Source organism: Schistocerca piceifrons, chromosome 1 (genome assembly GCF_021461385.2).
Source record: "Schistocerca piceifrons isolate TAMUIC-IGC-003096 chromosome 1, iqSchPice1.1, whole genome shotgun sequence".
Lineage (NCBI taxonomy): Eukaryota > Metazoa > Arthropoda > Insecta > Orthoptera > Acrididae > Schistocerca > Schistocerca piceifrons.
Window position 1 is genome coordinate 1,070,157,630 of NC_060138.1, and position 260,889 is coordinate 1,070,418,518.

Here is a 260,889-nt window from a genome sequence, read left to right on the forward strand (position 1 = left end):
AGGACAAGAACCACGAGAAAAATTTGATCACAAAATACAATCGTGAAATATTTTCACTCAATGAAATCACAAGCCAACCGCCGTGCGGCAGTGGTAAAACCGCTTCCCATCAGATTACCGAAATTATGCGCTATCGCGCTGGGCTAGCACTTGGATGGGTGACCGTCCAGTCTGCCGAGCGCTGTTGGCAAGCTGTGTGCACTCAGCCCTTGTGCGGAAAAACTGAGGAGCTACTTGATTCAGAAGTAGCGGCTCAGGTCTTGTAAACTGACATAAGGTGTGTTGTCCATATGCCCCTCCATATCCGCATCCAGTGACCCCTGTGGTCTGAGGATGACACGGCGGCCGGTCGGTACCGTTGGGCCTTCATGACCTGTTCAGAAGGAGATATGTTTAATGAAATTATAATCCGTCCCGTGGCCGAAGTCGCTAACGTACGCTTGTGCGGCAGCGCAAGTCCCAGGGGAAAGTGACTTCGAACCCCAGTGGTGGAAAAAATTCAACTGCCAATATTTGGCCGCCAGGGGCAGGAGAGGTGATGGCGTAAATTTCCCGATCACCAGAATTTGCGACAATGTCCTGGTTTAGATATCAAACCTCTCTGCAGCGTCTCATGGATTGAGGGCATGTGACACTGTCGACAGTGATCCGTCTGTGGGATGGGGACGTTAAACTTGGCGGCCTCCTTTGTGCTATTCGCGAGAATTAGACCACGTGTCGGCACTAGGTTTCACTCTCTCCCTTCTCTCATCGTGTTCATACAACACAATCATTACACTATGCTATACTCCATACACACACACACACACACACACACACACACACAGACAGACACACACACACAATACATACATCTCGTATTACAAATATTGTAATGGAGCCTGTTACAAATAAATAAACAAAAAGCATTGACATTATAGTACACTATAAACTGATGTGCTAACTCGCCAACCAACTTCACAAGAACATCATTTTGTTGCAGAAGGTAAGTTGTAGGAAATTTTAAGAAAGTCGTGTAGAACCTAACATTCTAGAGACTAACGCGTTTCAAAACGAACTTTAAAACTTTGATCAGGTATGTTTCCTCCAGCAGATGGCACTATGTGTGGAATGGCTGACAGAAACCAAAGCTGACACTGGGGTCCAACGCAACCTATTTAGACTTTCTCCTTTCGTGCTTTGTGAAGGATCTGTCTACCAGACTCTGGTGTGGTATCCGCAGGAACTGCGAGGTCGCATCAGAGGAGCAGTTTCACTCACTGAAGAGTTCATATTAGGTTAGCTGATTGGTTATTTTGGAGGAAGGGACCAAACAGCGTGGTCCTCAGTCCCATTGGTTGAGGGAAGGATGAGGAAGGAAATCGGCTATCCCTTTCAGAGGAACCGTCCCGGAATTTGCCGGAAGCGATTTAGGGAAATCACGGAAAACCTAAATCAGGAGGCCTTACGCGGGTGTGAACCGTTGTCCGCCCGAACGCGAGTCCAGTATGCTCACCACTGCGTCACATCTCTCGGCAACATATTAGGCTGGACGTGGGAGGAAATGAAATATCGGTTAGATATCTTATGTGCTGCAGATGGCGCACAGAGTGAACTCTACTAAATGGATGCTTAACCGTTAGGTATATGTGAACATCATGCCGCAAACAGCATCTATCTACCTATCCCCATTTCTGAAATATACGAGATCGAAGTTGTAAAGATCATTTCGGACCACCCTGTACATAAAATGGTTTAAGTTCAAATTTAGTTTTAACGATTGTTAATTGAAACATACATTTTCCAGGCATGAGTGAAACATGACCCATTGGTGGTGACACAGCTGCACCGAGATACACATAAAAATAATACGATTATTTATTTGCGTAACAGCAGGAACCAAATTCCTATAATAAATTCTAGTCTGTTCTGTAATTATGAGTGCCACAGTATGTCATATGCCCTAGAGCACTATAGCACCTATAGAAATCGCTTTTCAAAAATATTCTTTCCTACTCACCGTACAATTTTCATACATCGTTCTCCCAATTTACTCTCCAATCCAGAGTTTTACAACATTTCGACATCACTAAACATATTTCCAGTGCCAAAATCGAGAATAAACTTTTCAATTCAGCTCTTCTCAAGCTCAGTTAGGCTGGATGCGATGGGGTGGGTGGCGAGATTTTCAGACGCTCTGTGTTCATCATCGTTTCCTCCCTGCTGTTCTTAACAAATATTTTTGCATTTCAGATACGTATCATCGTTCCATAACTGTAGTACTAGAGCGGATACGTCCGGAATCATGTCTGAGCCTCAATCACGCTCCATTCAGAATGAGTTAAAACTTTTCTATTATCATCACTTACTTTCCTACAGTCACCTTGTTGAAGTAAACCAATATCTCTGTCACACTGCCAACACTCTCCATTCTCCCAGATTTAATCCCCGTTCTTATTTGTTTTTCTCCATGTTTTCTACTAATTATGGCCAATTATGCATCGCTATTCTCCAGATTTGATTATTATGATATTGCTCCAATATCATAAGTCTCATTCTACAGGGCCATTGTATTATGTGACATACACTTAATGCAATGTTAACAGTACTGATATAACTGTAATATCAGCGTTTATTACTCAAACTATTATTATTATTATCATTATTATTACAGATACCCATAATCAGTGTATTATGCAAACAGTAACGTTAGCTCTTAAAAGAGCTCTAAGAATACCTGGAGTTCCTGGATGAGAGATAATTTCCTGATGACGTGTAACATCGACATTGTCCTGATGACAGTAGTAAGCGTCGTAGTATACATTCCACAAGACAGGACACCAAACGCACTGGTGAGCGAACCTCATCTGTGGTTCCTCGTCTACCGCCCACCACTAAAGAATATTGGTCGAAGCTGGGTCCAAGGCATGTACATGTTGCTCGATGGCGTGGAATAGGATCGAGTTCAAGGTGCTAAGAAGAAGTACACGAGGACCCTCACATAGATAGAAAGTTCTTCAAACCAATTTGACACACTTTAAGAGTGGTCAAGGGCAAAAGGGAAGATTAGGGTTTCTCTTACCGGCGACCCGACGAAGTCAGCTGAAAGTCTGGACTGCGGAAAAAAATAGCTCATGTCTTTTCAAAGAAACAGTCTCAGCGCTCTTTCATGTGGCTTAGGAAAACCACGGAAAAGCTACATCTGAAAGACCGCAGGGTGATATGAATACGAGTCCAGTGTCTTAAGCCTTCGTTAACCCCTTCTGTGCTAGAGACGGAAAAGAGCATTCACTGCCTCGCTGATAGTATACGCCACAGGTGTAAAAATGTATGAAACATTATCGAACAGTAAGTGCCTTCAACGCTTGCCAATGACAGATGACAGACGTATCAGAAACCACACTTTATCTCATTTAAACATTCCATACGTGACAACTACTCGGTCACACTAGCTGTACCCTGATCACAAGCAGAATGAATCACCTTATGTCACAAGCGAGTACTAACGAGTATTGCAACTCATGTATCCATACGACCTTTCTCCACTCTTTGGCAGTCACTGGAATTGTCCCCACACCCATGTTACCTTTTGGTCTCAGTAATACCAGAGATACAGGTTTGGGACAGTGATTTCTGTACCCCATAATGAAGAGGTGGTTATGGATGGTATGGCTGCTCACCGACTATCATTGTCCAGCACCATATTGGTGCAAGAGAAATTCGTTATTAATCACGGAGACAAACGGGATATATATATATATGCGGACTTTGGTGATGATGATGACGACGATAATGATGATGATGATGGAAAAATTAACTGTGTATACGACATCGAGATCTTCAACACCCAACAGGTTTTGAATCGTACACATTAGGCCATTTCACTATAAGGCGGCGATCGATTTGATATGACATCAGGCGCCTAAGGCTTTGACGCTGCAAGGGGGAGAAAGCAGCTCTGTGATGGCTGTTATGTGCGTGGCTGCTGCACGATCGGACTGAACCAGGCGTACGTCATCAAAGACTTGGACCGACAGTCATCACTGACGCTCACGACCAGTGTCATAAGCTACGTTTTAGCAGAATTTGATATCACTGACGTCAGCAATAACAGCAAAGTAGCCCCGAACAGCATATTTCGAAGTCTATTTTCTTTCCTGGTGATTAGCAAAAATTCGACCTGGGAATATTTCTACTGTTAATTGGCCTGCTCGGGGTTCGAGCCTCGCCAACAGATTTATTTTAAGCAGCTTCATTCGCGCCTGAATAATATCTTCTTTACGGTTACTGCTATTTTTTAAAATTTGGATTACCTGTGAAAGTAAATCCGAATGTGCCCTGATTTGAAAATTATACCCTCTCCTACATGAGAATTTGGACTCATGAATCAAACTTGGGAATGTGATCTGACTGCAAGCAGATTATAGAAAATTACCTGGACCGTTAACAGTAACTCTGTTAGCGTAGCGCTCTATGGTGGACACAGCAAAACGAAAATTGAATTTAAGTGAACATTGGCAGTCGTATCAGATAGCTCACCAAGCATAAAGTGTTAAGCAACGTTTCTTACATCCATTTGCAGTGCAATGGGAATGTGCTCTCAGTTTGGCGTAGTGACACACAAAACAAGATATTCAATCAGCACACCTTCTGAAGAACAAAGCTTCTGCATCTCTGCCACCTGCGCCAACATCAAAACCTACCTCGTCTTCTGAGAAGTTGCACAGCAATGTGAAGTACAGTATTACTGCTATTACTGATGTGAACTGCATTCAGAAAATCAGAAAATTCTACTACTTGGGGTAGCCAAGTAACATACTTCACACTAAGTTATCACGATATCAAGAGTCGAGTCGGCCGGCGTGGCCGTGCTGTTCTGGGCGCTAGTCTGGAACCGAGCGACCCCTACGGTCACAGGTTTGAATCCTGCCTCGGGCATGGATGTGTGTGATGTCCGTAGGTGAGTTAGGTTTAATTAGTTCTAAGTTCTAGGTGACTGAAGACCTCAGAAGTTAAGTCGCATAGTGCTCCGAGCCATTTGAACCATTTTTCAACAGTCGAGCAGGAAACGGCCAATTGGCTTAATTAGGAAAGTGCACGGCAAGGAGGATGATTGTAAAGAAGGTTTAAATGTAAATTTGTATATCAGATCTTGGGAAAGTGAATAAATCATAACGATTCTGGTATTACTTGTGCCTAGAGAATACGTGGTAGACAGACGGCGAAAGTATAAAAAAAGCTTTAACAGTGTATGATTCAATATAAGCTGCATACAACTAACAAAGATTCACTAATAGGGACTGTGTCTAAACTAACTTCTCACCATTCGGATGAATTAATAGCAAGTACACTATGTACCGACTCGCTGAAGACACTCGCTTCACAAAATCAGAATGCGCAGTGATCTCGTTGGTTCGCTCACCCAAAACTCAAAGAGGAGTTCCAGGGTGCCTCACAGACGAACCCCAAACATAAATAGGTTGTTAGTAGTCGATACTAGGCGCAGATAGCGTCTTTGCAGTAACGCTACGGTAACGAATGTTAAATATTAAAAGTTGCAATGTAACACCGTCAGTGACATTCCTCGCTCTGGGAGCCATAGTATTCCCTCCAGACCTGACTTGGGAACTGAGAAATCTTAGCTGATATGTGATGTAAGAGATGGAGTGAGGCGCAAGTATATTTTCTTTTATTAATATTTCTTTTACATAATTCAGATTTAATTGATGATTATTGCAGCGGTTCTCTCGAAAGTCAACTCTCATACACTATGTTCAGACTGATTTTCGTGATTATTTTTCTTCGTTAACAGTAGTATTAAGAGAGACAGATAAGGCACTACGTGCTCCTTCGGCTGGTGCCAACAACGCAAGTCGAGCGGAGTGTTTCGAGCTGTCCAGTCGCGTTTCGTGCAGTGGAGTGAGCGCTCCGGTGTAAAGCGGCCGCACTCTACGGGTGCAGGCGGCAGGCGCCAAGCAAGCCGCCTATCTAAGTGTCTTATAGAATCGCGTCTATGGGAGCTCCGAGTAATGCAGAGTGGAGAGTAAGTACGACGTTAATTCTGATAAGTGATTGTACTTCATGCAAAGTATTTTATGGACAAGGATCATCATTGTTAAGAACTTGAATTGTGTTACACGTGACACTGTATGCGTTACTATATTACATCGTTCGTTAGCAGTTTTATAGCTTTCACTGCTGCGTATGCCGTTTATAATATTAAAAGCCACTGGCATCCTTATCAAAAACTTAAACAAAAAAAATTTGACTGTTCATTTAGTAGTGTTGAGAGAAGTAGCCAACTTACTAAACAGTTTCTTACAGCATTACGTCAAAAAACATGAACCTACGATTTGACTGCTGTTTATGTTCAGAGACATGTATAGACGACACCATGTGGGTGGACAATCATTGAAACTTTGTCTTCTGATTTGGATTTGATGGTACAGAGGACAACTAGGCCCCTCGCCCATTTTGCATTCACAATACAAATGTGGACAGCGCTAATACACACGGACGAAGTTGCACTAAACATTGACTTCTGTTTCCATTCGATTGTGAAATTTAATTATTTTCAGACACCGTGTGCTGTCGTATTGTTTTATCGCCGCACAACTCTTACCTCTTTCTAATGCTACAGACATTCACTTGCCTACTTTCCGCTTAGAGTGGTCTGCGGCAACGCTCTTAACTTGACAGTATCTGCCCAAGATTCTGTGCTCTCACTAAAAATGGCTCCAGTACAGAGCACTGCCGTGTCCATAGGCATTTCGATTACCTGGAGGCCGCCAGAAAGGCTAATGGTCCCTTCATAAGCCCAGGGCGTGATTGCCTAACTAACGAGATGTGTCTTTAGAGCCCCACCCTGTTACATATTGCATACTCCAAATGCAAAACTAGGAGAGTTGCCTTTTCGTCACCAGTTTTAATGCAGAATATTAAACTTCACCTGGCAGAAGACAATCCATCACGCATCTGCTGACAGAACCGCCAATTTTAGGCTTTCTGAACAGAATGGTGTGCACCGAAGCAAAATTTGTTGTAATCAAGCAAGGTCGTACAGAGCAGAAGGCAGGAGACTACAGATGAGCTATCCCCCCCCCCCCCACCCCTCCTTTCCCCAATTCCACACCTGCACCAGACTAGAACTTTTTTTCGTAAACCGAACTCGCTTTCTGCATTCTGCCTTACGAAAGACAGAAGAACCCTTTCGCTACTAGACCTCCCCCGGCCGCAATTCAGAATCTAGGTACGTTCTTCACATGAATATTTCCGTGGTAGAGCTTAAAGAACGTCGTGGATACAATTTCAACTACAAACTGTGTGTACTGGTAGATGAAACGGTTGTGGTCTGACCTGACCGATTATTTTCCTCCAAGAAAATTTCTTTCACGTCTGAATTTGTGGAACCAGCTTAAACGTGTACACCAGAATCCCCAAATGCAATATGTAATAGCAACGTTTCTTTTCAAAATCTTTATAGTCATCGTAACCAAAACGCTTATACGGAAGTGGTGATACAGATTACGGTAAAGAAGTGCCTTCCATCGCTGTCGATAGCCCCACATGGTAAAATTACCTGAATAGAAGGTAAAAACCGAAGATGAGGAAAAGAAACGTATAATTGTATCAAAAACGTTCGAAGGGGGAAAAGAAATGGCTATAGAAACATTCAGGATGGAATGGAGATGCTGTTACGCTATTTGATAAGCGAAAGACTGGTTCGATAAAGGGAAGAGGATGATAGGGAGAAACATTGCAGTCCGCTTGTGAAAGCAATTTAATTTTTGATAAAAAATAAATATGTTCGTCATAAGGCGGTAGGACGAATGCCTTTGCTTCATACGGGTCACTAGATGCAGAACAATCCAGCTGCCATGTTAGTGGGGAGATCGTATTGCATAACAAGATGAGAAAGGTCACTTCCCAAAGTGTGTGTCACGTTGCGTCAATTTTTCTGCGGAAGATTTTAAAAAGTTGATTTCTTCGGCAAACAAATTTTGTCTGCTGAGTCCTGACATAGCTATATATGTCAGTGGTAAATTCCCCCCCCCCCTTTTCCAACCAATTAAAGTGTAGTCTTTAAATAATGTGCCAGACGTGTAGTAAACGTTAAATAACATATACCTGAAAATAAAAGTTACTCATCATTTCCTTGAAAGCCAAAAATATGCATTATTTATGACATAAAAATGGTATAACATTACATTGTTTTTGTAGACATGTATACCTCATGTAATAATAACGTGATATCAGTCTCAAAGCTACGCATTACTCACCTACATTTAAGAATATTAAAATGACTCCAAGGTCAAAGATATGTATTATATATGTACACATATCTCTGTACTTAATGTGTCAAATATTGTGATCTCTACTAACCAATCATTAGTCTGTCTGTCTGTCTCTACACACACACACACAAATGTGGCCCCCCATACAAAAGTAATAATTTCTTCCTTGTCTCAAACCTATTTTTGCGTTTCATTCATCAGAATACTGTAATCCTCAGACAGAACGTGATTCCATATCTCACAACACTTTAAAATACACCTCAACTTCTTTTGCCTTGTTCCGAAAAAAAGTATAAATATTCCAATCTATCAAGCTTCTTAGTGACAGACATGCATAGTGCAGTGCACTCACGCTGCTGCGGATCAGAGTAAGCCCAGTCCAGAGGAAAATTTCTCCACACGTCTCAGCTATTCTGATAAGACTAGCCCTGCCGGCAGACAGGTAGACTCTCGCTAACATGGTAAAGAAACAGACTATAGCGGTAGTAAGGAGGAAACCCCAAAAACAAAAATACACTACATGTAAAATTCATTGTAAAACAAGTTACGTTTTCACACAACGTTTTTCATGGACTTACATGATTTACGTTTTTATAATGTTCACAACATATTTTTAGATATTTACCATTTTTACAAAGAAAAAACAATCAGATATTCACAATTCATTCAATCGACGTTTTCAAGTTGTCACGTTACTTACATCTTCTACAATAAAATCAAGTATTTCCATTATTTCCGGTCATCATCATTTTTGATGTGGTAATGTCCTCAGGCCAGTATCTTTACTTTATCGGGGGTTATATATCGTTTGTCATCCTGAGCTGATTAATAGTCGAAACAACATGCTGCTTCGAGTGAATGACAAACTGCTCAATGGTTTCCATTAGGAAATCCAAGACACACTGCTTATAAACGCCAATGGGGAGCGTGTTTGCAAACTATTATTTTACTCCTTTTGATATGTGTGTTATGTGTTAGGACTCAGTGTCACGAGGATACATTTTTGTGAGCAGGCCCATAAATACTGAAATATGCTCACCATTCAGTTTGTCTTTCATCAATCCAATTTTTTTTTTATTCAACAATGGAATAATGTACTCCGTGGGAATCCCGAAGCACCTAACTTCGTATGCACATCACTCCTGATATCGTCATAGATATTTGGAGTCTTTACGTGATGCGATCTTCCAGTTTTAAAATCGAAGAGAAGCCTTTTCTAAATATCTAAAATCGCCATTCCTACTATAAGGATGATATCAAAGGCAACACTGAGTCTGCTAAATTCAAAGGTGACTAGGTTTTCATTAACAATGACGCTCCTTTGGGAATTTGGTTCTGTAATTAATGCAGGCTCCCCAAATTTGCCCCACCCCATAATGTTGCTAGTCTATCATTTTGCATCTTTCGCATATTTTACATGGTTTTGCCGAATACAGCATTATTCATGAGTTTGAAGAAATTTCTCTCGAACTTATTCTGTACACTCAAGTGATTTTGTTCATTAATTTATATATAGAATTTCAACCAGGGAACTTGAATAAATGTTAAGATCGCTGAATCTTTCTTAACTAATTTATTTTTCAAGCATTGGGTTACAGTTCTGTAACAAATGACAACTTTTCTTATCATTCAGGGATGTAAACAATTTCTTTAACTTTTATTATCAGATGGTGCTGCCATTTTTTCCGCTCATAAGGGAATGTGAAAGTTGATTACTTTCAGGATACTGAAGATCTACTCGTAGTATGTATCCTGCGTTCCAATAATCTGGTACATTTCCCACATCAAAATTTTATACGCTCTCTGAAGAAAGCCATTCAAAATAAGATACGTGAAGACTTTGCAACATCGCCCAGCTATATAAGCCATTCACATCGAGATATATGATGTAAGACACTAACTTGTTATTGGCAACTGCATATCTGCAAGAACAATGAGCAAATCAGCCTCTGATGCCTAGTTCAACTAACTGGAATATTGGTTATTGTCTGCAACTCCTATTTGGTAATTTTTGGCAGAGGGTCCCATGGCAAACAAGGTGAGGCAATATAGCACATTGGATCCAGTTCATATTTCTTAAGGCAAAGATCACGAATGTTTTCGACGACGTCAGTACAGAGAAGCACATCAACTTTCAAATACAAATCGGAGTATCTGCAAGTGTCTTATACCTGAATGCCTTCTATACTCTGCACACTCTTTAGTGCTCAGCCTATGTTATTCTTTCGTCTGTTAAAAGAATGTTAGACTTATCGATTGACGACAGGCGATCTTGCAGTAGAATCGATTCGTTGCTCAGATACCTGTACAGGAAAATTCTTTTCTGGTTAAGAAGACTGAACTCACGATTATTAGGAATATATGTCTAAATTATATCGATTTCATCTGGTTTTTAAGTATGACGGACAAATATTGGAGGGAACGTGCTAGAAAATTTCGAGAATCAATAAATCTGAAATATATGTCACATCTCCTCTCTTGATGTACTCTTTGTTGATGATTTACATCTTTGCATGTTTGACAGCAGAACAGAAACGCGACATGGATTTAGTTTAACTTCTCCTTTATTCTGATCTAGCATCGTTTTCTCGCAAATGTTTCTGATCAACAAATGCCGATTGTAACTGCTCATATTGTGGAATACTATGGGCACTATAAAGTGATGCCTATAACTCACATTGCAACCAGGATGCGCTTCACTTCAGTACCTGTGAAACGACAGTGATCTCGTTGCTCCACATGAAATTCTTCAAACGGTTTCTCGCAAATATGATGGACTTTTGCAGAGCGAAAAGTCAGTTCCTCTTCATTGCTTAATGTCATCATTTTATTATGTAATGACTCAGCGATCGCATGGAACTGTTGAGTAGACGATTCCACGTAATCGGTGTCTCCACATAATTTAAACTGGGAATATTGCTGGATATAGCTGCAGTGCTTTCAGCAGGCGATACTCAATGAGCTCTGCAAATCTACCTGGTTGGAATACGAACCAGAGTCAGTAATACGACTGCCACCAGCAATTGGTTTCAAGATTCATTCCGTATCTGCATCAGTCACGATAGGCAGTTTCAGATAACCAGTAAATTTTGTAAATTTCACAAATTAGTTTTTGCCAGTAGGCATTACGGCGATTACTGGTTTAAAATGAGGGAAGACTGAACATGCGTCTATTCTTTCCTGTGGATGAAAATAACGCAGTCAGTGTTCGTATACTACAATGGAATGCTGATAATTGGTAAAGCTACATTGTGCAAGCCTTAACAAGTTTTTGTGTAACAGAAATTACGTGTGTTTATATTATTAGCAACCTGCAACATTAATATATTTAAATGACTTTTTCAGCTGTATTTTGTAACAAGCAGTGGTACAACTCTGAATTCTTTGTCTTTCTTCTCATCTTCTTCAATCATTCATTGGTAACGTGAATACTGTAGACATTTATACACCTGTATATTTAGACTCACATTGCACATCCTTATTTACAGGATACAATCTTGCTAGAAATGACTACTTAAAATATGCCTTATTCTTTGATTTCGTGTTTATCATTGCATGTTTATCCGCTATTACTTAGGAAACTTAGTGCGTACTCCTGCAAACATCACTTATTTTCCTTAACATTAACTCACAATTGAAATATTTCCTTCAGTGCCCATCAAGAGTCACGGGCCTACAAAGTATCCTATTTTTTTAAGACCAGTCACTGATGTCAGCAGACAGCAATTGAGGAGCATTCTTTATACTGAGGTAGATATGTTTTCCCTCAGTCTTAATTGGTTGGTTGATATCTTGAACTTGGCTTTCGAAAATCGTAAAACTGGCTTCCAAGAAATGACTGTGCCCTTTAAATCCAAGCCTTTTACCTATTACACCAGTACATATTCGTCCTTTATATGGAGACTCAGCATCAAGCCATTCGAATTCTTCATATAATCTAATACGTTTTACTGTTGTTCATCCATTGTATTATTATTATTACGTTTGTCAATAGACATTCAGCACACTGAGGTGATGGTCTTCTTCTGCAAATTCTTGCTGCTGCTACTGCTGCTATTTCTTCTTTTTCTTCTTGCAGATTTCAAATCCGCTGTAATGACATCATACAGTCTTTGCTGCTCGATCAGCAGAGCGGCAGATTCTGTAACATTAAATGAGAAAAACATACATTCATATGTAAGAAACGTGTATAAAACAAAATGACAGACTACATAAGAAGGAAAAGAACAATTTTATTCTTGAATTTCTTACTCCCAATTGCTTTTCGAGCAGAAACTCCAAAGTTCTTTCTTGGAGATACCTTTTTCCCCAGCTCCACGCACAAATTTCTAGGAGTAAGAAGTAAAAGATGCTCACAGCTCTGAAGATAAAACACCATTCACTTTTGCGAGATGAAGCTCTCCTTTTTGTAGCCTCAGTCTCTCCCCTACCCGAATACTTCCGAATACTTCTTGCTCCTGCTGAGGCAGCATTCTTCTTGTTTCGTGTCCTAAATCAGAGCTTGGGCACAGGAGAAACTATAGTATTAAATAAGACAATGCATGTGGATATCAAAGGTGTTATAAAAAAAATTAAGGCAGAAAGACCGGTTTTAAGAAGAAAAAAGAATACTTACTTTTTTCTCGAATTTCCGGTTTTCTCTCGACTTGCAACTGATCCCACGATGTTAATTCTTCTAGAGATTCTTACAGCTCTGAACATTGTGCAGTTCTGTGCTTTTTATATCCTCACCTCCCTGCTGAGTGAGCACAGATTCAGCACTTGAGAATATGCTGAATCAGAGGTTGTGCAATCACATACCCGAAACACCAATTTCCTATAAACACTAGTCACGTCTCTTCCTCGCAAGATGCAAGGTGAGACTTGTTTCGGACGAGACGCCGGTGAGCTGAGACTTGTTCCCACAGGTTTTTTATAGCTTACGCCACACAGCGACTCCCATATGCAAGCCTCTAGGAGCAAAGGAGGCATTCTGCGTAAAAAAAGAAAAAAAGTGGTGGAGAGAATTTGCATTAATGTGCACATAACTATTCCAGGCAGCAGACCGTGTCTTATGAGCAATAGTTAGGCTCCCCGGCTTCCTTGAGAGAGATAAGTTACTTCAAGACATTGGCGTCCACTGTACACGACTCAGAGATGAGGCATGAAGCCATCGTAAAAATTTTAGGCATTAATCAAAGGTCTTCTTTAATAGGTGTTATTGTGTATCGCTTTTAATTGATTCACGTTGTAGCAACGTAAAGCGAAAATGCGCACGCTAAGTTGAGAATTTCTGGAAATTCCTGCTCTACAATATTTGCAGTGAATAAAAAACAGAGCTTCCTCTAAAGGTCACTCCTGCAGAAGGTTCATAGCTGTAAAAGTCACGAGAAGGCCATTTCGGGGCAGCTGCATTAACTGCAAAGTCAGATTTTGAAAGGAGTCTTATTTTTAACTAGAATCTGGTCTCCATCGATCTGAGTAGACTTAACGTAATTTCAATAAACCCATTACAATGGGAATGGCGCCTTTGGTTATTTTCACGACGCATCTCTTTTTCGACTTCCGTTCGGTCTACGAGTTCCAGGCCTCCCTTCGTGTGTATGAAAGCAAGATTCTGAGAATAAAACTCCTTTACTCTCTCTGCAAAGCTTACTTTAATCAGGGAATAATGATATAATATGAATGAAAGTCTGTAATTAGCGAACAAGATTATAATATATTACAGTTTTTCCACTGTGTAAATGCGGCAGATTGCACTAATAAACCTTTAGTTATCCATGACGGATCAACAGAAGCTGATAAACCTTGGTGCACTTTAGATCCGACATTACACAGGGAACTATCCCCTACTGGATTTCCGGGTGGGAGCGCATGAGAGAATACGCGCTCCACCTGGTGTACGATCCCATGGCAGGCACGTAACAATTCCATCACAGATCGTATTCTTCATGTACGATGTGTTTCAGAAAAGTAGCTAGGTCCTCCTAAATTTCCTAAAGTGGTACTTATTTCTTTAAGACTGTGAATTCAGTGGTATGACGGTTGTATTTCCCTGAGATTTTAGAAAAGATATATGTTTTAGTGCACAATTTTTTTAGAAGGCCTGTACTATCATCCTCGGGTCACCACGAAAAGAGAGAGATTGTAGAGCATATACATGCAGTCAGCTCCATGCAATAGGACAGAAATTCATTATGAAACACTCTCCCAACCAATCTCAGTATTGTGTAATCTACAAAGGGGACTGACATCCAGTCAAGTCATTGGCAGAGAATAACACAGCAGGTCTCCCTTGCAAGAATTGAATGTATCATCACAAACCATGTAGGGTGGTGGATTTTATATTAAAAATGTTAGTAACTTGAAATGAATAACACCTTTCTGGCTGGAACACAATTGTGCATAAACAACGCATTTCTGTGACCTTGGAGTCATTTTTTAATATTGCACCAGAGGTTTGCAGTTATATAGAATTATATGTAAACATCACGGAAGTAGTGCATGTCTTTAACGTTGGCATTATTTTAATGTTATGCTGATTAAATACATGTGCGAGTATGTATGTGTACAAAATTTTTGCGTAATAATTCATATCTTTGACCTTGGAGTCATTTTAATACTACGCCAGATATTGTTTTTATCTCATAAATAACGCATATCTTTGACTCTATAGGAAGTGATGAATACCTTTGACCTTCAATTGGAGGTTACGTAATTTTTACAACATTTCTAGCGCATCACCTAAATACTAAATCTGATTGCTTGGAAAGAGGAGAGGGTGGATGTATAAAGCTATCTTGCATTTTTATTCTCCAATAAAATTGGCTGGAGATAGGGGGATGAGGTTGAGCGAAATTTTAGTAGTTCCGTCATCTTGAATTTTGTTTTTGAATGGCCCTTTCATTTTTCGCAGTGCACTATGATTAGTTGGAGATAAGGAGTGCTGCGCTGTAATTGTATGGAAACAGGGGATGGGAGAAGCACATGGTTTTCAGTTTTCCAATAACACAATTGGTTCAGGTTTTCCACTTGGGGATGATTTAGAATTTTATTTTGGAAAGCTAGTGATCAGAAACTATGCTGACTCCTCTAACGACTTTGAAATTTTATGTTTATTTATGAAACTTCCGTTTGATTGTCACGTGATAGAGTCGAAATTCACCTAGATATGCTTCTGGTGACATCAATGTTTTATGTTTTGTAGGTAGCTTTTTAAAGGCTGTGGGTTTTAGGATCATGTTGTATGCTTGGTGTAGTGTTACCAACCTGATTGCATTTTGGTTAGTTCTGTTACATGCTGGGTACTTTCCATCAACTTTTTTTTTTAATAGCTTCTCCTACCTGGATACTGTAGTCCTCTCCAAGTAGGACATGGTGTTTTTCTGGAATATTTTGCACAAAGTCATGTAGATGTTCCCAGAAGCATTTTACCTTTTCTATAGTCTATAGTCTTCATTTACGCTGGCATGTGCAGTCACAATTATTGGTATTATTGTTATTTTCATAAATCTCATCCCCTATCTATGTGACCAGCGCACACCATTTTAAGTCTCGGTTTGTTGCTTTACACCAGATGAAAAGTGTGCCTTAAGAAGCAGAGTACAGAGTGAAGATGAATAACGGGCGAAAACTGTAGTGGTGGCAGTGGACGAATTGCATCTGTTCTTCACGATATGTTTCGACTACTTTTTAGATATAGGTTAGAAAACTTCCGGGCACCCAATGTATGTGCTGAGCGAGGCGACTGCAACTGGCTGGAAGATCAGACCACCTGTGGTCGGTCACAAACAGGAGACCCCATTAGGGCTTGATGTGTTTGCCTTCTCGTTAACGACGCGGGCGCGATCGTGGTAGCAGCACGAGGCGGCACGTAGGGCAACGGCTGGGCGGCAGAGGCGGGCGGTGGGAGCCGGACTGAATTGGCGTTCGCCAAATTGGATAATGCGCTGCCGTCAGTGTGGCTGCGGTCGCCGCTGGGGACCCGCAAGTGGCGTCCCGTCCCGGCTGGTCGCGTCCTGCCACAAGTGGAGCGGCCGAGCGCGCCGTGTGCAGCCTGCGGCGACTCCAGGTCAGTGTGGCCGGCGGCGACGCGCAACGCGCCTCTCTCTCCTCCCCTGTCCTCTCCTTTCTCCTCCTCCCCTACCTGTAACACCACACTTTGTTCTTCGCGAGTCTGGTGACGAGCGGCAACGAGCAGCGGAAGCACATCCGGTGCTACGTCATGCGGATTTCAGGCTTCGTTCGCGCTGAATGGGTCGTGCATCGCTGGATATTGGCGGAAAGGCGGTATCTGCGCAGTGCATCGTTCATTGAGATGAGTGCTACAAGTGTTTCTCCAAGTTAGTGAAACTGCTGTTGAGGAGCAACAAGCAGAGGAGAACGACTATAGTGCCGGAAAAAGCAATCACGATAAAGTAAACCTCAATGGGTTCAGTTGAAGATTTTTACGATGATGGTAATGATGTAGTATTGTAGGCTGCATGACTATGTATGTGATCGTAAATGTTTGCTGGAAGACCTCAAGCAAATCTGCGTAACGGTTAGTCAGCTCATTCTTTTGCTGCCTGCATTCTACTGCACCGAAAATATACTTCATATAAGGACAACATTGAACGTCAGGTCGAGTTTGGAATTAAAGCTGTCTAATAAAAAATATTTCTTTCTCTTTGTATTACAGACATAACATTATTCCTGTGGTTTGTCTTCAGTTCGTTTAGTCAGGCAATGGAATATTATATTTCTTACGTTTACGAATCTGTTGATGGTTCAATGGAACCGGATCCACACCATAAAACTGGAAAGATATGCAACTTAAAGAGGCAATAAAGTTTGTCGAACAACCACGGAATGCGGATTTTTGAAACAAAAAGACAATGCATCATTTTCTGCAAAATGCAGTTTTGATTTCAGTTCCTTCACTTTTGTATCCTTCTCTCACTGCTGTAAGTCATTTCGAAACCAAATTCCGGACAAAATTAGTGACGTGTCATGGTGGTTCGAGCGTCTAAGTCATCACGCCGTGACTTATTTAAAAATGGTAAGTAAAGAGACAGCGTACGATTACATCTTTCTGATCATCTCTTGGCTTTTGTGTGGAGTTGGACGAACTACTAGTATCAAATCAGTTATTGTTACATATACTATCTAACAGTTTTTTTAAACAAAACCCTTGCCACTCCACTGAACTACGGCAGCAAAAATTGCAAAATTCGTTTCTGCTATTGTGAAATGAGAGCTGTCACTTCAGTGTAAGTTAACAGGGTGAAGATACATACAGTTTTCTTCTTCTCCTCATTAGAGTCTTACGTTAAGATGAAACGAACTGCTCGTCTTTAGATGTGACAGTTTGTGTATAGATTCATACAAGAAAGATGGAGTTATTCTCGCTAGTTTAACTCAGTTTAACTGTTTGTAAATATTGCCCTGAATACAAGCCTGGACAGGGCTGTATCCTGGTGGTTCATGGCATTTCATTTTACAGCTTGCTGACGTATTATGTATGTACTTCCAGTTAACCATGCTTGAAGCTTCGGAGATCGAGAAAGGCAGTTTTGTTCATTACTTCACAAGGTTTCGCGAACTGTCCAGGATAAATACGACGCTATACGTTTTTGCCAAGCAAGAACTCGTCTGCGATGTCAAAATATCTGCAGATTACTTTTGTGCAAAGCGCTCGAGTAAAACTAATGTTGCAGAGGAATCATAATTAAATCTACAACATGTATACATCTGCTGCACAATTAAATTACTTCAGGTAAAAACTTGTCAGTTGTTAAGCCGTGTCATGTTCCTCTTCTGCTTCTTTTTATACAACCGACGCTTCGACCCCTCTGCTCGGATTCTCTTTAGGATCTTCTGATGTTCGCAGTTACCTAAACGTGGACACCATAAGGTCTAGAAGCTGATGCTAGTAGAAAGGTGGAAACGTCGATTGTATAAGAAGAAACTGAAGAGGAACCTGACGCGGCATAACAGTCTACAAGATCAATGACAACAGCCACAAAACCCTGCAAGTTTTACTTAAATAAATTTTACATGTGGAAGATACTTCATGCTGTTATTAGAGAACAATGCGGGGAAATATTTGCGTGTCCCACCAAGGGCCGTGAGCCCCGAATCTTTTCTTAATGGCCGTAGTGCGAAGTGGGCGACAGTCGAATTGTAAGGCTTACTTTTTATGTCTCTAGGTTTTCTAACAGCCTTCTGCGGGGAGAATATCTGTCATCGAACTATTTCCTTTATGTTGTACAGCAACTTAGCGATACTCCCGTATTACCTAAACCGTGCGATTTCAATCAGACACATAGTTTTCCGTAACTAAAATGTTCCAAGCGAAACTTTGTTCTGTTTGTCGTCCCGTGTGGTAAGACATCCACTTTCTAGGAACTCTAGAAGCTCTGACCATAAGAAATACCATTATCTTTCACGTGCGTAAATATTGATCTATGGCGTACAGTCAGGTGATGGTAATGGGAAATACTATTTGGTGAAACAGGATATTATGATAGCTAGTATATGCGTCTTTTGGGATGTAGCCTCTGTCTGTGATAAACACAGCACAAAATATTACTGACATGCTTACTGAACCACAAACGCTAATTTTCACTTATGCTGTCCATAGGATGCCCTATTCGCAATAGTTGTGCTGTCCTAAAATAATTGTGTCCTAACATATGGAACGAGCATGTGAATACTATAGTGGGGAAGGCGAATGATCGACTTCGGTTTATTGGGAGAGTTCCAGGGAAGCGTCGTTCATCTGTAAAGGAGACTGCTCATAGAATACTGTTGCGACCCATTTTTGAGTACTTCTCGAGTGTTTAGGATACCCATCAGGTTGAATTAAAGGGAGACATTGAAGCAGTTCAGTGGCAGGGTGCTATATTTTACCCTCGCTCTGTTTGCGAGAGCAACAGGAAGGAAAATGACTAGTAATGGTACAATGTACCCTCTACCACGTAGCGTACGGTAGCTTGAGAAGTACGTATTTAGGTGTAGAACATATGCATCTCACAATTTGAAACTGCTGCTGGAAATACACAACAAAATTCTACTATTTGTTCTGTTATTGATGTTTGGCGCCTGCTAAGTGAAGAATGATGCAAATCAAAAGTAATTATCTACTCTCAGTTTTTTTTTAGTACAAAATATTTTGGTTTGTCAGGAAGTTCATCAATAGAAACATTAATTATGCAAATTCTACACTGTTTTAAGCGGTTTGGGTCTTACAGTGGATCTTTCGGCACAAACTGAGTATCTTCGTCATACATGACAACATGGTAACGAACAACAACGATAAAAAGATTATAGCCGAAGTAAATCCGTAAAGAACTAATTTGTGAATAAATGTATGTATAAGGAGAATGCGACAGGGATGGGGTGTGCAAGTAACGTAATTAATATTATTATGGGTCACAATAATTGTGCTACAACCAAAAAGGAATTTGTAACTGTATAATCACCGGTAGTCAAAGACATTAGTGCAGAAGAATAGGTTATACTAGATAGACGAGGAAAATCTAGAAGAGAGAACGTTGAATCCTTGTTCGCTAATACGTTACAATTTGTAAGCTATTATGATGGGAAAATCCTTTTTATCGAGGAAATTTCTATTAATAAGAAATAATGTCCCAAACAATGGTACTGGCCTACGTAAGTATGAAGAATAACATTTTACTGCCAAGGAAAATAAATGTGGTAACACAGCAGATCATTCACGAATGTAGAGCATATAGAAATACCAGAACAAAGTAAATACTAAAGAAAGTAGCTAAGTTTATGAAGTGAGGAGAAGTGGTTGAGAAAAGTACATAATTTTTGGATGGTACCTGCTAACTGTCGTAATACCTAGTATTCACTTTCATGTTCACAAATATTAAATTGATCATCAAGTAATGACGTAAAAATCGATTAAGGTAAATCCTTATGTAGTCAGTAAGCATCCTAATCTCAGAAGTTAAATATGCTACTGTCAACAAATCAAAAGTTCCTACAGTTGTTTTTCATGCGGCCCAATCAGATGTTTAAACGTGCTAATGACAACAAATCACAGAAAACGTACAGTTATTTTTCATGAGGCCTAATCAGATATTTATATGTGTTACTGATAGCAAATCATCAAATCATAAAAATCCTACAATTGCTTTTCATGAGACATTTGTCACCGCCCCTACATTTCGGATCACCGAACAAAACGGTATTGTACCTCCTTGGTAGTTTCACCACGAAAAAATTACTAATCCTTTGCAGTGGCGAATAATATGCAGATAAAATATGTTCGTACCCCTGGAACTACGTCAAACGAAAAAATGAAAAGCGGAACTAAGGAAAATAGCAAATAAAATTCCTATGCAGCACAGTTATAAAGTATAATGCAGCAAATATATTCTGTATTATGTATATAAATAGCACAGCACGATTTCTCGCATACGAACAGTACAAAAAAAATCTCTTCGCGGCCGCCCATTAATTACGTGAACTCAAGATGTGTAGGGATGGGTCCAGCAAAACATCACCAAATCTCATTTACCGAGGGGGCCGGGCGGAGTGAAAATTTCACGTCAGCTTTTTAATTCATAGGATATACATTATTGTAACGGACGTTATTACGGCTCCCATCAATGTTAAGGCCTCTCGGAACCGAACTGAATGCTTTTCACGTATGCATGCCTGGAATTCCCCGATCTGCAATGAGTGCCACACAAGTGTCAGATTTCATTCCTGGAGCTCTCTGCTGCGCCGGTAAAAATCACTACGTGTCTGTTAGTGAGCCAGTCGTGGTATTCTGTACCGCAGGTGAAGTCCATGTATTTGTGGTCGACATGAATTTGTATCAAAACGTTCACAAGCATACGTTCAGCGGCATGCCGACTAATATAAACAAACGTGCCAGCGAGAAGTCATCATTTGTGGAAGGAAGCTAATTTGAAGTTAGCCTGCAAGAATTCTGCTAGTGAGTATATAAATCAAGACATTGAAAAGCTACATAATCATACAGTTGAAAGGAAGGTACAAACAATGTTGTCTTTCATCTGCGAAGTAAGAAAATGTTCAGTAGCATTTAATGTACATAATATACAATAAATGAGCAATTTCTTTGAGAATTATCGAAACGGTTAATACTATTTTCGGGCTGTCTTTGCCTGTCTGTCCGACTGACTACTACTCAAGGTTGACATGGTTAAAATAGTGCTTTTAACCACTTATCCAGACTACGGAGCAAACCTCGTTTCAGGGGGAGGGGAAATGGTGATCTCGCCACACCTCACCAAATCTCATGAAGCAGCCAGAGAAAGGCAATTTGGCAACACTGTATGACAAGTATCTTCATTCAGTAATGTGTTGGTATGTTGCCCAGTTACTGACCAGTAGGGTGAGCAAACCGATTAACACGTACTTGCCGGACTCTGTTACTTATCATGTAATGGCTAGGTATGTCTTTCTGCTTTCTGTCTATTATTTTCATTGGTTACATCGATGGATACTTGAAAAATCTCGTCCATTACCTCTAGGGAAACGACGTAACTGGAATCTTGCGCCTTTCACGACTGTTAGTGCTTGGTTGAATGACGCAGAACAAAAGCCGTGATTCTACAAGTTATAGTTCATACACACAGCCGACTATTGGTTCACATCCGGCCTAAAACGTCATACGCTGCGGCGACCCCTTTTGAGAACTGTTAATTACTGATCATCACCTGTTTCTCCAAAACCATCCCAGAGTGTTCTCGAACTCACCACATCGTCGTTTTTTTCATGGAATGCGCTGCTACTTAAAAGTCCAGTTTAAAAAACTCAAAGTTGATCATCATTCTGTATGTAAAAAAGCTACCAAACAACATACGTTAAGGACAACAGTTCACTTCAACGAATGAAGTGTTTAAATGCGCTTTTCCACAAATAGGGAATTGAAATATCTCCATGCACGCTTCCAAACTGCTCTCTTCAATACAGATATGGTTATGTTGTGAACAGTTCAGAGAAGTGTGATTTATGAAGTCGCTAAATGGAGATGTGACAGGTCGTTTTGAGCGTCTGCACTGAAACCCAGTGTATGTTTTGTGAAAGCTAAGCAGTCACTGATAGTGTATTGAAGATATTGCAACCGGCGCTCTTTCTGAATGTAGTAAGTTAAATATCATCACATTGTTAAGTATTGTAGTTAATTCTGTCCTATGACAGGTAATTTATTAGTAACTAATTATTACCAATTATCACCCTTACTTCACTTCATGCCCTGGTGAGTTGTTGCGAATATTATCCATGGAACATCGAAAAACTACAAGTAACATCCATTTCCTAAGGCAGTACGACGCAACGCTCCCAAACATTGGAAAAAGTCACCTTTGAAGATTAAACAGTTTATGAACGCTGTAAACTAGAAAACTTTCCAGGAGATTAACGTACCGGTACTCTCGGTAACTAATTTCATTCTGTATACAGTTCAGTTAACAAAAATTGTATAAATTACTTTCATCTACATTAACAAACACCTCATGTTCCCTTCCTTGTACAAAACATAAAATTCTTATTTTGGGGACAAGCTTAAATCCTCGACCAATTGTTGCAATTCTGCTGTTTAATTTGTCCAAGTTATTTCTAAAAGCTTTTCAAGCAATATATTAATGTAACATAAATAAGAATTCAAAAACAATTTACACTGTTTAAAAAACGTCTTTGTGGGCACGAAACGAACACTGCTATAGATGACGTTTCATTGTCATCATTAATTCGTTGCTTAGTATTAATAATTTTGGATATTTGATAATGGTTAAGCTATACGTCAACATCTGTAAAACGTTTTAATTCATTGTATTTAACTTCAATAAAGATTAATTTTAAAAAAGCATCTGAATGCGTACCGAAATAGGTTAGTAATCGGTAAACATTTGGTGTGAACCTCGCTAGTAACAATTTTTTTTTGCTTTTATTAAAATTCGGAATGTATTAAGAAATAGAAATTTTCTATCAACAAATATTATGTCATAATTTTTAATAACGATAACAAAATTTTATTTTTAGTTACTGACCCAATGAAAATCGATTAAAATGTAACATACATGCATAATACCTTTGTGTTTAATGAAAAAAGGTTATATACGTCAGTATTATTGTTCAGTCTCAAAGAAAAAAGCTTCTTAGTTGTTGTTCGATGTTTCACATATTTGTATTAAATTTTAATTTATTGTTAATACTTATATTTTCTTACAAATAGTAATTAAAATAAGGAGATGATATCATGTTTAAGAAATATCACTCAATATTTTTTCGAGTAATTTTCCCATTTGTTAATAAATAAGGAATTCAAGTAGAAGTAAAAGAAGAATCCTCTATAAGTAAGACAGCGCTATTCAATCCCTTTCCAGCGAAGACCTCAATACTATAAATATGTTCAGGCCTTCAAATGCTGTAAATACGAAGAAATTCGATGAAGGTTACAATATAATGACCCCTTGGTGGTCAATAATGTTTTAAAGGGCTCTCTGGTGCAGGAAAAAGTAGGAATATCAGATAAAGTATGTAACTAAACCGCGAAACACGTCTTGGCGTCTTCTAACACAAGTTCGGGAACGAATTTAGCAGACACGGTACAGCATCTCCTGGCCTGTGCCAACACCAGTAATAAGCGTGTAGGCTGCGTCGCCTGGCAGCCACAGCGACGGCGGCCGGGCGGTCGCAATTTGCGGCGAGCGCCGCGTGGGAGGCGGCCATTGTCCAAATCACGCAGCGCCCTTAGTCGGCAGTAAAGAGGATGTGAGCGACGGGACGGGCCAGCTGGAAACTACCGCCAAGGACGCCGCCTCCTTGGCCGCCACGGGGACCGATTGTTGCTGAGCTATCGTCACCTACCCACGTCGCTGCTGGCTCACAAGATGGTGTGGGAAAACAGGCGAAAAATACTGTTATACATAAATAGTTGCACTAAGGTGACAAAAGGGATGGGACACTTAAATGCCAATATAGTTTGACGTCTCAAGTGATCTGGACTTTCGAAGGATATTGAACTTTACGCTGGTAGGATTTGAAAGTTTAGAGGAAGATTTGGATAATGTTGACTGGAATACATTCGGAATTCTGAAGATAGAAAGGATAAGAGAGCAAAAGGTTGTCTACAGCTTGTACTGAAACCAGACAGTAGTTATAAGAGCTTTCTACTGCCGAGTCAGGAACATACTAATACGCAGACTGACAACCGATTAGGAATCAGAACACTTAAGACTGAAAAAATGCGATATTTTCATATAAGATGTATACAGACCGTCCCAATCTTCAAAGTACTTGGCGTGATTGCTATCATCCTCTGTACAGAACACTGGGCACAGAAGGCTATCATCAATGTCACAGACACTATGATTTTGACTTCGTGCGCTGTTGTCGCGTCATGTGATGAGACAGCCCGCGAACTTAACCTAGCAGTACCAATGAATTTCCCATAACGCACATTACCTTTGGGGGAGGGAGGGTATTTTATGTCCAACCTAAAGAAATTAAAAAATATTCGTTAACTGTTGTCAACTTATATCAACAACTTACTTTTTGAAGGGGTACTAACGTGTTAGTAGTGTCGAGAACATGGGACTATCTATTGCGACTAAAACGCACATGCACCTGTTTCCGGTAAACAAGCTTTGGTGTCTCTCTACAAATTTTAACCCTCCCACTACCCTCCATCTCCAAACTGGCTACTCCTTGATACCTCAAGATGAGTTCTATCAATCTATCCCTTCTTAGCAATTTTAATAACGTGTACTACTCAGAGGGGATGCCATACTTTTTAAAGAGATATTGATATGTAAATAAGGTCCTGAGCCTGGAAATACAGAATATGAGATTCATTGGTAAACTAACATATACCATAAGACATACATTTTTATTTTAGATTTTAATCCAAAATTTCCAATCTATATATGCCGTCTGGTGGAAGAAATCATTAAAAACAATAAATATCTTTGTTTCAGATTTTTAAAATATAAAGTAACTGACTAAATTACAATATTTTGAAAAGGTTGGCATAAAGTCCCCTCCCCCCCCCCCCCAATCCGCTATGGCTAGTGTTAAGTAAATATATTAATGAGGCTTGTGGGTCGACAAAGGTTGTTCATGCCTGTTTTATAGTATACTCACTATGTTACTCATGATTACGTCTGAAATTCAAAGTGTACACAATCTGTCTTTGTAACTGGTGCTGTCTACAGGGCACCGAACAGTACCACGAATTAAAACAGTCGTTTGGCCTAGACTTGCTTCCTAGAAAGTTTAGGTGCAACTTCCTTGCCGATTCGTAAATCACTGCTCGAAGCTGAGCAGTGTGACCTTCGCGTTAATATTTCTTACACCTAATAGGTTTTTTTCTTAAAAGTTTGTCACTTGACGTTAAGACTGTTGCAGGAGTTGTAATTATGATCAGCGGATAAAATGCTGACAAAAAAATGGTTCAAATGGCTCTGAACACTATGGGACTTAACTTCTATGGTCATCAGTCCCCTAGAACTTAGAACTACTTAAACCTAACTAACCTAAGGACATCACACAACACCCAGTCATCACGAGGCAGAGAAAATCCCTGACCCCGCCGAGAATCGAACCCGCGAACCCGGGCGTGGGAAGCGAGAACGCTGCCGCACGACCACGAGCTGCGGACAAAATGCTGACATATTTTCTAAAATGATGGTCTTCTTACTGCCTAAAATGCACGTATAGGTATCGTAAAGCAGGGAAATTAAACTTTCGTCGATAAATTTTTTCAACACTGCATATAAAAACCTCATAATAATGTCAGGGCAGGGTACGTAATGTGGGCTGAAGTAAAAAATCCCAGATAATCTAGGTCTGAACTGCACCATTGTGTAGCTACTACGGTCATAAGATAACAGCCAGTCACCGCAAGTGCATTGAGGTTTAATCAGTTAAGCGAAAGTTAATGTGTTTGGTTGTCTCTAGCAGTGCGATTTTCTCCGACTAAGCTATATTTGTTAGAATGAGAGTGCATTCATGTTTACTGTAGATTACCAAAAATAAAAACATGTGTGCTTTTGATTTCATTATTAATAACATTCCACCTTGCAGTACCACATGTTACTGCAGTGCTGTTATGCAGTGGAGGTTATCTTTATATATTAATGGCATTACGGTAATTCCTAGCCAAGTTTATTTAATGGTCAAGTTTTCTCAAGTAAATATCACAAAAAAATCGCGTGTAATATAACCAGCTAAGGACAGGAATTTAAAGTCTGCCTATCTTTGACTGTGCTGCTGAAAGCATTATCTTCAGATGGTTTAATCAGTAACTGCGTTCTGTAGCATAACAAGCATTAGCTGGGACAAGTTAGATTAAATATGCAGGATTCACGCGCTCGTCGCTGATTTGCTTTCGTTTTATTTCTGTAGCTCCATACCGGTGTGTCTCCATCCTGTATTTGTATACATAATATAGTGAAGACAATGTTAATTACCATTTACTTGTGAACAGCATTCGAGTGGTGACAGGTGTTTGTGAAAACGAGCAGGATTCAAATCATTACTGGGCCTAATGGCGAAAAAGTTTAACAACGAATAACGTTTATGGGACGAGTAATCAACGTGAATCGACGGGTTTGTAAGTACAAGTGAAAGATAATTTTAAGCAACAGGAGAGGGTATAGTTAAAGTTTACGTCCTCCCGAAGACGAAGTCACTGTAGACGAAACAAAAGCTCAGATTTGACAAAAGCCTGGGCAGTGAGTTGGTCTTGTCTTTATCAGTGCTACTATCTTGGAGTTCGCCCTGATCGATACGAAACTACACCAGACCTGATTCTGAACGTTCTGTCGGGAATTTGAACCTCCCCCTCATGACAGCCGGTGAAGTACTGTAACAACTATCCCGCGCTCGATTATTAATTTCAGGGCGTTGAGTATGTAAGCGGACAATCGGTGAACTGACATATTTGGGGGGGAGGGGGAAAGGATACAGCGATTAGAGAGATCAGTCGATTGAAGAACACGACAACTGGGTTCTGCCTTGCAGAAATTTTCGCACACTTGTTCGCCACAGAACGATTCCCTAGGTACCAACAGTACAAAATGTCTCTTAACAAAATTAGCAGATTACAGTCATCACCGCCAGGCCACTCCGAAACAGCTGTGAGGTTATTTATGTCAATGCCAGTGACCGCAGTATCTTGTAAACGAAGTTTAATTAATTAAAGGGGACAAAAAATTGCTTACGATCGAGAACAGGTGAAAACAGACTGTTAAATTTACCTATTTTTCTTGATATAATACGACACAGCTGCTATACTTGACTTCACAGACACAGTCAGCGAGCAACGAAATGCAAAGTAAAATTAAAATAAGAACTCAATTCCTGGAAAGTGATCGTTCCATAATTCTGAATTCTATACCATTTCTCGTATTTCTAATTAATAAATTATGCACTATTAATAATTTATGGGGAGCAAATACAGTCTGTTCGTCAATGTACAGTCACCGTCATAAACAATAAGATACAGATTTTGCTTTACGTTTATTCTGTAGAAAGTTTATAGAATTCGTAACTTATTTACTGCAATGATATTTTTAATTTGCTGTAAGCAGTATTTTTCAGCAACAGTACACTTAAGCAATCTTTTTCAGTTACGCTTGATTTTTATTAAATCTACATAATATATTATAAAATTTGCCAAATCAGTGTGGAGAAATTTGCAGAAAAGTAGTTCTACGGGAGAATGGGTGCGGGTGCTGGCTTTGGCAGTTCTGCCAGCGGCACAGTTTCACCTCGCTACGGTTATGCAGGTGGCTGATAACTTTTTCCTCGGATTAATATTTTTTTCTGCAGAATAAGCCCTTTTATCCAGATTAGTCGACATTTTCAAGAACAACACAGGACCGTACAACCAAAACATGTTTCTAAACGAAAATCGATTGTGGAAGATGATATACAGCAGCCAGGATCGTATTTATAGAATCGGTACTGGAGTATTTACACGACCATCAGAAGCAGTGTCGCGACATCGATTTACAAGAAACTGGACTTGAGAGCCCCATTTAAACTGTCAGTAAATCGAGATTTACGGACGGAATGATAAGGCACTGTCTCATTCACTAGACCATTACCAAAATTTGTACACAAAGTGACTTGGTTTGATTTTCCAACGGAAGCCTATGTTTAGATTACACGGCAAACTGGCATAAACGGGAAATTAAATACTATTTTATACATATTAACAAGAGTGGAATATGCCAAGCAGTTCTTATGAAATGTACAGTTTTATGTTTTTTCCGTGCATTGAGTAAACTTTTTAACGAATGTAAAATCCTTACCTTTCTAATTTCGCGCAGATCATCAGCAGATATTATATTGTTACAGCACATATCGGCATTAACATCGAAGCTCATATGGCCAACAACTGAGATGTCATGAATTTACGATTTTAAATGCACCGCAGGAAGGCATGGCATTTATTAGAAATAACGCGTTTGTCTAAAAAACGAACGATAATTAGTGTACTGAAATACACTGCCTTCCACATGTTTCAAACACCATCCACTCAAACACACTACCACTAAATTCATAGTGCTACTAGCACATCGTCTACAGGCTTGAGCAAGCGCGAGAGCGGGGAAGTCCCGGTCAGAGACAGTAAAGCAGCAAGTAGCAACTCTGTGGCAGTAGGCGCGACGCATGCTCTCTGCTGGCATCACACGACACTATATGGAGTGCGTCTATTCGCAGCTACAAACTTCCAGCATTAGGTTATAGAATACGCTTCGATGTTGTACAACACCTAGGAAGTGGCGTGCCCACTGTGCTTTAGTCACAGAGAAACACTTGTATAATTTTTTATGTCAAAGAAAGTATCCTATCGTCCTGTATTCAAGAAAGCGTTTTCTGAATTGATAGAAAAATAACAACTTGTAAGTATAATAATCTGTTGATTATTTAGGAATGTCACTTATAGTGAAATTCCATGAACTTAATAATTCTTCAGTCGTTAGTGACGTTGCATTTAAAGTTATTTCGAGCATTTTAGATACTGATACTGAGTGAGCTAAGCGCTTAAAAAACAGTCTAAAGTGCGAAAACTACCTGGCGCATAATTTTGTTAAGCTACGCTCGTTGTTATTCTTGCCGAATAGCTCAATTGAGGATCATGGTTTCTATTCAAGTGCCTTAAACACAGCTTCTAAATCGCGGAATGATTCCCTACGAATCAACCAAGTTGCGGGCATGGTAAAATAATATGAATGACACACACGCACATTTCATATCGTCAAACGAGCCGTAGTAAGTAGAGTAGATAGTCATTGACTGCGGAAATCGTGTAGACAAAGAAGTTCAGTCATCAATGCTAAAGGAATTCTCTGAACCGAGCGGCTGCGTGCGTTGCGGAAGGGCAAGAGAAGCTTCTTACTTCAGTTGTTGGCTTTTCCGGCTTAAACTTATTGCAGTTTAATCAAAGGGAATTTTTGAACCAGACGAGTTACGCTTTTATTTATAAAGCATCTTCCGTGGTTATTCTGCAATTTGCATTATATGTCTGTACGTTTTTGGTTATTTTAGATTATAAACAGCGTTTTATTTATGAAGTTGGTGTTCAAATTAGTAGCGGTGTTTCTCGTTTACATATTTTCCAAAGCAGTGCGGAGGTTCATGTCGAAAGATTTCGTTTCACATGTACACTTGGCAGCTTTTGCCTTCTGCAGTATTTCTTGCATCGCATGGCGTTATTTACACTTTACACTGCACCTCACTTTTTCATATTGAATTGAAATTATGTGTGTTCCCACTCAGCACAATATTGTAATGCATATCTCTGTTCTATTCTTTTCATGAAGGTTACGAGCGTTGCCATTTTGAATATATGATTTGTGTGTGTGTGTGTGTGTGTGTTTGTGTGTGAGAGAGAGAGAGATTAGAAGGTGAGGGAGGGTGGAGGGTAAATGTGTGGTTGCGGATTAGTGCAAATTAGTGAAAGCAAAAACGTCTGGTGAGTTTGGCAAAGATGTGAAAGGACATACACACAAACAAATCAATTATTTTTTAAAAAAAATTAGTCACACGTTAGCAACGCTTACAACCTACAAGAAAACGAACAGACGCAAACGCTGCAATACTATGCTGAGTGAGAACTTCAGTTCAGATTACAAAAACTAGGTGTAGTGTAAATAACGCAAATGCTGCGCAAGAAATACTGCAGAAAGACAAATACTGCCAAACGTGTATGTGAAATGAATTATTACGACATCAGTCGCTGCTAAGAAGGGAATAAGCAGAGGGGTGGACATTTCGTAAACAAGAGGCAGAAACATCGTAATTAATTCGTACACGAGCTTTATAAGTGAAACGCTATTTTTAATCTAAAACAACCGAACATGTACAAAAATTTTCAGACTAACCACGGAAGATGCTTTAATAGAAGCGAAACGCGTCTGGTGTAAAAATTCTCTTTAATTAAACTGCAGTAAACTTAAGACGGAAAAACCAATAATAACTGATTTCGCCAGCCGCTACGGGAGTCGGCCACGGAAACAAACTCATTACTTCTTACTTCAGCTTGTAGATGGCTCTGGAGGCCGCCTCATGCAGCAGCGCCACAGTGGCCGGCTGTGTTACTAAGACGAAATGTCATATTTCCATCAGCTTAAAGCAGCTGTTCAACATTGAAATAACTATAATGTGTCTTCCATGTGTTGTTTGACAGCTGGGACATTATATTTTACCGAATTACTTTCTTTAGTTGTGATGAATATATACACATTCTAAGTCTGACAAAGAGTGGATCTAGGACAAGGACTGCCTTCACGATGTCGATATAAAGAAGGTCAGTTCCAAGACCAACGTTCAATCAGATTAAAATATCGCCTGGAAAAACTCTACTTGCGCCATCCTATGGATACATGGTATGCGATCTTCACATTACTTATCCGCTTCGTGCCTTTATGCACTGACAGTAACTGATTTATCGATAAACTTTTAGTTACTTCACAGCCTAATTTCGTTTGCAAAGCATGAAGCATGGCACTGTAGAACTTTTTATTTATATGCTGTAGATACCAGTTCAGAGCTACGATTCTAAACTAGTTTATATATTGCCACTGACTGCGAATTTTGTTTTACAGTCGTCCAGTTTAATGCACAGTGTAGTTCTTCCTTGCACATTAACAGTCTCGTTCAGTGTACCTATTAAATTAGCAGATTAGGCGTCACATAAAGCTGGTGATAGTGGAAGGAAGTTAACGCTGTTATCAGATGCAGTGTCTAAAATATTACCTGAAAACTATAGTTTTCAGTAGGAAATTTCGTATCACATAATGAATCTGATGAACGAACGTCATTAAGAGTAACATCTAAATTCCTGATTACATGTTGTTCTTTTATCATTGTTGGAAATGAACTATGTTATGAAGATGTCACGCCCGGACTGTGAAAATCACATCTTTTAAATCATTGGATGGACCGACAAAGATATAATTTAACCCAATCTAATCGCGATTAAACTGGCAGCTTTTTGGAATGAATATGCATGTGGCTTTGTATTGTAAGAAATTGTGCATTCAAATATTACCTTCAACATGTAGAAAATTATGCATAAGATAAGTAGCACATAATGACTCAGTGGAAAAAGGTTATGTGTGCAATTTACGTCAGTTCTTTTTAGAGGTTCCTTTTAGAGATTTTGTGGTCTGAAATATTTATTTGAAACTATGCAAGAAATCAGAATATGTAACGGCTAGAACGCTCATACGCTAATTTCAAAAATGAGTTATTGTTAAAACGTGCGTTTAATCTACAGTTTTACTCTGAAATAAATCTTTGAATTACGCCAAATACACTTGACTAATAGAGCAATTAATTATTTTCAGTGTGAGGAAGAGAAATGAAAAGAATTACCTCCTAATAAAGAAAAAGGAAGCTTTCATGAAGCTTTGTAATATATTTCGCAATATCTTCGTTCAGTGCATTGAATCAAGGAAACAGATTTCATTCGAAAATTCTCTTTAATTCAAGATTTTTGTTGTTGTGAATATAATATGCTGCATTGAAAATATTTTCTGTAAGATAAAATATTAAGTCTCGTTTTACGTTTCTTCAGTGATGAATGGTTGCAAAATGAGGAGTTATTTCGTAAATTCGACAAATAGAACACGTAGTGTGGGCAACTTTCGTCACTTAAGGAACTTAATGAGAATTGCAATTCCACTTTGCCTTCGTACTTAAGGGCATGTTTCACGCTGTAAGAGGATAATTATTTCTTTTGGAGTCCTAACCATTCGCGCTTGCTATAATCCGCATGTTTAGCATCGTCTAACGATTACCCAGTACCGGTTGCGAGTTGTCCATCTAATGGCTTCCAGGTGCAACAAAAATGTGATTTTCACCGTATTTCATGTAATTATTGATCAAATTAAAATTTAAAATTGTGTCATAATCTACTCATTAAGAGGTACAATCTCATGTTAAGAGTTTAACACATTAAGGATTACATGTAGAAACAGTGTACATGCATAACTCACGACGTGCGAATTGCCCAGGCTACATTCATGATGTGTCTGAGCGTGACAGCACTTAGTGACTTCCAACAAACGTTACACATAATTTCAAACCTTTACGAAACTTTTTCCCACTGATACCCCGACAAGACGTTTTCGGTGTTTGTGCAGCAAAAATTAAGCATCAGGCATGGAGTTTTAATTTATTACTTCTTTTCTACTACCCCTGCTCGCAACACATTTTGCAGACCGTATGCCCGACACATACTTAAACACTGAGGCGCGTCAAAAACCAGCTTTCGCTGCAAACGGAGCCCAATTACACAGAGTAGGTATTCATCTACAGTTTCATAATGAGAGTATTTCACGACGTCCAACAAACTTTAACCATACTTTCACACCTTTTTCTCGCCCACATTCTTCATGTCAAATATTAAACCCACTGACAGTTAGTGATTTATTGATAAACTTCTAGCTACTTCACAACGTAATTTCATCTGCAAAGCATAGCTCTGTAGAACTTTTATATGTATGTTATAATTACCAATTCTGAGACACGATTGTAAGTTTGATACTTTGTTACTGACTTTTTTCTGGGCTAGTATCTCTGTTTTTTATTGTGTTAGTTACACCTAGGCTTTCCAATATTTGCCTTTCGCCTCCTTCCTTTGAGGACCACTCCTGGTTTGCCACTTACCGGATGATGGGACTGGAGGCCCTTCAGTTTAATCCCTTTCACTCCAAAGCAACCAAACAAACAACCTTAAAGCGTCAGATGTTTATTGGTACTCTAGAATTCTTCCCACTCCAATCTCCATGTGATTCCTGTTACATTATTGTAGTGCTAGATTGTGTGACAGCGGTAACTGTTAATGATTGTGTTAGTCAAACTAGAAAATGTTCATTCAAGAACAGAGAGAAAACTATCCTCAGTTATCTTTGTTTGTTAACGCAGTTTTATGTTTTCTTCATTATCAGAGTTAATCTACAAAGCGAGTTCATGGCGTGTCACCTCTAGAATTTTACTATCTTATACGCATTAGATAATGGAAGCTGACCAAATTCTCTCGAGGTATTTACATAACAGGTCTCACTGATAAATGAGTAAGAGAGGGTACTTATCATTACAGAACACCTATAATATATTTTTTCATCGTGACCATGCTTAGAATCGGGAATCTCTAATTACTTGTATACCATCACCTGCACTGCAGTTGAGATAAGGAGAAATCAGTTGTTACAGTTTCAAAACTAGTTGGTGTATTCCTTCCGGCAAACCTGTTGATTGTTATTTCCTATAAAATATATAACAAACACACAAAGAAAAGATATGACCGTCAAGTTTTTAGAAACAATAGAATTCACAAAGTGTATTTCAAAATCCGTCCTTCGTATCATGACGTGGAAAGGAAATGAGAGATAAACTATTTGCTTGAACTGCAGCTATTATGTAAATTGTCGGCAGACATTGCACAACTTTCGGTGATATCACCATCCCGTATTCACTGCAGCGGGCGCCATTATTCCCTTGTCAGTAGTCTCATTACGTTATCTTTCAGTTTCTTAGTCAGCAAACAGAGAAAGATAAGCGAATAAATTTCAAGGAGTAACGGAAATACAAAAATACGAACAGAAATACAAAATCTAATCATTTTCTAAAATACAGTAATTAACAGGCAGTAAGGCTGGTTTACAAATCATCTATATTATTTTTAAGAAATTCATTGAAACTCATTAAAAGAGTCCTAGGGAAGTGTTAAGCACGAAAAGGACGTGGTAATTCGGGAAACCTTTACCAACAGTTTCTTAAGCATCTGTCATTAGTCCGATTCCCTACCAAGTTGGATTAAGCGGGCGATAACCTAAAGCTATCATGAAAAAAATCTAACTCCAATTTTTTCAGAGGCGACAGATATCAGGGCCAACGTTTTAAGCGAATGTCCTTCACAGTTTTTGATTTATTACGTTCTGAAGTTTGTCGACCCAGTAGGCGTAGCTCCAAAAGGTTCTCTACACCTTTCTGTGGACACACTAAGTGAATGATGTTTAATTTCGAAACTGAGAGTCATTTCTTTGATTAACCACATATTTCTCTGGATTCACAGTGTGAAATACGTTCAGTCCATAACATAAGTGAATCAGCCAATGCAACGATGTAGGAAAAGTGTCCTAAAACAAATTTTTTGTCCAAAGCTTGTAAGATGCCTACTCTTTTATACGTATCGTTCACGTCGACGTTTCTCTCTAGAATCAGCTGTGTTGATGCAACCACGGCGATTAGACTATTGTTTACGCTGCACAGCTTAGAGTAGCATCCTACTCCCTCATGGAACATGCTAAAAATGGGACCGTGTGCCTACCGGTACGTGATCTGCCAAAATCACCACATTTCCTATTGACAATCTTCACAGTCAGTTAGGTCTAATAGATACGAAAAGGATTTGAAAGAAGATACTAACTATATAGAGCTGAAAAGTTTATTGTCCCTAGAACAAGGCACGATACATGTTACTAACGTTTTCTACTCACGCATACTGACATTCACTCTTTTTTCGCTTGTTATTACTTTTCTGAGGCAACCATTGCTTATACCGATCTTTGTTAACGACTCGGTTGTAATATTGATGAGTTATCAGTTCTGTCCACGAATACTGCAATATTTAACAGATTTATTGATTTCTCACGGAAGGCTGCCAAGTCGTCCAGACACGTCTCTCATCCAGCTTTCCGTGCCACCCGCTACGTGTAAAGTACAGATATCGATAGTCGATGAGTAACTATATGTGTATCTTACAAGCTATAATGGTGCTTTTGATGCTTTCTCCTTTCAGTGACATATAGCTTCAATGTTAATCCTGGGTGTGAAAACGGGCTTTTAGTGCATTGAAACTCTGCAAAACCTTGATGTTGGGCGGAGAAAATATTAAAATAAATATATAAATCCTCAGAAAGCAAAAAAAGGCGACAGAGTGAGTAGAAAATGAAGCAGTAGGGACAAGAAAAAGAATCTTCAGCAAAGCATATCGATACGCCATGTTTTAGAGAGTATGTTTAAATATAATGTGACGTTTTAAGATTTTTCTTCAAACGCATTTTTCATAACTTACCCTTTTTCAGGTGTAAGGCACTTACTCTCAGTACCTTCTCATCAGAACTGTTCGTTACGAAGATGTGAACAGCAGTACGTCTATTTTAAATAGTATCCCCTATTTTTCGTTAGGTTATCCACTTTTTGTTCTCACGACCTGATCAAAAACATATCACAATGGACCATCCACGTAAAGATGACGTTTATTGAAAACGTAAGACAAAGCCGATTTTGACTTTCCTGTAATGGTATAATGCAACTCGTCCACTGGCCGGAATTGACATGAACAGTCGATATGCAAGGAAAATACACACCAACCATTGAATCAACTGTCATCAGCCGAAGGACTGTGAGAGTACGATGTACACCAGTGAAGAGAACTTGGAAATTCCACTCTTGTATGGAGAATTTAAGTTAGCACAACAGTAATTGCGGATAACGTTTCTTGCGCTTCCGTTTGTTTGCTGTCAATTCCATCTGCTGGACAAGCTATGCTTCCTTGTGTACTAGTATTGTGTGCTAGTAGAGAACAATCAAAAGTCCGTTTTGTGTTAGGTTTTTAATAACGCTATCTTTACATGAATGATGCAACGTGACATGTTTTTGAATAGTCATGAGGACAAGAAATGGACTATTGAACAAACAATATAGGTTTCTATTTAAAAATGCGTACAGCTGTACAAAGCTACAACATGGGGAATCACATAGGTAAATACCCCCTGGCAACTGAACAACATTTGCTTCATGGATTTTTCATTTTGCTTCTGGACAAAAAGTTATTTGGCGTGGTCACGATTAATAGGAGATTCTGTACATTTCCTTTGCTATAGGTTTACGTGTGGGTAATCATCTGTTGGGAAACTTATTTTAATTGCAATAAAAGCCCTTCAACATAATTTCGTGCAATGTTTACGCTAGCACTAGGTCTGACCTCGTCAATAAGCGATAATTGTTTAGACAGCTATCTACATCTCCAATTCAAATAATAAAGTTTGTTTCCAGAGACCCAGTGCACCAATAAAAAGTAATTTACATTACATTACACTGGTCAGCCAGAACATAACGACCACGTACCGAATAGCCGATAGTCCACCTTTGGCCCTGGTAACAGCGGCGACGCCTCGGAGGATGGGAACAATGAGGGCATCGCCGGTCGCTGGACGGAGCTCGCACCTCATCTGCACACACGAGTCACCTAATTCCCGTTAAGTCCTGGGAAGTGGGCGATGAGCTGTCACACCACGTTCAATCACATCCCAGATGTGAAACTTCCTGGCAGATTAAAACTGTGTGCCGGACCGAGACTCTAAATCGGGACCTTCGCCTTTCGCGGGCAAGTGCTCTAGCGACTGAGCTACCCAAGCACGACTCACGCTCCGTGCTCACAGCTTTACTTCCGCCGGTACCTTGTCTCCTACCTAACAAACTTCTTTTAATCAGCGCACACTCCACTGCAGAGTGAAAATTTCATGCTGGACATCCTAGATGTGTTCGATCTTTTTCAGATCTGGCGAGTTTGGGGGGCCAGCACATCAATTGGAACTCACCACTGTGTCCCTCGAACCACATCATCACACTCCTGCCTTGTGACATGGTGCATTATCTTACTGAAAAATGCCACTGCCGTCGGGAAACATGATCGGCATGAAGGAATAAGTTTCACGCAAGCTCCAAATTTAGTGCGGACGTCAATGCGAGATGCTTTTAGTAGTTTCCACAATGAAACATTGTTTCAAAATAAAATATCAAGAGATTCTGGCCGTATGTAAAGAACACCAGTGGCAAAAAACAGTCAATACCGTCACTGCTCGATAGCGATGGAAATGTTACCGATGATGGTGTCACTAATGCGGAGTTACTAAATACAGTTTTCCGTAATTGCTTCACAAAAGAAGACGAAGCAAATATTCCAGAATTCGAAAGCAGAACAGCTGTTAGCATGAGTGACATAAAAGCAGATATCTTTAGGTGTTGCGAAACAACTCAAATCATTTAAGAAAAGCAAGTCTTCCGCTCCAGATGGTATACCATTCAGGTTCCTTTCAGACTATGCAGACACAACAGCGCCTTTCTTAGCAATCATATACAACCTCTCACTTGACGAAAGGTCTGTTCCTAAAGACTGGAAAGAAGCACAGGTCACACCAATATTCAGGAAAGGGAATAGGAGTAACCCATTGAATTACAGACCCATATAACTGACCTCAATTTGCAGTAGGATTTTGGAGCATATACTGTACTCGAACATTATGAACCACCTTGAAGAAATTGACTTATTGATACATAACCAACACGGATTCAGAAAATATCGTTCTTGTGCAACACAGCTAGCTCTTTATTCTCATGAAGTAATGAGTGCTGTCGACAAGGGATCTCAGATCGATTCCATATTCCCAGATTTCCGTTCCTCACAAGCGACTATTAATTAAATTGCGTGCATATGGAGTATCGTCTCAGTTGTGTCACTGGATTCGTGATTTCCTCTCAGAGAGGTCACAGTTCGTAGTGATAGACGGTAAATCATCGAGTAGAACGGAAGTAATATCTGGCGTTCCGCAATGTAGTGTCATAGGCCCTCTGCTGTTCCTGATTTACATAAATGATCTAGGTGATAATCTGAGCAGCTCCCTTAGATTGTTTGCAGATGACGCTGTAATTTACCGTCTAGTAAAATTATCAGACGATCAATTCCAATTACAAAACGTTTTAGAGAGAATTTCTGTATGGTGCGAAAAGTGGCAATTGGCACTAAACAATGAAAAGTGCGAGGTCATCCACATGGGTACAAAAAGAAATCCGATAGATTTTGCGTATATGATAAATCGCACAAATATAAGTGCTGTCAATTCGACTAAATACGAAGGAATTACAATTAAGAGCAACTTAAATTGGAAAGACCACATTGATAATATTGTGGGGAAGGCGAAACAAAGGCTGTGCTTTTTTGGCAGAACACTTAGAAGATGCGACAAACCCACTAAAGAGACAGCCTACATTACACTTGTCCATCCTCTGCTGGAATATTGCTGGGCTGTGTGGGATTCTTACCAGGTAGGGTTGACGGAGGACATCGAAAAAGTGCAAAGAATGGCAGCTCGTTTCGTGTTATCGCGCAATAGGGGTGAGAGTGTCACTGATATGGGGTGGCAGTAACTGAAACAAAGGCGGTTTTCTTTGCGGCGAAATCTATTTACGAAATTGCTTTCACCAACTTTCTCTTCCGAATGCGAAAATATTTTGTTGACATCCACCTATGTAGGCAGAAATGATCATCATAATAAAATACGAGAAATCAGAGCTCGAACGGAAAGGTTTAGGTGTTCCTTTTTCCCACGCGCCATTCGAGAGTGGAATGGTAGAGAAATAGTATGAAAATGGTTCGATGAACCCTCTGCCAGGCACTTAACTGTGAATTGCAGCGTTACTATACAGATGTAGATGTAGTTAGTTGTACATGTCCCTGGAAGACGATGGATGCGCGCCCTCCTATCGGCGTGATGAAGTAGGTATTGGGATTCATCAGACTATCCAGTTCTTATGCGTCAACGTCCAGTGCCGATGGTTACGTTGCCGATTTCGTGGTGTAAACATTGACACATGTATGGGTTCCCGGCTGCGGAGCCTATCGTTGTGTACGGTGCACTGTGTATGCAGACACACTTGTACTCTGCCCAGCATTAAAGTCTGATTTTAGTTCCATCACAGTTCTCCGCCTCTCCTGTTTCACCAGTCTGCCCAGCCTACGACGTCCGACACCTGTAATGAGGTGTGCCTGCCCAACTTGGTTTCATCTTGGCTTCGCCACGTGTTGAAGATACTCACCACAGCAGTCTTCGAACAACCGACAAGTTGTGCAGTTTCCGAAATGCTCGTGGCTAGCCCCCGGGCCATCACAATCTGCCTTCGGTCAAGCTTCTCACTTGTTCTACATGCACCGTGCGTGTTTCTGAGTAGCAGTCATTCCTCGCCAGACAACGCTGCTATGGCCTGGACGGCTTTATATCGATAGTAGATCGGTGATCTGAATGGTCTGGTGGTGGTCATTATACAATTACAATTTCATATCTAGAAATTCATCCATTGAGCAGTAGTTGTCATTGAGAAATTCATTTAATTTGTTTTTAAATGGTGGCTGCCTATCTGTAGATTTTTCTTGCTATTTAGTAAATGGCCAAAGACTTTGTGGCAATATAAATCACCCCTTGCTGTGCCAAAGTAGAACATTGAAGATCATCCTTTCTTCAAGTTTTGTAACCATGCACTTTGCTATTATTTTTGTATAGAGATGGGTTCTTACTAACAAATATCATTAGAGAATATATGTATTGTGAAGGAACTGTGAATATCCTTAGTTCCTTAAGTAAATGTCTGCAGGGTGACCTTTGGATTTTTTGTGGTAAGTTCTATGGGACCAAACTTCTGAGGTCATCAGTCCCTGATCTTTGCTGGGCTCCAGCTGTTATTCTGATTACACACTTTTGTGCAATGAATACTTTTTCTGCTAATGCCATATGAAAGCAGTGTATGAAAATAGGCATAGTAGGCTAATTTACTGATATGTTTATCACCAAAATTTGCAATAACCCTAATAGCATAAGTAGCTGAACTCAAACGTTTCAGCAGATCAGAGGTGTGTTTCTTTCAATTCAATTTCTCATCAGCGCAAACGCCCCGAAATTTTGAATATTCTGCCGTAGCAACAGGCTTCTAGAATGAGATTTTCACTCTGCAGCGGAGTGTGCGCTGACATGAAACTTCCTGGCAGATTAAAACTGTGTGCCCGAGCGAGACTCGAACTCGGGACCTTTGCCTTTCGCGGGCAAGTGCTCTACCATCTGAGCTACCGAAGCACGACTCACGCCCGGTACTCACAGCTTTACTTCTGCCAGTACCTCGTCTCCTACCTTCCAAACTTTACAGAAGCTCTCGCAGGAGAGCTTCTGTAAAGTTTGGAAGGTAGGAGACGAGGTAGTGGCAGAAGTAAAGCTGTGCGTACCGGGCGTGAGTCGTGCTTCGGTAGCTCAGATGGTAGAGCACTTGCCCGCGAAAGGCAAAGGTCCCGAGTTCGAGTCTCGGTCGGGCACACAGTTTTAATCTAACAGGCTTCTGTTCAAAGTATATGTTAGTCAGTCGTGTTATGCCATTTACCCTACAGAGCTATACATATTGTGTTTTCTCAAAATTTAGTGAGTGTCCATTTGCAGAGAACCACTTACTAATTGTCTGAAAGACACTATTTACAATATCCTCAGCTAATTCTACGATATAGTAATTACTTTAATCATGACTTCTCAACCACAAAATTTCGAGTGGGCTGTCATAAATTTTTCTTTATCATATTAAAAAGGAAATACTTCCTAATATTCTGAAAAATTACATTTATTTCGTCATGAATGGGCTTTCGGATCGATATGCGATCTTTGGGTGACAATAGACTGTCACACGCACAGATGAAATGGCGTGCGACTTATACCGATAAGCGGAAAATTACGAAATGTTTCAATTTTATAACTATTTTCTGCCAAACACCGACGGAAAATTCATTTAATTATCTTTGTCATCTATTGCTGAAAACATATCGGAATCCTGTTTTCTGTTACAAAGCGCGTCCTCTTCGAAACAGCCAGTTAACAAACAGTGTAAATAGACTGTTCAGGTTTTTATGTTGGTACGCCAAGTAGCGCTCTGTATGAATATCACTGACTGCACTTTGTGCAGTCTGTGGCTGGTTGGACTCATTGTTGGAATATTCGCTTGTGCTGTGTTGGGCAGTTGGATGTGAACAGAGCGTAGCGATACACAGTTGGAGGTGAGCCGCCGCAGTGGTGGATGTAGGGAGAGAGATGGCAGAATTTTGAGAACGGACTGTCTGGACGTGTGTCCGTCAGAAAAGGGGAATTTGTAAGACTGGATGTCATGAACTGATATATATTATGACTTTTGCACACTATTAAGGTAAATACATTGTTTGTTCTCCATCAAAATCTTTCATTTGCTAACTATGTCTATCAGTAGTTAGTGCCTTGAGTAGTTAGAATCTTTTATTCAACTGGCAGTATTGGCACACCCTGTATTGCAGTAGTTTGAGTAACGAAGATTTTTATGAGGTAAGTGATTCATGAAAGGTATAGGTTAATGTTAGTCAGGGCCATTCTTTTGTAGGGATTATTGAAAGTCAGATTGCGTTGTGCTAAAAAAATTTAAAAATGTAAATAAATAAAATAAAATTGTGTATCAGTTGTTTAGTGTTGATCAGAATAAGTGAAGAGAGAAATGTCTGAGTACGTTCAGTTTTGCTCAGATGTTTGAAAATCAAATAACTTAGAGGTTTTCCAGCACTGTCATTTATAAATTTTTCTAAGGGGATGTTTCAATAGTGACTCAGACTAATATCCTTTCCTTCGCTGGTCACTGACTTGATATTGTTTAGGCTAACGCTATCGCGTATCGCTCTGCAGAAGCCATAATGTTACTCCCATATTAAGACTCTCAAATGGCCTCTTTGTGAATTGTTTTCCGAGAATGACTGTTTTACTCCACAGTACAATATTTCCGAATTTAGGGAAAAGCAAATGATAACTAAATCAACCGAGCGCATTTGTGTATGAAACACATCGTACTCTCTAGCAGATGTGTGACTTGCGTCACCTACTTAATTTGAGAGTGGACACTGATTTTCACCAAGATCACTAAAACATAAAAAATAATCTGCCAAGTAGATCTGTATCCTCATTTCTAGGACAAAAGAAATAGATGTCCAGATATTCTGAAACATATGTTACCTACAAAAAAAAAAAAAAAGGGCAAATAGCTCCAAAGCATCTTGGTGTATGAGATAATTTCCTCAGATAGTGGATGTATCTTACGCGGCCATAGGGATGTAGAAGATCTTTCAAAAATATTCATCCGATTGCTCAATACTGTACCTTCTACATGAATGAAGATAGAGACTTGAAGTAAATTTGGACTTATTCATAGTTTTTATGACCAAAATAACTATCGAATTTTATAAGAGTGTATCTTTTAGATACTTGAACACACAAACTTCAGATAATTTGTACAATTAGGTTAAGGATAGGAGTTTTCATTTACCTTTCGGAATTGGTAAGTGTGCTCTTCACCAGATGCACGACAAACACTCAGACGATAATCAGATTCGTACCATACTTTTCAGAGCATTCCAGAGTAACTGCATTCACTGCCGCGTCGCATTTTACCCCATTTTGTTGGAATAAGAGGCACATAGACGGAGCCTTTCGAAAGCTCCCACGAAAAGAACCATGTACTGTGAAACCAGCCAACTTTGGAGGCCAATTGTGCAATGGTGCAACGGGAGATCGGAACGCTCGTTACATCCTATGCAGCTCATTGGTAAGGTATCCTCTTACAAAGTACATCACAAAATACCAAATTATAACGAGTGTAAAGCCCGTGTTACGATGCGGAAACATAGAAACTTAGCTCTACTCCTACTGATCTGGCAGTGAACTTCGAATACTGGAAAATATGGCAGGAAAATTCGTATTCTTGCTTTGCGAAATACGAGTATTAGATGACAATATTTTTCATTTGTACTTTACTGTTGGGCCTCGCAGTTTGGTGGTAAAATGTGTCACTTTCTGTGACCCCACAACAGTTACAAAGTATTATATTCGATACATCTCAATCAAAAGCTATGATTAGCTTCTTGTGTGTGGGGTTCACAGTCATGTAAAATTTTATACCTTTTGATTGTAAAATTATTTACTTGCAGAACCCAATATTGCAATTTCGACCGTGTGACCGCTATCAAGTGAAAATAGTTGCGCTTTAGCATTTGTCAGAGCCTAAAACAAAATTCTAACACGGCATAAAACATAAGATGCTTCCATCGCGTTCTGTTCTTGATTACGATCTTCTTGTTTGTACACTCTTTGCATTGCATTGTAAACACGTCGCTTGTATTCAGCTTAGTTTTTGCACACTTTCTTAATACGCTATTGTCGGATAAATGATTTCATATTTCCTTCTGTTTGATATAAAACAGAAGCTTGTTTCGTTGCATGGTATTCTATGGACTCATATCGATTTGTTACTGCTTTCGAATTCGTATGTGAGCTTCTCGATTATATTGTTTGTATTTTACGTTATTTTTGTTCGCATCCGTTTCTCGTACTTTCTCGTAATTAATGGAGGTCTCCAAAATTTTCAGTGGTGGGAGGATAATTCTTAGTACATTGATTTCTGATAGAATGTTAGCTCAGGAGAGGAGCATATAAAGGAATTATGGCTGAAGATTAAAAGAATTGTTGACCATGCACTGGACAGAAATGCAACCAGTAGAACAGCTCATGCGGGAAAGGACCCTCTACGGAATACATTCATTGCAAAGAAAATTTTAAAGAAACGGAGGCTACCGCATAATAGGAATGTAACAAAGCTTAGAGCTATGGATAGAGAGACGCTGAATGAAACGTGTTTGGCAGTCAAGAGAGCACTGAATGAAGCCTTCAATGATTGCCGTAGAAGAATACTGTCAAATGATCTTCCACAGAACCCAAGGAAGTTCTGGTCATTAGTAAAGGCTGTTAGTTTCCAGCCACTCATGGATGAGATTGGAACTAAGCTCGAGAGAAGCAAAACAAAATGAGAAACGATTCTCTCTGTTTTCAAATGTTCCTTAAGAAAGGAAAGCCCAGGGGTTTTGCCCCGACTTTATTCTCGCACCACTGGAAAAATGAGTGAAATAGATATTAGCGTCATTGGCGATTAGAAATCGTTAAAAATGAACAAAGCCCCAGGGCCCGACGAAATCCCTCTCGGATTTTACATCCAATTCGCAGCTGGGTTAGCCCCTCTGTTAACTAAAATCTATCGTATATCCCTCAAACAACAAAACTGTGCCCAATGGTGGGAAGAAAGCACAGGTCTCTTCAAGAAGGGTGACTGTAGTAATCCACAAAACTACCGTCCAGTATCCTTGGCATCCATTTGTTGTAGAATCTTAGACCATATTCTGCGCTCAAACATAATGAGCTTCATGCCAACCAGCAAGGATTTCGCAAATACAGGTCATGTTAAACACAATTCGCACTTTTTTCACTTGACATTCTGAAAGCCACGGATCAAGACAGTCAGGTAGATACACTATTTCTCGATTTCCGAGAGCATTTGACGCAATCAGTACCACAACTACGCTTATTACCAAAAGTACGATCATATGGTGCATCTGACGAAATCTTTCTGGTAGGGAGGACGCAACAGGTTATCTTGAATGATGAGTCATTCTCAACTGTAGAAGTAACTTGGGGTGTACCTCAGGGAAGTGTGTTGGGTGCCGTGCCGTTCATGTTGTATAGTAATAATCTTGTAGTAAAAAAAAAAATTGTTTGAATGGCTCTAAGCACTATGGGACTTAACATCTGACGTCATCAGTCCCCTAACTAACCTAAGGACATCACACACATCCATGCCCGAGGCAGGATTCGAACCTGCGACCATAGCAGCAACGCGATTCCGGACTGAAGCTCCTAGAACCACTCGGCTGCAGCGGCAGGCAATCTTGTAGTCAACAACCATAGTAACATCAGACTTTTTGCAGAGGATGCAGTTACGTTCAGCGACATAAAGAGTGAACGAAGCTGTACAATTATTTGGACCTTGATAATATTTCAGAGTGATGTAATGTCTGGCAGCTTGCTTTAAAAGTTCAAAAATGTAAAATTGTGCTCTTCACTTATCGAAAAATGTAGTATCCTATGAATACAATATTAGTGAGTCACAGTTGGAACCTGTAAAACTGTGCACTTAACAGATTTTAGTGAGTCACAGATTACAAGTACTTGGTTGTAACACGTAATAGAGGCATGAAGTGGAACGATAATACAGATCAGTTGGGGATAAAGCAAGTAGCAGACTTCGGTTTACTGCTAGAATACTGACGAAACACTCTTGGAATATCGCTCAAATGTGCGGGGCCCATACCATATGGGACTAGCACGAGATATCGAACGTATACACAGAAGGGCAGTACGACTGGTCACATGTTCGTTTGACCCGCGCGAAAGTCTCAATGAGATGTTGAGAGAACTGAGCTGGCAGACTCTAAGATAGATGGAAACTATCCAGAGAAAGTCTACTGACAAAATTTTAAGAACCAGCTTAAATGATGAGTGTAGGAATACACTACAACTCCCTACATATCGCCTCTTTAGGGATGAGGGTAAGACTAATTACAGTACACACAGATGCATTTAAACAGTCATTTTTCCCGCGCTTCATACGTGAATGGAACGGGAAAATGCCCTAATAACTGGTTCAGTGGGACATACCCTCTGCCTTGCATTTCACAAGGGTTCGCAAAATATAAATGTAGACGCAGTGGAGATGTAGATCTGTGAAAATATTTACGTACCTACACCTGCACCAGAATAAAAAAGTGAATGACAGCTACATATTCACATGACAGCGTAGCAACAACCAAACAGAAAATGCTCATGATCGTGGTTTCACTTCTTTTTAACATTTTCATATCGCTCTTGTACCTGAGGTGGCAGGTTTCATGGTCAATTGCACATTAAGCTAACGGCCAACAAGGTAACATTGAGATTCGTTTTCGGTGGTTGCGTTGTTTCTGTGTCGTGCGTGCTTATTTCACGCAATAGAACGTCCTAAACTAGTTGTGAAACTACACAGAAAAGTGATAAGTCTATTACCAGTCTGCTAAGAAAACTCAGTAGTGCACGTTAACTGGCACCGTGTTGAAGTACCCAGAACGGAAGCGTGAAGCTGTTGCTGCTGCAGCCGTATTGTATGGACACACAAACGAGAATCGGCAATATAGCCTGCTACCGTGCTCAACTGTCAATCATTTTGCCATTCTGATCGGAGTATATTGTTGCAGTGTTAGCATTTGCAAGAAAGAATGCTCTAGTCACTAAGGCTACAATGTATACTCATCTACACATACATCCATACCGTGCAAATCACTGTGAAATGTAGGTATAACGCAGCGGCAGTGAAAGCAGAAAGAGAGCAATACACTTACTATACTTTAAAATCTAGTAGTTCACACTAATTCGGAAGGAGTAACAAATGTACGTCTATAGAAGAACATGCAACGAAACCAGCTTTCCTTTTATATGAAACAAAAACAAATATGGAATTATCTGCTATACTCAATATTACGGATGCGAGCAGAAATCACGTAGAATACGATCAACATGTTTACAATGCAATTCAAAGAGTGCATGCAGTACATACGAGAAATCATAATTAGAAACACAATGCGATGAAACGAGTTTCTGTTTGCTACGAAACAAACGCAAATATGGAAGACTTTAAATCATACAGTGAGAAAATGAGACAATGAAAGACCGATAAAATTGAAGCACTCCAAGCGCGGCTGGCAGCGAACCGAGGTCATATTAACGAAAGACCGTGTACGAGTTTCACCCCAGTGCTCTCACATACCGGTTCCAATGTGATAGCGCTCCGTCCTTTTGAAAATTGAAGGATTTGGCATGATCTCGCAATTTAAAAAGAAGCCAGATCTCCAACACGTGCAGGTTCGTTATCCCTCTATAAGGGAGCGAGTGGGCGGATAGCAGAGCTAACCGTCCCAGGGAGACCCATGCCGTTAATTACATGAACCACAAATAGTAAACTTTTAGTTTGGATGGGTAATTTTCTATCGCCATTCTAATAAAACATGTAGTCTTGTGAAACCGAATCTTTTGAGGCCAACTTCGTCGCGTGGTCTTAGGCGCCTTGCCACGGTTCGCGGGGATCCCACCATCGGAGGTTCGAGTCCTCCCTCGGGCATAGGTGTGTGTGTTGTCCTTAGCGTAAGTTAGTTTAAGTTAGATTAAGTATTGTGCAAACCTAGGGACCGATGATCCCCAGCAGTTTGGTCCCATAGGAAATTACCACCACCATCAGTGAAGCCACCTTTGTGTTAACTGAGACAGCAAGAACGATGACAAACGATTGTTACAAGCGGCGGTTCGTAATGCAACTTGTCAACATTTGAGTGTGAAAGCGCGCGGGGAGCTATTTATTTAACCTTGTTACAGTTCTTAAGAAAGCTATACACATAATATGCTCTTTCGGGTCATATGACCCGGTTGTTTTTTAAGGGCACAACAGTAGTAAGTTTTTAAGAGTTATTATGGTTTTAAATTTATGTTCTATTTACTCATCTTCGGTTACATTTGTGCAAGAATTTAGAAAGTATTTCCACCCACTTTTCACACAGGACTCTTGTCTCTTCATGCTCTTCAATCGGATTTGTCACTCAAGCATAACACGTGTGGTAACGGAATCGTATTGTGACACAACAGCAAGAAAGATGGCTCTGCATCTTTCTGGATCTCATAGACTCTTTGTTGAAACACCATCGATCTGTGAGTATTTTTGTTCCGCCGTTACAACTAAAGAAAATGCAAGTGTTTCTCACCAGTTGCTTTTTTACTTTATTGAGACAAAGCGTCTTCAGTGATTTGTAATGAAAGATATTTATAATTTGATTTGTTTTTAAATCGAAAAACAGTACGTTATCAGTTTTTTAGTTTTTATTTACTGTAATTTCTGCTTGGTCTCTCGCCTACATCAGGAAATGCTGTCGGCTAGCATGTCTTTGGTTTCTTTCTTCATTAGACACTTATACTTGTAGCATAATTTTTCGCTTCTTTGCAGAACTATGCGTTTTTCACGTTTTACACAGCACACTTTTACGTAACCACTGTTTAATGTTTATGTGTGTACCTCTACATGTTTATTGCGTTTTGTAGTGTTGCCAATATTGCCGCTAGTTTGATTTTGACCTATACTTCTTTGTAGTTAATTATATAGGTATTATGCTATTTAATTACGTTACTATGTGTTTATATACCATGTAAGACTAATGAAGAGGAATTGTGATGGAGTTGTTTTTTGTGGTGAATACATGGAAGATGGAGAAGCAAAGATGAGTGGACATAAAGGGCATGATTGTGTGGAGAGTTAGTTGGAGAAAAAGGTGAGGAACAAGAAGTGAAATAAAGTTGGGAGGGCAGGGTGCTGGGCGGGAGAGGGTGATGGATGGAAAAGGATATTTTCCTTTTCATGGGATTTTTTCGATTATTTTATATAGTGGATGGTTTCCGATATTTCTTTGGTCTTTGAGCAATTGTTTATTTTTTGTTAATGCTTTGTGTATATGGAAATTTTCATGGAAAGGGAGGAGGTGTCGGTCGTTACTAATTGTTGCGATCTTAATATCTTTTTCAATATTGCTTGATCTGTGGTATTACTATTTTAGATGATCTGCAAATGATGAATGGTTTGTACCGTAATTCATTGCTCTGATTTATTCTTTATATCTTTTGCCAAATGTCCTGCCAGCGATTACATTGTACGTTTTTTCACAATCTCTGCGACTGAACTGATAAACATCAGGTTGTTGTTATCTGATTTTGGTTTTGGGATGTGCTTTCGTACTGAGTTGTTTGTTTTGTAAGCTATGATTATGCCTTGTTACTTGCATATGTTACTCATTCCATGCTTGAATTTGTTATGGTAGGTCATTGTGTGCCATTTTTTGTGGTACTGCAGGTTGTATGGCTTAGTGAGGTTGGGTTAGCTTTTTTCATTATTTGCGTCTTCATTTTTCTGTTTAGTTTGCGTATTATTGTTTCTTTGTGTCCATTTTAATGCTGTCTTTTTTATAATTGCCAGCTGTTTTTGGTAATCAGAAATGCTTAGGGGTATCCCATTCAGCCTGTTTAACAAGCACCTGACTACAGCCTTTTTCTGAGTCTGTGTTTGGTTTAAGGTTGCATTTATGATAGTGTCACTTGTTGTGGGTTCTCTGTAAATGTCAAATGTGTACTCGTGACTGTCAAATGTGTGTTCATGATAGTTTTCTTACGATTATGTCTAGAAAGTTAAGAGTGTTTTCTTGTTCTTCTTTTATTATGAACTTTATGTTTTGTCTGTAGTATTTATGTCGTTATGTAGTTGCTGTTTTCTATATTTAGGTTCATTTGCCATACCTATTATGTCATGAATGTATCTGTACTAGTAGATGACATATAGCTTTCCATTGTTATTATGTCTTTAAATATTAATATTTCTGTATGATTCATGATAATGTTGGCGAATATTCCTAAAATAGGCGACTCTATGGGTAAACCTTCTTCTGTGTACTATTCTTGACTGAATTCTAAATAATTTTGTTGTTACTAACAGTAGTAATTTTATTGCTTTATCAGTGTGTGTTCACGAGGTAGCTCGTTGTGTGTTTTCAGGCTCTCTTCAATCAGTTTTATGGTTTCATTAACAGGGATGCAGCTGTAAATACTTCGTACATCAAAGGAGATCTGTGTTGCTGTGCCAAGTATTTTAATGTCTCTGTGTGTTCTACTAGCTGAGTGACATAGTTCTATCAAATGCGACTGCATTTGTCTTCCTAAGAGGTATGTGGGACCTGCTCTGAAGTTAACTATCGAATGAACAGGGTAATTTTCGTCATGAACCTTAGGTGGACATCTTATGTTGTGGGCTCAAGAATTTTTTTCTTTGTATAAATCTTTGTTTCTCCCTGTCTGTAAATGTATACACTATGGTTTTGAGGGTGTTTTTAACATGTGTTTGAAATCTGTCAGTTGGGTGTGATTTTAACTTTTCTGTGTTGTTTTTGCTGATGAATGTTTTTCTATGTATTCTTTTGTTTTCTTGAAGACAACAGTGTTACCTTTTTCAGAGTTTATTATAGTGATGTTTTACGCTTTCAGTTTTTTCTTTAGATTTTTAAGTTTTGTTTGAACACTATTGTTATTGAAATTACTGTTTTTTAAATTTGTGTTGCTATATTTTTAATTTCTCCTGTTACTGATACCCCAGTTAGCCCTGTATTTCATTACTGTTGTCATTCTTTCCTTCTGTAGAGAAAATGTATTCAGATTCCATAACTAGATCTTCTATTAGTTGTTCATGTGCTAATGAGTTAACACAGTGTTTTAAACCTTTTTCTAAGAACTGTTGTTCGTTTCCATTTAGAAGTATATCTGTAAAATTGCCCACCCTTCGTTAGAAATAGTTTGTGTGAATGTGTTTGTTGGTGTGGGGCTTTGTGTGGTGCAATTTGAGATTTGCAATTTTCTTATTTTGCTTTACTCACATTTTGTTTATTGCTGTGCAAGCGCAGCGTTCGTCGTTTTCCCTGATGGAAGCGAAAATTATAGGGTTATTTAATTTTCATGCTATCTGAAGGTGAACTTCGCATAATTCTTGGTTTACCATCTGTTTTTTCGTATATAGTGACTTAATTTCGTGTTACAGCCAGGTGTTTTAAGAAGCTTGGCTGGCTACTTTTGCTGTTTTCTAAGTGTTTTTCATTATTACATTTATTTATTTTGGCATCAGATCATTACGTTTACGCTTGTTATTATATTTGATGGTTTTAACAGTTTTATACCGATTAAAACGAATCTTCTTGACCTGGTAATAGAAGTCAACTGAGAATGCTTGGCAAGGGGTCATTAAAATCTTCATTTGTGTGGCCATAAGGTCGTAGTTTCTTAAAAATTCCTGAATATATTTCTGTTCTGTTGTACAACTACGAGAAAAGGCGTGTTTTTCTGATCGCAGGCGTTTCGTTTTATTGAGGTAAAGCATTATCAGTCCACTGTAATCAAAGATATTTACAGTTTAATTTGTTTTTAAATCGATAAACAGATCATTAACAATGTGTGTTTTTACTTACTGTAATTTCTGTCGGTTTCTCTCTTACATCAGACAATACCGTCTGCTAACAAATCTTCAGTTTCTTTCTTCATTAGACTCTGACACTTGTAGTCTAACTTTTCTCTGCTTTGCAGAACTGTGAATTTTTTGTTTTGTTTTACACAGCACACTTTTTCGTACACCATTGTTTAATGTTAATTTGTATACTTCTAAGTGTGTATTGTATTTTGTAGTGTCTCCAATATTACCATTAGTTTGTTTGTGACCAATACATTGTCTTCTAGTTAATTATATGTGTGTTATTCTATTTAATTATGTTGCTGTATATTTATAAACTGTGTAAGTGTAATGAACGAATAGTGAGGACGGCAAGTAACGATAGTAATTCAAGTGTAAAGTACAAAATAAAAAACAATTAAAAGCAGGGAATAACTTTTGTGTGTGGATTGTGGTGTAGAAAATCCTACCACATTGATCGTGTAGGCCTTAGTAACGGTGAATCCCGTGATGTGAAACGTTTTAAAGACAGGATTAAGTTTCGTTGTGGAGCCTTCGAGAAGAGATTGGGTATCGAACTTTTCTGTGGAATGAAAACATGGGAACCTACAAAATTATAAAGTTATATTAACAGTTGCATCAGCTTACTGGAGTTAGTACAAAATCATGTCGAGACAACAAGTAAACTAGCAAACGATAGCCCAGCAATAGATGCAAAGCTGGATATAATTCTCAATTTAGTCGTAAGATAAGAGAAATATTTACTACAGCCGTCAAAGTGTTCCGTAAAACGAAGTTAAGAAACCCCTGAAAACAGCGTGAAGTGTGTGGAAAGTGATCCTATGAAACAAAAAACGGAAATTGGTGAGCTAGACAACCAAAGTGTACATAGTAATCAAATGAAATATTGTGCATCAAAGCTCTCAAAACATCAAAAATCTGAGAAAACAGTTCGTTACGTCTCCGCAAGTGATTTCTCCAGATATTTAACTAATAGCCAACAACAAAACGATAGAGGTGGATGCAGTTCAAATGTAAGTAAGAAACAACCCACGAATATTAACACAATGTATGTAGTGACTTTATATGTTCAAATAACTTTCCAAGTAAACAAAAACACGCTCCAAAACTATCGAATGAAACAAAAATAAACCAATGTTACGATCCACATAATTCAAACAATTTTGCAAATACCAGTGACGAAAACCGCAGAAAATGCAGCGGCACCATTCCAAGATTTACACAGGAAAAGGAAACGAAATGTACCCTTTGGCAATGAAGCAAAAGACTTCAGGAGTACTGAAGGAAAAAATACGTTGACAATGTGTCTGAATAACACAAGCTTTCGTACAAAAGCGCACTATTAAGCACCAACCAGAATGTAGGCTCACTATAGTAGAATTATGTTGCATTTGGAAATGCCAGACCCTAAAGCAGAATCACGACAGTAGTAGGTACTGGAGACGAGCAAGGAATCCTGTATGGTAAAAAAAAAGAGCATGATTACATCTGAGCAAAGCCAAAAGTGGGATAGCTGCTGAAATTGTCATTAATTTCCTGCAAAAGACTTTCCTAACCATAACATGTTTAGAGCTGAAAAATGGAAACAAAGGGGCTCAGTAAAAGTTTCAAAATTAGTGTCAGTTTGGGCTTAAAGATAACATAATGGGCAACACTATACACCTGAAACATATTGTGATAAAGAGTTATTAACTCGGAGAATTACCAATATTTCTGTGTAATAGACTCTTCTAGGCACCAAGCCCTTTTAAGTTTAAAGGGAGTAAGCTACACAGCTGAAAGACCAGGAATTCTGATATCAACACGTAAAAAAAGAAATGAAACAGAACATAGAAAAGAAGCTGACACTAATTTGAGTTCCAAATATTTCAACAAAATGTTCAGTATTATGCAAAAAAAGCAAAGGAGATAGACGTTTTACTTGCTGCAGAGATACCAAATATCTTCATAATGACAGATCAAGGACTGAATGAAAATGAAATAAAAATGTATAATTTACAGCGTTATAATAGAGTATCATATTTTTGCGGAATTAAACACAAAAGTCCTAGGTTAGCACTGTATATGATTAGTACAATAAGTAAATGTGTTGTATGGCCAGTTGCAAACTGGAGAGAAATGTGTTTTGAAACAGCAGCAATTCAAACAAATTTTGGAAAGAACAAATGTCTAGTGTTAGGTCTGTATCACTCTCCAAGCTCTAGGACAAAAGTTTTCCTAACAGATCTTGAAGTATCAGTACTACTCAACAAAGTTATTAAAGAATTACCACACTTAGTAGTTGCTGGTGACCTAAATATAAATACATCGAAAGGGAGTATGTGTACAAAATGTTTTCGTGATGTTGTAAATAATTATAACATGTAGCTGCACGTAAATAGTCCATTAAGGAGCACTGAATCATCAGACACAATAGTAGATCTTGCTTTTGCAAATGTACTTTTAAATAAACACACTCATTTGAGATCACCATGGTCAGTTAATTGAGCTACAGAATAAGAAATCTGGAACTGGAAATGTAGTTGTAGAGAGTCGGCTGACAACTGCCGAAAAGCTCAACATATTAGAAATGTTATGCAGATCAGAAGACCGGAATGCTGTATATAGCAGTGATGTAGAAGAAAGCTGAAAAAGTTTTATTGTAGCCTTAAGGCACCACATAAACATAGCTTCTTCAAAGATCAAAAGAAAGATAAATGTTAGCATAGGAAGAAATTGATGACAGAGAGATCAAGAATGCTGGAGAAGACTTACAGGTATCAATCGAAAGGTACAGGAAATGTAATAGTCAAGCAGACTGTGAAATGCAGGGGCAAAAGAAGAGAGAATACAGAAAGATGATAAGGCATGCAAAATAGAGCTATTAGAAACATCAAATAGGAACTTCATCAAATATTTCTAACACAGATGAAATTTTCACTTGGCACACAGTTTTAATCTACCAGGAAGTTTCATTTCTAAGACTGTCTGAGTACATATATATACAAACAGGAATTAATCAAATAAGACAGAAAGTGGGAAACTAGTATTTATAGCACAACAGAAAGAACTGATTGAAATGTGTTCCACTCTAAATCATTATAATGTAAATATAGTTCTCAAGCTAATGAAACAAAGTGAAGAATTGGCCAAGTAATATAGCTCCACCAGAAATAACAGAATGTCTATTCCTATTTCCAACACATGAAACAGCGGTTACAAATATATTAAGATCGCTGAAAAACAAAGACACAGAGGGCACAGATGGAATATTTACAAAACTAATCAAGCACTGCTCACAGTATCTAGTTAAGCTTCTGACCTTCTTACCAGACTTGATAACGAAGAAGAGACTGTTCCCTACATGTCTGAGAAAGAGTAAAGTAGAGCCAATTTGCAAAGGTGGTGGCAAGGGGCATCCTGGGGACTACAGACCTATAACAGTTACACCCACCTTATCGAAACTTGTCGAAATATCTATTAAAATAGAGTTAAAAATTTCATAGGAAAACAAAATATCCTGAATGAAGCACAGCATGGATTTAGAAAAGAGAGATCTACTGAAACAACTACAGCAAGTTTCAGGACATATATAATCAGAGCTTTGGAAGAATGAAAGGAAGTTTTAAGCATATTTCTTGCTCTCTCAAAAGTCTTTCACTGAATATGCCATACAACACTGTTAGATAAGCTGTATGGAAATGGTATCATAGGTAAAGAAACTAATGCAATAAACTCATTTATAGAAAACAGAGAACAAAATGAAGAACTAAGATACAATATAAACAATAATATGGAAACCTTTTTGGTAAAGTACAGGGTAGCACAGAGTCAGTACTTGGTCTACTAATGTTTATATTGTAAACTATGTAAATGATGTGGCAGCATCAATAAAAGGAAATGTAGACATATATGCAGATCATATATCCTTCTTGTAAGTAGCAGCTTAATAAATGATTTACAAACAGAAGCTATCACAGACATAGAAAGGGCAAATGAATATTCAAGTGAAAACAAACAATTTGTAAATGAAAACAAAACCTATATGAAAATAATTGCAAAGAGAACAACAAAGGTAGAGAAGCTAAATATAAGACTTTGGGGCACATTGCTAACAAAAGTTGACAGCTGCAACTGCATGGGATTGACAAAAGACACACTTATGACTCGGGAAAATTGTACAGAAATAAGGGGCAGTGTATTTTTAACGATGAAAATGTGTTACACAGTTAATGTAGACACACTGGCAAAGAAGTACTATGTACTAATTCATCTGTTTCTGTCATACTATATGATGATATGGGGTAGGGCAGCAAATACGCATATGAACAGACTGCTGAAACTGCAAAAAAGAAAAAAAAGGCAATCAGATATAGTGGAAGGCTATTGTCAAGAGAGTCTTGAAAAACCAAATCCAAAGAATATAAACTTATAGCCATGCTCTCTGTGTTCATATTTGAAAGTATCATGTATATCAAATTAACTGTTACACTGATGCTAAACAGAGAATTACACAATTACAGCACAGGAGTAAAAGAAGATGACTGTCACATCAACAGTAGCTGACTATAATTGGCTGCTAAAGACTGTACTAAAGCAAAATGTGTATTACACAACAGATTATCAAACACTTTAAAAACAATGGAAGCACTGCAAATTTTGAAATCAAAACTAAGGAGAACTTAAAAACAGCATGTTTCTAAAGTGTTAAAGAATATTTTGAGAGACCAGTCCAAAAGAGTTAGAAAGATTTTTCAGTGCTAAAGCAATAACTTGGGAACATGAGAATTTTTTCACCCATTGCAGCAGAAGCTGAAACTGACTGTATATATGTAGTAAATTAAATTAATATTAAATACTTCGTTTTACTTTTTTCATTAATAATTTTACATATATGTGTAAACCTATTGTAAAATAACCGTGTATGTCCTCAAATTGTATGTTGCACTCTAGCTGAAATTGCAAATGTATACTGACATAATATGTGCTCAGACTGTAATTTGCACTGCAGGTGGAATTTTAAATGTATACTGATGTATCTGACATCTCTGTAAACAGTGATCTAAGGATGAATATGTGTAAAAATGTTTTTTTTTCCTTTTTTGCTGTGGTGAATAGGTGGGGCAGAGAGAAGCAAAAATGAGTGGACATAGGTGTAAGGTAGTGTGATGGAAAGCGAGTTGGAGGAAGTGAAATGAAATCGTCAGGATGGGAGGGGTGTGGAGCGGAAGGGCTGGGTGGTGGGTGGGAGAGGGTGAAGGAAGGAAAAGGCTCCTTTCCCTTTCATGTTCTTTTTCAGTTATTTTGTATAGTGGCTGGTTTACAATATTTATTTGGTCATTGAACAACTGTTTATTTTGTGTTAATACTTTGTGCACGTGGAAATTTTCTGGGAAAGAGAGGACGCATTGGTCTTTACTGATTCTTATAATGTTCATATCTTTCTCAATATTGCTTTGCCTGTAGTATTCCCATTTTAGATGATCTGCAAATGATAAATGATTTGTACTGTATTTCAATGCTATGATTCTTTCTTTATACCTTGTGTCAAATGTTGTGTCAGTGGTTCCAATATATATTTTTCCATAATGTCAGCAACTAAGCTGATAGATACCAGATTGTTGTTATCTATCTGGTTTTGATTTCGGTTTTGAGGTGTGATTTCGTATTGCTGTCCGGAGTGGTCGTGCGGTTCTAGGCGCTACAATCTGGAGCCGAGCAACCGCTACGATCGCAGGTGCGAATCCTGCCTAGGGCATGGATGTGTGTGATGTCCTTAGGTTAGTTAGGTTTAATTGGTTCTAAGGTCTAGGCGACTGATGACCTTAGAAGTTAAGTCGCATAGTGCTCAGAGCCATTTGAACCATTTGATTTCGTATTGAGTTGTTTGTTTTGTAAGCATAATTATGGCTTGTTTTTTGCATATGTTACCCATTTTATGCTTGAATTTGTTATGATAGCTCATTGTGTGCCAATTGTGTCAGTGCAGGTTGTATATGTTAGTATGGTTTGGTTAGCTTTTTTATTATTTGTGTCTTAATTTTTCTGTTCAGTTTGTGTACTATTGTTCCCTTGTGTCAATTTTGAATGCTATCTGTTCTATAATGGCCAACTCTTTTTGGTAATCAGAAGTGTTCAGTGGAATCCTGTTCAGTCTGTTTAACATGAATCTGATTGCTGGGTTTTCTGTATGTGTCAGACTGTTTGTGACTGTTTTTTCTTATGCTTTTGTCTAGAAAACTTGGTGCGTTTTCTTGATCTTTTTTTATTGTGAATTAAAAACAAATCGAATTGTAAGTATCTTTAATTACAGGCCACAGATGATGGTTTATCTCAACAAAGTGAAATGTGTCACATGAGAAAAACACGCACTTCTTGTAGTTGTAATGATAGAACAAAAACACCCTCAAGAACTGTAAAGCAACTACAAACTATATGGCGACACAAATGAAGAACCATATGATTTATACATACTACCCATTGATAACAAACCAATATAAGCTTCAAGTGTAATTTGATCCAATTCTTTCCAGCCATCACCATAAACTTTTTGATCCTCAATATTAGCATTTCTCAATATTATTGCTCACAGGAGTTTTAAAAGAAGATTTTTTATCAGTTAATATGGGTATAGTACATCAAGTACATCTTTTAACGCCAGGAGTCAGTTTCATAACGTTTGCACTGGATGCTCTTCCAGTTGGTAGAAGAGGTTGTAAATTGCAAGTGTTATTTTCGTGTTTTAGCTGAAGCTCCTGTACTGATTGCACATTGGCATATGATGTATTAACTCCTGAAGCGTCTTCTGTGTCAGATGTAGGATGAACAGTGTCATCGCTGGTGTGATTTTCTTCTTCAGAGATATTCTCCTCACTGTCAGGTGTATTTACTAATAATTCCACCTGCTCGCCAGAAAGAAATCATTTCGTCATAACAGCTGCACAGAAATTACTACGTAAGATTTGTTCAGTGTGTCAGCACCAAACAGTTGATCAAACATTCTGGTGGCAATAACGATTTGATAACTGAAAATTATAAAGCGACCTGTCTTGTTGCGCAAGTTCACACATTTTAACAATAAGCAAGCAGAGACATTATAAGTGGATTTCAGACATGTATAAATAACGTTTTGCTGCTAATGTTATTTTGTGTATGCTGTGAATTTTTAAACAATCGTGTCATATAGATCCAAGAGGCCTAAGTTTAATAAACTAAGCAATATCAAGAGGGAGAAAGCTTTTTTTCCTGCATTTGAACCTTTATTTATGTGTAACGTATAGAGAAACAAAGTCATTAATTTTCGAATACCAGCACATACATATGAAATCGTTACAGAAGAACAAACTTCTTTCAGGTCGTACTGAACAGCAGGGTTAATCGAGATTCTCGGGTCCAAGAAATATGGTCAACTTCTTTAAGTATATAACACACATTAACTTAAAATCTAACGTTTTCTTCTGATTTATCCAGAGAACACACACACAATCGCAAAAACAGAGAGGTCGAAACCAAGACCTCCAGCTTGTGAAGAAGACAATTTTAAATCAGTCTGGATGGATAAGGCTGTCTAGCGTAATGATTCTAGTGAGAATGGGTGATGAAACTATCAAACGATATCTAGTTTATTTCCTTATTTACATGCACGGAAAAAAAATCTGCTTAAGGGGGGGGGGGGGGGGGGTAGGACGTGAAACGGGCCGACTCGCAGCAGGAGAGGCACCACAGGACATTTTAATTTCCACTGTCTATACTTATACAAATAAATTCATAAAACTTTGTCACCATGACCAGGAAGGATTCAGAATTCACACTCATTGCAGTGTAAGTTCGAAAACATAACGAAGTAATTTTTTTTTACATATGAAATTTCATCATTTTTTCACTTACTATTGGCAGCATTTGTTGCTATAGGTACACATTTCTTCAGAAGTAAGAGAGATTCTTCGATGACTTTTGCACAGCATTCAAACCATACTTAAAGGTGTATGGGTTGGGTTGGGTTGGGTTGTTTGGGGAAGAGACGAAACAGCGAGGTCATCGGTCTCATCGGATTAGGGAAGGATTTGGAAGGAAGTCGGCCGTGCCCTTTCAAAGGAACCATCCTGGCATTTGCCTGGAGCGATTTAGGGAAATCATGGAAAACCTAAATCAGGATGGCCGGATGAGGGATTGAACCGTCGTCCTCCCGAATGCGAGTCCAGTGTGCTAACCACTGCGCCACCTCGCTCGGTAAAGATGTATGAAACTCTAGAATTTTCCAAATCTATTAAAAACTGTGGCAAAAATTGAGGCCATTAACTATAAAATTTGTGTTTTACTAAACATGAAGTTTAAAATATAACAGTTTTTTTTCATAAATTAAATAAATTCTAAAGTTTCATACACCTGTGAGTATGGTATGTATGCTGTGCAAAATTCATCGAAGAATTTCTCTAACTTCTGAAGAAAAGTGTACCTATAGCAACAAATGCAGCCATTAGTAAGTGAAAAAATGATGACATTTCGCACGTAAAAAAATTTATTTTGCTATGTTTTCGAACTTCCACTGCAATGCGTGTGAATCCTGAATCCTTCCTGGCGATGCTGATAAAGTTTTATGAATTTATTTGTAAAAGTATAGACACTGGAAATTAAAATGTCCTGCGATGCCTCTCCTGCTCCAAGTCGGCCCGTTTGACGTTCTACCCCCCTTAAGTAAAATGCAAACTGTTGTATCAAGCAATGATCATTTGCATGCAGAAAAGACTTTCTGATCATGTGGCCTTCATGTTTACATCGTGTCAGCCTCAGAGAACGATACTGAGCTAAGTGGCGCAATGTCATTTCTCGAAGTTAGTGGGATAAGGATAAAGGGAGAAATGTATTTCGAGCAATCATGTCCAATGAAACGTTCTGTAATTGGTTGCGTGTCCTGCGATTTGATAAGAAATCCACTACAGAGGAAAGACGTTCTCATAATCTTGCCACAGTTGGGAGAAGTGGGCAGAAGTCTCTCTTACACAAAGACAATAAAACAAATATATTGCGTTGAAAATGTAATAAACATGTTTGCAAAATATGTCACCTACTTGTTTCCAAACTGCAATGAGTAAAAACTGAAATTAGAAAATATATATTAATGCTTTCAAAAATAATCTCCTAAAGTGAACACCGTGGTTTCATATTTATTGTTTTGTCGATACTTAAGTGATTCATGGTGTGGGTTCCTGTTGTCATTTCCTAGTTCATGAACCACAGGCAACGTATGAGTGGCCAAGTAAGTGGTTCTGACAGTCGGGATACCAGTTACTTTGGAATAAGGCTGGGCATCTCGGACATATTCTGAGTTGTGGTCACCTTTGTGCTCAGACGACAAAGACTACCAAATCCACCGGTTAGTCCCTCAACCGTTAGGGGTAAGACCCAATGGGACTCGGGGCAAGTAAGGCTAGTAACCTGCTTCCCTGGCACTTTAAATATGATGCTGGCAACAATCAGAGCAAAATGCCTCAAACCTTTGGAGGCGACGGAGTCCCATCTCTAGTTGACACACCAGGGACTCCTAAGATACGACTCGACAAACGAATGGTAACGAGATGGGGAGCTATTAATATCAATGGGGGCTACTCTGGGAAGAAGGTAGAGCTGGCAGAGGCTGCAAGTAAGATGGGGTTGGACGTTTTAGCTGTTAGTGACATTCGGGTAAGGGGTGAGAAAGAAGAGGAAGTGGGAAAATACAAGGTCTACCCGTCAGGAGTCAAAGCAGGAATAGCACATTGGGGTGTAGGGCTTTACATCAGGAAAGAAATGGAACCCAGCGTAGTTGCAATAAGGTATGTAAACGAACAACTGATGTGGATAGATTTGACAGTGTCTAGCAAGAAAATTGGGATTGTGTCAGTATATTCGCATTGTGAAGGGACAGATCAAGATAAGATGGATAGTTTTTATGAGGAACTCAGTGATGTAGTTGTTAGAGTAAAGGACAAGGACAGTGCTCTACTCATGGGTGATTTTAATGCCAGGATTGGAAATCGAACAGAAGGGTATGAAAAGGTTATGGGTAAATTTGGAGAGGATATGGAGACCAACAGGAACGGGAAACAACTCTTGGATTTCTGTGCCAGTATGGGCTTAGTAATCACAAACTCCTTTTTTAAACATAAGAACATTCGCCGGTATACTTGGGAAGGCAGAGGAACCAGATCGGTCACTGACTATATAATAACAGATCAGGAATTCAGGAAGGCTGTGAGGGACACACATGTTTTCAGGGGATTCTTTGGTGACTTTGATCACTATTTAATCTGCAGTGAAATTGGTATTGTGAGGCTGAAAGTGCAGGAGGTCAGGTCCACATGTAGGAGGATAAGAGTGGAGAAACTTTGGGATAAGGAAATCAGGCACAAGTACGTAACAGTGATCTCAGAAAGGTACCAGTTAGTTGAATGTAGTCAATTACAGTCATTGGAAAGGGATGGACAAGGTACAGGGACACAGTACTAGAAGTGGCCAAAGAATGTCTTGGAACAGTGGTGTGTAAAGGTAGGATGAAGCAAACAGCTTGGTGGAACGACACAGTCAAGGCAGCCTGTAAAAGGAAAAAGAAGGCGTATCAAAAATGGCTGCATACTAGAACTCAGGTAGACAGAGAAAGTTATGATGAATAAAGAAACAAAGCCAAACAGATAATTATAGCATCCAAGAAGAAATCTTGGGAAGACTTTGGAAACAGGTTGGAGACTTTGGATCAAGCTGCTGGAAAACCATTCTGGAGTGTAATTAGAAGTCTTCGAAAGGGAGGTAAGAAGGAAATGACAAGTATTTTGGACAGGTCAGGAAAACTGCTAGTGAATCCTGTTGATGCCTTGGGCAGATGGAGGGAATATTTTGAAGAGTTGCTCAATGTAGGTGAAAATACGATCAGTAATGTTTCAGATTTCGATGTACAATGGGATAGGAATGATGGCGGAAATAGGATCACATTTGAGTAAATGGAGGAAGTGGTCAATAGATTGTAGTGCAATAAAGCGGCTGGGGAGGATGAAATTAAGTCGGAACTCATTAAATACAGTGGAATGTCAGGTCTTAAATGGCTACACAGGATAATTGAAATAGCGTGGGAGTCGGGACAGACTGGACGAAAGCAGTAATCACACCAATCTTTAAACATGGAAACAGAAAAGGTTGTAACAACTACAGAGGTATCTCTTTAATCAGCGTTGTGGGTAAAATCTTCTCAGGTATTGTTGAAAGGAAAGTGCGAGTATTAGTTGAGGACAAATTGGATGAAAATCATTGTGGGTTTAGGCCTCTTAGAGGTTGTCAGGACCAGATCTTTAGCTTACGGCAAATAATGGAGAAGTGTTACAAGTGGAACAGGGAATTGTATCTACGCTTTATAGATATAGAAAAGGCATATGACCGGGTTCCTAGGAGGAAGTTATTGTCTATTCCACGAGATTGTGGAATATGAGGCAAACTTTTGCAAGCAGTTAAAGGTCTTTACATAGATAGTCAGGCAGCAGTTAGAGCTGACAGTAAATTGAGTTCATGGTTCAGAGTAGTCTCAGGGGTAAGACAAGGCTGCAACCTGTCTCCACGGTTGTTCATATTATTTGTGGATCATATGTTGAAAACAATAGACTGGCTGGATGAGAGTAAGATATGTGAACACAAAATAAGTAGTCTCGCACAAGCGGATTACTTAGTTGTGATGACAGATTCGATTGAAAGCTTGCAAAGTAATATTTCAGAGCTGGATCAGAAATGTAAGGACTATGGTATGAAGATTAGCATCTCCAAAATGAAAGTAATGTCAGTGGGAAAGAGATATAAACGGATTGAGTTCCAAATAGGAGGAACAAAGTTAGAACAGGTGGACGGTTTCAAGTACTTAACATGCATATTCTCACAGGATGGCAGCATAGTGAAAGAACTGGAAGCGAGGTGTAGCAAAGCTAATGTAGTGAGCGCTCAGCTACGATCTACTCTCTTCTGCAAGAAGGAAGTCAGTACCAAGACTAAGTTATCTGTGCACCGTTCAATCTTTCGACCAACTTTGTTGTATGGGAGCGAAAGCTTGGTGGATTCAGGTTACCTTATCAATAAGGTTGAGGTTACGGATATGAAAGTATCTAGGATGGTTGCAGGTACTAGTAGATGGGAACAATAGCAGGAGGATGTCCACAGTGAGGAAATCAAAGAAAAACTGGGAATGAACTCTATAGATGTAGCAGTCAGGGCGAACAGGATTAGATGGTGGGGTCATGTTACACGCATGGGAGAAGCAAGGTTACCCAAGAGACTCATGGGTTCAGCAGTAGAGGGTAGGAGGAGTCGGGATATACCAAACAGAAGGTACCTGGATTCGGTTAGGAATGATTTTGAAGTAATTGGCTGAACATCAGAAGAGGCACCATTGCTAGCACTGAATAGGGGATCATGGAGGAATTTTATAAGGGGTACTATGCTCCAGACTGAACGCTGAAAGGCATAATCAGTCTTAATTGATGAGGATGATGACACAAGTGAATAATTCTGTCCAAACTTCAATCACTAAAGTAACAAAAAAGTACGAAAAAATAATGTATGCTTTCTAAGAGGAATGACTTAGTGAAAAGTTCATATTTACCCTATGTGAATATCAAAATAAGAAATTTTCTACTTAAAGTTCTCATTATAGTTATTGTTATTATTATTATTGCCATTATTATTATGCGTAAGAAATTTTTTAAATTAAGTACTGATTATTACTTTAAATAACTCATTGTACAAGAATGTCAAAAAGTGTACGAAAAGTATGTATTGGTAGAAGATTTTTGCAGTATTTTAATGTCAGGTCATATTGACCAGAACAGCATATTTGTATGGTAAAAAGAACAGTAATCGGATTTCGTGACAAGAAAGTTAGATTGCAAATTTCGACTGACAAATGAGGCAGACGTGCAAAAAATGGCGCACGGATGGCGCGTAATCGACACGTTGCCAAACCAATCGCTTTCCAATGTTACTGAAATTCAGAAACATAGAAAAAGTATTTACGTATTATTAGTATAGGACATTGGTATCTTTTCTAAGAAATAAAGCATATCTCAGCTTAACTGATATTATTACCATGTCGATATTACAGAGAGCTGGAAATATGGCGAGCTTACATGATGCAAGACGTAACAAAATGGCTGAAGAGCACTAGAGGTTTCGTGTCTCACTTATTTGGAAAAGTAGAAACGACAGTATACATTAGTAGTAGCACAGGGTCCAATTTAATCTCTGATTCTGAGAGAGAGATTACTTTATTGCATTACAATAGACTGTGATCAGAGTGCTACGGTGGATTATTGCACACGTGAGCGGAGTGTGTGTACAAGCTAACTGCATACATTGTCACAGTAACGTAACGCTGTCCATTACCCGTGCATTCGGGAGGACGACGGTTCAATCCCGCGTCCGGCCATCCTGATTTCGGTTTTCCGTGATTTTCCTAAATCGCTCCAGGCAAATGCCGGGATGGTTCCTTTGAAAGGGCACGGCCGACTTCCTTCCCCGTCTTGACCTAATCCGATGAGATCCGATGACCTTGCTGTTTGGTCTCTTCCCCCAAACAACCAAAATCCATTACTCGTAAATTAGTTTCAGCACCACAGCTCTTTGCTAGGAATAATTTTATTGGAGATGATATGCATTTACCTCCTGACAACCTTTGAACTGATTTATCCAGCCAGGAACCACCGTGCAGTTCACAGTTTTCAAATTTGTTAACCATTATTCGGCGAAAGAACTGATGTCAGGCGAATGAATCGACCGTGAACCATTGAATTTGTAATTGCCTACCCACTTAGCTGCAGAACCACACATTATGCAACGCTATACGTGCAGATTAAAACTGTGTGCCGGACCGAGACTCGAAATCGGGATCTTTGCCTTTCGCGGACAAGTGCTCTACCAACTGAGCTACCCAAGCATGACTCACGCCCCCTCCTCACAGCTTTACTTCTGCCAGTACATCGTCTCCTAAAGCTCTAAGGACGGGGCGTGAGTCGTGTTGGGTAGCTCAGATGGTAAAGCACTTGCCCGCGAAAGGCAAAGGTCCCGAGTTCGAGTCTCGGTCCGGCACACAGTTTTAATCTGCCACGAAGTTTCATATCAGCGCACACTCCGCTGCAGAGTGGAAATCTCATTCTGGGCACGATACGTGCAGTTATGTCTTCGTAAACTTAAATATGTAATGCGGTACTAAATGATGGCATTTGTAACCTAGAAACACAACTGTATGTGATTTATGGCACGAGTTATGTTCCCAGATATGATGCTGTTTTCTTGATACGTAACAGCTCTATAGATGTGGACAAAAAATTTCATAAAAACAGATCTTGTGCAGAACGACTCGATCTTCTCACTCATAAGATCGAAAAGGCTCAGCTAACAGAACTCAAAATTACGCCAACGTGCCTGGAATTTGGAAGTATTCGATATAGTTCCCCACTGTTTTTTAATGAGTGAAATACGTGCTTACATATTATGACACTAGCATGGGAATGTACTGCATGATTCTGTGAGCAAGCAGAACTTAATGTATCGTTCAAGAAGGCACGCTGAGAAGTGAAAGAAGCAGTGCGTACCGCTCACGGAAATGTAACCGGACTATTTCTATTCAATACGCGTCTAAATAACTCAGTAGGCAACACTGGGCTGAAAAAGAAGAAACTGAGATTAGGATTTAACGTCAAGTCGACGAAGACGTCATCACGGACCTAGCAGAAGCTCTGACTATGGATGGATGGAGAAAAAACTTGGCCGCTCCCTTTTCAGTGGATCCCAGTATTTGCATTCGTCGCTTTAGGAAATCGACAGGAAACCAGACGAAGGTTTCAACCCCGGTCCTGCAGAATGCACACCCCTTCCCCGGATAGAAATTCGAACTGCCGTCTTATCAAATGCAACCATTTGAGAAACGTAATTTAAAACGCCTTTTGTCAACTAGATCCCAACACAACAGCAGGAATAAGGATCTGTTGCAACCCATCTATCTACATCTAAAACCATTATTTTAACCTGTCAGGTGTTTGGAGAAACAGGTTTGTCATTGTAACAACTTATTGCAATGACTAACCCCTTTTTGCTTTTTTCTCTAAAATATCCTTTTTATCACCTTGATTCAGCATTGTCTCTCCGATTTGATCATAGTCCTGTGTACCTAACCACGGTCTGGACACGTATTCTGTGAGTTGTCATTTGTCATTGTGTAATTTCGGTAAAGGTTGCCCTCTGTTTAGCAACTTGTTTCCCCAATTCTGGTTTCAGAACGCACAGCGTGAGTCACGTAAGACGTAACACGCCTTTCATGTCATGAACGGTTACACATACGAAACGCGGTTTTCGTCAACGTTAGAGTACCGAGGGGTACGTATTCCTTTGGTTGGTTAATGTTTCAATCGCTGGTATCAAAGGAGATAATGAAATAAGTTCGTTTTCTTAAATGGAACTGTATACTTTACGTAATTGCATTCGGTAAGTCTTGTGGAGACAATTACAGTGACATAGCGTTTGTTAAGTTTGAAACCTGTCGCATAAAAATTCGAGAAATGTCCTTGAATGTGGGAGCACAGAGGCCGGAAACGGCATTTGCGGTGCAAACACTGCCGGTGAGGCATATCGGACCAAGTTGCGTAGTTGCATACCTTAATGTAGGCTCAAGTGGTTCAAATGGCTCTGAACACTATGGGACTTAAAATCTGAGGTCATCAGTCCCCTAGAACTTACAACTACTTAAACCTAACTAACCTAAGGACATCACACACATCCATGTGATTCGAACCTGTGACCGTAGCAGCAGTGCGGTTCCGGACTGAAACGCCTAGAACCGCTCGGTCACATCGGCCGGCGTAATGTAGGCCTGCGTAACGAGAACAAAACTCGTTCTTTCCTCTTCAACCAACGTATGGCCTACATTCAGGTTCACCTGCGAATGTTGTTTCTAGCGTATCAAATAGGGCTTAGGAAAACTCTTTCACTTTTGTGTACCCTCGCAGATTTATGTGAGCTGAAACCCAGAGAAACCAACAGTTCAATTTTCAAAAATAAAAAGGTTTTATACGCTAAGGTAAAAGACATGCTGTCGGACAACTGTCTCTACTACACTGTCCTAACTTACGTCATATGGGATGGATTCGTTGAATTAAACATTTTGATATAAGTACTTTGGTGGCCACCTGCACGTGGCAAAATATATGTTCTTCTTAACGAAACGTCGTTTCATCATGTACTTAAGTACGTACCGATAGTGTTACCAGCCGTGTTCAGCATAAGCTGTCGACTTATTCTACACTGCTATGTAATGTCGTACACACATAAATAATATAAACAATTTACTAACAGTGATTTGGTAACCACGCAAATCACTTACCATAAATTTTGTCCTCCAAAAAAGTAACTTTCTCCTTCATTTAAGCATGTCTTCGATCTGTTAACCGTGGACTGAAAAGCACATTTACAATCGCAGTTCGAAAGATCGATGAACAGATGTAATTACAGTAGATGATGGCGATTCAACGACATGTGTCATTTGGCGTAGTTGGGGCTTCGTCATAGACTCCATCTTTGAATGCTCCCCAAGGAAAGAAATGAAGAGGAGTCCTATTCAAATTCCTGCAGAAAAGTTCACGTTCAGTATTTGCTGTGCAACACGGAACGAGTGAGCTGGACCACCGCCGTCACGTGAACTGTCGAATATCCGGTGGTACTTGTTATACAAGAGCCGGCAGATGTTCGTCAGAAAGTGTAAGTAACGAATGTTCATTTAGAACGCCTGAGAGGTAGTAAGGTCCCACAATTTACTGATATTTGGATAGAAGATTGTGTGATTTTTTATATTTTTTATTTTATACGTTTATACTGGCATTCATAGAAGTTGAATGTTACCTAACCACTATATTATTTGTACTTTTTATGGATTTCAAGTATGAGTCTAATTTCACATATAGTATATCAATATATGTTTTTAATGCCAGACGCTCGTTTAGCCAAGGGGGAAATTTTTTTTTTTAACCAAAGACAACGCATACCGCATTTTAATCTTTATATTGGCGACACTGACTTACTATGTACTTCGGCTAAAGTGCTCTCTGCTGGGATTAGGTTTTTATAATCTGAGTATTAGCGCGCACATGTTTAACTTGACGATAATTTATATCAGAATATTTTAACGGTATGTAAGACTGCCATACATGGCTATAGATATTTTGTATTTTATATTTCTTGCATCACTAAGATTTGTATATTTTTAATCTTAATTAATTGAACCTGGTCGCTTACACAATATTTGTATTTACAACAGATCTGAAGATGGCGATAAGCCGTAACCGATCATAAAGTGTAAAGAAATCTATGTGATCAAGACGGACTTGTGAGAATAAAAGTGTTAATTTCCTACGATGCCACACCATACATTTACGCTCCACGGCCGTTGATGTTGCACCTGATGAAGACAGTGTGGAGTTTTGGCTGCCTAGCAGTGATTGTTATGCAAATTTACATTAGCGTGGTTAAACAATGCTTCATCGGAAAGAGCACACGTTGGGAAAATGCGAGGTCGTCTCTCAGTTGCTGAAGGGCAAACCGACAGAATTCTGGACGACCTTCATAATCAGGGTCGTCGAGTGCTTGATTTAGTGACAGACTGACAGATGGTAGGGATGATGCAGGATGCGAATGACACTCGTCTAGCTGATTCTACATACCTCGACAATACGTCTCGTACCACTGTGCGGATTCCTTAGCGTCCTAGTAAGAACAGCTTCTTCGTGTTCTCTGTCAGTTGAATTTTCTCTCATGTCCTCTTTTTGACGTTCAAGGAACCCGTCCGCACTAGCGTCTCAATAATTCGTGCAATTTCCTGGCGCGTTTGAAATTGGCGATAGATATCCCTATACCACTGTAGAGTTTCTACGGCATTTCTTCTACATTCAGCATATAAAAATTGTATATCCAACTTCTCCTTGTTGGTGTACATGTCCGCACGAAACGAATGCTGAAGCAGAAATGAGAAGCCTGCAGTGCAGACAAGTAAACAGCCAAGTATTTTGACACTCTGACACCGCGTAGCACGAGAGCTCTGCTTGGCGGTGTTTGCACTGCTAATGCCGATTCCAACCACTGTGCTCTCAAATTCTAGGGCCCTTCTCAAATTTTTTATGGAGGGTTTCAACGTCAACATTAGCAAACGCTACATCATTGTACCTGTCTCCTCTAGAGCTATTGAATGCAGTTATAAAAAGTACACGGTTCCATTAAAAAACGCGCGCTTGCTTCAATATCTCAGTCGATACCAGCGCTAAAAACATTAACCAAAGAAAAATTCCTGCCTCTCGACGCTCTAACATTTGCCGAAAAACACGTTTCGATGTATGTAACCGTTCACGAAATAAAAGGGTGTTAAGTTCTACGTGACTCACCCTTTCTATCTTTTTTTATTACTACCTAATTTCATTCTTATTAGCGTTTTGGTACCCTCCCACATTTCGCATCATCCAAACAAAACAGGGCCCCCCTGCGAGTGGGAACGCTGGCAATGTCTTACATAGTAGGACACTGCGTAAGTAATCAACCTAAACTAACACGGTGGCGTGTTAAGATTTATCACGCCAGAAAATTGGTGCAAGTTGCTTTCATTTGTGCCGCTGGTGATTACAAGAGTTGCATAAGACCGCTTGATGACACAGCACTCGGACCCTGCCTTCTTCGTGTATCAGTTTGTACTGCGACATATCAGCCGAAGCGACGCGTATCCACGCTTCAAGTGTCATATTGCACGGTTCCTACACTCTCCCTAATATCTGTGCTGTATGACGCGAGGTGAGTAAATGTAAAGATGTGCACTGTGACTTCTTTACTCAGAGTTGATGAGATGGTTCTAGATGGTTACCTACGGCACGTAACTTCAGCGGCGAGTTTTTTTCCCCGGTGTGGGGTACTCACAATACACCCTTGAGACGGAGTCACGTGAAGAGCTCAGTGGCTGCACGATCTCAGAGATAAGGAAGTCCCAAGCACCGGGCACACACGACGTGGCCAGGGCCATATGTGCTGATGCGGCGCGTTTGCCCTCTCCTGCATTCGAGCGTCGCGTCGACGCTCAGAATAATGGCTGACATCACAGCCACGTGACACGCGATACAAAAGATGATATGAGAACAGGAGTGCTCCATATCCGCAACAACAATTGCTCACGAGTGTAATGTCGATGGAGATTTACGGAGAGAATGTCAATACCCTCAGCGAACAAGTTATTGGCATGATCATTGTCTTTGCACTACGAATAATCGTCTTACAAATCTTCAGCAACGTAGATGTAATCCGTTCCCATCAAGTCTGTTTATGCATTAGAAAGTCTAGCGAGAACATTTGGAAAAGCTTTCTGACGTTTTAAACTTTCTGGCTGATTACAAGTGTGTGGCAGTCTAGTACACTAAAGTACACTACTGGCCATTAAAATTGCTACACCACGAAAATGACGTGCTACATACGTGAAATTTAACCGACAGGAAGATGCAGTGATATGCAAATGATTAGCTTTTCAGAGCATTCACCCAAGTTTGGCATCGGTGGCGACACCTACAACGTGCTGACATGAGGAACGTTTCCAACCGATTTCTCGTACACAGACAGCAGTTGACCAGCGTTGTCTGTTGAAACGTTGTTGTGATGCCTCGTGGAAGGAGGAGAAATGCGTTCCATCACGTTTCCGGCTTTGATAAAGGTCGGGTTGTAGCCTATCGCGAATGCGGTTTATCGTATCGCGACATTGCTGCTCGCGTCGGTCGAGATCCAATGACTGTTAGCAGAATATGGAATCGGTGGGTTCAGGAGGGTAATACGGAACGCCGTGCTGGATCCCAACGGCCTCGTATCACTAGCAGTCGAGATGACAGGCATCCTATCCGAATGGCTGTAACGGATCCTGCAGCCACGTCTCGATTCCTGAGTCAACAGATGGGGACGTTTGCAAGACAATAACCATCTGCACGAACAGTCCGACGAAGTTTGCAGCAGCATGGACTGTCAGCTCGGAGACCATGGCTGCGGTTACCCTTGCGCTGCATCACAGACAGGAGCACCTGCGATGGTGTACTCAACGACGAACCTGGGTGCACGAATGGCAAAACGTCATTTTTTCGGATGAATACAGGTTCTGTTTACAGCATCATGATGGTCGCATCCGTGTTTGGCGACATCGCGTTGAACGCACATTGGAAGCGTGTATTCGTCATCGCCATACTAGCGTATCACCCGGCGTGATGGTATCGGGTGCCATTGGTTACACGTCTCGGTCACCTCTTGTTCGCATTGACGGCACTTTGAACAGTGAACGTTACATTTCAGATGTGTTACGACCCGTGGCTGTACCCTTCATTAGATCCTTGCGAAACCCTACATTTCAGCAGGACAACGCACGATGTCAGCAGGATAATACGCGACCGCATGTTGCAGGTCCTGTACGGGCCTTTCTGGATACAGAAAATGTTCGACTGCTGCCCTGGCCAGCATATTCTCCATATCTCTCATCAATTGAAAACGTCTGGTCAATGGTGGCCGAGCAACGGGCTCTTCACAATACGCTAGTCAGTACTCTTGATGAACTGTGGTATCGTGTTGAAGCTGCATGGGCAGTTGTACCTGTACACACCATCGAAGCTCTGTTTGACTCAATGCCCAGGCGTATAAAGGCGGTTAAGGCGGCCAGAGGTGGTAGTTCTGGGTACTGATTTCTCAGGATCTATGCACCCAAATTGCGTGAAAATGTAATCAAATTTCAGTTCTTGTATAATATATTTGTCCAATGAATACCCGTTTATAATCTTTGGACAAGAAGAGAATAGAAGCTTTCGAAATGTGGTGCTACAGAAGAATGCTGAAGATTAGATGGGTAGATCACATAACTAATGAGGAGGTACTGAATACAGTTGGGGAGAAGAGGAGTTTGTGGCACAACTTGACAAGAAGAAGGGACCGGTTGGTAGGATATGTTCTGAGGCATCAAGGGATCACAAATTTAGCATTGGAGGGCAGCGTGGAGGGTAAAAATCGTAGAGGGAGACCAAGAGATGAGTACACTAAGCAGATTCAGAAGGATGTAGGTTGCAGTAAGTACTGGGAGATGAAGAAACTTGCACAGGATAGAGTAGCATGGAGAGCTGCATCAAACCTGTCTCAGTGCTGAAGACCACAACAACAACAACAACCTCCTTCTTTTCGTGTTTCACATAATCTTACGTGGGAAAGGCGACGATATTTCAAAACAGTACACTCTTATAGCAGACTGAAAGACTCATTCTGGACTTCGTCACAATATTAAAAAATTTACATTTAACGCAAGAGCTCTATTATTTGAACGCTAAAGAGAAAAGTAGGGTACTATCCAAATGTTTACTACCAAGTCTTGAGAATCGTATGGAATAATACATTTTGTCCTCAGTAAGCTACAAGATGGTCTGACGGAAGACTGGGCATTCCTCCTAGGACACATTGATTGTTTCTATCACTGTGTCACGGTTCTGGGACTTTGAGACGTCTTTGGAGGCTCTGCAATTAAAATAACTGGTGCGAGCGGTAATAATACAGACTTTCGCTGACCGTCAGCGAAGGAAGCGACCAGTGCTGAGGTTACCAGTATTGTGTATGCCCAGCGGGTCTTCAGTCACGGAACGGCAGAGATGTCGTCTACTTGAAAGGCGTCGGAAGTAGGGTTTGCATAACCCGCCTCACCGGTCGTGTTTGCTGACCTGCCTGATATATAGCTACCGCCTATTGTCTGAGCAGCGGCAGCCTTGTTTACTTTGTGCTCTTCTCTCGAGGACGGGAGACGTGCATGTTTGGACACAAAATGGCTGCTATTGTAACCGTCCGTTTTCGGCGCTGACGCTCTGATGTTCTATGTGACACGTACGACGTAGCACCGCACCGCTAACAGCCGTAAGGTCAATTGCCTCTACTTCTGCATGTCAGAAGGAAACAGTAACACCGCAATATACATTCTAGGACAAAAAAAAAAGAAAAGAAAATACCACGGAGTTACGCAAATTGAGCCGGCCGCTGTGGACGAGCGGTTATAGACGCTTCAGTCCGGAATCACGCGGCTGCTACGGTCGCAGGTTCGAATCCTACCTCGGGCATGGATGTGTGTGATGTCCTTAGGTTAGGTTTAAGTAGTTCTAAGTCTAGGGGACTGATGATCTCGGATGTTAAGTCTCATAGTGCTTAGAGCCATTTGAACCATTTTTGAAAGCAAATTGCTCACAAATTGATGTTCGTATAAGTATCGACGGAAAATGCAAAACTGTAAGCTTTGGCAGCCGATGGATGAGTGTGTGACGCTTCAGTGAACTGGCACTGATAGTTAGCAGAGAGTATGTCGATACGTGGTCATAAAATTATGGAGAATTTCGTTCCGTGTACTCACACAGACGCGTGAACAAAATGCGCATACGTCAGCGTTTGGAAAGGACGTGTAGTTGGACTCAAAGAAGCCATTTGGAGTAATTGGCGAATCGCTCAACATTTCAATAGGAGCGATGCCACTATTCGACGATGGCAGGAATGGGCGAACCATGGCCCAACACAACGTCAAGAAGGATGCGGTTGACCTAGAGAGATATCAGAGCTTGAGGGTCCAACAGTCTTTAGAGAGCCGGAGTCCCAGATTCATCATTACCATCGATCTGACGTGCAACTGGTGCTTCATTGACCACAAGGACCATTAATAGACCACTCACAGAATGGGACACGGCGCCTCTTGCGCCGACTAACATTGATTTCTGTACATCAACAAGCCCTTTTGCAGTGGTATCGGACTTAGTCCGCCCGGAAACTCAGTGACTGGAATAGAATTGTCTTCAGTGGTGAGTGCTGCTGAGCCCCGATGACCAGCTAAGAGACTCCCCGGACAGCGAGATTATCAATCTGATTATTGCCCGCCATACGGTCCGACAACCAGTACTGATGGTCTGGGGTACCACATCATTTCGCATTGGACCAACGCTTTATTGACTTATTCAACTTCTGAAGCTCTTTCTCCTGAATGAGTCATCAAGTTTTTATGAAATTGTAATCATTTGTTTGACTTTACATTCACATCACTTCTACCGATTTCTGTCCCACTCGGATAATTCCCTCGTGGTGCGACCTTTGTTTTGTCTTAGATTGTACATGCATGGACTGATTATTAAGGAAATTTCCTAGTATCTCAAAAAGCGAGATTAACCTACTCGAAATTCTTCTCAGGACAAACTTTCAATATTCACTACCACCTGACTCGAAATTTTTCCTAATCTTCTCTATTACCTTTCAAGGAGTATTTTACCTGCAGTTCCATAGCTAATGAAACACTTGTTTCGGAAATGATGTTCCCCAGTTACAATGCTTTTATTTTATTTATTTATCGTTCTTTCTTGCTACTAGTTTCGGGGTCGTAGTACCATTTTCAAAATATCGTTCGCCGCGTCAGCCAACCTATAACCAATGGTATGGTGAACACAGACTCACAAGTAGCAAGAAAGAAAGCTAAACAGATAAAATAAAAGCAGCGTAGATACCCAACATCCATTTCCAAAACAAGTGACTCAAAATTGATTCAGATGTCTCCTTATCAAATGAATATACAGTTCTCCCATCTTCTCTTTTTACTGTGAAGATACTCAAGTTAGGAAAATATTCAAGCTCACATTTGAAGCCAATATACAGGGATTGTAATGCAAATGAGCATCCAATCGTCTCGGAATTGATATAAACAGGTCCTGTGTGGTTGTCAAGCGTTTCTTATGCCATGCGTTGCTCACGTCCGTAGGTTTAACCTTAAAATACCCTACACGTGCCTCCTGGGTGGTGCTAATTGAGCAACAGTGATAACAGGCAGCCAGACTATCCATAGGATCTCCTGGCAATGACATATCAACTAAATAGCAGAAACAGTTCTTTTCAGAGCTCATTAACAAGACACATTGGACCAACTATCAGACTCCTTCAACTGAATATCGAAAGCATTAGCAGGGCAAAGTGTGACTACCTGTCAAAATTTTTGCTGGACAACAATATCGATGTCGTCGCCATTCAAGAAACTCGTGTTTCCAGCGAAGAAATATTCCGAAGCCGAGGTCGAATTCCTGGATATTCTGCACTTGGTGGAACTTACCACGAGGTGTATGGAATTGCTACGTATGTCCGTAACAACATAAACGAAGCTTCGCTGATTTCTGTAAGTGTGGAGGCAGATATACATACAGTTGTCATACAATTGCACGGCATTACTATTACAAATGTTTACAAACCACCCAAAACAACATGGCCTGATTTTGTCCTACACACAGCAGAACATCCTGCAATTTACATAGGAGACTTCAATAGTCCCCATGAACTTTGGAAGTACTCTCAAAATGATGAAAATGGGAGCATGCTTGCAGAATGGATCGGAGAGAATAATCTTCATCTAGTGTTTGATGCCAAAGATCAAGGCACTTTCAGGTCAGCTGCTTGGGACAAGGATTCAAATCCTGACTTATGCTTTGTTAGCTGCAACGAAACTGGCTTTCCCATCAACACCACAAGGAAAGTGATAGATGCCGTTCCTCACAGCCAACACAGACCTGTAATAATACAAATTGGCTGCAATGTTCCTGTCATACGATCAACTCCGCATGCTCGATGGAATTTCCAGAAAGCCGACTGGATGAAGTTTTCAACGGAACTGGATAAGACCATTCGATGGATACCTCCATCACATAATAACTATCAACGCTTCATTGGTGCAGTAACAGCAACAGCTAAAAAGTGTATGCCAAGAGGATACCGAAAAGAATATATTCCAGGATGGAATGAGGAAAGTGAAACACTGTACCAATACTTCCAGCAAAGTGGTGATCCAGAGATAGCTACGGAACTATTGTCCAGCTTGGACATGTCTCGGAGGCAGAAATGGGCAGAAACAGTCAAAACTATGGACTTTACCCACTCGAGCAGGAAAGCATGGAGTCTTCTGAGAAAACTGGGAGGAAGTGCACCAGCATGCAGAAAAAATTCCGAAGTAACACCAGACCAAATTGCTTCCCACATCATTACCACCTCAAGAGTACCTCCTGACAAGAAACATATAAGACATATCAGACGACAGCTTCGTGACCTTAAAAAGAAGGCATCGCCCTCATCTGAGTATACCCATCCCTTCACAGTTTCAGACATTGACTCTGGACTGAAGGACCTCAAACCTCTTAAGGCACCTGGATTCGATGGTATCCACCCAGAATTCCTGATCCATATGGGAGGAAAAGCTAAGAAATGGCTGGCAGAATTCTTCACTGACATCCTGCTGACTGGTCAACTTCCATCTGAGTTTAAAAAGGTGAAGATAATATCTGTTCTGAAACCTGGCAAACCCAGCAACAGGGTAGAAAACTATCGCCCCATTTCCCTACTCAGCTGCTGCTACAAGCTTTTTGAAAGGCTAATATATAACAAAATAAGTAGCGCTATCTTAGAGAACGTTCCAGTTGATCAGGCAGGCTTCAGACCAGGGCGTAGCTGCTGCGACCAAGTATTGTCTCTCACATCCTTCATAGAGTCAGGATACCAAATGAAGCAGAAAACATCTGTGGCATTTGTTGATCTAACTGCCGCCTTCGACACTGTGTGGAGGGAAGGCCTTATCTACAAATTTCTCCGCATCATACCCTGCAGAACAATGGCTCGACTGATTAACAGCATGCTAAGTGATCGGAAGTTCCAGGTAATCACTGGAAGCAACATAAGTAAGGAGAGGAAGCTGAACAACGGATTGCCTCAAGGATCAGTTCTCTCACCCTTACTGTTCAACCTATATCTATCTGATCTACCTGACACTTCGTCCAGAAAATACTGCTATGCCGATGACCTGGCTCTAGCCGTCAAACACCAGGAAATGAAGACAACAGAAGAGATTTTAGCCAATGACCTGTCTGCATTAGACAATTACTTCAAAATCTGGAGACTCCAACCCAGTGTGAGTAAAACAGAAGTGTGTTGCTTCCATCTAAATAACCAGTTGTCGAACGTAAAACTGGAGGTAAGTTTCAGAGGCAGAATTCTTCATCACAACTGGAACCCAAAATATCTTGGTGTCATCCTGGATCGTACACTATGCTTCAAACAACACCTTCTTAACTTAGCTCAAAAGCTGAGGACTCGAAACAACATCCTCCATAAGCTATGCGGAACTACCTGGGGATCTTCAGCAACCACCCTGCGAGCTTCAGCTCTGGGCTTGGTATACTCAAGTGCTGAGTATTGTGCACCTGTTTGAATGAATAGTCACCATACAAGGCTTGTTGATACCCAGCTGAATACGACAATGCGCATAATATCTGGCACAATCAGATCTACTCCAGTTTATTGGCTTTCACTGTTAACCGGTATAATGCCTCCTGATCTACGCAGATGTACTGCCCTTATGAGAGAATTCCACAAGATCTCCAGGAATTCTAACCTACCCGTGCATAGCGACCTGCCACTTTTAAATCGCAAGAGACTGAAATCACGTCATCCAACTCTGTGCGATGCTGCTGACATGGTTGCTAAGAATTTCAAACCTCTTGAAGAATGGAAAGGTCGGTGGGAAGCAGTGACAGTTGTGCACCTGCATAACATCTTCTCAGGTGCTAAACTTCCAAGTGGATTCGACTTACCACGCAAGACGTGGTCTACTCTCAACAGAATCCGTACCAGCCATGGGCGATGCAGGGATGCTCTCTTTAAGTGGAACAAGCTGCCTGATCCAGCTTGTGACTGCGGGGCTCCATACCAGACTGTTCACCACATTGTCAGTGAATGCAGGATTCGAGCCTATCACGGCGCCAAAGAGGACTTCCTGCTAGCAACTCCAGATGCAGTGCGCTGGATTGAAGGACTGGATATTCAGTTGTAAAGACAAACTTAAGTTTCTTGTGTGTCAATATGTACATATGTATATGTAATTTCATGATATGTCTGTATTAGCCATACGCTAAATAATAAAAATATGCCATTCGTCCTGCAAAATAGTGAGGAGACCAGTTAACAATGACGGAAATGAATAGCGATCACGCACTCTTTTCCAAAGTAGACCATAAATGCTCAATAACTTTGAGAGCTGGTGACTTGTGGTGGCCAGGGTAGATATGACAATGGTCCTCGTGCGTACGAAACCAGTCTTGGACGATTCGAGTTGTATGAACGAGAGCTCCTGTGTCTTGGAACACAGCATCACCGCTTTAGCGAACAAAAATTATGCAGGCTCCATAAACTAGGCTCTTCACACACCCTGAGAAATGTAAGTTCAAAGGTGTCATGTCTGGCGAATGGGCTGGCCATGCTACATGACCACCACGACCAGTTGACTGTTACGTAATAAAATGGAACACCTACAGCCGTTCTTTCGATGTTATTTATCATATGGCTATCAGTTTCGATGGTTCAGTACACCATCTTCAGGCTTGTATGCATAAACAGTAATGACAGCATCATCAACTTACCAACCATTCAAATACAAAGACAGTTTAAAAACAAAATGAGAATCAAGGACAATACTATACAAGTGAATTTACAGTAATCATTTGAAAAAAGTAACAAATACATCATTGGCACATACCTAAAATAGAATTAGATATAGTACACCACAACGAGTTTCCACTCTGTACTTTGTACAAATGTATTATTTATTAATAAAATCATTAATTAAATATTCCACGATTTTTATTCGTCAGCTCAATGATAAATTAAATTGCGCATTCCTGAAATTACCTACTAAACGACAAAAATACTGCAGAAAATGATAGATGTATGTAAGAAACTACAACTTCAGAAATAAGTAAATATGCATCTATGTGCAAGTAGTCCTTTGACAAGGAGAGCATCAGCAATATCTTAGTGTCAATATAAGTAAACCTAGGAAAATGACATTATTAATACAGCTATTGTCACTTCAAAGTTATGAAATGCTAAGCTGAAAACCGAATATAGGGATATTTACGTCACATGTATAAAATGGTTGTCCAAGGACGTGTCAAGGGACCAAATGTACAGAATCACATATGTCCTACCACCCACAAAACATACAGACCCCAAGATAATGTTCAAGATGAACAACATCTACACGTATGTTAGGAAATATCCCTCACAGAAGGACAGCCTCATCGAAATCGATGTGTCAGTGTGGTAAGCTGTCAAAATGACAGTATAAATACATCTATGCATACTTATGTCATATAAATAAAATAAACGTCCAAAAGTTGTCAAAAGACCAAACATAAGAAACCACCTGCATCATAACATATGCAGAATATATGAGAAACGCCCACAAAAAACTATTCAGTTTGAACAAAGTTCATGTGTGAAAGTAATTCATTTATGTCCAAAAAAAAAGGGGAATTACTCTGTAATGAGCCATCAGAAATTACAGGGTCCTTATACCAAAATACTCAGACAGTATGCTCAAACAGCCTCCAACATTTTGTCTATGGATTTCGGGTTCACTGTGTACAAACAAATTGTCTAATATCTGCGTAAGAATTTCTGATCAGTTCATGTGACGACAGGTGGCCCTTGCGTGAAGAGTCGTAGTTAAAAAAAATATTCCTGGTCTATTAGCTTCATGTTACTTTCATTTCTTTACCCTTGTGGCGCAGAGCGTCCATTAGAGTGGACAGCTGTTAATGGTGGCTTCTTTGGTCTTTTTAGTCAGTCCTGAGACTGCAGATGGACAAAGCCCACTTCATGGGCACGTCCTACTGCTATTGCATCATGCATGCATTTGCAGCCTCATGACTGACTGAAAAGGTCAGAGAAGTGACCTGCATGCATTTGTAGCCCCATGACTGACTGAAAACGTCAGAGAAGTGACCATTAAAAGCTGTCCACTGCAGGAAATATCATGCACCACAGGCTTTCAACGAATGTAAGAGCAGTGAATGTATTAATTACTTTAAAATACATACGTAAGGCAACATCAAGGATAAGAGTGATTAAATTTGCTTTTCACTGGCTAAATTTTTGAGTTACTTGGTTGCCAAATAAATAGACAAAAAATTTTACCATGTGTCACTTCCATGCTTGATTTCTCAGCCGAAATGAATTTCTTGTATGATGTACCTGGTCATGAAGAAGCTATATTTATTGATAATGAGTCTTCTTCTTTTTCTTCTTCTTCTTTTCAGCGATCATAGGCCCCGCAGACCACGCGCTGCATCAGTGATCTGCTTCCATTTTCTTCTGTCTCTCGCTGTCTCTCTCCACCTTGCGGGGATTCTTAATGCTGCGACTTCATTCTCTATCTCATATTTCCACCGTGTGCGAAGTCGGCCCAATGATCTTGTTGGTTGGAGAGTGCCCTTAAATGCTTTCTGAGGGGTTCTGTTGGTTTCCATTCTAGCCACATGCCCTGCCCATTGCAGTCTCTTACTTTGTAATTTCTGGACGATACTGGGCTGCTTCATTAACTGATAACTTACAGTGTTCTTTCGAACTCTCCATACGTCATTCCCTAACACAGGTCCCCAGATTTTTCTCATCACTTTTCTTTCGAAAACATTCAGTTTTTCTGTTTCTTTCTTGGTAAGTGTCCAGTTTTCAGAACCATACAGTACTATTGGGCAGATTATGGCGCTATATATCAACATCTTAGTGCTGGCTGACGAAGCATTACTTCTGAGTGGGCTACTTAGAGCGTACAAACATCTTGATCGTGAGGCTAATTTCTCGTTTATGTTCAGAGTTATGATATTTTTATTGATGATGTACGATCCAAGGTATTAAACTGATGAACTTTTTTGAACCCAGAATGATGGCTAATTTCAAAGAGGGGATTCGGGTTCACGACTCGACCTATTTCCATATATTCTGATTTTTCTTGGTGTATCAAGAGTCCCATTTCACTGGCACTGTGCCTGAGAGATATGTACATGTCCTTTGTCCTTCAGCTCTGCTTCACTGAGTAAGACTACATCATCTGTGAATGCCAGGAGTTTTATTTCACTCTGTTCGAATGGGAGACCTTTGTATAGCTGTAAATTACTCTCTCGATCCACTTTCCCTAATGCAAAGTTGAAGAGGATACATGAAAGGGCATCTCCCTGCCGTAAACCTGCTTTGATTGGGAAGTTGGGGGACATGAATCCTCTGAATTTCACTACTGCCTGTGAGCCATCCATGCACAATGAGTCTAACGACTAAAAACGTTAGACCCATTGGTCACTGACTGTGTATTTAGTAATCAATAAGGCGTCGAAATTGACCAATTGCTAGAGCTATTACCAAGAAATACAACCTACACAGAAAACGTTTCTCATACAAGATTTGGTGCCATCAAAGTCAGCTTGCAGGTCAGAGTGATTGAATAGCAGTTAAATGCGAGATTATTTTTTAGATACTACAACGGATGGCAGTAAAATTTTGCAATGTGGGGTTTCAGTTGGCCAGACCAACATCTGCTATGTGTGCGTTTACTGCATCGAATGGAGGCTACATGGAACCTTTATTCTGAAATTCGCAACACAACCACTTACAGCGTAATTTAGCCGTTGTATTGTAAAATCATACATGCATTTTTGCCTTGGCTGTCAGCACTGTTACACCTGTTGATCAGGCATCATCGAGACATGAAAGAAAGAAAATGGGAGTGGCAGCAATTCTGCGCTACAATTTGGCCAACAGATCATTCCTCAGTACAGTCTTCTACAGCGCTTAAAAAAAGAGTATCCACGTCTCATTATCACACACAGATTGCTCATAGCGTTTTCAGAGTTGTACTTCTACCGACAGGATCGCTCCGCTCTCTGACGTAAATTCTTCAGCGGCAATGAAAAAATGTTTCTGCATTGCACAGCCTAAGGCAGGATAACCTATGGCCCCGTTCATACATGAAATTCACGTCGTTTGACAAGACGACATCAAAATGACACAAGAAAATTGAAACTGATTTAGAGCACAGTATTGTTATGTAACACAAAGAAGTCCGTTAATGACGTTGTTACAGTGGCAGTAACTCTTTTTTAATAAGTGGCAAAATAAGAAGTTATACTGTGGGCATCTGTCGCAGGTGGAAATTTCTGCATGTAAAAAAGCATGTAAATAAAAAAAAGGTAACACAGAAGGTGAATGGAGAACAATTCGTACCTGCAGTACCAGTTGTGATTATAGTAATATATCCTACATAATGTTTATTTCACCAAGATTTTCAGCACGGTGATGGAAAGCTTACAAATTTTATTTTACTTCAAGAGCACCATGTCTATTACAGTAACATTTCGCTTTGTGAATATTCTGGAAGAATGACAATTTTTAGGCATCGTAGCAGGATCTAAGAAAAGAATGTAATTAAATTATAAAAATGAAAAGTAAAGATATGTTATTTAATTATGTAAATTGGAGTATACGTTTAAATTTAAATGTGTTAAACTGAAAGTTGTGATACATGTGGGTACAGTCCTACAACACCATCATTTAGCTCCAGATCGCAGCGTAATTAAACCTGCTACCTACAGGGTAATCTTTTTTTTATACAGAACTGTTCTCTATTGCTATAACTTTCGCTAATCAGTTATACCAATACCTTGTAGCACTTATTTTGTCTAAGAAGCGATGACGTATGAGTTGTTCGTCGGATCCTGTTTAGAAGTTCGGTCGCCGTGTAGTTATATGGACTTCATTTCCTTGGTTGCAGAATTCTTTTTCCTTCAATGCTCTTTTGGGACACAATTTAAAATAATTTCTGATATACATTTTCCTCTTCTGTAACTCACTTATTATTTCACTTCATGAAAGAATACTTTTAACGTTAACTTCAGAGCAGAATGCACAATTGCAATTATACATAATAAGAGGTGACATTGCATCCCGCTGACTGAAAACTCATCTCTGACAGTCTGAGACGTCTGCCTAGGCTCAACAACCACAACAAGAAGAGCTCAGTTCAGAGATATACCTATCTTATTCAAAGACTACTCGTAACTCGTTCTTAATCCGTGACAGCACGGTTTTCTCTGCCGTCCTCGCGCTTAAGTACACTCCTGGAAATCGAAATAAGAACACCGTGAATTCATTGTCCCAGGAAGGGGAAACTTTATTGACACATTCCTGGGGTCAGATACATCACATGATCACACTGACAGAACCACAGGCACATAGACACAGGCAACAGAGCATGCACATTGTCGGCACTAGTACAGTGTATATCCACCTTTCGCAGCAATGCAGGCTGCTATTCTCCCATGGAGACGATCGTAGAGATGCTGGATGTAGTCCTGTGGAACGGCTTGCCATGCCATTTCCACCTGGCGCCTCAGTTGGACCAGCGTTCTTGCTGGACGTGCAGACCGCGTGAGACGACGCTTCATCCAGTCCCAAACATGCTCAATGGGGGACAGATCCGGAGATCTTGATGGCCAGGGTAGTTGACTTACACCTTCTAGAGCACGTTGGGTGGCACGGGATACATGCGGACGTGCATTGTCCTGTTGGAACAGCACGTTCCCTTGCCGGTCTAGGAATGGTAGAACGATGGGTTCCATGACGGTTTGGATGTACTGTGCACTATTCAGTGTCCCCTCGACGATCACCAGTGGTGTACGGCCAGTGTAGGAGATCGCTCCCCACACCATGATGCCGGGTGTTGGCCCTGTGTGCCTCGGTCGTATACAGTCCCGATTGTGGCGCTCACCTGCACGGCGCCAAACACGCATACAACCATCATTGGCACCAAGGCAGAAGCGACTCTCATCGCTGAAGACGACACGTCTCCATTCGTCCCTCCATTCACGCCTGTCGCGACACCACTGGAGGCGGACTGCACGATGTTGGGGCGTGAGCGGAAGACGGCCTAACGGTGTGCGGGACCGTAGCCCAGCTTCATGGAGACGGTTGCGAATGGTCCTCGCCGATACCCCAGGAGCAACAGTGTCCCTAATTTGCTGGGAAGTGGCGATGCGGTCCCCTACGGCACTGCGTAGGATCCTACGGTCTTGGCGTGCATCCGTGCGTCGCTGCGGTCCGGTCCCAGGTCGACGGGCACGTGCACCTTCCGCCGACCACTGGCGACAACATCGATGTACTGTGGAGACCTCACGCCCCACGTGTTGAGCAATTCGGCGGTACGTCCACCCGGCCTCCCGCATGCCCACTATACGCCCTCGCTCAAAGTCCGTCAACTGCACATACGGTTCACGTCCACGCTGTCGCGGCATGCTACCAGTGTTAAAGACTGCGATGGAGCTCCGTATGCCACGGCAAACTGGCTGACACTGACGGCGGCGGTGCACAAATGCTGCGCAGCTATCGCCATTCGACGGCCAACACCGCGGTTCCTGGTGTGTCCGCTGTGCCGTGCGTGTGATCATTGCTTGTAGAGCCCTCTCGCAGTGTCCGGAGCAAGTATGGTGGGTCTGACACACCGGTGTCAATGTGTTCTTTTTTCCATTTCCAGGAGTGTATATGTCTATACAGGGTGTTTCAAAAAGGTACGGCCAAACTTCAGGAAACATGTCTCACACACAAAGAAAGGAAATATGTTATGTGTACATGTGTCCGGAAACGCTTACTTTCCATGTTAGAGCTCATTTTACTACTTCTCTTCAAATCACATTAATCATGGAATGGAAACACACAGCAACAGAACGTACCAGCGTGACTTCAAACACTTCGTTACAGGAAATGTTCAAAATGTCCTCCGTTAGCGAGGATACATGCATCCACCCTCCGTCGCATGGAATCCCTGATGCGCTGATGTAGCCCCGGAGAATGGCGTATTGTATCATAGCCGTCCACAATACGAGCACGAAGAGTCTCTACATTTGGTACCGGGGTTGCGTAGACAAGAGCTTTCAAATGCTCCCATAAATGAAAGTCAAGAGGGTTGAGGTCAGGAGAGCGTGGAGGCCATGGAATTGGTCCGCCTCTACCAATACATCGGTCACCGAATCTGTTATTGAGAAGCGTACGAACACTTCGACTGAAATGTGCAGGGGCTCCATCGTGCATGAACCACATGTTGTGTCGTATTTGTAAAGGCACATGTTCTAGCAGCACAGATAGAGTATCCCGTATGAAACCATGATAACGTGCTCCATTTAGCGTAGGTGGAAGAACATGGGGCTGAATCAAGACATCACCAACAATGCCTGGCCAAACGTTCGCAGAAAATCTGTGTTGATGACGTGATTCCACAATTGCGTGCGGATTCTCGTCAGCCCACACATGTTGATTGTGAAAATTTACAATTCGATCACGTTGGAATGAAGCCTCATCCGTAAAGAGAACATTTGCACTGAAATGAGGATTGACACATTGTTGGATGAACCATTCGCAGAAGTGTACCCGAGGAGGCCAATCAGCTGCTGATAGTGCCTGCACACGCTGTACTTGGTACGGAAACAACTCTCCATACAGTGACGTGGTCAACGTTACCTTGTACAGCAGCAACTTCTCTGACGCTGACATTAGGGTTATCGTCAACTGCACGAAGAATTGCCTCGTCCATTGAAGGTGTCCTCGTCGTTCTAGGGCTTCCCCAGTCGCGAGTCATAGGCTGGAATGTTCCGTGCTCCCTAAGACGCCGATCAATTGCTTCGAACGTCTTCCTGTCGGGACACCTTCGTTCTGGAAATCTGTCTCGATACAAACGTACCGCGCCACGGCTATTGCCCCGTGCTAATCCATACACCAAATAGGCATCTGCCATCTCCGCTGGCCGGCCGCGGTGGTCTCGCGGTTCTAGGCGCGCAGTCCGGAACCGTGTGACTGCTACGGTCGCAGGTTCGAATCCTGCCTCGGGCATGGATGTGTGTGATGTCCTTAGGTTAGTTAGGTTTAAGTAGTTCTAAGTTCTAGGGGACTGATGACCACAGCTGTTAAGTCCCATAGTGCTCAGAGCCATTTGAGCCATCTCCGCATTTGTAAACATTGCACTGACTGCAAAACCACGTTCGTGATGAACACTAATCTGTTGATGCTACGTACTGATGTGCTAGTACTGTAGAGCAGTGAGTCGCATGTCAACACAAGCACCGAAGTCAACATTACCTTCCTTCAATTGGGCCAACTGGCGGTGAATCGAGGAAGTACAGTACATACTGACGAAACTAAAATGAGCTCTAACATGGAAATTAAGCGTTTCCGGACACATGTCCACATAACATCTTTTCTTTATTTGGGTGTGAGGAATGCTTCCTGAAAGTTTGGCCGTACCGTTTTGTAACACCCTGTATACTAGTTCAGATTATTTAATTTAATTAGATTTCATTGAGAAAATGAAAGTAATTCAAGGAAGAATTGTGCAGGTAATTTGTCCCTCATGTTCAAACAAATATTTCTTGTTATTGCGATCCAAAGTCACACTTCAGCTGCTATTTGTTCTGCAGACGTGGGACAATGTGTGCACATTCATAGATAATTGGAAAACATGATTTGATGAGTGGCTTTGAAGTACGCAGAGGTTCACTTATTTAAGTGAGAACTACCTCGAAACATTAAAATAAACGGGGTTACACGGCAAAGTTTCAATAGCATCACTTGTAGATCTCAGGATGGAATCGCTCGCCACTGAAATGATTGATAACACAGATAGATTCGACTCGGATTTTCGGATTCGGACGCTAGAACAGAAATAATTTCTGGGTCACATTATTAAGATTTATCGCCCCTGTTTTTCGTTCTTTTTATTTTCGTGTTTATTTATTTCAGTGCTGTACCAAAACCGTAAATCCAATGTCTTCTTCAGTTGTAAATGATAGTATTAATAAAAATAACAGTTTCTAATGGAACTTCCGCTCTGCACACGGGTTAACTCTGATGAAACTCATCAAATAAGTGAAAACCGTTTACCAAACCGCGGAACGAAACCTGGTGTCGGCCCTTCTTGGGAGCGCTCTGTCATTTAGGATGTTTAAGTAGATGTCATTTAATTACTCGACCATATTCTGAGAGTACTTATGTCACACTGATCCTGACGTAACGCGTACGTTACTTAAACTGACTCTTTTCTGCGTAGAGTATCTGAGGCTGAGTCAATGTGTTTAGTTTCCGCTCTTTTGACTTAGGGTAATAAGAAATGAATAAGACACTGTAATCAGAGATGTCCCTTCGACATCGAAAACATTGGGGGGGGGGGGGGTGGGGGGGGGCAGTACCAGTACCAGACTGGACAAGAAGTAAGAAGTAAATTCACTGCGACCTTGTTTGAGGAAAGAGACTTCGTTCTCCTACATCGCGATCGATAGATGCTGTTTTTTTTCTGTACAAATTAATGGTAGTTTGTGACTATATGCACAAGGCGTACCAAGCGAGGAGTGGGGAGAAAAAAATTTGGCAAGGGAACTTGCATCTCGCCCAGTTTAATAGACGAACCTATCTGGTGAGTATCTGTTTGAAGAAAGCCTCAACTTATAATGGATATCGATTAGTAAAATATCTACACAGAGCCTTTTGTCATGAAACATCCGAAAACTTTCGTCATGCACCGTGGAACTAATATTAGCTGCTGCTCGTAGCTCAGAACCGGGGTTTGTTCTTCTTGTAGTTTAATGTAATCGAAAATCATCACGAGCTTTAAAATATAATTTGAAAATTAATGTTTTGTACGACGTGCGTATGGTATAGTTCAATTTTAAAAGTTTTTAATATATTTTGTGAAGGCACCAGGATTAAACCTAAATATAATGTATATGTTATGTCCTAGAGGTAGTCGGAAACATAGAAACAAGTTCCTGAAGAAAAATATGAGTAACCATATTCGTAAAGATCGTGTACTGTTTCACCCAGTAGAAGATAGGGGCACCAGCGTAATTCAGTAACCATTTCATTAAGAGAGGCAATTCATCACAGATGGACGCGAAACATGTATTCCACGAGGAGAAATTAGAAGACTGACGGCGAAAAACAAAGGAAGGAGAATTAGGATTTAACGCACCATCGACGGCATGTTCATTAATGGCAGTGCACTAGCTCTGAAGGAACAAAGGCAGCCAAGGATTTTTTTTTATTTTCTTTTTTTTTTTAACGCAGATCATCGCGCATCTCCTGACATCAAACATTGTCCTTTACTTTACTTCACCAAACACTCTGGTTATTTGTGGTTCGCTGCTTTCTGATAGCTTAATGGCGGACACTGCCCATCGCGCATATTTGCTCAGTATATGATAATACAAGGTGTACAACTTCGCTTCCGCCGTTTTTTACCCAACATTTGAGGTTTTAATGAAACAAATTCGTTACTCATGTATCATTCAAAGTATTTTCCATCGCTGGCCACTACTTTTCCCATATTTCGGGCAGTGTACGAATCCGACGTCGAAAAAATTGTTCATCTTTTGAAGCGATCCACGAATCGATACAGTTTGTGACTTCTTCATGAGATCGGAAGTGTTGGTCAGCCAGGCTATGCACCATTGATCTAAACAGGTGATAGTCAGAGGGAGCAATGTCTGTAGAATACGGCGGGTGCGGTAGGACTCCCCATTTTAACGTTTCCAAGTACTTTTTGGCCTCTTTTGCAACGTGGGATCGAGCGTTGTCTTGCTGCAAAATCACTTTATCACGCCTCTCGCTGTATTGCGGCCGTTTGTCTTTTAATGATCTGCTCAAACGCATTAATTGCATTCGATAACGAGCACCTGTGATTCTTTCACTCAGTTTTAACACCTCATAGTACACGACGTCGAGCTGGTCCCACCAAATGCAGAGCATGATCTTGGAGCCGTGGATATTCGGTCTGGCGGTCGACATGGAAGCGTGGCCGGGATATCCGCATGATGGCTGGCTCTGAGCACTATGGGACTCAACTGCTGAGGTCATTAGTCCTCTAGAACTTAGAACTAGTTAAACCTAACTAACCTAAGGACATCACAAACATCCATGCCCGAGGCAGGATTCGAACCTGCGACCGCAGCGGTCTTGCGGTTCCAGACTGCAGCGCCTTTAACCGCACGGCCACTTTGGCCGGCTATCCGCATGATTTTTTTGCGTTTAGGGTTATCGTAACGAACCTATTTTTCGTCCTCGGTCACAATGTGATGCAGAAATCCCTTCCGTTTTTGCCTCTGAAGCAACTGTTCACAAACACACGAACGCCTTTCAACGTCTCTTGGCTTCAGCTCACACGGGACCCAAGTTCCTTCTTTCTGAATCATGCCCATAGCCTTGAGACGTTTTGAAATGGCTTGCTGTGTCACTCCCACCAATCATGTCAATTCTTCTTTAATTTGACGAGTCTTCACTCTCCATATCTCCATTTCTGTGTCTTCGAAAACATTCTCTGTTCTACCGACATGCCGGTCTACGACGTTAAAATCACCGTTCTTGAAGCGTTGAAACCACTCACGACACGTTCTTTCACTAATAGCGTCCTTACCATACTTACCTGAGAGCATTCGATGAGACTCAGCTGCTGTTTTCTCCGTGTTGAAACAAAACAGTAACACCTGCCGCAAATGACTCAGCTGCTGTTTTCTCCGTGTTGAAACAAAACAGTAACACCTGCCGCAAATGACGAGAATTAGGCTCGTAAATTCACAATTACAATCAAGCACAACTTTATGATGCAGACACAAATCGACAAATGTTTGAATGAGGTTATGTTGATCGAGGTCCAAGCTAACTGTCTGACGTCTGCGATCTGTTTCTTTCGATCGTTACTTACCGTTGTCGCCACCTATCGGCAAACGACGAAAGCAAGACAACCTGTAACTGCAGAAATTAACGCACACAAACAAAGCACATATATGTGTAGAAAATAAACGAGAAATAAAGGGAAACTATGGTATCACTGCTAATATTTGCAATAATAAGAATACTATAGGGAGACACTAGACTTGCAAAGAAAGAACATCTGTAACTGCAATTTATTTGGTGAGCGAAATTCTGAACCAAAACGGAAAGTGCTTATCAAAAGTGACTGGAATTTTGGTTATCAGAAAAAGAATGAAAATGAAAAATTAACATAATTTCAGCACAAAACTTTAATTCAGAACTCATTCCAGTAACGAATATCGAATCAAAACACGTTCAGCTGTCTAAATTTCCAGTTGTTATTTTACTGAGCAACCAGTTTCGGCGATATATTACGTTATCTTCGGGCCCCCCCGACCGACGTGTAGGAAAATTCCCACCTCTGGTAGAGTCAAAATAGAGCCAGCATTCACTGACTGGCACCCGTAGATTTATGTTGAAAAGATTTCCGTTTCTTTTGAGCAGAAATATACGGATACCAGTCATTGAATGCTGGCGCCTATTGTGATGGACCAGAGGTGGGAATCTTCCTACACGTCGGTCCGAAGGCCTGAAGATGGAGTAATATATCGTCGAAACTGGTAGGTCAATAAAATAAAAACTGGAAATATAGATGGCGGAAAGGTGTTTTGATTCCACGTTCTATACTGAACAGCTGCTAAGTCTACAGTATACGATAAGAATACTCACATGAATTGAATGGTCGAAGGTTTCTATCACTCAGCAATTGCCAATTATGGAAGTAACATATAAATTTATAAACGAAAGATTCCAATTAAATAAATTGTGAAGGTACTATCTTAATGACTTTAAATGATGAGTACGATAGTAGAAGTACTTTTGAGAATGCGGTATATTTCTGCAAAACACTTATTGGCGTCGATGGTCCAGCAATTAAATAAAATATAAGTTGAATAACAGGGAAACAATAGATTCCTACTGCACGTAATTAGTTATGAAAAACAACACACCTCGCGAGATATTCACTTCTAAACGCACACTACGTCTTCACTGTAGAAGCCACGGTAATCTCACAAGTGCACAAGTCGGCACTCCAAAGTATTTCTATCTGCCGCGACCACGCGCAAACCGCGCCACACTTTCCTACTCTCTGCCGCGACCGAGCGTCCGTCGAGCCGTCACGTCCAGCGCTTCCCGTGTCCTGTACGGTACTCTCCAGAATTCTGCGTGTCCTGTACGACTGTCCCTCGCGCCGCACTGCTCACAACTACCTCGTGTCCTCTCCGGAAACGATGCTTCTCCCCAACCTCCATGCGTCTCTCTAAGTAACGCTGTGAGTGGCTAGAGCCCGCTCTCAATGTCTCCAAGCCAACGTGCACTCACAAACATATTGAAACACATACGAAACACTGGATTTACATTTAAATAACTTGAAATTAAATAAATATTCCTACGGCTGGACCATAAACACGCTCTAACACAAATTATTAAATACATAAACAAAAGAAATAAACATATATCAAAGGAATAGCAACAAAACGTGGGCCAGTAGCCTAATGTCTCTGTGCTTTCTAAAACACAGTAAATATTTAAGCAATTTCTTCATGAATAGTATATATCGGATATACACAAAGACATAGATGAACAAATATATTTATAAGCATGCGGCTACCGTTTTTTCGTGTAACTGTGGAGTACTTACGGCCTGATCGGCAACTTTGACCTCCAATAACTCATGTACTATTCAAGTTACATACCTGTAATTCATACCAACTTAGGTTTACACTAATAGCTTTCTAAAGACACGGTGATCGACAAAATCGGATGAGGCGTTTATATTTTAGAAATTCGTTGCTGGGTGTTACTTGTATAATTTACCACCAGATACTAAACTTTAAACTAATAACGATATTAAAAATCTGATTACACCATCAGAATCGACGTGCAAATAATAGTAATGTACATGTTTCTTTTTGAGGTATCATGATTCATCTGGCTACTATTAATTTCTATACGAACTGTGAAATGTCTGACATTAAGGTTTCACAAAGTCCGCCATCTTTGGCCCTCCTGGCGCACAGCGTCACCAAGGAATTCCTAGCCACGTGCTCGATGGACCATGCGCTGGGGCTCCCCTCAAGCTCAGCTAACGTTCGGCAACACGTGGTCGCTGCAGGACCACGGCTTCGACAAGCGTCCTGTGCAGCCGCCCCAACTCCGAACATATAATATTTCCAGGGTGGCAGAATTCGCCCGTTACCTCAGAAACTGAAGTCTTGCAACCATCTGGGTCTAGATGGACATACAGAGACTTACCAGTAATAGTTCGCGAAGGCAGAGCCCATTTGTCAACGGTCTTGCCGCAGTGTCAAGACCGGTTCCTGTCAGACCACCAAAGTTAAGCGCTGTCGAGCTTGGCGAGCTCTTGAATGGGTCACCGTCCGGGTATACCAAGTGCTGTTGGTAAGCGGGATACACCCAGCTCTTGTGAGACCAGTTGAGGAGCTGCTTGACTGAGAAGTAACTGCATCACTCGCGAAAACTGTCAACAGCCGGGAGAGCAGTATACTTACTACAAGACTCTCCATACCTGCATCCAATGATGCTTAAGGGCTCAGGATGACACGGCGGCTGGTCGGTACTGTCAGACCTTCAGGACTTGTTCGGACGATGTTTGTCAGAATCCATTGTAATATCTGTAACGCTAGTCTCCACTTACCTCATGCTGTTGGTGTGTCTTCTTCATCCACGTTGTTGAATCATCATCCAATAGTGTGCATTTCAGTTAAATATTGTTGTTTTGTTCCTATTCATTGTAGCCGTCCGTTCTTAGATGCAGCAGAACAGCGCGATGTTTGTCGAATCCATTCGGTTGTAGAATCCGCATGCAGCGACTTGGGTGAGGCATGCTTCATTCAGTTAAAACTCATAATGCTTTTTTGCCGTTAATAGCCACAGTTTTGCGTTTAAAGTTTCCTGTACGGTCGTGATTCAGAACGTTTCACAGAACCACAGTTCACAATAAGAAATTACATCAATTCATTTGTAATTTAATTTAACAGTCCCCTGTATGCGACAAACTGTCTGTACTGTGTGCCATAGTCACAGTACGCTCACATGAATCACGTGGCGACTGGCACATTGTTTGTTCAAGTTTAATGTTCCCAATATCAGTTCACGACGAAAAAATGCATTACTGTATTTCCAGTTTAATTTGATAGTCCGCGATATATGCTTAACAGTCCGTGCAGTTCACAGTCAAAATTGTATGTGTACAGCATCCAAGTTGCACAAGGAAATGAAGTTACAAAACCTTTCCTCAAATAAGTCTCCCAAGGTGACAAGAAAACAAAAGCAGAAAACAATGGAAAAAGGGAGCACAGAACAATGAAAAGAACCTGTGTATCGTACTGCAGTGCTGTCTTCACAACAGACGGATCACTACTTTGGTTTGAATAGGGATGAAGGAGTGTTGTGGACTGTAACCTTTTTGAATACATGGTCCCTAAATTTATGCTGAAATGGCTCAAGTAATCCTAAATCGAGATTACCAGTTAGGAAATTGAGACACAGCATGGGATCAGTGTCTTCACGAAGACACCACCCTACCAGACTACTAGAAATAGAGAATCTTGAGATGAGTACTATGGTTCAGTCACTGAGTGTTCCTGGTTTGTGTCCTTGATGTTAAATGTAATTCTCGATTTGCAAGCACCATTGCAGTAATTGCTTACGAACTAATTAATGTTTTTGAAAAGTCCCGTCGCTCTTTGATACGTGACAACGATGCGACAAAAGTACGACGTGGTAGCTTACATCATACTTACCTCTGTCACACGTCATACGCCTCCAGTCTTTTATCGCTTCACGGAACTGTTGCAGAGAGGATTATTATACCTGTTTATTTGCTTTCCCCCGAAAAGTAACTGTCTTACTGACTATATCCCGTGGCTTTGCTTAAAAGTCAACAGTGTGTGAGTGGGATGATGTCGTCATCCATCCATTTGTTTACACCTTGTCGCGTTATAAACATACACGAACGATTGCTGCACCCGCCGTATTCAGTAACATGTGCTACCAAATTTAGTCTCTCCCTTAACCTGCAGTCTCCATTATCTAATGAGCCCTCACCTGCCAAGTTAGCAAGTTCGTGAGCAAATAAGTCAACAAACTTCCTCTTCCTGCAACGAGTATGTAACCTTTCTTTATGTCTATGCCTAATTTTGTTTATGTTCACTTTTACGTTTCATCTAATTTTTAACAATGATCCATAGTTCCCACATTAAGATGCTTTCAGTTACTTCTGCTCCAGTTTACCAGTAATTTTAATTTTGCGTTCGTTTGCACTGTGTATATTTGTTGCTGGTGGCGGTGGTGAACGGTGGTATGGATAGTGAAAAAGGGGGAAGAAGCGGGGAGGGACGGGGGGGGGGCTAATCTCCTGAAAGTATTTTTTTCCTCTTTTAAATGGCGCGGCTATCGAAATGCGAATAGTGACATTTCAGATACACAGTCGTAGTACGCTAAGGGAGTTAGAGACAAAGTAAAAGCAGCTTCAGGGTGCTCAATGTCCAATGGAAATGAGGAGCCGAAACTATTGGACACGGAGGCTTTATACCCACGATGTTTCGTTTTGCCAAACAACAGGCTGCGACTGCTTTAAGAATGAAATCTCTTACTTCTTTCCTTGCTTATCTATACACACTACAGATTGCCGTAAATTACGTCAGCTAAGCCACTAACTGCTTCCTCTCTTTCACGTTTCGTCACTTCTACTATGTTTCCCCGTCAAGTCTTAAGCTTCCTTGTGCATATTATTTCCCTTATTCATTGTTTACAGATGTTTACTGGTGGTACTGGGGGGTTCAGAAGGCATATATTTGACACAAGGAACCTACGAAACCGCTATACTCGCATTTTTATTACAGTTGTTTCATGACTGCAAAGTATCATGAAATAACATTTGCCGGGAGTAAGTATATAGGAATTTTTGTAACTGTTTGATGGGAAAAGTCTTAACATTCTCAGCTTAAATAATACAGTGTATATGTACCTTTTACAGATGCACCTCCTAGTCTTAGCTCGTGTGTGATTGTTGAGGTGGTTATCGGCGAAATTGCTAGTGGATAGTTGGAGACGGTGTATGAACGGTTTGCAATGCACGTATTTCAGTTCAGTGAAAGGATCTCGTAGTCATTCTGAAACTAGTTGGATTTGTACAAGTTCTTGGTTAACTGACTTTTGATTTAAATGTGTAGCAGAGCAAAGAGTTTATCCAGGCCCAGCAATAAACTTCCAATAACAGTTCGTCGCTTAATTTGTCCGGCGCGTCGCAAATCGCCGAGAGTGCGTGGATTCTAGCGATGCAGCAAGTGGGACTTCGTGAAGCTCCTAGGCACAGATGAAAGGAAACTCCGTAAGGACAAGCAGAGGGCATCAGTTCATAGCTACACAGGGCAAATATCATGTTAAGAAAGAAAACGAAGTTTTCACGAATGCAAGAGACTTCTACTAGACCTCACTAAACTCGTTTCTTTCATGAAACACAGCCCTCAAAATGGATCATGGCTCCATGGCTTCTACCTACTGCCACATGCACTGACACTGGGCCACTATATCGGAAATGACCAATCAGAATTCCATGTCTTCGCGGGGAAAGCTTCTTTTAAACGTTTCGTTGTGACAGTGTGGAGTTATCGATGACTGTCCACTATTCGTGTCGTTGTTTTGGTCTTCATTCCAAAGACTGGTTTGATGCAGCTCTCCATGCTACTCTATCCTGAACAATCGTCTTCATTTCCTAGTAACTACTGAAACCTACATCTCTCTGAATCTGCTTATTGTATTGATCCCTACCGGCCGGGGTGGCCGAGAGGTTCTAGGCGCTTCAGTCTGGAGCCGCGCGACCGCTATGGTCGCAGGTTCGAATCCTGCCTCGGGCATGGATGTGTGTGATGTCCATAGATTACTTATGTTTAAGTAGTTCTAAGTTCTAGGGGACTGATGACCTCAGAAGTTAAGTCCCATAGTGCTCAGAACCATTTGACCCATTTTGTATTGATCCCTTGGTCTCCCTTTACGATTTTTACCACACATGCTTCGCTCCACTGCTAAACTGCAGAATGTGTCCTACCACGTAAAGTGCCCTCCGCCACACACACCGTTGGGTGGCTTGCGGAGTAAAATGTAGATGTAGATGTAGATGTAGAAGCGATCTCTTCTTTTAGTTAGGTTGTACCACAAATTTCTCTTCTTCCTGATACTATTTAGTACCTTCTCATTAATTGCGTGATGACCCATCTAATCTTCAGCATTCTTTTGTAGCACCGCATTTCAAAAGTTTCTATTCCCTACTTGTCTAAACTATTTATCGTCCATGTTCCGTCTCTATTCATGGCTATACTCCAGTCAAATACTTTCAGAAAAGTCTTCCTGGCAATTAATTCTGTAATCAATGTTAACAAATTTCTCTTCTTCAGAAACGCTTTTCTTGCCATTCCCAGTCTACATTTTATATACGCAGGGCAAATTTTGGCAATGTGGAGGGCAAGTCTCTATGTAGTCTCGTTCCCATGAGCCAGTTAAGTTGAAATGAGACCTGTACAGTTCCAAGGCTGTATTCATGAATGGTTTTCTTCATCGAAGCTGGTTTGTTTCAAGGATAGCCGCGTCTTGATGGATAGGGAGTTGCGGGTTGCCTTGTAGGCGTGTAATCTCACGGAGAAGAGCTGGTTTTTAAAGAAGGCCGGGGAGGGGGAAAAAGGGGGTGGATTGTGACTCAAAATGGGAAGCTATCAGTGGGGTTTAATCTTTGTGAACCACCGATAATTCTCACTGTGTTGTTCAGCTCTGCGTCGAGTATTGGTGTGTGTGTGAGACTTATGCAACCATACAGGAGCACCATACTTCGCAGATGAGTGTTGGAGTCACAAGAATGGCGGTCGGGTTTAGGCTTGTTCTGCACATCTACGTTACGCATTCTTCGGCAGCCAATGGAGATTCAGTAGTTTTCTGAGCGCTCTGCTGTGAAATGCGTACCCAATACGAGTGATATGATCATAGCGAGTTATTTAATGAATTTTTATTGAATGTGTTGCGAATTGTCATGGCTGATGGAGGAAATAAGCGAGATATTCTACACAAGCTAATAACATAATTTGCAGGATATACGCTTGCAACAAATGCAAAGCACGTGTATGCGCTTATCGTAACTGTCGCTTGGAACCGGCAACAATGCAGTCCCCGGCCGTTTTTCGACCTACGCCTACCACCATCGTTCATGGGTCGGAATATAGTACAAGCGATGAAGTATGCAGAGTTTCAGCAGCAGAGCCCCAGGTTGTTCCACGCAGCTTATGCGGGATGTTCTTTGTAGTTCCCATGTTAGCTGCAGTGTTTTCCAGATGCTTCTTGTAGGACAGTGTCCTGTCCAATGTAACCCCTAGATACTTTGGTGCTGATTGTGGTGAAGTAGTCTGTCACCAAAATGGATCTGGAGGTGTTTATTCGCCGCTTTCCAATGCAAAAGTGAAAGCAAGCCTTCTTTGTTTTGGTGAGGTTTGGTTTCAGTCTCCATCTCTGGAAGTATGATCCCGTTATCGCCAGATGTTAAGTTGGCTTATGTTTTCACAAAAATTCGATGTCCCACCGCCAACAGCCAGTTACAGGCGTACCCAAATTTACGAGATCTAGTTTAAGGCACATCGGATACGTACATATTAAACAGCAGTAGGGTGAGGAGACATCTCTGTAGTAGCCCATCTTTTAGCATCATTGAGGAGCTTATACTAGTTCCCAGTATGTCTTGAAATGAAGTGCTGGCAAGCATGCTAACGATAAATTGGATTTTTTATTTTTTTCTCTTTTGCATGTGCTTATTTGAGAAAGTTTGCAGGGAAGACGGTATTTCCACATGTAGTGCACTCGATGTAACACTAAGGAGCTGGTTGCTAGACAATCCTCGGACCTCCTGGCCGAAGCACATGGAAGCACTGCATGTCATTAACATTGCACCATATGAAGGCGACGTGCAACAAACGTCCAATTGGAATGAAATGTATTATAAGCTTGGATATGCAAATGACTAGAAAATCAGGGAAGCTGTTACGCAAAGAATATTCTGTAAATCAGGAACATTACGCTGTGGGTTTCACATCCAGATATCGCATCTGAATGTTGGTTGCTTGTGAGAAGATCGTGTTATAACTCTTGTAAGATGCAGAAACGTCTAGGAGCATTCGTCGGAGTTCGACAGTCAGAATACTGGCCTATTGGGACTGCAGTTTATCGTCACGCGATACTGGTGCTCTCTTTGGTCAGGATCCCATGATAAACAAGCAAATACTGAATCGATGGTTTCAGGAGGGCCATACTCAATACCGTGTAGGACCTCAATGGTCCCACTCATCAAGTGCCCGAGAGGACAAATGTCTCGTTCACCTTCAAAATCGTTCAAATGGCTCTGAGCACTATGGGACTTAACTTCTGAGGTCATCAGTCCCCTAGAACTTAGAACTACTTAAACCTAACTAACCTAAGGACATCACACACATCCATGCCCGAGGCAGGATTCGAACCTGCGACCGTAGTGGTCGCGCGGTTCCAGACTGAAGCGCCTAGAACCGCTCGGCCACCCCGGCCGGCCTCGTTCACCTTGTCGTGCAAGATCGTGAAGCCGCGTCACATACGTTCAGTGAGGCCTTGTGCTTGTTTGCAGCAAAACAAATAACCACACGGACTTCGTGATGACATCTAGAGCACCACCACTGTCAGTACAACGAGAGTTGCTGCAGCGTCCTCTGAGAGAGAAGAAAGAAACACGACGACTGTGGGGCACTCGACGGCAACACCGGTCGGTGGACACCATCTCCTCTACTCCGACAAGCGTTCTGTGTACTGCATCACGAACGTCATATCCCTGTATGGATGCTTTGGGAAAACTAACGTTGCCAGGTTGCATTTGTCATCAACATACCTAAGGTGATGCCACTGGGTGCCTTTTTTAACAAGATGAAAACTCTGTCATTCATTCCCTTACCTTTATTTACACACAACCACAGAACGTTACACGGCCATTGGTGGTTTCGGACATAGTGTGGCCTTTATCTACACTGATCAGCCAGGACATTATGACCACCACCTGTTATCGTTATAAACCATCCAAGTGAAGGCAGCATCACCTGGGGAGGAATGGCTGCTAGTCAGACACACGCACGGTGCGTGTAGTATCACTGCGTGGCTGTCCGTGTGCAGAATGGGGAAAGCGCGCGATCTATCTGATTGTGATGGGCCGAAGGCGCGGCACTACCATTTCTGAAGCTGCAGGACTTTTCGGGTGTTCGAGGAGTGCTGTGGTGAGCACCTTCAACACGTGGCGGAACCAATGAAACCACGTCCAGACGTTGTGGGGTTGGACGGCCACCCCACATTACAGGTGCCGGACGGTGTAGGTGCGACAGAGTGGTAAAACAGGACAGGCGGCGAACTGTGGCTGGGCGGAGTACAAGAGTGTCTGAATACACAGTGCACCGAATATTCCTAACGATGGGCCTCCGCAGGGGGACGTGACCATCGGAACTGGACGTTGGTGCAGTCGCAGAGCGTTACATTGTCTGATGAATCACGATACCTTCTACGTCATGCCGATGGGAGGGTGCGAATCCGTCGTCCTCCGAGGCAACAGTTCCTTGACACTTATACTGTGGGACAGAGACAAGCTGGCAGTAGCTCCATTATGCTCTGGGGAACATTCCACACTGGCATCCGTGGGTACGTTGGAACTCGTGCAAGGTACCATAGTGGCCAAGGAATATCGTACAGTGGTTGCAGACCACGTTTCCCTATGGCAGTGGCATTTTTCAACAAGATAATGCGACGAGTCACAAGGCCAGGAGTGTGATAAAGTGGCTCGAGGAACACAGTGGCGAGCTCCAGTTGAGTTGCTGTCCCTCATCCTTCCTAGATCTGAACCCGATCGAACATATATAGGATATGACAGCGTGTAGTGAGACTCCTTTGCCCCCCTCTCTGGAATTGATAGGAATTAGGTGGCAACTCCCTCCAGCGACCTACCAAGGCGTCATTGCTTGCATGGCACGACGCCTCACAGCTGTTATCCGTCCCAAAGATGGACATACCGGCTGTTAAGTATGTGGTCATAGTGTTCTTGCTGGACACTGAGATGTTGTCCTGGGATCTCGTTCACCCAGGAGTGCCATAGAGTTCACTTCTGGTCCCACTATAGTCTTTAGGTATTACTGGTTTCTACTATTTATGTCTTCGTTATTTCCAAGTGCTGTATCCCATATTACATTCATGAAGTCTTATAACATGTTATATGTGTCATAATATAGAATTTGTAGAATCCGTAGCTAGGTGTAAGTGAGAGGCTGATTACCGTAACATTGCCAGATAAGTAAATCAATCAGTAAACAAAAATAAACAAGTCTTCAGAAGCCGTACATCACAGACGAAACACTGTGGACTTAGTGGCCACGCCATGCGTTTACATACAGTCATATTGTTTTCTTTTTAATCGTTGCACAAAGTATATTTTTTTAAAAAATAAGCGTGAGCGATTGATACGATCGTTACAGCACAATGTCTGTAGCGTTATACAACCCATGGCCTAGCGGTAGCGTCTTTGACCCATAATCACTGCATCTTCGGTCCTGGTTTCGAATCAACAACGAACTTAAACGGATATCTTATGAAGTCCGCCCTGAGCAGATGCAACGAACAAAAGCGAAGAAAATGAGATTAAAAAAAATCGCGCCGCTGCTGAAATTTTTATTCATAATCAGCATTGGCGGCCGATGATTTCCGGCATAAGAAGTCACCCCCGGTCTGCCAACGGCCTTGTCAAAGAGGGCGGAGGAGCGGACAGAGGTTAAGAGCACTCTCTTGTCCTAGGGGTGGGAAACTGCCCCTAAAGGCGGAAGAATCAGCAATTATCAACGGCATGAGGATGCAGAAGGCACTGGAAACCACTGCATTAAAGACCCGTAACTTATATCTACAGGACATATGGCCTGTAAATGAAGAAGTGGCATGATGATCTCTCCATTGGCAAAAGATACTGAAATAATCTCCCATTCGGGTCTCCGGGAGGGGACTGCCAAGGGGGAGGTTACCATGAGAAAAAGATTCAATAATCAACGAAAGGATAACGTTCTACGAGTCGCGGTGTGGAATGTCAGCAGCTTGAACGTGGCAGGGAAACTAGAAAATCTGAAAAGGGAAATGCAAAAGCTCAATATAGATATAGTAGGGGTCAGTGAAGTGAAATGGAAAGGATTTCTGGTCAGATGAGTATAGGGTAATATTAACAGCAGCAGAAAACGGTATAACGGGAGTAGGATTCGTTGTGAATAGGAAGGTAGGGCAGAGAGTGTGTTACTGTGAACAGTTCAGTGACAGGGTTGTTCTTATCAGAATCGACAGCAAACCAACACCGACAACGAAACTTCAGGTATACATGCCGACATCGCAAGCTGAAGATGAAGAGACAGAGAAAGTGTATGAGGATATTGAAAGGGTAATACATTATGTAAAGGGGGATGAAAATCTAATAGTCATGAGGGACTGGAATGCAGTTGTAGGGGAAGGAGTAGAAGAAAAGGTTACAGGAGAATATGGGCTTGGGACTAGGAATGAGAGATGAGAAAGACTGAGTTCTGTAACAAGCTTCAGCTTGTAATAGCGAATACTCTATTCAAGAATCACAAGAGGAGGAGGTACACTTGGAAAAGACCAGGTGATACGGGAAGATTTCAGTTAGATTACATTATGGTCAGACAGAGATTCCGAAATCAGGTACTAGATTGTAAGGTGTATGCAGAAGTAGCTATAGACTCAGATTACAATATAGTAGTGATGAAGAGTAGGCTGAAGTTCAAGACATTAGATAGGAAGAATGAATACGGAAAGAAGTGCAGTACGGAAGTACTAAGGAATGACGAGATATGAAGGGCTTATTTCAATAGTGGTACAAGTCCATTTTTGTTCATTTTGAGATACAGAGTCCTAAAGTTAAATGAGCGCTGAAAAGCCTGCAGTTGAGATACCAGAAATTTCAAGTATATGGCTTCTTGCCAGTGATGAACATTTCTTTTTGTTCGTTTGGTTCATTAATTTCAGAAGCATTATAGGCAGAAAAGTGGAGGTAATGTACTTGTACCACTATTGAAATAAGCCCTCATATGGCTGAAGTTCTCTAAGGCTATAGATACAGCAGTAAGGAATAGCTCAGTAGGCAGTACACTTGAAGAGGAATGGACATCTCTAAAAAGGCCCATCACAGAAGGTGGGAAGGAAAACACAGATACAAAGAAGGTAACTACGAAGAAACCATAAGTAACAAAAGAAATACTTCAATTGATCGATGAAAGGAGGAAGTACAAAAATGTTCCAGGATACTTAGGAATACAGAAATACAAGTGCTGAGGAATGAAATAAATAGATAGCGCAGGGAAGCTAAGACGAAATGACTGCAAGAAAAATGTGAAGACATCGAAAAAGACTAGCAGGACGGACTCAGCATACAGGAAAGTCAAAACAACCTTCGGTGACATTAAAAACAAGGGTTATAACATTAAGAGTGCAACGGGATTTCAGCTGTTAAATGTAGAGGAGAGAGCGGATATGTGGAATGAAAACACTGAAAGCCCCTGTGAGGGGAAATATTTGTTTGGTGTGATAGAAGAAGAAACAGGAGTCGATTTACAAGAGATACGGGATCCAGTATTAGAATCATAATTTAAAAGAGCTTTGGAGGATTTAAGATCATATAAGGCAGAAGGTATGGATAACGTTCCATCAGAATTTCTAAAATCATTGGGGGAATTGGCAAGAAAACGACTATTCACGTTGGTGAGTAGAATGTATGAGTCTTGCGACATACCATCTGACTTCCGGAAAAGCATCATCCACACAATTCCGAAGACGGCAAGAGCTGACATTTGCGAGAATTATCGCACAGTCAGCTTAACATCTCATGCATCCAAGTTGCTTACAAGAATAATATACAGAAGAATGGAAAAGAAAATGGAGGATGCGCTAGATGACGATCAGTTTGGCTTTAGGAAAGGTAAAGGCACGAAAGAGGAAATTCTGACGTTGCGGTTAATAATGGAAGCAAGACTAAAGAAAAATCAAGACACGTTCATAGGATTTGTCGATCTGGAAGAAGCGTTCGACAGTGTAAAACGGTGTAAGATGTTCGAAATTCTTCAAAAAAGTGGGGGTAAGCTGTAGGAAGAGACGCTTCATAGACAATATGTACAACAGCCAAGAGGGAATAATAAGAGTGGACGATCAAGAACGAAGTGCTCTTATTAAAAAGTGTTTAAGACAAGGATGTAGCCTTTCGCCCCTACTCTTCAATCTGTACATCGATGAAGCAATGATGGAAAGAAAAGTAAGGTTCAGGAGTGGAATCAAAATTGAGGGTTAAAAGATATCAATGATACGATTCGCTGATGACATTGCTATCCCGAGTGAAAGTGAAGAAGAATTACATGATCTGCTGAACGGAGTGAACAGTCCGATGGGTACAGACTAGGGATTGAGAGTAAATAGAAGAAAGGCAAAGGCAATGAGAAGTAGTAGAAATGAGAACAGCGAGAAACTTAACTTCAGGATTGATGGTTACGAAGTAGATGAAGTTAAGGAATTCTACCTAGGCAGTAAAATAACCAATGACGGACGGAGCAAGAGCGTCAAAAGCAGACTAGCAAAGGCAAAAAGTGCATTCCTGGGCAAGAGAAGTCTACTAATATTAAATATCTGCCTTAATTTGAGGAGGAAATTTCTGAGAATGTAGTTTTGGAGTACGGCATTGTATGGTAGTGAAACATGGACTGTGGGAAAACCGGAACAGAAGAGAATCGAAGCATTTGAGATGTGGTGCTACAGACGAATGTTGAAAATTAAGTGGACTGATAAGGTAAGGAATGAGGAGGTTCTGCGCAGAATCGTAGAGGAAAAGAATATGTGGAAAACACTGAAAAGGAGAAGGGTCAGGTTGATAGGACATCTGTTAAGACATGAGGGAATGACTGCCATGGTACTAGAGGGAGCTGCAGAGGGAAAAACTGTAGAGTAAGACAGAGATTGGAATACACCCAGCAATTAAACGAGGACGTAGGCTGCAAGTGCTTCTCTGAGATGAAGAGGTTGGCGCAGGAGAGGAATTCGTGTCGGGCCGCATCAAACCAGTCAGAAGGGTGATAACGAAAAAAAAAACGACTTCCATCTACATTTGTTACCACATCCATACACAGCTTTAATCAATCAAGGGGAGGAGATTTATGTACTGAGACGACGCGTTAGATGTCGCTGGACCTGCAGGTGCAAGTAAGTTTTCAGGGGAAAAACTCAGTCTAGTTTTAGCATTGAATAGCTTACTCTGGATTAAAAGAATTTGATTGTTAATGTGCCTTAAACTTCTATGTAGTTTGTCGTTCATCAGCACCGTTAACTGTACAGCAGTTGAGGTTTACGACTGTTTGATGATCTCTTGATATCACTGAGTGCTGTGTGGTGAACTGTACCAGGAACGTTTACTTAACTTACATCCCTGCGTAACAGCGAGAAACCTCACCTGTGGGAGAGTGGGAATATCAGTCATGTTTACCGTTATGCAAATCACGGACGATGGAATAATAACCGACATACAGAAAAGCATGAGCAGTTGAAATGTTTCTCAACTGACGATTAAGTGAACTTTAGAGGCCAACAGTTCCGATATGATTTGTCTATGGAACTGAATATTTTAATGTATCCGTATTTCGCACATATCAGAAAGCAATTACTTGTAGCAATAGAAGACTGCAACGCAATACGAATCGCTGTATAGAAAAAGGATATAGCGAAATGCTTTTACATCTGCGAGTCAGCAAAGTTTATTTTGTAAAGAGTAGCCATAGAAAGCAAAAGCCTGATGCTTTGTGCCCTCCGTCCTTAAGAAGTATTGTTAAAATAAAATTTCTACTACACAAGCCCCAAAAGAAGAGATTTTTCATCCGCAATGAGTACATAACGATGGCAACGACTAATCTGCCATGACACATGTTGCAGCAGTGACAATTCAAATATTGGAAAAAATTACTTTTACTACTAATATCTTCACACAGAAATGACAATCACCACGAAAAGAACTGTACTAGCCAGGACACAAAGAGACGCACAGTGACAATTATTTTATACATGCCCATTTCTGAATAGACTGACAGAGTGGAGAGGCGACATTATTTTATTTTTATCTTTTATTTGCACATCTTTCATTCCCTATTCCCGAGAGATGAGTGGGCTCTTGTAGAACAAACTTTGCTCTCTTCCTCAAATATCGCAGTAAGGTGGGAGTGGGGCAGAGAGACTCTCGATTGGGAATATTTGAGACGGAATTTCCAGTCCCGGCATTTGTCCCATAACTGTGGAAAATCTCCCGCAAAATTTGGTCGGAACCATTGGTTTAGAACTATTTTAATTTATTTCAGGATACATGTTGTCCATTGTCCAATTGAAATATTGTGTGTGTGTGTGTGTGTGTGTGTGTGTGTATGAGTGTGTGTGTGTGTGTGTGTGTGTGTGCGTGCGTCTATGGCTACAGCAGTGTGAACGTGTACTAACGTATAACTGCAAGTGTGACAACCAACCGAGCAGCTGCAGGCTAGCAAAGTATGAATGGCACAGAAGCCTGACAAGTGGTCTAGCTACGCACTGTGAGAGCTTCGCCTACTGCACCAGTTGTTAGGTACCTGCTGCTGCGTCTGATAGCGATGTACTTGAGGAACTTTCCGCGTTTGTATTCCGTCATTATCGACAACCTCTAATTAATGCACACTCTGCGCACAATAAAATATTTAAATATTGCCTATAAGTTGTTCGTCAGGCCTAATCTTTCTGCGGATTTTCTTATGGACTCAGACCTTATTTTGCACTTTGCACTACGTAAATAAAAGCTTGTCATTATGGCACTATACTTTTAACTAACTTACCTAATATTTAGCAGCTTGTATTAGGAACAAACTGTGTTCAAACACTGTCCCTCCACCCACATTTAGATTATCCTTGTTTTCCTAAGTCATGTAATGAGTGAACGACAAACCGTAATGTACTTTCCTTCCTTGAACTACTCTCCCTCCCTCCCTCCCTCACACACACACACACACACACACACACACACACACACACACACACACTCAGAAATACACACATACACAAGTGAGTTCGTGCGTGGGGAATCACAAGCGAAGGGAACAGGAAATTCGGAAAAAAAGAAACTCATTGACGAATGCCGCATCTATTATTAACAAAGAGCTAAGCTGAAATTGGTTTATTCTGTACTTCCTGTTCACACCCTATTTGAAAAAAATTCTGCAGCACAAAAAAATATCAGCAGACAAAGAACGTGCAGTATATTTCCTTCTATAGACTTCTGAGTTACTTCAGCAGTGTGAGTTAATATGGTTTTTGCTTCTCACTTTCTATCTCTCGCCCTCATCATTCTTAGGCAGCTGTAGATTTCCTCGTTTGATTTATAACGAAGGGAACTGGCGTAAATAAGAAGAAAGCTTTGTTTGACTCGGGCATTGACAGGGTTATGATAATGATAGATTATCAACGAGTATTATGACACGCATTCTTGTTGCTTATTTTGGTGCAAAAACTCTCGTGCAGTGGCTTACCAAGGAACGAATCTTAAAAATTGAATGGACGACGGTGAAACCGAAAGAAATGTGTTTTGTAATAGGGAATCTGTCCGGACCGTCCCAATGAAAATTTAATTAGTAACGTCGGGTGCCTAAGTTAAAATACAGTCCATTCAAGTACTGAAAATTAAGCAGCCAACAGTTGTTGAAACTAATTATAACATAGCATTTCTTAGTGCGCAGGGCGAGTGTTCGGAAGCGCTATTATCTGAATTGAACATAAACGAGGCGAGGATTTTACGTTTCTTTTGGATCAGGCGTGACTGATGGGCGTGGCTAACATACCACGGTCTTCGCTGTTAATGACGCAAGAGACGGTGTACTGTGGAGTTTTCCCCGAACGCAGTCACCTAGACATGGCCCCGCTCTGAGACTCGGATTTGATTCGTTGAGTTTCCCCAATCCAGTAATAATAATGTGAGGAGTTCTGTCAGGAGGCAGCACTGTCGAGAGAAGCGTTATTAGCAGGAGTGGAGGCTGAATCGGACGCCAGTTCTCGAAAGTCAGAGAGCAAGTCGAGGATCCCTGCGAGGGGGGCGGGGGGGGGGGGGGGGGAGGGAGGGGTCTAAGTGCCGTCCGAAAGTCACGCCTATTTCAAGTTGTTTACGAGTAGTGACTTCATGAAGAATATAATACACCCAATTCCGAAGAAAGAGGATGCTGACAGCTGTGAAAATTACCGAAATATCACTTTAATAGGTCACGGCTGTAAAATAGTAACATGAATCCTTTACAGAAGAATGGAAAAACTGGTGGAAGCTGACCCCGGAAAAGATCAGTTTGGATTTCGGAGAAATGTAGGAACACGCGAGGCAATGCTGACGCTACGACATATCTTAGTAGACAAATTAAGGAAAGACAAACCTACGTTTATAGCATTTACAGACTTAGGGAAAGCTTTTGACAATGTTGACTGGATCACTCTCTTTGAAATTCTGAAGATGGCAGTAGGAACTTAAGTCCAGGGAGAAGAAATAAAAACTTAGAGGTTTGCCGATGACATTGCAATTCTGTCAGACACAGCAAACGGCTAGGCAGAACAGTTGAACGGAATGAACAGTGTCTTGAAAGGAGGATACAGGATGAACATCAACAAAAGCAAAAAGAGGATAATGGAATGTAGTCGAATTAAATCAGATGATACTGAGGGAATTAGATTAGGTAATGAGATACGTAAAGTTGTAGGTGAGTTTTGATATTTGGGGAGCAAAATAACTGATGATGATCGAAGGAAGGAGGATGTAAAATGTAGAGTGGCAATGGCAAGAAAAGCCTTTATGAAGAAGAGAAATTTGTTAACATCGAGTATAGATTTGAGTGTTAGGACGTCTTTGCTGAAAGTATTTGTCTAGAGTCTAGCCATGTTTGGAAGTGAAATATGGACGAATGTTGAAGATGAAATGGTAGGTCACATAACCAATGAGGGGCGCTGAATAGAATTTGGTGCTAACAAATTCATCTTCTTCAGAAATACTTTTCTTGCCACTGCCAGTCTACATTTTATATCCTCCCTACTTAGGGCCATCACCAATTATTTTGCTACACAAACAGCAGAACTCATCTACTACTTGAAGTGTCCCGTTTCCTAGTCTAATTCCCTTACCATCACCAGATTTAATTCGACTACATTCCATTATCCTTATTTTACTTTTGTTGGTGTTCGTCTTATATCCTCCTTTCAAAGAGACTGTTCATTCCTTTCAAGTGCTCTTCCAGGCACTTTGCTGTGTCTGAAAGAAGTACAATATCATCAGCAAACTTGAAGCTTTTATTTATTTTCTATGAACTTTAATTCCTACTCCAAAATTTTCTTTGGTTTCTTTTACTACTTATTCAATGCACAGATTGAATAACATCGGGGATAAGCTACAACCCTGTCCCACTCCTTTCTCAACCACTTCTTCGCTTCCATGCTGCTCGACTCCTATAACTGTAGTCTAGTTTCTGTACAAGCTATAAACACCCTTTCGCTCTCTATATTTCACCCCCCGCTACCCACAGAATTTCAAAGAGAGTATTACAGTTAATATTGTCAAAAGCTTTCTCCAAGTCTACAAATGCTTTAAACGTAGGTTTTCCTTTCCTTAACCTGTTTTCTAAGATATGTCTGGGGTCAGTATTGTCTCGCGTGTTCCTACATTTATCCGGAATCCAAACTAATCTTCTCCTAGGTCGGATTCTGACAATTTTACCATTATTCTGTGAACAACTCCTGCAAGTATTTTGCAACCATGACTTACTAAATTTGAGGGGGTAAGGCTCCATATGCAAAATGTGACTGTGGAATAGCCAGGTCAACATTTCGCCACAGGGCTACAGAACGTTCAAACCTGTCGTATCATGGAACTTTCAACGAATTCCTGATGTCAACGAGCGACACAATTGATTCCATTAAAAATTTAAATGGCTCTTTTCAAAATTACCTGTGCAAATCGACTTATTTTATTTAGTATTGTCCTTGAAAGCCATACGATAAATAAATGAGCGGCAGTGTAGATAGAAAGTGCCCAAATACCGTTCAAGGCACTCACCAAACGTTTACTACATTCATATTTTTCGTGTCATGGAAGTAAAGGAGAAAATAGATAAACAGATAAATACTACTCTCACAGCAGTAATGAAAGGCTTAAAAAGTGCAATAGAGCTGTAATTAGAAAATCAGATTCAAAGGAGAAAGACTCAACTTTTTACTCACTTTAAAAAGGAGAAAGACTCAACTTTTTACTAACTTTAACTAATGTTCTTACATATAGTGTCGAAAATGGCGAAATTTCTTCATTTCAGCAACCGTATTATTTTACAAAAGGCTGTAACAGCACAAATTATTTTTATTGCGAATGAGCCATATTAATTGCTTCTGTAAAAATACTTGGAGAGACAACAATAAATTCCCCACGAAATATCACATCATTGCCACAATATAGAATACTTACTTCGGAAGAGAAAGAAACTTTCCCTTCTCCTCATACAGTAAATTTTTCCTAATTTTGATATGGAAAAGCCCGGTACGTATTTCAACCCATTATAAAGAATCGTACGCAAGGACTGATTGACGAACGATTTATGTTCTATGACCGACTTCGACAATTCCTCTTTTCATCGGAGATCCCAGTTCTGCAGCACAGCGAGATTGTTTCTCTGAGATATGCTACGTCGTAGTGCCGTATCTGTGAAAGGCAGAATTCATTCCAAATGTAAATGCTTATGTGTTTCAACTTTAACTCTTACCTGTGTCTGTTCATGCCAGAGACTCAGTAGGCGGTAGATACAGAGATTATAAGTTGATGCTACGTTCTTTGACTTCCGGAAGGCGTTCGATACACTTCCGTACCATCACCTAGTGAACAAAATACGAGCTATCGGACTATCAGACCAGCTTTGTGACTGTATTTCATAGTTCTTAGCATTTAAAAGAAAGTAAGACAAGTTCACGCTAGCTCTTTTGCATGAAGTATTTGTAATACAAACGAAATATGTTAGTTTATCCATTGTGGTTCTAACTCTTCTGATACACCGTTTCCACAATCATCTGTGAGATCTGGATAGATAATAGTGAAGTCCTTTCTTAATTTATTTCCAGCATTTTAACAGTCAACTTCTTTTATTTCACAGTAAAATATCCAGCGCTTAAAGCACACTGAGTAGAGTACTGATTTTCGTTTACTATATTCAAGAATTTCCTCTTGTCTAGAAAACGCATATCTAAACCAATCCCACGAAAATATGAACACGTGAAGGATGCTTCACTTGACGCTGAGGTACACACTGGTCAGACCGAGAGCTTAGCGCTGCAAAAGGTGACATGTTGTGACCAGCTTGTTTATCTCAATGCCAATTTTCCCACGAAGGAGAAGACGAGAAATTGCTGTCAGGCGGCCCACGAGTCAGTGGTCAATTGACGGTCGTAAATATCGATTTTGTATAACAGTACCACGGAGTTACTATACAGACTGCAAGAACAGGCGTTACGTAATAGGAGGCGATATCCAAAGAGCCCGGATTTCAGTTGCAAGTACAAACATGACCACCAGCAGCACTTAAACTAATGTCATTTCTCAGGTTTTCTCGGCATATTTGATTAACAGTATGCTTCCGGGAGTTCTGCCGAGTTATTGTTTCCATTTTATGCACAATCCTTCGTCGACCGACCCAGCCATCATCTTTAGGCGGTGCGAGATTTGATGTTACGTATATTCGCAGCAAGGACTCCAATCGCACTGGTTGGAGTCCAGGCAGCAAGTTCCTTGACAGAAATAGACTTATGCTAGGCATAATCGTTTGAGGTCTGAACTTAACAGTATGCTGCTGATATCGTACTATCAGGAACAGAACAGTAGCTCACTTCAGTCTCACTAATTTCTGTCGCTGACTCAACGGTCTATACAGCTATGAAACGGAACAACTGGGTTTGAGTCCAAACTATTTGCAAGTACTATAAATAATTTTATAGGTCGGACAACCACAGCTGAAAAACTTGTACATAATGTGAAGGACCATAAAAACAATTTAAAATCAACGGTGGTAAAATAGTCTATATTAAAATTGAGTGAACGTCCAAATCTGCAACAGCTGTTTATGGTGTTTTCACTGTACGACGACCGGTCTCATAACATGAAGGTGTGTCTTCGGATCAAATACAACTAATACATCATGTGCCATGATGTAAAACCACGTGGCTCATCGGAAAATTTTTGTATCAAACGACAGATGGACACACGATCCAAACCATGCACGATCACTAATACATATCCAAACGTAGTCAAAAGACGAGCTCGGGCAGTACACGACAATCCAGGTATGATAAGATAAAACCATCGTCAAAAAATCCGAGAGAGAAACCAATAATTAAAAGACACCCAATCCTTGGGAGTTGTCAAATAGAACTAAACGTTACACCGCTAGCTTTCAAGTATACCAGATGCAACAGAGAAAATTTTTTTAGTAGTTTAATACAGGCCTCGACAGTAGTGCACTCCCTGAAGTTGACATATACATAAGTGCAACATCCTGTACCCAACAGCACTCAGCACACAGTGGATGACGGGAGTATCATAGACACCCATCCTCCCCGAAATGTAGCATATAAATACAGCTGATTTTATTGTTTCTCCTATGTAAATGCAAGGGTATTGTATAGGTTTACATAGAGAACTCTCAACAACAGGCTATTATCTACACATAGGGCAGTAGTATTTGTGGTTTGAACTTGGAACTATGCTGTAGTATCACCCATGGGCTTCTTCGGTTGACAGACTTCAGCGTGTAAAAGAGCGGAAAGGTGCCTCTACTGCTAAATCACTCACCCTCTCTAACATTACATCAACTGAACTGTTAATTTTCACCTCCAGTGAAATGTAATAAGTCTCGTCGACACAGCAACAACATGGATTTTAAAGTCTTATGCTTTTGCACCTATTACGTAGTGGATGTCTGAGGCAGTCAGTTTTGAAAGTTCTCTACATAACACCACAGAACATTTATGTAAATAGAGAGTCACTTAGCCACGATTTTTGCTGTAACATGTATCATTTTCTTATAATTTTACAGTAACTTCCTGGATTTTGTGATAAATTTACTGTAAAACGACGGATTTTAATACAGTTTTTTAGTGTAACATGCTGTATTTTTTAACAACTGTTAAGTCTCAAACTCGCTGACATTGCAACAGCTGAGATGTTAAGTTCCATTATATGTAAAAATGTGCTAAGTCTCTTCGATATAGCAATCACTGGACTATGACGTCTTGTCCCTTGTATCGAGAATTATTCTTGTAGGTAGATATGTACACTCTGCATGGACAGCTATTCATTGTACTGGAGCTACAGTTCTTGGCTCTGAGCACTATGGGACTCAACTTCTGTGGTCATCAGTCCCCTAGAACTTAGAACTACTTAAACCTAACTAACCTAAGGACATTACACACATCCATGCCCGAGGCAGGATTCGAAAATGCGACCGTAGCAGTCCCGCGGTTCCGGACTGCGCGCCTAGAACCACTAGACCGCCGCGGCCGGCTACAGTTCTTCTTCATGCTTCTGCCCACAGGTAAATGTTCCTCGTTGAGATATATCTCTACTGCCTCTTTATCTAGATTCTTGAATATGTAAACCATTGTAGTTGCCATATGCAATTTAGTAATCTTCACGAAATATTGTACTCAACGTGTTTGAGGTTTTTAGTGAAACGAAACAGAATTTAGAAAGACCAACAATCATTTACTTCACCTTTTTAAATCTGGACCAACGTAATAGGGTGTACAAATAAGAATAAATACGCAATTAATTCTTCTTCAGTATCAGGTAGTGATGCTGATACCTCATACATACTGGATACTGAAGCACAACGTGTAGCGAAATTAGCAGCAAAGACTTCTTCTTAAGTGTTCTGACGGGTAAGCTCTGTAAGGGCACACCAAACATTTTCATAAAATCCGTACACGTAATGCCACCACCAAGTACGTTCATACACCACACACTGGATGGATAAGTTAGCACACATCAAGTTCCTGGATTTAGATTCTTAAAAGTAAGTGAATTGTCTGGTATTCTCGGAATTGCATGTCTTCACTGTTCTTGGGTAGTCCCCAACACATGTTGTATGACAGTCTTTTAACCATGCAGGCGTTTGAGTAAATTATTACGACACAATTGATGCCAGTCATAGTCTGAAAGGAATATTCGCAAGTCACTAAATTACAAACTTCCAAAAATTACCGCAATGTTTAACTCATTATCTAATAACAAGCCTTCAATGACACATTTACTGTCACCCAAATTCAGCTTATACAGTACAGAGAATAACCTATACACGGATGCACTATACAGTGATAATGGCTCTATTAGTGGTGCGGAGGTTGGTGATAATGGAAATTCAGAGTCTGGAAAACATTTCGCGTGTTGACTTGATTTATGCTCACTGTTTCATGTGCACGGTGCAATGCTGGTGGCTCGGCGATCGGCGCAGACGTTGGGTATACACCTATATCTCTAACGTCGATCAGTTGTAGAATTTTGGAACACACATAATGTTCGAGTATAATGACTTTTCTGGAAACTAGAACTCTACTCCGCAGGAATCAGCATGGGTTTCGAAAAAGACGATCGTGTGAAACTCAGCTCGCGCTATTCGTCCACGAGACTCAGATGGCCATAGACACGGGTTCCCAGGTAGATGCCGTGTTTCTCGACTTCCGCAAGGCGTTCGATACAGTTCCCCACAGTCGTTTAATGAACAAAGTAAGAGCATATGGACTATCAGACCAATTGTGTGATTGGATTGAAGAGTTCCTAGATAACAGAACGCAGCATGTCATTCTCAATGGCGAGAAGTCTTCCGAAGTAAGAGTGATTTCAGGTGTGCCGCAGGGGAGTGTCGTAGGACCGTTGCTATTCACGATATACATAACGACCTTGTGGATGACATCGGAAGTTCACTGAGGCTTTTTGCGGATGATGCTGTGGTATATCGAGAGGTTGTGACAATGGAAAATTGTACTGAAATGCAGGAGGATCTGCAGCGAATTGACGCATGGTGCAGGGTATGGCAATTGAATCTCAATGTAGACCGCAAACAGAGATCATGTGAAACTCAGCTCGCCCTATTTGCCCAAGAAATTCACAGTGCCGTAGACACTGGCGAGCAGATTGATGCCGTATTCCTGGACTTCAGGAAGGCATTTGATACGGTTCCGCACTTACGTTTAGTGAAAAAAATACGAGCTTACGGAATATCGGACCAGGTTTGTGATTGGATTCAGGATTTCCTAGAAGAAAGAACACAACATGTCATTCTTAACGGTTCAAAATCTGCAGATGTAGAGGTAATTTCGGGAGTACCGCAAGGAAGCGTGATAGGACCTTTATTGTTTACAATATACATAAATGACTTAGTTGACAACATCGGTAGCTCCGTGAGGCTATTTGCAGATGACACGGTTGTCTACAAGAAAGTAGCAACATCAGAAGACTCGTACGTACTCCAGGAAGACCTGCAGAGGATTAATGCATGGTGCGACAGCTGGCGGCTTTCCCTAAACGTAGATAAATGTAATATAATGCGCATACATAGGGGCAGAAATCCATTCCAGTACGATTATGCCATAGGTGGTAAATCATTGGAAGCGGTAACGACCGTAAAATACTTAGGAGTTACTATCCGGAGCGATCTGAAGTGGAATGATCACATAAAACAAATAGTGGGAAAAGCAGGCGCCAGGTTGGGATTCATGGGAAGAATTCTAAGAAAATGTGACTCATCGACGAAAGAAGTAGCTTACAAAACGCTTGTTCGTCCGATTCTTGAGTATTGCTCATCAGTATGGGACCCTTACCAGGTTGGATTAATAGAAGAGATAGACATGATCCAGCGAAAAGCAGCGCGATTCGTCATGGGGACATTTAGTCAGCGCGAGAGCGTTACGGAGATGCTGAACAAGCTCCAGTGGCGGACACTTCAAGAAAGGCGTTACGCAATACGGAGAGGTTTATTATCGAAATTACGAGAGAGCACATTCCGGGAAGAGATGGGCAACATATTACTACCGCCCACATATATCTCGCGTAATGATCACAACGAAAAGATCCGAGAAATTAGAGCAAATACGGAGACTTACAAGCAGTCGTTCTTCCCACGCACAATTCGTGAATGGAACAGGGAAGGGGGCATCAGATAGTGGTACAATAAGTACCCTCCGCCACACACCGTAAGGTGGCTCGCGGAGTATAGATGTAGATGTAGATGTAGATGTAATGTTCTGCGAATACATAGAAAGAAAGATCCCATATCATTTAACTACAATATAGCAGGTCAGCAACTGGAAGCAGTTAATTCCATAAATTATCTGGGAGTACGCATTAGGAGTGATTTAAAATGGAATGATCATATAAAGTTGATCGTCGGTAAAGCAGATGCCAGAATGAGATTCATTGAAGAATCCTAAGGAAATGCAATTCGAAACAAAGGAAGTAGGTTACAGTACGCTTGTTCGCCCACTGCTTGAATGCTGCTCAGCAGCGTGGGATCCGTACCAGATAGGGTTGATTGAAGAGATAGAGAAGATCCAACGGAGAGCAGTTCGCTTCGTTACAGGATCATTTAGTAATCACGAAAGCGTTACGGAGATGATAGATAAACTCCAGTGGAAGACTCTGCAGGAGAGACGCTCAGTAGCTCGGTATGGGCTTTTGTTGTAGTTTCGAGAACATACCTTCACCGAGGAGTCACGCAGTATATTGCTCCCTCCTACGGATATCTCGCTAAGAGACCATGAGGAAAAAATCAGAGAGATTAGAGCACACACAGAGGCATACCGACAATCTTTCTTTCCACGAACAATACGAGACTGGAACAGAAGGGAGAACCGATAGAGGTACTCAAGGTACCCTCCGCCACACACCGTCAGGTGGTTTGCGGAGTATGGATGTAGATGTAGCTATACGGGAAACTCACAGTCTGGAAACAATTCTGTGTCCGGTATATTAGGCCCTGCGTCAGGGAGTCTTTCTGTGTGCTGAGTTGATTTCTGCTGCTGTACAAATGTATCAGACACTATATTATCATCGTCAGGGGGCCATCACGCTGACAGAGAAATAATAAACGAAAACCATGAAAACACATACCTGTATACATGTACATAAACAAACACACTCTGAGTAATAATAACAGTAATAATAATAATGATAATAATAATAACAGTAATAGTAGTAGTAGTAAACCCTGAGGACGATTAATACTTACGTTCAACTGTGTGAGCCTGCTCTACTCAGATAGAGGGTTGTGGATCTCTACGATGCTTCGTGATTATTAACATTTCACTGTAGTGCACAGAGCATGGGTGTTCAATCCACGTGATGGCTAGGAAGACTAAACGCTGTGGATGAGTTGAGGGGATATGCAGTTGTAGCATCACAGAAACTGGAACAGCTATTTTGGACTTGTATAACATTGCAGACTAGACACATATTTCCAGGTCAGCCATCTTGGATCGCCATCTTGAACTCTAATGTAATCAATGACATCAAAGGGTCTGCCATCTTAGATAGTCATCTTGAATTTTAAATTTAGTTGCCGCCTTGGATTATATACTTACAACAGGTGACCTATTTCCTCTGTGACAGCATGGAAAAAAACCACTAGTATAAGTGAAATCTGACAACTGTGCAGGTTGTATCAGCTATGGAACATTTGTGAGCTATAAATGGAGCACACAATCGTTGTGTTGCACGACATTATGGAAAAACATAGTAGTATCGACTATGTAGAGGCTAAGACGTCTGTAGTAAGAGCACCGAGCACTTTTGAAAACGATGACACTGCATTTATTAACGGCCCCCTATCAGCGCAATTGGTATGTGGATGATGCACAGCTTGTACTAACCTGTTACATTTGGTCTGAAGTCTATCTCACAATTTTCGTGGAACCCTAAACCTTGCGGGTGTTCAGTGAATTTTGTTGTAACGTAGTAGTGTATTGGGGAATTTGTCGCAATTTTTGGTGTAATATGAGGCACATTGTCACAATTTCTTTGTAATAGGGGCATTTTGTTACAATTTTTGTGGTAACATGAGGTAATTTATTACAGTTTCACTGTAGCATTAGCATTTTGTTACAACTTTGTTTTATGGTGTGATAATTTGTTTCAAATTTCGCTGTAACATAAGATAATTTGTTACTGTTTTCCGGCAAAAGAGGAATTTTCTTACAGTTTTTCCTGTAACATGTCGACATCTTGGCTGAGTGTCATGTAGTCTCCATGGTGAGATAGCGTAACGCAGCATTATCAGTCCACTGCATTTATTAGTTCAACAATGGAATCAGACAGTGTAATTCTCATCTAAGTCTTACTACATCTGACGATATTGTAACATGCCACACCCTGTCAGACTTGCTGAAATTCACCAAGTACGCAAGCCTGGCCATTTCACATATCATCTCCTGATACTCATTATCGTGAACATACACAAGCAAAAGACTCCTGCACAAGTGCCCTCGTAGTTTTCCGTGGTATAAGGCTCCGGAGGACGTCCTTATCAGGAGAAACAAAACTGGCGTTCTACGAATCCGAGTGTGGAATGTAAGATCCTTTAATCGGGCAGGAAGGTTAATAAATTTAAAAATGAAAATGGGTAGGTTAAAGTTAAATATAGTGGGAATGAGTTAAGTTCGGTGGCAGGAGGAACAAGACTTTTGGTCAGTGAATACAGGGTTATAAATACAAAATCAAATAGGGGTCGTGCAGGTGTTGGTTTAATAATGAATTAAAAAATAGGAGCACGGGTAAGCTTCTACGAACAGCATATTCAACGCATTATTGCAGCCAAGATGGACACGAAGCCCACGCCTACCACAGTAGTACAAGTTTATATTCCAACTAGCTCTGCAAATGACGAAGAGAGTGAAGAAATGTATGACGAGATAAAAGATATCATTCAGATAATGAGGGGAGACGAAAATTTTATAGTCACTGGGGACTGGAATTCGATAGCAGGGAAAGGTAGAGATGGAAAAGTAGTAGGTGAACATGGAATGGGGGTAAGGAGTGAAAGAGGAGGTCGCCTGGTAGAATTTTGCACATAGCTTAACTTAATCATAGTTAACACTTGGTGTAAGAATTATGTAAGAAGGTTGTATACGTGGAAGAGACCTGGAGACACTGGAAGGTTTCAGATAGATTATATAATGGTATGACAGAGATTTAGGAACCAGGTTTAAATTGTAAGACATTTCCAGGAGCAGATGTGGACTCTGACCACAATTTATTGGTTACGAACTGTAGATTAAAACAAAACAAAAAAACTGCGAAAAGGTAGGAATTTAAGGAGATGGGTCCTGGATAAACTGAAGGAACCAGAGGTTGTAGGGAGTTTCTGAGAGAGCATTAGGGAACGATTGACAAGAATGGGGGAAAGAAATACAGTAGAAGAGGAATGGGTAGCTTTGAGGGATGAAATAGTGAAGGCAGCGGAGGATCAAATAGGTAAAAAAACGAGGGCTGGTAGGAACCCTTGGGTAACAGAAGAAATATTGAATTTAATTGATGAAAGGAGAAAATATAAAAATGCAGTAAATGAAGCAAGCAAAAAGGAATACAAACGTCTCAAAAATGATATCGACAGGAAGTGCAAAATGGCTAAGCAGGCATGGCTAGAGAACAAATGTAAGGATGTAGAGGCTTATCTCACTAGGGGTAAGATAGATACTGCCTACAGGAAAATTAAAGAGACCTTTGGAGAAAGGAGAACCACTTGTATAAATATCAAGAGCTTTGATGGAAACCCAGTTCTAAGCAAAGAAGGGAAAGCAGAAAGGTTGAAGGAGCATATAGAGGTTCTATACAAGAGCAATGTACTTGAGGGCAATATTGTGGAAATGGAATAGGACGTACATGAAAATGAAATGGGAGATATGATACAGCGTGGTGCGTTTGACAGAGCACTGAAAGACCCGAGTCGAAACAAGGCCCCGGGAGTAGACAACATTCCATTAGAACCACAGATAGCCTGACAGAACTTTTCCATCTGGTGAGTAACATGTGTGACACAGGCGAAATACCCTCACACTTCAGGAATAATATAATAATTCCAATCCCAAAGAAAGCAGGTGTTGACAGGTGTGAAAATTACCGAATTATCAATTTAATAAGTCATGGTTGCAAAATACTAACACGTATTCTTTCCAGACGAATGGAAGAACTGTTAGAAACTGACATTGGGGAAGATCAGTCTGGATTTCGTAGAAATAATGCAAACGTGAGGTAATACTGACCCAACGACTTACCTTTGAAAACAGATTAAGGAAAGGTACACCTACGATTCTAGCATTTGTAGACTTCGAGAAAGCTTTTGATAATGTTGACTGGAATATTCTCTTTCAAATTCTGAAGGTGTCACGGGTAAAATACAGGAAACGGAAGGCTATTTATAATTCGTACAGAAATCAAATGGCAGTTATAAGAGTTGAGGGGCACGAAAGGGAAGCAGTGGTTGAGAACGGAGAGAGACAGGGTTGTTCAGTCTGTATGTTGAGCAAGCGGTAAAGGAAACAAAAGAAAATTTTGGAATAGGAATAAAGTCCACGGAGAAGAAATAAAAATTTTGTTATTTGCTGATGACATTATAATTCTGTCAGAGACAGTAAAGGTCCTGGAAGAGCAGTTGAATGAACTGGACAGTGTCTTGAAAGGAGGATATAAGATGAACATCAACAAAAGCAAAACGAGGATAGTGGAATGTAGTCGAATTAATCGGGTGATGCTGAGAGACTTAGATTAGGAAATGAGACACTTTAAAAGTAGAGGATGAGTTTTGCTATTTGGGGAGCAAAATAACTGATGATGGCCGAAGTAGAGAGGATATAAAATGTAGACTGGCAATGGCAAGGAAATCGTTTCTGAAGAAGAGAAATTTGTTAACATCGAGTATAGATTTAAGTGTCAGGAAGTCGTTTCTGAAAGTATTTGTATGGAGTGTAGTCTCGTATGGAAGTGAAACATGGACGATAAATACTTTAGATAAGAAAGAAATACGGGCTTTCCAAATGTGGTGCTACAGAAGATTATTGAACATTAGATGCGTTGATCAGGTAACTAACGAGTAGATACTGAATATAATTGGGGAGAAGAGGAATTTGTGGCACAACTTGACTAGAAGAAGGGATCGGTTGGTAGGACATGTTGTGAGGCATCAAGGGATTTAGTACTGAAGGGCAGCGTGGAGCGTAAAAATCGTAGAGGGAGACCAAGAGATGAATACAGTAAGCAGATTCAGAATAATGTACGCTGTAGTAGGTACTGGGAGATGAAGAAGCTTGCACAGGATAGAGTAGCATGGAGAACTGCATCAAACCAGTCCCTCGAGTGACGACCACATCAATAACAAGGCTCAACACGTGCTACAGTGGTTTGAAGAGAACTCAGACGTCAGGTCTTCATCCAAAATTTAGGGTCGGTTAGTTCATTTGGGGAGGGGCCAAACAGTGAGGTCATCGGTCCCATAGGATTAGGGATGGATGGGGAAGAAAGTCGGCCATGCCCTTCCAAAGGAACTATCCCGGCACTTCCCTGGAACGATTTAGGGAAATCACGGTAAATCTAAATCAGGATGGCTGGACCAAAATTCAAGGGAACTGTGTAAACAAGTGAGGTCAGGAAACCTGGATAATCCACATAAGCACTGTTTCACCTCCATGCTCGATCTATCGAGAATTCTAAGGGGCCACCAGTCCAGAGTAAATCATAACAGCAGACTCTAGCTATCATGACTACCTAGAACATGCAATATCTGTGCCTGACAGATAACTCATTGTACCTCTTCGATAGCATTTCCGAATGGATATACGCTGCCTCCAATTATCTTTGTTCGCAAAATTGTAACATTTTTCATCATTCATCTATTATGTACCAAGACATGCCTTTCAGTCTGTCATGTCTAGAATTATTTGCAGGATTTGTAGGTATGAGGTTTCGACGCTACTATTGCCAAGCTACAAACTATGATCTTAGAAATGTGACTATAGAATTGTGTTTGCTTTAGATTGATCCATACCGCTAAGAAGACTATTTCAACGTAAGAATTCTTGATTTCGACACAAAACTGAAAAATGAAATCGCATCTCTATTGACACACGAGTCTGTCAAACGAAGAAGCGAATGGGTGGGGTGACAGCATACTGTTAAGTTCAGACTTCAATTGCTGCTGCCCTGCCTGTTGTTGATAATAGCATGCTACTGAGACTTCTCTACGTAAACCTATGCAACACCACTGCAGTTGCGTAGGAAAAACAATAAAGTTTGCTGTATGTATGTGCTATATTTCCAGGATGATGGCTGTCTACGGCACTCCTACTACCCACTAAGTTAATTGTAAGTCATTGGATATAGAGTGTTGCAATTATGTGTAAATGAATTGCAGGAAATGAAGTACTGCGAAAACCTGTATCAAAAGAATGTTCTCCACCATCTTTGCTATACGCTTAAGCAGTCTGGGCGCAAACCGAGGCATTCAGTTTCACACCTCTAGCGACTGTGTCAGTGACAGGATTTGAAGCGATTCCGTCAGCACTCTCCATCCACTTGCTTGACATTTATTGCGAGAGAGAGAGAGAGAGATCTGAGTTATTGTTCTGTTGGTGATGTTAGTACAATATCAGCAGTATAGAATGAGGTGACAGAAGTCATGGAACAGCGATATGCATATATACAGATGGCGGTAGTATCGCGTACATAATGTATAAAAGGGCAGTGCGTTCGCGGAGCTGTCATTCGTACCCAGGTGATCCATGTGAAAAGGTTTCCGACGGCGGGAATTAAAAGACTTTGAACGCGGAATATTAGTTGGAGCTAGACGCATGGGGCACTCTATTTCGGAAATCATCAGGGGACTAAGTATTTCGAGTTCTAAAGTGTCAAGAGTGTGCCGAGAATACCAAATTTCAGTCATTACCTCTCAGAGCGGACGACGCAGTGGTCGATGGCCTTCGACCGAGACTACCGGCGTTTGCGCAGAGATGTCACAGCTAACAGACAATCAACAATGCGTGAAATAACCACAGAAATCAACGCGGGAAGTACGACGAACATATCCGTCAGGACAGTGCGGTGAAATGTGGCGTTAATGGGCTGTGGCAGCAGACGACGACGTGAGTATCTCTGCTAATAGCACCATATCGCCTGCAGCGCCTCTCATGGGCTCGTGTGTTCACGATAATCACGTGAACAGTGTGATTCGTAACGTTTTCTCAGCGTGGTGGTAGATCGTATTTTTCGAATGCCTGTGCAAACGGTGCCACTTCGCCCACAACATTTCAACAACTGACTTCATTTTCTTCTTAAAGTGCTCTGATCTGTTGTCTTAGATACGTTCACCTCAGTGTCACCATATGTTTCTATTCCGAAATAGCATCTGCATACACGCTCTGCAAGCTATCATACAGTACGTCGTGGAGGGTACAACGTGCCACTAATATTTCTGTTCGGCTTGAAAATGGAGCGACGAGAGAATGACTATGTGCTGCCGTAAGTTAAGCGTTCTCTGTCAAGTAGGTTGGTATCCGTTGTGAGGAAAACGTCTGGTGCCTGTACAGTGCTTACGGGTGCACCTATAGCAGACCAATGCGGCACTGCTGAGCTGATTTTACCATCGCCGTTCAGTAAGTAATGCAACACTTTGTTTTTCTTTAAGCAGATTGGATTTATTCAGGATTACAGTACACGACTATATTCCCAACTGTTTTTGGTTGTTGTTGGTGTGGTCTTCGGTCCTGAGACTGGTTTGATGCAGCTCTCCATGCTACTCTATCCTGTGCAAGCTTCTTCATCTCCCAGTACTTACTGCAACCTACATCCTTCTGAATCTGTTTAGGGTATTCATCTCTTGCTCTCCCTCTACGATTTTTACCCTCCACACTACCCTCCAATGCTAAATTTGTGATCCCCTGATGCCTTAGAACATATCCTACCAATGGGTCCCTTCTTCTTGTCAAGTTGTGCCACAAACTCCTCTTCTCCCCAATTCTATTCAGTACCTCCTCATTAGTTATGTGATCTACCCATCTAATCTTCAGCGTTCTTCTGTAGTACCACATTTCGAAAGCTTCTATTCTCTTCTTGTCTAAACTATTTATCGTCCATGTTTCACTTCCATACATTCCTATACTCCATACAAATACTTTCAGAAACGACTTCCTGACACTTAAATCTATACTCGATGTTAACAAATTTCTCTTCTTCAGAAACGATTTCCTTGTCATTGCCACTCTACATTTATATCCTCTCAACTTCGACCATCATCAGTTATTTTTCTCCACGAATAGCAAAACTCCTTTACTACTTTCAGTGTCTCATTTCCTAATCTAATTCCCTCAGCATCACCCAACTTAATTCGACTACGTTCCGTTATCCTCGTTTTGCTTTTGTTGATGTTCATCTTATATCCTCCTTTCAAGACACTGTCCATTCCGTTCAACTGCTCTTCCAAGTCCTTTGCTGCAGCACTACCAGCAGAGATATCAGAGTTGAGCAGCGATATGTTCGATTGTGATCCGTCGATCAACTTGAATGAGAGTGTCTGCAGGTTTCAACATTACAGGAGGAACAGCTGTGAACAGCCGCCGGCGTGAGAGAGATACGACATGTTTGTGCGGCCTTGCGATGATGACAGATGTCTCGCCCAACGACTCACCATGTTTTTGGTTACAAAACGCTATTTTTAAACATAATTTCGGCTCAATGCGACAGCCTTACGCCCCCTTACTGGGAGGCTCTTCAGCGCGGAATCACTCGACCAGTACGGTCGCAGGTTCGAATCCTGCCTCTGGCATGGATGTGTGTGATGTCCTTAGATTAGTTAGGTTTAAGTAGTTCTAAGTTCAAGGGGACTGATGACCTCAGATGTTAAGTCCCATAGTGCTCAGAGCCATTTGAACCATTTTGAACTGGGAGAGCCTTTGTGCCCGCATAGTACTACCCTACAGGTCAACGTCAGAGCCAACGTTTTGCTGCATCAATTACCTCCCCATCATCAATGTACTTCTTCCTGCGGAGTGCATCTTTCATTGGGCCAAACATGTGCAAGTCGGAAGTTGTGAGATCCGGGCTGTAGGATGGTTGAGAAAGAACAGTCCGTTGAAGTCTTTTGAGCTCCTCTCGGGTGTGCAGACTTATGTGAGGCCTTCTGTTGTCGTGGAGAAGGAGTATTTCGTTTGCATGTTTGTGGCAACGATCACGCTCAAGACGTTTCTTATTACTGAAGGTAGCACAATACACTTCAGGAATGGTTGCTGCACCGTGAGTGAGGACATCAACGAAGTAATCCCTTCAGAGTCCCAAAAGACCGCCGCCACTACATCACCGGCTGAGGGTGCGGCTTTGAACATTTTTTTTCCGAGTACACTTGTTATGGAGCCACTCCATGGGTTACCGTTTTATTTCCGGTTTGAAGTGATGAACCCATGTTTCATCGCCTGTGTCAATGTTCGAGAAAAATTGTAGCGATCAGCCTCGTAACGCACATGAAATTCCGCACAGCTAGTTCTTCGTTGCTCTTTATTCTGTTCCGTTAGGTTCCTAGGAACACAGCAGCCACACACCTTCGAGTACCCCAACTGGTGGACGAGTGTCTCAGCTCTACCAACAAATATATCAGAGTCGAGCAGCGACATGTTCGATTGTGATCCGTCGATCAACTCGAATTAGAGTGTCCGCACGTTTCAACATTACAGGAGGAACAGCTGTGTGCAGCCGCCAGCGTGCGAGAGATACGACATGTTTGTGCGGCCTTGCGATGATGACAGATGTCTCGCCCAACGACTCACCATGCTTTTGTTCACTGCAGGATCTCCGCAGACATTTCTGCAAGCGTCTATGAATATTTGTGACGCCACGGTTTTCTGATAAAAGAAACTCAATGACAGCTCTCTGCTTGGGACATATCTCCGTTATTTTGAAGACTACAAAAACGCCACCTACTATCGGAACTTCATGGAACTATCACCCACAACAAACTACGAATTTTTCAACCGAAATTGGTCAAAAAAATGTGTTGCATTACTTACTGAATGCTCCTCGTACTTTAATATATGTACCCAAGGACTGTAGGATGGCGTTAAATCATGGCCACGTTAACGTTGTCAGTTCTGCATTCTCCTCTTGTATGCGTATGCCGGATTCAACAGGAAACGTTTTCATCTGGCTATATTTCACTCAAGAAAGGCGAATAATGATCTGCGGTTCAAAAATTGCATGCTTCAGTCCAAGACGAAGAATGATTTACGGGTTAAAAAAGTACACGTTTCACTCCCATTCAACCTATCAGTGGCCTGTCCAATCCATATAACACAGAATTTCAACCGTGTATTACGTACAAAAAAGGTGGACGAACATGCCATTTTCAAGAACTGTCACCCAGCTGCAGTTTTGGCCTATTTCGCTAACAACTATTGAACACGGAATTTCTGAATACGTCTTATGCTTTCTCATCATGACTGAGTTTCTGATGCGTAGAGTTTCAACATGCGTTCGATAAAAAGTGATCGCGCTCAAGTCAGCTCACTCTGTTCACCCACGAGATCCAGAAGGCAATAGATGCTGTGTTTCTCGAGTTCTGGTCGGTGTTTGATACAAGGTTGCTGATGAGTCGTCCGGACCGTATGGCCGCTGTCGAAGAAACTTTTCGGTTCCCGACGTTCCCTCCAAAGCTGCACTGGACATCTTTGGAGGCGCTACGGGCAACGCTGAATATTACCGCCTGACGATTTGGATGTCGGAGAGCGACATAAATACTGTGTAAAGCAGACGTGGTCGAGTTCACACATTATCGACAGTGATAGTCTTTGTCAGAGATAGAATTTAGCTGCCGACTTTTGTCTGTCAAGAATAAAAATTAATCTATCGAGTCTGCACAACTACCGTCCATGTATCATCGACTATCATGGCTTCTTATTTTCTGTTAAAGCTATCACTATGGTTATATATTTCGATGGCTTGTCTGTATAGACGCGGATAATAGTTTGTCGTAGTATAAAATTTTGGTTTCAGAGTTTCAGAAAACTTCATTTCATGATTTCCTGACGGGGCTTCATTTCATGATTTCCTGACGGGGGAGCGAGCTGTGCTACAGTTGATTTTTCTATTTTCTCAGTCGGCATAGACTTTTACGTTCTTTCCGTATTTCCGCTTATCTTGGTAGCTACAATGTAGAACTTTCCAGAAGTACGTGGGTTCCTATATACTCCTCTTGCTGACAGAGGAGGTCATTTGTGTTGTACAATGTGGAGTGCTTGACATATTTTCTTAGCCATTCTAAAAACCTGTCTGGCGTCATGTGTCTCTAAAATTTTGCAGACACTTTTTTGATAAAAGGGACAGAAACCGTGTTCTTCCATCGCCGAGTTCTATCGTTGTCCTTTTCATACTGCTATTCAGTCGTAGAATCCTACTTACTTCTTTTCCTGAGAAGCCATTCTTCTAGAAAGTCTGCTTCAAATGTTTTAATTCAGCGTCCCAGTGTTACGGCGTGCAACTCCATTTGGATCTGTCAACTAGTTTTTTGGCCCTCTCTTTTTTTTCCGGATGATGGTTGGAGTTCTAACGGAAATTTCTATCCGTATGTGTGACGTTCCGAAAAATCTTATCTTTCAACCTTCCATCATCCTGTCTCATAATTAAAACATCCAAGAAGGATATTATTTTGTCGTCATCCAACTCCATGGCAAACTGGCTTTTTGGATTTATACCATCCAAATAACAAAAGAATTCTTCTATAGCTTCTTCACCACGTGAACAAACCTAGACTGTATCATCGACAAACCGATACCAACGACTTCTTTACATTTTCTAGAGTTGACTGTTGGAATTTTTCCACATAAAAACTAGCGATCGCATGATTTAATGGGTTACCCATTGTATGGAAATCATGAAGTGAATTTTCGGAAATCAAAATTTTTATGTACTATGCCAAACTATTATCGAAAACTGTATAGAGAAGCTATCAGAATATGTATCAATAGTGACAATTGTTAACAGAAAAGAGGAAGCCTTGAAATTCGATGATGCATGGACAGTGGCTGTGCCGAATCGATAGATAAATTTTTGCGCTTGACAGGCATAATCGGCAGTTGAGTTCTATCTCTGACAAAGATTATCTCTGCTGATTATGTGTAAACTCGACCACGCTCACTTTACGCAGTATTTATGCCGCTCACCGACGTCCAGCTCCTCAGTCGACAAGACTCAGCGTCGCCAGGAGCTCCTCCAAAGACGCCTGATGCAGCTATGGACGAAATGTCAGGAACCGAAACGTTTCTTCGATAACGGCCATACAGTCCGGAAGACTCATTATCAACTAACACATCTGGTTGTAAAATCTTCATTGAGCTTTTTATAAAATGGCTCTGAGCACTATGGGACTTAACATCGGAGGTCATCAGTCCCCTATAACTTAGAACTATTTAAACCTATCTAACCTAAGGACATCACACACATCCATGCCCGAGGCAGGATTCGAACCTGCGACCGTAGCAGTCGCGCGGTTCCGGACTGCAGCGCCTAGAACCGCGTGGCCACCGCGGTCGGCTGAGCTTTTTATAGAGTACCGTGATGTCACCAGAGGAGCAAAATACTAAATTTTACGACAGATTTATGACTGGATTGAGGAGTTCACAACATCTGGATTGAGGAGTTCACAGGAAATACCGTGTTGTTCTTAACAGTGAGGAAACTAGTTCTCTTTGGTTCACGGCCCGGGATAGCAGTAGATACTACGTTGATAGTGTGTTCCTTGCCTTCCGGTCGGCAGTCAATACAGTTGTGCACTGTCGCCACAAGAACAAACTACAGAATATCAGACCAGATTTGAGGTTGGATTGAAGAGTTCTTAGCAGATATCATGCTCCTCTTAACCGAGAGGAAAGTTCGGGTGTAGAAGTACACTAAAGGCCATTAAAATTGCTACACCAAGAAGAAATCCAGATGATAAACGGGTGTTTATGGGACAAATATATTGTACTAGAACTGACATGTGATTACATTTTCACGCATTTTGGGTGCACAGATCCTGAGAAATCAGTACCCAGAACAACTACCTCTGACCTAAATAACGGCCTAGCCGAGTGCTAACAAAATCTGAAAAAAATTATTCCGTTACTGAATTAGAAGCTTTAGCTATCGTTTGGGCATTTAACAAATTCCGTTTCTTTCTTTCTGGTAAGCACGTAAAAGTATACAGTGATCATCGTGCATTACAATTTCTTATGTCTTCAAAATTAAATCATGACAGGTTAAAACGTTGGGCATTGTTTCTGCAAGAATTCCACTTCACAATAGTCTACATTCCCGGCAAGGAGAACATTGTTGCGGACGCACTGTCACGCGCACCGGCTGGGCTTGAGAAAAGTAACACAGAAGGCAACCTCGAGAAAAATTTCAGTATTCTTTACATTCAGAAAGTCGCCTTTGAAAACTTCATCACCACATCTTTAAAGGACATTGCTCATGAACAAGATAAAGATCCAATTTGGAAAGACATCAAGAGCAAATGGCATGAAAAGACACACACACAGATTCGGCATTATTATCTGGTTAGACACAACATACTGATCAAACGCTGCACAGTTGATGACAAGCTATGGGTACTTTGCATTCCTGACGATTTTGTTAATAAGCTCATTTGGTACATTCATTTCAGTTATGCACATTTTGGCCCACGAAAATGTTATCATATTCTTCGAACGACTTGTTACTTTAACAATATGGAAAAGAGAATTCGAAGAGTCTTGTCTATTTGTAAACTTTGTCAAAAGGCGAAACCATCTACTATCTCCCATCGTGCTCCGCTGTTTCCTATCATTCCTTCTAAATTAAAAGAATTTGCTGCTGTTGATCTCTTGGGACCGCTTGTCAGAACATCTAATGGATTTTCGTGCCTTCTAGTCGCTGTAGAACTCACTTCAAAATTTGTTTCTTTCACTCTGTTACGTAAAGCAACTGGACGGTCTGTATCCAACGCCTTTGTTAAAAATTTCTTACGTGAAGTTGGACACGTTAGTAAAGTCATTTCAGATAACGGACCGCAATTCAGATCTGTTGTTTGGTCACGCATGCTTCGGAATCATAAAATCAAACCTGTTTTTATTTCATTGTACTCACCACATTGTAACCCGTCTGAACGGATTATGAAAGAAATCAATAAGCTTTGCAGACTTTATTGTCACAGAAAGCATCAGCATTGGGACAGATATTTACACTTATTTCAAAACGTGCTGAATGAAATGCCTCACGACTCCACTGCTTTACCACCTACTCTTGTACTGAAGAATGAAGAACCACCGAACAGAATCAGAGAGCTTGTACCTTTCCCGAATACACATAAACTTCGACACAAAGACATTATTGATTTGGCTCTTAAAAATATAAAATCTGCAGCAGACAAAAGGAGAAAACTACACGGTAAAGCAAATGCAAAGAAATTGTATATTGGTCAGAAAGTTCTCATTAAAGCTCATTCATTGTCACATAAGAAGAAACACTTGAGTCACAAATTCTTTCTAGTTTACAATGGACCTTACAGAATCCGACGTATACCGCATGACAATTGCGTTGAAGTTGAAACTCTGCGTACTAGGAAGAGTAAAGGTTTACACCACATTTCACATGTAAAACCGTTTATTGAAAGATAATCTGCTTTTTAACTTAGTCTTTGCCATAAAATTTTTCGCTTCACATTATTAATATGCTTTGTCAGACTTAGAATCTGTTAACATACAACAAAGTTTGAAGTTAAATATCCAGTCAAGAACCAAGAGAACTTATTTAAACAGAAATGACGAATGCATTGTTATAGTGAACAGACGTCACAGTGTTATTGTGTGTGTACATTCTTGCTTGTTAGTTACACGATTATGGAACGACTATAAGGCTTACATACTTAGAACATTTACCAGTACTGCTAATGAGATTTTAATGCAACATTTTGGTTTACTTGAAAATATATTCTGGATTTAAAGTACTTTCAGTGAGATACCAGATGACACAGTGGTTAGTTTATGTGACAGCTACACGATTTTATCACGACGCTACTAATGAGTGACAATTTACAACGTTGCTTTTGCAGTGTTTCTGTTTTATATCTGCACAGTTTTCTGTTTTATTCTGGAAAGTAAAACATGTTTTAGTAGTAACTTTTGTGGTATAGCTACAATGAGACTGCCTTTTCCGTAACACAACAATACGTTACAGCACAGTACTTTCTTCATCATGGCAATAAGCATAATAACTAAGATATCTATACGCAAAGCATTTCACTTTTGTTTATCATGAGGTAAGTACATTGACTTCTGCAGAACTTAGCTTTCGGAGGACAATAACTACGACACTTCCACAGAGATTATCTTACATCAAGACGCACATTTAGCGCTACAGGACACGTATTTGAGTGATTAATCTTGCACTTAAATCATTTATTTTTAAAGATATTTGAAGTACAATGATACAAAGGTTTTCCGTGACACATTTCATTCCATTGCTGTAATCTGTAACACCTGAGGGTATTATTCATTAATCCTCAGGGGGGTACACGCTTACTTTGTGTACCATGTGTTTGGCAAGCACAAGGAGCCCTAGCTAATATGGTATTTGCTTATACAACTTTACACATCGGTACCATATTTCTCTAACTCATAATTACACAGCTATCTCATCATTTAACTGAGAGAGACAAACATTTATTTGACTACATCAGTGACAGATGTTTACGTAATTACACCGTTGTATAACTTCACACTTACAAAATTGTATTTTGTCTGTACTTTGTGAACTGTTCATATTTTTTCAGACCCATTGTGATATTATGAGAACTTTGAATGATATATTTGGTATGGGATCACGATTTTTAAAGTACGTTTGAGGCAGATGACACTTTTGACATGAGCAGAGAATTTTTTTTAATTATTGGAGGAAGCTACGACGGTTTTGAGAGTTGACTGAGATGTTATGATGTTATTATTACGATGACTATGTGTATTATGCTGTTGCGGTATGTTTATGATCAATAAGCTGATGCTATACGAGTTATTTGAGTATGCTACGTATCTGTTATGATGAAATATTGAAGAAGTGTCGACGAATAAGCCAGTTGCTCGGCCACCATTGACCAGACGTTTTCAATTGGTCAGCGATCTGGAGGATGTGCTGGCCAGGGCAGCATTCGAACATTTTCTGTATCCAGAAAGGCCCGTACAAGTCCTGCAACATGCGGTCGTGCGTTGTCCTGCTGAAATGTAGGGTTTCGCAAGGATCTAATGAAGGGTACAGCCACGGGTCGCAACACATCTGAAATGTAACGTTCACTGTTCAAAGTGCCGTCAATGTGAACAAGAGGTAACCGAGACGTGTAACCAATGACACCCCATACCATCACGCCGGGTGATACGCCAGTATGGCGACGACGAATACACGCTTCCAATGTGCGTTCACCGTGATGTCGCCAAACACGGAAGCGACCATCATGATGCTGTAGACAGAACCTGGATTCATCCGAAAAAATGACGTTTTGCTATTCGTGCACCCAGGTTCGTCGTTGAGTACACCATCGCAGGCGCTCCTGTGATGCAGCGTCTGGGCTGCACGATCCGTTACAGTCATGCGGATAAGATGCCTGTCATCTCGACTGCTAGTGATACGAGGCCGTTGGGACCCAGCACGGCGTTCCGTATTACCCTCCTGAACCCACCGATTCCATATTCTGCTGACAGTCACTGGATCTCGACCAACGCGAGCAGCAATGTCGCGATACGATAAACCGCAATTGCGATAGGCTACAATCCGACCTTTATCAAAGTCAGAAACGTGATGGTACGCATTTCTCCTCCTTACACGAGGCATCACAACAATGTTTCACCAGGTAACGCCGGTCAACTACTGTTTGTGTACGAGAAATCGGTTGGAAACTTTCCTCATGTCAGCACGTTGTAGGTGTCGCCACTGGCGCCAACCTTGTGTGAATGCTCTGAAAAGCTAATCATTTGCATATAACAGCATCTTCTTCCTGTCCGTTAGATTTCGCGTCTGTAGCACGTCATCTTCGTGGTGCAGCAATTTCAATGGCCAGTAGTGTAGTTTCAGGCATGTTTCTAGGAAGAGCTTTAGCAGCAAGCAGTGGCGATTCCGGCGCAGTGATTACTGTGGTATCGACTCTGGCCACCACACGCTTCTCAGTACGGCTGAGCTGAGTGTGAAGTCATGTGGGCGTCTGTAGTGCGTCGCTCTGTCCATAGCGCATGACAAGCGACTGACGACTGCCCGCATTCTTAACGACATGCCATAGCGACGCAAACATACTGCTAGCTCCGGCAAGCGCTTGGTGAAAGCTACGCAAGGGACCACTGACACCGCGTAGGTGCCTGTGCAGGAAGTAATCGGCAGGACTGCACTTCATTACCCGTGCTCACGAGGAGAACACGGCTAGTGCCACAACCACGTTCAGTATGAGAGGAGTCAAAATAAGCAAACACATTCTCGGCTCATCCGTAGATAGTCGACCGTTTCTGAGAAAATCAGCTTCAAAATTTTCGACTTAATTTAGATGCCTTCTAGCACACTATAATCTCAGCCCAACTAGCGTCGCAGCCTCTCACTTTTGCATCCTGTTTTCTAAGCCCTATTTCTGTTTTTTTTTTTCATTTTATTTTCTTCATTTACCTTCCCATGTCAGTAAAAGGTTAATAAACAAAAGTTTCTTATGAAATTAGGGGATGCAAGGGTGTTATAGTAATCGTAAAATTACAGGTGGTTTTGATAACAAGTGTCATACATTTATTGGTTGGTTGTTTCGGGGAAGGAGACCAGGCAGCGAGGTCATCGGTCTCATCGGATTAGAGAAGGACAGAGAAGGAAGTCGGCCGTGCCCTTTTAAAGGAACCATCCCGGCATTTGCCTGGAGCGATTTAGGGAAATCACGGAAAACCTAAATCAGGATGGCCGGACGCGGGATTGAACCGTCGTCCTCCCGAACGCGAGTCCAGTGTCTAACCACTGCGCCACCTCGCTCGGTCTACATTTATTGTATTGTACATGTGTATAGTATTTTCAGGGGTTACAGTCATTTTAAATTCCTTTATTATTTATTACCTCTTATGTTTCATTCTTTTCTGTACTCTTCAGGAAGATTTGGTGTACTCCCTTGGATGATACAGTTCGTAGAAATACACGAAACATAGAAATTCTGACCACCACGAGCATAGCGCTAAGGCAGGCTTGACACTGTGACATTTCTTCGTACGAATCTCACTCGGAAAAGACACGACGATAATACTGCCGAAGATTTTACGCGTTGGCAATAGTTTCGCGGCAAACCACACTTAGTGGCTCACTTTTACGGATACTGCCGTTTGCAGTTGGTTATGAATCAAGATACAATAACGAAAGTTCACCGAAAACGATTCCATATAATTTTTCCAATTATTTGTCGTTTTTTAATTCCTTCACCGGACATACGATTAGTAGACGAACAAGGACAACGTTACTTCGATATGCATTAGAAAACATTCGTGTAATAATCTTCTAAGGACATGGGTAAATAAATGAAAAACAAAAATTGAAATAACAATTTAAAATAAGAATTGCGTTTCGAACACGGGAAGGTAGGACGCTAGACACTGCTCCAACGCTGCGACTGAATTGTTTACTCGTTAAAAGGTACGTAAAGTCCCTCGAAAACTTTGATCGTTGTTTTCTCAGAAACGGTCGAATATCTACGGGTAAGCCGAGACTCGTATTCGCTTTTGGTGTCATTGGAGAGAGCTTTTGAGAACTTAACCGACATAACGTGTGCAGAACTTGATCAAATAGTGTCAAGATAACAGCGCCGCAAAACAGCCCCGCTGTCGCGAGAAGAGGTCCCACAAATATCTGCTCTACTGTCCCAAATGAAAGCAGACACCTGACTCACGTATGATTCGTTTACTTACCTGTGCGCTTGAAGTGCATCGTCTGTGCTCCAGTATCGTAGCGACCGGACAAACTGCTCACGAAGCTATTCACACTTTCACAAAATGAATGACAGTCGAAGAAATGGACATGGTCTCCGATTACGGTGAATGTCGTCAAACTCCTGGAGTAGCTGTGTGGCTGTATGCTGAAACTTATCTGGATCATGCCAAGCCATCGCGATCTGTCTGCACCATCACTATTTTTAAAAAAATATAGAAACAGGAATTCGATAACAAAAAATAACAGTAACTATTGACAGTAATGCAGTTAACTTTTTGAACGCTACAGCATTTAGTCCTAATTTATTACGAGGCAGCTTGAATGTGCGAATGGGATCAGCCAAACGAGTGCTCTGTGTACATTGAATTCCATCACATTTAATCCTTTCCACATCTCGCTCTGTGAACAACTTCAGGGCAGTGACTTCCAGAATTGAATATAGTTCTTCGAGTGGTGTCTACGAAAACTGCTAAGTGGAGCGACGTTTCTCTGCAAAACTTTGTTAACGGATGAGGCATACGCACATTAGATCAGCAGAATTTTCACACTGGCAAAGAATGGGACAAAGAAGTCTTTCAGTAAAGACACTACATAGCCGTAAGTATCTGCAAAGCCTACTACACTACTGACCTTTAAAATTGCTATACCAAGAAGAAATGACATGTGATTACATGTGATTACATTTTCACGCAATTTGGGTGCATTGTTGTTGTGGTCTTCAGTCCTGAGACTGGTTTGATGCAGCTCTCCATGCTACTCTATCCTGTGCAAGCTTTTTCATCTCCCAGTACCTACTGCAACCTACATCCTTCTGAATCTGCTTAGTGTATTCATCTCTTGGTCTCCCTCTACGATTTTTACCCTCCACGCTGCCCTCCAATACTAAATTGGTGATCCCTTGATGCCTCAGAACATGTCCTACCAACCGATCCCTTCTTCTGGTCAAGTTGTGCCACAAAATTCTCTTCACCCCAATCCTATTCAATACTTCCTCATTCAGCATTCTTCTGTAGCACCACATTTCGAAAGCTTCTATTCTCTTCTTGTCCAAAGAATTTATCGTCCATGTTTCACTTCCATACATGGCTACACTCCATACAAATACTTTCAGAAATGACTTCCTGACACTTAGATCTATACACGATGTTAACAAATTTCTCTTCTTCAGAAACGCTTTCCTTGCCATTGCCAGTCTACATTTAATATCCTCTCTACTTCGACCATCATCAGTTATCTTGCTCCCCAAATAGCAAAACTCCTTTACTACTTTAAGTGTCTCATTTCCTAATCTAATTCCCTCAGCATCACCCGACTTAATTAGACTACATTCCATTATCGTTGTTTTGCATTTGTTGATGTTCATCTTATATCCTTCTTTCAAGACACTGTCCATTCCACTCAACTGCTCTTCCAAGTCCTTTGCTGTCTCTGACAGAATTACAATGTCATCGGTGAACCTCCCAACCACTGCTTCCCTTTCATGTCCCTCGACTCTTATAACTGCCATCTGGTTTCTGTACAAATTGTAAATAGCCTTTCGCTCCCTGTATTTTATCCCTGCCACCTTTAGAATTTGAAAGAGAGTATTCCAGTCAACATTGTCAAAAGCTTTCTCTAAGTCTACAAATGCTAAAAACGTAGGTTTGCCTTTCCTTAATCTTTCTTCTAAGATAAGTCGTAAGGTCAGTATTGCCTCACGTGTTCCAGTGTTTCTACGGAATCCAAACTGATCTTCCCCGAGGTTGGGTTCTACTAGTTTTTCCATTCGTCTGTAAAGAATTCGTGTTAGTATTTTGCAGCTGTGACTTATTAAACTGATAGTTCGGTAATTTTCACATCTGTCAACACCTGCTTTCTTTGGGATTGGAATTATTATATTATTCTTGAAGTCTGAGGGTATTTCGCCTGTTTCATACATCTTGCTCACCATATGGTAGAGTTTTGTCAGGACTGGCTCTCCCAAGGCCGTCAGTAGTTCCAATGGAATGTTGTCTACTCCGGGGGCCTTGTTTCGACTCAGGACTTTCAGTGCTCTGTCAAACTCTTCACGCAGTATCATATCTCTCATTTCATCTTCATCTACATCTTCTTCCATTTCCATAATATTGTCCTCAAGTACATCGCCCTTGTATAGACCCTCTATATACTCCTTCCACCATTCTGCTTTTGCTTAGAACTGGGTTTCCATCTGAGCTCTTGATATTCATACAAGTCGTTCTCTTATCTCCAAAGGTCTCTTTAATTTTCCTGTAGGCAGTATCTATATTACCCCTAGTGAGACAAGCCTCTACATCCTTACATTTGTCCTCTAGCCATCCCTGCTTAGCCATTTTGTACTTCCGGTCGATCTCATTTTTGAGACGTTTGTATTCCTTTTTGCCTGCTTCATTTACTGCATTTTTATATTTTCTCCTTTCATCAATTAAATTCAATATTTCTTCTGTTACCCAAGGATTTCAACTAGCCCTCGTCTTTTTACCTACTTGATCCTCTGCTGCCTTCGCTACTTCATCCCTCAAAGCTGCCCATTCTTCTTCTACTGTATTTCTTTCCCCCATTCCTTTCAATTATTCCCTTATGCTCTCCCTGAAACTCTGTACAACCTCTGATTCTTTCAGTTTATCCAGGTCCCATCTCCTTAAATTCCCACCTTTTTGCAGTGTCTTCAGTTTTAATCTACAGGTCATAACCAATAGATTGTGGTCAGAGTCCACATCTGCCCCTGGAAATGTCTTACAATTTAAAACCTGGTTCCTAAATCTCTGTCTTACCATTATATAATCTATCTGATACCTTTTAGTATCTCCAGGGTTCTTCCATGTATACAACCTTCTTTCACGATTCTTAAACCAAGTGTTAGCTATAATTATGTTGTGCTCTGTGCAAAATTCTACCAGGCGGCTTCCTCTTTCATTTCTTAGCCCCAATCCATATTCACCTACTATGTTTCCATCTCTCCCTTTTCCTACACTCGAATTCCAGTCACCCATGACTATTAAATTTTCGTCTCCCTTCACAATCTGAATAATTTCTTTTATTTCATCATACATTTCTTCAATTTCTTCGTCATCTGCCGAGCTAGTCGGCATATAAACTTGTACTACTGTAGTTGATGTGGGCTTCGTATCTATCTTGGCCACAATAATGCGTTCACTATGCTGTTTGTAGTAGCTTACCCGCATTCCTATTTTCCTATTCATTATTAAACCTACTCCTGCATTACCCCTATTTGTTTTTGTGTTTATAACCCTGTAGTCACCTGACCAGAAGTCTTGTTCCTCCTGCCACCGAACTTCACTAATTCCTACTATATTTAACTTCAACCTATCCATTTCCCTTTTTAAATTTTCTAACCTACCTGCCCGATTAAGGGATCTGACATTCCACGCACCGATCCGTATAACGCCAGTTTTCTTTCTCCTGATAATGGGTGCATAGATCCTGAGAAATCGGTACCCAGAACAACCACTTCTGTTAGTAATAACGGCCTTGATACGCCTTGGCATTGAGTCAAACGGAGCTTGGACAGCGTGTACAGGTACAGCTCCCTATGCAGCTTCAAAATGATGCCACAGTTCATCAAGAGTAGTGACTGGCGTATTGTGACGAGCCATTTGCTCGGCCACCATTGACCAGACGTTTTCAATTGGTCAGAGATCTGGAGATTGTGCTGGCCATCGCAGCAGCCCAACATTTTCAGTATCCAGAAAGGCCCGTACATGACCTGCAACATGCGGTCGTGCATTATCCTGCTGAAATGCAGGGTTTCGCAGGGATCGAATGAAGGATATAGCCACGGGTCGTAACACATCTGAAATGTAACGTCCACTGTTCAAAGTGCCGTCAAAGCGAACAAGAGGTGACCGAGACGTGTAACCAATGCACCCCATTCCATCACGCCGGGTGATACGCCAGTATGGCGATGATGAATACACGCTTCCAATGTGCGTTCACCGCGATGTCGCCAAACACGGATGCGACCATCATGATGCTGTAAACAGAACCTGGATTCATCCGAAAAATGACTTTTTGCCATTCGTGCACCCAGGTTCGTCGTTGAGTACACCATCGCAGGCGCTCCTGTCTGTGATGCAGCGTCAGGGGTAACCGCAGCCACGGTCTCCGAGCTGATAGTCCATGCTGCTGCAAACGTCGTCGAACTGTTCGTGCAGATGTTTGTTGTCTTGCAAACGTCCCCATCTATTGACTCAGGGATCGAGACGTGGCTTCACGATCCGTTACAGTCATGCGGATAAGATGCCTGTCATCTCGACTGCTAGTGATACGAGGCCGTTGGGACCCAGCACGGCGTTCCGTACTACCCTCCTGAACCCACCGATTCCATATTCCGCTAACAGTCACTGGATCTCGACCAACGCGAGGAGCAATGTCGCGATACGATAAACCGCAATCGCGATAGGCTACAATCCGACCTTTATCAAAGTCGGAAACGTGATGGATTTCTCTTCCTTACACGAGGCATCACAACAACGTTTCACCAGGGAACGCCGGTCAACTGCTGTTTGCGTATGAGAAATCGGTTGGAAACTTTCCTCATGTCAGCACGTTGTAGGTGTCGCCACCGGCGGCAAACCTTGTGTGAATGCTCTGAAAAGCTAATCATTTGCATATCACAGCATCTTCTTCCTGTCGGTTAAATTTCGCGTCTGTAGCACGTCATCTTCGTGGTGTAGCAATTTTAATGGCTTTAATGGCCAGTAGTGTAGATACGCTGGTGCGGTTATTAGATGGCATCTCGTTGCACATGAGGCATAATGAGGCATAATGGACGCGGCGCCTAATCTGCAGAGATAATTAGTTCTTAATAGAAGGTTTAGAGGTCTTTGTATTGGTAGTTCGGGAAACTTGAGATGTCCTGACCGTTCACGGAACTTAACAGCTCTGGTCTTTAGTAGGTGGCCAAAATTAAAACAAGAGGTCTACAAGTAAACACAGACAACTCCCGAAGATATTAAATATAGTCTGACACTGGCCTGTGCTCTTATGAATCCGGATGAAATTCAGATGTAGTGCAGTCCGACTGGAACCGCTTTATATCTCGTATAACTGGGTATTTGATATGACGGTCATAGTAATAAACAAACGAACCGTGCTTGATTAAGCTGTTTGCTCACATTTGATACAATGGGACATACATTTGTGGTACTTCCTGGCAGCGGAAGTGTTTTGCGGCGCTGTTATCTTCTTGCTTTTCGATTAAGTTCCAGACGTGTTACGTCGGTGAAGTTCTTTTCGAAGGCTGCTTCCAGTGACACAGAAAAGAGTAAATAATTCCATTGCAAAGGAAGGCGTGTCATAATTCGGTAGCATTAAACATTAATTACTACTTGCGTAAGCCGTAAAATTTCGTAGATAATCCTTTAAAACCCTTGATATATTTATTTTTCTCGATATATTTAGAGAGTACTGCCTTAGTTGCTTCAACTTACATGTAACAAAAAAACCCTGTATTTGCACATCCTAAATTTGTAAGTTGAGCTGAGGGACTGGAGTGGAACTACGAGAGAATGAAAAAACCCGTATAAAATTTCAGGACCGGCAACGCACTGGTTCAGCAGTTCTGTAATGGTCTAGGAATAGAAGGAGTCACATCATGAGGAGAAATAGAAGTAGGCAAATAATATTTGCTCGGCGCTTATATTGTGTGTTCATCTCACGTATCCTGTATCAGCATGGGGACACAACTTCGTTACGACACTGAGCGTGTAGCATTCAACCTCTACAGCTGAAAGTCCTCTTAATTTATTGGAGGGGATTAAACAATGCCAAGGTCAACTTCCTCAGTGGTATCTTTTAAAAGGAAACCTTTTTACAAAGTACAGTCACATGTGTCTTCAGTGTTCACTGGCGGATGGGAGGGGGGGGGGGGGCGGTGAACGAACGAGGACTGTGTTTTTTTGTTGAAAGACACTGATCATGCAGGACCCATAAAATACCAAGTGAAATTATTCATGTGACATTTTTTCCACGGTCAGTAGCTATTTTTTCCACACATACTGCATCAGGAAAGGAGTTATAGCATACGATAAGGAAGTAAAAAAGTCGTTTTCCGTGTGTCAGTGAATAGTTTGAATTCCTGCGAACCATACTTTTCAGCTGAGCAGTGAAAAGAGAGCAACGAGAACACATCTCCATTTCTGTGCTACATCTACATCTACATGGATACTATGAAAATCACATTTAAGTGTTTGGCAGAGGGTTCATCGAACCACCTTCACAATTCTCTATTATTCCAATCTCATGTAGCGCGCGGAAAGAATGAACACCTATATCTTTCCGTATGTGCTCTGATTTCTCTTATTTTATCGTGGTGATCGTTCCTACCTATGTAGGTCAGTGTCAACAAAATTTTTTCGTATTCAGAGGAGAAAGTTGGTGATTGGAATTTCGTGAGAAGATTCCGTCACAACGAAAAACGCCTTTCTTTTAATGATTTCCAACCCAAATCATGTATCAATTCTGTGACACTCTCTCCCATATTTCGCGATAATACAAAACGTGCTGCGTTTCTTTGAACTTTTTCGATGTACTCTATCTGTCCTATCTGGTAAAGATCCATCACCGCGCAGCAGTATTCTAAATGAGGACGAGCAAGTGTAGTGTAGGCAGTCTCCTTAGTAAGTCTGTTACATTTTCTAAGTGTGCTGCCAAAAACCTCCACGGCCCTAATACACCTGCGTTTGCCACTCTCCTTTAGGCGTACACTTCCTTCTGGTTACGAAACTGTGAGAATTAAAGTAACTATACTTTTCTTTGCTCCTTAGTAGTAGCTTAATGCCTGGAACTGACAATTGATGTAGCCAGCTACACAGAATTTTATTTTTTAACAAAGTCCAGTATTAACTTTAGCACATAATTATCTACTAGTAAACAGCAATTGTCGATTATTGATCTCTGCATTCTAATTTGTCCCTTTAAATTTAAATCTGATTTTTTTTAAAACTTTAACAGTAATGCAAGTTACATTGGCGGGGTAAAGAATGTAATCATGCGCATATTGTTATAATTATTTCGGCTTGTTTTCAAGTTAGTTACACGAAAGAAGAAACGTATTTGGGTTTGTTAAAATACTTCGCGGTTTTCTAAGCATATGGTCATTTACATGGACAAGAATCTTTGTCAGTGTGTCTTATGATGCTTGGCTATGTTGGCTCAGCATCAATACCGTGTTCATGTTGCATCACTTTATTAATCATGTCACCAGTAACTGTTGGTTACAATAACATTGTGTTATGGTTCAACTAAAAAGCAGCGCGTCTGGAACGGGAAGCACTTACGCGCCGTGTTTCTTATTAAACAGCGTTAAGCGTCTCGTCCTCTATGCAAGCTCCTTATTAGGACCCTGCAGCTTTCTCAATGTTACTGTAGGATACCGCTCGTCATAACACACTACGAATGCTAATATCTTTTCTTGGGGAACCAGTTGCCGGGATGTGTCACATATCGATAAAAATCGGGAACAGTTAAGAGAAGAAAGTTCGACAACATTCCAACGCAAGTTGTTGCTGCTCGGCCTTTTCAGCGACACGGTGGGCTTCTTGATTATTCCATGGGACTTACTAATTTCTCACGACAGTAACTGATTTTGAGTTTCCCTGCTATAAGTGAGGCAGCGGCCTTGCCGCAGTGGATACACCGGTTCCCGTCAGATCACCGAAGTTAAGCGCTGTCGGGCCGCCATGCGTTGTTGCCATTTTTCGGGGTGCACTCAGCCTCGAGATGCCAACTGAGGAGCTACTCGACCGAATAGTAGCGGCTCCGGTCAAAGAAAACGATCGTTACGACCGGGAGAGCGGTGTGCTGACCACACGCCCCTCCTATCCGCATCCTCACTGAGGATGACACGGCGGTCGGATGGTCCCGATTGGCCACGTGTGGCCTGATGACGGAGTGCTGCTATAAGTGACTGTTAAAGAGTTTTGTTGTGATGGTCCTTTTCCATTCTTATTACCTCAACGGGTATTCTTTTGTGTGGTGTTGCAGCGGTTTCTAAAGGGTAGGCCTATTATTTTGGAATTGAATGGAAGTACTTTTTTAAGGAAAATGTACCTCTGCTATAAAAATATTTAAAAGAAATTGGAAAAGTTTGATTTAATACACGCGAAACTGTCATAGAAAAAAATGTCTCGTCTTCCTTCACCCACACTAACGTCTTTCTTCCGTGTGCATTCTTCTTAAGAGTAACTGTTCGACGTAGATCACTCCGAGAAAGTGCGTGTAGTGTATAATATTGTCCGTATTGTTGATGACGAAGCAGAGGGTGAGACGAGGAGCTCACTCCTCTAGCAGTAGGAAACATCAATACATTCAAAAAAAACATCTATCTGATAATTAAAGTTTCAGTGAATTTGTATAAAATTGCCTTTGATATGAGAGAGTCTGTTTTCGGCTTTGATACTTAACAGCCGTGGGGTAGGACGTTGATGAAGAAGAGACGAGGATTGTTGACATGCTGGCGTGGATGATGTGTTAGCTTTCGTGTGTAAATACACTCATAAATAATTTAAGTTAATGTGTACTCCGTATCGTAGCAACTGCAGAAAGACGTAGATTAATATGGTGTAAACCGTAAATTGTGCTCTCTGCTTTTATTCGTGGATGGACTAAGAAAGATTTCGTTTCTGCAACGGACGCAAGTCGCGGGTTCACCGGTGAAACAATTTGCGAGCACGATTCAGATATGAACATTTCGAGAACTGTGCTTTGATATGAATAAGCCTTGAACTGTCTGTCGTATCAATCAGTGGATTGAAACTGTTTCGCGGGTGCCATGGAGTAGGGCATTGTATGGAGGAGTAAACTCCGTAAATACGTCACTACCACGTATTACAAATTCTGCACACTCTGGAACTTCAAGCCCACGACATCAAGTCGTACCGGAGTCTAACTACCTGCAACAGATGTATAACGAATCTGGAGACATTATTTTCAACGCTTCATCGCCAAATACCAGCATTGCGCGTGATCGTTGCCACACTATCTCGGAATCCTGCAATGAGGTGATGAACAGGCAAAGCGGAAAATTTTGAAAAGCACTAATAAATACGATCTCGATCTCCGTTGCAAAAGAAATGTTTTACCTATTTTCTCCTTAAAATAAAATTTTGTACTATTTGTAATAATATTATAAGTTGTCGATCTACGATAACATTGTCGCTACAACAATACCGACACACAAATGCACTGTAATCTTCACATTCCTCCCTACAGTTTCTCTGCTTATTTGCAAAAGAGTACTGACACTTGCTCACATGCGTTCAGTACATCAGCCATATTTCGCAGATTCTGATTTCTGGCGTAAATAACTATTTTTATGAAGTGAGCAGATTTGCAAACCTCCATTATACGGCTTGAACGTAAACCTGCCACAAAATGTCCTGTGTTCTGATTGGAAGGGAACATCAACCTGCGCGGTATTCGAATATGACAGATGGTGTGCACGTCTTTGGTGCTGGTTTGTTTGCGATATTAGGAGTGTTGCATGGGCTGGGCGCGTCAGGGCATTTCGAGTAATTGCAGTTCTAGGTGATTTATACTTATTATTCAACATCATTGGTTTTAAAAACTTGTGGAAATTTTATTTAATATTAGAGAATGATAAAGGTTTCTTGAAATTACTGCAATCTGTTGGCTTTTGTTTTGTTCTTCAATTTTTTGATCCAGTTACCGGTTTCGAACCACCTAGCGATTCATCAACAAATGGTACATGTTTACAGATTGTTTGCAGCAGTGTGGTTGTTGTGTAGGTGCGGTTAAATGTATGAAGGAAACCTGTAAGCACTGAGTGTGAGGAGAATTATTAACGTTATGAGATCAATTTTGTTGCATTATTTGCAGTTATTAGTATTCGTTGGTTGGTTGTTGGTGCACAAAGTATTCTATAAAATATAATGAGTGTTTTCCACTCACGATAATTCTACTGCACTTCACACACTTAGCCGCAAGTACCACGTTCCACATGCTTTACAAAACGTAAATAAACAAATGAATATAGCTTAAATTATGTCAAAGAGTTTGTGTCTTTGTCCAGCTCTTGTAATACACACTGGCGGCAGTAAGTATGTATCTATTTCTCTACTGCAAAAATAACATCTAATTATATGAGAAAACTGACATTTGCTTTTTATAAAATCTATCAAATAACGATTTTGGATGATATTATGTCTACAATTTTTGCACTTAAATTTAGTTTGAAATTTCATTTATCTTTTCCTTAAATAACATTGATCAAATGGTTCAAATGGCTCTGAGCACTACGGGGCTCAACTTCTGAGGTCATTAGTCCCCTAGAACTTAGAACTAGTTAAACCTAACTAATCTAAGGACATCACAAACATCCATGCCCGAGGCAGGATTCGAACCTGCGACCGTAGCGGTCTTGCGGTTCCAGACTGCAGCGCCTTTAACCGCACGGCCACTTCGGCCGGCTAACATTGATCAATGCTTATGAAAAAATCATTGTTTTTTAAAAAATACTGAAATGTTAAGCAGGGTGGTATGAGGGAGGAGGAGACTGTGTGTGTGTCTGTGTCCATGTTTGTTTGTGCACCAGGAGGAGTCATGAGTAGATGTGTCAATGTGAAAGAGAGATAGATAGACAGATAGATAGATAGAGAGAGAAAGAAAGAGAGAGAAGATGGCGGGTTGTGAGTTATTTAGCTTTTAAAATTTAAAAATTTTGGTTAAATGGGTTATTTACTAAGTCCGTTTGTTCATTTAAGATGATAGGGGTGATTTATTGTTATGGACGAAAATCTCTCATTGTTCCCGGAAGTACACTTTAATTCTTTTTCCGAGTGTGTAGGATATGGAGGATTATTTTGATGTTTGTAACTGAATGACTGTTTTGTGCTAGGTCGGCTGAAAAATTAGAGTTACGGAAATTTTTTAAACAGAGTGCATCTGTGTGTTCCTTGTATCGAATTTCAAAGTTTCGTCCTGTTTGCCCTGTGCAGTAGCAGGAGCAGTTATCTCACGTTAATTCATGTGTACCAGATTTCTGAAAAGGTGACTTGGCTGTTTTGCAGTATAGAAGTAGACACACACTTACTGTCGCCAGTGTGTATTACAAGAGCCGAACAGAGAGACTCTTTGCCCTAACACAAACTCTTTTTACATACCTTTAGCTACACTACTTGCTTTATTTATGTTTGTGGAACATTTTATCTGCGGCTAAGTTTGTGAAGTGCAGTAAAATTAATGTCACTAGAAAACTTCATTACATTTTTCATAATACTGTGTGCAACAACGACCAACCAATGGATACTTATAACTGTAAGTAATGCAACAAAATAGATCCCTTAATGTGAATAATTCTTGCCACACTCAGTGTTTACATGCTTCGTTTACACATCTTGCCACAGCTACACGACTCCTACACTGCTGCAAACAATCGATAACTATATCAATAATTGTGTACCATCTGATGATGACTTGCTAGGCGATTCCAAACCGCTAATGAGATAATAAAAATTGAAGAACAAAACGAAAGGCGACTGGTTGCAGTAATTTCAAGAAACCTTTATTCATTACAGCCGCAGTGATCCTCATCCATAATGGACAAAATTTCTAGAGTATGATGATTATTCAGTTTTCTTGTTCATTCTTCTTACATGTTTGTGTAAAGGTGCAGAGTTAGTATATTAGTACAATTTTATTGGCTTCGAGTTTGCACAGTAAATTTAATTTCATTCTTTTCACCTCAGAATTTCACAGTGGACATTAATCACTGTTAACCAAGATAGTTCAGCTAACTCACTGAAACATAACGAGATTAGCCCATAACTTGATTATACGACCATTTACACTATTTAAAACTAGGTGTTACAACACCCCGATCCAATAGACGGATCAGCAACTGTGACACATGTCCTAAAATAAAATCGCAGTTCACTGTTGTCAGGGAGACCTCGAACGCAGGTTCAACTTCCTAATAATGTAATTTACCTGTCCTTCGCACATAATGGCACCTTTCCTTCGCGAAATGAAAGAGCTGTGTGTAAGTGCATCTGATAGGTGTTGGTGGCTGTAATAGGTATGGTCTAGTGTGGTGTGATGTTAGTGCTGAATGTTTACGAGAGACGGGAAGGGTGAAACCCAGTGCCATCACATGGCCTACTCCTCTTGAATAGCGCCAAGGGGGCCGCCGAACTTAACGTCACATCCGATGTACGGGTTACCATCAACAGTGTCACACACCCTCACTTCATGAGACACTGTGGAGGTGTAATTTGTGTAAAGTCTTGTGACCAATAGCTTGACGACGCCATATCTCCTCTCCTATGCAATAATGGCAAAGGGAAAGCAGCCCACAGCACGTGGCGTACCCAGGCCGTTAACCATCCATCCATCCAGCTACCGGCCATTCCCGACCTTGATTAACTTCGGTGATCTGAGGAGGACTGTTGTATTGATCCAGGCAATACCACTGGCACACGTGCCCTTCCCCCATGGTATACATCTGCCCACTTAGTCCAATTCACTAGTTCGAATCAAACTGGTGGAAGAAAAGTTTGTTATTTCGTTAGCAAAGGCACCTAAGCCTTCAGTTAAATCCCAAGCCTCTTTGGACTGTTAATATTTTCAACATCTCGCGACCCTGTCAGCAACTGTATAAATATTAATTTTAAATTAATAACAGCCTCAGTTGCAATGTTTACCTGGATTTACCTAGGTTTCAGTTGGGATAACCCAATCTTCTTCAGAATAAAAGGAGCTACGATTTGCCCATAATGGACAACGTCAAAAACTAAAAACTATAATACAGTAATAAATCGTCATCTTGCAGTAACTTATCTGGGAAACAGCCTCGGCCCCATTTCGTGACCGCAGTACGCCAGGGTTAGATATTTTGATTTGTTCAGTTGCTGAATTCTCAATTTGGGCCAAAACAGAACTGGTCGGCATAGTTAAAATATTTATCTTGTGTAAATTTTAATGCTCTATAAAATTTTGGATGTATTATAAAATATGCTGCACGAAATTAGCCCAGTTTTCCTATTAGATAGACCATAGTTTAGAATTTAACGCTCCGTCGACAATGGGCTCATAAGAGATAGAGCACATACAGGGATAAAGATAGGATGGAGAAAAAAATCAGCGGTGTTCTTTTCAAAGTAATTATGCCGGATTTTGTCTTAAGCGATCTATGGAAAAAAACAGAAAACTTTACTCTGGATGGCCGGATGGAGATTTGGAAGGTCGTCCTCCTGCCACTCCTATTCCTTCTAATATCATTCTGCCCCGCGTCAGGCATACAATCACAGTACAGCAGAGACGAATTCTTCCAAATGCAACGTAAAACTCGTAGTGTATAGTACACATCTCCTTCGTTAAGGATTATAAATTTCATTTAGTTTTTATACTAGATTTGATGATATGACTTAACTACCGCATCGAATACCTGCGGCGCAATGACGACCGTTAGTCTCGTACACCAGTCAGCCGGAGTGCATTTCTCAGGCGGTTAGTCGTATTCTGAGCTTCTTCACATCATAAAATACGGTACACAAACAAATAGAATATGGTAACACACGGAAGATAGCTTACACGATGTACAGACGGATGGCGCGTTTCCGTCCATTCGGTACATGACGATTACGGCGACAGAAGGGTAGCCAACGAGAAACTGAAAACAAAATAATTCTGCCAAATCATGAAAAGAGATAATCCCACACGACAGGATAAACGCTAGGGAAGAGAGACCCGTTGTGGCAACGGGAAGAGATTGTGGATACAGCTTCACCTTTCACTCCATGCCTACGGGGTCCTGGCGCTGAGACAACCTCTGAAGGCCGATAGTATTTCTTTTAGTACAACAAAACCCTACTAGCATGAGTCAATGTCTTCGTGCATGTAAATTACTTATTTGCGTGTTACATGTGTTATGATCGCGACCCGTCACTATGAGGTGGAACAGGTTAGTATGACAATTACACTACATCTTCCCAGACGAAGGCATGGCAATATGCTGACCATTTACAAGATTTCTTAAGGATTTTTTTTTTTGTTAGATGCATAATGTAACTATATTCAGTATCTCCCTCTTCCTCTCTTAAATATGAAGACAAACTCAACAAAGAAACAGAGAAGATAGTATTTTAGTTTGTGCTTGAAGCTAGTTTTATTATCCATTCAATTCTTTATATCACTGAGGAAGTGGTCAAAGATTTTCATGGCTGAAATAATTCACGCCTTCCTGAGCAACACTAATCTGGGTGATGTATGTTGTAAATCACTTTTCCTACCAGTTTTACAACTGTGAATGTTAATGTAATTTTCAAACTGAGACTTATCGTTGAAAAAATCATTACAAGTGAGTATGTGTACTGTCGTGCTATTATCAGACTACCCAACTGCAGAAATAGATGGCTACATGAACCTCTAAAGCGGACATACATATAATCCGTACTACACGCGTCTGTTCAATAAACAATTTTTTCCTCAATGACGAGTTATCCCAAAATATGATGCTGTAAGAAATAAAGTAGTGAAAATAGGTAAAGTAAGTCAATTTTTTGACATTTTCGTCTTCAAACTATGATGTTATTCCGAACACAGAAGCTGATGGGCCTAGACGTTTAAGAAGCTCAGTAACATGTAACCTCCAGTTTAGGTTCTTGTCGACAAGAGAATTTAGACCATCCCGATTCATTATTGATTTACCCTCTTCCATTATTTCCAATGGTGCAGTTAGGCCTCACGCAGTACTGAATTGCATATGTTGCGTTCTATGGAAATTCAGTAATACTCCATTAGCGAAGAACAAGTTATTAATTACGAAGTAAATATTTTTTCTTTCAGGTATTGAAGTTACTACAGTAGGCTTTTCTTGAATGACAGGGATTGCGCGAAGGCGGCACGAAAATCGGCTAGAGTTTTAAGCAGGTCACACTCCGACGGTGATAAAGTGCAAGCTAGTTGAAGAAAGATGTCTGAAAATAAACTGGTGACAAATAATTAGGATAAAGAACAACTTCAACCACTGCTACCTCAGGTTATAACGTCAGTGTTCCTACTTCCATCCCACTTATCTTGACCACCTCAATTTTAATACCTACTCCGAATTTTTCCTTTGTTTCCTTTACTGCTTGCTCAATATACAGATTGAATAACATCGGGGAGAGGCTACAACCCTGTCTCACTCCCTTCCCAACCACTGCTTCCCTTTCATGTCCCTCGACTCTTATAACTGCCATCTGGTTTCTGTACAAATTGTAAATAGCCTTTCGCTCCCTGTATTTTACCCCTGCCACCTTGAGTTTTGCACATGAATCTATATCCAGAAACGTCATCCAACGACGTTACAGAGAGTCGAAGTTATAGGTGCCGGCGCCCGTAAATGTGTATGTGTATACAGGGTGCTTCCGTGATTATATTACAAACTTCCCAGGATGATGGAGAAGAATAAATGTATCAGTGTGAGGTAAGGGTCCCTGTACCGGAAACGAACGAGTGGAAAGTTCTAAACGAAAACTTTTCTGATACCTCTGACGGTGAAATACACGTAAGTACATGTACTGGCACTATTGTCGCTAGAATTGTAGGCTAGGCAACCTTCAGAGGTGATAGTATGGACCTAAAAAATAAAAAAATTCCATTAAAAGTCGGCTCTAAAATGCATGCGTGAGATGCTATGAGCACTTGTTCATCTTCGCTTCTATGAAACACATCTCCTCTATTGAACAAGTGCTCATAGCTACTCAGCTTATTACCATGTTTACTGGACGTTTTTCCTTGTTTTGGCCCATATTATCTCCTCTGAACGCCCAAGTCACCTACGATACAATCTTACCAACAACAGTATATGTGGTGCACTGTCAGAGGCATCAGAACGGTTTTCGCTTATAACTTTCGACTGGTTCGTTTCCGGTACAGGGACTCTTACCTCAAATTGATACATTTATTCTTCTCCATCATCGCCTGTATATACAGACATTTACAGGCGCCGACACCTGTAACTTTGACTCTATGAGGGGGCGTTGGATGACGTTTCCAGACGTGGGTTCCTGTCGAAAACTTGATCTACTAGGTCCGCTCTACAACCTCTAGAAACGGGTAACATGTACTGTGAAACACCCTGTATACGAGGGTCACTCCAAAAGAAATGCACACTACTTTTTTTGTATCCATCTTTTATTCTACATGTCTGAAAGTTTTACAATGTGTAGATACATCCTTTAGGAACAATATTTTCATTTCTCCACACAATTTCCATCCCTCTCAATTGCCTTACGCCATCTTGGAACCAGCGCCTGTATACCCGCACGGTAAAATTCTGGACCAACCTGTTGGAGCCATTGTTTGGCATCGAGCACAAGGGAGTCAACATCTTCAAACCTTGTTCCACGAAGGGAGTCTTTCAGTTTCGTAAAGAGATGATAGTCACATAGAGCCAGGTCAGGACTGTAAGGTGCGTGTTTCAGTGTTGTCCATCCGAGTTTTGTGATCGCTTCCACGGTTTTCTGACTGACATGTGGCCGTACATTGTCGTGCAACAGCAAAACATCCTGCTTTTGCCGATGTGGTCGAACACGATTCAGTCGTGAAGTTTCTTCGGTGTCGTCACATATGCATCAGAATTTATGGTGGTTCCACTTGGCATGATGGCCACAAGCAAGAGTCCTTCGGAATCGAAAAACACCGTAGCCATAACTTTTCCAGCAGAAGGTGCGGTTTTGAATTTTTTTTCTTGGGTGAATTTGCATGATGCCACTCCATTGATTGCCTCTTCGTCTCTGGTGAAAAATGATGGAGCCATGTTTCATCATCTGTCACAATTCTTCCAAGAAATTCATCTCCACCATTCTCGTACTGTTCCAAAAGTTCACTGCATACCGTTTTTTGTGTTTGTTTGTGAACCACTGTCAACATCCTGGGAACCTACCTGGCACAAACCTTTTTTAACGCCAACACTTTCAGTATCCTGCAAACACTTGCTTCCCCTATTCCAACGTAGCGTGGCAATTCGTTCACTGTGATGCGTCTGTCAGCCGTCACCAATTCGTTACCTCGCTGCACATTGTCTGGAGTGTGTGCAGTACGAGGTTTGCCGCTGCGAGGACAATCCTCAATATTGCCGTGCCCGCTTTCATCACGTAACCTGCTCGCCCACCGACTAACTGTACTACTATCAACAGCAGCATCTCCATACACCTTTTTCAACCTCTTGTGGATGTTTCCCACTATCTCGTTTTCACAGCACAGGAATTCTATGACAGCACGTTGCTTCTGACGAACGTCAAGTGCAGCAGTCATCTTGAAGACATGCTGTGACGGCGCCACTCACGGGAACACGTCGAACTAAGTTTGAAAACAAGCAGGAAGGATGTATCTACACACTGTAATGCTTTCATGCATGCAGAATGAAAACTGTATTTTTACAAAAATAGTGTGCATTTGTTTTGGAGTGACCCTCGAACGATAGCGACACTGTCATCGTAACCCAAGGTAACATTGGTTGAACTTATTCTTTATTCGTGGTCGAATAGATTCCACCTTAGAACCCAACGTTTCGTCCCCGTCTGCGGAGGATATTTTCAAGGGGGAATGTAACTACTTTGAATGTCCAATTCATTTCCTGTATAACTGTCCACGTCGTGTTGTGCCGACTCCACTGTAGCTTGAATGGATTTTTAAGTTTGTTTTATACGCGCGACTTCTAATTTCACCACACAAGTCTCCAGGGTTGATCGGTTATTGCCCGATGACGACACGCAATACAGTTTGTTGAAGCGGAGTTCGCCGTTATTAATTATGTTTTTAGATTTAATTTTATTACTCGTACAGAGACTCAACGTTCCTTTGTTTAACAGCGCGTCGTCAAAATAAGAATGAAGTGCTAATGTCTTTGCAATACATAATGTCGACTATTGAGTTAAAGTTCGCACCTATTTTGCCATTTTAGAGAAGAGACACCTTAAGCGCTTCTGCTTCTATAGTCTCAGTATCAAATGTTCACTAATTTCAATATAGTTCCTATCTCAGTTCAGTATTTATCACAAATTATGTATCAACGACATTTCAGGGATATTGCGTCGGCTCCACACTAACGGAACAACACGTTATTGTCATTTAACATCACTTTTTTTAATAATCCTTTTTCTTATGACGTAAATGTTAATGAATGATCACTATCTAGGAGGAAAGAGGGATTGATCCTAATCATGAGATAATAGCTTTTACTCGTAATGAGCCCGCAATCGTTAATTAAATAAAAAGTCACGTTCAAGGATGATATGTGAACAACTTTCGTTACGTCTGTTTTCACGTATCTGTCAAAACTAATCCTGTCGCCCACAATTCAAATTAACAATGACGTTAACCTCTTTTGACGGAACATCGAATCGTAACTATTATGTGAAAGTTTATTCTAGTCCCCGAATTAATTCCTTTCCGATACGCGCACGACCGAACAACAGAACGGAACACAAACGACTTGTTTTAACAACCGAACAACGCAATGACGTAACATTACGACAATGTCCGCCCGATGATCATCTCTTTGACTTTATCTTCTCTACTCTGCTTGGTTAAATTATTCCTAATTACAATTTATTCAGCTATTTAACGAAAACATCTAACAAAAAATGAAATAAATTTATCCCAACGCAAAAGATCCGTTATACCTAGCACGCCACTTAGCCAGGAACATTTCATTAATTGTGACATTTTACAGTCTGCAGGTAGCATCCGTTTTATCGCCGTCGGAGTGTGACCTCCCTGATACACCGGCCAATATCGGCACGACCTTCCCGAGATCCTTGCCGTTTCCAGGAAAGAGGTCCTGTTTTATCTCGCTGTATCTGGTACGCGAGTGACGACCGGCACTATCTGCGCAGGGGCGAGCGGCGGCTGGCCGTTATAAGAGCGGCGCCGGCGCGCCTTGGGCGCTCAGACGCTGCGCGGCATCCCTGCGGCCGCTGCTTCAACTGCCACATGCCGCCCCGCCACCTCTGAGCCGGCCGAGTCCCGCGCAGCGCTCCGACCCCAGACCAGCCAGCAGCGGCCCGCAGCACACCGCGAGGCAGCCATGGCCGACAAGAACGAGAAGAACGGCGACGCCAAGAGGCGGCCCGGGGAGCTGACGCCCGAGGAGGAGGAGCAGCTGTACCGCGACCACCCGCTCACCGACGACACCACCTGCGGCTACGGCCCTCTGCGCTCCGCCTTCCTGCAGAAGTTCGCCAACAAGAAGGCCTTCGTCTTCCTGTACGGCATCCTGGGGTGTGTCTATTCGGCCACGTACTCTTACTACAATGGCACCATCACCACCATCGAGAAGCGGTTCAAGATCCCTAGCAAGACTATTGGTAAGTCATACGATAACTAGCATTAATTTTTTAAGGTCTACCTTATACAGGGTGAGGGCAACGGCCTTGCCGCAGTGGATACGCCGGTTCCCGTGAGATCACCGAAGTTAAGCGCTGTCGGGAGTGGTCGGCGCTTGGATGGGTGACCATCCAGGCCGCCATGCGCTGTTGCCTTTTTTCGGGGTGCACTCAGCCTCGTGATGCCAATTGAGGAGCCACTCGACCGAATAGTAGCGGCTTCGATCAAGAATACCATCATAACGACTGGGAGAGCGGTGTGCTGACCCCACGCCCCTCCTTTCCGCATCCTCCACTGAGGATGACACGGCGGTCGGATGGTCCCGGTGCTCCACTCGTGGCCTGAAGAAAGAGTGCTTTTTTTTTATACAGGGTGAGGCAACGGCCTTGCCGCAGTGGATACACCGGTTCCCGTCAGATCACCGCAGTTAAGCGCTGTCGGGCGTAGTCGGCACTTGGATGGGTGACCATCCAGGCCGCCATGCGCTATTTCCATTTTTCTGGGTACACTCAGCCTCGTGATGCCAATTGATGAGCTACTCGACCGGAGAGTAGCGGGTTCGGTCAAGAATACCATCATAACGGCCGGGAGAGCGGTGAGCTGACCCTGTAACACCTCCGTTTATTTATTCCGACCCGATCTGATCGAATAGCAGCCCAATATTTATTATTAATATGACCGTGTACCTAATGGGGCTGGTAATCGGAATTGACTGCTACGGAAGTTGTTACTTTCCAGTTCGTCCTGTTCAATACTGTGATAATGAAATGTCTGGTAACAAGAAAAACACCAACACAGTTTCACTAATTACGAACCTATATTCGTCTCAAAAACACAAAAAACGGGAGACAGTCACTGCCTTCGTCATACATATCTAATTACGGCTAATCTCAGCACAGGCCTCTTCATTTTCCATTATCGTCACACGCTAATCCATCACTGCATCCAATACTGCAATCCAACACTACAATCCAAGGTGATGCCAACGCAGTAGACGCGAAACCAAATATCGGCCCTAGAAATGTCACTGATCACTTTCGTAATAATACTTCTTCACCTTCCCGGTATTATTCTAGTACAAAGGGGTCTAACCACGCCGATGGCGACTCCCTTCTCCGTTAAAGCCTTGCATTTAAACAAAGACCTCCACACACCTCTACCCGCAACATGGCACTGGCTCAACTCCACACTCGCCCTCGCAACACGACACAATCGATTGTTCGCCCTATCGACCTGTGCCGAGTGCAAATTTATAGTAAGGGCCTACGGACCCCTTACAACCCCACGCCCCTCCTGTCCGCATCCTCCACTGAGGATGACAAGGCGGTCGGATGGTCCCGGTGCGCCACTCGTGGCCTGGAGACGGAGTGCTTTTTTTTTATACAAGGTGAGGCAACGGCCTTGCCGCAATGGATACACCAGTTCCCGTCAGATGACCGAAGTTAAGCGCTGTCGGGCGTGGCCGGCTCTTGGTTGGGTGATTATCCGGGCTGTCGTGCGCTGTTGCCATTTTTCTAGATGCACTCAGCCCCGTGATGCCAATTGAGGAGCTACTCGACCGAATAGTAGCGGCTCCGGTCAAAGAAAACCATCATAACGAGTGGGAGAGCGGTGTGCTGACCACACGCTCCTCCTATCCACATCCTCAGTGAGGATGACACGGCGGTCGGATGGTCCCGATGGGCCACTTGTGGCCTGAAGGCGGACCTTGCTTATAAAGGGTGAGCTTAAGTCCGCTTCACAGACTTAAAGGACTTTTAGTGGCGGACAAGTAATTCATCTACAAACATACTCCACAAGCACAGTATGGTGCGTGGCAGGGAATACCCTGTACCACTAGTCATTGCCTTTCCTGTTCCACTCAAAACAGAGAAAGGGAAAAGGGACTATCTATATGTCTCTGTACGAGCCTTAATCTCTCCAATCTTCGGGCTCCTTACCCGTTAGTGGCAGTAGAATCATTTTCCAGCCATCCTCAAATGCCGGTTTTCTAAATTTTCTCAGTAGTGCTCCTCGAAAAGAACGCAACCTTACCTCCAATGATTCCCATCCTCCAGTGACTCCTGTCTGAGTTCCTGAAGCACCCCTGTAATACTTGCGAGTTCTTCGAACCTACCGGTAACAAACCTAGCAGCCCTCCTCTGAATTGCTTCGATATGTTGCTTTAATCCGGCCTGGTGCGAATCCCAAACATTGGAACAATGGGTCGCACAAAGTCGTATATGCGGTCTCCTTTACAGTTGAACCACACTTTCCTAAAATTCTTCCAATAACCCGTGGTCAACTATTCGCCTACCCAACGCAATTCTTAGATGGCTCTGAGAACTATGGGACTTAACTTCTGAGGTCATCAGTCCCCTGAACGTAGAACTACTGAAACCTAACTAACCTAAGGACATCACACACATCCATGTCCGAGGCAGGTTTCGAACCTGCGACCGTAGCGGTCGCGCGGTTCCACATTGTAGAGCCTAGAACCGCTCGGCCACTCCAGCCGGCGTAATTCTTAGATGCTCATTTCATTTCCTATTGCTTTACAACGTTATGTCCAGATATTTAATGGACTTGACCGTGTCAAGCACCACACCACTAATGCTTTACTCTATTACGGGTTTGTTTTTCCTAGTCATCTGCATTAACTTACAGTTTTCTATATTTTGAGTCTGCTCCCATTCATCACACCAGCTAGAGTCATCTTGTAATCTCCACCAGTCACTCAGCCACGACACCTTCCCATTCACCTCAGCATCATCACCAAACAGACTGCCGCTTGCCCTGTTCTCCAAATCATTTATGTACATAGAAAATAACGATGGTCATATCACATTTCCTTGGGGCACTCCTGACGATATATTTGTCTCTGGTGTACACTCGCCGTCGAGGACAACATGCTAGGTTTTTGTTACTTAAGAAGTCTTCGAGCCACTCATGTCTCTGCTGTCTAAAAGCGTGCTGATTCGTGGACAGAAGCTTTTCTGTCTCAAGAAAATTTATAGTATTCGAACTGAGAATGTGCTCAAGGATTCTGCAGAAAACCGATGTTAAAGACATTGGTCTGTAACTTTGTGGGGCCCTTTTTTATCCTTCTTATATACAGGAGTCAGCTGCTCTTTTCTTCAATCGCTTGCAGTTTTGCGCTGGGCGTGCGGTTCGTAATATATGAAAGCAAAGTCGGTACATGTACCGTTTTCCCGATTCACGTAAAATACGACAATAAACGTTGGTCCCTGACTCCTGCTGCTTTTCGTCTGAGTCCACTTACAAGCAGGACTCGATGTCACGACCACCGACGTCAACACTGATGCGGTACGTCCGTACCATCTTTCTGTACACACGATGACCAATGCCTGGTCCTACATCATCTGGCGCAGCCATAACGCGCCAGTAGGTCTTCCTCGAATGCCAAAGGTGTCTCGTGAATCAAGGATTTCGTGTGGCCTGACAAGTAGTAGTCTAGCAGGTTTAAGTCGGGAGAACGTTCAGCTCAGGCAGTCGTACAATAACATCATGCCGGCGTATGCCGCAAATGTATAGTTCGGTACGGTCAACAGCAACAACAAAAAATGAAATGTACCTACAGCTTCTGTACTGGATCGAATGGTAAGAGCTGTACAGTAGTACTGTGTGAGCATACACCGCAAGCACAACAGCAGGTATATACGTTTCTGGGCAGATACAATAGCGCAGTGTGAACCAAGACAACAAGGACAACAGCAGGTGCAAACCTCTCTGGGCAGGTACAGTGGTACATTACGAACGATGACCACAAGGAAACAGCCAAACCAGTCTCTGTTGATCACAAACCCGACTGAATGGCTTGTACACAGATACCGTATGTAATACCTTAGACAGTGGCGCCGAAAATGCGGGTGAGTTGAACGTGTGTTGCGGTATTTCGCTTGTAGCGCAGAAACGATACGTTTCCGGATATGAATGCCTTTGCTAATTTAACCACGATGGTCCCCAGTTTAACTCCTTAACATCTGTAAAGGGAATTTAGTTGAATCCTGTCTGAAAACAATAAGGGGCGAAATCTACAACTTGTAAGAAATCAGGTTGCTGTTATATAAGTCGAAGGACATGAAAGGGAATTAGAGAGAGAGAACGGAGTCAGACGTGGTTGCAGCCCATCCCCGATATTCAGTCTGTACAATGAGCAATCAGTGAAGGAAGAGAAAGAGAATTTTAGAAAGGTAATTAAAGTTCAGGAAGAAGAGTATACTTCCAGGTTTGCCGATGACATAGTTATTTTGTCACAGACGGCAAAGGACTTGGAAGAGCAGTTGTATGGAATGGATAATGCCTTGATAAGAGGTTGTAAGATGAACATAAACAATAGGAAAACAAAGGATATTTAAATTAGAAAAAGTAAACATTTGATAACAAGGAAACTATATTCGGAAAAGGGACGCTAAAAGTAACAGGCATGTTTTGAGTTTTTGTAGACTGGCAATAGCAAGAAAAGATTTTCAAAAAAAAAGAGAAATTTGGCAATACCGAATATAGATTTGAATGTTAGGACGTCTTGTCTGAAGATAACTGTCTGGCTTGTAGCATTGAACAGAGGTGAAACATGACCGATGACCGATTCAGACAAAAAGAGAATCGAAGCTTTTGGGTTGTAATGTCACATAAGAGTGGTGAAAGTTAGATGGGTAAATCGAATAACTATTGACGAGGCTTGGAATCGGGTTTCGAGGGATAAAAAGTTTATGGGACAACTTGATTAAAAGAAAGAAGGGGTTGACATGACCTCTCTTAAGGCATCTACAAGTCGTGAATTTGGTAACCGAAGGGGACTGCAGAGACAGACAAAGGCTGGACTACAGGAAGCACGTTCAAAGGGATGTAGGTTGCACCAGTTAAACAGAGATGAAGACGCTTGCACAGGACAGACTAGCGTGGAGAGTTGGATCAAACCATCTTCGTACTGAATACGATAATAACAACAATATAATGAGTGTAAGTGAAGAAAAGAAATCACTTTTCTCTATAATAAGGATATGGGTTTGCTGGTTTGTGGATTTGTCCTGTTGCCTGTTAAAAAGTGGCACCGAGTAGAAGCAAGTAATCTCCATAAAGTTTGGTTTCACAAGTTGTGGGCTTTGTTGACAGTAATGTTAGACCGACGGAAATCAAGAAGGTCATATCACGAGGCACCACTCCGAAATTTATAAAATATTATGGATTCGTACATCACTTGAAAGGTATGAAATGAATTCCATTTAGAACTTCGTTCATCGCCAACATTAGTATGAGAAGTGACGCCCAAAGCTGCAAATATACACTTGTATTCCTTAAGGCGTCGAACCAAACAATTTACCAATTTCATCTTCTGTAATATCTTTCCATGCCTGAAACACGTACTGATATCCAATACAGGCCAGTATAAAAGTATATGTCTTTCCATTGCATACTAGACATGCTCTTTCGTTGGCTGTTTGGGGGACTGGGCAGGCCATTCAAAGGTCCGTCCATTCTTCAAGGCGTCAGTGGTGTGAACTGCCTTGTAGGATCTTGCATTATCTTGCTGGAATATGTCATTTGATACCGTCCACCTGCTCCCCACAGCATGATTTCCAAGAATTCGATAGGTATGGATTTCCTAAATCCCTGCTACCTGCCATATTTCACCAGGAGGCCAGGAGACACGTTGTCATCGATGCGACAGGTACAAACAGAAACTACGTTCGTAGTTAAACACCATATAATGACACTCAATGTCCCATTTAACTCTTGGTCTGCACAGGACCCTGCTGACTGTCATAGAGGTTTATATTTCAGTTTTACCAGCATTTGGTACTATCTCAGATATGTACGTCAAGCAAGAGGAAAAATCGAATCATTTGGAACATTAGGTATAACTTTCGCCATATCGGCAATTGGTGCCAAATGTAAACCACTAATAGGGACTAGAGATCTCAACTGAGCTTCGGGTAGTCTCTTCCCGATGGTTCCCCATGGCGTTTCGCCTGCAACCTCTCGAATTTCAGCTGTTGTCATTCGTCTATTTGTCAGAGTCAGTCGAACAATCCCATTGTCTTCTTTGGAAGGAGCAGTACCTGCTATTCTCACCACACCGTTGGCTTAGGCCATCTCGCCACCATTCGTTCTGGAGTCATTGCCCTGCGACCAGTTGTGTGTTTCATCTTTCTTTATGATACTCCTGTGAACCTCCATAGCGATGATTTGACTTTCCACAGACTTCGAAAGATGGTGATAACTTGCACTTGCACGAACTCTGGGCACACTGAGTTATGGTCTCCACCTCAAAAGTTCCAGTAACGTTAGATACATCCAATAGCCGTAAGATGCTCTTATCATTCTTTATCGGTAGAAATGAGTTCCTTCTATACTGAAAAATTAAAAATAAGCTCGTAGAAGGACGAAAATACGTAGTATCGTTTTTTAGCATTTGGTGAAAGTGTTTATGTGGACATCTTCTATGGATCCGTGTAGTCTACCTGTTAAAATGTGGGCCGTTGCGGAAGCTCTATATAATAAGTAATCGCCATAGAGTTCTGTTTCACTAGGATCTTTTTCTAGTCGTCCGTCTTCTGCCATTTGCGATAAGGCCCGCCACGAACTCGTCTCCTGTGACAACGCCTCCATCTCAGAAGAGCACTTGCGCCCTACGTCCTCAGTTATTTGGATGTACTCTCTGCCTCCTCTGTAGTACCACGAAAGCTATCCCTGATGTACCAAACACATCACCTATCACCCTGTCCATTCATGTCAAAGATGCATTGTAATTTATCTATATCTATTTTATCCTCAAGTTCCTCTGCCACCATTCAAATCAACTCCTTCAAAAAGTCATATGCAGTTCTTCATCGTCACTTTCATCTCATCGGAAGCTGACATTATGCTACAAGATAGACACGGGAGTGTATCCAATCCAGAACATTGGATAGAAGTAGATTACTGTCAGTCTTGGGCTATCTCCGGTTGCTAATTACTGCTTGGCGGTTAGGAAGCATTTTATTGTAGAGCTCGCTGTTGGTATTACAATACCTTCCTAAAAATCAAGGAGAGTGAAGTCCTTCCATTATCATAAGTTTCTGTGCTGATCGTTTGACCTTAAACTGCTTAGGTCTTGGTAGAGGTGTATGATACCACTCCATGCCCTTATTCTAAGTTTCTGAATCATAAAGACACGACGACGTTTCATCTTCTGTTCTCGTATACGAGTACACTATCTGATCAAATATATTCGGACTATTTTAGTGGACATTAATGTGAGATATGTCCACCCTTCGCATTTATAGCTCATGAACTCTGCTAGTTCACTTTCGTTGACTTTTCTGAATGTCTGTGGAGGAATGGCAGCCATTTCTTCCTCAAGGGCCGAAATCAGAGACGGTAGACGATACTGAACGCTGGGATCTGGAGCGAAGCCGACGTTCCGACTCGTACCAAAGGGCATATGGGTAGGCCAGTTCAAGTCAGGAATTTTATTGCCCACAAACTGTTCCCTCGCAGGTGCTACATTGTCGTATTGATTCCATAATCATCTTCGAACTGCTCCTCTACTGCAAGTAGTACACAACGCTGTGAAGTATGTTCACATCCGTTTTCTGCAGTGCCATAAAGGGACCGTGTCCTAACCCTGAAAATCATCTTCTCCATCCTTCACTGTTGACACTACACGTGATGGCAGGTAAAGTTCTCGAGACATTCGCCAAACCCGGACCACCCCATTGGACTGCCACATACAATAGCGTGATTCATTGCTCCAAATCACTCGTTTCCAGCCATCCGCTGGCCAGTCCTTACACCACTTCAAAGGTCGCTTAGCACTGGCTACAGAAATGTACAGGTTATGAGGAGTTGCTCGAACATTACATCCATTTCCTTTTACCTCCCTATGCATTCTCTTTGTGCTAGCTAGTCTCATGGGAACACTTTGGATCTCAAGAGTGATTTCTCCCGCTGATTTCATGCGATTTTTTCACAATTATCCTTGTTTAGTTGTGGTTGATCCTTCGCATCACCAACAGTCGACTTGGGCAGCTATAGAAGGGGTGCCATGTCCCTCACGGATTTGTTACTCGGGTGACATCCAGTGACTGACCTACGTCGAAGTCACTTAGCTCTCCTGATCCACCCATTCTACTGTAACTGCTTCTCTACCGCCCACCTTTTACACTGACGGGTCCACGTCTCGTGACATCCAGTGGGCAATTCCACATTTTCTAGGTGTGTCCCAATACTTTCGATCAAGTCATATCGAATGTCAGGTACGAGATAAATCTTCGCACAGATTTTCCGATACTTCAAGCGTTTTTATCACCCACTGTAAGCGATTGTGATCGCAGTTCTGTTGTGCATCTCGCTGGTGGATTTTTAAATATCCATCCGAGTGAATTAACCTCCCCAGGTGCTGACTATTCAAGCTTATTACAAAACAGGAGACCGTTAGCAATAAACCGTCATCATCACACAACGATTAAACTGATTTCTGGTGTTTGCCATTAGAGGATCTTTAGATCGAAAGCTGACTGCACACTTCTTTCCAAAGCTTAATAGGTTGTTACATACTGAATATTTGTACATTTGTCATACACACACATCAAAATAAGTTTTGCATCAACCCGGTTTCCAGAACTCCTGAAGATAGACGTTGACTATGGATATTGAACCACAGGCAAAGTTCCTTTGATTGTTACGAGATGTAACTAAACCTGCCCAAAGATGTAAACAACTATGCATGAGCAGCGCCTATTACACGGAGGGGATCGATGGCTGATCAGTTCCAGTTATTCCACCAGGAAGGAGGGTACATGGCTCGAGTTGTCTGTCGTTCAACCATGCCTAGACGGTCAATACCGCGGTTCGATCGCGTCCGCATGGTTACTTTGTGCCAGGAAGGGCTCTCTACGAGGGAAGTATCCAGGCGTCTCGGAGTGAACCAAAGCGATGGTGTTCGGAAACTGAGGAGGTGCAGAGAGAGAGGAACTGTCGATGACATGCCTCGCTCAGGCCGGCCAAGGGCTACTACTGCAGTGGATGACCGCTACCTATGGATTATGGCTCGGAGGAACTCTGACAGAAATGCCACCATGTTGAATAATGATTTTCGTGCAGCCACAGGACGTCGTGTTACGACTCAAACTGTGCGCAATAGGCTGCATGATGCTCAACTTCACTCCCGACGTCCATGGTGAGGTCCATCTTTGCAACCACTACACCATGCAGCGCGGTATAGATGGACCCAACAACATGGCGAACGGACCGCTCATGACTGACATCACGATCTCTTCACCGATGAGTGACACATATCCCTTCAAGCACACAATCGTCAAAGACGTGTTTGGAGGCAATCCGGCCAGGCTGAACGCCTTAGACACACTGTCCAGCGAGTGCAGCAAGGAAGAGGTTCCCTGCTGTTTTGGGGTGGCATTATGTGGGGTCGACGTACGCCGCTGGTGGTCATGGAAGACGCCGTGACGGCTGTACGATAAGTGAATGCCATCCTCCGAGACCGATAGTGCAACCTTATCGGCAGCAGACTGGCGAGACCTTCGTCTTCAGGAACCACAATTCGCGCCCCCATCGAGCACATCTTTTGAATGACTTCCTTCAGGATAACGACATCGGTCGAATAGAGTGGCCAGCATGTTTTCCAGACATGAACTCTATCGAACATGTCTGGGAAAGATTTTAAGGGCTGTTTATGGACGACGTGACCCACCAACCACTCTGAGGGATCTACGCCGAATCGCCGTTGAAGGGTGGGACAATCTGGACCAACAGTGCCTTGATCAACTTGTGGATAGTATGCCACGACGAATACAGGCATGCAAGAGGACGTGCTACTGGGTATTAGAGGTACCGCTGTGTGCAGAAATCTGGACCACCACCTCTGAAGGTGGCACAAAACGAATTTGTGGTTTTCATGAGCAATAAAAAGGGCAGAAATGATGTTTATGTTGATCTCTACCTCAGTTTTCTGTACCCGTTCCGTATCTGTCGGAACCGACGTGATGGAACACTTTTTTTTATGTGTGTAGCACCAACCTTTTGAATGTACTGCATCTTGCAGTGGCTTTTTGGTTGGATGATGACTCTATGGGAACTGAACCGATTAGATACTGTATGGTCAAGACTATTACCCTGTAATAAATTCCAGTATTATCGCATTTTCCCAGAAACATCATATCATATTTCAAGAAACGTGTTTATGATTCCCCATCATTCTATTTTTTTGCTTTATATTCGCTACTCCCAGTTGATAAGAATATGTTATGTATGTCGTCTGATTACTGCAGTTCCTCGAGATAAACACACTATCTGCCGAATATCTTCTCCTGCAAGCATATGTTTAACTCATTCAACAACTTCCTGTTCCCACTGTATGATGTTTAAGCTTTACATTTTTTCCATTTGTGTCAGTTTAAGCACAGTCACGTGTATTCAATGTTTTTTGCGCAACGCAACCTGACTTTCAAAAATCCCTACAAAAAAATGGCCCTGACTAACATTAACTTATGCGTTTCACAAATCACTTACCTCACAAAAATCTTGGTTACTCGAACTACTGCAATACAGCGAGCGCCACTACTGCCAGCTAAATAAAAGATTCAAACTACGGAAGGCACTAACTACTGATAGGCATAGTTAGCAAATGAAAGATTTTAATAGAGAACAAACAATGTATTTACCTTAATGGTGTTGAAAAATCATAATATACATAGCAGTTCATGACATCCAGTCTTACAAATTTCCAAACTCCGCCATTTCTCTCCCCACATCCACCACTGCTGGCGGCTCACCTTCAACTGCGCAACGCTACGCGCTGTTTACATCCAGCTGTCCAACACTACAATGGCAGACAACAATGCAAACTAGCCACAGACTGCACACAGCACAGCCAGTGATTTTCATATAGAGCGCTACGTGGCGTTACCAATAAGAAAACCTAAACAGCCTACTTACACATTCTTTACTGTTTGGCTTTTATTCAAACTGACTAGATGACTCTCATCTGCTTTCTTTCTACTTTTCATTTCTTCCTGACACACTTCATACAACTAGGGATTCTCTGAGACTTGTTACGCTGCTCGTATTTCTACCCGCTTGTAATTGTGTTTTACTTTTCGACATTTTCAAGTAATACAGATCGATTTCTGACGACAAGACTGAATCTTTGCCTTATCTCTGGATCATTTAATCTTTCTGTATAAAACTCTTTTACGCTTTTGTAATATTTTAATTTTCTTTCTCTCATCAGCTAGGTGGTTACGTCAATATCCGCTCTTTTGAACTGTCTAATGAGTAATGTTCATCTTGTGCAGTGCATAAATCACTATGCGGGCTATCTGTTTGATTTTAAAGACATAGGGAGATTTCACTGTTTCTTTCAGACATCTTTGTGACTAAATGACCCTGAGAAAATTGCAGACCTGTAGCTTGCTGCTAAACTGATTGTCCACAATGCATCGTTTTTTCTCTGTTGTGAATCTATATATGTCTTTTCGTTGCTCCTTAGCACTGCAACCGCCCAGCAAAGTCTATTTCTGTTTCTGACGTTTTCCAAAGTCGTTTCAGTTCTCCTCAGTTATTTCGGTTAATTCATGTATATTTACCGAATTTGTGGCTCGTGGTAAGACACGAAGTTCTGTATCTGATTACTTAGAGATACTTCAGGTTTGTCACAATTCAGTTAATGTTCACTGATAATAATTTTTGTTTGACGTTTTCGGTACAGTCCATTGTCGTGTCGTCCCTTCATTGCTCCATTCACCTCTTGCAGAGCAGAGAAGTTATCTCTATATCTTTCTATTTCCGAACCGTTTACTCTGGCAGATCCTAGTCAGGATGAAAGCCTTATGTAACATATTCACTTAATAGACAACTTGGTATCGCAACGTTCATCTCGTGCAATATCAGCCCTTTCCGAGACTTGACAGTAGGATCTTCGTTAGTATAAACGTCCCGTGGCAGTGTTACGACCACTTTCCAGGGCCAGCCCATCAGTGAGACTGCCACATCACTGATTCTGTGCCGCTGGGTCACCTTTTTATATAGTAAGTATATCTAGTGATAATTTTTTGTATTAAAAATCATATAAATATGTCAAAAGTGTTCGTGTCATTCATGTAAATATGCTCAGAGGATCACAGACAAATAACCAGCGTTACAGAGATTTACACCGTTCTTACAGGTGCATCGAACAAAATGTGACTTTGTCGCATTAGAACCTAAGCAGTCACCCAAAATTATCACTTGAATGTTAGGTTACGCATCACACTTTTCCAGAGGGCAGTTTGCCTAAATAACTGTCTTACTTCTTACGGAGTGATATTTGCTATGGAACATCATTAGAATTAAATGCAGGAGGAGGGAGAGATAGACTCCAGGGCACCGATATAGAGGGTGCTTAGAAACACTGTGGAAACTTCTAAGGTTGTTGCAGGTTAAGTTGTGCTGAGAAATAATTTCTAAGAAAGAAATTGGATACACTGCGCCGTTCCCGAGTCAATTAGCTTTGAAGTTAACCAATCAGGCCATTGCGCGTGAAATGATGTTATCAAGCGCGTTCTTCGTTTGGTTCAGCACTGGTGCATGTCTGGTACTGTGAATGCAAGAAAAACGTATTAAAATGTCTCCCTTTGTAATGGATTAGGAACAAAATGGTGGTAGAAAAGGTGCAACAAGTGAGGAAGGCATAATATTGATTTTATTATTAAACGCCGCTAACACAGTTTGTTGGATATCAGCATCGGAGAAGTTTATGAGATACTGTACAGCGCCAGATTTGCACCTGGTGCCCGAAATTGGAACTATTTTTTTTTTCAGCATAAATCTGTTCCAGAATAGTGCGTTAGCATATCTGTCAAGTTTCGCTGCCATACAAAAACTATAGCCTACACTGGACTTCAGTGAGCATCTATAATTATAACAACCCGGTACATGCTTCACTTCAAATATTTAAAGTAATCAGATGTCTGAATCAGTTTCATACATGGGAGTTTGGTTCTGTAAAGAATCGGGGATAGGGGGAAAGGGTAGGGAGATTACTGGTCGTATACATTTTAACTGAGATGGCGCCACGACTTGAGACACGACGTGCTGGTGTGCGGCAGGTTTCATCTCCATCGGCAACGACATCAGCACGATGCTGGTGTCGGCGGTGATCACGTACTACGCGGGCCGCGGCCACCGGCCGCGCTGGATGACGTTCGGCCTGTACACCGTGGTGGCGTTCTGCCTGCTGAACGCGCTGCCGCACCTGCTGTACGGCGCCGGCCAGGACTCGCTGATGCTGACGCGGGAGTACGGCGCCACCGCCAACCCCAACGAGACCAGCGAGCTCATCGGTGAGTGCGCCCCACTTGTCACTAAGAACTGGATACTATTCTCTCGTTTATCTGCTGTGAGTTAACGTGCTGTGGCTGGTGCATATTTCTGGGCAGAAATTGTGAGGTTTCGTCCTTCTGCGTTCACTACATTAATTAATTCAAAATTTGATGAGAAGACCCGATTAACAGAGAAGAGTGGAGTTATTAATGGACTGTTCTAGATCATCTAACTTATCGACCTGGTTAATATGCTTCTGACCCAAAAGTCTGTTATAGTGAATCCTGTAATCTCCTTCCTGAGGTTGCTGACAGTGGTTAGCTGTTATTATAAATTATCTACACCACACAGTAGAATTTAGATTTCATATCTCTTCACGTTCATTAATTCACAGCTTATTTCAGTGACCAGCTTTGTAAATTTGACGACGTCTATATATCGTACCGTAGCTCAGCAAGTGACAACTCCTCCAAGAATTTTTAAAAAGTTCACAAATGCTAGTGGTTAAGAAACTATCGACACGTGTAAGATGCTTATCACCAATTTCACATAGATGTTCACCTTTTAACTTTCGGAAACGAACTAAACTGACAGAATACGTTTACCACTCATTTTGACAATGCCAGTCGTTATACAGTTTCTGTAAGTTACTTTACAATCGACAACATGGCAAATGGAATTTTTTGTCGACCTAAGAGACGTGTACGGATTGCCGAAGTGGTAAATGCGACCACACGCGATGAGTGGTGTATCCGTGTTTGGGTGCCGGTCCACCACAAATTTTCATGTGTCACTAATAAAACATTCAGCTGACATCAAAACGTATTGTAAGGTGTCAGGCAATCCAACACCCTCCATGAAAACCCTGACATGATAAGCAAATCCAGTAGTATGTCACATAGCTCTGAATAAATCGTGACATTAAATAAACCAAAGTAATACGAGTAACGAGTGAGCAAATGGAATACCACAGACTAACACAAGAATGCCTAAACGCATGTCATACCTTCCCACCGTGAGGCAGACGCAGTTCCGAGGGGAGAAACGAGAACAGGAGCCGAGAGCAGAACCGTGTTAAGCTAGAAGGCCCTACGATAAGGGACGGACACCCACGTCTCCAGCTAACCGCTAGGACCACCCCCCAGCCCATGTTAAAAGCTAGAGCCCTCCAGAAGAACAGTATAGATCTTACGATAACACTAAAAGGGCCACCCCAGAAGCAAGTTTTAGCGTGAGACTTTTCCGCGTCTCTGTTACGTCAGGACCACCCCCCAGCCCATGTTAAAAGATAGAGCCCTCCAGAAGAACAGTATAGATTTATCTATAACACTAAAAGGACCACACCAGCTGCAAGTTTTAGCGTGAGACTTTTTCGCGTCTCTGTTACGTTGCAAACTTTAAAAACATTGCCCCACCACGAAAAGTAAAACGTTTCTCATTGGATAGACAGAATTTTTGTAGGCGGAGCTTAAGGTTAACATTGAGACCCTGATTGGTCGGATGAAAACACAGCCAGATAGTTTTTTTAAACCAACTTCGGTAAATTGTAGTAAGGAGAAGTTAGGAGAGAGTTGCTTTGGAGACGGCGAGGTGAGCGGAGCTGTGCTGCTCGCCGCCCCCTGACGAACACCGACAATGTAATGAACGCACGCGATGCCGCATAACAGCGCATAAAGCTTCACTCAGAACTGCAGAAGTCTCATCTGTTACATCTCCTTTTTGCGTAATACTAGTGTCGATCGTCAATTAAAGCTCATGGTGTTCACATTTGCCACTTGAAGTAAAAATCTGAAACGCGATGATTTTTCTGTTATATAGTTATTGAGAAGCCACATCAGCCACTGTAATTTACGACAAGTTAGATAAGTAATTAAAGATAATTGAGGGTCACTGTAGACCATTTTGATAGTTTTCTCTTTTGGGAAACTTAAATTAAACCTAGATTATAGATGTGATATGGCATGGGTCATCCTTCGATCCATTGTATAACTTGGAAACCCATTCAGGGAATATTCGTTCACATTGTTGTTGAACGCAGTTGGTTTTTACCATCCTGTATTAAAACATTTCCTTTTATCAATAGTGCAATTTATAAACAATGTTTTGTGAGTAGAATAAAATTTCCAATGGTAAACTTAACTGCTTTTTCGACGTTATTTTACCAGCTAACTAAAAATAGGAAAGCCTTGAACCCCTTCCACTAAATTTAGTTAGTATTAAGATTCTTTTACAGGGAGTGCAGTGGAGCTGACGCTGAAATCATTAAGTATTTGGTTATATCATCGCTAGTCTCACTGAACTCTTCTGAACTCTACATGTCATGTGTGGTCTGACGTCTCCTTACCAGCAATAGGTCCCAGGTTCAAACTAGTCAATTCCCTAAAAAACATGCTCAGAGCATCGTTGCGCGAAAGTGGTAGGGAGACACGATATAGAACAACAGACACAATGCAGAATGTTAGAGTATTCACAATTTTCGAATATATTTGTGTAATAATGACTACGTTTCAAAAGTCACTGCAGAAATCAAAAGTTGTCACAAACCACTATCCTGACAGGGTTGCACGAATGAAAGGTAAATGTTGATTTAATCCAATTAGTGGTAGTATAAATCTTTGAAAGTATCTGGAATTCATAATCAATAATTACTTGTAAAATAGTAACAGTTGATAACTTCTGTAGGACTAGAACACATTAAAGTTTCTTCACAAGACAGCCTGTCTTTTACTTGTTTTAATTGGTCATCAGCCAAAAGTGCAGCTAGGATACCGAGTTCTAGTCAAAGTACGAATCATCTAAGACCTGAAATTAAGAGAGAGTATTCTCTGCCTAATCCTGCACACAGCAATATTAGTTTGGAACAGCATTATGGAGATGACTACATAATATTTAACTGATATTTGAAACTTTCAGATTTCACTATGATTGTTCTCGGATTGTGAACATGGCAATTTTAAAAGGAGCATGGCAGACTGACCCTTTTATTTACTTTATCTCGAAAAACTGACGTTAATTTCAACTACAAAATTATGAGGAATTACTGTGCACTATTATCCTGTACAGATTCGTATCAGAGGGAAAACTGATGGGTTAAGATGATCTAAATCATGCATGTATTTTATCTTTGGATGATGCATGTTACCTGCAGTTTTTAACAGTTATGTTTATGTATGAATGCAGGAAAGCGCAAAGTATGCTGTTAAATGTATATGGTCTTATAAGCTAGCTGTCAGTAAGAATTTTGCCTGTGTGATGTGTTATGAAAGATGTGCTTGTAAGCTGATAGGTATGCACAAGGCTATATTTGTGGCATTTGATATGTGTATATGTGAGAGTCCCCACATAACATGAAATAAAAGAATTTTTAAATGTGGCACATAAATCGGCTTCATCATTTAATATTTTAAACAACAAATGTAACATGCAAGCATATTGTTGTTCATTAATCTGTCTTACCTATTTACTGTATTTATTTTTGATATTATATTACAGACGTTTGATAGTGGCTTAAGGCCAAAACTGGCGAATAATGTAAATTAAATGTCTGGTGCATTAAAGGAATAAAATCGGCAGCGTACAGTGGTTAAAATGGTCACTTCACGTAGACCCAAACTGGTTGTTTCTTCCCCAACAGAGATTTTTCTATGATTGTATAAACAAGCACTAAACTGATCGCTGTAAATACTTAAAACATAGCAGATTACTATTTTTTTACGTCCATGTGCTATTAGTGTCGTAATATTCACGTGCCTCCAGCAAAATTATTATGGTGGTATGCAGATACGATGTTAGATACTAACATACCTATAGCTATGGCAAGTCTGTAGTAAAGACATGAAACTGCGAATTGAATCAAATGCTGTTTCTCTGATGTCATGTAAATGTATCTGCATAATTCAGTAACATCGAATATTGTCGTGAAACCACCATTTTGATATAACACAATTGTATAGAAACAATGACTCTTTGAAACTGAGAATAATATTGCAATAGCGATCCGGTGTCTTCTTGCACTATTTAAATCATGTCAAATGAGTTGTTTGTTGTTCCTGGTTTTGCAGTCATTTAAATATTTCTAAGAACAATTTCCACCATTAGTTACAAGTTACTTGTTATGTATTGAATACTGTTTACGTTTGTTGTAGAATTCTGACATTCATACACACACTACAGTAATTACCACTTAATTCATGACATTACATTACATTGTAGTGAGACTGTTACATAATATCCCGCAATAAAATTCAGATGTGATTCTTTACGAGCATCGTACCCTTTATTTAATGTCAAAGCCATCAGGCATGTATTCAGATTTTTCAGCCAGTTTTTAAGTCACAAGACATTGCTCTACCACTTTATCAGCACTCTCCATAAACTGTGTTCAACAGCTTACATTATCAACTGAGTATTATTGCATCCCTGGTAAAAGATTTCGGTGTGCAGAGTTTAGCAACTAATCAGTGACTCGTATCATTCCATTCCCAGAAAATTTCTATCACGTTTTACGACGTTTCGTTCACCTAGTATATAAGTCTCGACCAAGTACCTGAACCTACTAATTACAAGACTAAGCAGTATTGAAAGTAGTGTAGAATAATATTTTAATATTGTGGTAACCTGTTTTACATAAAACCACTTTTAGGCATTTTTGATACATAATTACATAATTTTCGATCTGTGAATCTGAATCACATAAAACGCTTTTGGTTATGAACAAGCTGGCCATATTTATACTTAGTTCTCAGGTGTCTCCAGTTGTTCTGGCGAAATCAATAGTCTGGTTTCTCTCATGGATCCAGAAAGCTTGTTGCCAGGTGATGTAATCTTTATTACAGACATCTCGTGAATGTGCTACTAAGTTTACGACTTTCAAGCAAGAAAGACCAATTCCTTAACATTGTATGTCTTTACATGATGAAACGCTTATGCTTTCAGAATAATCTTGCCATAGATTATGCGGATTGAAGACTGCAAGCATATATTTTAAATGTCTACAATTAAATATGGCGTTCCATCTTCGACGTCACAGCTTACATCTCCATACCTCCAAAACTTTAGCACTTTTTACAAGACCTAGACCATAAAGTTTCCCACCTCGCCTGCTGTATCTGTCTTCATTCTCCTAAACACATCCGCTACCGGATGAACTTGAACTCTAGCCGCCGGCCGAAGTGGCCGTGCTGTTACAGGCGCTGCAGTCTGGAACCGCAAGACCGCTACGGTCGCAGGTTCGAATCCTGCCTCGGGCGTGGATGTTTGTGATGTCCTTAGGTTAATTAGGTTTAACTAGTTCTAAGTTCTAGGGGACTAATGACCTCAGCAGTTGAGTCCCATAGTGCTCAGAGCCATCTGAACCAATTTGAACTCTAGCCTCATACCCCTTTCTCTCAACCTCCTCGCCCCGCGACTCTTTCTTCTGAACTTCCTCGAACATCTTTGTAGATGCTATTCACCCTATAAACTTGAAGCTTAAAACACCATTGTTTCCTCAGTTCTACTCAACATTGGGCTGCTGCCGCTCCTACTCTAACATATCCTCCCTCCCCTCTCCCATTTCCACTTAATCTGTCCCAACACAGCTTCATATCGTTTCCTCTTCCTAATCTATAATTACGTGCCGCTATTAACGTAACCGAACAGCAATAAACCTAGGACCCATATCGTCACCTCAGAACCAAACTCCAGCACCCATCCCAGGCTCCAGACCACAATATCCCAATCCTCAGTCTTTCCTGTTCCAAATTTCACATATCGATGAGACACATACCAGGCCAAGACTCGTCGGTCTCTATTAAATACAGCGTTATCCAGTAGTTGAGTCGCAATTGTACCAACTGTGGAAATTAGTAAGTGCAAGCGAGGGCTGTTGTTATTCTGTTTTCTGATATCGAAAACCTTTAATTTTTATTTTGTAGCTACTTTCTTGAGTGTTTGAAACAAGAAATTCAAATTTCGGGAAACTCTTTAGCGGTCTCCACGCAACCCCAGAGTTCCACGGAACACAGTGCAAGAATAGCTGATCTACGCTATTCAGCAAGTGACGTCATCGCCATCTGTCGTTTTTGTTGTAATATTATCAAAAATAATTATATTTTCTTGTACTTTAATTGTGTTATGTCATGAATTTCAAAATTAGTAAGAGTAATAAATGGCGGTCTCTGGCGTTTCCTTCAGGAGAAGTGTTACATTGACTACTCTGACTTGCTTTTCTATTGTATTTGACTTCGTGCGTTTCGCACGTTTCAACACCCATCTTCATGAGTAACACGCGCTTTGCAGAGGAGGAGCGGCGCAAGGTGCTGTGTCGGCCAGAGGGGGGCGTGCCGTGCGACAGCTCTGCCGGCAGCCTGGCGCCGCAGCTCATTCTGTTCGGCGCCAACTTCATAGCGGGCATCGGCGGCTCGCTCTACTACACGCTGGGCACCTCCTACATGGACGACAACATCAAGAAGTCCAAGACGCCGGCTCTCATCAGTAAGTGCTGTCGTCACTCCCCGCCCCAGTGTCCGGCCGCACAAAATCTGTCCCGCACTCTCGAGTGAGCCGGAGAAGTGAGCCTGTAAACGTCCACTGGACACCAAAAGCTCCCCACATCAAACAAGCTGTCAACGTTTAGCGGTGGTATCCGAAACCACCCAATATATAGGGAAAAATGTATTTCAGTAAAAGACAGTAAGAGTTGAGAGTAAAGTAAGTGTGTTGACACAAACCCCAGAATTTATTTTCGTCTACCCAGTGCAATACCACGACGACTAGCAGAGATTTTATTGAAATATACAGGGTGATTGAAAACCGTACACACGTTGTGGGTGATATGAATGCATCAAAATAAGCGTAAAATGTTAAATAAAGTTTTGCCTGAAACTGTTTATTTCAGAGTTGTGTAGTAGAGTAGGCATTACAAGAGCAAAACAAACAACATAAAATTAGTTCTTCTCAGAAAGCAACGAAACGAAGGGATCCAAAATTCAACATAACTAGTACTGTACATTAAGCCCAGTACATCTTCAAAATTATGTCCTTGTAGACGAAGACCGCGATGTTCTCACCATCTTCACACTCTCGGGATCTTGCAGGCTCCGTTCATGCCATTCTGCACAGTTGCACTGTCATTTTTAGTTCGCTGCTGTAGTTGTGCTAAATTCTCAGTTGCAACACCATACACGAGCTCATTGAGACAGCCCCAAAGGTAGAAGTCCAGGGGTTAAGGTTCGGAGATCAAACGGGCGAAGAAATTGTCCCGCACGACCTAACCACTTACTGGGATAAGTAAGATTGAGGTACTCTGTTGCCTTCCAATTGAATTGTACAGGGACACCGTCGTGCATAAACGTAAGTTAGTTCGTTTAGCGAGCGGTACAGAGTGAAACAGACCACCCAACTGATATTCCAAAACTGTCGATACACCCTGACTGTCAGACACTGTGGAATAACATGTGGTCCGAAGAACTGATCCTCCACTATACCACACCAAATGATCACTGCAAAACGATGTTGATATCCTCGTACTGTAGTCAGCTGAGGATTCTCAAACTCCCACACGTGCAGCTTATGAGCGTTCACGATACCCGCCCCGGTAAAGAGTCTCTCATCCGTCAACAGCACATGACGACCGAACATTAAATCAGCAGCCTGGCGCTCGAGTAACCACTGACAGAAAGCCTGACGTCTAGCGTGGTCTGTAGGCGTCATCTCCTGCACCTCCTGTAGGTGAAATGGGTGGAATTGTTGTTTCCGAAGCAGGAGCCATACAGTTGACTGAGGAACCCCCACAGTGGTACTTACACGACGGCTACTTGTGGTCGGCTCTTCATCTATTATTTGCAAAATGTTCTCTATACGCACTCCATCAAGTTAACGCCGACCTAACCGTGGCGCACCCCTGTCCACAACTGTGAAAGTGTGATGGTTCGGTACTCTTCTGTTTGGAAAAATTTCAACATGCTGTCTTCTTGTTACTCGTGCGTTGTCTTTCTGCTGCGCTGTAAAGGAACTGCATATCCGCACATTTAGCGTTTGAGTACGGAATTTTTTTTGGAAATTTGTGCTAAGTATGGGACAAACTGCTGAGGTCATCGATCCCTATGCTTACACACTGCTTAATCTAACTTAAACGAACTTACGGTAAGGACAACACACGCACCCATGCCCGAGGGAGGACTCGAATCTCCGACTGCGGGAGCCGCGCGAACCGTGGCAAGGCGCCCAGACCACGCGCCTACTCCCCGCGGCATTTGAGTACTCCATCGTACAGTACACAGTGACCGCGCGTCCTGTCACGCTCCTCGCGGCTCCCCCTGTCGGAGGTTCGAGTCCTCCCTCGGACATCGGTGTATGTGTCGTCCTTAGCGTAAATTAGCTGAAGTTAGATTAAATGGTGTATAAGCTTAGGGATCGATGACCTCAGCAGTTTGGTCCCATAAGATCTTACCACAAATTTCCAAAAATTTCCATTACACAGGACTGTAGGCTATGGACTAACGATAGAATTAATGTGCGTAGTACATCTGGTGCCACTACACTACAAGAGAGCTATAGAGTACAATGGACTACACAAAAGTCAAGTAAACAAAGTCATTTCGTGCCAGAATCAGTTGAGTAGTGTAGAGGTGTGTGCAAAGCAACATCAGACGATAAGCAGGCGAACGCGACACGCCAAAAGCCGGTACTGGCCCATGATGTAATGCCTACCATAAATGATGTTACGCATCAGAACTAGGAAATAAAGCAAATTCAGACAGATTTTATTTACCATTTTACTCTTATTTTGATCACACATTACACCCACGAAGTGAGTACAGTTACTTTTGAATCACCCTGTATAAAGGGAGCACTATTAATTACGTTACTGTATGTAAAGACCAAGAAACATTACAGGAACAGCTACCCAGACGTCGGAAGAAAACTTTTTACCATGACAGAGAAGAAAGAGAGATCATTATTTTGGAGACGGAGGCGAACTTGCCCGAAGTTTTGAAGGTCACTTTCGTCACTCCACTGTCTGATTAGGCTTTCTGCCTATCGTAGAGCGTAGACAGTTTTTAGAATAGGGTGTTACCAAAGTTGTGTTTCAACTCTGGCATCCAATTCAACGTTCAACAGTAGTAAATGATAAACTATTTCGTTCTGAGTCGCTAACGTTTCACTGGAAGAAAACACGAGGAAAGAGTTTATTACAGCAAGGGCGTGCAACATCAACTGTATAGCACCACCTTCGGAAAGTGCACGGGCTTGAGTAATGTGAAATCTAAAATACGAGTCATAAAGCGATCGTGTATGCTCGTCACTGAATAACGAATATGCCACGAGACTTAAAGTACCTTGCCGTTATTGCGTGAAACGTTTTGGCACTCGAATGTTTTCTTCCCCACTGGCAGTTCGTGCCGCCTGGTTAGTTACCGAATTCCTATAGTCTATTATTTCCAGATTAGCCAGATTAGCAGTGATACGTGTTACCGAAAACATTTTGTCATTCCCCGTGTTTTCTTTTCCGCACGCACTTCGTGTCCGGGTCTTGCTGGGTTTTCGTAAGCCTCCAATTCCTTTCACCTGGACACGATTCGTTTGTCCTACGAATCCAAATGCGAGTAAAAGTTTGGCTGAGTGACTAGTGTGGAAACTGTATATCTACGACGACAATTAGTTCGACGTACCTACATTCTTTGGAAAGTGTTCAGTTCGACCTTAGAATTAAATTACGATCTGAGCTGAAAGGGTAGATTACTTCTGTTGTACAAAGAATATTCACATGAGTTCTCACTGACGATAAGGTAGTACATTTTCTCATTGTGTGATGCAGTTATCATGTAGCGGAAATGAAGTAAACGTTGTGACTTTTTCAGAGAAGAGCCAGGACATAAACGGAAATGTGATTCGTATCGACAGTCTTACTGCCACAGGAGGGCTCACAAAAAATTTAAAAAAGAAACCATTATGTAGGTTAGCACCAGTAAATGGCTCTGAGCACTATGGGACTTAACATCTATGGTCATCAGTCCCCTAGAACTTAGAACTACTTAAACCTAACTAACCTAAGGACAGCACACAACACCCAGCCATCACGCCGGGAATCGAACCCGGGAACCCGGGGCACCAGTAAATCTTCAGCCGTAAATTTTGCACTTTTTATTAAGCTACTGGATTCGGTCTCACATTACATCGTCAACAGGCCATTATCCGATTTACTTCAACAGGCCATTATCCGATTTACTCTTGCCAAGGGACCTGATGACGATGTAATGTGAGACCGAATCCAGTGGCTTAATAAACAGTACAAAATTTACGGCTGAAGGTTTACTGCTGCTAACCTACGTAATGGTTTCTTTTTAAATTTTTTTGAACTCTACTTTGGCGGTAAGACTGTCGATACAAATCACATTTCCGTTTATTTCCTGGCTCTTCTCTGAAAAAAAATCTCAACATTTGCTTCATTTCCGCTATATGATAACTGCATCACACAATGAGAAAATGCTGTAGTTTAATAAAGAGTTCAAAATTTACGACAGATGATGTAGAGCTGTTTACTCCAAATTGATCAGCCGGTATCCCAACCAACATCTACACACATGGACATAGAAGAGATGTGCATGTAATTGGATTAGAGAGACGTAGTACGGCGTGACTACAGCATGTCGTTGTTTTATCTCCTGCGAATGTCACCAACACATACCGTTAGGAGCTTTGTTTACAAGCATAAGTTGGTAATTGACGTTCAACTGTCATGCCATCGTGTTTACAGCGTGCTCAGCAGACAACAGTCTGGCAGTCTCTATCATCGGAGATTGAGTGGAAGAGGAGTTAGGAAGGTTGATGGAGAAGTTCGGTTGAAGAGGGAGAGACAAATGTCTGACTAAGGGAGAATAGAGGTTTCAGAGGGAGAAGGATGTTTGTAGACCGATAGGGTAAATGACTAGAAATTAGATTTTTGTAAGGGAGAAATAATATCTGCTCCCTCAGATGTTCCAGCTACGCATATACTCGATCGTAAACTTGCAGTGACGCACTTGCACTTTGCTTGCAGGCCTATCGTACTTCCTGCGGATGCTGGGCCCGGCTATCGGCTACTCGCTCGCCTCGCTGTGCCTCAAGTTCTTCATCTCTCCCAGCCTGACGCCCACCATCACGACCAAGGATCCCCGCTGGCTGGGCGCCTGGTGGATAGGTGAGTACGCCTCCCGCAGCCTCAGCTTCAAACCCACTATACACGTCTCCCACTTACCACCTATGTTTGTTAACTACCCACAGCCAGTTATCTCTAAAACTTTTAATATCTCCTGCTATTGGTAAAAAAACGTAAGTCTGAAAGACAACGTTATCAAGAATACGAAATAGCGTCCATACACTAGAAACATTATCAAAAATTTGTAGCAACAAATGGCCAAGTTTCTAGGAGAAATCTCTGGATTGTCAGAGATCAAAAGAGGAGTGATACTCGGAGATGGTTTTCAACTGTGCCTCTGAAAAGTCAGCAAGGATCTGAGATAAGCACTCAGATGAAAAACAGTGAAATGTTGGCTCAGAATAGCCAAAGATAGGCTGGACACAAATTGTCAAACCCTTACTAACAACTATATGGTTTTACTATATTAGCAACGTTAATAATAACCGGACTAATACAAAAACAACGAAATATGGTATTGAAGGCGACCAAAAACTGAAATTATGAGAGTAGTTTCTCCCAAAAGTCACAGCTGTTGCAAAACCGTTTAAGCCGCACAGACTGAGAGAGTTGTACAAACAAGGCTTTAGGATTAAGTTCATAAATTCTTCCTTGAACTCCTGAATGAACTCTTTAATCTAGGTCTTGTACAAATGATCCTGTTCAGTATCTGCACCGAGCGAGGTGGCGCAGTGGTTAGCACACTGGACTCGCATTCGGGAGGACGACGGTTCAATCCCGTCTCCAGCCATCCTGATTTAGGTTTTCCATGATTTCCCTAAATCGTTTCAGGCAAATGACGGGACGGTTCCTTTGAAAGGGCACGGCCGATTTCCTTCCCCATCCTTCCCTAACCCGAGCTTGCGCTCCGTCTCTAATGACCTCGTTGTCGACGGGACGTTAAACAACACTAACCTAACCTAACCTCAGTATCTGCAAAGATCTTCTGTTCCGTTAACGGCTTTCTTCGCTGTTTGCTGAAAATAACCTAAAAATGACTCCTTTACTTTTGCTTTTCTGCTTTCTACGTGAACGTAAAGAATGATTTCACTGATTTGATCAACGTGCGAGATGTCCGGTGCGCTTCTAGGATTCCCCATTCTTTTTTTTACTAAATATCCGGAAGTGTCACAATATAGTTGGCAAGTCTGTAGAAGATGGCATAAGAGGCGTATAGTATGACTGGTCGTGCATTTCCGTTCGGGATTCACAGAGATTAAGACAAACCGTCCTTAGATTATCTAAGTCAGTCGTCGCCTGCGATTTCCTCCTACCCGTTCTGTCGAGAACCTCTCGTAGCTGACGCCCCACGCAGAAGCAGTATCAGCACCATCGGGTTCTCTGGAAAGTGAATCCTGTATTTTCTAAGTGATGAAAGCGGGAAGCTATGTTAGTTGAAATAATATTGTCGCTTGCCCTCAAGATATGTTTATTTACAAACGCCGTTATCTGACACTGTTGAAACAATCCATCACTTTTAACTCAAAACAAGATGTTTCCCGAGAGGATTGTCTTACGACGGAACTAGATTGGAAGGTATCCTATGGGCGACTGGCGAATGGCGCGCAGTCTAGATCTCGTACTTATAGTCGTGGAACGTCGTTACTCTTCGTACAACTTCGATATCTTAAGCATTGTTCATTTGTTTATTGAAATGACTACTTCCTTCCGCCGCAAAGCTGTTCTAAGAAGGTGTTTACGACCGACAGGCTTTTCCTAATATCTGTATTGGAAAAAAGTGCATTTTATGAGTAAATTTTTATTAAACAAAATTACTTGCTCCGCGCCAGAATGACTGTGGTTTCCCTACGTATCGTGAGCTGGCGTAACTGTTTTTCTCACTGCTAGCCACAGCACTTAACCCCACTGTCTACATGCAATGCCAGACGGTCCAGCGACTTCTTCAGCCAGCGTGGGAATCGTAATCTTACTGCCTGCTATGCCTTTCGCGTTGCTGCCAGAGCTTATTGACTGCTTCTGAATCAGCGTAAAATGTAAATTTGGGAAATAATAGAGTAAAATGTAATCTGTAAATAAGGAGTACCTTACATACTGTCATAGATGATACAAAAATACTTCGAATTTTTTGTAAGCACTTAAAATTTAAGAATTCCAACCAGAAGTGAGATCAATTCACTTGGTGTTGTGGGGTATAAATAGCTTGAAAATCTTTTCCCGATTGTGATTGAGTGGACTGTTCTAGATTGATCAAGTTTTCTCTCAATACAGCATCATATGTAGATAAGTTTATCAGCTACAGAAAATTCCTTTGCTTCCCGCAGCGTATACTCTCTGTGACCGCGGAATACAAGATCTTTTTTCAGGCAAAACCATCGTGATGTCTAGAAATCTTTTTAAAATATTTCTCCATTTCCTGTTTACTGTTTCACATGCTGTCTGGGTAACATGATCAATTGTAGTATGGGCAATTAGACTTATCTCCATTTTGGAAAACAAGTTTGATGTTTTTCTGAGATTTTATGTTTGTAGATAGTGGGGTTGAGTGCTGCGGCTAGCTGTAAGAAAGACAGTTACGCCAGCGCACGGTACGTAGGGAAACCCCAGCCATTCTGGCGCGGAGCAAGTAATTTTTTTAAATAAATATTTACTAATAAAAGCCACTTTTTCCAATACAGATATTAGGAAAAGCCTGTTGGTCGTAAACACTTTCTTAGAACATCTTAGCACTAAGCTTGAAAACAGTAGCAAATTTAGATGTATTGTTCAAACTTGCGTCTGTGCGAAAAAGCCTATAGCAAAAACAGTAGAAACTTTGGTTTTTAGTTGAATATGCCATCTAGGTTCTCGAAATTTTCTCACCATTTGGTTGACTGATGTCGGTTAGCACCTTTCATATTATCCTTATTGCCTTGCATGTGTACAGAAACAAAAAGACGTCAGAAAACAAAATATTAGTTTCCTTCTTCATTTTCTCCCTTTCTATCTCGTGCCCTCTTTTCCAGTCTTTTTCATTCAAGTTGCAATTATCTACAAGATTTTCTACAGTTTCCTTGAGCTCTTCAGTTTCTCCGTGAATGTCCTCTCTAGCTGGCTCTTAATTTTTGTTATTTCTGTCAGTTTTTTCATTACCTATAAAGTCACTCTCAGACTGAGATAATCTTACATCTTCTTGCACGTCATTTTGGTCTGGAGTTTTTTGAATACTAGATGCTGACGTAGAAGGTTCCACTGATTTCAGCATTGAGCTGGTCAGTGACTGGTCTTACTAAACTTTGGCTCCCTGCTTTTTTCTTTGTTACATTCTACTTAAGCAATGACGTTATGTGTTCATGTATATATTTTAAATTATATTTCTGCAAAGATAAGTGTTATCAAAAATTATATTTATTGTTGTCAATAAGAAAAATTATTCATTGATAAAAACAAAACAATTTTTTTAAACTTTTAATTCCTTAAGTACAAACAGTATTTACCTTTAAACATTTAATGACAATGAAATTATTACGTGCAAAATAAAGGGAATTTGACTTAGTATGTAAACAATTCTTCAGAATGATACCACAAAACTTTTTGTAGCATGAAAATACTGTAATTCGCTAAACATTTTGTGAATAAAACATAAAAATGCATTTTTTCACAGTTTCTTGCAAGTAGCTCACTAGGCCGAAAGCTAGTTAACATTTTTGCTACGACAGAGACGAAAGTACTTCATTTTCTGCAGTGTGGCCTAGCTCTTAAATCCTCCCGTTTTTGTCGCTCCTCCTGCTGCTGCTGGTATATGCTTTTATTCCTTTATCCATCAGAGACAACTTCAGTCTCTCTAATAACGTGGCATATATGTCTATTAGTAATTTTATGACAACCTTTTCCATGATATGTTAATTTTATGTTCCTTGACGAATACCTTTCTTTGTGTATCTTTACTGATGTTCATTTTGTAAATGAATTGGGGGTATAATCTGCAGAAGTTTAAAAATTAGAGCACAGCAGGGGGGTATGTGTTTGTTTTGAGCCCAACACTACAGATGTTCGTAGGTCCCTTTGTGCGGTTGTAGAAAGCCAGGTATTTTACAGGCTCCTGTATGTTCACATGCCTTGCCATCAGTTTGCATTGATTATTTTGAACTAAACAGTGAGAGCTGATCGGAACATAAAACACCACGTGCATTTGTCTCGTAAAAACCAAGCAAACTTGAAATCAGCATCTCTGTGTTTACTGGTCAGGACCGCAGCAGGAATTTCACTTTTATTTTTCCGTAATATTGCTTCTACACTCAGCTTCAAGTCAGTCAAGGTTTTTGCAAATAGGACACTCACATGGCTGTTATGTTGGTTTTGTTTCTCTCCGAGTCTTTTGTGTGAGTAACAACATCTATAAAAAGATCTTTAACACGATTATACTGACTGAACGAACCCTCAGACTATCATCCTATATACATTCTCAGATGTTTGCAGAAACAGGAATTTCTATATTCTGCTATAACAGCCGCCTTTTAGTCCGCTTTTCATTGGACTTCAGGAAATACTGCTTAAATGAGCAATGTCCCCTGAAGTAGAATGCGTTACTCATCAACCGTCGAATCTTCTGTAGGGCTATACAGTTTCTTGTATTTTTTTCCTATATGGCCCAGAAATTCACGAATAGCAAATAATAGGTAGACTTATTTATATCATAATCAAGTATTGAACTTGTAAATACCGAATGACACCACTATTTGACGTCGCACTTGCAGTAAAAATGAACTCACATTGTATTTTCTTGTAATTTTCAATGTCTTTTTGTTAAACTGTACAATACTACGCACTATACTGATAGTTATGGCGAAACAAAGCTCTGGTTATACGATAGACGGTTTTACGGTTGAGTCCTGCTTTTTAAGTCGAAACATTTGGGAAGCACGTGCATTTGTCTCATAAAACCAAGCAAACCTGAAGTCAGCATCTCTGTATTTACTGGTCAGGACCGCAGCAGGAATTTCACTTTTATTTTTCCGTAATATTCCTTCTAAACTCAGCTTCAAATCAATCAAGGTTTCTGCAATTACTCCAGGTAAAACCGTGAATATAATATTGTGTTCTTTAGCAGTACTCCTTTAGCTGAATTGCTGCTTGTTTTACTTCAGGACAGTGATTCCAAGGAAGTGTAAATTATCGTCGAGTTATACAAGGGCAACAAAGAGAAACCACTCCCCGAAACTGATATACACTGAAGAGCCAAAGAAATTGGTGCAGCTGCGTAATATCGTGCAGGGCCCCCGCGATTACGCAGAAGTGCGGCAACAGAACGTTGCATGGACTCGACTAATGTCTGAAGTAGTACAGCATGGAATTGACACAATGAATCCTGCAGCGCTGTCCACAAATCCGTAAGAGTACGGGGAGGAGGGTGGGGGTGGAGATCTCTTCTGAACACCACGTTGCAAGGCATCTCAGATATGGTCAATAAAGTCCATGTCTGGGGGTCTGGTGGTCGGGTATCGCATTGTCCTGCTGAAATTGCCCACGTTCGTCGGCATGCACAACGGACATGAATGGATGCAGGTGATCGGACAGAATGCTTACGTACGTGTCACCTGTCCGAGTAGTATCTAGACTATCAAGGGTCCCGTATCACTCTAACTGCACACGCCCCACACCATTACAGAGCCTCCGTCAGCTTGAACATTCCCCTGCTGACACGCAGGATCCATTGATTCATGAGGTTGTCTCCAAACCCGTACACATTCATCCGATTGTTACAATTTGAAATGAGACTTGTACGACTAGGCAACATGTTTCCACTCATCAATAGTCCAATGTCGGTGTTGACGGGTCCAGGCGAGGCGTAAAGCTTTGTATCGTGCAGTCATAAAAAGAAATGGTTCAAACGGCTCTGAGCACTATGGGACTTAACATCTGAGGTCATCAATCCCCTAGAACTTAGAACTACTTAAACCTAACTAACCTAAGGACATCACACACATCCATGCTTGAGGCAGGATTCGAACCTGCGACCGTAGCGGTCGCGCGGTGCCAGACTGAAGCGCCTAGAACCGCTCGGCCACACCGGCCGGCGAGCAGTCATCAAGGATACACGAATGAGCCTTCGGCTCTGAAAGCCCGTATCGATGATGTTTCGTTGGATGGTTCGCACGCTGACTCTTGTTGATGGCTCAGCATTGAAATCTGCAGCAATGTGCGGAAGGGTTGTACTTTTGCCACCTTGAACGATTCGCTTAAGTTGTCGTTGGTCCCGTTCTTGCAGGACCTTTCTCCGGCCGCAGCGATGTTGGAGATTTGATGTTTTCCCGGATTCCTGATATTCACGGTACACTCGTAAAATCGTCGTACGGGAAAAACCGCAGTTCATCGCTAACTCCGAAGATTTTGTGTCCCGTCGCTCGTGCACCGATTATAACACCACGTTCAAACTCACTTAAATCTTGATAACCTTCCATTGTAGCAGTAGTAACCGACCTAACAACTGCGCCATACACTTGAGGTCTTATATAGGCGTTGCCGACCGCAGCGCAGTATTCTGCTTGTCTAAGTATCTCTGTGTTTGAATATGCATGCCTATACAAGTTTCTTTGGTGATTCAGTGTAGTTAAACTTTAACTTCACCACGAAATCCAAAGATGTAGAATATATGATAGATGAATGTCTGCAGAGCATAGCTCCGTCTCAGTAGGAGACCTGTGAACATTCGTGCTGCCTTTGTCTGCATGCTTTCAGTAGCCCTTTTAAGTCCTATACAAGTCCTATATGGTACGGGTCCCACTCACTCGAGCACTATTGTGGGATAAATCGCACGTTTGATTTGTAACCAATCTCCTTTGCATGCTGATGGTATTTCCCCAGTATTCTACCAGTAAACTGATGTCTCCTAGCTGCTTTACCCACGACTGATGCTATGCAATCTCTCAATTTCATGTTCCTACAAAGCGTTACACCCGAGTATTTGTATGAGATCATCGTTTCCAACTGTGACTAGTTGATACTGTGGTCATAGGATACCACGCATCTCTGTTTTGCGAAGTGTAGAATTTTGCATTTTTGAACATTTAAAGCAACTTGCTACTCTTTGAACCACTTTGAAACCTTATCAAGATCTGACTGAATATTTGTGCAGCTGCTTTCAGACTGTACTTCAGTATAGCTGCATCATCTGGAAAAAGTCTGAGGTTACCGTTAATATTGTCCACATGTTCACCAACATACAATATCAACAGCAAGGGACCTAACACGCTTCTCTAGAATACATCCAAAGTTACGTCTATATCTGTCGATGACTCCAAAAATTCCACAATGCACTCACGAATTTTCCTTGGTACCCATACGATCGTACTTTTAATAATAAGAGTAGGTGTGGTACTGAATCAAACGCTTTTCAGGAATCAAGAAATACTGCATCTATCTGACTGCCTTAATCCATGGCTTTCATTACGTCATATGAGAAAAGTGAAGTCGTATATGTTGGCATGAAAGAGGTCATTCTGTCCAAGATACCTCCGTTTGTTTAAGCTCAGAGTATGTTCTAAGGTTTTATAACAAATGGATGTTGGTTGTAATTTTGTTGATCACGTCTCCTATCCATCTTGTAGACAGGTGTGACCTGTGCTTTCTTCCAACTACTGAGCGAAGTTCTTTGTTCAAGAATAGATTATAGTTAACAGAGGCGAAAATTCAGCCACAAATTGGCTATAGAATCAATCAGTGATTCCATCGGGTCCTGGAACTTTGTTTAATTTTACCGATTTCAGTTGTTTCTTAGCGCCAGTGATACTAATATCTGTATCATCCATCTTCTCAGTGTTACTAGAATTAAGCTGGGCCAATACTCATGAAAAGAAGCATTTGGAAACAGAGTTAAGCGCTTCTGGTTTTCCTTTACTGCATTAAATTTCAGTTCGTCTCATTCGTGAGTGATTGGACACCAACTACCGTGCTACTTACAGCCCTGACGTACTATCAGATTTCTTTGGGTTTTGTGGAAGATCTTATGACAACATTCTGTTGCGGTAGTCGTTGAAAGCTTCACGCATTACCTCTTCATAACCAGATGTGTTTCATTTAGTATCACCCAATCTACAGCTCTATGGTTCGTTTTATACGTATTATGCATCTCTCTGTTTCTTTAGAAGTTTCTTTATAGTGATTGTATTCCATGGAGGATCCCTGTCATCATGAAATTCCTGCTAGTTACATAACTATCTAGCGAAGGGTCAAATATTCTTTTAAATTTGAGCCATAGTTCCTCTATAGGCTTCTGTTCTGAACTAAAAGAGTCAATTTCCTCATTACTGCTTCTTTGTATAGTTGAAAATAAATCTTTCTACTTGTTTTAGTTCTCCTTTGTACTTTGGTATTTATTGTTGGTATAACTGCCTACTGGTCATTGATACCAGTTCTGACACGGATATCTTTAAAGAGGTCAGGCCTATTTGTTGCCATTAGTTCTAATACCTCCACCGTGAGTGGGTTTCCGAATTGCCTATTCTAGGTAGTTTTCGGAAAAGGCATTTCGTAACGTTTCACAGGATGTCTTGTCACGCCCACCACTAAGAAAACTGCAATATCCCTACTCGCAGGAGAACTATTGTGAAGTTTGTAAGGAAGAAGAGAAGGTACGGGCGGAAGTGCCTGCGAAAGGCAAAGGTCCAGAGATCGAGTCTCGGGCTGGCACACAATTTTAATCTGCTATGTAGTTTCATCCCCATTCTCAGTTTCAGAAGTAATTCATTGTTTTGAGCACTACTGTATGCTATATGCCGACTATTAAGTTTTGACTTTGTGTATAACACTTCAGACAATGTACATCACAATTATTTACGAATACTGCAGTGAAATTACAATGTAACAGACATTCTAGTAAAAATAGGTCTAGAAACTAGCAGTTTTGCGAGATTATTATGAAAGTCTGGTTATCAGCTGCTACTGACGTCACTGAGAAATATTGTCTTAGTGCAAATATATTTGACATGTCAGCTTTTCAGTTCAGTCCTGATCTAACTGCGCTCAAATTTCACCCGTAGTCCATAGCATAGTTTGGTTATGTGGTATCTGAATGATGGGGCATCGGTACACTTTGCTACTAGGGTAAGACTACATGTAATGTGCCAGTAGTTATGGTCCAAGCGGGTGAAGAAGGATCTGTGCCTTAGCTTCCAAGATCACCTAAGTCCAATCGTTTGGGTTCTTTCCTGCGTGTGGTTGCTACTGTCGAAGAACTGAAGCAGTGATTGTACAGACTTGTCGTGCTTTACGAGATGGTCCGGAGGTGTTTAAAAGAGTTTGTAGCTCTCTGTAGCGGCGAATGCAGTATTCCACCCAATTTCGACGATTTCACGTGTAACTGTTGCTTTAACAGTTGGGAGCGTACAGTAAATTGTAAAATGTAATGTCCTGAAGAAGGGTTGCACTTCTTGTTAAGGTAAGCCTTGACTGAAAGTTTACGATAATTAGATGGGAACTTAATCGAAAACTTTACGTTTCAAATGCATTTCTATTAACTAGAAGAGTATTACATACTGAAGTGTGGCAGCCCGTAACCACACATTGGCCGTTTTGTAGCAAATAGCTCGGTCGCGGATCAACTTTTACTCGAACGTTTTTTGCTTCTGTTATCGTGTCCTCTCAGCTAAGTCAGTTTTCTATATTAATTACGATACGCCATGGATATCTTTTTCTAACAATATACTATCATTTCTCACTAACGTTTAACTTTTGTATACTAAATTTTTGGACAACACGTAAAATACCACAATGGCATCATGAGAATAGCATGCAACTCTCGTCATATACAACTGTTGGTGAAAACTTTGAAATCATTTTTATAAATTTATTTTAAATTTCCTGTGGCCATAATAAGAACATTTCACTAGCTGATGAAGTATTGCTTGTCATGCTGCCAGAATATTAGTCCCCATTCCACTACTGCTTAGCCTATTGACGACGCTAGACTTGCGACAGTGACGGCCTTTTTTTGTGTTGCAAGGATGGATGGTTCTGGCGGTGATGCTGTTCGTGATGGCGACGGTGATCGGGCTGTTCCCGAAGCAGCTGCCTCGCGCCGCCGTCCGGCGGATGATCGAGCAGGAGCGGCTGAGGGCCAAGGGCGACAAAGCGGCCCTGGCGGCAGCTGAGAACCCGCCCGAGAGGACCTCTCTGTCCGGTATGTAAACCCAGCTGCGTCTGGACCTCTGGTCCTCGTCATATGGAAGTGACACAAACACCCAAAATAAAATTTTTGCTACAAGTAACTCTGTTCTCCGTACGTACAACATGGAAGTAAACAATGTGCTACGGATTCCTCCGCCTTTGTCGTTGCCTCATTGGAGTCCCCTTCGCGCTAGACATAAATCTTGTCCAGGTGAGTACAATCACATACCTGGCACACAATTAGTACCACGCCACTGTTAGACTTCAGCTACAGTAACAGCCAAGTGAAGAAACGTCAGTTTCGTTACATATGTGAGTCACAAGAACAACTAGAAACAGCCAAACAGTATTACGTTTGTCTTTGTTCATATTTAATCCTCATCCCATAGGGGCGGGTGTGTGGGGAAGGGGGGGGGGCGAGAGGATGCCCATAGCGGTACAAAATTCCATCCGCTTTACAGCCAAGATCTTTGAAAAACATGAAACAAATATTAAAATATGAAAACTTCACTGATGGTTTCAAAAAGCCATAAAAGGGGTGAATTAATCTTCTTGAGGTTGAAATTCTTCCGTCTGTTTTTATTTACAATTAGATTTGTTTCTGGAGAGGGTTCGCCTTGAGCGAAACACAGTTTCTTATTTTTATTTATAAAACAGGGAAAATACTTTTTACTACTAGAACACAAATAAAAATATCTTATATACTAGATAGTATTTCTTAGTTACTAGAAGATATCAGAAAGATTATATAATGGTAAGACAGAGATTTAGGAACCAGGTCTTAAATTGTAAGACATTTCCAGGGGCAGATGTGCACTCTGACCACAATCTATTGGTTATGAACTGTAGATTAAAACTGAAGAAACTGCGAATAGATGGGAATTTAAGGAGATGGGACCTGGATAAACTGAAAGAACCAGAGGTTGTACAGGGTTTCAGGGAGAGCATTAGCGAACGATTGACAGTAATGGGGGAAAGAAATACAGTAGAAGAAGAATGGGTAGCTTTGACGGATGAAATAGTGAAGGCAGCAGAGGATCAAATAGGTAAAAAGACGATGGCTAATAGAACCCCTTGGGTAACAGAAGAAATATTGAATATAATTGCTGAAAGGAGAAAATATAAAAATGCAGTAAATGAAGCAGGCAAAAAGGAATACAAACGTCTCAAAAATGAGATCAACAGGATAATTAAAGAGACCTTTGGAGAAAGGAGAACCACTTGCATGAATATCAAGAGCTTTGATGGAAACCCAGTTCTAACAAACAATGGGCGCGACTGCTACGGTCGCAGGTTCGAATCCTGCCTCGGGCATGGATGTGTGTGATGTGCTTCGGTTAGTTAGGCCTAAGTAGTTCTAAGTTCTAGGGGACTGATGACCACAGATGTTAAGTCCCATTGGGCTCAGAGCCAGCCAAAGAATGGAAAGCAGAAAGGTGGAAGAAGTATATAGAGGGTCTATACAAGGGCGATGAACTTGAAGGCAATATTATGGAAATGGAAGAGGATGTAGATGAAGATGAAATGGGAGAAATGATACTGCGTGAAGAGTTTGACAGAGCACTGAGAGACCTGAGTCGAAACAAGGCCCCCGGAGTAGACAACATTGCATTAGAACTACTGACGGCCTTCGGAGAGCTAGTTCTGACAAAACTCTACCATCTGGTGAGCAAGATGTATGAGACAGGCGAGATACCCTCAGACTTCAAGAAAAATATAATAATTCCAATCCCAAAGAAATAAGGTGTAGACAGATGTGAAAATTACCGAACTATCAGTTTAATAAGTCACAGCTGTAAAATACTAACGCGTATTCTTTACAGACGAATGGAAAAACTGATGGAAGCCGACCTCGGGGAATATCAGTTTGGATTCCTTAGAAATGTTGGAACACGTGAGGCAATACTGACCTTACGACTTATCTTAGAAGGAAGATTAAGGAAAGGCAAGCCCACGTTTCTAGCATTTGTAGACTTAGAGAAAGCTTTTGACAATGTTGACTGGAATACTCTCTTTCAAATTCTGAAGGTGGCAGGGGTAAAATACAGGGAGTGAAAGGCTATTTACAATTTTTACAGAAACCAGATGGCAGCTATAAGAGTTGAGGGGTATGATAGGGAAGTAGTGGTTGGGAAGGGAGTGAGACAGGGTTGTAGCCTCTCCCCGATGTTATTCAATCTGTATATTGAGCAAACAGTAAAGGAAACAAAAGAAAAGTTCGGAGTAGGTATTAAAATCCATGGAGAAGAAATAAAAACTTTGAGGTTCGCCGATGACATTGTAATTCTGTCAGAGACAGCAAAGGACTTGGAAGAGCAGTTGAACGGAATGGACAGTGTCTTGAAAGAAGGGTATAATATGAACATCAACAAAAGCAAAACGAGGATAATGGAATGTATTCGGAGTTTTGCTATTTGGGGAGCAACGTAACTGATGATGGTCGAAGTAGAGGGGATATAAAATGTAGACTGGCAATAGCAAGAAAAGCGTTTCTGAAGAAGAAAAATTTGTTAACGTCGAGTATAGATTTAAATGTCAGGAAATCGTTTCTGAAAGTATTTTTATAGAGTGTAGGCATGTATGAAAGTGAAACGTTGACGATAAACAGTCTAGACAAGAAGAGAATAGAAGCTTTCGAAATGTGGTGCTACAGAATAATGCTGAATATTAGATGGATAGATCACATAACTAATGAGGAGGTATTGAATAGAATTGGGGAGAAGAGTAGCTTGTGGCACAACTTGACTAGAAGAAGGGCTGGGTTGGTAGGACATGTTCTGAGACATCGAGGTATCACCAATTTAGTGTTGGAGGGCAGTGTGGAAGGTAAAAATCGAAGAGGGAGACCATACACTAAGCAGATTCAAAAGGATGTATGCTGCAGTAGGAACTGGGAGATGACGAAGCTTGCACAGGATAGAGAAGCATTGGGAGTTGCATCAAACCAGTCTCAGGACTGAAGACTACAACAACAAGAACACAAATAAATGGACAAAATTTTGTACACACCTTGTTACGACATGCTGTGAATACTTTGGATTCTATGTAATTCGATCTAGATGTTTTGTTCCACAGTTTGCCATCTTAGATTTTAATATAGAACAGTAAGTTCTACGTTGAATTACACAAAATCCAAGAAATCCGCAGCATGTGATAACAATTTCTCCATTTTTCAGATATGTAAATATTGTCTTAATAAACTCAAGTTTGTGTGTGTGCTAGTAGTAAAAAACATTTTTCTTGTTTTATAGAAAACTATGTAAAACCCACTGATAATGATGTAACTTCAGCGAAACATGTCTGGAGAATAAAAAGAAAAATAAGAAATTGTGCTTTGCTCGAGGGATGAATTCTTTGGCTTTTTGCATTAAAAATATTAAGACTGTGGTGTTTTAAATTAAAAATCTAAAGACAAAACGACAAAAACCAAAATACGTACGTTAAAAACACATCACAGAAATGGTGACGTCCTTCTAAAAACAATACTACACTTTCGGCTAAAAGCTGAAGGACTTGCACTGCGAGAAAAGAGTCCATGAAGGAGAAAATGTGTTGTACAAAGTTGAGCGACGAGGGCAAAAAGAATATGGAGGACTGTTTGGTTGTAACTGTGGAGATGGTGTGGATAGTGGGAAGAAAAAGGTGAGGCGGAGTTTGATGTGTAGACAGGATGGTCTATTCAAGAGTAGAAAGGATAAGGAGTCATAGTGAATGAGGTAAGACGGAGCGGATTTCATTGTCTTGGAGAGGTAGTCAGTTAAAGCTGCTTTGCGATAGGATATGGAGTGTGTTTAGGGGTGGGAACGGTGGGATGTGTTGACATTGAGAGCCATGTTATTCTGAATTATCAGATTATATTTTATGAAAGGATGTCCCATTTTTTAATACATCAGCAAGTGTTCGGCGACGTGTGGTTCTCCTCAAATGGAAGTATTTTCTTCACTTTCAGAGAACACTTTCAGTTGTTTGAGACGTTCCATTCGGGGCTCCAGTGCGTGGTCGGTTTAGTGCTCAATATACATCAGTAGCGAGGTCAGCATTGATTCTCAACTTTCCGTTTCTTTCAAAAATGGTTCAAATGGCTCTAAGCATTATGGGACTTAACATCTGAGGTCATCAGTCCCCTAGACTTAGAACTACTTAAACCTAACTAACCTAAGGACATCATGCACATCCATGTCTGAGGCAGGATTCGAACCTCCGACCGTAGCAGCAGCGCGATTCCGGACTGAAGTGCCTAGAACCGCTCGGCCACAGCGGCCGCCTGGCGTCTTCTTTCCAGAGTTGTTAAGCTTGCTAGGAAGCTATAACGTGAATGGGAAATGGATCTACTTTGTTGACAAACGTTTTACAGAGAGTGCCTTGGGTCGATTTTCTCTCTGTCTGCACAGCAACGTCTGTCTTTATACTAGATGATACAGCTCCAGTGGCCAACAGTGTGGTACTACTGGCGGAGTGAAGTTGTTTTGAGACATTCACTACTGAGATATACCATTTAAATCAAGACTACATCAATGCGCTTTGTGTGCGATGTCCTCATGCAGGGTCATTGTACTAGCCTACATAGGAGCAGAGTGTCAACGCTGATGTCCTACGGATTGAGGGATATGCCCCCTCGCCTTCCAAGTCAGTTCTTGGAGGAAGCTGGTTGCAATGTTGTTCTCGCTTCTTGTCTTAAGGCAGTGTTGTCTGAATGTTAAAAAATCCTAACAAAACTCCATATTGAGGAAACTTTTGTAACTGGTGGGTACAGAATAGGTAACTGATGCATGGACAGTATTGTCCAGTGTATCTCAGACTGCAGTTTCCATTTATGGTTCACTGTAGTCTAAAGCGATGCTCCTTCGATACACCTCTGGTTGAAAAGGCACCTATAGCACCGCTTCGAGCCACAGTAGGATTTATCTTCAAAATCTTACAGCTCTGCTTGACGAACAATACTGCAATCTCCGCTCATGCAGTTTTTCTTTTTTTCCTTTCTCATCAGACATGATGAAGACCTTCAAGAGGCTGCTGAGGAACTCGACGCTCATGTGCAACAACCTGGCGGGCATCTTCTACTTCGTCGGCTACAGCCCCTACTGGATCTTCATGCCCAAGTACATCGAGACGCAGTACCGCCAGTCGGCCAGTGTCTCCAGCCTGGTGACCGGTACGGTCGGGCTCGTCTTCTCGGCCGTGGGTATCCTCACCTCGGGGCTGGTCATCTCCAAGTTCCGGCCGCGCGCGCGCTACCTCGCCGGCTGGAACGTCATCGTCGGCATCGTCACCGTCATGGGCATGGTCTCCTACGTCTTCCTCGGCTGCGATGCTGGCGACGCCACCACCAGGTCGCTGCTGCATTCCGGAGAGTGAGTAGAAACTCTCAGAGCTCATCTTATGACTCAGAGACGCTGTTTCTGTTAATTTTCCACTGTGCTCCGCAATTTTGCATACAGACAGATCTATTCTTTTTATTTTTGGCGCATAGGGGGGGGGGGGGGCGGATGATTAGTGTTGGGGATAACCTCATCAGGCTCCCTACCGAGCGAGGTGGCATAGTGGTTAGCGCACTGGACTCGCATTCTCGAAAATGGCCACATCCAGAGCTTCTGGCTGGCAGCTGGAGCAGACATGTATATGTGCGGGAATGTGAGAGTATAAAGCGACAGTGTCAGTCTACGTTCCAGTTTAAGGAGGAGTCTGCCTTGGGAGTAGCGATGTGTGAATACCAAGTTAGATGTTTGACATTGAATCAGTCTGTCAAACGCTGTCAGATGACTAGATCCAGAGGGGCTGGTTGTTGTGTGGTGGGCGATTCGCCATTATAACAAAATCTGGCTGAGACCTTCAACAAGAGCCATGACCTTTGAGAGACCTTGCTCTGACCGATTGATCTTCTGAGCTGTTTCGTGAATGCAGCCTGACGTGGGGCTGCATGAGCAGGGAGATGACCCGGAGGACCTCTCGCATGTCATCCAAAACAAAGTATCTGTCTCGACCACCGTGGGGACATCCTGGATGGTGAGCTTAACCCAACAGCAGGCAGGATTTGGTGTTGTGACACGTGAAGAAGGTGCAGCAGTGTAGGGTTGGGACATGTAAAAAGGTGAGTGTGAGGAGGCTGCAGATGGCTTTTCTCTTTGGAGGTTCGTATTCGTCACAGGAGACGGTTGAGCAGGAGGAGACTGAGCTTCAGCGGGAAAAGTAGAGGATGGAGCTGTAGGGATCCCTGTGTCACAAGTGAGTCAAGCGCAAGAGTGTCTGTAGTTCGATGAGCATTGGGTTGGCCCAATAATACGGGGAAATGGCTGCCTTCCCGCAATGGCAGGGCTGGCTGATTAGTCCTCGATTTCCTTCATGGAGGGCAGGAAGACTTCATCGCCATCTGCTAGATAGGGCAATCCTTCCAGGAGACTAGATAGTGGGGGTCGTGCACAAGCATTGGGCACATGTGGGTTTTTCTGTCCGGAAGTTAGCCATACTCCAACACATGTGGGCCGGCACAGTTGACACACCACAAAGAGAGTGAGCAGTAATTACTGATGTCTCGCAAGTGTTGCGGCCTTTATATGATTCAATACGCACGTTCGTTCTTGGGAGATACCTGATTTGATAAATACGTTCGACGCCTTCTCTCCTAAAGTGACATACAACATGGGTTGATAATGGGATTAACTTCTGTGTGTCAGGGTCCGTCTTGTTGTATTTGTGGACGAAAGTATGCAGGAACTTGAGACAAAATAATTCGTCCTTGACGTTTGTTTCTGTAACTTCGGAGAGAAGGTATTTGATTATGATTTTTGTTCTTCTATCACCAGAAGCCTGATGTGTGTAGTAAATCATGGCCCTCGACTTCACAATAGGGTAGTTATCCTTCCTGTCGAGCAGGTAATGGACATGGTCTTTCTGACAAAACTACGCACTACCCACAGTTGGCCTTTAATAAGGCGTTGTAGTTTAGTGTTTAGTTTGATGTAATTCGTGGAATTATAAACCACGATAGGAAGTATCTTCTTGTTTTGTGGTGTTGGCGGTGGATACTGAGAAGTGGGGTCAGAAAAGGGGACTCATGACCTGGTCCACGGCACCGACAGGCAGGGCTGATCCTGGTAGGAAGGCATCTGGATACGAACCACGGCAGGCCGGCCGAAGTGGCCGTGCGGTTAAAGGCGCTGCAGTCTGGAACCTCAAGACCGCTACTGTCGCAGGTTCGAATCCTGCCTCGGGCATGGATGTTTGTGATGTCCTTAGGTTAGTTAGGTTTAACTAGTTCTAAGTTCTAGGGGACTAATGACCTCAGCAGTTGAGTCCCATAGTGCTCAGAGCCATTTGAACCATACGAACCACGGCCGGTGTGGCGGACGCGAGCGGATGACCGTTTGTATTTTCTGCCAAGGGGGAGACTGGTAGGTATGGAGTCCCCAGAAGGCCTGCTGGGCCGACGAGGTGCTGTACATGAAACAACTGTCGAGTTGCGTCCACGTGGTGGCTGGGTGCATCAGTGTGTGGTGCCGACTTGGCATGACAGTCAGTGAGTGAGAAGTCTATCACCAGGCCGCCATGGGAATCGTCGGATGACGAGGTGGAATATAGTTCCCTTACGCAGGGCTGTGGACAAGGCTTTCGTGAATCGATACCACTGACAATGGTTACTGGTGACTAGTGGCTGGAGGCACGGTGCACTCGGTCCTTATCCCATTGGGTAATGTCGTTATCGCCCCCTCCAGCATCATGCCAGGATGGGCGTCAATCGGCAGGTGTCACATTGCTCTGTGGAGAGGCGGAGGATTCGCCTAGGCTGCGAATTCCTGTCCTTGATCCTTTTCCTTTTTAGTCTGACTAAGCTATCCATGGCCCTGGCCGACGAAACCCTAATTCCTGTTCCATAAAATTAGGGAAGTTTCACTTCTTCTTCTGATATTTGGACTGTATACCGTCCTGCCATGTTCAGAGTGAGCCGGGTGACTGACGCTCCAGCACCCGATCCGTCCTTTTAAGCTTGCGGACCTCGCTACTGCGCATGCGGTCAGAGACACACAAGGCGCCAAAGACGCGGTACAACATATCCATGAAATTAGATCTATGGCTGCACAGTCGATTCACACGTGATATTGACGTGTAACTGCGAGCTGCATCGATGCGACATCTTTGTCACAAGTTCTTTACAGAAAGTGCCAGATTCCATGATTTTTCCAAGCTGAAGCCGCTATCTCTATTACTTAAATTGGTTGCCAACCGAATTTCAGTTGCTTCTTTCACTACTGAGTCCCAGAAAGATGAAGTCGAAGCTAAAATTTCGACGTCTGTTGCAAGTCTGTTAACACCGCTTTTTCTCAGGGACGGGTAGAGGTACCAAGCTGATATTTATGTCAGGTATTAAAGTTTACGCTCCCTTGGCGGTGTAAAAATGTTAAGCTTCTAAGTTAACGCAATGAAAAGATAGGGCCGTCTACGAAGATCCTTTTTTCTCAGGTAGCACCTGAAGAAGGCAACGAGTTACGTGGCCGAGCGACACAAACACCCGGCAGTAGACCCGATTATTCCACATGTCAAGATCTCGCCGGGAAAGCCTGAAGAGTTACATAAGAAATACAAAGTTTTAATTTATGTCAAATGCTAAAATCTACGCTTTCTTGGCTGTGTAAATAATTTACGCTTCTAAGTCAATACAGTTAAAAGATACAGCAACTTGTCACGTATTTTGATACTCGGAAACTCTCTGATCAAAACCTATAGAAGAGCTCTTCATAGCATGTCTGGTGGTTTAGTGGTAAACCGCGTTCGCGAAAACAGAGAATTTCCGTGACCAAGTCTTGGTCGGACCACGTAGTTTTCAGTCTTCATTTTAACGTAGTCTTTACCTCACGACGGTATGAGAAGTCGCCAGATGTGATTCGGATTCCACGTTAAACAGTAGGCCCCGTACCCTGGCTGGATAACAGGGGTATGTTACACAAATGGCGTCCACTAGTAATATGCCCATCAAGCCTTTAAGCCACTACAAATTCATTCATTCATTCATTTCGTGTAGGCCGTGTTTGGACCACTTTATTTGATCTGTCTTGCTTTACGTGTTCTGATATTTGTCCAGTGCTCCCGCATTCGTCCTCGGTGTTGCTGCTTCCTCTCCTGGGTTCAAACCTTTCCTGTTTTTAGTTTTGGCTTTACTTGGAAACCCTGCCGCGCCATAAGTTTCTCCTGGAGTGGGACACGCTCCAAGATGTCATCATGGGTGATCCCCACTTCTTTCTCCACCTCTGTGAACCAGGCCCATTTTGTTTTCTTCTCTGAAAGTAGGTGATCATACGTTTGGTGAATCTTTCAGGGATCATTCGGGTCATATGTTCATAAAACATAATCCTTCTTTTCTGAATGGTATCGGTTATCTTCTCTATGTGGGAATACAATTCATGATTATGACGTCTTCTGTATTCCTCATTCTCTTTTATGGGACCTAAAATCTTCCTCAAAAGCTTTCTTTCCTTGGACTACAGTTTTCCGATTAGGCCTTTTTTGTTCATTACTGGGCATACAGAGGCGTACAAGACCTCCGGTCGGTTAACACTGCAGTAATGCCTTAACTTTGCATTGAAGGATACTGATCTTTTGTTGTAGATGTTTTTGGTTAAATGGAATGTTATTTCCATTTTGTTCGTGCGTGATATGAAGGCTTCTTTCTCTGATAAGGTGGCTGTTATCCATTCTCCGAGATATTGAAACTTCTCAACTCGCTGAATTTTGCCTTGACCCACTACAAGCTTCCTTGGTGGTGAATTTATGTTCGTTATAAACTCGGTTTTCTCAAATGAAATTTAGAGACCAGTCTTCCGTGCTTGTACGTTAAGCTCACTAATCTGTCTCTCAGCTGTTTCTATTGGATCAGAAAAAATTGCAGTATCATCTGCAAAAGCGAGACAATCGATTTGAAGATTTTGTTTCTTGTAATCCAGCCCGACACCATTTTTAATTCCTTGACTTTCCAGTTCTTTGCGCCACTCACGAATGACCTTCTCCAGGGCACAGGTGAAGAGCAGAGGTGAGAGCCCATCTCCTTGCCTCACTCCAGTGTTTATTTCAAAAGCTTCTGATGTTTCTCCTCTAAATTTCACTTCTGAGACTGTGTTGGTTAGTGTTTGCTGGATTATCGCTTTGGTCTTCTTGTCCAGGAGAAGTCCTTCTAGAATTCTGATCAGGTTTTACGATCAATCGAGTCGTATGCCTTTTTTAAATCCACAAAGGTCACAACAAAATTTTTATTCTTGAGCTTCAGGTACGAAAGGATGGATTTGAGGTTCATTATCTGTTCGATCGCCCCTTCCTGAAACCTTCTTGATACTCTCCCAGCTGTGGGTCTAGCTGTTCTTCTATCCTAGTTTGCAGAGCTTTCGATAGAAATGTATAGTTTGTTAATATGAGAGAGATACCACGATAGTTATTTACGTCTGTTCTGTCGCCTTTCTCATGAAGAGGATGAATTAGAGCAGAATTCCAGCCATGTGGGAGTCTTTTAATTTCCCAAATCTGGCTGGTAATTTCTGCCAGTTTATCTACTGCCTTATGCCCTACATACTTACAAAGCCACAACAAGTTATTATTATTATTATTATTACACTGCTCAAAAAAATTAGGGAAACACGTGTATCAACGTCCGGTATGTTAAATCTATGATGATACAGGTGGTACCTGTAGTCTTACTTCAAGGCTTGATATGTCCGCTTTCAGTGCAGGCAACAACTAAAATCATTCGCGAACTATTGGCTGTGTTATACGTTACAGTGTTAGATGACCCCTCAGAAGGAAGCGATTGCCAGTGTCTCAGTGTTTTCTAATGAGGTACACAAATGGTGGTTCTCATTTCTAGACATTTTATTCAGCCACGCACATGCGATGCGACATGTTAATGCAATGCAATTTAAAAGGGCGGTCTGTTTGATCCAGAAAGGATGGACTTCCTTTCGTGTTGCTGCGCATGCCAATGCTTCTCGATGTGTCATTCATAGGTTGTGGACACGCTACGCATACACAAGGCGGGACGGACAAAGTCGCCGACGCATTCCAACCGCACTTGAAGACCGATATATGGCCATTCTGCGTTGCGGCTTAGTACGGATACTGCCAGAGCACTACAAGACGATTTCAAAAGGGCCACTGGAGCAGCTGTGTCCGATTAGACTATAACGAACAGGTTACGAGAAACGACCTCACGACTCAGACTCTCTGTTGCAGTACCCCACTTGATACGTCAATACCTTGCAGCTCGCCTTTGGTTCTGTCGTTCTCATGTCAACTGGTTACTTTCTCACTGACGAAATGTGTTATTTACAGATGAGTTAAGATATCCTCTGACGCAAGGTTATGGCCGCGTTCGTGTGCGAAGACACATGGTGAGTGGGACCTGCCCAGGAAATCGACAGATTTCCAAGGTGCTGTTCGGAGGCTTCAGTGTCGACAGCCATATGGATCTTGTCGTTATCCACATCGCCTTATCGCCAGGCAGTACGTCGTACAAGTCCCTGAATTCCTTCTAATGTCAGGGCCTATGTGGCGGGCGTGACGGGGGATGCATTGCGAAGCTTGGACATTGAAGTTATGGAATGGCCAGTGGTGAGTCCCGACCTAAAACCCATCGTCCATATATCGGACAGGATTGCCAGACGTGTTTAAGGTCGTCCTGTCCCACTACAGACCCTCCAACAACTCTCATAGGTTCTAACAGAAGAATGGGAACGAATATTCCAGAATTCGAAACCAGAACAGCTGTTAGCACGAGTGACATAAAAGTGGATATCTTAGGTGTTGCGAAACAACTCAAATCACTTAAGAAAGGCAAGTCTTCCGGTCCAGGTGGTATACTAATCAGATTCCTTCCAGAGTATGCAGACACAATAGCGCCATTCTTAGCAATCATATACAACCGCTCTCTTGACGAAAGGTCTGTTCCTAAAGACTGGAAAGTAGCACAGGTCACACGAATGTTCAAGAAAGGAAATACGAGGAACCCATTGAATTACAGACCCATATCACTGACCTCAATTTGCAGTAGGATTCTGGAGCATATACTGTGCTCGAACATTATGAATCACTTTGAAGAAAAATGGTTCAAATGGCTCTGAGCACTAAGGGACTCAACTGCTGAGGTCATTAGTCCCCTAGAACTTAGAACTAGTTAAACCTAACTAACCTAAGGACATCACAAACATCCATGCCCGAGGCAGGATTCGAACCTGCGACCGTAGCGGTCTTGCGGTTCCAGACTGCAGCGCCTTTAACCGCACGGCCACATCGGCCGGCTCACTTTGAAGAAAATAACTTATTGATACATAACCAACACGGGTTCAGAAAATATCGTTCTTGTACAACGCAGCTAGCTCTTTATTCCCATGAAGTAATGAGTGCTGTCGACAAGGGATCTCAGATCGATTCCATATTCCTACATTTCCAGAAGGCTTTTGATACCGTTCCTCACAAGCGACTATTAATCAAATTGCGTGCATATGGAGTATCACCTCAGTTGTGTGACTGGATTCGTGATTTCCTCTCAGAGATTTCACAGTTCGTAGTGATAGACGGTAAATCATCGAGTAGAACGGAAGTGATATCTGGCGTTCCGCAAGGTAGTGTCATAGGCCCTCTGCTGTTGCTGATTTACATAAATGGTCTAGGTGATAATCTGAGCAGCCCCCTTAGATTGCTTGAAGATGACGCGGTAATTTACCGTCTAGTAAAATCATCAGACGATCAATTCCAATTACAAAATGATCTAGAGAGAGATAATTTCTGTATGGTGCGAAAAGTGACAATTGGCACTAAACAAAGAAACATGCGATGTCATCCACATGGGTACTAAAAGGAATGCGATAAATTTTGGGTATCGCACGAATCTAAGGACTGTCAGTTTGACTAAATACCTAGGAATTACTATTACGAGTAACTTAAATTGGAAGGACCACATAGATAATATTGTGGGGAAGGCGAAACAAAGACTTTGCTTTGTTGGCAGAACACTTAAAAGATGCGACAAACCCACTAAAGAGACAGCCTATATTACACTTGTCCGTCCTCAGCTGGAATATTGCTGGGCGGTGGGGCATCCTTACCAGGTGAGATTGACGGAGGACATCGAAAAAGTGCAAAGAAGGGCAGCTCGTTTCGTGTTATCGCGCACTAGGGGTGAAATGATACCCGAGTTGGGGTGACAGTCACTGAAACAAAGGCGGTTTCCTTTGCGACGAGATCTACGTACGAAATTTCAATCACCAACTTTCTCTTCGATATGTGAAAATATTTTTTTGACACCCACCTACGTAGGGAGAAATGATCACTATAGTAAAATTACAGAAATCAAAGCTCGAAAGGAAAGATTTAGGTGGTCCTTTTTCCCACGCGCCATTCGAGAGTGGAATGGTAGATAAGTAGTATGAAAATGGTTCGATGAACCCTCTGCCAGGCACTAAAGTGTGAATTGCGGAATAACCATGTGGATGTAGATGTAGATACCGCAGGGTGACCTCCATAGACTTACATGGAGCAAACCACGCAGTGATTAACGCTCACGAAGGCCCTGCATACTACTGAAGCTCTCAAAGTCCAGTGAAACACACCCAGGATGGCAGGAAGAATGCTTGTTTCCATTATGTTTTCGTCACCTGTGTTACGTTTCAGTTCTTCAAAAAAATGGTTCAAATGGCTCTGAGCACTATGGGACTTAACATCAGAAGTCATCAGTAACCTAGAACTTAGAACTACTTAAACCGAACGAACCTAAGGACAGCACACAACACCCAGTCATCACGAGGGAGAGAAAATCCCTGACCCCGCCGGGAATCGACCCCAGGAACCCGGGCGCGGGAAGCGAGAACGCTACCGCACGACCACGAGCTGCGGACGCTCACGAAGGCCCTACATACTACTGAAGCTCTCAAAGTCCAGTGAAACACACCCAGGATGGCAGGAAGAATGCTTGTTTCCATTATGTTTTCATCACCTGTGTTACATTTCAGTTCTTCAAAAGAATGGTTCAAATGGATCTGAGCACTATGGGACTTAACATCTGAGGTCATCAGTCCCCTAGAACTTAGAACTACTTAAACCTAACTAACCTAAGGACATCACACACATCCATGCCCGAGGCAGGATTCGAACCTGCGACCGTAGCGGTCGCGCGGATCCAGACTGAAGCTCCTAGAACCGCTCGGCCACACCGGCCGGCTTTCAGTTATTCTTATGAAGATGTAATGATATTTTGTTGTTTACTTAATTTGTGAAAAATTAAGGTATAATTTAGGAACACACCCAGTCCTCAATTATTGCTCAGTGGAGAGTGACAGACGCCCAAAGTCGTGTTGCCCTAACTCTTTTGAGCAGTGTATTATAATCTATATACAGAATTAAGTTTGCATGAAACCGTCAGAGCGCGAATCCTCTTCGGATTTGTTCGTTCTTTAATTACTTTTTCTCATACTGATTCATGATCGATACGAAGGACTCGATCATCAACAGTTTCAAATCCTGGGCCAGTAGTGAACAGATTTTCTGCTCGTGTTTTACGACTTAGTTACATGCGTTGTTTGTCATTCTTTACATTTTGTAAACAAATTGGAAGTTTATGTGTTACGCTTTTGCATTGTGAATCTGCTGTTCATACTTACTACGGCAGGTCACAGCGGAAAAATCTGTATTCACTTCGCGTACTGCGTTTCCCCATTTCATCTTTCAGGCTCATGCGTATCCAAGCATTTTTTTTACGCTCATTGCCATTTAGATATCAGTACCTTCATCAGAAGTTTTAGACGCACCTTTTACAATGTAAAATAAAGTAATTCATACGCGAATAACAGATGTTTTGTCGCTCTAATTCCAAGTAAATCGTATCAGCCACTGGAAACAAAAATAATTTCGACGAAGGACGTGCTTACCAAATAAGTATTGCAGCGAATTGTCGAAAGAGCTTTTGACACTAGTAAGGAGATATTTATGTTTCGTAGAATGCGGAAGCCTTAGCAGGTGCATTGCAAGATACGCATCGTTTCGCTACATGGTCGAGAATGAGATCCGAGAGGTCTTCATGAGAGCGAGAAGGTGCTAGCCGTTAAGACACTCAACATTCAATAGTCAAATGCGGCCTTTAAATACACACTCAGTCATTCTGTTAAGTCTTGCTATGGCTTCACTGAATCACGTCATGGGAATGGCGGAATAGTTGCTCAGTGAGAATTGGTGCTCTGTCGCATATAATCTGCATGTTGGGAGTCATTAAGCTGATAGTTTTCGCTCTGTGGGTCGATGCGCACTACACTGGCGCGACGCGGAGACGCAGCTGGGACTTCGCGCTGTTCCGGGTCACCCCGTGTTAATAAATGAAGCAAAGCAGACAGGTGGTGTGTCAGCGATACGTTCCTCCTTCGTCCGCGCCACGTCCGTTTGAAGTCGGGAATGGCACCACAAAGCGGCGAGTGGCGGAGTCGTCCAATTCACACGTTTCTGTTTTCATTCAAGTGTCAAATGCGGCGTCGCGCAATCTGGCAGATAACAAAACTGAACACGGAAATAGCATTCACTAGACTGATTTTGTAAGTTTCGGACCTGGCATCAAAATGCTTAAAACAGTTTTTGTGGAATCAAATCAATTTCTAAAAACTGTCGATTTCAGCGCAAGTCATAAGTGAAGCACCTAAACAAAGTTCTTGGAATATTATTGCAAATAAAACTTGATAAGCTACAATCGACTGTTTTTCTGGTTATGAGTGTATTCTCAAATGAAGTGGGCAGCGTTATAGGAAGCATGCCCAAAGATATTCTTCAGCATATCTTGGTGGTGACTGATGTGGTGCCGGCCGCTGTGGCCGAGCGATTTTTGGCGTTTCAGTCCGGAACCGCGCTGCTACTACAGTCGCAGGTTCGAATCCTGCTTCGGGCATGGATGTGTGTGATGTCCTTAGGTTAGTTACGTTTTAGTAGTTCTAAGTCTAGGGGACTTATGACCTCAGATGTTAAGTCCCATAGTGCTCAGAGCCATTTGAACCCATTTTGAACTGATGTGGTTCTAATTAAGGGATTGTTTTGTTTCCTCTTGGAGTATTGACTCATCGAAATCTTGACAATGTTCCATCGCAATTCGAGGTAACGCTGTGTGGCACATAAAAAATAGCTTGAATGGTAAGATTAATTTTGGAAGGGTTCCAGCAAATTATTATGTTTATGGTTCTTAATTTTTATGTCAGCATACGAAATGTGTAATATACTGATTTTCGTTCTCTTCATAATAATCTGCTGTTGAATATTCTTCCCTCGGTTGTCAAGTGATGCCGTAAATATGGTTTCATTACATTTCTGCCGATGTGGAATGCTCATTGGTCACGAAACGGAAAGGAATATTAAACGTTTTACTTGATAATAGAACTGTTTCCCGCAAATTATGATATTCTTGCTATCGAATCCTGCGCACTAGTCTCTCATAGTTTGCCTAGGAAGCTTTTCTCGTATAGCTATTGGCGACATGCAAATAGTCATGTCCTTCGCTATATACAAAGTCCATGCAAATTAATCACGCAAGTTCATATGGATCACAAGTCATGGCTCTTCTAGTGCTCTCTTCTAGTCCCTGTCTACTAGTGCGCGTCTTCTACTGTCCGGCCAAGGCTGGCGGGAGCGGTGCTTAAATTCTCTTCTTATAGAGGCCACTCCTGTCGTGCTGCGGTCCTAGTCAGCGTACTACTGGCTGACGTCGTCTCACAGCCCTCTCTGATGCATCGTTCCTGATCTTCGTGCCGGCGCTTGTCGTTACGCCAGAACACTTGCTGCAGAATTATACTGAAATGCTCGTCTATCGATGAAGCGTCTATATTCACCTATGTACACTACATCAACTAAACTACCTACCTCTGCGAATACTAACAACACATCTCAAAAGTATTCTTTAAAGCTCGCTAGGAAAGATATCGAAATTGGTTGTGTTTTTAATACTATGTGTTTTCCGCCCAATCTACCGATGCACTTGGGATAGGTGCATGGTGCATGGCAAAGGATGGATACTTCCTACTATTTGACTTCTTGTCTTACCGCTGTCCCTCACGTTCTTTAATGAATATGCACGTTTGAGACATCCTTAAGTATAGGGTGTACATGAAGTACGGGAACACTTTCAATTATTTATTGCACAAGAACTAAACATTGTACAGATGTCACACATATTGCATTTTGAAGAGAAACTCTGAAAGGTTTTTTTACAAACATTCGATATGCGAACCGTGAGTGACCCGGCAGATGTCAGTACGCTAATAGAATTCTTGCCATACCTGTCCCAGTATGGCATAGTCGACTGTGGCAGTCACTTCCCGTATTCTGTCCCTGAGCTCTGCTACATCACGTGGTAGAGGCGGTATATCTTTCATGTGTCCTCACAGAAGAAAGTCACACAAAGTGAGATCTGGTGATCGAGGAGGCCATTTCATAAACCGGCTGTCCCCTTCTGTAGCACGGCACCTGCACTCGCCATGTTTCCGACTAGTGATGAATATCGGCAAAATACCAAACTATGCTGTGGCGGTATGCATGAAAAAACACTTTCAGGGTTTCTCTCCAAAATTGAAAGTATCATGTCCAATATTATCTTTAAAAGTTAAAGTATCTAACCAAAATTGTTTCCTTTTTAATCAGTGAAAGTTGTTGTTGTTGTGGTCTTCAGTCCTGAGACTGGTTTGATGCAGCTCTCCATGCTACTCTATCCTGTGCAAGCTTCTTCATCTCCCAGTACCTACTGCAGCCTACATCCTTCTGAATTTCCTTAGTGTATTCATCTCTTGGTCTCCCTCTACGATTTTTACCCTCCACGCTGCCCTCCAATACTAAATTGGTGATCCCTTGATGCCTCAGAACATGTCCTACCAACCGATCCCTTCTTCTAGTCAAGTTGTGCCACAAACTTCTCTTCTCCCCAGTCCTATTCAATACCTCGTCATTAGTTATGTTATCTACCCATCTAATCTTCAGCGTTCTTCTGTAGCACCACATTTCGATAGCTTCTATTCTCTTCTTGTCCAAATTATTTATCGTCCACTTATCACTTCCATACATGCTACACTCCATACAAATACTTTCAGAAATGACTTCCTGACACTTGAATCTATACTCGATGTTAACAAATTTCTCTTCTTCAGAAACGCTTTCCTTGCCATTGCCAGTCTACATTTTATATCCTCTCTACTTCGACCCTCATCAGTTATTTTGCTCCCTAAATAGCAAAACTCCTTTACTACTTTAAGTGTCTCATTTCCTAATCTAACTCCCTCAGCATCACCGGACTTAATTCGACTACATTCCATTATCCTCGTTTTGCTTTTGTTGATGTTCATTTTATACTCTCCTTTCAAGACACTGTCCATTCCGTTCAACTGCTCTTCCAAGTCCTTTGCTGCCTCTGACAGAATTACAATGTCATCGGAGAACCTCATAGTTCTTTCTTCTGAGATAAGTCGTAAGGTCAGTATTGCCTCACGTGTTCCAGTATTTCTACGGAATCCAAACTGATCTTCCCCGAGGTCGGCTTCTACTAATTTTTCCATTCGTCTGTAAAGAATTCGCGTTAGTATTTTGCAGCTGTGGCTTATTAAACTGATTATTCGGTAATTTTCACATTTGTCAACATCTGCTTTCTTTGGGATTGGAATTATTATATTCTTCTTGAAGTCTAAGGGTATTTCACCCGTCTCATACATCTTGCTCACCTGATGGTAGAGTTTCGTCAGGACTGGCTCTCCCAAGGCCGTCAGTAGTTCTAATGGAATGTTGTCTACTCCCGGGGCCTTGTTTCGACACAGGTCTTTCAGTGCTCTGACAAACCCTTCACGCAGAGTCATATCTCCCATTTCATCTTATCTACATCCCCTTCCATTTCCATAATATTGTCCTCAAGTACATATCCCTTGTATAGACCCTCTAAATACTCCTTCCACCTATCTGCTTTCCCTCCTTTGCTTAGAACTGGGTTTCCATCTGAGCTCTTGATATTCATACAAGTGGTTCTCTTTTCTCCAAAGGGCTCTTTAATTTTCTTGTAGGCAGTATCTCTCTTACCCCCAGTGAGATAAGCCTCTACATCCTTACATTTGTGCTCTAGCCATCCCTGCTTAGCCATTTTGCACTTCCTGTCGATCTCATTTTTGAGACGTTTGTATTCCTTTTTGCCTGCTTCATTTACTGCATTTTTATATTTTCTCCTTTCCATGTATACAGCCTTCTTTTATGATTCTTGAACCAACTGTTAGCTATGATTAAGCTGTGCTCTGTGCAAAATTCTACCAGGCGGCTTCCTCTTTCATTTCTTAGCCCCAATCCATATTCACCTACTACGTTTCCTTTTCTCCCTTTTCCTACTACCGAATTCCAGTCACCCATGACTATTAAATTTTCGTCTCCCTTCACTATATGAATAATTTCTTTGATTTCATCATACATTTCTTCAATTTCTTCATTATCTGCAGAGCTTGTTGGCATATAAACTTGTACTACTGTAGTAGGCGTGGGTTTCGTGTCTATCTTTGCCACAATAATGCGTTCACTATGCTGTTTGTAGTAGCTTACCCGCACTCCTATTTTTTTATTCATTATTAAACCTACTCCAGCATTACCTCTATTTGATTTTGTATTTATAATCCTGTATTCGCCGGACCAAAAGTCTTGTTCCTCCTGCCACCGAACTTCACTAATTCCCGCTATATCTAACTTTAACCTATCCATTTCCCTTTTTAAAATTTCTAACCTACCTGCCCGATTAGGGGATCTGACATGGCACGCTCCGATCCATGGAACGCCAGTTTTCTTTCTCCTGATAACGACGTCCTCCTGAGTAGTACCCGCCCGGAGATCCGAATGGGGGACTATTTTACCTCCGGAATACTTTACCCAAGAGGACGCCATCATCATTTAATCATACAGTAAAGCTGCATGCCCTCGGGAAAAATAACGGCTGTAGTTTCTCCTTGCTTTCAGCCGTTCGCAGTACCAGCACAGCAAGGCCGTTTTGGTTAGTGTTACAATGCCAGATCAGTCAATCATCCAGACTGTTGCCTCTGCAATTACTGAAAAGGCTGCTGCCCCTCTTCAGGAACCATACGTTTGTCTGGCCTCTCAGCAGATACCCCTCCGTTGTGGTTGCACCTACGGTACGGCTATCTGTGTCACTGAGGCACGCAAGCCTCCCCACCAATGGCAAGGTCCATGGTTCACGGGGGAAAGTATCAAAGATAAAATTGTTCCAAAATAATTATTCAACAGACCTGCATCTGACTGTGTCTGCAAACTCGTTTCGTGCACTCCTCCATTTTGCCAGTAATGAAACCTGTATTTGACTCAGCAATCAAGTTTGAGCGAGTAATGCCATTTGTGCAATGGCATTAAGATGGTACTGAAAAATTAACTTTTGGCCCTGATGTTTACTTAATGAAATTATAGCTTGATTTGAATAATGCCACTTGTGCAATGGCATATAATTAGTTATCTGAAATAACTTTGCTCTGATAACTTTAGTTATACCAAAATCGATTTCAAACAATGAACAGCACATATATATTGCATAGAGGCCGCATTTTCTTTACCTTCTTTCATTTGGTGGGTAACTTTACTTTACTACTCATTTTCATATTCAATACAAGCAACAGATATGGATTATGATTCAGACTGTTAGATTTAAACACAATGTTGATCTGTCTCTCTCTCTCTCTCTCTCTATATATATATATATATATATATATTGTGCTGTAAAAACGTTGGAAATGGTAGTTTTTGTATATGACTTAAAATTTTAACTATATATATATATATATATATATATATATATATATATATATATATATATATATATAGCACAAATCACTCTTACAAAAAATTTTTACAAAACGCTTACTGCGTCAAAACTTGGACATACAAATCCTAACTCTGAACATTATTTAACGAAAACCATTTTGAAATCATTTTATAGCTTCTCCCATTAACGTGCTAAAGTTTGCTCGATATACAACCTGAAAACTGCGTAGCGCGAATCCTACCTTAAAGCTGTCACCACACGTCTGCTTCCTCCGGGCACATAGCTGCGATTACCAAGTTTTTTACTGTGCGCGCCCGGCTCTCTTAACCATCAAAGATCCTCCTACTCAAAGATATTATACTCGTTTCACCTTGCGGTTGGCAACTATCGACTTTATTTTCTGGATCTACCCTGATCAGACCTTAGCACATACCTTTCAAAATGACATATGTATGATATCTGTACAATGTTTGGTTCTCGTCCAATTAATAATTGAAGGTGTTCCCGGACTTTATGTACATCCTATATTGAGCAAATGAACATAGTTCTACTGCGAATATGCCATATTTCTTCCTTTTTTTCAATTATAATGCTGCTGTATATTTACCAATTGCGAAAGATACAGTGCATCGCTATCTTGATTTGATGGAGAGGACAAATTTGTACACTATTCCGTAGAACGACCACCTCGTGTCTTCTGGCAGAGCCAATGCTGCCTGATTTAGCCACGCTGTGTCCGCACAACGTCCTCGCCCCACAGTTGACGGACATCAGCGCCATGACGTTTCCGTGTGCACTGCTCCTAGAGGCTTTATTTTAAATGAGACATAGGTGATCAGATTTTCGTGACTGTATACGTGTTGCAGGCTGTCCGAGGTGACGAAGTGCAACGCGGACTGCAACTGCGACTACGTGCCTTACGCCCCCGTGTGCACCGCCGACGGCCGCACCACCTTCATATCGGCGTGCCACGCCGGCTGCGGCAACTACTATATCAACGACAACGGCACCAAGGTGAGTGTCTGCCATCGTATTACAGTACACAGCGGGCTGAAAGTGACCGCTGCGTTTCCATTGCTTGCTGCTGTTGGTAACAGATAGTATGATGCATGGTGGGAGGCGAACACGACTAATCACGAAACGGGTCTTGCTAGCCCATCACAGCAGTTAAATAGAAGAACCAATGAAAGGAAGTAAAAGAAAGGTTCAAGAGTGGGATTAAAATTCAAGGTGAAAGGATATTAATGATAAGATTTGCTGATGATATTGAGGTCCTCAGTGAAGGTGAAGAAGAAATACAGTCTGCTGAATGGAATCAATAGCCTAATGACTGTAGAATACGGATTGAGAGCAAATCGTAGAAAGACGAAAGTAATGAGAAGTACTCTACTCGCCATTAATATTGCTACACCACGAAGATGACGTGCTACAGACGCGAAATTTAACCGACGGTAAGAAGATGCTGTGGTATGAAAATGATTAGCTTTTCAGAGCTTTCACACAAGGTTGGCGCCGGTTGCGACGCCTACAATGTGCTGACATGAGGAAAGTTTCCAACTGATTTCTCATACACAAACAGAAATTGACCGGCGTTGAATGGTGGAACGTTGTTGTGATGCCTCGTTTAGGAGGAGAAATGGGTACCATCACGTTTCCGATTTGATAAACGTCGGATTGTAGCCTATCAGGATTGCGGTTTATCGTATGGCGATATTGCTGCTCGCGTTGGTCGAGATCCAATGACTGTTAGCAGAATATGGAATCAGTGGGTTCAGGAGGGTAATACGGAACGCCGGGCTGGATCCCAACGGTCTCGTATCACTACCGGTCGAGATGACAGGCATCTTATCCGCATGGCTGTAACGGTTCGAGCAGCCACGTCTCGATCCCTGAGTCAACAGATGGCGACGTTTGCAAGACAACAAACATCTGCACGAAAAGTAAGACGACCTTTGCAGCTGCATGGACTATCAGCTCGGAGACCATGGCTGCGGTTACCCTTGACGCTGCATCACAGACAGGAGCGCCTGCGATGGTGTACTCAACGACGAACCTGGGTGCACGAAGGGCAAAACGTCATTTTTTCGGATGAATCCAGGTTCTGTTTACAGCATCATGATAGTCGCATCCGTGTTTGGCGACATCGTGGTGAACGCACATTGGAAGCGTGTATTCATCATCGCCATACTGGCGTATTACCCGGCGTGGTGGTATGGGGTGCCATTGGTTACACGTCTCGATCACCTCTTGTTCGCATTGACGGCACTTTGAACAGTGGACGTTACATTTCAGACGTGTTACAACCCGTGGCTCTATCCTTCATTCGATCTCTGCATTTCAGCAGGATAATGCACGACCGTATGTTGCAGGTCCTGTAAGGGCCTTTCTGGATACAGAAAATGTTCAACTGCTGCCCTGGCCAGCACATTCTCCAGATCACCAATTGAAAACGTCTGGTCAATGGTGGTCGAGCAACTGGCTCGTCACAATACGCCAGTCACTACTCTCGATGAACTGTGGTATCGTGGTGAAGCTGCATGGGCAGCTGTACCTGTACACGCCATCCAAGCTCTGTTTGACTCAATGCCCAGGCGTATCAAGGCCGTTATTACGGCCAGAGGTGGTTGTTCTGGGTACTGATTTCTCAGGATCTATGCACCCAAACTGCGTGAAAATGTAATCACATGTCAGTTCTAGTATATTATATTTGCCCAGTGAATACCCGTTTATCATCTGCATTTCTTCTTGATGCAGCAAATTTTAATGGCCAGTAGTGTAGCAGAAATAAGAACAGCGAGAAACTTACCATCAGAATTGAAGATCGCGACGTAGACGAAGTTCAGGGAATCTGCTACCTAGGCAGGAAAATAACCCATGACATACGGAGTTAGGTGGACATAAAAAGCAGATTAGCATTAGCAAAAAGGCTATTCCTGGACAAGAGAAGTCTACTAGTATCAAACATAGGCCGTAATTTGAGGAACAAATTTCTGAGGATGTACGTTTGGAGCACGGCATTGTATGGTAGTGAAACATGGACTGTGGGTAAAGCGGAAAAGAAGACAATCAAAGCATTTGAGATGTGGTGCTACAGAAGAATGCCGAAAATTAGGTGGACTGGTAAGGCAAGGAATGAGGGGATTCTCTGCAGAATCGGCGGGAGAGGGAATATCTGGAAAACACTGACAAGGAGAGAGGACAGCGTGATAGGACATCTGTTACGACATCAGGGAATAACTTTGATTCTCGTAGAGGGATCTGTAGAGGGTAAAAACTTTGGAGGAGGGCATACATTGGAATATACCTAGCAACTAATTACAGGCGTGTTTCACGTGCTACTCTGACGTGAGAAGGTTGGCACAGGAGAGAAATTCGTAGCGGGCTGCATCAAACTAGTCAAAAGTCTGATGACTCAAAAATAAAAAAAGTAATTGTTTCCACCCCAAACACCTCCTCGGAGAATACGATCCATTATGGAAAAACGTTTCTGATAAAATTGGCTGAAAATATGTGATAATCTATGCTCTCAGGTCGCACCCTAACCACCACCTCGGAAACTGAAACACATACCGAAAAAATAGCGAAATGTTTGTGACATCATGACTGTAATTTCATTCTTGCTCGTTTCTCTCGCAACGATGAAAGATGTGCTATTAGATCCCAATGCAACCACAACTTTGAAAGTCGTGACCTGTTCTGAAGAAACAAACATTTGCGACAAGCAAGAGTATTCATTTCACTGTTGCTCATCTCACTCGCAGGAACTGAAGTTGTGCTATTAGGACCGAACCACAGCCTCGGAAATTGTGACAAATTCTGATCTGTTCCATTCCATTGCACTCCATTGCAGTCCATTCCAATCCATTTCCATTCAATTCGTTTCCAGTTTCTGCCATCTCATTCTGATCTGCTCCTTTCCATTCCCATCCATGCCATTCTACACTGACCTGTTTAGAAACATTACACTGGAAAACGGTTACAGTGGAAAATGGTTACACTGGGAAATGGTTATACTCGAAAGTGTTTACACTGGAAAATTACCCCCAGTAGCCGACATCTCCATCCCTTTCCATTGGCTGACACCCCCAGTAGCTGACACCTCAGCAGCAGATACACACACATACACACTGTTAGCTATAGATGTTACAATACAGATTTAAGCTCCATTAGCTACAGTCACTGTCAAGTTACGACACATACATTGGCAAATTACGGCATATACACGGTCAGTTTCTGGTTTTAGAATGGTAGTTCAATTCTGGAAGCCTATGTTTGTGTGTCAACTACCACTGTCTTGTCTGCTTAGAATTGTAGTTCCCACTATGCGATAACGTAAGTCAGCATTATCGGCAGAGGATAACAAACGTTTGTATTTCAATATAGAAGTAACAGTCTAGCATGAAAGTGGGTAGCTGAAAGCACAACAACCGTTATTTCTTACCTGTGCGAAGATGTGTTCTACTTTTCAATAAACTATTTCATCAAAGTATAATTTACTTTCCATGGTGGAACAACACAAGTAAAAGTTGCCGAATGGTTTATATTACCTGACAAAGTCGCTATAATGTTGAGCGACTTTCAAAGTGGTGAGCAGAAAGCATAGCATTTATTACCTATATGAGTGTTTATCGCTACTGTTCACAGTCATTTATTACCTACAAGAAAGCTTATTTATATTGTTTAGTAGACTTTTTCATCAAAGGGCGGTATACTGCACTGTGTGACAGGAGAAGACGATAAATGTTTTCAATTGCCAGATGAACCTTAGTATGGGGGATCATTATAATGGTTAGTTGACTTTGATATCGGTTGTAGAGACGAGTTTGTGCTGAATTTAGACACGGGAATAACATCGTTTACTCTGATAATTCTCATTGGCAAATGCACTTGAAGCTGTAAGTTGGGTCACAGTAGTGCCGATGTATGTTTTACAAAGTTAGAGAATCAATGTTTCAACATTTTTATGAAGTTAATGCATGGAATAGCGATCGAACAATGCTTACTGAGTAACCTATAATTTATTTGAGTAGTGCCAATAAGCGAGCCACGTATTTTTTTGATGAGTATTACAGACAGTTCAGATATGGAAATATTTGACTGGAGTGTCCATTGTGCTTTCAAACTGTGGTACAAGAATTGAACTACAGATGTTCACAAGTGCTGTTAATTGTAAGTTTTTATCTGTGGTGCCAAAAAAAATACGAGCCCGCTTATTTTTTGGTCTTACGCAACAATTACGTTACGACAGTAACATCACATCTGTTTTGTACTCAAAGTCTTACATACTTTGAGAAATAATCTTTTTTTATTGCAAAGTTCGAATTTATATTTGCGATTAGAGATCTTCTATTATACTTGTGTATTGCAAAAAGTAACCTATGTTTGTTTTTGTACTCGAAATTATGAGGTATTTTGATAAATATTTTTTGTCCAAAGATTGTTACCAACCTTTCACCTTTGTCTTGTCCCACCACGATCAATGGCTATGTTTTATTTCTGTCTTCTTCCATCACTGTCTTTATTGTGTCGTTCTGTATGTAAAAAATTTGTGTTGTGAAATTATCCATATGTATGACTAAAACATGCATTATAAGTGATACGTTGCAATAAAAATCATGTCAAAACCTCTTATTCCTTCCTTCCGCCAATGGTGTTTGGTCAGTTAGCTTGTCTTTTGGCTATGTTATGTTTTTTCCCAACATGTATTTTGATTTGATTTTTGATATTGTTTAGTAGTTTATTATGGGATATACAATCTACAAACGTTTTAGAGAGACTTGGCACCATAGATGTGGTTGTTAAATGTTGCAGCCTTCCTCGAAAGCCAGATTTGAGCATAACCTCAACTTAGTGTAGTTGAAATGCAAATACAAAGCAATATTAGCTTGTCACTGACATCGATTATATTTTTCTATTGTAGAACATTACGTATTATCTTCTTCCCCCACTAAAATGAAGCTTGGTGGTGTGAAGAATTATTGAAAACCTTGTAAAACTATCAATAACATATACCTCAAATCGAAATGGCAACACTCTTTCCATATTTTGGCAGATATTTTGTATATGGACTTACCATTTTAACACACGGAATAAGTACTGTGTGTATTGCTGACAGATTTTTTGACAAGCTGTCGAATTAATATTGAAATAAACATTCGTTGCTGACGAAGTTTACCAGACATTTTAGTTGTATTAATACTGTGACATTTACCACACATCATGGGACAATTTAGCTTTGGAAATGTTTATCTTGTGGGTCCACTGTCTGTTACACGCAGCGTAGGCCTACAGTGGAATTAATTGTATTCTTCCAGTAGTTGGCAGTAATTCAGAATACCTATTAGTCCGCGACAGTCTTGCTGCTTTAGGCTTCGTAGGGTGTGATTTAGTAAATGGCCTCATTTAAGCCTAAACGAGATATATCAACTGTATGTTTAGCGTGTTATCTTTTAGCCACCCGTATTTGCAACTGTTTAGACATGGAAATAGCACTGGGGCACTTAATTTGCGAGTCAAAGGTCCTGTTTTAGACACCAGATTTGATGTGTAGGTGTGTATATATATATATATATATATATGCGTATGTGTCTGTCAGTGTGTGCGTATGGAGATAAATATTGCATTTTCTGTGTTGCTGATGTTTCTCTTCTGACAGTTCTGTCTTGGAAAGAGCACTGTGAAACTAAGTAGCATTGTAGACTGATTCAGTTGTGAAAAATATTTACTTTGAGCACCAAGTATGGTACAGAGATTGAAGTATGGACTTTCCCAAGTGCTACTTAACCTGTATGCTTATGGCGTAAACACTGTGTGCGTGCGTGTGTGTGTGTGTGTGTGTGTGTGTGTGTGTGTGTGTGATACTGATGGATTTTTATATGTGGAGATATGTAAGATAGACCCATTTACAAAAATTTTGAGTAGATACTTCTGTATATGGCGCAATAAATTCACATCTTTGAGATATGTTCGAGCACAGCCAAGACGGATGCTCTGGGGCAACATTGTGATTGGCTGTTTCTATTTAATAGCCACTAAAATTCGAAGCTGTAATTTGCTCTTTCGTTTCAATAGCAGGTAAAATAATAAGCTCAGATTTTTGGAGAGGGGACAGAAGGAATAGGGTTGAGAGAGCAGGAGGAGGGAAAGGGGATGGGTTACAAAGCACCTAATTTTGAAAAAAAACCACATTACATTCATTTCTCTACAATAGTTCTAGCACATAAGCAGGAGTCGGGTAATAGGGTAGAATGCTCCAGATTTTGTGGTGTACATATTGATGCAAACCTGATCTGGAAGAAGTACATTACTGAGCTCCTCAAAGAATTAAGTTCAGCTACGCTTGCTCTTCGTACAGCTGCTAATCTTGAAAACAAACGACTTAATCTACTGTCTTACTTCACATTTTTCGACTCAATGCTGTCTCATGGAATAATGTTCTGGCGGAATTTACCACTTAGAGAGGAAGTACTGATTACACAAAAGCAAGCAGTAAGAGTAATAGGCAGTATTCACCTGCAGTCGTTCTGTAGGTACACCTTCAAGGAGTTAATTATTTGAACTATACAATCGCAAATGAAATTCGTTATGCATCATCCATTGCAATATGAAACAAGTGATGTCCACACCTACAACACTGTAGGGAAAAATGACCTTTGTTACCCATTGTTCAGTGGCTCAGAAAAGAGATCAATATACAGCAACAAAAATTTTTGATTATTTGCCCGATAACATAAAATGCTGACAGGAACCAAACCAAGTTTTAAATCTAACCTAAACTCACTTCTCTGGGACAACTCCTTCTACTGCGTGGACGAATTTTGATCAAAAACTGGTAGCCTGTAAAAAAATTTTAAAAATTATTTTTTGTGTGCTGTTGCGTTAGTAGGAATAAAAAAATTATGTGATCATTTATGTTAACACCAATCATGTTTACATATCTTGTAAAGAAACTAATTCCACATAATTTCGATAAATAATCATTGAAATGGTCCACAGAACATGCATCTAACTAACTGAGAACTGGGCTACCCGACCGACCTTGAATTTCTTGAATTCTTTGTAACTAACCACTCTATTGTACTTTTTTAGTTTCCCACCAGCTCCACACTCGTCTTACATTTTTCAGTTCACTTCAGTGACAAAATGTACCAGATTCAGCTGGAGTACTTTTGTCGTCTACAGAAGCAAACAAACGTGAGAATTTCATAAGCACAATATGTCTACTAGTGTAGCTTTGTATTTCTAACGAGATCATAGGAACTTGTTCCGATGCACAGAGAACTCTCAAGCGAGGACCATTAGATGGCGGCCGGCACGCACTGCTTCTAGGACGATCTCTTGAGTGACAGTGGTTCGCAGACGGGTAGCCGGCCAGGAATTCTGTCACAAAAGCGCTTCTGTTACTGGCGCACTAGAAACAGATATAAATTGTGACTGTGCTTACATAAGACACCAACATTTAGCTCTACGATGGAACAATAGTAGAGTGAGTGGCTTCGAACGCTGGACTTAATGACACAGTCCATTAACTTTTATTAATTGAGGTTGTTTTGACCTAGCTGACATCCGAGTTAATGTTTGAATAAACTTTAAAATTCGGAGTCTTAGTCACTCTAATTTAAATGGTTAACCGGTTTTAGCTCTACAGTCTCCGTGAGATTTTCAAAACCCAGTCACACCTAGGACGCTATTTTCATATTAAGTTTCTTCACGACAAATTCAACATCAAGAAAGAGCTACTAACTCTATAAACTTATTCACAGACTCATCAGCTTCTGATTCTATTTCTTCTGTAGCACCTTTCACCTATTTCAACATGTCGTACATGTTTACAGGTTTGTTAACACTTATCTTCACTTTGACGGTAACCGCTTCTTTGAAACTGTATAATTCTATCGAAATTTGCGTTTATGTTACTGCAGTCGTCAACACTTCAATACAATGAACTTTTTTTGCCTTTTGTTTCTGCGATTAAAGAATTTGCCCAGTCAAGAATGATGCTCGTCGACATTTGTAATAGCCTCTGAGGACCACAATGCGTGTATTTCTACTACTCAGTTCCTCAAACAGACGACGAATGATACCAAACGGCTATTTTCGGTTACTTCAATGAACCCTAAGTGATATTTGTCCCTCAAATCGTCGAAACCGTAGATAAATGAAGCACAAAGCAAGTAACATGTGTGATACACGTTCACTGAATGCTCAATTACGAATGTACTGTTACGCAAACAAATAAACTGTAAGCTAGGTATTGTCGCAGATTTAAAAACAGATTACAGGCTTGGAAGAAAAATATACGGAGATCCGAAATAAAAAGAGCTTGTTTATGTTTTCCTAGGGAAGAAAGTAAATGCGTTCGATGCCGTCAGTGCTGCGTTTGCAATATCTGGCAGATTTCCAGAGACACCTACTTCTTCTCACTAAAATATTAACCGAATACCTTTTATGTAACTGCGTGTTAATTAACAAATTCTCGCATCTGCTCTCAGAAGCATTCACATATACCTCGGCTTGAGTACTTTCTAAACTGGGATCGTCAACTGTTTTTCTGTTTGGCACTATTAATAGAGGAAAAGAGGTAGTTACGGAAGACTGTTTTGTTTTTATAAATGGCTCATAGCTAAAAAAAATGGTTCAAATGGCTCTAAGCACTATGGACTTCACATCTGAGGTCATCAATCACCTAGAGTTAGAACTACATAAACCTAACTAAACTAAGGACATCACACGCTCCCATGCCCGAGGCAGGATTCGAACCTGCGACCGTAGCAGAAGCGTGGTTCCGGACTAAAGCGGCTAGAACCGCTCGATCACAGCGGCCGGCTAGCTATCCAAAATACAGGTTTTAACAAAGATTTATTGGAAAATTTTCTGTTCTACTTACTTTCGTATTTATGTCATTCACAAACAAAATGAATAACAAACTTTTAGGAAACTGGAAAAATTGTCATTCACAAATAAAATGAATAACATTTTAGGAAACTGGAAAAATTTTGAGGGTTACAGAATAGCGATTGAGATATGGAGTACTAGAAACAGTATTCCATAAGTGGCAATCAGGATATTTTCATGGGCCTACGTTTTGCACTGGATACGTTGTATACAGGTTTTCCCCTAAATATCATCGGAAAATTTTGCCCCACAAAAGAAGCGTGTTGTATTGCCACTTACTTGTTGAGTATGCTTTCTGACCCCATCTTCATCAGTGAGTGGAGTCTTGCACTCTACTATGTCTGAACCACTAGAATCTGGAGTTGCGGCTTTCTCTTCTTTTCCAGCTCCTTTGAGTGACGATTCCCAATTCTTTCTGTAGAGTGAATAAGTGAAGCAATGTGCTGGACCGTTGGCATTCCCGTCCTGGTAATAGCTCCCATATATTAACCTCACTCTGTAACCAATAAAAATTCAAATATATCACCTAATGCCACATGAAAGCTTTAAAAGACGAACTTAATAAATTAATATCTGACACTCTTCTGAAGATCAAATAAAGGTTTCAAGTCTGTAAAAATTTCGAATCCTGTCAATATGAATTATCAGCTCTCGCAGATATACACCAAACTCTAAGAACCATCAGCCAAGCTATGACATCAATATAGTCTCCGAGGAGTTAGTTTAACTGTCACCAGCAGATTTCATAACGAAAATTAGTGGTATGCCCTGGCTTTCTACCTATTCCATAACCACTTCCTTTTCTCTTGCTGAAACTAATCTTTCAGGAAAGTCAAATTATACATTTAATACAACAGAAACATTTTAAAGTTGTAATCTGAGTTGAAAATATTTTTCAAGCTTGAAGTGTTTTTCTATGGAAAAGGTTGCCCCTCAAAAGTTAAGCTGAAGGTGAAAAGACATCGCCAGCTATCATCTTGGATGCTAACTGGATATCTTTTCAATCTATGTTCCCCCAGTTTTAGGAAAATTTAACACAGGTATGAAAGAGCACTGAAAGCTGTTACTTTCGGATGAACAGCTCGACGAAACCAATGAAGACTCGTTGGGATTTTCCCTGTCATTATGGGCTGCTTTCATTTCTTCAAAAACATAATCCACACGCGCACAGAGTACAGTACCCACAGCTACACCATCGATGGTAACTGATTTCACTTCAAGTCTAGCAATGTTTCTTCTGAGTACTCCTCAAGCTGAATTATATAATACTATGTGAAAATGAACAGATGTAGAAATCAGGTTACCTTCCATTCAGAAAGCTGTTGCACTTAGCGACTGTTATATTGACTTAAGTATTCAATGAACTGTGGATGTAGGCCGACCAACAGGGAATTACATGCACTGAGCGAAAATAATAGTGCATTGAGAATTGCTAGCTTCTAGCCAAAATCTAGATCTACACAATAAAATTTTAAAAAAAATTAAAAAGGACGACTGATCGCTGCAGACTATAATTTACAAGTTGTAGAAATTACATCTCATCCTTATCAGTCTGTAAATAATACTTATGTATGTACGTACGTATCACACTGAACAAAGTACCACGCTACATGGCGTTACAAAAAAAAAATAAACTTTTTGTGTTGGTATGTTTAACGTCATTCACACACTTCCGTCATCTTAACATATTGCAATGAGTAGGTTCTCAGAAGGAGAAGCAACAGGAAGAAATTTGTATCCTGCTTTCTCAACGTAGCTAATAGTACATTCCTAAGTAAAAAAAGTAAAAAAGTAAACAATGCAGCATGAAGGAGTTATCCGAATGGACGGAAATCGGTAGATGTGCCGTACATGTACAGGCAAATGATGACAATTTCAGAAAAACTTGATGATTTATTCAAGAGAGAGCTTCACAAATTGAGCAAGTCAATAACTCACCGGTGAACGTCTGACCCGTACGCTAGCAGTTATTCCTCTTGGCACTGATTAATCTCTTGGGGATTTCGTGCCAAATTCTGCCCAATCAGTGATTTAGATCGTTGAAATCCGGAGCTGGCCCAGCCCATAATGCTCCAAACGTTCTCAATTAGAGAGAGATCCAGCGACCTTGCCGGCCAAGGTAGTGTTTGTCAAGCATGAAGACAAACACTTGAAACTCTCATCGTATGCAGGCGGGCATCATCTTCCTGAAATGTAAGTCCGAAATGACTTGCCATGAATGGCAACAAAACGGGGCACAGAATATGGTCGATGTACCGCTGTACAGTAAGGGTACCGTGGATGACAACCAAATGGGTCCTGCTATGAAAAGAAATGTCATTCCAGACCATCACTGCTGGATGTTGGGCCCTATGGCGATTATCAGGTAGGTATCCCACTGCTGTGCGGAGCGTCTCCACAGACATCTTCGCTGGTCATCAGGACTCATTTCGAAGCGGAACTCATTACTGAAGACAATTCCAGCCAGTGAGAGTCCACATCGAATGTGCCCCACATCGCTACTGCTGTAAACTGGCACAAGGGGAGCCTTGATGTCGCCTATTATTATCGCTTGTGGTCAATGAAGCACCAGTTTCACGTGGAATCGATGATAATGATAAATCCGGGGCTCTGAGTGCCTGTCTGTTGATTGCTCGGGCCTTAGAGTCTTTCTCCCTCTAGGTCGACCACTTTCTTCTTGACGTTGTGAACGACAGCGGTTTACCCATTCCAGCCAACATCGTCGATCAGCGTCGTCTCTCCTATTCAAATGTCGAGCGACTCGCCGATTACCCCAACTGCCTTCTTTGAGTTCATCGACACATCCTCTCTCAAATGCGGACATCTGCGTGTGTTATACAAACACCTGTCTGCGAAGCAGAGCTGCTGCCCAGCTGACCACGAGGAATGAAATTCGCAAAGACTTAATGCCTGTTACTGGCAAGTCCCCAGTTTACTATCTTCGCTAACTGCGCGATGAAACTGCGCTGCAGTGTCACACATTTATCCATCGGCCGCGAAAGTTCACAGTTTTGCATTTCGGTCGATACGTGAATCAGTATCATTTTGTGACGAATTTGCATAACTCCGTTGTGGAGCAAGATTTTTTTGTCAGAGTGTAGTTACTCCAAAGATTGGAAACTGTACAATTTGTGGAATTTGTATTCTTTTTGGGACAGCTCGCGAGAAACCACAGCTGAACAATGTTTGACATTTATAGCATTATACAGATGGTCCCAGTACTTCTCTTCCTTTTTCAGTTTCTTGAGCGTCAAATAATAATAAGCGATAACAACATCCTCTCAGAAGAGTTCACGATTGTAACCGAAACTTAAACAGAAATGTGATTCGTGTTGTCTTGTTGCCTGTCTTATGGCGAGCCGCATTGCACATCTTAACGCATATTCATCATCCCAGTGGGAACATAAGTGTCGCACCGACAAACATCGCATCGCAGACCTCTTTTTCAAGATGTCGTGCTGCATATCATGTCGTCTCAGGGTGATCCGAGCCTTAAAAAGAGCTGCAACAGGTTTTGAAAATATCGTGAGTATATGTACTTAAGACAGTGGAATGGATCTGCTACTCCAGGAATGTGGAACGAATAAATGAAAGATTATAACGTAATAGACAATAAAATCGGTGCAGTGACTTATTTAAGAATAAGGTCAATGTCTAGTTTCTGTGTAAACTTTTTCAACAACAACTGCGTCCTAATTTGTTCGTTTAGGAACTTTTAACTGTAAACATAAGCTCTGAAAAAAATAAACGATTGCTTCCATTACAAAATAATTATTTGTTTCGTTAGTGTGTGTCAGTTTCTGGACTTCAACACTGTCCATAAACTACGTCAAGTTCAAAATGGCTCGATGTACGCATTAGGAATGGACTAGGAATTTACTATAAATGTTCTCTTGCGCTCCTCTGAAAAAGGTGTACGACGTCTGACACGAAGTAAGACAGGCTTGTGCTACAAAATTTTCTTACCAAATACGTTCATTAGGTTGTGGTCACTTTCAGAATTGGACCCATTTGAGTCCGCAAATTTGACATTCATTCCTTTCATGGTCAGTACGTTCACGGATATGGTTTTACGCCAGGCTGTGCTGGAGGTTTTGCCGTCCGATGAAGGTCTAGAATATGTCTATAGCAAACTGCTGATCCACTGCGGCTGAAGCTATCAAACAGAATGTATTTTGTTGTAGCGCAAGAGCAAAGTCAAGGACGAAAAGTAGTAGTACACTAATAGTCCTATGCTCTGACAAATAATTCGTCAGTAACGTGGCCAGTCTCGTTTCTCATATATCACTTCATAATGTAGTAACTTATTTATGTTGATAGTAGCATCCCAGTTCTGCATTAGAATCGAGGAGTGTAATTTCAATGGTCGTTATAAAGGAAATATTTGGTCATACAAAAAGACGAACGAGTGCAATGCTAGTTCTTTTCTCCAAATTCTTAATATAACTGATCGTTCATTTGGCCACTTTGCGCTACGAAAACGCCGTCACAGTGAGAACAACGAGCTGAGGTTTGCACCAGGTTATATTTATTATTAGTGGGTTGTCTAACCGTGGAAAGTTAACGGCCTTGCCGCAGTGGTGGCATCAATCGCCGTCTGAAGACCGAAGTTAAGCACTGTCGGGTTTGGCTAACATTTGGATGTGTGACCATCCGGGTCTGTTGGCAAGAAGGGTGCACTCAGCCCTTGTGGGGCCAACTGAGGAGCTACATGAATGAAAAGTAGCGGCTTCAGTCACGAAAACTGACAATGACCAGGAGAGCAGAGTGCTGACCACATGTCCCTCCATCCCCGCATATAATGACGTTACCGTTTGAGGACGACACGGCGATCGATCGATACCCTTGGACCTTCTGAGACCTGTTCGGACGGTGGAGAGCTTAACCATGAAAAAGCTGTAGGACAGTCTAAGGGATCTTGACATCTAAGTCAGATTTATTTGCTCTAATGACTGACAGAAATCACAATAAAAACTACTGGAGAACGTAGTTTTCTAAAACTGAAATCTGATTATAAAATGACACTTACACTGTACGGTGGTGCCAAAAAGTATGGAAGATTGTTTGGAGAAAGCGAAACAGGACTTGTTTATCTGTACAATTGGCAAAATAACAATACAACACTCCACAAACTATAACCAAATTAAGCAGTACAAGTTGCATAGCAAAGTAAACAAGTAGCGAGCGGCTCAGAATAGAGATCATGCTACAGCAGTTACAACAATTTCATTTCACCAAAATCAGCAAACTGTGAGCCCATCGGCACCGAACAGTGGCCAGGAGCCGAATGACCATCGAGGGAGGCGGCGATCAAGTTATCACGAAAGGTAGATCTTCCTCCACAAGTCTCTACTTTAAAAAGAATCTATATATGGAGGGGACGACTCTATGCTTCCACTAATGAGCAGGACGAGAATTTCACTTATTTCATGTAAAAAAGAAAAACATGGGAATGCTGTAGAAACTTCCCACTCTTGCTATACATATGCACTTTAACAAATAAAACATTGATAATGGTATGGAGCAGTGTCATATCGAATGGCCATCTTCCTCACACCAAGCGCAATGGTGAGGCAACTGAAGTCGCTTAGGTACACCAAATTTGGAGCGAAAGCAACGGACATTTCCACACTGGTGATGTGACGTCTCAGTGTCTCGTCCTTTGATGTACAAACGGAATGGGCAAAATTATCATGCGGAACAATTCTCTGAAGATGGCAACGATGACGTGGCGCCTTCTGTTCAGGGCTACGCGAGGCGCCAGCTCTCCCGAAAAAAGCATGAAGCGGGCCACAGCCTCAATTCCGCGAAAACTGCCCAGCTCCCACGGGACGTTCGACCTTCCTAGTGAGATTCACTGACTGCCTCTTACCGAAAAAGCGGACCCAGAGACCACACTGGGAGAACACCTTACCAGTGAGAAAAACGCAAAGCTTTCTTCATAGCAAATGCGCCCAGCACACTCTAAATAAATCAGTGTCACGTAGCGAGGTTCAGCAAGTAGATACACTCAACGATCCCACGTATTGGTCCTCATGCCCAGAAGCAGTCAGCCAACTTTCTACTTCGAGATCAAAAAGCAATCCACGAAACTGTTTTAATATCTACAACTTTCAGCCAGTCAGTCTACAGGGCAGACTGTAGGCACCTTCGTTGGCCCTTTCCTTCTTCCTGAAAACAGAACATCTCCAGAAGACGTTGCTCACTACCAGTGCTTTTCATATGTTTCTTTCCAGGACGTGCTGAACAGTGCTGGCCGTCATGGAATGTCACAAGCCCGTAAGTCAGTCTACTAGACTCCGACCACAACCCATTTAGAAGGACTGTAGATAGCCTGACCCATCATCTCGAGGGTCTGGACAAGGCTTCCTCCCCGCAGATACCGAAAACCAGCACAAGCGTCCACGATAGCCAAAGGATAAATCAACGATATGATCTGTAAAGACATGTTGCATAAGGAGTAAATGTGTCTTGAGCTCTTCTGCCCTCCTTTTTAATCACAGCCAAAGGTATATCCTAACCGCAACCAACCCACGCCATAGTACTACAAGCAGGTAGAAGCAATGATGAAACATTTTTAATTCGCTACGTAGACGTCAGTGCCGTTAATTACAAAATGGTTCAAATGGCTCTGAGCACTATTGGACTTAACATCTGTGGTCATCAGTCCCCTAGAACTTAGAACTACTTAAACCTAACTAACCTAAGGACATCACACAACACCCGCGTTAATTACAGTCGAGAGACTAATGTTCTGAGTTTTCTGGTTGTTGTTGCAGGTGTACAGCGAGTGCTCGTGCGTGCCGCGGGGCAACGTGAACGGCTCTTGGGTCAGCGAAGGCGGCGGCGAGGTGCTGGCGGGGTCTTGCCCCGTCGACTGCATGCGGCCCTTCATCACCTTCCTGGCCATCGTCTGCTTGCTCAAGTTCGTCGGCTCCACCGGCCGGGCTTCCAACTTCCTCGTCTCTGTCAGGTGAGTCAACCACTTCTCTTACCGCAACTTCCATAGCGACATCCTCAGAGCGCTCTACAGATTGCAAGAGATCCCACCTGACGGTAAAACTTGATATCGCCTGTCTTTATTGTAAAGGAATTCTGCAGCTCTTGTTTGTATCGCCTGAGAAATATCGAAACATCAGATGTCTTCACGTAGTACACTTCATTGTCTTGGTGCTAATCAAGAGGAGAGATATTGTAGTTGACGGTTAGTAGCTGTAGACACACATCATGGCTCATTCTTCCTCTTGACAACGATCGCTGCTCTGAAATATCTGCTGGAGACTGAGTGACCCCGGAAGTTTAATATTCGGTCCTGATCCATTGATGGCACGTTGTTACAACTACATGTATCCACAATCTGGTCAAATGTATCCGACCACCTGCTAGTGAACATTATGTGGCTTAAACTCGGCTGTGGACACTTTCAGTGAGGTGGCTGAATGTGGAGGAATGGCAGCCCATTCACCCTCCGGAGCCGAATCCAGGGTAGGTAGTGATGTTAGTCGCTGGGGTCTGGAGCAAAGTCGACGTTCTAACTCATCTCAAATCTCTTCTATTGGATTCAGGCCAATTCATTTCAGGTCTGTTGTTATCCACAAATCATTACCTCACAGGTGCTTTAGAGTAGAGTGCAGTGCAATGCTGATACAGCCATAGTCTCTTAGCTGTTCGTCAACGGTACACAGTCTGCAATGTTGTGTTGATATCCTTCTGCAGTTAACCTTTTCTTAAGGGCAGTAAGGGGACTACCCCACGCTCCATACTGTAACACTACTTCCTCTGTACATCTACACATCTGTATCAGTACCCCGGAAGCCACCTAATGGTGTGTGACGAGGGGTACTTCTAGTACCACTAATTGATCCCTCCTACCCTGGTCCACTCCTGAATGGCGCGTATGAAGAATGACTGTCGGTAGGCCTATATATTGGCTCTAATTTCTCGAATTTTCTCTCCGTGCTCATTACCAGAGATGTATGTGCGACGAAGTAATATGTTGTCCGACTTTTCTCGAAAAGTGCTCTCTTGAAATTTCTGTAGTAGACATCCCCGTGATGCACAACGCCTCTCTTGTAACGCCTGATAATGTTGAGCATCCGTTAACGCTCCCCCACCGCCAAAACTATTTCAGACGACATACGCCACTCTTTGTTGGATCTGCTGTATCTCTTATAACAGTCCTACTTGGTAACAATCCCCTCCTCGAGAACAGTACTCCAGAATGGGCCAATCAAGCGCCGGTACTTCGCTGAACGTGTTACACATGACAGCCGGTAACGTTTTCTAGGAATTCGCTAAACCCAATCCCTTCCTTCAGACTGCCACAGGGTACAGGGTGATTCATCTCAGAGATCTCTCGTTTCCAGACATCCGCATCACTTAGCACTGATTACAAGAATGTGTGGTTTACATGGAGCTGCTCGATCACTGTATCCCATTTATTTATTTATTTATTGGGTTCCTGATGCATAGCCATTGTGCTATCTGGACTGCTGGCAGAACTTTGGAATTTCCGAGGGATTCGTTTTGCCGATTTATTGTGAATTTTTACAGCAACCTTCTGTTCTGGTCCACAGTCCGTGTCCACCAGTACACGATGTCTACGGGATCTCGGTTTAGTTATGGCTCTTCCTTCGAGTTTCCACTTCACACTCACGCCACCGACAGTCGGCTTTGGCGGCTTTATAAGTGTTGAAGTGTCCCTTGTGGATTTGTTAGGTGACATCCAATGACTAGTTCACGTTCGAAGTCGCTGAGCTCTCGTTGCCGACCTATTGTCTTGTTACTTCTTCTCTACTTGGTGCCCAATACTTCCCGCCTCCTTTTATCCTGGCAGGCTAACCTCTCGTGACATTCCGTATTACGTAGCTGTGTCCGTATATTTTTGATCAGATAGTGTATATCTGACTACCACAAGTGCAGCGAATAATACGACTGAAGTATAACCTAGATCACACACTCTCCTTCTCTGTTTGTGCGTCAGACGTCTCTCAGGATGAAACCAATACTTTATAAAACATAGGAAATATTATTTTAGTATGGACAAAAATTGAACATTATATCCACATAAAGCTAAGAAACGTTGCTTGGTGCCATGCACCGTCAAGCTTTAAAATCGTAACGTCTCATGACACGCTACAAAAGTTGTAAACTAAAAGTATAAAATATGCAGTGTAATCGTAAATCCTAAACAGTTAATAAAAAAAACACAGACAGTAGAAATTAGAGGGATAAGGGCGACAGGGGAGATGCAATATATAAATATTAATCGGAAACAGGAGCTTAATTGGAACCAAACATTGGCACCACACAGCCACGCCAAAAACAAATCCTGGAAAATATCGAAAAACCAAGTCCCCTGCGAGCGGTTCTGTTCATTCGAGATTCCATGTTACTTAGTATTAAAATACTTATAAATTTCAGTTTCTCCCAAAATGTCAAAGTCTAACGCTTCTGTCTCGGTGAGTAACTTCGTTAGAGATTTTTCAGTCATCTCGGAACGATGCTCTTATTACTGAAGTGACAACCCATAGCAGTAGTGTTTTTGTTACAGAGTTCTCTGAATAAGGTTAAAAATCACGCCCAGTCTGCCTAATGTATTTATATTCTGTACTGCCTATATGTCGGCTTTTATGCCATTATCAAGTACAATAGTAAAAGTTCTTGGATCATTAACCTGTCACAGCTGTTAAAATATTCCAAAATACAATGAAACAAAATAAAATAAGAACAAAAAATTATACAATAGCATGACTGTGGCTCATCATCACTGAAAGCTCCTGTTCCGTATAATTTTCGGGTAGTGCACCTCTTCTGCCCTTCTCTTCATCCCCCTCCAGCTCCCTCCAATTTCTACTGTCTGTGTTTTATGTTTTATGGTTTGGGGTGTACGCTTACACTATGTATTTTATGGTTTTAGTTAACAGTTTTTGTTAAGCCTCACAAGGCGCTCCCATTTCAACGTTTGACAGTGCATGGAATCAAGTAATATTTATTACTTTTATATGGACATGATGCGTGATCCCCCACGACTGAATTTGGTTGTACTAAAATATTTCTTATGTTTCATAAAAAACTTGTTGTGCCACTAGCAGAAAATTGTTCTTCTATTTTGTAAACTAAACAACATATTGGGTACTTTCTGGTGCCGGATTTGTGTCTGACATATGGACTATCCCAAATTTAACGAAAATATTGTGTTCCAATTCCCTTACTGCCTGTATTTAAATTTGTGACATATATTTGCAGTGCCATTTTATATTTCATTTTATGTCGTTTGACATACCGCACAGTTGTAATTGTAGCTTTTGACGATGTGTAGCACCACATAATACTCCCGAATTTAGACAAATATTTTGAGTAACACTTTATGACTGTGAAGTCTCTTCACAGCCATCAGGCACACGATATAATAAATGTACGAGTACATAAGTTGATGCGCCTTAGTGCCACTGTACATTTTGTACTGGTCCGCTGTCTGTAGAAATGTGTCTATAGTCTGCGAATGTTCGTTTCACGTACAGCTTGAAACGTCATATCTATGTGCGGAAATGGTTCCTGGGTAGGTGTAGCACAGTTTGTGCTAGATGATTTTATAAAATAGTTTTTATCTGATATTGTGTTGATATTTGATGGTATACAGGGTATCAGAAAATGTCTCAAACGCTTGTAGGGATCTTGGAGAGTGTACTGGGACATAGATGTTAAGAAAAAAATTCCAAGCGTTGCGCCGTTTTCGATATTATTTAGCACTGAAGTTAGCCAATCAGGTCGTTGCGCCCGCAAATTCAAGTTTTAGCTACCCAAACAAAGCACTCGCCGGCCTACACCGTCTGAATGCGAGAGTGCGACGTCCCGGTTGACTAATTTCAATGCTAAATAACACGGAAACGGCCCAACATATCAAATTTTTTCTTAACGTTTATGTCTCAGTTCAACCTGCCCTGCTACAGGGTTTCAGACATTTTCTGACCACCTTGTATAAATTCCGAAACACGTCATATGAGCAATAAAGTCATTTCGTTGTCTGATATACCCTGTCAGTCTCAACACAGAACCACTGATTATTATAAATATCGTCGCCTGCCTCCTGCATGACTTGGTCACATTTACGCGTGTATTTAATGTTCGCAGGCTTACAGGCAGTATAGACAGGATGAATATGATGTGGTGATGAATATGATGTGGTGTCCTCTAACAAGGAAATGCGATGAGGGCACGTACGGCTTGCTGTCTTTATCATCAGCCTGCTGCACTTTGAATAAAATCAGTACATAACGCATTAAACAAGGTCTTTTGATCCTAGAATCCCGCTGAGAGGAATCACTGCGATGTGGAAAGCAGTCAGTGTTGTACATCTTATTTAAATATAATACAATGCAGCGACTTAATATTAATAAATATTGTATTATGTAATTTGTTTATGTACGAGGGAATCGAGAAAGGAATTTTAATTTGCTATATACAAGTACTTTAGACTGTCGATTAGTTCCCAGCGTAGTAAACGTTGATACCGGCAACGTGCAAGTATTCGGTCGATTTATTTTAAACCAGGCTGCTTGCATTGATTTCATCCATATTACCCGCTTCCCACCATTCATTTCTCAGCCGCAAGCATCATGAGCTGCACGTCAGGCGCATATGGTCACATGAGTCATCTCCAGGGCTGGCTGGCTACGAGCCAATAACAGACATATGGTTGACATTGAGTCTATATTCTGTGAGCTAAAGAGATGGGTGTCTGGCCTTGACTCTGTATTGTCTGCAAGTATTGTCGAATGAGCTCTGAAATATTACGAAAGAGAAATTACTATTCACTAACCTGTACTATATGTTTGCAAGTAACTGTAGCGGCACACTATAAAAAATTCTGTGACTAATTAATTTATGAAAGTTCGTACAATAAAACGAAATAGTAAAACGAACAAGCGTTATTTCACTTCGAAAGTGATGTGGCGCTCAGATACTGCAATTGCTTACAAAATCAATATAGGAAAGACGAGAGTACCAAATCAGTTGACTACTTGTATAATACCTATCATAATGGCTGCGTCCTTTGCAATACTAATGGAACAGACAAGAAAGTTTTATCAGATGGCACTACAGTACAGTAACTCTCATCCAGTTTATCAGGAAACAAATTCAACCAACTAATTCGGTTTCGCTACACAGATAATAGCAACCCTTGTGCAAAGCATAATCTGTAGTACTGTTTTTTGGAAAAAATGTTATTTCATTTTGTAGTCTTCAGAGTATATCAGAATACATTACGCATAGAACATATTTCGTTTTCCCTAAGTTACGTATTCTTCCTTGTTGAAACTACCTAAAGAATAGTAGACCCGAGCAAGGATAGTCTCGCAAACTTATATAAAATATTAATGACGTACACAGAAGATGAACTTTTTTCTGATAAACATTTCGAAAACATATTTTTTACAGAACCAGTAGTGCGGGAAGACACAGCTACCATTCTTGTCCTATCCTGTTATTGGAAAAAATATAATGGACGAGCTCGAGAGTACTGATTATTTCTCATTTCATCAGTACAAACTAGAACTTCATTCGCTACAGTAGTTATGTGATGCACTAGTACTCCTTCCAAGATCATAATTATAGTCTAACGGAACTTTTATATCTGTCTGACAACATGACTTCTTTCAGATGCGTGGACGAGAAGGACAAACCAGTTGCGATGGGGTTCGGTCTCACCTTGATGAGCCTTCTAGCATTCGTACCAGCGCCCATATTCTTCGGCTACCTCCTAGGTAAGTGGCACACATATGATGGCTCGCTAACTGCCGATTTTAAGTCACAAGATTTTGAAATTGTCCAGCGGATGCTTTGTAAACAACTTTCTTCTCTTTTACAAAGCGCATAACACTGTGCTGTTAGTAATAATTTTATTTTATTTTTCTACCGGTTTCGGTTCTGAACCATTATAAACGGCAGCTATGCAACATACAAAAATGGATAATGTGGCAATGCCAAACGAAATAAGAAAAACAGAAAAAGTGTTAATAGATCAAAATACTCTCATGTCATACATGCTATAAAAATAAGTTATTACAGGAAACCATAATTGCCAATAATACAAAATCAAAAATTGTAACAAGATAAAAATATTATGGCACATTGAGACGAGGACAGTAAGTGATATACAGCAATACAAGTCCAAGAACTTCGAGGATAAAGATGAAATCTTGACCGGGTCCAAAGAAGCTGCTATTAAATAATCGTGTGATAATCAAATCGTGTGATAATCAGGTATTAATAATTCTACACTTAACAAGTTTGTTTCCGTGACCATCCTCCTTAGCAAACACAGAAATACTTGTTTTTTAGTTTAGCCTCTTTTTCTTGCTGCACCTTAATTTATTTTTCCCAGACGCGTTTCGCCTTTTCCTTCTCTAAGGCATCTCCATTGGAACCTATAACGATACAGTTCTGTAATTTTTATATTATTTAACAGTTCACGTCGCTTTTTTGTGTAATTAAGTAATTACTTAGAGTTTGCCGTCCTCTGCATTTCCTCTCATTTGGTCTGGAGGTTGCACTATCACTTTATTTTCGAAACGTAAGCACAGTTTTGTATTCCGAACTTTTTCACACTGTTCACCATGTTTCTCCTTCCTTTTTTTTGGTGTACAATTATTCTTTTGCCATTATATATAGCTATTTGTTCGAACACTGTGCTTTTAACAACGTTAACAATGGAGTTACAATAGTTATGTCGTTAAAAGCACAGTGTTCGAACAAATAGCTATATATAATCGCAAAAGAATAATTGTACACCAAAAAAAGAATGAGGGACATGGTGAACACTGTGACAAAGTTCGGAATACAAAATTGTGTTTATCTGTCGAAAATGAAGTGGTAGTGCGACCTCCAGACCAGATGAAAGGAAATGCAGTTCACAGCAAACTGTAAGTAATTACTTAATTACATAAAAAATGCGACGTGAATTGTTTGATAATCTGAAAATAAGAAAACTGTATCGTTATAGATCCCACTGAAGATGCCTTAGAGCAAGAAAAAGGCGAAACGCGTCTGGGAAAAATAAATTAAGTTGCAGCAAGAAAAGGCGGTTTTATTTACAAAACAAGTAATTATACACTTGACTGACATTACACAAAAACACTGATAAAACAAAATATAAAGTAACAAAGAATACTGATAAATGTAAGCATATAAAATATTTCATAAATCTTGGCTGTTTGCTACTTTATATTTTATTTTACTGGTGTGTTTACGTAATGTTAATCAGGTATAGAGCTGTTAATACTTCAGTTCTGAATTTGATTATCACATAATTATTTAACGGCAACCTCTTTGGATTCTGTCAAGATTGTCATCTTTGACCTCTAAGTTGTTTTACATCGCTTTCTGTCCTCGTGTCAATGTGCAATAATAATTTTATCTTGTTATAATTTTTGATTTTATATTATCTTGGCAATTATGGTTTCCTGTGATAACTTTTTTTAAAACATGTATGACACTTGATAAGTCTGTGATAATTTTATAGAGTATTTTGATCGATTGTACACTTCTTCTGTGTTTCTTATTTCGTTTGGCATTGTCACATTGTCCACTTTTGTATGTTGTGCAGCTGCCGTTTATGATGGTTCAGAAACGAAACCGATAGCAAAATGAAATAATATTATTACAGACAGCACAGTGTTACGCATTTTGTAAAATTTGTTCATGCTGTTGACCATTGCCTAAGCAAGATGTTCAACTTACTTTTAGTTGTTCTCGTCATAATTGCTCAAATATTATAATGCTCCATTACATTTCGGGCGTGCAGCGGCATATATTCCATTTCTTCTTCTGATATTTCGACTGCGTATCATTCTGTCATCTTCAGAGTGAGCCGTCATTCTGCTCACTCTTGAGATGATTGAACCATTCGGCCACTCTGAAGCTGGCTGAAAGATAGGCGCTGAAATATCAGAAGAAGAAATGGAATTTATACAGCTGCACACCCGGCATTTAATGGAGCAGTCATTGCGACGCGAAAACATGAAGATGCACAAATATTATAACGTTTTCGTGTCTGCTAATAATATTAACCTATACTAAAATAACACACCAAGGCACAAGAAAAAACAAAAACAAAATACGCCACTAAAATAAGTTCATAAAGTTAGCAGAGCTGCAGCATAAAATACCAAATGATTGAAACCATCCACAAAACAAATACACAGGACTACAAGAAACATCATGAGAACGCAGCTACTTGCATGATGGTCTCTAAAACATACAAACAATTTCAGCGCGGCGTGGATCTGACAAACAAATGGTAAGTGACCGTGACCGATAGCAGACAACATAATGTTAATCACATGTAACATGATTGCTTTAGAGGCAACAAGGTGACCCTCTTTGAGCTGCTAATTTGCGCCTAATGACATCGTAGATGTGCTCGATTGAGCTGATACATGGTAGCATTAGGGGTCACGACGCCAATTGGACTTTACAGTAGTGCTCCTTAAACAACTATAATCATAATCTGCGCACGTGGACGGGGGCGGGGGGGTATGGAGGAGGAGACATCGCGAATGAAGGAATGCCAGTGGTACAGTGGTAAATATTAATACTGAAATTGGTCCACAGCTTTCAAAGTATATTTTACTGCAATTACTGAGTCCAGTGAATTCAGCGAATACGTTTCTTACACTGAGATAACCGGAGTAATGGGATAGCGATATGCACACATACAGATGGCGTTAATACCGCGTACATACGATATAAAAGTGTAGTGTATTGGGAGAACAGTCTTTTCTACTCGGGTGATCAATGTGAAATGGTATCCGACGTGATTATGGCAGGTAACAAAAAAAACTCGCTGTTCCCTCTTCGACTGTATACAGGAAGAAATTTCCTGGCAGATTAGAACTGTGTTCCGGATATGAGCTTAAAATTGGGACCGTTAATCCCGTTCATTTCAGGATTGCTAGACCCGCAAAGTATGCAGGAGAACTTCTGTGAAGTTTGTATTGTAAAAGATGAAATAATGGAGGGCCAGAAGATGTGAGCGAGGGTCGTGGGTCGTGCTCTGAATGCCCTGTCGACAGAGCACTTCGACACAAAAGGCGATGTCCCGGGTTCGAATCCCTATCCGGCACATAGTTTTAATCTGCCAACAAGTTTCAGATCAGCTGCACTCCACTGCAGAACGAAATTCATTCTTTGTAAAGAGTGTTCAAAAACTGTGTAGCCAAAATGGGAGATGTGATAAGAGAGACGACGTCAAATATATTTCGATAAGCAACTGGGTGTTGGAAATACCTATTGAATGAGGAGCATTGGATGTGATGGAGAATAAAACAACATAATTTGTTTCAGACCTTTATTCTTGTATATACACTAACAACAGACAGTAGCCATATGTCAAGCAGTTATAGATTACTTTTCTTTAAGTTATCAGCTTCGGCACTTCACTGATGCCATCCACATGCGCTAGTGTAATGCTGAAACCGGTAGCTTAAAGAAGAATAAATAAAAACATTGAAATGCGGCTGTTGTTTGGCTTTTGTTCTATATACTGTCTGATCAGCCACTTTCCCGAGTCCATTATGCGTCCCAGAAGACTATATTCTTGTGATCAGTGTTTCAGTAACTGTTCAAAATGAGCACAACTACTTCAGCACAAAGGCGATACCGACGTAACAGGGCACCCCGTGTTTGGTGGAAAATGAGTGACATGTTCTTTATATCTGTGGCTGCTGCAACACTTCTTGCAATTTATTTTCCTTCTGGGCCCATAGAGGTAGAACACACTTCAGTTTTTATGTAACACTAGCGAAAGAAATCCAGTGCAATGGGGACTGTCAATCTTGAGGACCATGTGCAGACCTCCACTTTACACTGATGGGTCAAAACACCATGACCACTGCCCACCGCGAGGATGAATGCCTCCTGATGGTGTTTCGCGCACGTGACGCAGCAAGGAAACAATGTTAGCGGGAGAGAACGAATGGGAAGTCATTACAGCGAAGATACGGACCGCAAATGCGGAAACACACTGATATAAGCAGTTTTGACAAAGGGCACATCCTTGTTGTGATGCAGATTAAAAAGAGATCCACTGCCGAGGTGAAGCTGATGGCCTGTTGGTGTACTACTGTCGTGAGCACATGTGGAAAGTAGTTGAAGGATGATGAAATAACGAGTAGACCATAACGACCATGTCACATCACAAAACGTAGAGGTCGGAGGAACACCCCCCCCCCCCCCCCCCTCCATCGCACACTATATAATCCAGGGTAGATAGCGATCGCCGCCCGGCGTGACCTAGCGGTTTGTGGCGTCATGTCACTGACTGCACAGCCCCACCTGCCGAAGGTTCGAGTCCTCCCTCGGGCATGGGTGTATGTTGTTCTTAGCATAGGTTAGTTTAAGTAGTGTGTAAGTCTAGGGACCGGTGACCAAAGCAATTTCGTCCCTTAGGAATTCACACACAATTGAACACTTAGAGAGCGATCTGTGGCAGGTCTGATGACAGAGTACAATGCTGGTGCAGGCACAAGTGTTCCAGAGCACACCCTTCAAAGGCCATTGTTGAAGATGGAGCTCCACATCACATGACACCTAGGTGTTCTTGTGTTGATCCAGCGACACCGTCATTTACGATTGCAGTGGACACTGCGTCAGTGAGTTTTCACCTGGGATCAATAAAACGTATCGTCTGTCGAATGAATCGCATTTCTTGTTACACCAGGTCGATGGCTGAGTCCTTACATGCCTTCATCCAGGCGAATGGCTGCTTTAAAAGTGCACCGCACGACAGAAGCAGGGTGGTGAGAGCAGAGGGTCGAACCAGTGACCCGCCATGAACTGGAACGCTGGCGCCCCATCTGCTGCTGCGTGTAGCCGGTGGTGTGACACGCTCCACCATCCAAGAGACCTGCCACACTTGAATCCTCTTCGTTAGAGCCTATTTATATGTGGCTGTGCACCTCTATTTTGCTAACGCACCATTCCGAGTTACGTAGTCATAACACCTAGGTTGCACCAGAGGGCCCCTTCTGCCTGTAACTTGCGCCATGCAAACTGCTACGTTTCCTCTTTTCAGTGGCTCAACGGCCCCTGTGGCCTCCATTCTACTTCGCAACCGCTGGTCACCGTAACTTACTGTCAACAGGCCCGCACCTGGCTGTAACTTGTGCACTCAGAAATATTGCACTGAATCTAACTTTCCTATCTTAAACGGTGGTGCCGCTACTTGGGGTACACTGAGTTGGGTCTCTATGGTAGCACTCGGAGACACCAAGACAGCAGTGACCACCTGCATCCCTTTGTTGTTGAAGTCTTCTCTGATGCCGATGACATTTCCAGCAGGATAACTCTTAACGAAACAAGGCCAAAATCGTGGTGCAGTGGTTTGAGTAGCATGATAGTGAACTCACACTGATGTTTTAGTCAGCAGATTCCCCTGATCTGTACCCAATGGAGCACATATGAACTGCGTGTTCACAAACCACCGTCCCGGAATTTACAGGAATTTAGCGACTTGTGATTAGACATCTGGTGCCACATAATTCAGGAAATCTATCAAGGACTTGTAGAATCCATGCCAAGCAGAATCACTGCTGTACTGGGTTTTCAAAAGTGGACCAGTACATTATTAAACGGGTTTGAGCTCATCGGTTTACTTACTTTATGTAGCGTACGCACAACAGTGTTACGTGCTGTTTACTGACTCAAAGCGACATTGAGACTATACAGCACGATGTATCTTAGATCTACTTTGGATAACATATATTTAAAAAATTTACTTGCCACAGATGTCCTACATATGTTTAGCACTCAGTCAGTATGAGTTTATAACACCTAGTTGCTTAACAAGGTATATTTGTTGTTTTCGTCATCATATATGCAAGTGTGGGCATCGAATTATTGAACACCCTGTGTACTTACTTTTCAGTTACAGTTATAATAGCTGACTTCTCATCAATGCGTCGATTAGTGAATGTAACATAAGTTAATGAGGACAATACAATCAGAATGAATTAAAGCTGTGGAAGTAAACTTACACTCAACCGCAGTTAAGACTGAACATTGTGACTGTTAACTGCAGAATGAACGCATACTGTTACAGATTCCACGTGTCTGGTATGGGGCAAGACATGCGCCGGAACGGGCAACTGCTGGTTGTACAATGGCGAATCCCTGCGTTATATGCTCAACCTCACATCCGCCGGTAAGTTTCCCAAGAAATGATGGTCCGAGTTAAAGGGGGTTCGAATGTAGCTTTAACTCGAATTTAAATCAGATTTTCTCTGATATTGGGTCTATGAATTTGTAACACAAAATTCACTGTGGTACGACGTGCCGTACAGGTGAAAATGCAGACTTCTTCTCTTTTTCCTGTAGCCGAAGTCGTTCGTGTGCTGATGTATTGTGCATCCATTTGTTTGTGTGTGTGTGTGTGTGTGTGTGTGTGTGTGTGTGTGTGCATGTGTGGCAGTCTGTCTGTGCGTATAATTATAAGCAAATTATTATAAGGATGAGGAAGAAAATAAGAATGTAAGTGATACGTATCCAACATTTTTTTGACGTTGGTTCAGATTAGTAGTTAAGTACAGGTAGAAATTTTAGCAGTTCAATGAAGTCAGTTCAAGAGGTTAACCTCTCACTCTGGAAGCTCCTAAAAATAGCGGCTTCAATTATGTGTTGTTTAACTCATCTCGCATTTGTATTCGTTGTGAATAACGCTTGTAAGAATTGAAGGCATTGATACAATAACTAGATACGTCAACCTTTGGCCGCAAATGAGATTTTACTGCCATTGCATTGTCTGAAAATTGTTCGATCGTATGGCGCGAGAATGAGACCTGTCCATGAGACCAATTCAGAATACAGACATCGTCTATTTAGGGCAACAACCAGACATGTCCGTTATTTGCCTTGCCATTGCCCCAAACAGTAGTCAGATTCTGGCACGCGAAGGGAGTACAACGTTATTCCTTCAGTGACATCTCTGTGTGTAGAATGGGGTTCCTAGACAAAAAACATTTATTTATTTATTTTTGTTGAATTTATGTAATATAGCAACTTGTAAAGAGTTTGCAGCCGTTACTTCTACCGGTGCGATGAGACTTGTGAGAGAAAAGGGTCAAGTGAAGCGATAAATTGTCTCACGATTTCATCAATAACACACTTGACAAAAATGTGGAAAATTTGCTTTTATTTGTTGACAACTTCACTGCCCGAAACGAATATCATATCATGGCGCAGTATCTGTACACATAGTCATACATTTCCTGTCCCAGGACAAAACTTTTTACCTTGTGGACGAAGCTTTGGGTTAGTTGAAAAGAAGAGAAGGAAACATGATCGGTTATACCTACCATCGCTATCATCATCAGTTTTCTGTCGTAGGGTGGTTTTGATTTTGTAACTCTCCATGCTCTCCTGCCTTCTCCCATCGTCTTCAGGTCCGCGTAATTTCCGCTTCCCTTGAGGTCATCTATCATCTTGTATCTCCGTCCTCTCAATCTCGTTCCACAAACTGGACCTTCCAAAGCGTCTGTTAGCAAACATTCCCGTCTCAACGAAGGTCCCATCCAGTTCTTCTTCCTTTCTCTTACAACATGCAACAGTCTTTACTCTCACCAAACCTTTACAACACTCATTCTACCAAATTCCGAGACAATGTTTCGTTGTGGAACCTATTAAAGGCATCTCGCATTGAAGTCCGTGCCAAATTTCGCGCGTCTGTAAATTTTAGCCAATCTTCGGGATTTCGCGTTCTTCTGAACTTCGCATGCTTTCTCCGTTGCCTCTGCAACAGCGTTCGGACCTGTTTTGTGTACCACGGGGGATCATTCGTTAGTCACTCTTTTCCTCCATCTTATCCTCTCCATTTTCTTTCACATCGACATCTCCAATGCTTTTCTTCATCCTTTCATCAGATGTGTCCACGTTCCTACCCGATAGAGTGTCACATTCCAGACAAAACACTTGCTAACTCTTTTCCTCGCACTTTTATCTAGTTTGCCACATAATAATCTCTTCTTTGTACTGAATACCTCCTTCTCTACAGCAATGTGAGTTTTCACTTCCTAGTGACATCTCAAGTCTTCAGAGATCGTACTTCCAAGTTACTGGAAAAAATTCGTCAGAACCAAACCTAGTAAGTTCACTGTGGTTGATATTACACAAGATTATTCTCTTCCCATTTAAAAAAGTCGATTCGGTTTAACATCACGAATTCCGATAATGAGAAGTTACCATCTGAGAGTAAAGGTTCTTTTAATACTCCACTGAACACAAGCGTCTTGATCGCTATAGTGTATCACTGTCGCAACTTCTCTATCATTGGTATCGACATCCAGAAAGGCTCACCTACACTGACTTTTCATAAGGAGAAACATTATAAAGCGCCTCCGACAGTTAAATATGAGGAATATACAGATTTCTTGAAGCTTGTCAAGAAATATATATCAGCCTCAGACATTGAATTTTATAATAAGCTGATCTGTGACAGAACTGTTACACATTCTACACACAGTTCATCGGAAGTAGAAGTTCAATGACTACGTCAACTTTCCACAGCTGTGACTTTTATTAGGATATCCATTTCTTTGTCATTTTCAGACTACTCATAATATTCAGTAATCTGTAGAATGGGAACAGTTGTTGTTTCCTTAGTTATTTGATTATTAAGTTGACATCAAGACTATAGAACAAGATGTTTGGTTCAAGACGGAGAAAAGTCCGTTTTTTAAAAAATCTAATAAGTATCATAATAAAATATTGCTTATCTATGTAATAAGGTATTACGAAGTGTTGATGGCCTAAATAGAGGTTGAGTAAAGACAAGACCGACTGAAAAACTTTTTCCAACTTGTGGACAGTTTTTTGTGTTTTAGTCGACATAACGTAAACATTACTTATCTGGTTAGTGTTTCAATGCCTTCAATTGAGAAAAAAATATTCTTATGACTGCATTAATGAGAGTATTCATTTCTAACAGCTTTTGTGACCGTGGGCACTATATTTGATGTTGGCGTCTGGTACTTCGTGAAGGACCTGAAGATATTTGACGAAGAAGTAAAGCCAAAAGAAGTGGAAGACGTTCAAGAGAAAATAGTTCTGGAGGAGTGATACCCTTGGAGACAGCGTACCTGAAAAATAAACAAGCAAGACATCGCTCTCGATAAGTTCCCATCTTGAAGAAGCTTTCACGAAGCAGACACCCACACAGACTTGAGTTTCTGCCCTGGTCGTGAGCTGCATAACTGAGACTTTACAGTGTACCTCTGTATTGCTTTTTTTGAAATTCATGTACATATTTGTATTGTAAGACTTGTAAGCAATAATACCAAAGTGCCAAATATCTACTGCAATGAATCTGTACAAATAGTTTTTGTAACATAATACATTAGAATCGTATGTTACCGAAACCGTTTCCTTGCTGTAATATAACGGTTACGAGATTTGTGATACGATTGTTGCGACTGTTTCGTATTTAATGTGGTACAAACAGTAATGTCTGGGACCATGTGCTGTTCTTATTATATTTTTATACAAGTGAGGCTACAATAAACAGATTTTCCTTAGAGCTGGTCTTATGCGTACTGATGAACACCACAACTGCAAAATTATTATCTTCTCCTTGGTTTAAGCTACAGTGGTGCAGCAGTCACCATGTAGTAGGGATACCTACGCCGTACTGCACGTGCCGCCAGCAACAAGCTGGAAGCGTCTCGTGACTTCAGCTTAATCCTGTTTGTTCACGTTCAATATGGAAAGCGCAAAGTTACAGTCTCATGTATTTTTGTTTATTTTATAGATCCAGTGATTGTCTCACAATGATACAGGATTTATTATTGCAATGCAATGAAAACAGAAATCTCAAAATACATATTCACATAGAATGTGTGATTAACAAAGCTCTAAGGAAACACCGATGTCAGTCGCAATCGGGTGACGAAATAATTCGATAGTGAAAGTTGAAAATTTGTGCTAGTCCGGGCCTCCAACCCGGATCTCTCGCTTAACGCGAGTGGTAACTTTAACAGAAGTCGGACTGCATTGGGCCATGTTCAGTGTCTGGCGATATATTTCAGAGCAGAAACGAGGTTCATAATTGTATGTAATTACTGAAGTTCAGTTTATAAATGAGTGACAGGCTTTTAGCTGATGATTACTTGCTGTTTTAAACAATTTTTAAATAATTGTAAACAGCACTATCAAGTTTAATTTTTATTTTCTTCTCATTTGTTGACACTAAACACAGTCATGACGGTCAGCTTTGAAGTAATAACTTTGACGGACATACGCTGCTGGCCACTAGGAAAGCTACATCCTGAAGGAAGCGTGTAGATCTGCTGAAATTTGTAGCGTGCGCTGCAGCGACGAGAGATGCGTATGATTAACATTTCAGCGTAGGCGCACATCACAGGCGTTACCCGCAAGCGCTATGTAAAGGGGAACAGGCGACCATGTGGACGCACTTGAGTTGTATTTCGTGCTATTGTTTAGCGTAAGCAGCTCCAGTGTGCCTTGCAGACGACAACGAGCGTCTTTAGAGCACTTTTCGGAGTTCCATTGGGGAAGAATAGTTGCCTTTAGGGATTGGGTATTATCTTCCAGAGAAATCGTTGATCGTGTCGGACGGAACCTAGCAACGGTGATGCTGACTTGTAATCGCTGGGTTCAGGAAGAACGATGGTCCTACGGGCCGATTGCACCAACATTGTTGCACCACCACACGTGATGACAGGCATATTGTGTGCATGACAGAGATGCATCGCTCTGCCACATCACGAACCATAGCACAATAAATTCGGTCTGTTGAACAACAAGCAGTGTCCGTGTGTACCATTTCGATGTCGTTTGCAGCAGAGTGGACTCCCGGTAAGGCGTCCATAGTTGCGTTTACCACAGAGTCAAAGCCACAGGAGTCTGCGCCGGCAAAGGTGCGATGAACGACGGATACGCATAACGGAATGGAACTACCACGATGGTCGGATTAGAGTCTGGAGACACCGTGACGAGAGACTGTTGAACTGTTGTCTTACGCATCGCCATACTGATCCTACAATGGGTATTATGGTTTGGGGTGGTATTGGATTCCATTACTGCGCCGTCCTAGAACGCATTGCCGGTACACTAACCAGCCAGCGCTAATCCCTGAAGTGCTGGTATCTGTGTCGTCCCACACCTTCGGAGCTTGCCGACGGTGATATTGCCACAGGGTACTGGACAACCATACGTGTCACCCAATAATTAAGATTTCTCATCTGGAAATATTAAGAGAGGATGACATTACAATTAACGTGACGTGGTGCTATCCCGTGTCAATGCAACAGCAAAGTGAGAACGAGAAAACAGGCCGAATGAAATAGCGTATAAATATATATTATAACGCCCATAAAAAGTTCTAAAGTGACTGCCAAGAGACACGTGTCAGTTATAGGTACGATGCCAAATGGAATAAACGGAAAACAGACAAACAAACAAATTGGAGAAACACGTCGGGAACAGGAAGCAGTAGAGAACAGAAGGGGAAAATGAGAGAGCTGAGTTACTGCATTGGTGACGACATAGCAGCACAGAAAAAGAACACGCTCGTAAGCCGTGAATATGGCCCCAGACAGAAACGGCGGTGGAGGGCCCCTCTGCATACAAACAGAGCATACATATGAAACATATGAAAGATAAGTACACGGGCAATTGATTGGCTATTAGTAATGAGGCATTAGGTGGCAATGTAAGATGACCCGATGTGGTTCGATAATAGCAAAAAAGTCTTAAAATAGTAATGAACGAAATATGTAGAATTAACAAAGAACATTGTGCAGCCTGTTACTACTTTCAGTATTAGCTGTAATAAGGTTACAGTCAGTATCACCACGCCACAATGGAATGGAATAGATTTTAGCATTTAGACAGATCTGTATTTATAAGTGGCCTGTTGGGTAGTATCATTGCGAGTTTTTGAATGAACAGAACGAGCCTTTTGCTGTGCTGTCTTCATAGAATTCTTTACTGATAGTGACAGCCACCATCAAGCTGTTATGCCTTTTAGCCACCTGTAGTTTCTTCTCTGCATTTTGTGCGTTTTTTACTTTTCACACTATGGCAGCATCCCTTCCGACTAACGAGTGAGTAGCTGATGGCATTTTAACATGTATTTTTCTTCATACTCCTTTCTGCCTCAACATACTTTTAGCCGCTTCACCGCTAAGTACACGCAATTTTTTAATGTGCTACAGATTTTTTCCTCTGTTTCTTTGGTGTATGAAGCGCTGAATTCACAATTCGTAGGAAATTTATGACAATACCCAATTTAAGTTTAGAGTGCTTTGCTTTATCAAGTAGGATAGCTGCAGTACGGTGCACTATGCCTTCTAACATTCTGAGTGGTGTCTGTTTGTTCTATATCGTGTCTCCCTACCACTTTCGCTCAACGACGCTCTGAGCGTGTTTTTTAGGGAACTGACTAGTTTGAACCTGGGACCTGTTGCTGGTAAGGAGACGCCAGACCACACATGACATGTAGAGTTCAGAAGAGTTCAGTGAGACTAGCGATGATATAACCAAATACTTAATGATTTCAGCGTCAGCTCCACTGCACTCCCTGTAAAAGAATCTTAATACTAACTAAATTTAGCGGAAGTGGTTCAAGGCTTTCCTATTTTTAGTTAGCTGGTAAAATAACGTCGAAAAAGCAGTTAAGTTTACTATTGGAAATTTTATTCTACTCACAAAACATCGTTTGTAAATTGCACTATTGATGAAAGGAAATGTTTTAATACAGGATGGTAAAAACCAACTGCGTTCAACAAAAATGTGAACGAATATTCCCTGAATGGGTTTCCAAGTTATACAATGGATCGAAGGATGACCTATGCCATATCACACCTATAATCTAGGTTTAAATTAAGTTTCCCAAAAGAGAAAACTATCAAAATGGTCTACAGTGACCCTCAATTATCTTTAATTACTTATTTAACTTGTCATTAATTACAGTGGCTGATGTGGCTTCTCAATAACTATATAACAGAAAAATCATCGCGTTTCAGATTTTTACTTCAAGTGGCAAATGTGAACACCATGAGCTTTAATTGACGATCGACACTAGTATTACGCAAAAAGGGGGTGTAACAGACGAGACTTCTGCAGTTCTGAGTGAAGCTTTATGCGCTGATATGCGGCATCGCGTGCGTTCATTACCTTGTCGGTGTTTGTCAGGGGGCGGCGGGCAACACAGCTCCGCTCACCTCGCCGTCTCCAAAGCAACTCTGTCCTAACTTCTCCTTACTACAATTTACCGAAGTTGGTTAAAAAAAACTATCTGGTTGTGTTTTCATCTGACCAATCAAGGTCTCAATGTTAACCTTAAGCTCTGCCTACAAAAATTCTGTCTATCCAATGAGAAACGTTATACTTTTCGTGGTGGGGCAATGTTTTTAAAGTTTGCAACGTAACAGAGACGCGAAAAAGTCTCACGCTATAACTTGCAGCTGGTGTGGTCCTTTTAGCGTTATCGTAAGATCTATACTGTTCTTCTGGAGGCTCTAGCTTTTAACATGGGCTGGGGGGTGGTCCTAACGTAACAGAGACGAGAAAAAGTCTCACGCTAAAACTTGCGGGTGGTGTGGTCCTAGCGGTTAGCTGGTGACGTGGGTGTCCGTCCGTCCCTTATCGTAGGGCCTTCCAGCTTAACACGGTTCTGCTCTCGGCTTCTGTTCTCGTTTCTCCCCTCGGAACTGCGTCTGTCTCACGGTGGGAAGGTATGACATGCATTTAGGCATTCTTGTGTTAGTCTGTGGTATTCCATTTGCTCACTCGTTACTCGTATTACTTTGGTTAATTTAATGTCACGATTTATTCGGAGCTATGTGGCATACTACTGAATTTGCTTATCACGTCAGGGTTTTCATGGAAGGTGTCGGATTTGCCTGACACCTTACAGCCTATGTCCTTTCTTCGATGTATTTGACTGATTTATCAGCTAAAGTTCGATCTACAGTGTGGCTTTTGCCAAATCTTGATGTGCAGCATACTATAAAATATGGTGCTGCCGGGCTTCATCGAGTATATTAATTCTGTTATCACTACGAGGCAGATGCTTTTTTTAGCTTCAATGCAAATCCGCAGAAGTTCTATTCATGGCTACGCAATTCAACTAATAACTTAATCGGAATACCGCCACAACCTCCGCACGTCGTAACACTCATGTCATGCTACTCCATGATTTGAGGTTTGTGTGCCATGTTATATAAGAAATTATGAACTTCCACGCAAGTCTTGTGCCCTAATGGGAAACTAGACCAAAAAACTAAAAGCTTGTTTCCTTTATGTATTATGACGTTCTCTGTGAAAAACATGTTTGGTTCAGAGTTATTACGTAATTCCTCTGTGTAAAGACTTCCACCTTCACTGTCCTTTAAGATGGAAGTTCTCGGGTCTGTCCACTGCGCTTTGGAAACTGCAAATATTTCTGTTGACCAGTTTGGCAGGCATGATTTTTCAAATGCACTTTTTATTTCGAACTATCCCCTTAAGCACCTACACTGAATTTCTGTTGGCGTGGATCTACCATCTTACTACAACTGCATACTTTATTTATAAGCATATTACCGTGAACATCAACTAACCTCATTTTAATCGTATTTTTATTTCGATTATACCCCCTAATAATTTGTAGAAGAACATCTAGCCATTTGTATGATCCTCAAAGACTAAATATCGTCCACTTATGGTCTTTTGTCATCCTGTTCAAACTATGGCAGTAGCCGCTCCTGCTAACGACTAAACAGCTGATAGCCACGGAAGCACAGAAACTGGAAACGGGATGATTCCACCATCCCTTTCATCTGGGAGAATGCAACTTACGCCTTCTGATTTTGCTTATTGTAGCTATCTCCTGATCTCCCTTTATCCCAGATCATATTCACCTACATTTTCTCTTTCTCTTTCTTTTCCTGCCATCGAATTCTAGTCGCCCATCACAATAAAATTTTCATCCCCCTTAACTACCTGAAGAATTTCTTTTGTCTCATCAAACATTTCTTCAATCTCTTTATGATCTGCAGAGCTAGATGACATCTGAACTTGTTCTGCTGTCATGTATATGGCCTTCTCATCTATCTTGACTACAATAATGCATTCATTATGCTGTTCATAGTAGCTTACCCGCACTCCTATCTTCTAATTCATTTCTGAACCACTCCTGCATTATCCTTACTTGATTTTGTATTTATGACCCTCAATTTAATTGTCCAGAAGTCCTTTTCGAGTCACCATAGAACTTCACTTATTCCCACTGTATCTAACTTGAACTTATCCATTTCCCATTTTAAATCTTACAACCTACCTGCCTAAATAAGAGATCTAACATTCCACGCTCTGATATGTGGAACGCCAGATATTTGCGTATCTGATCCTGGTTTTTCACTGCAACATCATCAAACACGAATACACTATTTGCCCTTATTTTTTTCGGTTGGTGGGATATCGCTGCTTTCACTGAAAGATAGGTAACTCTAACAATGCCATGGAAAGGTAAGTAAATCTATTAATGCAATGAAAAATCTGCTATAAAAGCTGGTATTATGGTTGAAATAGCCTTTTTAATAATATATATACATGCTCGAAATGCATTCTGTAAGAATGTGTTAACTGTGATAATAAATTTAGTCTTCCCTAGGTGTCTCGCCCATTAATTATAGCATGTACATTATCGGGAAGTAGCAATCCATTATTCTTTTCTCCCAGTTTCCAGTACCACTGCAGGACCCGTTAGATGGTACAAGGAAGTTGTGATCAGAATGTTTCGTTCACGCAGCCATGCTCAGGACTGTGTGTTTTCATTAGCACACGGGAAGAGGGGGGGGGCGGACTTTTATAGACAAATTAAAAACACACATGTAGCTCCTACACTTGTTTGTTTATTTATAAACTCTTACAAATAGCAGGGTATATGAATATACTGAATTAATATCGTAGTTCAGTATTACATCTGTCTGTTTGAATCGACACACAACATAAACTGTAAAGCTGAACGATGGTTTCTTCTATTGGGTGAAGAGTTTTGCGCACCATCTACAACTGACTGCCCCACACTCTGTGTAGGATCGAAAGACGTGTGGTTGCCAGCAGAGTGAACAGTCTACAACATGCGGGACTGCATAACTGGCATATATAAGACTTTTAAAGGTGTTCTCCACGTATGAGAGCACTGTGTCTCGTTAAATAGTTTAACTGTTCGCAGGAAGTCCTTTGCAGTGATCAGGATGCTCACCCCGTAAAACTGAGGGAGAGTGAGTTTTTCTGTGGAATACAGCAGAAATCTGCATTGAAGCACCACATAGGCTATTCCACCCATCCAGGATAATATTAGTTTGGTGACACCAATTTTCGAATAACAACACCAGATAGATTTCACGATCCGACATCATTCGCGTGCTGACATGTTACAGACACTGCTGTTTAGACTATAACTGAAGTTAAAGAACGTTATTTGCACGTTAGCTAGCTGCCGCTGCGGTGCGTTCACTGCACCTGTAAATAAAAAAGGAAGAACATCATATTACGATTTATCGATAACTGTTAATACACAGGGTGATTTTTTTTTATCCGGAGACAAGGAACTAACTTAAAAACTACATTTTCAGTATTTCTAAAAATGCTGTCCAGTGATAAAAATGTTGACACCACAGGTGATGGTGCAGGTGGCAACTTTTAAATCTAAAATAGGTACTGTCCATTTTTATTGTAGATATGAATTGTATGAGAAAAATACGTAATTTTTGTATGTAACACTTCTGTCGTTGCACGATAAGTGGCGCTGTAATCGACAAATAACACAGCAGATTTCGTAAACGGTATTATCTCGAGACAAATGCGTTTGATCACAAACAGAATAACAGACATGTGTGGAAAAGACATTGTTGTACACTTTTCTTCATGTAGCTGTTTTGAAACAAAATCCATTCATTATTAATTAGTTACTCAGTTACATATTCCATGCATCGTTTTTCACAATAAACCTTAATGATGTGGATGGAGTCATTGTACATGCCATTGCAAACTAATTTGTGGATACGGTTATATGCTGAAAATTTATAGGTTTATTTTTATTAATTTATTTTTTTTAACATACGTATATGACTTATCAGTTCTTATCCCCCTCATTGTTCACATTACAGAAATGGAAATTCTTCTACAGAACAAAAGATATTTTGAAGAGGAAGCAATTTTTGTTTGCTTTCGAATTTTTCTTTGCTGTCTGTCAGATATTTTTTTCTCTGGCTAAATAATCAAAGCATTATGCGCACCTTTTTGTGCTGCTGGCAAACTTAATGTGGTCTACTGATTGTCATTTTTTCCTCTACTGTTGTAATTATGTACATCATTGATCCTTTTGAATTGTAGTGGATATTTACAACAAATTTCATGCAGGATCAAATACACTGTGAAGCAGTAATCAGAATTTCCAATTCCTTAAATAGATACCTACAAGATGATCCCAGGTGAGCATCACATATTATTCTTACAGCACGTTTTTGAGCAACAAAGAATTTCTTTCTTAAAGATGAGTTGCCCCAGAACATCACTCTGTATGAAATTAATGAATGAAAAGGTGCAAAGTACGTCAAATTACTGGTTTGTCTGTTCCCAATATTTACACTGACTCTAAATGCAGATATGCTGAACTATGTTACTTTAGCAGTTCTAAACGGTGCTTTTACCGGTTCAAAATCTCATCAACGTAGACATCAAAGAATTTTGAAGTTTCAACCCTATTTATTATTTCCGATTTCCTTATTTATTATTTGACTTGATCGCACTGTATGCATGTCGTCCCCCGTTACTTACATGCTTTCATTTATAACCAGACTGCGTTATGAATTACAATGCAGGCTATTACGATAGAAGAGGAAACTGAAATGGAGAAGTGGGAAGAATGTTAAAATGCTGTAACCCTTTATGCGCAACGTTTTCCAAACAGAATGGGATGATGCACTTCTTTTTGTAAAGTCAGCCGACAGCTTTCCACTGAACGAACTGTACAACCATAAAAAAGAAGCCATCGAAGAACAATTGCTAGAGAGAATAATGATATTGTGATATTAGCACATTAGCACACTAGCACATTAGCAGTTGGCAGTTAAGTCGTGAACCTACTGTGTAGAGAATCTTGAAACGTGGCAAATATCATACTTTTCACATTTTCCTCCATCAGGAAGTTTATGGCAGTGATTTCCAGAATCGAATGACATTTTGCCAAGGGTCGCTTCAGGAAATACAGAGAGACCCCAATATATCTGCTCAAGAATTGTTTTCTAACGAGTCGACTTTCACGAACCACTGCATGACTGATTGACAGAACATGGATTATTCCAACATTATTTACACCAAGCAGAACATCAGCGTTTGTGGAACCTGAATATTTTGTTTGGAATAATTGTTGATAAATTCATTGGTCCATTCCTTATCGATGACAACTTAAATGGTGATAAATATGGAACGTTCTTGGAGCGCAGTCCTCTAGAATTGCTTGAATTTCCGACAAAAAATGTAGCTTCAACGTGATGATCGTCCAGCGCATTATTCTGCAGAAGCATGGGTAGTACTAGACAGCGTGTACAATTGCCAGTGGATCGAAAGAGGCCGTCCAGTGTCTTAGCCTGTAGGATCGCCGTATGTTACTTCGTTTGACTTTTGTTTGTAGTGTTGCTTGAAGAGTCAAGTTTATAATTAATAGCTAACAACATATCATAAAATGATTCAGCATACCGCATATACTTGTCAGCAGATTACATTCAAAACATTTCTTAGTTGTGTCAAATCATACCATGTGTGGACAAGTAAGTGCATTGAAGTGGGCGGCGACATTTTTGAGCAAAACGTCAAATGGACACTCCGTGGGTGAGAGGGCACTCTTCAAAAAGGCTTTTTGAATGGTTACTGGTTTTCTCTTTTTGATCCAATGCATTTTTCTTGAGATAATATCGTTTTGGATCTCAAATGTGTTATTTGTCGATATCAGTACCATCTATCATGGAATGGCAAACGTTTTACATACAAAAATTACTCTTATTTTCCTGCAGAATCCGAATCTACGACAAAAATGGAATGTTGTTGCTATATCTAGCACGGGGAAACGGTTGATAAGCCATAATAAGACACAGATAAACAAGGATTTATCATTACCACAGTATAAAGATTTAATAACAAAGGAAAACTCTTTTCAATAAAAACTCTTTTCAATGCAACTTCTCAGACATTTATAGGTATGCACCTGGAACACTCAATGAATAAACTTGACTGGAGGCGAAGACTACGCCACATGCCTGACATTTCACTATTGAGATTGGCTATGTGGTCACGTCGTGAAAGCCAATAAATTAAAAAATATCGAAGAGCATTTCAGCTGAAACACGAAAAAGTCTTGAAGGCAAAGAAATAGGAATCCGCTAACGACGATTGTCTAAAACTCCGCGAAATGGCGGTTTTTAGTAGTTTCGAAGGTTACTAGACTAATGTCAGCACATGCCACAGAAATTTGGAGGTGCCTGGTCTGATCCGTATACCGAATTTTTTATAACTCTCTTCTGCAGTGTACTGCGTTCAAAGACTTGAATTCATCGGTACGCCCATGAGTCATTTTGCGCGCCACCGACATAACATCCGATCCACCAAGACAGTCGTGATCGACATTGCCCCTGATGCAGTACTCGTTCCCACCTCCCGCCATGTGAATGTACGTAATGATGGTGACTTCAGTCTAATTTTTGTCTTTGCCCTAAAGCGTAATTTCCGATGTCTTATGGCGTATTTCTTTCAGTCGCCTTCTGTATTATACTGTAGCAGTTCTTTCCTTTTTTTTCAAGAGTTTTTTTTTCCAAGAGGTGGAGTCCCTCCACGCCCACACCGGCATGATGGCCAACTCAAAATGTCTACTGCCATCTCTGCATAAGCGTTAGTTTTCACTAAAGTGAGGTGTTGCAGGATGTGGGTACTGCGATGTTTGCGTACGTCTGATTAAGGTCAACCATTAATACGCGCTCATCTGGAGATAGATTGGGTCGAAAGTCGAACGAAGAGTAGCGGTTTGAAGGGCAGAAGGGGAAAAGTGCTAAGGCAAGAGCCGAGGGAAAAAAACCTCTGCGATAGTTAGGTCGGATAGTAAGAGCAGTAGCGAATGTCTTGCTGCCTGCGACAGATCATACAAGTGTAGGCTTTGTTATGTAAGACGTGTATATTTCTGTTGTCTATTGTCAATCCACAATTTATGAAAGATGTTTATATTTTATTAATAGGATTACGTAGGAATAATTAATATTTGTCATGTTGGAAATAACTGTGGTAGCAGGGAATGTCTGCACCAGAAAGCATTGTTGGCGGGAGAGACCGCACTTTATCGCTCGTAGGAAGTCAGTAGTAAGCGAGAAGTGAAGCGAGTCGGTAGCAGGTCTGAAGCGAGAGGTTGAGAGGGGCGGTGTGCCTGCCAGCCACTAGCTATGATTTACAAGAGATTATAAACGGATGTACAGAGACATCAGCTAACTATTATAATAAGAGGAACTAATATTATTGAATTAATTTTTTGAAAAACTCAAGACTACTGAAGGTATGTTTGCGCATTGCTAGTTGTAAGATTGTTGTAAAAAGTAAGTCCCATTTGAACGTTTGTAAAACCATTTCATTCAGAATATAATTAACTTTTGCCAGCAATATTGCATTTCTAATTATAATCCACCCGAAAAACCATCAACGTAAAACTTTGCAAAATTTTATTGTTGTCAAGAAAAAGTTTAACTATGAATTACGCAATTTCAGTCAAATTAATTATAGAATAACGTCAGATTTGATATTAAAGAATAACGTCAGCTTTGGTAATAAATACAGCCACTTATTATGAAAGCCCACCAGCAGCTAATAGAGTATAGTAAAACAGAGTAAGTATATTCATGTCGCAGTTCGATGTAGCAGTCAGATGGCGATCCAGTAACAGTAAAAAAGGTAAGGAACAGTTTTGGGTTATTGCAGATAACGACTGAGGGCCACGACGACGACACATTCTATGTTTCGTCGAAATAATCAGAAAATCACTTTTAATAAGCAGCAATTAAATTTGTATGCGAAGATAGAGAAAGAGAATAAAATTCAAAGGGAAGATTTCATTTGTTATTATTAAGCAAGAGATAGAAATCCTAATAAAATGTTACATAGTTTGTTGTAAAAGGGAAGGTTATCAAAAACACAAGAGGTATAGAGGAGAGGGGAAGGTTTCAGTTAGTAGTGGGTATCATGCATGTCGATACCTTTGACGTTGTGCGGTGCTGTTACTCGGCGGCTGCCGCTGCGTACCGGTGTTGATTTCTCGGTCAGCGTCAGCATACCTGTAACAGTTAGGTTCATCACTGTTTTGTGTCCGGTAGGTCATATATCAGATGCGCAGTGTAGGGTGATGTTGGCGATTTGTTTGTGCGTCAGTGGGCGATCTCGTCGGTTTCCCTGCCGTAACCTGCAGGTCGTCCTTAATAGCAGCTGGTATATCCAGTCAACGTTGCTGATATGCAGGGGCTTGCCGACGTTTGTCGCTTATTGGTGTATGTTATCTTGCAATAGGCGGTTTTGCCCTAGCTAGTAGTGTCTTTGGCGGCTTATGCTTCCACCTATGTATGGTTTTATACAGCTATGTTACTTGGCTGTTACAGATCACACGAAAGTTTCTTTCGCTATAAAGTGTGTATTTTAGCTATTATGTTAAATCTTTCTAATGTTTGCATTCCTTTATTTTGACTTATATAGGACTGTGGACACCTTTGCTGACTCTAGTTTTATCTGTACCTGTTTTATGCGAAGCCAGGCCAGTTTACGTTTAGGTTTATACTTTTCAATCTTGTATGTTTTGGTATCTGTTTTATTTTCGAATATGCACATTTTGACTCACACCAGGTTTTACAATCCTAGGCGCATCCTTCACATGCTTCTTAACACAGATCTGGCCTCTGTTTTTTTTTGTCGCTGTTGGTTATTAGCTGCTTTTTATTACACTTTATTGTCCATATGAGCACTGCAGACAGGTTTGCTATACATTGTATGATCTCACCACTCTTTCCTTATTATATTGCCGAAATATGATGTTCTTATTTTACTATTAAGCTTTTTCCACATACACTCCTGGAAATTGAAATAAGAACACCGTGAATTCATTGTCCCAGGAAGGGGAAACTTTATTGACACATTCCTGGGGTCAGATACATCACATGATCACACTAACAGAACCACAAGCACATAGACACAGGCAACAGAGCATGCACAATGTCGGCACTAGTACAGTGTATATCCACCTTTCGCAGCAATGCAGGCTGCTATTCTCCCATGGAGACGATCGTAGTCCTGTGGAACGGCTTGCCATGCCATTTCCACCTGGCGCCTCAGTTGGACCAGCGTTCGTGCTGGACGTGCAGACCGCGTGAGACGACGCTTCATCCAGTCCCAAACATGCTCAATGGGGGACAGATCCGGAGATCTTGCTGGCCAGGGTAGTTGACTTACACCTTCTAGAGCACGTTGGGTGGCACGGGATACATGCGGACGTGCATTGTCCTGTTGGAACAGCAAGTTCCCTTGTCGGTCTAGGAATGGTAGAACGATGGGTTCGATGACGGTTTGGATGTACCGTGCACTATTCAGTGTCCCCTCGACGATCACCAGTGGTGTACGGCCAGTGTAGGAGATCGCTCCCCACACCATGATGCCGGGTGTTGGCCCTGTGTGCCTCGGTCGTATGCAGTCCGGATTGTGGCGCTCACCTGCACGGCGCCAAATACGCATACGACCATCATTGGCACCAAGGCAGAAGCGACTCTCATCGCTGAAGACGACACGTCTCCATTCGTCCCTCCATTCACGCCTGTCGCTACACAACTGGAGGCGGGCTGCATGATGTTGGGGCGTGAGCGGAAGACGGCCTAACGGTGTGCGGGACCGTAGCCCAGATTCATGGAGACGGTTGCGAATGGTCCTCGCCGATACCCCAGGAGCAACAGTGTCCCTAATTTGCTGGGAAGTGGCGGTGCGGTCCCCTACGGCACTGCGTAGGATCCTACGGTCTTGGCGCGCATCCGTGCGTCGCTGCGGTCCGGTCCCTGGTCGACGGGCACGTGAACCTTCCGCCGACCACTGGCGACAACATCGATGTACTGTGGAGACCTCACGCCCCACGTGTTGAGCAATTCGGCGGTACGTCCACCCGGCCTCCCGCATGCCCACTATACGCTCTCGCTCAAAGTCCGTCAACTGCACATACGGTTCACGTCCACGCTGTCGCGGCATGCTACCAGTGTTAAAGACTGCGATGGAGCTCCGTATGCCACGGCAAACTGGCTGACACTGACGGCGTCGGTGCACAAATGCTGCGCAGCTAGCGCCATTCGACGGCCAACACCGCGGTTCCTGGTGTGTCCGCTGTGCCGTGCGTGTGATCATTGCTTGTACAGCCCTCTCGCAGTGTCCGGAGCAAGTATGGTGGGTCTGACGCACCGGTGTCAATGTGTTCTTTTTTCCATTTCCAGGAGTGTATATTTCCGTTATATGTTTTGCATAGCACCAACGTTCTGCCTCATCTTTATTGTCTGAATCTTACATTAATGGAAGCGGAAGGTCCAGTTAGTCCTGCCCCTTCGCAATTCCCGCGGTTTCCTTTCCACCTCAAAACGCACCATTACATATGCTGGTCGCCTGCACCGCCACGCCCATCTGGTAAGTCAACAGGCTCATCTCAGTCCCACAATACGTGTAGCCGCAGAAGCCACCAGAAGCAGCCACTCAACCCACCGCCACACCTCCTCCCGCTTGCTCCATATTTGAGTTTCAAGCTGCTTGGCTGTTCTGTGTGATGGCTGCACTCTCAGATTTTATTTGTTGTCGTTATTCTTGTTGCAGGAGCTATTATTTTATTTCCTGTTCCTGTTATTTGTTGTGTGGTACTGAACAGAGTCAGAATATTTTCGTAATCTATGGACGGAAAAGTTCCGCGTCTTTCTCTTGACCAGTGAATTGCCGTACTTGATCGGTCGAGAAAAATGGTTTGCGCGTTACGTACCTACTCAGAGACTGAAAAACTTAACAGTGGCCCGCTGCCCTCCTTTAACGGTGCAATCGATAGAACTGCAGTCGCTCTGAACATAAAGAAAACTCTGTTGTGAAGATTGGCAAGGATAGCTTCCAGATAAAAAGTAAGGTGGTGTAATATCGAAGCTTGAAACTCTTGGGGAAAAAACGTCTACGGATAACCGGATTAGCTGTATACGTAGTTGAATCTGCTGAGAATGTGATTCCTCATCATGTTTACGAGTATTATTGCAGAAAGGAAAATCCGTCACTCAGCAAGTTAGTTTTCACTCTTAAGAAATCGGGTCTTTTTCAAGGCAGCCGCACACAGTTTGTCATTTCATTAAACAGCAGCAGTGACAGTTATAGTGATACTTCAGGCACTTGTTATACCGAAGAAAGTGATGTCAGTGGAGTTTTTCCATTACCAACACAGAAATGAAGCTAAGGCGGATTCAGCTGCTACATGCTTGCAGTGCGCAATTTGCATTTTCATACGTTTCTACAATTTAATAAGACAGCCTTATAAATAAATAACTCCATATGAAGTTAGATTCAGGAATTCAGTCTACATCACCCTAAATAAATATTACTATTTACAATATAATTGTTGCAGTACTTAAGTAATGTTTTTTGTATCGCTTTTGTTCTTTCTCTTAATAATGGTTGACTTATTTAAAATACGTTTTCTCACCGTGATAAACGTGTATAAGTCTTATATTTTACTGTGTTACAAATACATGCAGGCGACCACTTAGTACTCGACGAGCAACCCGTCCGTTGTGCCTCATATTTAACTGAAATTATTTCGTGTTAGAAAAGTCTGACAGAAATTTGATTTGGAGTAGATGAAAATTTGATGTATTATCAAGGTGTCATTCATTGAATGTGTACACTTGACTACAATTGAAATACAATTTTTTTAAAAAAGGAAACGTTTTCGCGTGTCGAAATTCGGAACAGCCGTCAGAAAATGCATTTTCGTAAACTATCCTTAAATTGTCTTTTTAATTTGTTGCAGCAAATAAAACTAAAGTGAAAACACAGTGCAGCTCTACCAGAAGACAGTAAGTTGCGAGTTTGAGCGAATTGAATGAAAGGTAAGATTACGTGTGCGTTCTGTGCAGGACGTGGCAACCCATGTCCGCGTCTCTACCTGCTCTTGGCGAACTGTCAAACTTAAAGAAATTTTGGACAGACTATAGCTTCCCGAGGAAACAAAAGAAAAATTCGGAGTATGAATTACAATCCATGGAGAAGAAATAAAAACTTTGAGGTTCGCCGATCACATTGTAATTCTGTCAGAGACAGCAAAGGACTTGGAAGAGCAGTTGAACGGAATGGACAGTGTCTTGAAAGGAGGATATAAGATGAACATCAACAAAAGCAAAACGAGGATGATGGAATGTAGTCGAATTAAGTAGGGTGATGCTGAGGGAATTAGATTAGGAAATGAGACACTTCAAGTAGTAAAGCAGTTTTGCTATTTTGGGAGCAAAATAACTGATGATAGTCGAAGTAGAGAGGATATAAAATGTAGACTGGCAATGGCAAGGAAAGTGTTTCTGAAGAAGAGAAATTTGTTAACATCGAATATAGATTTAACTGTCAGGAAGTCGTTTCTGAAAATATTTGTATGGAGTGTAGCCATGAATGGAAGTGAAACATGGACGATAAGTAGTTTGGACAAGAAGAGAATATAAGCTTTCGAAAAGTGGTGCTACAAAAGAATGCTGAGGGATCACAAATTTAGCATTGGAGGGCAGGTGGAAGATAAAAATCGTAGAGGGAGAGCGACAGATGAATAGACTAAGCAGATTTAGAAGGACGTAGGTTGCAGTAAGTACTGGGAGATGAAGAAGCTTGCACAGGATAGAGTAGCATGGAGAGCTGCATCAAACCAGTCTCAGGACTGAAGACCACAACAACAACAACATAGTTTCCCGTGTACTGGTGAGGCAGATGCTCCTCTCGATGTTCCTGTGTGTAAGTGCGCATTTCCATATTTCTGCATTGGATCTGAAGAGTGTCCCTCCCATTAGCGTAGCGTTTTCTGTTGCAATTCCTAATGACGCATATGCGCGAGTTACATCATTTGCGATTAATCGAGGCTCTACCGGTTTTCCTTGTAAAGTTAACGCTGTCTTGTACAACGCCCTCCCCTTCTTTCTGCAGTGTGTGGAACCCGATGATGGAGCTATCGTCTGGGAAACTAGTGGTGCAATGAATTTCATCACTTACAGCTGAAGTACATTTATCAATCTAATCAACAGCAGAGTGGCTCGGAGAGCTCAGCGACTTCAAATGTGGGCTAGTCAGTGGATGTCACGTGGGTATCAAATATATCAGGGACACTTCAGCCCTTTTAAAGCCGTCCAAGTCGATTGTTGGTTGTGTAACTGCGAACTGTAGACGCGAGGGAACAACCCCTACTTCACGTAGAGTTGCTTATCTTTATTAATGTTCCACCGAAGCACCACAGGGCTTTGCCCGTCTGATTTCTAATATGGCTTTATGATATTTAGAGGAATAGCTTTTGTAGTTTATCTAAATCATGTTTGCATGTCTGCCTGTTTTGTCTGTAACTCTTATGCCCTGTATTCTCTGGTTGATGTTCATATTGGACGCTTGTCTGTAGCATCAGGATAATGGGAACCTAACTGATTTATTAGTTGGTGGGTCGAGGTAGGTGCCTTTTCATAGAGTTTTTCTGATTTTCTTTTAATATAGGTATAGATGGATGGTTCCTCTAAGAGGTCCTTAATGTGTGTGTTTGGTGTGTAGCGGTCTGCGTCGGCGATGACGCGGATGATTCTGTTTTGGAGTCTCTGAATTTTTTGCAGATGTCCGTCTGCTGCCATGGATCAAACTTCCGATCCATATATCATACTTGGCAGGATAACTGCCCTGTATAATCTAAGTTTCGTTTCTATGCTGGGTCCTCCACCTTTTAAGAGTGGGTACGCTTGAATGAAAGCAGTGTAGCCTCTACCTCTGAATCTGTTTATCTGCTTTGCGAAGGTTAAGCGTTTGTCTAGTTCAAGGCCTAGGTATGTAGCTCAGCCACTCCATTCTATTTCCTTGTCAGCTACGAAAATACGTCTGTTTGGGGGGGGGGGGGGGGTCAGTTTCCCTGTAAACATCACTGCTACGGCCTTTTCAGGATTTATCTTTATTTTCCAAATATTGCGCCATTTTACGATCTAGTCCAAGTGCTCCTACAGCTTTTTTGTTATGAAACTGAGGTTGCTGCTACTCCTATAAATCGCCGTGTCATCGGCATACAGTGCTATCTCACCTCCTGCTGACTTTGGCACGTCGTTTGTGTGTAGCGAGTATAATAGGTGGCCAAGAACTGAGCCCTGCGGAACTCCTGCCACAGTGTCCCTGATCGCGCTTACATGTTTGCCGCACCTGACGCGGTATTGCCTCCCCGCCAGAAACGAGTCAATCATGCTGATGATATGTCCTGGATTGCCTAACTAGGATAACTTGTATATTAAGCCATCATACCCGACTTTGTCGAATGCCCCTGCTTCACCAAGACCAGGCAGATCTCATATACTGACGGACAGCGACAGTCGAGCACTGCGGTAGATACTTGTAAAAAATGGCTTGAAATCAGCAGAAGGAATTACTCACGAGTCGCAAAGTGCCACCAGCAGTCCAGCTAGCACAGTTACTGTATGTAGGCAGTTAAAAGAAACGGGGTACAGTGGACGAACAGCTTTTCATTAGTCACAAATCTCTGTAGTCAATGCTAAGTGAGGCTTGACGTGATGTAAAGAGCGCCTCACAAGACAGTGGATGACTGGTAATGAGTGATTCGGAAAGATAAATCACTCTATACCATGTGGTTTTGGTGAATGCCTGGAGAGTGTTATCTGCCATCAAGTGTGGTGCCAACAGTGAGTACGGAGGAGGTGGTATTACCGGAAGCGTTTTTTTTTCTTTCATCTTCATGGAGTGGTCCCATTATTGCACTTAAGAAAACCTTAAATGCAGAAGGATATGAACTATTGTACAATTTACAGCAATGTGTATTGTATACAGTAGAGGGACAATGCTGATGGGGCTTGTACTAGCACGACAACGTACCCTGTCGTAAAGTAGTGTCTGCGAGGCAATGGTTTGCGGATAATATGATTCCTGCCATGCACTAATCTGCCCAGAGTCCCGTGCTGAATCCAATGGAATCCTTTACCAACGAGTTCATTCGTCTTCAATCCAGACCCCGACGTCCTATATCAGTATCTTTACGGGTTTCGTCTCTTGATGAAAAATTACCCGCCATTCCTCCGCAGCCCCCAGATACCTCATTGAAAGTGTCCCCAACAGTGTTCAAGCCATCATAAAGGTGATGGGCGGACTCAGCTTGTATTAATGTTCACTAAAAAGTAACGGACACTTTTGATCAGATAGAGTACTGTGTATACTTCACTACTTATAGTAAGTGAACGGAGTGGAATTAAACTTAATTAAATACTGTGGAGAGCATTTCGGAATGATGCTAGGGATACATATGTCGGTATCTTCTTAAGCAGAGCCTCAATCTAACTTTCGATTTTTAGAAGTGTTCAACAGGGCATTATCTGTTTCCTGTTCATGCGCGCTGTTTAATCATCCCTCGCAAATATACCTTGTGGTTTTCATTTAATAAACAGGGGTCTTCACTTGAGAGCGAGAGCAAGTTGAAGCAAATAAATCTGCCGCACAAGATAAAGGGCTTAGTAGCGTTCCATTGTTTTGTCGACTTATGGCCTGGCGTAAAAACAAGAAGGAAGTGACGATTAAGTTAAAT

General features: G+C 41.4%; 1 protein-coding gene across 5 annotated transcripts; it reads left to right on the top strand.

Moving 5' to 3' along the window:
• Nucleotides 1–16,304: 16,304 nt before the first annotated feature.
• LOC124759419 (solute carrier organic anion transporter family member 74D-like) lies at nucleotides 16,305–241,569 on the top strand. 5 transcript variants are annotated; one of them, XM_047249093.1, is made up of 14 exons: nucleotides 30,857–31,135; nucleotides 48,049–48,196; nucleotides 50,116–50,248; nucleotides 153,273–153,743; nucleotides 166,851–167,084; nucleotides 173,344–173,538; nucleotides 178,085–178,225; nucleotides 188,160–188,336; nucleotides 193,311–193,674; nucleotides 209,972–210,119; nucleotides 225,779–225,972; nucleotides 231,663–231,766; nucleotides 238,102–238,203; nucleotides 240,982–241,569. In XM_047249093.1, the coding sequence occupies exons 4-14, from the start codon at nucleotides 153,464–153,466 to the stop codon at nucleotides 241,110–241,112; spliced, it is 2,070 nt and encodes a 689-aa protein (XP_047105049.1). In that variant the 5' UTR covers nucleotides 30,857–31,135; nucleotides 48,049–48,196; nucleotides 50,116–50,248; nucleotides 153,273–153,463; the 3' UTR covers nucleotides 241,113–241,569. The 5 variants fall into 5 exon arrangements, with proteins under 5 accessions (XP_047105052.1, XP_047105049.1, XP_047105051.1 ...); XM_047249095.1 differs by having other exon boundaries at nucleotides 30,857–31,056; XM_047249092.1 differs by lacking the exon at nucleotides 48,049–48,196.
• The last annotated feature ends 19,320 nt before the right edge of the window (nucleotides 241,570–260,889 follow it).

Excerpts from the sequence above, each read along its gene's own strand:
- LOC124759419 (XM_047249096.1), top strand. The coding sequence starts at position 153,464 with ATGGCCGACAAGAACGAGAAGAACGGCGACGCCAAGAGGCGGCCCGGG. Across the intron at positions 173,539-178,084 it reads CAAGACGCCGGCTCTCATCA|GCCTATCGTACTTCCTGCGG; the intron begins GTAAGTGCTGTC and ends CTTTGCTTGCAG. Across the intron at positions 225,973-231,662 it reads AACTTCCTCGTCTCTGTCAG|ATGCGTGGACGAGAAGGACA; the intron begins GTGAGTCAACCA and ends GACTTCTTTCAG.